This window comes from Muscardinus avellanarius (assembly GCF_963383645.1).
Source record: "Muscardinus avellanarius genome assembly, chromosome: 3".
Taxonomy (NCBI): domain Eukaryota; kingdom Metazoa; phylum Chordata; class Mammalia; order Rodentia; family Gliridae; genus Muscardinus; species Muscardinus avellanarius.
The window spans coordinates 97,177,551-97,428,570 of record NC_137788.1 but is presented as its reverse complement, the minus strand read 5'-3'; the positions used below and the strand labels follow the sequence as shown (position 1 = coordinate 97,428,570).

The window sequence follows — 251,020 nt, the reverse complement described above, 5'->3', positions numbered from 1 at the left end:
ATGAGTAACTAAAAACAAAATCATGATACTTCATGCTTTTGAAAACTGCTACTAACAAATCAAATGAGAGTCTAGTCATTAAATAAGTCAATTCTAAACTCTGTAATTTCTTCAAAGATATAGTGATAATTAAGTTGTATGACTATTCACTTGCTCTCAATGTAATTTAAACACTTTATAATTATTTCATTACTACTAAATAAGTACAAAAGAAACTTAGGAAATACATGTATGCTGAAAGAATGAACCAGTAAGCATTTATTTAACGCTACTAGACAAAGAGCATGAGCACTGCCTTTATTTATTGATTGATTGATTGATTTTTGGTGGTACTGGGGTTCCTGGAAGCCCTTGAACCTCCGGGCTACACTCCCAGACCTATTTATATTTTTATTTGGAAACAGGGTCTCCTAAGCCAGGGCGCGCGGCTGACTTCGAACCTGCACGATCCTCCTGTCTCTGCCTCCCAAGCGTGGGGATTACAAGCGTGCGCACCACGCCCGGCTGAGCACTGCCTTTAAAGTCTCCCGGAGACCCCAATTTAATATCGCTTTCCTTCCCTCTCTACGGTAATCTCTAAAATGGATTCTGTTCACCATTCACATTTGCTTGTCTTTACAACTTTGCCACAAATGTCTACACAGGACTAAATAATAGAATATTATGTAATACATAAGGTTTTGCTTTAACATTATGAGAAAACTTATAAGTGTGTGTGTGTGTGTGTGTGTATAATTTTTTTTTTTTTTTTTTTTGCAGTGCGGGGACTTGAGCCCAGTGCCCCACTTATATCAGGCAAGCACTTTACCACTAAGCTACATCATCGGCCCCTGAATGCAATTTAATTTTAAACTGAATGAATTCTAATACCTTTCTGCCCCATTTTGGGAGTAACAGGCTAACCTCATGGTGGATTTGGGAAAGCAGTCTGGTTTCTGGTTTAGCTGCTGTGTAATCTAGATGTACTCTGGAGCTACTGTTCTGAACATCCATGCTAATTCCTTTTAGTAATGTTTTTTATTAAGAAAGGATGAAAATATAGGTGGCAGCTATTAACCCAACAAATTTCTCTTCCTTTTGTTCAGAATTCCACTGTTTTTCCTTAATAAAAAGACATTGCTAAAAGGAATTAGTAGAGAAATACAGGATAGTAGCTCCAAAGTGCACCTAGATTACGCAATAGCTAAACCAGAAACCAGAGTGCCTTCCTAAATCCACTATGAGGTTTAACCTGTTACTCATAAAGCGGGGCAGAAGGAAACGTGTTAGGATTTCTTTACCTTAAAAGGAAATTACAAACAACAACAACAAAAAAAAGTAAATTATATTTAAATGATTTTCTCATCAATGAGATCAGAATGCAATTTCAAATTTTACTAATCATTAAAACTATTAAGCTGGGTGTGCATAGACAACTGGTAATAATGAAAGGAGGTCAATGTCAAGCTGGTATCTGCAGAGACAACTACTTTTAAAATAATTATGCCAGAACCCAGCTTGGTGGCCCACGCCTGTAATCCCCCACACTTGGGAAGCAGAGACTGGAGGATCGCAGACCTGAAATACCAGTACTTGGGAGGCTGAGACAGGAGGATTGCAGGTTTGAGGCCAGCCTTAGCAAGTACCTAGACTCATTATCCTAGTGACACAGTGTTTCAAACTAAAAATAAGTAGAATGTCCCTGGGTTCAATCCCTAGTACCAAAAAAATAAAAATGTTAAATTTATACTTATTAAATATAAACATTTTGCCATTTACATGTTGCCATTTACATGTTTAACAAGTTAACAATTGTATATAGAAGTTACAAAACCTTACTTGGTGAAAACTGCATAGACAACTACTTTTAAAATAATTATGCCAGAGCCCGGCTTGGTGGCCCACGCCTGTAATCCCTGCACTTGGGAGGCAGAGACAGGAGGACCGTGCAGGTTTGAAGCCAGCTTTGCTGGCTTAAGAGACCCTGTTTCCAAATAAAATATAAGATAGGTCTGGGAGTGTAGCTGGGGGGCAGAAGGGTTCCATCCCCAGTACCACCAAAAGTAAATAAAGAATAATAATAATTATGCCAGCTGTATTTTGTTGTTGTTTATTTACAGTGCTAGAGATCCAATGCAGGACACGCACATGCTGAGCTACATCCTCAGCCCTAAAACAATGTAAGTAAGCAAGGAGGCAAAGAATGCTATTCATCATTTTAATAAGGATGATTTTTAATATGGTTTTACTATTTACAGAAAAAGTATCAAAAAAGTTACTAGCGTATTATAATCTCTGTAACAACTAAGTAGTATTTTATACCCCACTGTAGCGGGGGTCCAATAGCAGAGCCTCACACCTGCACTCCACCACTGAGCAACATAAACCCCCAAGCCAGTAGCATTTTGTATCTTAAAATATTCCCTGAACAAAAAAGCAATTCTTGAATCATGATTCAGTATTTTAAGAACTCTCAACCAGGCGTGGTGACGCACACTTGTAATCCCAGCATTCGGGAGGCTGAGCCCGGAGGATCGCGGTTCGAGGACAGCCTCGGCTACTTAGTGAGGCCCTCTGCAACTCAGTGAGAGCCGGCTTCAAAGTAAAGAATAAAAAATAGGGCTGGGGGTGTAGCCTGAAAGTAAAATGCCCTGAGTTCCATCCCCAGTACCACCAAAAAAAAAAAAAAAAAAAAAGAACTCTTGTTTAGATTTAGTAAACAATTTAGTAACTATGTTCACTCATGCTCTACATTACATGAAATTAACAAACCCACTTCATATATATATAAATATATACGTTCATATATTTATATATGCACACTAGCAAAGTATATATAAATATATTATCTATACAATGTAATATATATAAATATACATAAACATACTACATAAGTAATTTAGTGTGTATATAAACTAGTGTAGTATTTTAACACTAAATTTGCAGATAGTTAAATTTGTAATATTGCATTGCAAATTTGTTCACTGGGATAAGAAAACTGAATCAGAGGCCCAGGAACCAGACATTTTAGATATAAAAGAATAATGAGAAGTCGTCAAGTATTTGTTTGTATGCTTGCTTTTTTTGGTTTGGTTTGGTTTGGTTTGGGTATGTGGGATTGAACCCAGGGTCTTCTACCCCTGAGAGCTACAACCTCATCCCTGTGTTTTTGTTTTTGTGGTACTGGGAATGGAACTCAAGGACATTCTACCTCTAAACTGTACCCCCAGCCCCATTTTTTCTTTATTTTGAAATAGGGTCTAAGTTGCAGAAGGCCCTGCTAAGTAGATGAGGCTGGCCATGAAATCTGCAACCCTCCAGTCTCAGCCTCCCAAGTACTGAGATTACAAGTTGTGTGCCACCATGCCCAGCTTTTCCAACCCTTTTTATTTTAGAAGATGGTCTCAGCTGGATGTGGTGGTGCACTCTTATAATCCCAGGACTTGGGAAGCTAAGACAGAAGGATCTCAGGTTAAAGCCAATCTCAGCATTTAGTGAGGCCCTCAACAACTTACTAAGATACTGTTTCTAAATAAAAAATAAAATAGGGCTGGCTGTAGCTTGGAGGTAGAATGTCCCTGGATTCAATCCCTAGTATCACACACACAAAAAAATAAATAAATAAAACATGGGTCTTCCTCATGTTTTATTTATTGAACTTGGAATCATCCTGTCTCAGCCTCTCAAATACTGGAATTACAGGCATGGTGTATCACACCTGGCTGAAATCACCAAGTTTTAACTTCCAACCTTCATTATGATTTACAATTAAAGCCAGGCATTGCAATCCCGGTACTTGGGAGGCTGAGGTACAAGGATCACAGGTTAGCTCCCAGCCTCAGCTACTGAGTGAGCCCCTCAGCTACTTAGACTCTGTTTCAAAAATAAAGAATAGCTGGGCGTGGTGGCGCACGCTTGTAATCCCTGCGCTTGGGAGGCGGAGACAGGAGGATCGCGCAGGTTTGAAGCCAGCCATGCTGGCGTAAGAGACCCTGTTTCCAAAAATAAAATAGGTCTGGGAGTGTAGCCCTGAGGTAGAAGGGCTTCCAGGAATCCAAGTACCACCAAAAAAATAAAAATAATAAAAATTAAAAAATAGGGCTGGGGGCATAGCTTGGCACTCAAATACCCCTGGGTTCAATCCCAGTACTGCCAAAAGACAAACACAAAGTTATAGAAGATATGACAGCTCTTTTTAAAAACATATTCTAAAATTTAAACAACCCAATTATATGTTCAGTACTTTCCAAATGACTATTCAGGTTATAAAACCAAGAGATTACAAAAAGAAGTGTCTGCAACCCCAAAATATTAAGGATTCAAACTAAACCCAACTTCAACCAAAAAAGAATGACCAAGACAAATTCTGTCTGTAATCTAAGTACTTGTGAGGCTGTCAGGAGGATCATGGGTTCAAGACCACCATCAGCAAGAAGTGATACTCTCAGCAACCGCGTGAGATCCTGTTTCAAGACAGAGATTAGAGGTAGAATGTCCCTGGGTTCAATCCCCAGTATTGTAAAAAATAAATAAAAATAAAAAAGAACGACCTAAATATACACATATTTATGTCATTCCCCTTCCTATGTGTAATCTTTTTGTTAATAAATGAATATGTATTTAAATTTTATTTTATGGTCTATTCAAATTACTTGACAAACATGATATAGTTAATGGTTCAAAGAAAAAAAATTAAAATAAACAGCTGCTAGGCGTGGTAGCGCACGCCTGTAATCCCAGCATTTGGGAGGCTGAGACAGAAGGATTCAGGTTCAGCTACTTAATGAGGCATTCTGCAACTCAGTGAGACCCTGTTTCAAAATAAAGAATAAAAAAAATAGGGCTGGGGTATAGTTTGATGGCAGAATGCTCCTGGATTCCATCCAAAGTACTGCAAAAATAAACAAACAGCCTCCTAAATACTAAGATTAAAAAAAGAGAAATAATGAGTACAAATTTGAGAAAAAGTGGTTACCAAGCCATGAGAGAACATGACTCACTGCCACTTATTACTATACTAGTCCTCTACTATACATAATTCCACAGTTTCAGTTATCAACAATCAACTACTGTACAAAAAATTTCCATGGAGAACTCTAGAAATTAAACATTCATAAGGTTTAGCCAGGTGTGGTGGTGCACACCTGTAATCCCAGTACTTGGGAGGCTGAGGCAGGTGGATTGCAGGTTCAAGGACAGCCTCAGAAAGTAGTGAGACTCTCATTAACTTAGTAAGAACCCTGTTTCAAAAAAAAAACACAAATAAGCCAGGCGTGGTGGCACACACTTGTAATCCCCGCGCTTGGGAGACAGAGACAGGAGCTCCTGATCGCGCAGGTTTGAAGCCAGCCTTGCTGGCTTAAAAGACCCCGTTAAAAAAAAAAAAAAAAAAAAAAAAAAAAAAAATATATATATATATATATATATATATATATATATATATATGTCTGGGAGTGTAGGCCGGAGGTAGATGGGTTTCCAGGAACCCCAGGACCACCAAAAATAAAAAATAAAACACACACACACACACACACACATGCACAAATAAGGCTGGGGGTATGGCTCAGTATCACCCCTGGGTTCAATCTTCAGTACTACAAAATTAAAAAATTTTAAAAAGGTTAAATTGCACACCATTCTGAGTAAGATAAACTCTCTCACAGTTCCACCGAGGAAATTAATCATCCCTTTGTCTAGTGTATCCATGCTGTATACACTACCTGCAGGTCAGCCACTCTGTAATTAGCTATCATGATAATCAAACTGACTATTGCTGTACCATACCCTTTGTGTCCCAGTAACCCTTATTCATTCATTCTCTCTCTCTCTCTCTCTCTCTCTCTCTCTCTCTCTCTCTCTCTCTCTCTCTCTCTTTCCCTCCCTCCCTCCCTCCCTCTCTCTCTCTCTCTCTCTCTCTCTCTCTCTCTCTCTCTCTTTTTTGGTGGTACTGGGGTTCCTGGAAGCCCTTCTACCTCCGGGCTACACTCCCAGACCTATTTTATACTTTTTTTATTTTTGGAAACAGGGTCTCTTAAGCCAGCACACCTGGCTTCAAACCTGCGCGATCCTCCTGTCTCCACCTCCCAAGCGCAAAGATTACAAGCATGCGCCACCACGCCCGGCTCCTTATTCTCTTAATGATGGCTCCAAAGCACTAGATATGCTGGCAAGTTTATTACAGTATATTGTTATAAATGTTCTATTTTATTATTAATTTTTGTGTCTACTTTTTAAAGTTTACCATCTATGTCTATATAAAAATATACTAATTTTATACACACATACATATACATACATGATACTTGAAACCTCAAGATAAACAGAACCTTGGAAGTATCTCCCATGGATAAGAGGGGACTACTGTACCAATGTTGGTCAACCATCAGCTTCAATCACTCAATACATATCTAAGATCATTTAAAACCTCAATAGTAAAACAGAAAAGTGGTTCTTTCTATCGAGCATCATTTTTCAGCTAATAAATGACAATAAATCAGTTCTTGTAACAAAAGAGCTTTAACAAGGGAAAATTGGCTTCAAACTTTTTTTGTGTATATGGTACTGGGGGATTGAATTCTGGGGCATTCTACCTCCAAGCTAGACCCCCCAGCCCCATTTTTATTCTTTATTTTGAAACAGGGTCTCATTAAGTTGCAGAGGGCCTAAGTAGCTGAGGCTGGCCAAGAACCTACGATCCTCCTATCTCAGCCTCCCAAGAACTGGGATTACAAGCATGTGCCACCACGCCTGGCTAGTTTAAAACATATTTTAAAGCAGAAATAAATCCCAAATGCAAAAGGATGAAAAACATAAAAAAATGGGTTCCTGGAGAGTTTGAGTTTAAAATTTGCCATAAGAAAATCTAGCAAACATGACTCTATCTTCTGAAAAGTTATCACCATTCTATAGGAAAAGAAAAGCCTCTATTTGTTTTAATGTTATGAAATGATATAGGAAGGTCAATTCTTATTAAAAAGGATCATGGAGAGATTTTTGGAAGCAAGGAAATCCAGACTGCACCTTGAAAGATGGCAGATCTTATTAAGCAAACAGAAGGAAAGCATTCCAGTCAAAGAAAATAGCTCCAGCAAAAGCAAGGAGGAAGGAATGTATAGACTGTTCCAGGATAAGCATACTGGGTTAAGAGGTGTGAGAGTGGAGTCTGAAAATGTAGGACAAACTGTAAGACCCTGAACACGTGGCTGAAGCACGTATTTGGCGTTGTATTTATACAATGGGCATTATTGTAGGTTTTTATTTTCAACAAAGAACAAAACATTTTTTTAAAGCAAAGTTGGATCTGCATTAGGAAAATAAATCAGCAGCACCATACAGACCAGGGGGAAAGCTACTGCAAAAACTCTGAAGATAACTTCTTGATAAGGAAGACTTCTCTTACAATACCAAGCTCCTTGCTCTGTACCTAACAGATGTCCAACAAACTTTTTTTTTGGTACTGGGGATTAAACCCAGGGTATCCTACCCCTGAGCTACATCCCTAGCCTAGTGTTTTTATTTTGAAATGGTGTCACTAGGTTGATGAGAGTCTCACTACTTGCTGAGGCTGTCTTCGAACCTGCAACCCTCCTGTCTCAGCATCCCAAGTACTGGGATTACAAGTGTACACTACCATGCCTGGCTCAACAAACTTTCTTGGTTTCATAGCTGGGAAGAATATAAGACCATAAAGTAGCAAAGAATCCTACACTATGAAAATATCAGACTTTAATACATTTCTGGTTCCACTGTAAAGTGCATATTCATATTCATGCAAATAACTCAGAAGAGTCTTATTTCATCTTATTCTTGATTTATAAATGTTTTTATACATTGATTAAAAGGTTACTGAAAGCTGGGCATAGTGACTCACATTTGTAATCCCAGTACTTGGGAGACTGAGGCGGAGGATCTGGGTTCGCAGCCAGCCTCAGATTTTTAGTGAGGCCCTCTGCAACTTAGTGAGACCCTGTTTCAAAAGAAAGGATTAAGCCAGGCGTGGTGGCACACGCTTGTAATCCCCGCACTTGGGAGGTAGAGACAGGAAGGAGGACAGTGCAGGTTCAAAGCCAGCTGTGCTGGCTTAAGAGACCCTGTTTCCAAATAAAAATATAAAATAGGTCTTGGAGTGTAGCCTGGAGGTAGAAGGGTTTCCAGAAACCCCAGTACCACCATCAAAAAAAAAAAAAAAAAAAAAGAATTTAAAAAAATCAGGCTGGGGGTATATCAGAGTTTCAATCCCTCGCACCATACACACACACAAAAAGGTTATTGAAGATGTTACAGAATTTAGACAGCAATGAAAGAAAAACAATAGTTCTAAAAGAAGGATGGAACTATTTTGCATAGCTCACAAGAAAACACAGCACCGACAGGCATCTTGAAGTCAAAGTTTGTCCTCCAAATGGGATCCAGCAACATGCGGTTTTTTAGACAGAAGCCTTACAGCAAGTGCTTTGAGATCAGGTCTTGGTTTGAATGGAGGCGCAGTGATTCATTAGTTACATTATTTTAAGTTAAATTTTCAGAGTTGGTGTGGGCATAATGTGCTGTGATGATTACAGGTACAATTTATATTGCACCTAATGAAGTGCCTGGCTCTGGTACATGACAGAAAAGTAAATATAGTAGCAATAATGATAATAGCTACTACTGTTATAAAATAGAACCCATTAGAGTAGATTTAGAATAGTCTAAATCTATGTCAGGTTTTCAATTTTAGAATACCAGATAATTAACAAAATTTTATTTTCAGGTGCATCTTAGAAACTATGTTAGCTTAAGAAAAGGCCATTTTGAAACTGGGCATGCCTGTAATTCCAGTAATAGGGAAGCTGAGACCGGGGGATCACAGGTTTGAGGTCAGCCTCAGAACCCAGTGACACCCTCTTAAAATATAAAAGGCTGGGAGGTAGAATGCCCCTGGGTTCAATCCCAAGTACCAAAACCCAAACAATAAAATAAAACTTTTTTTTAAAAGGCTAGGGTGTGCCGGGCGTGGTGGCGCACGCTTGTAATCCCCGCGCTTGGGAGGCAGAGACAGGAGGATCGCGCAGGTTCGAAGCCAGCCGCGCGCGCGCTGGCTTAGGAGACCCTGTTTCCAAATAAAAATGTAAAAATAGGTCTGGGAGTGTAGCCCGGAGGTAGAAGGGCTTCCAGGAACCCCAGTACCACCAAAAAAAAAAAAAAAAAAAAAAAAGGTTAGGGTGTATTTGAAGTAGAATGTCCCTGGGTTCAGTCCCACCTCATACACAAAAAGGCCATTTTGAAAGTTACTGTATTGTATCTCTGTTGTAATTAGCTTCCTACCAAGTCTCAGGTTTATATTAAAATATATGTGTAACAGTGCTGTCTGATTCCTTTATTTAAAGGAAAAAAAATGCAACTAAACTGGCTGAGTCAAAGAAAGTTTGGGGGAAAATATCTCTACAACAGTATCACTCAACTTCATAACCAGTCTACTCCTTAAATTATAAATAACAGCCCAAGAAATGCTTGGGGAAACGAATCTATGGTAAGGTGTAAAGAAGAGAAGGTCTGAGATGGTCCCTTACCGTAACCTCCACCCTCGTTACCAACGGCGGGATCAATCTACATGATCTTCCCTTTTCTACTTCTACACAACCAACCAGAGCTGCTTCTGAAGAGTGAGAACCCACGCAGTACTGATATTTATCAAAAGCAATGGCACGGGCTACTATCAGGCCGGCGATCTTCGGCGCACTCCTCCAAGGCGGCAGCTTGAGGATGAGCTGGGCTGTCACGTCGACCCGACACGCACCACCAAGCGCTCGGTGCAAAACCCTCAGAGGAAAGCCAAGAACCTCCTTCTCGGAGTCCTACAGTCCGGCTAAATTATGCATCAAGGGAAAGAAAATTTCCATCCTTACTCGTTTTCCTTAACAGGGCTTAAATGATACCAGTCAAAATGATCGAGTGGATTACATGGCCCTTAAAACACAAGGAAATGATAGGCTTTCCACTTTTTATAAGAAGATCATCTGTGGGTTTCAGGAAAAAGGTTTTCTTAATACTTTACGTTTACTTTAAAAACTTTTATTGCAGCTACTACCAACTGCAGCCTACCTATAGAAAGTCAACAGGTTGGCGCCCAGCAGTGGGCGAGTCTGACGATCGCGAGCGCGGGAGCCGCTCGCCGGGCCGGCGCCCCGGGGGCTCGGGACCCCCGCTCCGCTCGGAATACGCCGAGGCCCCGCCTCCCCTTCTACTTTTCAGTTTTTAAAACCCAGGGGACGAAGCGCTTCAGCCTTACCCTCACCTAAAAGGTTTCTAACAAGCAAACGCCCGCGCTCCCTCCCGGCGCCCGGGCTGTTCCCGCCGCCGCCGGGACAAAGGGGCGCCGCGCACTCACCTCCCGCGGGCCGGCGGGTCGGGGCTGCGCCGAGGACTCCGCCGAGCCGCGGCCCGGCTCCGGGTCCCTCCCCCGGCCGGGCAGGGGCACCGCGGGAGGCCGGTGCGCGCCCCCGGCGTCCGCCCCCGGCAGGTCACGTGGGCCAGAGCGCCGGAGCCCCCGCCGCCGCGCCGCGCCGCCACCCCGGGGTCCAGCGCGCCGCCCGGCCGCCCGTGCTCCGCGCAGCGCCCCTCTGCGCCTGCGCCCCAGCCGCCGGCGCGCCCATTCAAACAGGCCACGCCCCGCGTCTTTCGGACCAGCCAATGGCGACGGCGCGGGGCGGGGCGACGGCGCGGGCGGAGGGCGCTCCCTCCCCGCCTCCCTCCCTCTCTAGCTGCAGCCCCGCGGTCCAGCGCCTCCTGCGTGGCTGAGCTCCCCCCCCACCACCACCACCCCGGCTTTGTTCCCTTCTGCTCCCAAAGCTGTCCTCCACTGTCAAACTGAAGTTTGTTGTCCTGTTACTTCTGCTGCAGACTCTGAAAGGCGGAGCAATAAATACTATCCGGATTTCAGATAGGATTGTGTTTCAGATACAATAGGTCTCTTCTAGACCCCTTTACAGGTTGGGAAGCCCCATCCTTCCCTATAAGGCTCGGTCGCGTCCTAGAGAAAGAGTCTTCCAAGCCGCAGATGCGGGATGTTGAAGAAAAAGAGACCTCTGTGAAAGGAACAGAAAGACCCGTGTGAAAGTCTGAACAAGGCATCCTCAGTTCTTGACGCCTTTATAATTCTGGCGTTTCCAGCTGTTGGGAAAGCAAGTTTCTTTCTACTGGATCGCTGGTTCCCAGGAAAACTGGGTGGCAGATGTAGTCATTTTCAGCAGCTACATTCCAAATCCAAAGAGAAGAACGAGTTTTGTTTCTATTCACTTCTGTACATCGAGTTGACCAAAAGTTAGCTCTCAGTTTGTTCTCTGCAAAATACCAAGGCCACATACAGTCTCCCTGGTGTAGAGAAACTGATGAATTTACTTAGATTATTTCTCGAATGGATTTCTGCACTGAAATGAAATTTAAATGTTTTACAGCGTTAGGGATATCTGAAAGAAAGCCGCGTTTTAGTATCTCTGTGCAGGATGGACATAACCAGTCATCCAAGAAACATTTCTCATTATGTATGCGGCATGACAAAGTGTTTCAAGGACAGTTTGGCATCAGGCTAGACCTGAGTGTGAATCGGCCTCTGGCCGATTGACCTTCAACAAGGTAGGTATGCTCCTTAACCTTAGTTTCCTCACCTATAAAACACAGATAATACGTGAAGGGTTGTTATGATGCCTCAGAGAGGTAAAGTTTGTGAAGTGATTAACTTAAGACCTGACACAGAAACTGCTCAATACATGCTACCCATTATCGTTATGATCACCAGCTACCTTTAATAGCAGGTTCTTATAAACAACTGAATTAGCTGGCTGCAGTATCTCAGAGGTAGGTATTATAATTCCTTCTATACTCATAAATTCTTTCTGGTACTGATACTAGGAAAACCTCATCAGAAGTACAATAAGTCTAATTCTGTATGTCCAAAATAAATCAGTATCTCCCCAACCCCTCAAGTCTTTTCTTATAGATGTGACTTCCTGTCTCTGGCATTAGGTATTTCCATATTTCTAGTCACTCAGGTTGAATTATCTTTCAAACAGCATAAATCAGATGGCTGCTCTCCTACTCGGAAATCTTGAGTGACTTCTTATTTGAATTTAAGTTAAATCCGAACTCTTTACCATAGAAACCAAAGCTATCTTGCCCCTGCCCACCTCTTCATTCTCCTCTATTTCCCTGTCCTCCTGGTTCAATTCCAAGTTCAAAGGACATTCTGCCAGGCCCAGAATAGACCAAACTTCAGGACCTCCTCCCTGGCAGTTCCCTCTGCCTAGGCTTTCCCCCAAACTTTTAAAATAGCTGGCTTCTTTTCATCCCTCAGCTTTCAGCGTGTTCATGACACTATTGAGCAAGCATGTATGGAGTTTCTGCTGTGGGTCGGGTTCTGTTATAGGCACTGAAAATACAGTTGTGAACAAAATAGAACACAGTCCCTGCTCTCATGGAGCTCAGTAAAATAAACTACAAGGAAAATACCAGAGCAGAGAGGCAAAGAAGGATGGAGTGAGATTGAATGAATGAAAGACTATTTTAGATTTAGGATCAGGAAGCGCAAGCTGACAGTTGAATTACCAGAAGGAGCCACCCTGCAGCAACCTTGAGGACAGAGAACAGCAAACAAAAGAAACAGCTAATGCAAATCCTGCCGGGACAAGCTTTGTGCATTTGAGAAACTGGAAGGCCACTGTGGAGACAAGAACACGTAAGAGACCATGCAGACTCTGGAAGCCAGAGCAATGAGTTTAGACTTTATTTTCTAAATACTAAAGGAAGCCAGTGAAAGGTTTTAGACTTGGGAATACTTACATCTGATTAACATCTTTACCAAAGCACTCTAGAGCCACGCACAGTGAGACACACCTGTAATCCTCGTACTGGAGAGGCTGAAACAGGAGGATCACAGGTTTAAAGTCAACCTCAGCAACAGTGAGGCTGTTAGCAACAGAAGGAAACCCTGTTTCAAAATAAAAATATAAAGAGCTGGGGGTATAGCTCTGAGGCAGAATGCCCTGAGTTCAATCCCCGGTCCCACGCATACACATACACAAAGGTTCAGGCTGAAAGCCAAGGATGGTGGTGTACACTTGTAATCCCAGTGCTTGGGAGGTAGAGACAGGAAGATCAGAGGTTCAAGGCCAGTTTCAGCAATTTAGAAAGGTCCTGTATAACTTAATGAGAGCCTGTTTCAAGGTAAAAAAATAAAATAGAGCTGGGGGTATAGCTCAGAAGTATAATGCCCTCTGTGTTCAATCCCCACTACCACCTCCCACACAAATATATACGTGTGTGTGTGTGTGTGTGTGTGTGTGTGTGTGTGTGCATCACCACGTACTTGGGAAGCTGAGACAGGAAGATCACAGGTTTCAGACCAGTCTCAGCAAGGTAGCAAGACCTGGTTTCAAAACTAAAAATAAGAAAGAACTGGAGCCAGATATGGTGGTACACACCTGTGATCCCAGTACTTGGGAGGCTGAAACAGGAAGATCACAGGTTGGAGAACAGCCCCAGAAACATAGCAATAGCCTGTTTCAAAACCAAAAAATAAAAATAGGGCTTGGAGTATAGCTTGGAGATAGAATGACCATGGGTTTAATTCTCAGTAACATACACACACACACACACACACACACACACACACACACCCCAGGGGAAAAAAAAACAACTGGAGGGTATGGGGGGTATAGTTTATAGGTAGAATTCCCCTGAGTTCAATCCCTAGTAACACACACACACACACACACACACACACACACACACACACACACCATATAGAAAATTTGTCAATGAGCTAACAAGAAAGTAAGGGTTATTAGTCGGGCACAGTGGCACACGCTTGCAATCCCAGCATTTGGGAGGCTGAGACAGGAAGATCGTGGTTCAAGGACAGCCTCAGCTACTTAGTGAGGCCTTTTGCAACTCAGTGAGACCCTGTTTCAGGATAAAGAATAAAAAATAGGGCTGGGGGTGTAGCTCGGAGGTAGAATGCCCCTGGCCATTCCCATACCTAAAAAAAAAAAGAAAAGAAAAAGAAAAGAAAAAAAAAAGGAAAGTAAGGATTACTCAGACAAACTAATGAAACAGGCAGAGAATTGAAACAAGCTTCAAAAGCTTCATCTTGACTAAACCAGATAAACTTCAGTTTTAGTCGTTACATTCTCAAAGAACATAAAACGAGACAAAGGCCAGGTCTTTCCTGCCAAGTTGAGGAGTTTAATAAGGGATAAAGCCAGGATCCCCAAAAGACCTTCCCAGCTCTTCCTAGAAGACTACAAAAAAACAAAAACAAACAAACAAAAAAACCTGACTTTATTTTGGCCTTCTTTTCTTTTCTTTTTTCTTTTCTTTTTTCTTTTTTCTTTTCTTTTCTTTTTAAGTGGATTGTATTGAAAATTGCTACCGCATCTCTTGCAGATCTTAAAAAAGCTTCATCAGGGGATCCGCAACGGCATAGATCCCCCATGAAGAATGTCTAGCATTCCTTTTTATAAAAAATTATTTTAGGATTATTTGGATTAATATGTATAATTAAAATTTTATGTATAAACATTATAACTAAAACTGATGGGCAGCGGCTTGTGAGAGACTCAGATAGCAAAGATTTTTTCCCAAGGATAAAGTTATTGGGCCAAACATTAAGTTCAAACTGACCTTAGTTAGAGCCACTGTGTAAGATTAGGTTTGAGTCAGCCTTGTGAGGCGAGACAAAGCACACTGTGATTATTTAAGTGTCTGGCACCCTTGCCCTAAACGCTATAAAAAAAAAATAACTTTTTCCGTCCTTGGCAATCTTGCTTGCATGGCTATGCCCTTGCTTCTCTGCCAAAAAATAAAATATAAAAATTATAACAAATCCTAAATAAAATGAAGAAGGTTGAATCTAATTTGTGTGGTCATTCTTCTTTCATTTTCAACCTCGGCTTCCCCTCACCAACACACGAACCTCGACTCTGCTAGGGCTGGACCCCGGCAGAAAATGGCGTATAGTCACACAGTGCTTGGTGCCCACCCCCCACTTCACCTTCCCCCCTTCCAACAATGAGTGTCCAGGTTGAACTGCTACATTCACACTTACACACATATTGGAATGTAGCGCCTTCTTTGATCAACCTCAGCCTTCTTCCTCTCCTACCCTTACTTTCTAGGTTTCCCCTCCATTATTTGGAGTCCCTCTGGTATCCCTAATGCTCCCTGGCTTGAGCATATTAGAGAAAACATATGTCCCTTCTCTTTCTGTGCGTGGCTGATCTCACTTAACATAAAGTGCAGGAAATTAAAACGAGGATTAACAAGTGGGATGACATCACACTAAAAAGCTTCTGCTCATCAAAGGAAATCATCAAAAACCTAAAGAGAAAGTCTATAGAATGGAGAAGTTCTTTACCAGTCACCACTCAGATAGAGGGATAATATCCAGAATATACAAGGATCTCAAAAGACTCTATACTAGCAAAACAAATAACTCAATCAAGAAATGGGCAACTGAATTGAAGAGACACTTCACAAAAGAAAAGATACAAATGGCCAATAGACACATGAAAAAATGTTCTACATCATTAGCCATCAGGGAGATGCAAATCAAAACTATCATCTAACCCCAATCAGAGTGGCAAACTGACTTTAAGCTGGACGTGGTGGTGCACACTTGTAATCCCAGCATTTGGGAGGCTGAGACAGGAGGATCTCGCAGGTTCAAAGCCCTGGTTTAAGAGATCCTGTTTCCAAATAAAATATAAAATAGGTCTGGGAGTGTAGCCCAGAGGTAGAAGGCCCCTGGGTTCCATCCTCAGTACCACAAATAATAAATAAATTAAGTTAAATTAAATTAAAAGACTTAAAAATAGGGCTAGGGTATAGCTCGGCGGTACAATGCCCCTGGGTTCCATCCGCAGTACCAACAAAACAAAACAAAAACTGACTTTAATCAGCTTTAATGTAGAATGGAGGGAGAAATATGTGCTCTGAGCTAGCTTTCTTTCTTTCTTTCTTTCTTTCCTTCTTTCTTTCTTTCTTTCTTTCTTTCCTTCTTTCTTTCTTTTCTTTCTTTCTTTCCAAAGGCTATATATTCTGATCTATAAACATTGTCTGAAAATCTGGCGCAGCAAATTATTTTAACCTAATTTTTTTTTGGTGGTGGTACTGGGGTTCCTGGAAACTCTTCTACCTCCAGGCTACACTCCCAGACCTATTTTTATTTGAAAACAGGGTTTCTCAAGCCAGAGAGGCTGGCTTCGAACCTACGCAATCCTCCTGTCTCCGCCTCCCAAGCGCGGGGATTACAAGCGTGCGCCACCACGCTCGGCTATTTTAACCTGATTTTGAGTTGATGTACCCAACTGGCAGAGATAAACCAAATCACCTTTAGTAGAAAAGCTCAAACTTGATCAGACCTAAAAATTTGGACAAAAATTGTTTCAAAATATGTGGACTCTCAATCCAGTCGCAATTCATGCAAAGCAATGAGCCATCTTGTACAGGACTTAGCAGGTAGGGGGAAAACAGGCAGCAGAATGAGACCCATAAAGATTTTGAATTGTCAGAGCTAAATTATAAAATAAGTGTGCTTGGTATATATATATAAAGAAATATTTAAAAATACAAGCTGGGCGTGGTGGCGCATGCTTGTAATCCCCATGCTTAGGAGGCAAAGGAAGACAGGAGAATCTTGCAGGTTCAAAGCCAGCCGCGTTGGCTTAAGAGACCCTGTTTCCAAATAAAAAAGTATAAAAATAGGTCTGGAAGTGTAGCCTGTAGGTAGAAGGGCTTCCAGGAACCTTAGTACTACCCCCCCAAAAAAAAAAATACAAGTAAAGAATAAAGGACTGCCAAAAGAAAGAAAGAGAGAGAGAGAGAGAGAGAGAGAGAGAGAGAGAGAGAGAAGAAAGGAAGAAAGAAAGAAAGAAAGAAAGAAAGAAAGAAAGAAAGAAAGAAAGAAAAAGGCCAACAGGCTTAAGAGAGAATCCAATCTGCTATTTATGCAGGGGTACTGGCTTTTTATATCCTTGTACAAAAGGGTAGAGTGGAGTGTAACTCCCCCCGGTGTGGCACCTCCCTCAAGGCCAACCCTCCAGAGAAAGGGGCCGCTGTGAGCTCTCGCTGCCAGCCTCAGCAGCAGGGAGACGGGCTGACCAGCAAAGGGCATCTGAGCAGGGCGCGTACATGGCATCCACCATGGCTACTCAACAGCAGAGCCTGTTCGTCTCAGGGCTGTGCGTCCAAGCTCTCTGTAGACTGCCTCTCACACACTCCAGAGGAAAATGACCAATGTCGACAAGTGTGACTGATGGGTACTTAGTGTTTAAAGAGCTCTTTGACAATAAAGCAACCCAATTAAAAAGGGCATCGACCCAGTAGATAAAAGTCAAGCACCGTACTGTACAAGCAGCCCCAGCCCATACTTGAGCTTCACAATATTTAAATGATGTAAACTAAAGCAACAATGGAAAGGTCTAGAGGCCGCCTGTCAGCAAAAGCAGTCAAGTGCCCGGAACTCACCCCGGCAGAAGAGGTGGTGAGTTGTCCAGTTAAACGTCTTTACTGGACTACTCTGTTGCTCAAAGGTCACTTAGTGGGTGGATCGTGCAGAAAGGAGGCGGGCTCTTTCATGGCTACCCTACCAGTCTTCTGTGTGTTTAATTGACTTCTGTCAGTTTGCCTTTAGGATAGCATGCTTACTCAGACAGACATTCTCCTCTGAAGATAATACTCTGTTTTACGATGCTATTATCAGTCTTAATTACAGGATAGCAAATGTGCCCAGAGGTTCCTTTGGACAGACAAATCATACAGATCTAAATTATCATCATTTCGAACTCTCTTTCTACCTGAGTGGTTGGACTCCATCTCAGCCCTTTCCCAAAGGATGGCTTTTTGAATTGTTATAACCTGGGTAGGACTCTAGTTTCATGAGACATAAAGAACTAAGTAACCTTTGGCAGAGTCTTACTTTCCAGTTAGGTCAAATTCCTCCCCAAGAAATGAAGTATAGTCATCCTATTGAAGATGTTACAAGAAGCCAGGCGTGGCGGTGCGCATCTGTAACCACAGTACTTGAGAGGCTGAGACAAGAGGATCACATGTTCAAGGCCAGCCTCAGCAACATAGTGAGACCTTGTTTCAAAATAAAAAAATAAAAAGGGCTGGGGGTACAGCTTGGAGGTACAATCCCCTTAGGTTCAGAAGAGAGGAAGAAAGAGAGAGAAAGAAGGAGAGAAAGAAGAAGGGAGGAAGAAAGGAAGGAAGGAAAAGGGATTGTTATAGGGAAAAGTTATTACTGAAACTATATGGACTTTTTTCTTGTCATTATTCCCCAAACAATATAGTGTAGCAACTATTTACATAGCATGTACATTGTACTAGGTATTATAAGTAATCTAGGAATGATTTAATGTATATAGCAGGATGTGGGTAGCTTATAGGCAAACACTATGCATACCTAAATGTGGCGAGCCGCCATTAGAAGATGGCGCCGGCTTCCTGCCTCTGAGCTTGATTGACACATGGCTGTGCAGGAAGCAACTCCATATTTGGAGGCTAAAGTTATGTAACGCATGACGTGGTGGTGGCCTGACGAGCATGAGCCAATGAGTGAGTGAGACGTGGCAGGAAGTGATTGGGAGAGTTAATGTTTATAATGCCCTGCGCAAGGCAGATCTTCACCATTCCGCCATTCCGCCATTTTCTTCGACTTGTATCCTGAATAAACGGCTTGCAAGAAGAGCTTCGTGTTGCGTCTTAATCGCTGGTCGAGGGACGCGACACCTAAAGGAAGGGATTGAGCATCAGTGGCTTTGGGTATCCGCAGGGGTCCTTGGACCAATCTACAGGCAAAGCTTGTGAGAAGACTATTCTTGCTAGTGTGCTGAAGGGATTATGCAGAAAGGCCAGATCTTTTGAGAAGATTTGAACAATACAACCATGTCAGTGTCCATGAATTCTATGTTCTGTATTCTTCTACTCACATGACCGTCACCCCTGACCACAGGCTTGCTTCTTTTACTTGGTGGTACTGGGTATTGAATGCAGGAGGATTCACCACTGAGCCACATCCCCAGCCCTATTTCTTTCTTTCTTTTTTATTTTGAAACAGGGTCTCACTAAATTACTGCATGCCGGCCTTGAAGCTGCGCTCCTCCCGCCTTGGCCTCCTAAGTACTAGGATCACAGGTGTGTGCCACTGCACCTGGCCCCCCAGGCTTTGTTTAAGGCAGCGTTTTGATCTCAGAGCCGGCAGCGTTTTGATCTCAGAGCCTCCTAAAACCCCCTAGAGGGCTTAGAGATGGTCGCCTCTCTGTCGAACTAGGTAGAAAGGCTTTTTTCAGTCCAGCTTTCTTAGTTAAATTTCTACCTTTACAGATTGCTCTCCAGGGGGAAGAGGAAGAAGGAAAATAGAGATTTGCCATTTATTGAGCGCTATTATGTGTCATAAACTGAGCAGGCTTTATATGCTTTTCTCACTTAATCCACACATCTTTCTTAACAAGCAGAGCCAAGCATCCAAAGGAATTGGGGGAGGGTACCAGGGGCATTCTACCTCTGAGTCTGAGTCACACTCTCAACGTTTATTTATTTATTTATTCATGAAACAGAATCTTGCTAAATTGCTAAGGGTCTTGCTAAATTGCCAGGACTGGCCTCAAACCTGTGATCCTCCTTCCTTAGCCTCCCAAGTAATGGGAATATAGGCTTGTGCCACCCACCATACCTGGCTGCCTTTTTAGTTTCTATTTTGAAACAAGGTCTTGCTAGGCAAATGTGGTGGCGCATGCTTGTAATCCCAGTTCTTAGGAGGCGGAAACAGGAGGATCGCAGGTTGGTGGCCAGCCTCCGCTACTTAATGAGACCCTCCACAGCTTAATGAGATCATGTTTCAATATAAAGAATAAGCCGGGCATGATGGCGCACACTTGTAATCCCTGCGCTTGGGAGGCGGAGACAGGAGGATCATGCAGGTTCAAAGCCAGCCTCAGCTGGTTTAAGAGACCCTGTTTCCAAATAAAATATAAAATAGGTCTGGGAGTGTAGCCTGGAGATAGAAGGGCTTCCAGGAACTCCAGTACCACCAAAAAAATAAATAAATGAAAATAAATAAATAAAGAATAAAAAGTCAGGCTGAGGGTGTAGCTCGGAGGTAGAATGCCTCTGAGTTCAATCCCTAGTACCAAGACAAAGACTCACTAAGTTACTGAGGGTCTCAATAAATTGCTACGACTGGCCTCCAACCTTTGATCCTCCTGTTTTAGCCTCCTGAAGACTGAGATTATAAGGGTGCAACACCATGCCCGGCTCCTCGTTTGTTTTTGTTTTTGTTTTTTTTTCCAGTACTGGGGATGGAACCTGGGGATATTCTACCTCTGAGCTACACCCCAGCCCTATTTTTATTCTTTATTTCGAAACAGGGTCTCACTGAGTTGCAAAGGGCCTCACTAAGTAGCTGAGGCTGTCCGCGAACCGTGATCCTCCTGTCTCAGCCTCCGGAGTGCTGGGATTACAGGCGTGCGCTACCACGCCTGGCTGGCTCTTCAGATGTGTGTGTGTGTGTGTGTGTGTGTGTGTGGGGGGGGGGGGGGGTACTGGGGTTCCTGGAAGCCCTTCTATCTCCGGACTACACTCCCAGACCTATTTTATATTTTTATTTGGAAACAGGGTCTCTTAAACCAGCGCGCGCGTGGCTGGCTTCAAACCAGCGCGATCCTCCTGTCCTCCTGTCTCCACCTCCCAAGCGCGGGGATTATAAGCATGCGCCACCACGCCCGGCGCTCTGCAGATTTTTAATTGTGCTTTTCCACTCTCCTTAAGCAGCCAGATGGGTCTTTCTCTCTTTCTTCCTCCCTCCCTGCCTTTTCTCCTCTCCCTCTCTCCCTCCCCCTTCCTTCCACCAATATTTTGTAATTGTCATAAATGCTATTAAAGGGATACACAGAATGCTCTGAAGATGTATACCAGCAGACCCTGCTCTGGTTAGTGTGAGAGAGGAGGGAAGGATCTGGAAGAGATGTCTAGAGATGAGTAAGAATGACCACGTAAACCAGATGCTGTTGTGCACCCCTGTAATCCCACTGCTCAAGAAGCTGAGACGGGAGGATCACAGGTTCGTGACCAGCCTCAGCTACTTAGCAAGGCCTTCTGCAACTTAGTGAGACTGTATTTCAAAATAAATAAAATGGGGCCAGGGATGTAGCTCAGAGGCAAAATGCCCCTGGGTTCAAATCCCAGCACCGCACACACACACAAAAAGAATGAGCAGGTAGAAAAGCAGAAGAAAGGTGGGCAGAGACCTTGGTCAGCGTGAACAGCATGAAGGCGGCCCCAGGTGGGCCGGGCAGTATTTGAGGAAGTGCAGGGAGCATCAGGCTGGGACATGAGAGAGCGCGCTCACACAGAGAGTGCTTCTGGAGAGGATTCTGGGTTCAATCCCCAGTACATTAATTAATTAATTAATTAATTAAAGGGCTGGGGTTTTAGCTTGGAGGTAGGATACCCCTGGGTTAATCATCAGTACCAAAAAACAAACATAAAACCCACTTCTCTAAGGATAAACTTAAAACTTGTATTATTTTTTAAAGTTTTCTGGGACTTTAACTGTCATACAATAAACAACCCATATTTAAAGGCACAACTTGTTAAGTTCTGACATTTACTCACACGGGTGAAGCCGGCATCACAATCAGCATGTTCACCCCTAAGATCCCCTTGGCAATCCCTCTCCCCTTCACCAACCCCACTTCAAACCCAGGCAACCACTTACCTGTTTTCTGCAATTACATATTAGCTTGTGTTTTCTAGAATTTTATATAAATAGGATCATACAAGCCGGGCGTGGTGGCGCACTCTTGTAATCCCAGCATTCAGGAGGCTGAGACAGGAGGATCGCGGTTCACTGACAGCCTCAGCTATTTAGTAAGGCTCTCTGGAACTTAGTGAGACCCTGTTTCAAAATAAAGAATAAAAAATAGGGCAGGGGGTGTAGCTCGGGGGTAGAATGCCCCTGGGTTCCATCTTCAGATCTGCAAAAAATAAAAAATAAACAAAATAAAATAAATAGAATCATACAATATGTAGTCTTATAAAATAAAAAAACAACAATTCAAATAGCAAAATTATGTTGAGATTTATCCATGTAGTTGTATGTATCAATAGTTGTTTGGGGGAATATATATATATATATATATATATATATATATATATATATATATATATATTATGGTTCTGGGGATTGAACCCACAGGCATTCTACCACTGAGCTAGACCCCCACTCCTATTTTATTTTTTATTTTGAAACAGTCTTGCTAAGTTGCTGAGAGCTTCACTAAATTTCTGAAGCTGACCTTGAACCTATGATCCTCCTATCTCAGCCTCCCAAGAACTGGGATTACCAGTGTGTGCCACCATTCTCACCTCTATAGTTCTAATTTTAATTTTTTAAAATTCTAATTTAAATGTATGCCCTCCTACAGTATTTCCTATATTTCAGTAAACTATAATGGCTTCATGAGATCCTATTTCTATATTAAGAGAGGCCTTGGGACTAGAACTGCCCCCCTGGAGATATAATAGATGCTGGTTGGGGGCCAGAGAAGGAGATCTATCTCCTAGATCTATCCATCTATTCTTCCTTTCTTCTTTCCTCTTTCTTTTCTTTCTTTCTTTCTTTCTTTCTTTCTTTCTTTCTTTCTTTCTTTTGTTCTTCTCTCCTTTCTTTCTTTTCTTTCTTTTTCTTTCTTTCTTTTGTTCTTCTCTCCTTTCCTTTCTTTCTTTCTTTCTTTCTTTCTTTCTTTCTTTCTTTCTTTCTTTTGTTCTTCTCTCTTCTTTTCTTTTCTTTTGCAGGTATGGGGGTGGAACCCAGGGACATTCAACCTCCAAGCTACACCCCCTGCCCTATTTTTTATTCTTTATTTTGAAACCGGGTCTCACTGAGTTGCAGGAGGCCTAAGTAGCTGAGGCTGTCCACGAACCGCGATCCTCCAGTCTCAGCCTCCTGAATGCTGGGATTACAAGCATGCGCCATCACTCCCGGCTTCTTTTCTTTTCTTTTCTTTCTTTCTTTCTTTCTTTCTTTCTTTCTTTCTTTCTTTTGTATTGATCCCAGGGGCTTTTTATCTTTGGACTCCACCCCTAGCCTGATTTTATTTATTTGGAAACAGGGTCTTGCTAAGCTAATGAGAGTCTCTCTACTTGCTGAGGTTGTTGTCCTTGAACCTGCGATCCTTCTGTTTTAGCGTCCCAAGTACTGGGATTAGGCATGTGCCACCATGCCCAGCTCCAGTTCCTAATTTTCTAAGAATTCTCTAAAACATATAGGAGTACATTGGTAAGCAAGACAGTGGCCCCCAAAGATGTCCCCAAATGAATCCTTGGAGTCAGAATCTGAAATGCACCTTAAATGTCAAAAGGCATTTTACAACCCATGTGATTAACTTTAGTGTCTGGAGAAGGAGAGATTATTCTGTGCGGGCCCATGTCGCCAGGCTCCCTCCAAGTGCAGGCAGAGGTGTCAGAAGCAAAGCCAACTGGAGGATGCTGTGACGTTGCCTTTGAAGACAGAGGAAGGGAATGCAGATCGCCTCTGAAAAGCAAGGGAATGATTCCCCTAAGTGCCTCCAGCAGGAAAGTAGCTCCGTCTATGCTTTGAAATTGAAGCCATTTTCAGACTTCCAGTCTCTAGCACTGAAATATAATAAATTTGTATTCCTTTATGTCATTAACTTTGTAATCCTTTGGCTAAATAAAATGTATAGGAGGCCATTATTTTGTACTCATCTCCCTGCACTAGGCCCCAGCCAACCCAACCTTTAATGGAGTCACTCCCGCCAGGTGCCGTGTAATCAAAGTGAATTTAAGAATGGGCCAGGAGACCTACAGGAACTAGGGCAAAGGGGCCCAGTCAACCTGAGCTGGCGTGACAAAAGCGTCTCCTCTGCTTGAACCCTGTAGGGAAAGTAACTTGAAAATGACCCATCTACTTTTGTTTCCCTTTTCTGCTCTCTTCAGCCTACCCGCTCCAACTAGCTCCTTGGGAAACTGTTTTGTAGATGATTTGCTAATAAAAGCCAATTCGATCTTTCAACTCAACTTGTGGAAATTTTGTTCTTTAACAATGTGTTAGCTGGGCATGGTGGTGCACACTTGTAATCCCAGTACTTGGGAGGCTGAGACAGGAGGATCGCAGGTTCATGGCCAGCCTCAGATACTTAGTGAGGCCTTCTGCAACTTAGCAAGACCCTGTTTCAAAAGAAAGAATAAAAAGTAGGGCTGGGGTGTAGCTTGGAGGTAGAATGCCTCTGGGAATCCTCGGACCACGCACAAATAATAATAATAATTTGTTACAGCAGCAATAGGTAACTAATACAATAACCAGTCCTGTTAAAAAGTGCATAACTTAGCCAGGCGTGGTGGTCCACGTTTGTAATCCTCGCTCTTGGGAGGCAAAGACAGGAGGATTGCGCAAGTTTGAAGCAAGCCTCGCTGGCTTAAGAGACCCTGTTTCCAAGTTAAAAAAATATATAAAAATAGGTCTGGGAGTGTAGCCCCAGGGGATAGAAGGGTTTCCAGGACCCCAGTACCACAAAACAAAAAAAAAGTGCATAACTAAGCCAGGCATGGTGGTGCACGTTTGTAATCCCAGTTCTTGGGAGGATGAGACAGAAGGGTCGAAGGTTTATAGCCAGCTTCAGCTACTTAGGCCCTCTGCAACTTAGTAAGGCCATTTCTTTTTTCTTTTCTTTTCTTTTTTTTTGGTGGTACTGGGGTTCCTGGAAGCCCTTCTACCCCTGGGCTACACTCCCAGACCTGTTTTATACTTTTTTATTTTTGGAAACAGGGTCTCTTAAGCCAGCGCAGCTGACTTAAACCTGCTCGATACTCCTGTCTCTGCCTCCCAAGCACAGGGATGACAAGCGTGCATCACCACGCCCGGCTAGTAAGGCCATTTCAAACTAAAAAATAAAATAGGGCTGAGGGTGTAGCTCTGAGATAAAATGCCCCTGAGTTCAAACCCAGCAACACACACACACACACACACACACACACACACACACACACACACTGTATAACTCTGATGAGTCAGATTACTTCTATTTCTTCTCTTTGTGACACATGGTCTAATCCAATTGGCTTTGAGATCAGATCAGACTGACTTAACCCAGCTCTGCTCCTCCAAACTGTTTTCTCATAGTGTGTGTGTGTGTGTGTGTGTGTGTGTGTGTGTGTGTGTGTAGTACTGGGGACTGAACCCAGGGACATTCTTTCTCAGAGATCTCAGAGCTATATATTTTTTAAATTTCACACAGGGTCTCACTAGGTTGGTGAGAGTCTTGCTAAGTTGCTGAGGCTGGAGTCGAACCTGAGACCCTCGTCTCAATCTCCCAAGTACTGGGATTACAGGTCTGCGCCACCATACCTGGTTCCATTTCTCGTTCTACAGAATATTTTCCTTTGGGATGCAGGGAGGATTGGAGAGATGATTACACACAGTGGCCTTCCAGTAAATATTCCTTTACTTCCCGTCACAATTTTTATCTCAAGGAGCCAAGTCTCCACTGTTAGGGACCTGCTGCGTCATCTTTAGCTAAACAGCTTCCTTTCCCTCAACCTATTCCCTGAGGTTAAAGGGGATATGATGAGCCCCTCCGCCACCGCGTGCTGTTATCTTTTGAGCAGGTAATTGCTTCCGGTCCTCGCTTGCTTGGCACCATACTGCGTTTTCATCTCTGAGATGATGACATGGCTTGAGAGGATAAAAAAGGACCTGTGAGTCTTAATTAATTAATGGTTATTAAGCCTACCCAAGCCCATCTTAAAGGCTAAACGTTGACCATTTTCTTTTCATCCAGCTGTCACATCCGGTATTGTAATAAAGCAGCCGATACTGCAAACAGAACTTGCCATTTCAGCACCAGCTTGGGTGACACGGACTCCCTGAGCGTGTGTTGAGAGATCTAATGAATTACTTAAAGAGCTCTGTGGGTTTTTTTTTTTTTTTTAAAGAAGGGGGTTAAGCCGGGCTTGGTGGCGCACGCTTGTAATCCCCGCGCTTGGGAGGCTGAGACAGGAGGATCGCATGAGTTCGAAGTCAGCCTCAGCTGCTTAGTGAGGCTTTTGGCAACTTAGCGAGACTCTGTTTCCAAATACAATATATATATTTAAAAAAAAGGTCTGGGAGGAAAGCCCAGAGGTAGAAAGCCTCTGGGTTCCACCCCTAGTACCACCAAAAAATAAAAAAGAAAGAAAGAAAGAAAGAAAGAAAGAAAGAAAGAAAGAAAGAGAGAAAGAAAGAAAGAAGTTAAGTTCTGACATGTATTTTTCTACTGTGAAATAATTTATAACTAATGTTTTTTTACTACAGAATAATAAATATATAAAAGGCTTACATTTCAACTCCTTATCTTACCATGGAATCCTAATATTCTTATATCATGGAATAATTCATATTAGGCTTGCATTTCAAATCCTTAACTCATATGAAATGATACAAACTGACTAAAAATACTAAATTTTATAAATACTGAGATGATTTTGTTGTTTTTTGTGGTGCTGGGGATTGAACCCAGGATTCTACGCAAGCTACACTCCCAAAACTATTTTATTCTTTTATTTTGAAACAGGGTTACAAAGGGCCTCACTAACTTGCTGAGGCTGACCATAAATCTGTGATCCTCCTGTCTCAGCCTCCCAAATCCTGGGATTATAAGCATGTGCCACCACACAGGGCTGAAATACTGAAATTTTATGTAATTTTTTCCCCCTTGTGCTGAGAATTAAATCCAGGGCTTTGTGCATGCTAGGCAAATACTCTACCACTGAGCTACATCTCCAGGCCAGTTAAAAAATATATACATATATGGGAGGATCGCAGTTCGTGGACAGACTCAGCAGGCCCTCTGCAACTCAGTGAGACCCGGTTTCAAAATAAAGAATAAAAAATAGGGCAGGGGCTGTAGCTCAGAGGTTGAATGCCCCTGGGTTCCATCCCCAGACCAGCAAAATAAATATATATATTACACACACACACACACACACACACACACACACACACACACACACACACACACACATATATATGTCTGTTTGTTGTTATGAGGTATTGACCCCAGGGGCATTCTACCTCTGAGATACAACTCATTCCTTTTTATTTTTCATTATTTAAAAAAATATGAAATAAGGTTTGGCATGGTGGCACACACTTGTAATTCCAGGACTTGAGAGGCTGAGACAGGAGGATCATAGGTTCACAGCCAGCCTCAGCTATTTAGTGAGGCCCTCTGCAAATTAGTAAGATGCTATTTTAAATTAAAAAAATAAAAATAGGGCTGAGGATATAGCTCAGAGGGAGAATGCCCCTGGGTTCAACCCCAGTACCACAAAAAAATAAATACGTGTGTGTGTGTGTGCGTGTGTGTGCGTGCATGTGTGCGTGTGTGTGTGCGCGTGTGTGTGTGTGCGTGTGTGTGTGTGCGTGTGTGTGTGTGTGCGTGTGTGTGTGCGTGTGTGTGTGTGCGTGTGTGTGTGCGTGTGTGTGTGTGCGTGTGTGTGTGCGTGTGTGTGCGTGTGTGTGTGTGCGTGTGTGCGTGCGTGTGTGTGTGTGAATTGCTGAGGGTCTTGCTAAGTTACTGAGGCTGTCTTCAAACCTTGATTTTCCTGTCTCAGCTTCCAAAGTACTAGAATTATAGACATATGCCACCACACCAGGCACCATTTAGTATCTTTTTAAAACTAGTATTTATTAGACATTATATGCCAGGCATATAATGCTTTGCCTGCATTAAAACTAAAATCAAGCCGGGAGTGGTGGCGCACGCTTGTAATCCCTGCGCTTGGGAGGCAGACAGGAGGACCGCACTGGTTCGAAGTGACCCTGTTTCAAAAAATATATATAAAATGGGTCTGGGAGTGTAGCCCGGAGGTAGAAGGGTTTCCAGGAACCCCAGTACCACCAAGAAGAAGGAGGAGGAGGAGGAGGAGGAGGAGGAGGAGGAGGAGGGGGAGGAGGAGGAGGGGGAGGAGGAGGAGGAGGGAAGGAGAAGAACTAAAACCAAGCCAGCTGCAGTGATGCGCACCTATAATCTCAGGCAGGCTCAGCAACTTAGTGAGACTGTTTAAAAAAAAGTTTTTTTTTTGTTTTTTTTTTTTTTTAGTGGTACTGGAGGTAGAACCCAGGGGATTTCTATCTCTGGGCTGACTCCCAGACCTATTTTATATTTTATTTGGAAACAAGGTCTCACTAAGTTGCTGAGAGCCTCACTAAGTAGCTGAGGCTGTCTTTGAACCTGTGCGATCCTCCTGTCTCAGCCTCCCAAGTGCTGGGATTGCAAATGCGTGCCACCACGCCCGGCTTCAAATTATTTTTATTTTGTGTGGTACTGGATATTGAATCCAGAGGCATTCACCTTCAAGCTACACTCTCAGCCTGATTTCATTCCTTATTTGGAAACAAGGTCTAGCTAGGTTTATGAGAGCCTCACTACTTGCTGAGGCTGTCCCTGAGCCTGCAGTCCTCCTGTCTCAGCCTCCCAAGTACAAGTATTACAGACATGCATCACTATGCCCAGCTCAAAATTAAAACAAAAGTTGGTGGGGTATAGCTCAGAGGAAGAATGTCCTAAATTTAACCCGTAGTATCAAAAAGACAAAAATAAACTAAACTAGGCATAATCCAACTCTCACATAGTAACTGAGAGCATTATTATCTATGTAAGTTCCAAATACGTAAGCGGCTCATCAGGATTGTCCATGTTGAAGTGAGGGTGGAGGAAGATGTATAGAGCTTGGGCATTTTGTTCTGTAGTCATGGCTGCCATTGACTGGACATGACAGATACTGCACTAAAGTAAATGCATTCGCTTTATTCTTACAGGAGCCTTTGGAGGTAGGGTTGTCATCATGATCTTATTTTTTATTTATTTAATTAACATTATAAGTGCTACAAAACTCAGGGGCATTCTTTCAGCTATATCCCCAGCGTATTTTGTGCGCGCGCGTGTGTATGTGTGTGTGTTACTGGGGATGGAACCCAGGGGCATTCTACCTCTGAGCTACACCTCCAGCCTATTTTTTTTCTTTATTTTGAAACAAAGACCCTCACTAAGTAGCTGAGGCTGTCCACGAACCGCGATCCTCCTGTCTCTGCCTCCCAAATGCTGGTATTATAAGCATGCGCCACTACACCTGGCTCCCCAGCCATATTGTTATTTTATTTTATTTGGAGACAAGGTCTCACTAAATAGCTGAGAGTCTTACTAAAGCGCAGAGGCTGGCTTCAAATCTACAATCCATCTGTCTCAGCCTCCCAAGTACTGAGGTCACAGGTGTGCACCACCATGTCTGGCTGTCATCACCATTGTATAAAGTAGAAAAATAAGGATCAGAGAAGTTAGTTAACTTGTCCAAAAATTTGAAACTAGAAAGTGGGAGTACCAAGATTTGTACTCTGCAGTCCCCAGAGCATGAGGACATATGCAGGACCCTACGCTGAACAGTGGGCGCCCCTCCTGGGTGAGCCATTCCTTCAGAATAAACACTCATTGAGGAGGCATGAGTTTGAGCGATATCTGATGTCTTTTGCTGCTCAACCTTTTATGAAACTTTAGTTGTGATTTCATTCTCTTTATATCAAAGAAGAATACACAGAAGAAAGGTGTGACATATATATATATAAATATATATATATATATATATATATATATATATATATATATACATATATATTTTTTTTTTGGGTGGTACTGGGGGTTGAACCCAGGGGCTTTTCTACCTCCGGACTATACTCCCAGCCCTATTTTATATTTTATTTGGAAACAGTGTCTCACTAAGTTGTTGAGAGCCTCACTAAGTAGCTGGCTTCGGACCTGGGTGGTCCTCCTGTCTCAGCCTCCCAAGCGCGGGGATTACAAGCATGCGCCACCATGCCTGGCTGAAAGGTGTGACATTAAAATAAAAAAAGCAATTGTAGCAGGGCATGGTGGTGCATGCCTGTAATCCCAGGGCTTGTGAGGCTGAGACTGGAGAAGTATAGGTTTGAGGACAGAAAGTAGTGAGGCTCTCATCAACCTAGTGAGACCCTGTTTCAAAATAAGAAATAAAATTAGCCTGGGGTTGAGGGTGGTGTAGCTTGAAGGCAGAATGCTTCTGGATTCAATCCCCAGTACCACACAAAAATTTTTTTCATTAAAAAAATTAAAAAATAGCTGGGCGTGGTGGCGCATGCTTGTAATCCCAGCATTCGGGAGGCTGAGACCGGAGGATCGCCGTTCGTGGACAGCCTCAGCTACCTAGTGAGACCCTCTGCAACTCACTAAGACCCGGTTTCAAAATAAAGAATAAAAAAAAATAAGGCAGGGGGTGTAGCTCGGAGGTCGAATGCCCCTGGGTTCCACCCCCAGACCCGCGAAAAATAAATAAATAAACAAACAAACAAATAAATAAATAAATAAATAAATAAATAAAAAATGAGCCGGGTGTGGTGGCGCACATTTGTAATCCCCGTGCTTGGGAGGTGGAGACAAGAGGATCGCGCAGGTTCGAAGCCAGCCGTGCCCTGGTTTAGGAGACCCTGTTTCCAAATAAAAATGTAAAAATAGGTCTGGGAGTGTAGCCCGGAGGTAGAAGGCTTTCCAGGAACCCCAGTACCACCAAAAAATAAATAAATAAATAAATAATAATAATAATAATAATAATAATAATAATAATAATAAACAACTGGGGAGATAGCTCAGAGGTAGAATGCCCCTGTATTCAGTCCCCAGTACTACTAACTGCTGCTGCTGCTACTATTACTACTATCATGAAGAATTGTGATGAGAAAGTAAGAATTAACCTTATTTAAGCTCTGAGGTGCTTGTTAATTGATGCCAAGAGATTACTGAAGATGACTTATTTTCCCTCCATGAGTGAGGGAACGCAGCCTTCCCAGGAGGGAGAGATCTCATCTCCCCACCAGGAAGACAGTATCTGTGTACAAATACCAGAAGACTCTGCTTCTGAAAAGTGGGTGCACCTGCATGTCTTCAAGCCCACTGGTGCAGGGACCTGGTGAGGTCGGGCTGGGAGCAGGGTCAAAACCACGCACCGTGGCGCCATTCAAGACGTTAGAGCATCTTTCCATGTACTGGCAGCTCACGGGGACTTTTTCTATGTGTATGGCATGACATATAAAAATTCATGAGAAGGCTGAATTTCTGGACACTAGCGTCTCCCAGACAAAACATTTGTTCGGTGCCTTAATTGAAGCTGTTCTTCGTGTCCATGTGGTCTGAGTGGATATGTTGTGCTTTGTACTTTCTGGTTTCTCTCTGGACCTGGAGTCTAGGGAAACAGGTACTTGTGTGAGGTATAGCAAACCACAGCATGGATTCATAGTACTTGAAGGACATGAACTGGCCACAAATATGTTTACAACACAGAACAGGTCAGGCATGGTGGGTCATGCCCATAATCTCAGTACTTGGGAAGCGGAGGTAAGAGGATTGCAGGTTCAAGGGCAGTCTCCGCCGGTAGGGAGACCCTCATCAACCCAGCGAGGCCCTGTTTCCAAATAAAAATGAAATAGGGCCGAGGTGGAAGTCAGAGGTAGAATTCCCCTGGGTTCAATCCCCAGTCCCCCCCCCACTCCTTTAAATCAATGTATTTAAAAATTTACCATGAAGGTTATTTTCAGAGATTTATGTATGTTCCCGAAACATAGCAAGGTCCATCCATGGTTTACAAGTGAGATAATTTGTGATGATTACATGGCTGTATCCATGGGAAACTTGGATAAAAAGACCCTGTTGAGCCAGGCGCAGTGGCATATGCTTGTAATCCCAATACTTGGGAGGCTGAAACAGGAGGACCTCAGGTTCGTGGCAACTTAGCCAGGCCCTCCACAACTTAATGAGATCTTGTTTCAAAATAAAAAATAAAGCCGGGTGTGGTGGCGCACGTTTGTAATCCCCGTGCTTGGGAGGCAGAGACAGGAGGATCACTCAAGTTCGAAGCCAGCCTTGCTGGCTTAAGAGGCCCTGTTTCCAAATAAAAATATAAAATGGGTCTGGGAGTATAGCCCGGAGGTAGAAGTGTTATATCCCCAGTACCACCAATAAAATAAAATATAAAATAAAATAAAATAAAATAACAAGGCGTGGTGGTGCACATTTGTGATCCTAGTACTTAGGAGGCTGAGACAGGAGAATCTTAGATGTGAAGGCAGCCTCAGCAAGTAATGAGACTCTCATCAACCTAGCAAGACCCTGTTTCAAACTAAAAAACAACAACAACAAAAATAGGGCTGGGGATTTAGTACAGAGGTGGAATGCCCCTGGGCTTAATCCTCAGTAATCCCACCACACTAAAATAAAATAAAATAAAATAAAATAAAATAAAATAAAATAAAATAAAATAAAATAAAATAAAATAGGGCTGGGGGTGTAGCTTGGAGGTATAATGCCCTTGAGTTCAATAGTTCAATTCCTAGTGCCACCACCACCACCAAAAATAAAAAAATATATATATTTTTCCCTCTTACTTTTAAAATAGTTGCAGGATGAGTAATTTGCAAAAGCTGGTCTTTAAATTCATAGCCACTCAAGGGAGGACCCTGTCTCTAAGCCCTGACTATAAATAATACATCCACCTGGCCCTCGGGGGAGTATTGGATTGATTCGTTGCCCATCAGTGTCTCCCTTCTGTCCTTCCACAGTGACAGGATGGAGCAGATGGCCGCACTGAATGGTATTAGGTTTCAGCTATAGACACTGTGTTTGTGGGCAGCCCACATTTGTGAGATGAAGTTGGCCGATAAGATTACCGGAGTTGTAATCCAACACAGCCTGTGCAGATGTGGCCTACATCGCGTTACCTTTGAAAATATTGCGATCTAGACACAACATACACCGGATACAAAATCCACGAATACCTGGCCCCCGCATGTGGCTTAGGATGTGTTATTCTGAGCCAGCTCCTGTTTTCTGTCATTGAAAAACAGAAACCCAGAGCTAGGAATAGAGGGAGAGAATGGGAAAATTAAGAGTCGAACCAAGCATCTTTTGAATGCTCTTAATGGACCAAAAGGAATAAAGGGAAAAAAAGTTTCGATCACAGTAGAAGTTTCCTATAATTTCTCAACGTGATTTCTTGCTTAAAGGGACCCAGAAGCAGCTGTGCACTGGGATTTTGAAGCTATTGATTATTCAATTGCGGTCAACTTCCAAACACTGAAGAAAAAAGAAAAGAAAAAAAGACGATCTAAGTTAAAGGATTGCTCATCCTTGTGGCGAGGCCTTTCCTTTCATCCACCCCAAGATGTGGAGACCCTGAGATGCGGGTGAGTTGTGTTTGCCATGCTCTCTGTTTTACCTCTCCTTAAGAAGTGTCGCGTTGCATTGGTTGAAGGCTTAGAGCAGCACATTGCTTGGTAAAGAACAAAATAGGGGCCCGGTGTGGCGGCGCATGTTTGTAATCCCAGCATTCAGGAGGCTGAGAATGGAGGACCGCGTTGCGCGGGCAGCCTCAGCTACTTAGTGAGGCCCTCTGCAACTCAGTGAGTCCCTGTCCCAAAGTAAAGAATAAAAATATAGGGCTGGGGTGTAGCTCAGAGGTAGAATGCCCCTGGATTCAATCCCCAGTACCATACACACACACACACACACACACACACACACACACACACACACACAAAATAGGGATACATCATGTCCTCAAAGCTACTAACCATAAGCCAGTTACATTGTAATGACAGATCTATAAAGGAGCAGGGAGAATTTGGGTTGTTCAGTCATTGTTTCTAATAGCCAACTCTCACTGCCATTAGCAGCAGAGGGTTGATGTCACAGGTGCGGGGTCTGGGGCCACCAGAGTCAGCTGGCCGTGGACTTCAGCAGAGGGAGGCGGGGAAGCACAGCGACGCCGGTTTTCTCCTCCACAGCTGGGCCACAGATATCTTCCCCCGTTGCCTGCCTGGCCCAGGTCTAAATACACAACAGAGGGTGTTGAGGATGAGGTTAAAAGATGATCACAGCCACTTTCCTTCCATGATAAAAACAGTCCCATAGTATGTGAAATTATATCATCACTAAACAGGTTTAGTAAATAGAAAAAATATCACTTACCAGCCAGAAACAATAATGGGCTGACCCGCTCTGGCCTCTACCCACTAAGGAGTTTTGGCTCTCCCATCCGGAGACATTCTTCCTTGATTCTATCAGGTTCTCAGTCTTTCTAGCCATGTTTATCTTCTTGTCTTACAGAGGCAGGTTAGTGAGCTTAGGCCAGCACTTCAACACCAAATTTAGACTTCATGTTGGGGCGGACCGCGCGGGGAAGCGCTGTCAGCGTGGTGAGTACCTCACAGTTCAGCCCTGCTCAGACCCTTCAGGGGAAGTGTCTCCACAGGCCGGTCAGCGTGACTGTGAGCTAGTGTGAGCACACAATGGTCAGCGCAGCTGCGTGACCTGTCGTGACCCCAGGTGTATTCCTGACCTCAGTGAATGAAGCTGGGCTCCACAGAAAGGTTCTGTTGGGCTCCAATCAGAATCTCTTTGGAGGCATCCTTGGATTCCGAGACAGCTGGGTGTTGACCAGGGAAGATGTTCCGGTTCCTTTCAGCTACATGTAAGGCCCCTTACCATGCCAAGCAGGCGAATGGTCTTGTTCTAGGAAAAATCCTCTTGGTATTTTTGTTTGTTTGTTTTTTTGTTTGTTTGTTTTTTTGTGGGGTTTTTTTTGTGGTACTGGGGTGGAACCCAGAGGCTTTCTCTCTCCGGGCTATACTCCCAGACCTATTTTATATTTTATTTGGAAACAGGGTCTCACTAAGTTGCTGAGAGCCTCACTAAGTAGCTGAGGCTGGCTTCAAACCTGTGCGATCCTCCTGTCTCAGCCTCCCAAGTGCCGGGATTACAAGCGTGTGCCAACATGCCCAGCCTCTTGGTGTTTTGAATGTGTGCACATACATGCACACACACACACACATACATACACACACACATATATTTATACACAATAATAACGACAACAGAAGCATCATGAAAGAGTTCCTCAGGTTTATCTTGGTGGGGACCTCTCTTTTTTTTTTTTTTTTGGTAGGTCTGGGGATGGACCCAGGGGCATTTGGCCTCCGAGCTACACCCCCTGCCTTATTTTTTATTCTTTATTTTGAAACCGGGTTTCACTGAGTTGCAGAGGGCCTCACTAAGTAGCTGAGGCTGTCTGCGAACCGTGATCCTCCAGTCTCAGCCTCCTGAATGCTGGGATTACAAGCGTGCACCACCACACCCGGCTTCTCTTTTTTTTTTAAGAGTCATAGCAAAAATAAAATTTTAGCTGGGCACAGTGGCACACACCTGTAATCCCACTACTTGGGAGGCTCAGACAGGAAGATCACAGGTTCAAGACCAGGCTTAGAAAGTTGTTAAACTTTCAACAACTTAGAGAGACCTTGTTTCAAAACAAAAAATAAAATAAAATAAAATCGGGCTGGGGGTGTAACTCAGAAGTGGAATGCCTCTGGGTTCAAGACCCGATACACACACACACACACACACACACACACACACACACACACACACCTGCCAGATTACATATAGCTAATGAATGGAAAAGGCAGAACTCAAGTCCACTCTTGCTTTGCCACCGTGCCTTTGACTTTCCTGGGAAGCATTTTCCCTTATTATTCAACTTGGTCTGAGAAGCCTGTAATTCCTGTCATGAAGATGCACCGATATAATTTTCTAGTAAACATTAGTCTCTCTCTCTCTCTCTCTCTCTCTCTCTCTCTCTCTCTCTCCCTCTCTTTTATTTTTTGGTGGTACTGGGGTTCCTGGAAGCCCTTCTACCTCCGGGCTACACTCCCAGACCTATTTTTACATTTTTATTTGGAAACAGGGTCTCCTAAGCCAGCGTGCGTGGCTGGCTTCGAACCTGCGCGATCCTCCTGTCTCTGCCTCCCAAGCACGGGGATTACAAGCATGCGCCACCACGCCTGGCAACATTAGTCTCTTTAAATGATTTGAAGTAATCCTGCACTGACCTTGTCTCCTACTAATTTTATTTGGGTCCCCAAACTATCATGTATCTATAAATTAAACTCGTGTGTGTGTGTGTGTGTGTGTGTGTGTGTGTGTGTGTGTGTGTTACTGAGGTCTCTCCCCCTCTCTTTCTTTTCTTTTCCTTTCCTTTCATTTTCTCTCTCATCTCTCTCTCTCTCTCTCTCTCTCTCTCTCTCTCTCCCTTCCTTCCTTCCTTCCTTTCTTTCTTTCTTTCTTTCTTTCTTTCTTTCTTTCTTTCTTTCTTTCTCTCTTTCTCTCTTTCTTCCTTTCTTTCTTTTTTCAGTACTGAGGATGAAACCCAGGGGCATTCTACCTCCAAGCTATACCTGCAGCCTTATTTTTTATTTTTTTTAATTTTGAAACAGAGTCTCACTGAGTTGCAAAGGGCCTCACTAAGTAGCTGAGGCTGTCTGCAAACCTCCATCCTTCTGTCTCAGCCTCCCAAATGCTGGGATTTCAAGCGTGTGCCACCACGCCCGGCTCCATTTTATTTTTTATTTGCAAACAGGGCCTCACTAATTATCTGAGGCTGCCCCAAACCTGTGATTCTCCTATCGCAACCTCCCAAGTACTGGGATTATAAGTGTGCGCAACCATGCCCAGTCTATGTGAGTATTTTATTTTTATTTTGAAACATCATCTTGCTAGATTGATGAGTCTCATTACTTGTCCTCAAACCTGTGATCCTCCTATCTCAGCCTCACAAATACTAGGATTGCAAACATGTGCCACCATACCTGGCATAAATTAAGCCTTTGGTATGTTTCACAGATGCCTTTACCACATTTAGTTTGTATTCTTTTTGTCTCAAAGAACCTAGATCAATTTCTTTTTTTCCCCAAAAATATTATTTTAGCATTTGAGGTTAACTAATAGATTACAAGTTGATAGTTGATACACTCAAAAATTTTGATTTGGAAGGATTCAGAGATCCATCTGCCTAACTCCATCATCGGATGGGCAAGGGAGACTGGCCAGAGCTTCAGTCATTGGCCTGGACTAGCAAACCTCAGAGCGTGGCAGGTGCTTAGAGTGCGGGCACTCTACCTACAACTTGAGATAATTTTACTACTTCTAAAGAGTTGTCCCAAAAGTTCACAAATCAAGAGATATCGAAATGGATTTTTTTTTTTTTGTGGTACTGGGGATGGAACCCTGGGGCATTCTACCTCCAAGCTACACCCTCAGCCCTATTTTTTATTCTTTACTTTAAAACAGAGTCTCAGCCAGGCGTGGTGGCGCACGCTTGTAATCCCCGCGCTTGGGAGGCTGAGACAGGAGGATCCCAGGTTCAAAGCCAGCCTCAGCTACTTAGTGAGGCTCTCAAGCAACTTAGTGAGACCCTGTTTCCAAATAAAATATAAAATAGGTCTGGGAGCATAGCCCGGAGGTAGAAAGCCTCTGAGTTCCACCCCCAGTACCACCAAAAAATAAATAAATAAATAAAAATAAAAATAAAAATAAAAATAAAAGAGTCTCACTGAGTTGCTGAGATTGTCTGTGAACCATGATCCTCTTATCTCAGTATCCCAAAGGCTAGAATTACAAGCATGCACCACCACCCTCGGCTTCTTAAATGGATATTTTAAACCAGGTACAGTGTGCACACCTGTAATCCCAGTACTTGGGAGGCTGAGACAGGAGACTTGCAGGTTACCAGCCAGCCTCAGCAGCTTAGCAAGGCCCTTGGCAATTTAATGCAATCTTGTTTCAGAGCCTGGCTGGGGGTATAGCTCAGTGATAGAATGCCTCTGGGTTCAATACCTAGTACCAAAAATAATTAAAATAGCTGGGCATGGTAGTGCATGCTTGTAATCCCAGCATTTGGGAGGCTGACACAGGAAGATTGCACAAGTTCAAAGCCAGCCTCAGCTACTTAATGAGGCCCTTTGAAACTCATGTTTCAATAAATAATAAAATGCCGGGCGTGGTTTGTAAGCCCCAATGCTTGGGAGGCGGAGTCAGGGGGATCGTGCAGGTTTGAAGCCAGCCTTGCTGGCTTAAGAGACCCTGTTTCCAAATAAAAATATAAAATAGGTCTGGGAGTGTAGCCCGGAAAAGGGTTCCATCCCAGTATCACAAAAAATAAAATAAAATAAATAATTAAAATAAAATAAGATGGGCTGGGGTCTAGAGTACCACAAAAAAGAAAAAGGGCTCCTACCAAATGGCTGCTGGCTTTGCTCTGACCATTTTCAGGAGTATCCTGAGACACTGCCGCCACCACACTGCCAGGCTGCTCAGGGGAAGGCAGCCGGCCTCTCTGACGAGGCTCCTGCCTCAGGCCTGATTAAGAGGGACATTTGGCTGCAGACTGGCCTTCAGGTGTTCCAAAAGCCCATCTGTCCTCTCTAGGTTATATTTCTGTCAGATCTCTGCTCTTCTCAGACATACAAGGGGGAAATCAGGGGAGGGGAAGAAATTGTTTAGAAGCACCAGTGAAAAAGTACCCGGATGTGGGACAATATGAACGGGACTGGAGGTCTATGTTAATAGACCAGGCACATGTTAGTCGACCATGATATAAGCCAGGCACAGAAAGACAAGTACCTCACCATCTCACTTATATGTGGAATGTAAAGGAGCTGATCCAAGCCAGGTGTGGTGGCACACACCTGTAATCCCAGTTGGGGAGGTTGAGACAGGTTTGAGACCAGCCTCAGCAACCTAGTGAGACCCTGTTTCAAAATAAAAAATAAAAAGAACTGGGAAGCCAGGCATGGTGGCACACGCTTGTAATCCCAGCATTCGGGAGGCTGAGACCGGAGGATCGCAGTTCGCGAACAGCCTCAACTACTTAGTGAGGCCCTCTGCAACTCAGTGAGACCCTGTTCCAAAATAAAGGATAAAAAATTGGGCAGGGGGTGTAGCTTGGAGGTCAAATGCATCTGGGTTCCAGCACCAGACTGGCAAAAAAAGGACTGGGGATATAGCTCAGCAGTAGAATGCCTCTAGTTTCAAACCCCAGTAACAAACAAAACCTCCAAACTAAACCAAAAAATATACATATATATATATATAAAGGGCTGGATGCTGAGTGTGGTAGCGCACTCTTGTAATCCCAGTGCTAGGGAAGCTGAGACAAGGAGGATTACAGGTTCGAGGCCAGCCTCAGTGACTTAGGTGAGGTACTGTTTCGAAATAAAATAAAATAAATAAATAAATAAATAAATAAATAAATAAATAGGCTAGGAGTGTATCTTAGAGGCAGAACGCCCCTATGTTCAATCTGTAGTACCACAAAACAAACAAACGCACAACAGTAACAGCAAAAGCCCATTCATTTTGATCTGGCATAGATACCCAAATAAGCATAGCTTAATACATTATTCTAACAGGTATAACAATGCTGCTGATCTCCCCACAGAAGGAGACGTACAATGAAGACGATCAATGAAAACCTAAAGATCTTTCGTGACAATTAAGAACAAGACGAGGCGGCAGAGGACAAGGCGCATCGGGCTGCACAAACATGGATGAAGCCGATTTTTCAGAAGACACAACTTACAAGCAACAGGAGGACTTACCTTACGATGGGGATCTCTCTCAAATGAACACGAGCCATGACTGCAATTTTCCCTCAAAAAGTGACGTGCCTGACATTTTAAATCAAGTTACTCTAACAGAAGATGCCCCTCAAGAGGAGGCTGCGGCGAAGGAGACTTACCAAAAAACAGATATGGTCACGACAGGGGAGACAATTACTAAAGATGTCGCCAACGAAAAATGTGATGAAGAGAACCAGTGCGCCGGGATGCATCGCATCGACACTAAGAAAGGAGATGGCTCCAAGTCAAACATTTCCAACATCTTACTCCATCATCTTTCTAAAGAGCAGTTCTCAAGAGGTCCAGGCATCGATTGTGAAACTCTCCCAGAGATCTCCAGTGCCGACAGTTCGGATGAAGCGGCTATAATTAACAATATTATTTCACATTATGTTAAGACTCCTTGTCCCAAAGAACAAACCACTGAGCTCTCTGACCAACCCGACCCCAAGAGAGACGATGAAAGCAGCCTTAAGCCCAGCTGTTCTCCAATCACGACAGAAATCCCCTCTGCTATGGAAGAGCTAGTGGCTGCTGGAGATAGCAGCCATCGAGGGAATTTAAATTTTCTCACCCAAGTCAAGGGTCTGTGTGATCAGCAAAAAAATTGCCAAGGACGGACACCCCAGAAGCAGCCGACTGATACAGCGGGTACGAGCAGTGGGTTCAGGTATGGTCAAGACCAAGTTCATTCTCAGCTCCCGGATTTCTCCAAGGTTCCTCCCAAAGTGAAAATCCTTAAAAGTCACATGACGAATAACCCGCTTATAGCAGCTAAACAAGCCAGCTTTTCTCTCAAATTGAGAAATAAATCAGCAAACGTGCAAGATAGTTTAGAAGCCATGTCTAGGTCAAATTGTGCTGAGAAACACCGTCTACCGCAGGAAAGGAAAAGCACTGGACCTTCGCGGCAAATACAGGTAATGAGAACAGTTCCCTGTAAACACACACTCGGGCCTCTGCTCATCTCTGTCGGGGTGGATGGTTTTTTAGGGGGAGTGGGGGCTGCATGGAGCTTGGTTCTGGGGTTTCATTTCGCTCTCTAGGTCACTGTGGGTGAGGGATGCCTAGCACCTTTCAGATGCTAAGTGGTACCCTTATGAGAAGAATCAGGGACCGGGCTCATAAAAATACATACAAGGACGGGGCGTGGTGGTGCACGCTTGTAATCCTTGAGTTTGGGAGGTGAAGACAGGAGGATCACGCAGGTTTGAAGCCAGCCGCACTGGCTTACGAGACCCTGTTTCCAAATAAAATATGAAAAGTAGGTCTGGGAGTGTAGCCCGGAGGTAGAAGGGCTCCATCCCCAGTACTACCAAAAATAAATAAATAAATAAATAAATAAATAAATAAATAAATAATATACAAGGGATAAAATCCGAATGCCTCGGGCTGGAATTTGGGTCTCCCCATTTGCTTCTCACTCTTCACTCCGCTCCTGATCTGCGAGTCGTCTTCAGGGTCCTGGCTGGTCCTGACCGTTCTGGGCTCTGAGCTCTCTGAGCTTCTGCTTTGCATGGGGCGTCCCATCTCCGTTTACCCACGGCCTGCTCCTGTTCATCACCTCCTTGAATCCCCCTTGGGGATTAACTTATTATTTTCATCCCTGCGCTGTCAGAGCATTGATCTCGGTTTGCTTTGGATCATAATAGTTTGTGGGTTTTTTTTTTGTTTTGTTTTTTTGGGTTTTTTTTGTTTTTGTTTTGTTTTGTTTTGTTTTTTTTTTGGTGGTACTGGGGTTCCTGGAAGCCCTTCTACCTCCGGGCTACACTCCCAGACCTATTTTATATTTTTGAAACAGGGTCTCTTAAGCAAGCGCGGCTGGCTTCGAACCTGCGCGATCCTCCTGTCTCCGCCTCCCAAGCGCGGGGATTACAAGCGTGCGCCACCACGCCCGGCTTCATAATAGTTTGGAGCATCTGTTTCTTCCGCTAGTTTGAAGACTCAATCACAGCAAGGCTCTGGCTCTCCATCTATCTATGCCCAACTTAACCCAGAGGTCTGGCCTTATGTCTTGTATACATTATTCCCTTAGCTATTAATGCTAAATGAGTCGAATGAAGATAATTAATAACATACTTCAAGCTTGTTATATTCGTGACAATTTAAGAGACCCTGTTTCCAAATAAAATATGAAATGTAGGTCTGGGAGTGGAGCCCGGAGGTAGAAGGATTCCATCCCCAGTACCACCAAAAATGAATTAAATAAATAAATAAATAAAACCATTGTTAAAGCTTAATATCTAAGCTAAATGTTGTGGCACACACCTGTAATCCCAGCACTTGAGAGGGTGAGACAGGAGGATCACAGGTTTGAGAAAAGCCTCAGCAAGTAGTGAGATTCTCAGCAACCTCTTGGGACCCTGCTTCAAAATAAAAGTAAAAATAAGGCTAGAGGTATAGCTCAGAGGTAGAACGCCCCTGGTTCAAACCCCAGTGCTCCCCCTACAAGCTTAAATCTATGCTATTTTCCCTTATTCCATCTTCTCGTCCTCTACCTAATTTTCCAACATGCTGAAGCTTAGGATTTCATCAATTATTTACGGACCAATAGTAAGGAAAGTTCACATTAATAATCAAAGTAGACCAGGCCTGGTGGCACACACCTGTAATCCCAATTACTCAGGGAAGATAAGGCAGGAAGGTCTCAAGATCAAGGCCAGCCTGGGAAATTTAGCAAGATCTTGTCTCAAAATAAGAAGGGCTGGGAGTACTCAGTGGTAAAGTATTTGCCTAGCATGTGCAAGTCCTGGATTCAATCAAGTACTGAAAAACAAACATTTTAGTTATTTGACACTTTGGCAGGACTGCACGAGCTACCAACCCCCTTCCTCCCTCCTTTCCTCCCTCCCTTGCTTCTTTTCTTTCTTTCTTTCTGGGTTGAACCAAGAGATATATTACCTTTGTGCTAAACCCCCAACCTTTTTTTTTAAGTTTTTAATTTTTTTTTTTTTTTTTTTTGTGGTACTGGAGTTCCTGGAAGCCCATCTACCTCCGGGCTACTCTCCCAGACCTATTTTATACTTTTTAATTTGGAAACAGGGTCTCTTAAGCCAGCAAGGCTGGCTTTGAACCTGCGCGATCCTCCTGTCTCCCCCTCCCAAGCGCGGGGATTATAAGCATGTGCCACCACGCCCGGCAAAAGTTTTTAAATTTGAAACAGGACCTCTTGAAGTTGCCAAGGCTGGCCTCAAACCTGCAATACTCCTGTCTCAGCCTCTCAAGTACTGGGATGAAAGGTGTGTACCAGTATGCCTGGCTATGATCTCTCTCTCTCTCTCTCTCTCTCTCTCTCTCTCTCTCTCTCTCTCTTTGTGGTACTGGGGATGGAACCCAGGGGCATTCTATCTTCAAGCTACAACCCCAGCCCTATTTTTTATTCTTTATTTTAATTTTTTTCAATACTGGGGAGGAACCCAGAAGCTTAATAACTCCAAGCTACACCCCCAGCCCTATTCTTTATTTATATATTTATTTATTTGCGGTACTGGGGATAGAACCCAGGGGCATTCTACCTCTGAGATATACCTCCAGCCCTATTTTTTATTCTTTACTTTGAAACAGAGTCTCACTGAGTTGCAAAGGGCCTCAACTAAATAGCTGAGGCTGTCCACGAACCTATATCCTCCGGTCTCAACCTCCCAAATGCTGGGATTACAAGCATGGGCCACCACGCTTCGCTCAGTCTTTTTAATTTTGAAACAGGGTCTCACTGAGTTGCAAAGGGAATTTTACATGCTGCCCCTCCGCTTGCCATCTCTCTGCTTCTGGCCTCCATGATGTGAGAGCAAAGCCTTGCACTCTCTCTCTCCCTGCCTCCTGCCGCCGCCATGTCCTGAGATCTGCGGTCCCCAGCCTCCTATGAAATGAACCTCAAAACCGCCAAGGAAAACCATGAGCAAATAAATATTCCTCTAAGTTACATGGTCAGTCCTTTAGATTATAGTAGTGAAAGTGCTGACTGAGACAGGAGAAATGTTTAACTATCCCACAGTCTAGTATCAAACACAATCATAATGACAGCTAATATGTATTCCCATATGCTCACCACACACCCGAGACTATGGTGAGTATTTAACATCTAGTGCTTATATCAACTCTATAAGGTAGATTCTCTTACTATCCTCATTTTACTACCATAAAATTTGAGGCTTACAGTGATGAATCAATTGCCTGTGTCACCGGGCAAACAAGTTCCAGGATGGAATTCATGGTCAGCATCATGGTCCTGGCTTTTGACCATAGCATGGGGCCGCCTCTGTAATGACCAGGACACACCCATCACTCTGAATAATGGTGTCATTGAACAAGCTCATCAGTAATGTGCTCTTATCCTTTAACTGCAGATGGAGCCTACGGTACCCAGCCACCAACAGCTTCTCACAGGTACTGCCGTGCTTTCTTTGTTTTTTTTGTTTTGTTTTTTGTTTTTAGTTTTTTGTTTTTTGTAGGTCTGGGGTAGAACCCAGGGGCATTCGACCTCTGAGCTACCTACATCCCTTGCCCTACTTTTTATTCTTTATTATTTTTTCTTTTTTTTGCGGGTGTGGGGATGGAATCCAGGGGCATTCAACCTCTGAGCTATACCCCTTGCCCTATTATTTATTCTTTATTTTGAAACTAGGTCTCACTGAGTTGCAGAGGGCCTCACTAAGTAGCTGAGGCTGTCCGCAAACTGCGATCCTTCGGTCTCAGCCTCCTGAATCCTGGGATTACAAGTGTGCGCCACCACGCCTGGCTAGTACTGCCATTTTAAAACTTCTTTGATTCAGATCTGAATTTTAAAAACTTTAAAAAAAATAGCAAGTGGTGGTAGCTGCCACAGACTTCTGTTGTCAGTGTTTAATAAGATTGTGATAAGGTGAGATGACTGTCAAAACTTACTCTTTCTTATGTAGGAATAGAGTCAAAAACACATCTCCTGAAGTTATCATCCACCTCTCAGAAAGACCTTTCCTTGAGTTCTTTTTACATATTTCAAAAGATATCCCAAGGAAAGCAGATGTGTCAGAAGTTAAAAGAAGAAACTGATCAGCTGAAGATTAAGGTAGCACTCTTAAAGCTTGTTCTACACGGTGGAGGTAATCACATGTGAATGTCAGAGACCGTGCCATTAATGAAACACTACATGTTTCCACCACAGGTACAAGAATTTTTCAAAAGAATGAAGGAAGACTCTTTTTGTTCCTTGCAGGACAGAAGACTGGTAATGAATTTGATTCCGTTTTGAAATTTCTATTAGGGAATTTGATGTGGGTCAATCCAAATGCTTACACGATGCCATGTTGTCGTTGCCGTGGTGGGAAGGAGGATGTACTGGGAGGAAATGTCAGGCTGAAGATTAAACTATCTTAGTTTATAGAGATAAAAAGCTCATGCCAGGCCGGGCGTGGTGGCACACGCTTGTAATCCCCGTGCTTGGGAGGCTGAGACAGGAGGAACATGCAGGTTCCAAGCCAGCCTCAGCAACTTAGTGAGACCCTGTTTCCAAATAAAATATAAAATTGGTCTGAGAGTATAGCCTGGAGGTAGAAAGCCTCTGGGTTCCACCCCCAGTACCACAAAAAAAAAAAAAGCAAGCTCATTCTGGGCATGGTGGCGCACGCTTGTAATCCCCACACTTGGGAGGCAGAGACAGGAGGATCGCACAGGTTCGAAGCCAGCCTTGCTGGCTTAAGAGACCCTGTTTCCAAATAAAAATATAAAAATGGGTCTGGGAGTGTATCCCGGAGGTAGAAGGGCTTCCAGAAACCCCAGTACCACCAAAAAAAAAAAAAAAAAAAAAAGCTCAGAAGCCAGGCATGCTGGCTCATGCCTGTAATCTCTGTACCTGGGAGGCAGAGACAGGAAGATTAGAGGTTTGAAGCCAGCCTCAGCAATGTAGGGAGACCTTGTTTCAAAATATTGAAATATTAAAAAATTAAAAAGGTCTGGTGGTGTAGCTCTGAGATAGAATATCCCTGGGTTGTTCCATCCCTAGTACCAAAAAATAATATAGTATTTTTCTATTTATATATAGTATATACACACATATAAAATTTTCTTTCACTTTCTATGTGCCAGATCCTGTCAGGCACACAGGATTTGGAGATGAAACACTTTCTTTTCAAGTGACCTATTGGTGAATAGATCATTAAAACGCAGCTTGAGAAATGTTACAGACGCTGCTGTGGCAGCCTGGGAGACACTCACCCTGGCCATTGAGGGAGACTTCAGAGGGCCTTCTGGAAGGGAATTCTAACTTGGGTATAACAAGAAGAATAAGGATAAGCTTGGCAGAATAAAGGGGAAAAGAAATCCTCTAGGGAAAAAATAAAAAAAGGGAACCACAGATGTAGTGCCACAGGGACAAAATGTTGTCGGTGTGAAGACCTTATGGGCCTGGAATCTGTCAGGTGGAGCTCAGGGAACACGAGGAGTGGCAAGGGGCGGAGGCCAGACAGGTAGACAGAGATTGCAGCATGAAAGCTGTAAGCCACGCCAAGGACCTGAGATCTCATCCTGAACTTGAGTGATGTGGGGACTCCGGAGGACTTATTTATTTATTTATTTATTGGTGGTACTGGGGGTGGAACCCAGAGGCTTTCTACCTCCGGGCTATACTCCCAGACCTTTTTTATATATTATTTGGAAACAGGGTCTCACTAAGTTGCTGAGAGCCTCACCTAAGTAGCTGAGGCTGGCCTCGAACCTGTGCGACCCTCCTGTCTCAGTCTCCCAGGTGCAGGGATTGCAAGCGTGCGCCACCACGCCCGGCTTACTCGGGAGGATTTAAAGCTGAGAAATGGCAGCATCCCAGGCGGGGCTGTAGCTGAGACTGGTTAGAAAGCCGCAGCCCTGGACCGAGGCTGGTGATACGGAGAGGGGAACAAATCCACAGGTTTAAGACGGGGGTGACAGATAGAACGGGGCAAATAAAGGAAGTGAGGCGGCCTGGATGATCTCCACATTTTGTCTTAGGAAATCAAAGTCAGAAAAAAGTGAAGGAGCAGCTGGGAGTGGTGGCCCATGCCTATAATCCCGGTACTTGGGAAGCTGAGACAGAAGCATCACGGGTTTGAAACTAGACACAGCAACTTAAAGAGACCTTCAGCAACTTAGCATGCCTCTGTTTCAGAACAAAAATTAAAATGAGATGGGGGATGGGGTTCAAAGGTAAAGTGCCCCTGAGTTCAATCCCCAGTACCAAAAAAAAAAAAAAAAGTGAGGGACCCGGTTCAGAATGGGGTGTGGAAGGCAGGCGAGTGACAAGATGTCAAGTGTTACCGGGGACACTCTGAGCATGAGTTCTGGCTAGGGCATCCAAGTGCGGAGGTCTGGATTTGGAGCAGGATCTGGCCCACAGAGGTGTCTGGGTCAGAAATGAAGATTCCACACAGTTGTGGGTTGGAGCTGTGGGTGGGTGAGGTTGCCCAGGCAACACAGGCAGAGGCTCAAGGATGAAGTCATGGCAACCGCAACCAGAGGGCAGGAGGAGAAGAGAGGCTCACAGAGGGGACCCAGGAGGAAAGACCCGAGAGGTCACAAGCAACCCAAAGAAGTGGGGCTGGGGAAGCAAGAAAAGGGGGTTTTAGTTAGTTTTATTTATTTATTTTTTTTTTGGTGGTACTGGGGTTCCTGGAAGCCCTTCTACCTCCGGGCTACACTCCCAGACCTATTTTTACATTTTTATTTGGAAACAGGGTCTCCTAATCCAGCGCGTGCGGCTGGCTTCGAACCTGCGCGATCCTCCTGTCTCTATCTCCCAAGCGCGGGGATTATAAACGTGCGCCACCACGCCTGGCATTGTTTTTGTTTTTTAACGGGATACTTGTAGCAAGGATTACCATCAATCTCCACTCACTGGGGTAAAGTGGAGTGTTAGCGAAAGCTTGCCCCTTGGCCAACACGCCTACACTTGGGAGTTCCTCAGCCAGCCGGTGGCCTCAGCTCAAAGCTCTCACAATGTGCACGGGAAAGGGCTTTAAGGATGGACATGGCCGGGCATGGTGGTCACGCTTGTAATCCCAGTACTTGGGAGGCTGAGATAGGAGGACGGACTGCGGTTCACAGACAGCCTCAGCTATTTAGTGAGTCCTCTGCAACTTAGTGAGACCTTGTTTCAAAATAAAGAATAAAAAATAAAGCTGGGGGTGTATGTAGGAGGTAGAATGCCCCTGGATTCCATCCCCGGTATGAAAAAAAAAAAAATACTGGGCATGATGGTAAATGCCAGTGATCCCAGTATTTAAGAAGCAGCGACATGAGGATCACAGGTTCGAGCCCATTCTCAGCAACTTAGTAAGACTTTCAGCAACTAGTAAAAACCCTATTTCTTTTTTATTTTATTTTTATTTTTTGGTGGTACCGGGGTTCCTGGAAACCCTTCTACCTCCAGGCTACACCCCCAGACCTATTTTTTATATTTTATTTGGAAACAGGGTCTCCTAAGCCGGCGCGCGCGGCTGGCTTCGAACCTGCGAAGCCAGGGGATTACAAGCGTGCGCCACCACGCCCGGCCAAAAACCCTATTTCAAAATAAAAAAAAATAAGCCTGGTATGATGGTGCACACCTACAATCCTAGTAACTTGGGAGGCGGAGACAGGAGGATCCCAGGTTTGAGGACAGCCTCAGCAATTTTGTGAGGTGCGGCCACCTAGCAAGACCCGGTTTCAAAAAACAAAAACTAAAAAGGACGAGGGGAATAGCTCAGAAGTGGAATGCTCCCATGTTTAATTCCCAATACAGAAAAGAGAGAAAGAATAAGAAAAAGAGGAAAGAAGGAAGGAAGGAAGGAAGGAAGGAGAAAAAGGGAACAAAGGAACAAAACAACGGAGGGCTACACCATCAAGTGCCCAAGGAAGGAGAGAAAATAAGATGTGCACAGGGTTTGGCAACACCCTTCCTGCAGGTCTTGGCGAGCCTGGTTTAGTGAGGTCGTGGCTCTGAAGGCCGACTGCAGGGGCTGAAGAGTAAATGCTAGTCAAGGGGCTCTCTAAAAAGCCAGGATTTGGGGGTCTGGCAGCATGCACACACACACACACACACACACACACACACACACACACACACACACACTTTTGATGCTGAGGATTAAACCCAGGGGTGTTCTACCTCCAAACTATACCCCAGCCATGTTATCTAATTGCTGAGTCTGGCCTTACACATGGGCTCCTCCTGTCTCTGCCTCCCAACTAGTACAGGTGTGGACCACCATGTCCAGGAACACGGAGAACTTTAAAGGGTAAACAAAGCAGAACTGGCTGGAGGCCGCAGCCTTCAGAGGCTTTGACCTAGAGGTTTCTTCCTGCTTGTAGAGGGTAAGGGATTCCTGTTGGGTCTAAGACCTCTAAAGGTGGTTCCTGGCAGTGTCTGGTTTAGTGTTGGAAAAAGGCCAGAATGGGGCTGAGACTACGCTTCTCGGCTTGAGCGGCGCAGCATGATAAAACGTGGATTTCAGGGCAGCCACCTGGCTCTACTTACTGGTTATATAACATACGGGACCCATGGCTGTATCTAAGATATCTTACATTTTAGGTATATTGTAGCATGTCTCCATCTCAGTGGAGTTATGAGAATTAAATGCAATATGTCTATGCAGACTTCCACGAGCCTAAATGAGAACTCATGATTGGGGGTCTTCTCTTTCCTTCTTATCCATTATTATTATTATTATTATTATTATTATTATTATTACTTATTTATTTACTTTTCGTATTGGGGATTGAACCCAGAGGAATTCTACCTCCAAGCTATACCTCCAGCCCAATTTTGTTTCTTGTTTGGAAACAGGGTCTCACTAGGTTGCGCAGAGCCTTGCTAAATTGCCGAGTCTGGCTTTTTTTTTTTTTTTTTTTTTTTGGTGGTTCTGGGGTTCCTGGAAGCCCTTCTACCTCCGGGCTACACTCCCAGACCTATTTTATATGTTTATTTGGAAACAGGGTCTCCTAAGCCGGCGCGCGCGTCTGGCTTCGAACCTGCGCGATCCTCCTGTCTCTGCCTCCCAAGCGCGGGGGTTACAAGCGTGCGCCACCACGCCCGGCTGACGAGGCTGGCTTTGAACCTGTGATCCTCCTGTCTCAGTCTCACAAGTACTGGGATTACAAGCGTGCACCACTACGCCCTTAAAATATAAATTCCCTCCCTTGTCTTTCACCGCGGCTGGCACACTACCAATCCTCAGTGACTAGTCCTGTCTGTTCATCCATAGCTCCCAGTGTCTGCGTCTCTTCTTGGATATCTCAGTCTCACTGCAAACTCACCTTGTCCGACACTGACATCTTCACTCAAACTTGGTAGTGGTCCCCCAAGAAGTCCATCACATTCTTCCCACCTCCCACGCTAGACACAGCAGTGTTGTCTGTGTAACTTACAGTAGATTTCCTGTCCCGGCAGGGATCAAATGGCTGACTCGGATGAGAAAATTGAGGGGAGTTTACTAACACACAGCGGTGTGGGCAAGGTCAAGGGATACCAATAGGGATGGGCATGGTGCCGCACACCTGTAATCCTAGTATTTGGGAAGCTAAGACAGGAGGATTACAGGTTCAAGGCCTCCTTCAGCAACTTAGCAAGACTCTGTTTCAAAAGAAAAAATGAAAACAGATAAAGGTGGCCAGGTGTGGTGGTACATGACTGTAATCCCAGTACTCGGGAGGCTGAGACAGGAGGATCACAGGTTAGAGGACAGCCTCAGCGAGTGGCAAGACGTTTAGCAGTCTAGCAAGACCTTGTTTCAAAGCAAAAAATAAAAGCCGGGCATGGTGGCACATGCTTGTAATCCCCGTACTTGGGAGGCTGATACAGGAAAATCATAGGTTCAAGACTAGCCTCAGCAATTTAGAGAGTTCCTGTTTGAAAATAAATAAAAAAATAAAATTGGGCTTGGGGTTATAGCTCGAAGGTAGAATGCCCGTGGGTTCCATCCCTAGGACCACTAGATAAAATAAAAGAAAATAAAATTGGACTAGAGGTATAGCTCAGAGGTAGAATGCCCCTGGGTTCAATCCCTGGCTACCCCCCCATACACACACACACACACACACACACACACACAGGTTGAGGTTGTAGGGTTGTAGCTTAGAGGTACAATGCTCCTGGGTTCAATCCCCAGTATCACTAAAGAAAAAAAGCTGGAAAGTATCTTACAGAAGGAATGTGGGGGGTTGCTGCACCCCCAGGGCCTAAGGAGCAGAGGGGAAGCAGGCCTGGATCCTGAGATGGGAGCAGGTGACGAGCGCCGTGGCCTTTGGTGCACAGACATGACCCGTCCACGAGGGAATGGGGAGGACGGAATGGGGCGATAAGATGCCTACTCCCCGCTCCTGCTGTGGCCTTCCATTGCCTGAAACCAGCTGAAGCCAGGGAGAGGAGCCCCTGAGTGTAGCTGATTTAAGGTCAGCCTCCTGGCTGGGGCACAGAGAAAGACAGAGTGTGAGTAGGAAGAGAAATTGTATAAGAGACACGAGAATGGCCATTTTCATACACTAGAATCCACATTTTTTAACTTGTTTATTCCTATTTAATATTAAATAGATTTTATAAGCCAGATACGGTGGCACAAGCCTTGCAACCCCAGTACTTGATGGCTGAGACAGGAGGATCACAGGTTCAAGGCCATCCTCAGCAACTTAGCGAGACCCTGTTTCAAAATAAAAATTAAAAAGGCTGGAGATGCAGCTTGGAAAGAGAATGCCTCTGGGTTCAATGGCCAGTACTACTACGAATAATACTAATAACTATAATTATAATAATTTATAATAATAGCAGCTATAACCTTTTGAGTCCATACAGATGGTACCTGACATTTATGATAGGCTGGGCCAAGCTATGAGGTATGAAATGCTTTTCTACTTATGATATTTTTAGTTTATGAGGCTTTTGGGGACACAGCTCCATTGTAAGCAGGCGCTTTATTACCATGCTCCTGCCATGATTATGTTATTTAATATTGCGAAGGTGGTATGAGGACTAGTATGTTAATTTTATAAATGACAAACTGAGGTTTTGAGAGTTCAAACTGATTAATGTCAGTTTGAATTCTGTCAATTAGTGACAGCATCTGGTGTTGCCTGTCCTGTAACTGCACTGTGCGATATTCCTGCTCATTGCAGACTCTTCCAGTTCATCCCTCCTCTCCTCCTGAGCATCCTTTCAGTGAGACTTAAATCTCCCTCCCTCCATCGTGCCTTGGCAAAGTAGTCTAACCCACAGTCTCTTTTCTCAGTGGAATACATTCGTTTAGAACAGGGCGTGGTGGCGCACGCTTGTAATCCCAGCGCTTAGGAGGCTAAGACAGGGGGATTGCACAGGTTCGAAGCCAACCTGAGCTACTGAGTGAGACCCTGTTCCCAAATAAAGTATAAAAAGCCCCTGGGTTCCACCCCTAGTACCACAAAAAAAAAAAAAGAAAGAAAGAAAGAAAGAAAGAAAGGAAGGAAGGAAGAAAGGGGACTGTACCCTTATAAAATATTTGTATCTCATACTTTGGCCCTGAGCCAGACATAAGCAGGGCTCAGGGAACCCAGGTTGAGGCGGAAGCTTCTGTATCTTTAAGACACGACCCTGAGCCTGGCGTGCTGGCACGCACCTGTAATCCCAGTAGTTGGGAGGCTGAGATGGGAGGATAGCGGAATCAAGACAACCTCAGCAAGTAGTGAGACAGACTCTTACCAACTTAACAAAATCATGTTTCAAGAAAGAAAGAACAAGTAAAAGAAAGGAAGAGAAAGAAAAAAAAGAAAGAGTGAGGGAGAAAGAAAGAAAGAAAGAATAATGAAAAGAAAAGAAAAGAAAAGAGAAGAAAAGAAAAGAAAATAGGGCTGGGGATGTAGCTTGGAGGTAGAAACACCCCTGACCTACAGTATCACAGAGCTCCAACTTCCTCCTCTACAAAAGCAGGATAATGGAGTCTCTTGAGTCTCTTTTGCAACATGTACAACATTGATGAGAATTAAATCCACGAAGGGATGGGAAAGTGCTCTGTAGGTGAAGGCGGTCTGCAGGCACACAGGATCCTGCCTGTCACCCGAGTTCAGCCGGCGGGGAAGACTTTGAGCGCTGAGATGGCTTGGGATGTCTAGTTTCAGATATCAGGCTCTGACAACAATGACTGACGCTGAAGGGGAAGGTGGCCGCTTCACTTTGACCCTGCTGGGGGCACACCTCCATTGTGTTTTGGGGGAAAACGATAACCCGGGGCTCCCATGGAAAAGATCCCAGTAACTTCACCACTGCAGGTCCTAGAGAAACTGCAGGGACATCTTGAGCTGCTGGAGCAGGAGTTCCTGGCCACCACGGAGAAGCACCTGGCCTTGCAGCAGCAAATCCACGTGCACGAATCCCCAGCTGTTGGTGATTTTGATCCAGAAAGGTCAGGGTTAAAGCAGTGTGCACGGTGGAAGGGGGTCCACAGTGCTGCGGATTCAGCCCCTGGAGAATGACTGGCCCAGAGCTGCCTGTGAAAAGACTGTCACCTCTTGCCACGGGAAGCGTGGGATGCCTGCTGTGGGCGATTGTCCTCCTGGGCATCCGCCCAGGTGAACAGTTGTCCCTGGGCAGAGCTGGCGCCAGTACTTTGCCTGTGTTGGGTGTCCTAAGGGGTTCGGAGACACAGAGGGCTGGGTGCTAACCGCAGAGGCGGGCTCCTCCGCGCTGCCCGCTTCTCTCCAGACCTGCCGCTCCTATCTCTGCCCGTTTCTCTTCTGACGCCCCCTCCTTCCCCATCTCTGACCATTCTGAAGGGCAGTGGGCAGGGCCGATCGCTGTGAAGTGGGCTTGTGTTGGGGTGAGGGATCCGAAAATCCTGATGAAAAAAATGTTAAAGCTTAAACAATTTCTGAATTCATCTTAGAAACTTGGATCCATGGTCACATTAAAGTTTCTAGTTAGCTACTTATTTATTTATTTGCTGGTACAGGGGGTTGAACCCAGGGACATTCTACCTCTGAGCTACGTCCCCAGCCCTACTTGCTGAGGCCAGCCGCAAACCTGTGATCCTCCTGTCTCAGCCTCCCAAGTACTGGGATTACAGGCATGGGTGACCGTGACCAGACCCCCCCCCCCTTTAATTTTGAAACAGGGTATCACTAAGTTGCTGAGGGTGTCCTAAGTTGTTGAGGCTAGCTTTATTTTTTAATTTTTTATTTTTGGTGGTACTGGGGTTCCTGGAAACCCTTCTACCTCCGGGCTCCCATACTTTTTTTTTTTGAAACAGGGTCTCTTAAGCCAGTGAGGCTGGCTTCAAACCTGTGTGATCCTCCTGTCTCCGCCTCCCAAGCACGGGGATTACAAGCGTGCGCCACCATGTCCGGCAAGGCTAGCTTTAAACCTGTGATTCTCCTGTTTTAAGACTCCCAAGTACTGGGATTACAGGCATGTGTCACCACACCAGGGCTAACCAATTGGCTATTTTTATAGAATTATTTTCTTCTCTCTCCACTCCAAATTATTTTAAGATCTATTCCAGAACTCCATGCTAAGATTGTTTCCATTTAATTTCCTGGTATGAATTAAAGACTCCATTGAGTGGGCTGACTATAAAGTTCGGCTTTCTCTGCTCATAGCATTTTAACACGAAATCATTCTTGATGCCAAAATATTTTAATGATTTATGTTTGGGGACTAGTGTCCTGAGATATTTTTTCCTGAGGTACAATTTGTTTTTTCAAAATGAATGAAACCTCTGTCTACTTTTATTTCAGTACTGTGTAATTAGACAGTAGGGATAGAGTTTCAATATTACTTTTTCCCAAAGGCTTATTTATTTTTCTGGAGAAAAAAAATTTCCATACACTTCTGATTCTTCTTTTATTTATTTTATTTTATTTTTGTGGAACTGGGAATTGAATCCAGGGGCATTCTACCTCTGAGCTACATCCCCGGCCCTATTTTTTTTCTCTTATTATTTATTTTGAAACAGAATTTCACTAAGTTGTGGAAGCCTCCCTAAGTATCTCAGGCTGGCCTTGAACCTGCAATCCTCCTGTCTCAGCCTCCCAAATGCTAGGATTACAAGTGTGCACCACCACGCCTGACTGCTTCTTCTTCTAGTTAATGAATAAGCATATTTATTTTCCAAAGAGTCTCTTGGTTTTCATCTTCAGGGTAGGCCTCTGTGTACATTGAGACCAAAGTCACGCAAGGCCTCATTTATCCCCTAGATGCAAGGGCACAGTGCCTGGCATGAGTATAAATCAGAAGGGTTTTAACTGCAATTATGTCTCACATGTGGTAGAAGCTTTTAACACCAAGGGCAAGGAAAGGACCCGGCCTCTTCCAAAACTCACGTAAAGCCATCTCAGGACATGCGAAGGCGACCAGCTCAAGACGGCTCCTCTAACTGTGCACGGTGGCGCACGTCTGTAATCCCAGGATTTAGGAGGATCTCAGGTTCAAGGTCAGCCTCAGCAATTTAGGGAGGCTCTCCACAAGAGGGCCTTAATTAGACGTTGTTTCAAAATAAAAAATAAAGCCAGTGTGGGGTTGCATACATGTAATAGTACAGGGGAGGCTGAGACAGGAGGATCGAAGGTTTGAGACCAGTTTCAGCAATTTAGCGAGAACTTGTTTCAAAATAAAAAATAAAATAGGCCTGGGGTGTAGCAGGGCCTCATACATACTAGGCAAGTGCTTTCCCACTGATCTATAATCCCACCCTTTTTACTTTTTACCCTGTGACAAAGTCTAGCTAAGTTGCCTAGACTGTCCTCCAACCTGAGACCCTCCTGCGTAGCTAAGATTATAAAACATGTGTCACTGGTCAGTGTCTAGATGAGAAGGCTTTTTTTTTCCTTTTGGTACTGGGATTGAACCTTGGGACAGTCTACCTATGAGCTAAGTCCCTGAGGATCTCACTAAGTTGCTGAAACTGGCCTCAAACCTGCAATCTTCCTGTCTCAGCCTCCCAAGTATTGGGACTCCAGGCATGTGCCACAGCGCCCGGCTAACACTTCTTCATCAGATCCCAATCTACGGCATGGAGTTGGGATGAGTTATATTCCATCTCCCTCATCTGTGTTTCTATTTCTACATTAACCACACAGTGTTAAATTACTACAACTTAGTGTCTATTTTGAAGTGTTTTTTCTTTTAAAAAATTTTTCTTTGGACGGGCGGGGTAGTACACACTTGTAATCCCAGCATTTGGGAGGCTGAGACAGGAGGATTGCAGGTTCGCAGCCAGCCTCAGTGAGGCCCTTTGTAACTCAGCGAGACCCTGTTTCAAAATAAAGAATAAAAAATAGGGCTGGGGGTGTATCTTGGAGATAGAATGTCCCTGGGTTCCATCCCCAGGACTGCAAATAAGTAAATAAATAAATAAATAGGCCGGTAAGTAGTTTGGGGGTAGAATGCCCCTGTGTTCAATCCCCAGTAACATAAAAAAAAAAATAGTAAGTAAAAGACTACAAATGTTCCTCAGAGTACTGCTTTAACTGCGTTATATTGGTTTTCGTGTTTTCTTACATCATCTACTTGTAAATTATCATTTATGTATTTATTTATTTATTTCTGTTACTGAGTATTAAACTCTGGGGCATTCTACCTCTGAGCTATATCCCAGCCCTATTTTATTTTTTATTTTGAAACAGGGTCTCATTAAGTTGCAAAGGGCCTCACAACCTGAGGCTGGCCATGAACCTGTGATCCTCCTGTCTCTGCCTCCCAAGTACTGGGATTACAAGTGTGTAACACCACACCTGGCATTTTTTTTTTTGTGTGTGTGTGTGGTACGTGAATGGAGCCCAGGGGCATTGTACCTCTGAGCGACACCCCCAGTCCTATTTTTTAGTCTTTTTATTTTTTTGAAACAGTTTCACTAAGTTGTAAAGGGTCTCACTAAGTAGCTGAGGCCGGCTATAAACCAAGATTTCCCCGTCCCCTATCTCTGCCTCTCAAATGCTGGGATTATAAGCATGTGTGCGCCAGCCTTTTTTTTTCTTTTCCTTTTTTCTTCCTTCCTTCCTTCCTTTTTTTTTTTTTCTCTGTATTACCTCACTGAGTTGCGAAGGGCCTCGATAAACAGCTGAGGCTGTCTGCGAACCACGATCCTCTGGTCTCAGCCTCCTGAATGCTGGGATTACAAACATGGATTACATGCCCAGCTTCCACGCCTGGCTTTTATTTCATATTAAATACAAAATTATTTAGATGAGCACTGAGTAAAATATTTATATCCACATGTATATATATTTATAACCTGTTTATTCACATATTTTATGTTCTTTTTTAAATTGACATAGCAATTATTTTCATAGACTCACAGCCCTTATAACTGTAAGGGATTATAACATCAGATCCAGATAAGCAAGCTATTGTTATGCTAAGGTATAGTTGAGATATTGGAGGTCCAGAACGATGAGGTGATTTACCAAAGGATATATATATATATATATGTGTGTGTGTGTGTGTGTGTGTGTGTGTGTGTGTGTGTGTATATATATATATACACATACATACATATGTATATGTATATACCCATATGTCCTTTGCTAAAAATATATATGTGTATATGTATATATGTATATATAATATATATGTGTGTATATATATGTATATATATGTGTCTATGTGTGTATATATATATGTATGTATGTGAGACAGCAAATGAGAATTAGAGCCCAGAATTTTGGAGTAAAATTATAAACAGGATGCTGTCAGAGTGGTTGTTCATTATCCTTCCTGTCTGAAGACAAGCCACATGAATAATATAAAATAGAAGTAGTGTAGCCAGGCGTGGTGGCGCATGCTTATAATCCCAGCATTTGGGAGGCTGAGACAGGAGGATCACGGTTTGACGACAGCCTCAGCTACTTAGGCCCTCTGCAACTCAGTGAGGCCCAGTTTCAAAATAAAGAATAAAAAAAAAAAATAGGGCTGGGGGTTTAGCTCGGAGGTCAAACGCCCCTGGGTTTCACTCCCTGCACCCCCACATACACACCTAGTTAGAGAGCTGACTAGTTGTCACTAGTTAGAGAGCTGACTGCGTAGACCAGAAGATGCCTGTTTGTTTATATTTGCCCAGAGAAGTGGAAGGAGAAATGTTCAGGTTGGAGATGCTTCTTGAAGATGTGAAAGAGAAAATTGCTGGAAGCAACTGGACTTCAGCTCTGTCTCTCCCTGAGAGTTTCCCCGTCGCCCCGCATGGCTCGGCACCCGCAGCTTCTTCACTCTCAAATGAGGTAACACAGCAACCTACAGCCTAATTTTGTGCCAGGAAAATGTTTGTTCGTGTGCAGACTCTGAATTCATGGATTCACTGAATTCTATTTTAATATTTCATGAAAACCTAACTTTCCCAAATCCGATGAATCATCTTACTTTAAACGGAACCAGCTTTTAATAATTGGAAGCTATTTCAAGTGTTGGTTTTTGACACAATGCAGTTTTTACTGGTTAACCACTGAAGGGCTATTTCTTCTGGATGAACAGCCGAACTTTTATGAATTGTGCCTGGAAAATTTTTCTTCTTCTTAATAGTTTCTTACTTTCTCTTCTAAATAAAGAAGAGCATACTCAGCAAAACAATGATTTCCCCTGAGCCTACTTTTGCATTTTCCTTCTCTCAAGATAAATTTTTGGGGATTGTCCACGCGGGCAGGATTGGGAATTTGAATCAGTCTCCGTTGTCTCTCTCTATGCTGTTTCTGTAGCCTCGACGATCAGAACAGATTAAAATTCAGAGAAGCTGAATCATCTAAATAATTGCCTTAAATTGACTCATTGTGCATAGTATTTGAAGACACAGCCTGTGGCTGATATTCAAATCCTGAAGAGAGGTTTTTGTCAGCGCTAAGGGCAAGACAAGACGATTCTATACATGTAAGCTCTTCCAAGGAAGTATGTTTGCCCAGCAAAATTGCATTCACTCAGCGGCCAGCTTCAGAGGCAGGCCACTTTAGTACCCTGGATACTCAGCCCCCGCCTCAGAAAGAGCTGTGGCCTCTGACCTTGGGTTCCCACAGCTCGGAGTTTCACTTGCTTTGTGCCTTGGTGGCTGACTGGTTTTTGAACATCAGACTGCCTCGCATAAAGTGGAGGCTGGAGACGGGAAACCAGATCCACTGTGGACTTATACCACCGCAGTGCTGCGCCGCCGGCAGTCTCCACGGTGCACAGCACATTTCCTGCTAGGCCTTAACCTGAATTTGCTCCTAGGTGGTGTGAGGGGCCCTTGGGGCAGCTTGGCCGTCTGCCCAGTAGCCCCTCCGGCCCAGATTTGCTCTGCGTGGTCCCAAGTTTACAGCAACCATTGTGAAATGAAGACTCTTCATACTGTGAAGCCCTAAGGAGAGTCTGCTGGTGGTATTATTCACCGTGTATTTATTCATCCATTCAGCAACGTTTGTTGCGCTATGCCAGGCATTTTTCTAGATACTGGAGATACCACACAAGGAAGGCAGGCGCATCTCCTGTGCTCAAGATGCTGGGAGGAAGATAAATACTTACTGAACAGAGTCAAATCTGAGTGCAGAACGCTCAAAGTGCTGTGCAAGAAGTAACGACGCGTTCTGTGTGACTCTGAGGCTAGGCTGCCTGGGTTCAAACCCTGGCCCTGTCATTTATCAGCTTGTGACCTTGGGAAAGTCAATGCAACGTCCCTGGAAGGTTAATGCTCCCTCCTCTGTGAAGTGGAGGTGTTAGTGCCTGCCTCCCGGGGACGTTAGGACAATGTAAATAAGTTGGGGTGTGTAAAGCACTTAAGGGGGCTGGCGGCCAGTCAGCCTATTTCCTGGGTGTTAGCTGTCCTGACCAAGTAATGGGATACAAGCAAAGTTAAGTGTGAGAGGGCAGCCTCGCCGAGGGAGAGCTGGTCAGAGGTGATGTTGGATTGAGTCCTGGGAGGGGGAGGCCATGAGGAGTGGGGGACAGGGACCCTGGTGATCCTTTGCGGTGTTTCCGGGGTGGTATGGGGATGCTGCCCTCATTTCGAGAGACCTCCTGCACTACTGCGGCCCTAACCGCAAGGCCTTGTGTGTGCTCCCCAAGGCCTTGTGTGTGCTCCCCAGACAACCGAGGGGCGCCGCGGTCGTCCTCCCGGGCCCCGGGGCTCGCGGGGCAGTGCGGTGACGTGGTCGCACGGGCCAGGGCTGCATCGGGCCCCCAGCGAGGAGCTCCGCCAGTGGGCGCTGTGGACGTGAGTCCTGTGCGGGGCAGCCGGGCGCTTCCTCCGAGGGCCCGACCCGGCCCAGATGCTCCGCTGCGCCCCGCCGCCAGAGGGCGCCCGGCCTCACCCCTGGGCAGAGGGACCCAGGGTGTGGGGCTGGTGGGGGGTGGGCACGTGGTTGACCCCACATTCCACCTTAGGTGCCCCTTCCCTTGGCTCCAGAAGTGAAGTGTCAAATTGAACTCCCAAGGTCTCTTAACCAAATCCCCTGAAGTGGGGTTCCCAGGCAGCTAAAAAACTGAGTATAAAGTGCAAATTGCCTTAAAAAAAAAAGTACCCATTGTTTACCTAAATAGGCCCAGCGGGGATGCTGCTGCCCAGGGCCAGCCAGAGGAAATGGTCACAAATCTGTCTTCTGATTCCAGGGTAATGTCCTGTGACTCCCTCCTGACTCCTACTGTTCATTCCATTGACGTTTTATTTTGTTTGTATTTATTTATTTATTTATTTATTTATTTATTTATGTGGGTCTGGGGATTACAAGTGTGCACCACCACACCCGGCTTTATTGTTTTATTTTAGTTGATTCATTTACAGTATTGGGGATTGAACCCAGGGGCATTCTACCTCTGAGCTACACCCCCAGGCCTACTTTTTATTCTTTAGGGTGAAATAGGGTCTCACTAAGTTGTGGAGGGGCCTCAATAAATAGTTAAGGCTGGCCTCGAACCTGTGATCCTCCTGTCTCAGCCTTGGGAGACAAAATTTATTATAAACTGAGCATGGTGATACACGCTTTTGTAATCTCAGTCCTTGAGGGGCTGAGACAGGAGGTTTGCAGCCAGCATCAGCTACTTAGTGAAGCTCTCAGCAACTTAGTGAGACCCTGTTTCAAAATAAAGAAATCGGTCTTAAAGTGTAGCTTAGAGGTACAGTACTCCTGGGTTCAATCTCAAGTAGCACACACACAACAACAACAAAAAAATTGTTTTCATTTGTTTCTTGACTATTTGCATTTCCTCTTTTTGGGGGGGAATTGAACCCTAGGGCACGGTACCTCCAAGCTACATCTCCATCCCTATTTTATTTTATTTTTGAAACAAGGTCTCGCTAATTTGCTGAGGCTGACCTTGAACCTGTGATCTTCCTGTCTCAGCTTTCCAAGTCCTGGGATTATAGGCATGCACCACCATACCCAGATGGACCTCTTCTTTGACAGCATCAACATTTCAACTTATGTTTGCAAGACTCAAACCACAGTCAATTTCTTTTTTTAAAGGCAGATAACTGGGGAGATTTGAAGAATAAATAATGCTCAGTGTTGAAATCTTGAGTCTTAGATTATTCATCATTAAAACGGAGACAGCATGCCAGGATGGTCAGAAGGAATAATGAACATTTGGGAAGCTCCTGGCACCTAACAAGAGATCAGGAAATATCGTTGTTGGTTCTATCAATAAAATAAATACTGAAGTCATCAAAAAAAAATTCATGGGCAAAGGATATAGACTAAAGAGTCATAAGTAGAAAATACCACCAATACAAACACGTACAGAAAAATGTTTATCTCCTTGAATAATAGAGGAGATCCTATAAATTTCTTCTAATATAGATGCCACCCCTCTCCTCTTTTAAATTAACAAAAATAAACAACAATAATAAACCATTTTCAAGTGATAATTCCTGCTCCTGAGAAAGGTGTGGTCGAGCTGAGCCACATTGTTAGTGGCTGTGTAACCCATGAAACCTTTGTGGAAAGCAATTTGACAAAATGCATCATCACACAAACATGTTCCCCACCTTTGGCCCAGATGTTTCCTCGGGAAGTAATTCAAAATGTGGGAAAAGATATGTGTCCAATAATACTTGTGCCAACATCCTTTACAATGGTGGAGAAAGTACATTTATTTTCTGTTTACATAAAGGGGAAGACCATAGCAAATATACACAGCGCGTGGTGTCAGACTTTCTGTTCAGTAGTATAATTATTTTGTGTTACAAAAGGTCATATAGCCAGGCAAGATGGTGCTCACCTATCATCATAGTACTTGGGAAGCTGAAACGGGAGGATTGCAGGTTCAAGGCTAGCCTCAGCAATTTAGCAAAACCCTGTTTTATTTTTGTTTTGTTTTTGTTTTTGTTTTGTTTTGTTTTTTGGTGGTACTGGGGTTCTTGGAAGCCCTTCTACCTCCGGGCTACACTCCCAGACCTATTTTTACATTTTTTTATTTGGAAACAGGGTCTCCTCAGCCTGCACGATCCTCCTGTCTCTACCTCCCAAGCGCGGGGATTACAAGCAGGGATTAAAAGCGTGTGCCACCACGCCCAGCTAGACCCTGTTTTAAAAACAAAACAAAAGCTGGGCGTGGTGGCGCAGGCTTGTGCTTCGGAGGCTGAGACAGGAGGATCACACAGGTTTGAAGCCAGCCTCAGCTACTTAGTGAGGCTCTCAGCAACTTAGTGAGACCCTGTTTCCAAATAAAATATAAAATAGGTCTGGGAGTATAGCCTAGAGGTAGAAAGCCTCTGTGTTCCACCCCCAATACCACCAAAATAATAATAATAATAATAATAATAATAATAATAATAATAATAAATAAAAATAAAAAGGGCTTGGGGTGTAGTTCAGAGATAGAATGACCCTGAGTTCAATACTTGATACTGAAAAAAAAAAAAAATAGAAAGAAAGGAAAGAAAAGGAAAAAAAAGGACATCTAATCAACCATTTAGGGCTCTAGGCCTAAACCACTTTTTAGATCACAAACACATTTCTTTGAAAAAATCTTTTTTCCCCTTCAGAACTGGGAATTGAATGAACCCAGGGACATTCTATCTTCAAACTACATTTCTAACCTTATTTTTTATTCTTTATTTTGAAACAGGGTCTAAGTTGTGAAGGGCCTCACTAAGTAGCTGAGGCTGGCCAAGAACCTGCAATCCTCCTATCTCAGCCTCCCAAGTACTGGGATCACAAGTGTGCACCACCACGCCCGGCTCTTGAAAAATCCTTTAGAGCTTTATTAACCAGCGGTAAGCTCAATCGATTGAAAACTTCTCTTCTGGGCTCAGGGTGGAAGAGTAGCCAAGGACTTGGGTTCCATTCCCAGCACCCAAGGATGGGGGGAAAAATCTCCCCAAACATATTTTCCTCTGGTGTAGGGTGGAGTAATTTGAAATGAAGGACAAGAAAGAAAGAAGAAAATAGTGTGTGGGGGGGGAGTCTTTTCTCATCTGTACCCCAGGTTTTTTCTTTCTTTTTTTTTTTTTTTTTTTTTTTTTTTTTTTTGGTGGTACTGGGGTTCCTGGGAGCCCTTCTACCTCCGGGCTACACTCCCAGACCTATTTTTTATTTTTGGAAACAGGGTCTCTTAAGCCAGCGCGGCTGGCTTCGAACCTGCGTGATCTTCCTGTCTCTGCCTCCCAAGCGCGGGGATTACAAGCGTGAGCCACCCCGCCCGGCTGTATCCCAGGTTTTAAAATTTGTTTGGGGCCAGGCGTGGTGGCGCACGCTTGTAATCCCAGCATTTGGGAGCCTGAGACGGGAGGATGGCAGTTCACGGACAGCCTCAGCTACTGAGGCCCTTTGCAACTCAGTGAGACCTTGTTTCAAAATAAAGAATAAAAAAATAGGGCTGGAGGTGTAGCTCGGCGGTAGAATGCACCTGGGTTCCATCCCCAGTACAGCTAAATAATAAGTAAGTAAGTAAATAAATAAATAAATAAATAAATAAATAAATAAAATCTGTTTGGAGGCAGAAAGATTCCCAGCTAGGGTTGGAGCTTTGGTTCTCTTAAGCACAGCCGAGACAGGCTGAGACCCCACTGAGAGGCATCAGAGCTAAGGATGCCTCTTTTTCTTCCTCTGGTCCCTGGGGCCTCCGCTTCCCCTGCTAGAAGAGGCGCTTGGCAGGTCGGGCCGGGTCGGGTCCGGGCAGCACACCGGGCTGTGCCTGCAAGGCCCGGGTGAGTCACGTCACCCAGCAAACCCAGCAAACCCACAACGGTGTGTGCTTTGTGGCACAGGGGGACCCCAGCGGCACCCGGGGAAGCCTGGACCGTGCAGAGACGACGGCTCCCAGTCCACGCTGTGCCTTCTGCAGCCGGCTCCTTGAATGGTGAGGGCTTCTTGCAGCTGCCTTCCCAGGCTGGGCGGGTGAGTGGTGGACCCGGGGTGGTAACCCCAGAAAGAACTGGAGAAGCTGACTGAAGCCCCTGGCGAGTGAAAGAGGCCCAGCTCCAGGGGTGGGGCCCATCGCCCTCCGCCCTCCCACCGTCTTGGTCCTCTAGCAGTGGTTCTTTCCAGAACAACATCAGGGGAGTTTCTAAAGTAATGCACAAGCCCCCCTGGGTTTAGTCCTCCCCCAGTTTCAGCAGAGCCAGGCATGGCGTTCCAGGAGGAATGGTGCGTTTGAATCTCCCCAGGTGGTTAGGATGAGCACCCCCGGCGCAGAATCACAGAAGTAGCACATGAAGGATGGTCCTGGGCTCAGTTAGAACTTCCCCCATGAGAGACCATTCACTGTTGTTCAGAGCACCTCCTCCTCCTCCTCCTCCTCCTCCTCCTCCTCCTCCTCCTCCTCCTCCCCCTCCTCCCTCCTCCCCCTCCTCCCTCCTCCCCCTCTCCTCCCCCCTCCTCTCCCTCCTCTCTTCTCCTCTCCTCTCCTCTCCTCTCCTCTCCTCTCCTCTCCTCTCCTCTCCTCTCCTCTCCTCTCTCTCTCTCTTCTCTTCTCTTCTCTTCTCTTCTCTTCTCTTCTCTTCTCTTCTCTCTCTCTCTCTCTCTCTCTCTCTCTCTGCACTGAGGATTGAACCCAAGGACATTCTACCTCAGAGCTCTACCTCCAACTGTTTTGTGAATTACTATTATTATTATTTTGAAATAGTGTCTTGCTAAGTTGCTGATGGTCTCTCTGAGTTGCCAAAGCTGGCCTTGAGCCTGGATCCTCCTGTCTCAGCCTCTAAGTACTGGGATTACAGCCAGGCACCACTGTGCCAGGCTGTCTTCCCTGTAGGGCCCCGCCCATGCCTCCTCCTCCAGTCCCACTGGAAGCAAATCTCTCCCTCCTCTCAGGCATGACTTCTTCCCATTCCCCAGCAGAAACCCTCCAGAGCCAACAATCTGGAAATCATGCCAAGTCCATCCTTGTGGGAGAACATGTGCCTAGCATGTGGGAGGCCCTGGGCTTGGTCCCCAGAACTGCAACAAAGCAAAATAAAACCAAGGAGAAATCTGTAGCATTTTTGAAACACCCATTGGCTCGGCTGTTAGCCCATGTGGCTACAGAATCACTGGTTCATAGCTTCCATCAGGGAGAGCTGCCGAAGCCTGGCCAATTTATCTATGAAAGGCCAAGCGTCAAGCAGGCGGGCTACTTAGCAACACAGCAAACTCAAATAGAAGCAAATGAACAGGTCGGATAGACTCGGGTTTCCTGTTACAAAGCACTGCAGCACAGGAATGGGCAATTGTGTTTTACTGAGTGTCCACCCCTAAAAAAAGAAACAGCACGGAGTTTGTGCTAAAAATGACCGTGGGTCATCTGGTGAGGACCACATGCCAGCCATCAGCGCCAGCTCTCCTTTAAACACAAGGGGCACCGAGTCCTCCCAGGCCCGAGGTTTTTATTTATTGAATTAATGTCTAGATTTGAGATTTTTAAAAAAGAGTTTAAGTATGACGCAGATATTTTGACCTTTAAAACCCATTTTGATGAGCTGGGTGTGGTGGCGCAGCCTCTGAGACAGGAGGACTGCAGGTGTGAGGCCAGCCTTAGCGACTTAGCGGGACCCTTTTCAAAATTAACAAAAAATAGGGGGACTGGAGGTGTAGGTCAGAGGTAGAATGCGCCTGAGTTCAATCCCCAGGATCCCCCCCAACACACATCAGAAAAAAAGAACAAAACAAAAAAATTTTCAATTACGTACTGACAGTACTGTTTCTCTTTTAAATTCCTAGTCTAGACTCTACAGAATCAGATAAGTACCTGATAGCCGATAGGGGCCACTGTTCTAGACTAAATATACTCTCTTATTTATAATGGACAGATGGAAAGAAAAACACAACCAAGTGTAAAATCAAACAGGAACTCTCCAGCTGGGTGGTGATGGGGAGATAGACATGACCCGTGAATTGAAATCTTGGTAAACTACATAAGGACTGACAAACTGCAGGCAAGGCTACGTGCTCTTTACTCCCAGGAAAGATGAGACGGCACTCTGGTGGGATAGGTTCTTTATGAAGTTTGCTAATGTACATGCTCTTTCAGGGGATTTGTCAGATGGTACATATATGTAACAATTATTACAATACCCCCCCATCATGATTTATCTACATGTGTATTGTTTATATAAATGTCAATGTGATAAATGCAAAACGTGTATCCCTTCACGTTATTTCTGGTGCAAAACTTTCAATGTAAGAGAATACCTTAGCCCCTCTGTCTTGCTGAACAAATGCGTTCTCCAGTAGGATTATCCCTGACTGCTAGGTTTGTCCAGAAGGCTTTAGTGCACAAAAGCATTTGAAAAGAAGCAGAAAGAGCCAGGTCATGTGTGGGCTGCACTCTCTCCAACGAAATCCAGGTCTCCCACTTTGGAGCAGAGCAGATGTTCAACCACCCCAGAGGCGGAGGGTGGAGACCGGAAATGAGGTGTGAGAAAATGTGTGAGTCAGCAGAGCAGGTTTTTCCAAGAGGAGGGAAGGGGCCTGCCTCTCCGCCCCAGGTCCAGGAACCCCAAGCCCTCTCCACAGGCAGCAGGCCCCAGCCCAGCTCGAAGTGGGTGCCTCTGCTCAGCAATGCCTCAAGTTCATACCCCAGCCCTGGGGCCACAGCCTCCTCCCAGCCAGGCTGTCTCAGGACTTGGTGCTCTCTGAATTAAGAATGAGCAGCTCTCCCGGGGTGTGTGTGGGGGGCTACTGCCATATCCCAGGGGCTGAGACAGAGCTTGGTTGAAAACTGTTATTCATTAGAATTCCTTTGGAGGAGCTAGAATCTGAAAAAAAAGGGAGTTCAAAATTAGACAAGTGGCCGGGCATGACAGCACATGCTTGTAATCCCAGTGTTTGGGAGGCTGAGACAGGAGGATCGCTCAGTTTTGAATACAACCTCAGCTACTTAGGCTCTCAGCAACTTAATTAGACCCTGTTTCCAAATAAATTATAACGTGGGTCTGGGAGTGTAGCCTGGAAATAGAAAGCCCCTGGTTCCATCACCAGTCTCACACACACACACACACACACACACACACACACACACACACACACACACGTTGGAGAAGTCTGATAGATGCCTATTGCAGTTGCTGCTCTCTGATGCCCCCTACGCTAACTCCCATGCTTTAGAGGCTTCTTGGACAAATTCAGCTTGTACTTTTTATTTTTGCGGTACTAGGGGTGGAAATCAGGGGAATTCTACCTTTGAGCTACACCTCCAGGCCTGTCTTTTTATTCTTTATTTTAAAACAGGGTCTCACTAAGTTGCGGAGGGCCTCACTAAGTAGCTGAGGCTTTCCCAGTCTCAGCCTCCAGAATGCTGGGATTACAAACCTGCACCACCACGCCCCCTTTCTTTATGTTTTGTAAACATTCTTATAAGGTCGGATGGTGCTGGGCACTCTTTCTTACAGGGAAGCTCTCAAACAGGAGGGCAGAGAGGACCTCTGTTGAGGACGACAGGCCACTCTCCTATACTGTTTCAGTCTCTATCGCAAGAAATGTTAACATTTCAGTTTACTTCTATCTCTATTAAAAATGTACTAAAAGGCTGGGTGTGGTGGCACATGCTTGTAATCCCAGTACTTGGGAGGTTCAGACAGGAGGATCACACAGGTTTGAAGCCAGCCTCAGCAGCTTAGTGAGGCCCTCCGCAACTTAGTCAGACTCTGTTTCCTGGGTTGCATCCTCAGTACCAAAAAAAAAAAAAAAAAAGGTTCCCTAATATATGAGAGTTAGGGAGAAATGGGTCATAGGAGGAACTCTTGGAAGAGGATCAGTAACTTTTAACCCTGTTTACATTGTCTTTGGATATACAATATTTTTTTTATTTTTTAGGGAGTTTATTTACTCTTTTTTTGCCTGTGCCATTGAAATCATATCCAAGAAATCACTTCCAATTTCAATGTTGTGAGGTTTTATGACCCAGATTTTCTTCTAAAAGCTTATAGTATTAAGATTTATATTTAGGTCTTTTATCTATTTTGAGTTAATATCTGTATATGTGTTAGGTAAGGGTCCAATTTTATTCTTTTTCATTTATTATTATTTTTCAACAATATTTAGTTAAAAGACTAGTATTTCCTCCACCAAAAGTTCATGGAAACCTTGTCAAAAATAACTTGACAATGTATGGAAAAATTTATCTCTAGGCTTTTATTTAGCTCCAATGGTTTATATATCTGCCTTTAGAACAGTACTACACTGTTTCAATTATTGTAGCTTTATATGGTTTGAAATCAGAAAATATACATCTTCTAGTTTTGTTCTTCTTTGAGACTGTTTTGGGTATCTAGAGTCCATATTCCATATCAGGATAGATTTTTTCTGAAAAATAAATAAATAAATGTATGATAGTTTCACCAAAAAAAAAAAAAAAGAAAAAAATATTCTCTGGTAAGAAAGAAAGGAAAAAGAAATATTGAAATGTTATCTTTAAGTCATCAAAAGTTTGGTACCAGACAAATGAAACTGTTATGTGAGATTATCAATGTTAATATTGTATAAATTGCTATAATACTAGATGTCAACCAGTAAGCCAAGCGTGGGAAGGAGGGATGGGGAGGGAATGGGGTGGGGATCGGGTAGGGGCTAACTGGGTGAGATGTGCATGTATGTCTACAAAAGTATTTTCTTTATACCACTATGATGTATGAATACATTGCACCAATAAAAAATAAAAAAAATAAAAAAAATTAAAAAAAAGGAAAATAAATGTACTAAAAGAGCAGAGCAGGGTGACATGCACCTGTAATCCCAGTATTTGGGAGGTGAGACAGGAGAATCTCAGGTTCAAGGCCAGCCTCAGCTACTTAGTGAGATCGTTTCAAAAAAAAAAAAAAAAAAGCGAGGAGTGAAGCCTGGAGGTAGAATGCCCTTGGGTTCAATCCCCAGTCTGCCTCCCCCCCTGAAAAAAGAAATATACTTAAACCTTTATAAGATTTTATGTACCTTTTTTAGGAAGCAAAAAATGGAAAGAAAACCCCACAGACAGATCAACCGTGGAGGGTCGGTTGTCACTGGTAAAAAGGCACCGCACCAAGGCCGGACTCTTGGTAAGCGGAGGGCTGCGGCTGTGGGTGCTTGGTCTTTAGGGCCCCTCGCTGTGGGGTCCGCTCATGGTGGCACCTTGCTCTCTGCCTCTCCAGTGGCCTTGCTTTAGACTAGGGCATTGTATGTTTTGTCTTTTCAAACTGTGAAGAATTATTAATTGAATAGACTTACATAAGACGTGGTTAAGTACCGTGAAGTGCCAATACCTCTTTCTAGCTGTAGTTACAGGATCCGCGCACCTGGACGCGAGGTGGCTCAGCCTGCCTGCGCCTCCTCCCGGCGGGACGCGTCACTGCATCTGGTAGCGTTCTGGCCGCGGGAGCGGCTGCCTTTGCCCCTGCGCATTGCATGGAGGAGAGGATTCGGGCTGGGGGAGCCCCCGCCCGCACAAGGGCCTGGAAGTCAATGATTTCAGTTAGAAGACCTTTCTCCAAAGATAGTTTAGGTGGAGAAACATTCCCTCATATAGAAGAAATGGGGTGAGAGGCCTGTCTGTTCAGGTAGCTCCTGAGCTTAAAACTCACTGCTCAGAGCCCAGTGTAGGAGGAAAGCGGAGGCGGGAGAGCTGCCCCAAGCCGCCCCGGGGGCTCACCTCCACGTCCTGCTGCCCCACCACGCTGCATCTGCCAGCTCACACTTACCAAGTTGGCCTATTTTTTATTTTATTTTTGTGGTTCTGGGGGTGGAACCCAGGAGCTTTTCTACCTCCGGGCTATACTCCCAGACCTATTTTATACTTTATTTGGAAACAGGGTCTCACTATGTTGCTGAGAGCCTCACTAAGTAGCTGAGGCTGGCTTTGAACCTGTGCGATCCTCCTGTCTCAGCCTCCCAAGCGCGGGGATTACAAGCGTGCGCCACCACGCCCAGCTAAGCTGGCGTCTCTATAGATGGTTTCTTTTCAAGTAATAATAGGTTTAATGGATCAAATATTTGCTATACCAGATGCTGTAACAGAGTAAGGGGTTTCAAAGTGTAATCAGAGGTCCCTGGAATTCCCAGAAAGAGCTTCAGGAGCCATGAAATCCTCCTTTTTAACAGCAAGGCCAATATTACAACAAATGGGTGGAGATTGAGGAATCCAGTTGCTATTAAGACAAAGATGCTTGTCAAAACATAAAACGACACCCACTTTTTAGTTTTGAAAAATGGGATGTTTTTTGGCCGGGCGTGGTGCTGCAAGCTTGTAATCCCAGTACTTGGGAGGTTGAGACAGGAGGATTACATGGGTTCGAAGCCAGCCTCAGCTACTTAATGAGACCCTGTTTCCAAATAAAATAGAAAACAGGCCGGGCATGGTGGCTCATGCTTGTAATCCCAGCATTTGGGAGGCTAAGACCCGAGGATCACAGTTCGCGGACAGCCTCAGCTACTTAGTGAGGCCCTCCGTAACTTAGTGAGACCCTGTTTCAAAATAAAAAATAGGGCAGGGGCTGTAGCTCAGAGGTTGAATACCCCTGGGTTCCATCCCCAGACCCACAAAATAAATAAATAAATAAATAAAAATAAAATAAATAAATAAATAAATAAATAAAACGGGTCTGGGGGTATAGCCTGGAGGTAGAAGGTCCCTGGGTTCCATCGCCAGTAGCACACACAAAAAAAGGGTTGTTTTTCATTAAAATAGGTTATTTTTATTTAGACAAAATTTACTAATTTAAATTAACAATCTAGTAACAATTATTTATTGTTTATTATATTTATTCATTTATATTTTGTACTGGGGATTGAACCCAGGGGCATTCTACCTTGGAGTTACACCTCCAGCCCTTTTTATTTAAAAAAAAATCTTATCTGAGCCTGGTGGTGCATGCTTGTAATCCTAGCATTTGGGAGACTGAGACCGGAGGATCGTGGTTCAGCACCAGCCTCAGCTACTTAGTAAGGCCCTCGGCTACTTAGTGAGACCCTGTTTCAAAAATAAAGAATAAAAAATAGGGCAGGGGGTGTAGCTTGGAGGTCAAATGCCCCTGGTCTCCATCCCCAAAACCGCAAAAAATTAAAAAAAAAAAGAATATGAATGTATCAAGGTAAATTGGGAAAAACAACTACAAAAGCAAGGCTGGTAATTGAGTGGGTCAAGTTCCCACAGACCATTCATTCAGTGGCATTTACTGTGTGCACCGTATAGGTGCTGGCACATCTTAAGACTCTCCATCCTACCTGAGAGCAATATTCCCAACCTTTATTTATTTATTTTTTTTCCAGAACTGAGGATGGAACCCAGGGACATTCAACCTCTAAGTTACACTCCCAGCCCTATTTTTTATTCTTTATTTTGAAATAGGGTCTCACTGAGTTGCAGAGGGCCTCACTAAGTAGCTGAGGCTGGCTGCAGACCGTGGTCCTCCTGTCTCAGCCTCTCAAACACTGGGATTGCAAGTATAAGCCACCACGCCTGGCTCATTCACAACTTTTTTTTTTTTTTTAATCTCTTTTACTTTGAGACAGGGTGTTGCTAAATTTCCCAGGCTGGCTTGCGATCCTTCTGTCTCAGCTTCCCAGGTACTAGGATTACAGGTGTGTGCCACCATGCCTGGCTACATTCTAAGGTTTTCATATCAGAACTGTTAGCAAGTATCTCTCCACGGTCAGAGGCGATCCAGGCATCACCCTATGCTGGCGACTCCCCTTGAAAGCAGCTGAGGAGCTGAGCGCCTTGGTGCCCCAGGAGCACCTTGCAAGTTAAAGCGCTACCCTCCACGCTGCGTCTTATGACTAAAGAAACTCACACTTCCTTTGTGTATCTTGGGCTTTTTCAGGCTCTGATACAGGACCCAGCTCCTGTTCTGATTCTGACGCTGGACTGCAAAGCCACAGATGTGAGAACTGTGGCACCCAGATTCACGGCTCCCCCTCAGTCTGTAGTAAAGGACCCCTGAAAGGTGAGACCCGGGGCCCCCGGATGGTGTCAGGTAGATGAACGGTTGTTCCCAATGGACTGTGATCTTAATCTTTCTTTTTTAGGTTTTTATTATAGATACAACACCCCGGGTCAGAAATACTTAAATCATAGCAGAAGAGGCACCTTTGTCCAGCCCCGCTCTTTAGACGGAAATAAAAGCTCTTTGCCTCGTAAGTACTTTCCCCTGCGTGTCCCTTGTCTCACACCTGGGCAACTCAGGCGACACTAGCCGCTGCTTCCCCAGGCAGTCCTGCCTCTCTAGTCTGCTGCTCAGGTCTCTCCTTTTTTTCTGCTGTACTGGGGACTGAACTCAGGGACATTCTACCTCTGAGCTATACACCCAGCCCTATTTTATTTGAACCAGGGTCTTGCTAAGTTGCCAAGGCTGGTCTCTATTGCAGCCTTCCTGTCTCAGCCTCCCGAGAAGTACTGGGATTACAGATGTGCCCCCAACACCCAGCTCCGCCTGGGTCTCTTGTATTCACCTGCACTTCCCAGTTCAGCCCTTTACCTGGGTGGCAAGAGGCCTCATGGGAGCTGGGAAATATGAAATCCCTGTGATAGAGGACTTTGAAAGCTATTAAGTGCTATTCAGTGCAATTCAGTAACAAACTATAAATATGTGACTGACCAAATAATCACTATTCAGAGTGGCTAAAGCTTTAAATATATCTTTACTAAAAGTCATCATGCAAAAAAGCAGACCATTTTTACAAACTCCTTAGACATCATTTAGCTAATTTCCAAGGCGAACTTTTGCTCTTTGAAAAAATTAAAATACCACAAACGTTTGTTCATAAATCTAAGACATGGGTCCTCCCTCCCAAGGAGATTCTAATTGAGAAAAACTTATGTATATAGGGAAAGGTCAAAGAAAAATGTGGTAAGTATTAACAGCGAGGTCACAGTGTGCTACGGAGCCGGGCATGGTGACACATGTCTGCAGTCCCAGTACTTGGGAGGCTGAGACAGGAGGATCGAGGGTGTTGGGAAATATAGGGACAATGAAATCAGAGCTCGACAGACCAGAACAGGTTTTATTTGGGGTAAAGCTTGGGAGGGGTCTGACTGGGAGAGAGTCCACGAGTGTCAGGGGCCCACTTCCTTACAGACTAGGGGCTTTTTATAGGGGGGTAGGATGGGTGGGAGAGCAAAGCCATTGTGTCTTTCTCTGATTGGTGAGTTTGACACCAGGCCAGAGCAGGTAAATGTATGGGGTTGGGGATAGGGTTAGAGGTGCGTCTCTTTACTTTCCCGCCATTCCTAGAGTCCTTCACTTGGCCTTGGTCAGCCCTCACAGTGCCCACAGAGGGCTTGAGACCAGCCTCAGCAACCCAGCGAGACTCTTTCAAAAAATAAAAAATAAGCCGGGCGTGGTGGCGCACGCTTGTAATCCCAGCATTTGGGAAACTGAGAGAGGAGGATCACGGTTCACGGACAGCCTCAGCTACTTAGTGAGGCCCTCTGCAACTCACTGAGACCCGGTTTCAAAATAAAGAATAAAGAATAGGGCTGGGGGTGTAGCTTGGAGGTCGAATGCCCCTGGGTTCCATCCCCAGTATCATGAAATATATAAATAAAAAGGAAATTGGGCTAGAAGTGTAGCTCGGAGGTAGAATGCCCCAGGGTGGTTAAATCTCCAATACCAAATAAATAAATAAATAAAAATAAATAAATAAATAAATATGAAATTGGGCTAGAAGTTTAGCTCAGAGATAGAATGCCCCTGGGTGGTTAAATCTCCAATACCAAGTAAATAAAGAAATACATACATACATACATACATACATTACATACGTGGTACGAGAACACAAAGGAGGGAGGGAAATAGTCCTTGGTCCCCCTCTGAATGGCAGCCACACCCAGTCCCCTCCCAGAGCCACTTTCTTCCTTCGCCCCTTCAGTACTCTTCCTCTCTGGGGACGGGCACCGGGGAGACTGGCTCTTATCTTTTATAGTTGACCGAGCAGTGCCATTCACCTGGCTGTGGCTCCCCCACCCGCCCCCAGTGACCGTCCAGGAGCAGATTTCTTCACTGTCTCCTTAGTCCTAGGACCTGTTACTCCAATAAGCACAAGAGGAGAGAAGCTAAATCACTGAAGTGTGATCTTGAAGTCCCCGAGGACACGCCTGTGGGTCGGAAGTCACGGGGAGACAGCCATTCCTCAGAGTTGAACATGGACCTTCCAGCAGTTGGAGCTGACAGAAACGGGACTGGCTGGCACTGGAGGCCACAGCCCCATCTAGGAGAGAGCACTCTTTGTCCAGTGCCAGAGATCGGTGTATTTTGTCCAGTGTTACACATCAGTGGACTGGACTAGAACTGAACCTGATGACCCAGGGCTCCTTTCTGAGTTCCTGTGTTGCCAGTAGAATCCAAAGTTAAATCTGGAGAGTACCAAAGAATTAAGATTGAGTTCATTGGCTGGGCATGGTGGTACATGCTTGTAATCTCAGTACTTCAGAGGCTGAGACAGGAGAACTGAAGGTTTGAGGCCAGCCTCAGCAATTTTAGCAAGGCCTTCTGCAACTTAGTGAGACCCTGTTTCAAAATAATAATAAAATAAAATAAAATAGGGCTAGAGGTATAGCTCAGAAGTATATACCCCTGGGCTTAATCCCCAGTATCTAAAAAAAAAAAAAAAAAGGCAAAATGTGTTAAGTACTAACAGCAAGGCCACAACTAAACCTGGACTTTGAGCTTCTGTGACTAAGGAACAACATTCACTAGTTTTCCTTGTCCAAAGGAGCCCTCTGGAGGGGACTGAAACCTGGCTACTAGACACTGGTGAATAAGGAGATCTGGAGAGAGAGTCCAAAAGACAGAAGAGAGGAGAGGGAGAAGGAGAGGGAGAGGGAGAGGGAGAGGGAGAGGGAGGAGGCAGAAAGGAGGAGGAGGAAGAAGAGGAAGAGGAGAAAAGAGGAAGAGGAGAAACAGGAAGAGGAGGAGGAGGAAAAAGAGGAAGAGGAGGAGGAAGAGGAGGAAAAGGAGGAGGAAGAGGAGGAGGAAGAGGAGGAGGAGGGGGGGCAAGGCAGATTTGTTGGCCACTGCTTGTCTATCTTCCTTCCCCAGGCTTTCTTCTTCCCATGGTAACTTTTGTTTTTTCTTCTCTGTTTTAATCTCTATTTTCTGAAATTTTCTTAAAGCAATTGTTAGTTTCTGGCTCCTAGAATTCTTTCTCTAAGATTGGAGAGGATTTCAGGAATCTACTTCCAACCCGTTCGAAGCTGTTTTATCTCCATTTATCAGGTAAAGTAGTTGTGACACATAAGTTGGACAAGCTCATGTCACATAGTGAGCAGCCTGGGAATCTAGACTCCTCGTCTCTTGTCTGCCTATAAAACTCTTTTTAAAAGTTGAATTTTGGAGACAACAGAGGATCAAGATGGTGGCAGTGGCGGCAGCCAATATTCGGGAGAGGCAGACAGATCCAATCCAATCCAATCCACCTTGAATTTTTGAAGAAATCTCCCTGAAAGTAGACTGCTCCTGCCGCACATGCTTAGGAATCCTGGACAACATACTATGTAAGAAAAATGTCTGGGTCGTGTCAGAGGGAGCCCCGCATAGCTGGGTGACAACGGCGCTCATGGCCGCCATGCATGCTCCTCTGCACAGTGCTGGGGACCGGGTGCACTTGGAGCCCCAGATCCCGCCCTGTGTGATGAAGCTGTAGACCTCTGCCTCCGGAGGGGAAACAAAACTCACTGTTGCTAGGTATTCGGGCTCCCAGCTTTTGCAAAAGACATGCACTGTTTTCTCATACTAATATATAGATTTCTTCCATATATATATATATATATATATATATATATATGGAAGAAAAATGGGAACCTTTGTAGGCGACCTGCCTAAAGTGATGGAGACCGGAGCCTGCTGTGCGGCAAGGCTGGTGCCGGGGCCTTCGAGGCGGGATCAGAACCTGCCTTGAGGTGGGGCTGGTGCCGGTGCCTGCTGCACAGCAAAGGGCCAGCGGGTCCCTACACCCACGTGGTCAGGGAGTACTTGAAACTGCCGCTGCCTCACCCCATCTCTCTGCACATCTCCAGATCCAAGTGACCTCTATTTAAAAACTGGGTGGAAGTGGATCATCTCATCAGAGTCACTCACCTTCTGGTTGTCATTTCAGCAAATGGGAAATAGTGTGGAAAATAAAAGAAGGACTTGCAAGGAAGAGATAAACTAATTGATGTGGAGAAGTAGAAACCCCAATACATTATTGGTGGGATTGCAAATAAATGCAAACACTTTGAAAAACAGCATGGAAGATTCTCAGAAGAATGAAAACGAACTTACCATACGACCCAGCAACACCATCTATGGGGATCTACCCCCCCCCCAAAACGAAAATGAAACTACCAAACCAAGGCACGAGTATCTATGTTCATAAGTGCACAATTCATCATTCCCAAATTATGGAACCAACCAAGATATGTCCATCAACAGATGTGTGGATTACAAAACTATGGGATATGTACACAATGGAATTTTACCCAGCCATAAAGGAGAGCAAAATTATGGCACTTACAGGGAAATGTCACAAAAAATACGAAATCAGATGCTTTCCCTAATATGCGAAAACTAGGGAGAAATGGGTAATGGGAAGAACTCTAGTTGAAGAAGGGGCCCTAGAGAAGAGCAATTAAGGTGACCCATCTGAGGGGATGGGAGGGGGGAAGATGGAATCTCTTCAAAGCACATGATGTGTCCAGCGTGGTGGTGCACGCTTGTAATCCCCGCACTTGGGAGGCGGAGACAGGAGGATCGCGCTGGTTCGAAGCGAAACGCACTGGCTTAAGAGACCCTGTTTCCAAATAAAATATAAAATAGGTCTGGGAGTATAGCCCAGAGGTAGACGGGTTCCATCCCCAGTATCACCAAAAAAACCCCCAAAAAACCAAAACAAAACAAAAAAAACAAAGTACATGAAGCACATGATGTACTTAAACATATCAAAGTCAATCACTAAATCAAGCATGGGATGGAGGGAGGGGGAGGGGATGGGGATTGGATAAGGGCTCATTGGGTGATATGTGCATGTATTTCTCCACAACTTTTTTATTCCATTAAGATGTTTGACTACAATGCACCAATAAAAGTATATTAAAAAGTTGAATTTCTTTTTGTGAATTCAGAATACTTGACAGAAATTTCCATGTTTTCGTTGTTCCCTAACCTTTTTATTAAGCTCATTTGTTAATTTTGTGGGTTTGTTTTTTTTTTTTTTTTTTTTTTTTTGGTGGTACTGGGGTTCCTGGAAGCCCTTCTACCTCCGGGCTACACTCCCAGACCTAGTTTTACATTTTTATTTGGAAACAGGGTCTCCTAAGCCAGCGCACGCGGCTGGCTTCGAACCTGCGCGATCCTTCTGTCTCTGCCTCCCAAGCGCGGGGATTACAAGCGTGCGCCACCACGCCCGGCTAAGCTCATTTGTTAATTTTGGAGGGCATGGTTCTGAAAACTGAACCCAGGAGTACTCTACTACTGTGCTATATCCTCAGCTCTTTTTTATTTTTTGAGAACAGGGTCTCTCCAAGTTGCCTAGGCTGGCCTCAGATTGCAATCCTCCTGCCTTGCCTCCTAAGTGGCTGGATTACAGGTATGTGCCACCACACCTGCCTATACTTATTAAAATTTTATGAAGTATTTCACTTATGCTAAAAATTTTAGGAAATGATACATATGCACCATTTAGAGATCCTTTTTTCTAATGTGTGTGTAGTCCTGGGGATTGAACCCAGACACAGCCTACCTCTGAACTTTTTTTTTTTTTTTTTAATTTTGAAACAGGGTCTCGCTAATTTTCTGAGAGTCTTGCTACTTGTTGAAGCTGCCCTGGAACCTGTGATCTCCTGTCTGAATCTTCCAAGTACTGGGATTCCAGGCGTGTGCCACCATGCCTGGAATTTGGGGATCGTTTCTGATTCTCTGAATTTAATCATAGCTAACATTTTTCAGCTTGTTTGAAACCAAAGCGGATCTGTTCCCAGAGAATGAATTCAAAATCCTCTCGAGATGAACATGAGCTCACACCTGGGAAGTAAGTATTAGTAATACTCACAAAATTGCCTGTCATCGGTCGGGTGCGTACCGTGTGATTGTGTACTAACCACCTACCCAGGATTGTCCAGGTCGTAAGTAGTAGAGCCAGGATTCAAACCCAAGCCTATCTAGCACTCCAGTCATCCACTAATTCATTCAACAAACATTTGAGTGTCAGATGCACACTGTGCTGAAGATACGGTGACAGAGTCAACCTCGACTGTGCCCTCATGAGCTTACTCTTTCAAAACTTTTGTTAGTACTGGGGATCGAGCCCAGGGGCATTCTACCTCTGAGCTCCACTCCCAGCCCTATTTTTATTTATTTATTTGTGGTACTGAGGATTGAACCAGGGGTATCCTGCCTCTGAGCTTCAACCCCAGCCCGATTTTTTATTCTTTATTTTGAAACAGGGTCTCGCTAAGTTGCAGAGGGCCTCACAAGTTGCTGAGGCTGTCCTGGAGCCTGTGATCTTCCTGTCTCAGCCTCCCAAGTGCTGGGATTACAAGTGTGTGCCACCATGCCCATCTTTGGGTTTGCATCTTTTTTTGTGTGTGTGTGTGGTACTGGGGATAGAACCCAGGGGCATTCTGCTTCCCAGCTACACCCCTGCCCTATTTTTTATTCCTTATTTTTGAAACAGTGTCTCACTGAGTTGCAGAGGGCCTCACTAAGTAGCTGAGGCTGTCCACAAACCATGATCCTCCAGTCTCGGCCTCCCGAATGCTGGGATTACAAGCGCGTGCCACCACGCCCGGCCTGGAGTTACTTTTTTTGAGAGAGAAGCCAGACAGCCTTCGTAAGTGCCAAGAAGGGAACCCATCGTATATTACTGAGGTTTATGGGGGCTGAGCCCCAAAGGATAGGTGTGAACGAACCAGCGGGGAACATGAGGGCAGGAGTGGAGAACATGTCAGCCAAAGAAACCTCCTGAAGTGGGAAGGCCCTTGGCAGGGTGAGGAGGATGAGGCTGGAGTTCAAAGGAGGGCGTGGTGGCGGGACAGGACTAGGCTGGTGAGTGAGCTGTGGGCGGGAGGGCCGGCTCTGTCAGGGCTTGTCAGCCGCAGGAGCACCTCAGCCTTGAGAACGATGGGAAACCAAGAAGGTTTAATCAGAGCATTTTGTTGTGTTTTAAAAGATCATTCTAGCTGGGCGTGGTGGCGCACGCTTGTAATCCCAGCATTTGGGAGGCTGAGACCAGAGGATCGCGGTTTGAGGACAGCCTCAGCTACTTAGTGAAGCCCTTTGCAACTCAGTGAGACTCGGTTTCAAAATAAAGAATCAAAAATAGGGCAGGGGGTGTAGCTCGGAGGTTGAATGCCCCTGGGTTCCATCCCCAGACCCGCAAAAAAAAAAAAAAAAAAAAAAAAATTCTACCTTTTATTATTTATTTATTTATTGTGGGTCTGGGGATGGAACCCAGGGGCATTTGACCTCTGAGCTATACCCCCTGCCCTATTTTTTATTCTTTATTTTGAAACAGGGTCTCACTAAGTTACAGAGGACCTCACTAAGTAGCTGAGAATGTCCACGAACCACGATCCTCCTATCTCAGCCTCCCAAGTGCTGAGATTACAAGCGTGCACCACCATGCCTGGCTTTTTCATTCTACCTTTAAGAAGGGAAATGGACGGACCCAAAAAGCCAAAATTGGAACAAAGCAGTCATATAGGAGACTAGTAAAGTAATCCAGGTGGGAGGAGGGTAGTCTGCCCATGGTGGTGGTGATGGGGAGAGTGGGCATTTAAGAATGCCTGTTTCCCCATATGCAAAAAGGGAATAATAGTACCAAATCCACTGAGGACATACGAAACACCGGAAATGGTGCTTGGTTCATACAAACTACTCAGCAAGTGACGGCTGTTAGTAGTCCTGCTGGAAGTGGTGGTCCTGCTCCAGGATTTGGAGAAGGCGCTCAAGCCCAGGCTCTCCCCGCTGTACCACACCGCCATCCCCTGCCCAGTGCTTCATTAGCCGGGGCCCCGACACAGAAGGCAGCTCGCCTGGAGGACAGATCCAGTGTGCTAAACTATCCGCAGAACCAGCTGATGTAAGGGCTGAGCGATGAAGGGAGGCTCTGGCGTCACACTACCTGAAGTGGGACTTTCTGGAGACGCTGCTGCTCACGGGTGTCTGCACCAAAGTAACGCTCAGCAGAGGGACGGTGTGCGGGTGGTTCCCTGAAAGACCTGCCAACAGGCAAGCGCGTGTGACGCCCGCGCGGCTCTCCCCACGCTTGTGGAAACCATTGCTCCCGGCAGTGTCCCCACACACACCATGAGTGAACCACGCCAGCTGAACACAGTGAGCCTGGCAGCCACTCACCAGGGCAGACGCGGGGCCATCCATCCCCCAGCCAGAGTCATAGAGTGCGCGGTCTGGGGGAGCCTGGTCACTACCGAGGCGCTTTCACTTTTCTAGGGTCCCAGCCTCCTTGCTGTGTCAGTTCACTGGTGTTAGGATGAACTCAACTGGGAGTTTTGTGTGTGTGTTTGTTTTATGAATATTCAGGAAAGAAGGCTGGTCCCAAGAGGATGAAAAGTGAGTTAAAATCCCCTTGGAGTCTTTCCTCTTTCTGTTCCAAAGGACACCAGCTGCAAAAGCTTGCGCCCTCCCGGTCACGGCAACAACTCTGTTCTGAAGCTCAGCCATGCTGGGCCCTACAGGACTGCAGAGCGGTGAAAGACGTGTGTGTGTGTGTGTGTGTGTGTGTGAGAGAGAGAGAGAGAGAGAGAGAGAGAGAGAGAGAGAGAGAGAGAGAGAGAGAGAGAGACGACAGACAGACAGACAGACAGACAGGCAGGCGCACTCCACCTCACAGAGCCACTAGTGGACCAGAGCTGACTGGAATGGAGAATGTGCTTGAGGGAGGCCCTTTACCCAAGGACCAATGCGCTTTTGCCTTCCAGGAAAAATCTTAACACCGCCACCCCATTTCTACTCCTACAGGGTTTCTGGAAGCAAACCCTTATGTGACTTTAACAGCACTGAAGAAACAAAATCTAAGGTGAGGACTGAGGGAAAAAAATACAGTTCTAGAATCCTTGATCCTTGTAAGTTTGGTCTTAATGACCGCAGAACTGTGTGTGAGCTTTTAAGTCATTATAGATGGGGTTTCAGAGAACAGCTCTGCTAAAAATGATTTGTGTGCTGCTCAGGACTAACCTAAAAACACATGGCTTTAGGAGCCATATGGTTTGTATTATTCCTAGATTGGTTCCAAAGGAAATATCCTGGAGAAAGTGTTTTATGGGTGTTGCCTCAGCTGCAAGATTCCCCTGGCCCAGGCTCGAGGCCTGGGGTTTGTTTTGGTGACACTGTGGTTGGGGCTGCCAGCAGTTTCCTACTTTCAAGCCGTTACCAGGAATCTCCAGACCACTGTGAGATGTTTCATCCTGGGTGCTCTCTCGGTGGTTATGACCCCAAAATCCCCTTCAAAGTCCCCTAAGAACTTTTCTTTTTTTTTTCTCTGCAGCAGGGAAACAGCCCAACAGGTTGCTGACCTCATCCTCTGACTCATTCTCATCAGTTGTGTGTTGATCTTTTTTCTCTTTCTTTCCCTATTCCATCTCAGGCTGGTTTCCTAGGAAACCAGTCCTCAGAAACAGAAATAAACCGTGTGGAAAAAAGAACGCTTCAAAAATTCCGTCTTGCAATGTTTAGTAACACGAGAACCCAATTATCAGAAACATCAATAAGTTTTATGTAACTAAAATATGTGGACTTTTCCTCTGTAGATTTTAAACTCGACTTTGGATCATGCCCTAAAGACAGCAACCATTTTGAAAAAAACTACTGATCAAATGATTAGAGCTATTGCAGAAGATCTCGCCAAAGCACAGAGATGGAGGAGTCAACTGAAATACTACTAGTTTAACCTAAGGCAACCAAGGGTTTAAAAAACTCATGCCAAAGAAAACCTGATCTGCCCTCAGAAATATTTTACTTATTACGCAATTTAGAAAGATGACTTTCTAGAGAAAACATCAAAACAGTAAGAAATGTGTAACCCGACTACTTAAGTGGAAACAGAAAACAAAAAACAACAGCAAAAAAAAAAACCACCCGGACCTTTCCGTCTTAAAATCAAAAGCAACCAACAAGTATATACATTAAAATGTATCGATGTCCTTCCTACTTATAATGAAAGAAATCAAAACAATAAAATATACTTTTACCATTTAGTCTGGAAGAAATTGAAGTTTGAAAAAACTGTGTTTGTGAAGATGGGAGAAACAGGTTCTCTCTTTCTTTTGGTACTGGGGATTGAACTCAGGGGCATTCTACCTCTGAGATCCACCCCCAGACCCTTAATTTTTTTTTTTTTTTTGAAGCAGGATCTCACTAAGTTGTGGAGGGTCTAAGTTGCTCAGGCTGGCCTTGAACCTGCGATGGTCCTGTCTCAGCTTCCCAAGTACTGGGATTGCTGGTGTGTGCATGTTGCCCAACAGAATAGGTTCTCTCATACACTGATGTAAGAGTAAATCAATGAAGCCTTTCTGGAAGGCAATACCTTAACTCAGTTCAACTTATGATAGAGTTACAGCCTGATAAACCCATGGTAAATAGAAGTAAGTTGAAAATGCATGTAATATACCTAGTTTACCAAACATCATTGCTTAGCAATGCATACAGAGTAGAGTATGGGTATTTTTCCTTGTGACCATGTGGCTGGCTGGGAGCTGTGGCTAATATTGTACCACGTATCACTGAAACGGGGTTTCTTGAGAAGAAACCTGGCGTTTCCTTACTGGGTTCTTGTCTACAGTGAGAGAAGAATGACACTCGCAGACCACAAGAAGGGGAGTAAAAGGGTTATTGGAAGCAGTAGGGAATAGGGAAAAGTGGCCGAACACCCCTAAGGGCTGTCGGAACTTTTGATGTCCAGCAGCTGCCTTCAGGTCACTACCCGAGTGTATCCCGGGCCAAGTGCCTTCAGTTGCAAGCTGTTTTCTCCCAAAGTCCACACGATCTGCCAGAAAGGAATAGGGAAAGTGGCCGAACACCCCTAAGGGCTGTAGGAACTTTTGATGTCCAGCAGAGGCCTTCAGGTCACTACCCGAGTGTAGCCCAGGCCAAGTGCCTTCAATTGCACTCCACTTTTTAAAATTTTTTTTAAACAGTCTCACTAAGTTTTGAAGGGCCTAAGTTGTTGGGGCTGGCTGCAAATCTGTGATCCTCCTGTCTCAGCCTCCCAAGCACGGGGATTATAAATGTGTGACACCACATTGGGCTCACACACACACACACACACACACACACACACACGCACGCACACAAAATTATTGTGGTACTAGGGATTGAACCCAGTAGCATTTTACCTCTGAGCTATGTCCCCAACCCTATTTTATTGTTTTATTTTGAAATTGCAGAAGGCCTAATTCTTCTGAGGCTGTTCTCAACCTGTGATCCTCCTCTCTCATCTTCCCAAGTACTAGAATTACAAGCACATGCCTCCAAGTCTGGCTCCACAAAAATCTTAAGTGATCTTCTAAGAAAAGAAATTGGGAGCCGGGTGTGGTGGCGCATGTTCAGGAGGCTGAGACCGGAGGATTGCAGATCACGGACAGCCTCAGCTATTTAATGAGGCCCTCTGCAACTCAGTGAGACCCTGTTTCAAAATGAAGAATAAAAAAAAAAAGAAGGGCAGGGGGTATAGCTCGGAGGTCAAATGCCCCTGGGTTCCATCTCCAGACTCACACACACACACACACAAAATTTTTTTATTAAAAAAATAAAGAAATTGGGAGTTTGGGGAGAGAAATTTTTTTTAACTTATCCCCTATTTACTGTACTGCATGAGATTCTTACGGTATGTTTATATTACAAATTAATTTGTTTAAAGGTCTCTTTAAGCTGGGCATGGTGGCACATGCTTGTAATTCCAATATTCAGGGGGCTGAGACAGGAGGATTGTGGTTTGAGGACCGCCTCAGCTATTCAGCTTTGCAACTCAGTGAGACCCTGTTTCAAAATAAAAAATAAAAAATACGGCTGAGGGTGTAGCTTGGAGGTAGAATGCCCCTGGGTTCCATCTCCAGTACCACACACACACACACACACACACACACACACACACAAAAGAATACATAAAAAGATAAGACTAATGAAATTTTAGAAAAGATAATTAAAACTGCATGCCAGGGATTTGCAATGTCCCCATAGAGTGCCATGGCAAGTTTTTATTTGCTTCTTTAAAACTGATTTATTACTTCCTCAATGGCAGAGCAGCAGATTACAGGCTCTCCCCTCTCCCGAGGCTCCTAAAGCCACGCACTTCAAACATTCAACAACAGGCTTCCCAACCCCAGAGTTTAGCTCGGCAGCGGAGGGAGTGGGGTATCCCACTTTAGATTTTTGTGCCAAGGCAGCTGCTATTTGTCTAGCTGGCAGGAGAATGGGCTATTTTTAACTCGGAGGCTTGGCAATTAGTTTAGAGTTCGTGGAAGAGATAATCAAAGGCCAGCCGGAACAGCTCTGTGGCTAAATTTACATTTAGGCTGGGGTACTGTAAGAAAGACAGCAAAGGCCTAAGGCAGTATTCTAGGAGAGAAAAGGGAGCTTCAGCTGTATGTATTCTATTAAATAAAAATTTGAGGAAGGTTATTTTACTTATTTACTTATTTTTGTGTGGTATACTGGGATGGAACCCCAGGGTTTCTACCTCCAGGCTGCACTTCCAGACCTATTTTATATTTTATTTGGAAACAGGGCCTCACTAAGTTGCTGAGAGCCTCACTAAGTAGCTGAGGCTGGCTTCGAACCTGCGCAATCCTCCTGTCTCAGCCTCCCAAGTACTGGGATTACAAGCATGTGCCACCACGCCTGCCTTATACACAATTTAAAAAAGTTCATGGATGCTGAGGAGTGTAATATCTGGATCCAGTCCCTTGTCTGCATTCATGAACTTTTAAAAAATAGTGTATATAGCCAGGTGTGGTGGTGCATGCTTGTAATTCTAGTACTTGGGAGGCTAAGACAGGAGGATCCAGGTTCGCCGCCAGCCTCAGCTACTTAGGCCCTCTGCAACTTAGTAAGACCCTGTTTCAAAAACACAGAGCTGGGGGTGTAGCTTGGAGGTAGAATGCCCCTGGGTTCTATCCCTAGTACCACAAAAAAAAAAAAAAAAAAGAAAAAAGAAAAGAAAAGAAAAAGACTATCACTAATGAATATTCATAACCCTTATGGAAACTTGGGTAATTGTTTTTTATATTTAAAAGCAGAGCCTATTGTTAAGTTGGGTCCTGCACTCATGTGACTTTGTGTCACATGACCTCTGCAGGGCAAGGGAGGGGCTGAAACCCCCGCGAGAATTGGGTGTTCCCGTGAGTAAACCCTCCTCTCGCGAGATGCATGCCTTTAAAAGGAGAGCCCGCGTCCTCAAGCTTCGGACAGGCGCGCGGGCCCCACGGTGCCTTGCCCTGATACCCGGGAGAGCCGTGCCATTAAAACTTTACATGCCATGTGTACCGGACCTCTCTCGTGTTTTTCACACTCCGCCGTACTCACTTATTTTTATTTTACTCGCATTTAATTTTTTATTTTACTTATCACCTATCACTGCATTATTAAAACCATGTTTTAAATGTAATCTTCTAGTTCCTTGATCATAATGAGGAATCATTGCAATGCGTCTAATCCATAAAATAAAGACGCAGGCCTTAAGGGATTCTGGAAAGGGGCCAGGCTCTGGTTCTGTAGCCTCGGCTGTCTCCTTCCTCGTGCGGCTCTGTGTGTCAATTCTTTCAGGCCTTTCTTCTTGTTTTGTTCCTAATTGTTTCTGTAATAAATGTGAAAAACCAGTCTGTTAAATAGAACTGGATCCCCAGTGCCTTGAGCCCAGGGGTCGAGCACTGCCTGAGGCCGGCCAGAGGAAGTGGACAGGCAGCTGGCAGCCTCCACTGTGCAGAGGCCTCTTGCCTGGCGCCCCTATGCCAAGGGGAACGCTGGGCTCTGGCTGCTGGAGCTTGCCAGGAGGGACGGAGGATCCAAGATGGCTGCTAGAACGATTTTTATTTTATTTGCAGTACTGGGGATGGAACCCAGGGACATTCTACCTTTGAGCTACACCCTCTGCCCTATTTTTTAGTCTTTTTTAAAATTTTTGAAACAGGGTCTCACTGAGTTGCAGAGTGCCTCACTAAGTAGCTGAGGCTGTCTGTGAACTGTGATCCTCCAGTCTCAGCCTCCGAATGCTGGGATTACAAGCATGTGCTACCATACCTGCAATATATATATATTTGGTGGTACTGGGGTTCCTGGAAGCCTTTCTACCTCTGGGCTACACTCCCAGACCTATATTACATATACATTTTATTATTTGGAAACAGGAAACAGGGTCTCTTAAGCCAGCATGGCTGGCTTCGAACCTGCGCAATCTTCCTGTCTCCAAGCGTGCGCCACCACGCCCGGCCCTGCAAAAGAGTTTACCTTTTAAGAAAAAATTCTAGCCAACCACTAGAAAACTCATCTTTCTAGTCACTCTCCTTTCTAGTGTACTTGTTAAGAATGAAAGGCTGGGTGTGGTAGCCCATGCCTGTAATTCCAGCACTTGGGAGGCCAAGATAGGAGGATCACAGGTTTGAGGCAAGTCTCAGCAACTCAGGGAGACCCCTGTTTCAAAATAGGAAACAGAAAGGGCTGGGGGTGTAGCTTGGAGGTAGAATGCCTCTGGGTTCAATCCCTGGTACCACAAGAAAACAAAACAAACTTTTATTGAGTTAAATAGTTTTCTATATTTAATATACTGAACAATTTTTTGCTAGTAATTTAACCCCAGTAGGAAGAAGACATCGCATGCTCTTTGATTTCAGAAGAAATCTGCTTGCATCTAGATAGAATTTACAAGAGGTACAGAACACCGACAGCAGAACTGAGCTATGGAGGTATCATATCTACATAACAAACCACCAGCACCCAGGTCCTTGGGGCTCAACTCCGAGAATTTTTGTGTCCTTGTGAGCTCCTGCTGTTACCCTCAGGCCAAGGGCCTAGGAATAAGATTAATAATGTTGTTTTTCTTAAATTTGTTTTGTAACATAGTTGAACAATGAGAGCCCACTGTACTTTTTAAATTAAGTGCATTTATTTATTTATTTATTTATTTATTTATTTATTTATTTTGGTGGTACTGGGGTTCCTGGAAGCCCTTCTACCTCGGGGCTACACTCCCAGACCCATTTTATTTTTGGAAACAGGGTCTCTTAAGCCAGTGCGCGGGGCTGGCTTCGAACCTGCGCGATCCTCCTGTCTCCGCCTCCCAAGCGCGGGGATTACAAGCGTGCGCCACCACGCCCGGCTAAAATTAAGTGCATTTAAACAGGAAGCAAAGCCGGGCGTGGTGGCGCACGCTTGTAATCCCAGCATTCGGGAGGCTGAAACAGGAGGATCGGAGTTCATGGCCAGCCTCAGCTACTTAGTGAGGCCCTTCACTCAGTGAGACCCTGTTTCAAAATAAAGAATAAAAAGAATACGGATGGGGGTTTCGCCGTGAGGTAGAATGCCCCTGGGTTCCATCCCCAGCATTGCAAAACAAACAAACAAACAAACAAACAAACAAACAAACAAGTAAAATAAACAGGAAGCAAAACTGTGCTCTGTAGAAAGTGGATGATTTCATTTAGTTGCAGCAACAATCTTTTCCACAAACTGAAAGCCACAAACTGGCGCAGGCTTGTAATCCCAGCATTCGGGAGGCTGCGGCAGGAGGATCGCAGTTTGCGGACAGCTTCCGTTACTTAGTGAGACCCTCCCAACTTAGTGAGACCCTGTTTCAAAAAAATAAACCGGGCGTGATGGAGCATGCTTGTAATCCAGCATTGGGGAGGTTGAGACAGAAGGATTGTGGTTTGCAGATAGCTTCAGTTACTTAGTGAGGCCCTCCCAACTTAGTGAGATTGTTTCAAAAATAAAGAATAAGCCGGGCGTGTTGGCGCACGCTTGTAACCCTCCTGCGCTTGGGAGGCGGAGACAGGAGGATCGCGCAGGTTCGAAGCCAGCCGCGCTGGCTTAAGAGACTCTTTACAAATAAAATATAAAATAGGTCTGGGAGTGTAGCCCGGAGGTAGAAGGGTTCCATCTCTAGTACCACCAAAAAATAAAAAAAAAATAAAAAAAATAAAATAAAAATAAAGAATAAAAAATAGGGTAGGGTGTGTAGCTTGGAGGTAGAATGCCCCTGGGTTCCATCCCCAGTACCGGGAAAAAAAAAAAAAAGTATTTATGAAATACAGAACTCAGAAGGACCTAATAATAAGTGAGACAGAGCGATTACTGGGGTGTTAAGTGCCTGAATGAAAAGACAGGTCGATGTTTGCTGTCATCAGACTGTTTCCTGCAGGGCACTGGATTAAGGTTGCGTGTGTGTGGAATTGAGCATTGACCCAGGGGCATCTGGCCTCGGAGTTATACCCCCTGTTTTATTTTTTATTTGAAATGGAATCTCACTAAGTTGTTGAGGGTCTTGCTAAGTTTCGGAGGCTGGCTTTAAGCCTATGATGCTCCTATCTCAGCCTCCCAAGTCCTGCGATTACAGGCGTGCACCACTGCACTCCATGGGAGAGTTCAAATATTTCTTGCATGTACTAACTAATCCTGGGCAGAATAACCAAAGCATTCAAGAACCCCTAGAAAATGCAGGCACCTGAGGCCGGGCGTGGTGGCGCACGCTTGTAATCCCCGCGCTTGGGAGGCAGAGACAGGAGGATCGCGCAGGTTCGAAGCCAGCCGCTCCTGCTGGCTTAGGAGACCCTGTTTCCAAATAAAAATATAAAAATAGGTCTGGGAGTGTAGCCCGGAGGTAGAAGGGCTTCTAAGAACCCCAGTACCACCAAAAAAAAAAAAAAAAATGTAGGCACCAAAACATTCCTTTTGCTAGAGTACTATTCTTATCACTTTTTTTTTTTTTTGGTAGTACTTGGGACTGAGTCTAGGGACATTTTACCTCTGAGCTACACTCCTAGCCCTATATTTTATTCTTTATTTTGAAACAGGGCCGCGCTAAGTTGCAGAGCCTAAGTAGCTGAGGCTGGCCTCAAACCTGCGATCCTCCTGTCTCAGCCTCCCAAGTACTGGGATCAGAAGTGAGTCACCGTGCCCAGCTCATCATTGATAGCAGAGAGTTGTTTATCAATGCCACGGCTTTCCTCTCCACATCCACATCAAGTTATGTAGATCTCTTTGTGCCTCCGTTTTCTCAGGCCTAAAATGGAGACACTGAACTAGGCATGTGGCACAAACTCATAATCCTAGCACACGGGAGGTGGAGGTGGGAGGAACTCAGGTTTGAGGCCGGCCTCAGCACCTTAACAAGATCCTATTTCAAAATAAGTAATTTTTAAGAGAGGGCACGTGGCATGGTGGCACATACCTATAATCCCTTGGGAGACTGAGACAAGAGGCTCAAGGACAGCCTTGGCAAGTAGCGGGGCTCTCAGCGACCTAATGAGACCCTCCCTGTTTCAAAAAAAAAAAAAAAAAGAAAAAGGGCTGGATGTCGATGTACAGATGTACACGTGGGAGGCAGAATGCACCTGTGTTCAATTCTCAGTACTGCCCCTCCCAAAAAAAAGGAAAAAGAAAAAAACAAAAAAGAAGGGCTGAGGGGTGAAGGCTGCAGCTCGAGGCAGAGGATGCCGAGTTCCATCCCCAGTTCCCCCCCAAAAAAGAGGAATTAGGACACCGCTCAGTAGCGGAGCACTTAATGATAGATCAATGTTTTAAGCACAAATCCTCTGACCAGCTGCATCACCGCTAAGAGTTTACATTACGGAAATACCGGTGTAAGTTTGCAAAAGTGTATACTACTGAAATAACGTGGCATTATTTTTAACGGAAAAACTCGGAATATGAGTGATAAAATTATGGCCCAGAAAATGGCAGAATACTATAAGGGAGGTAAAAGGAGAGATCCGGAATGAAGATGGGGCCTTCATGTAACACAGACACATTGGTGGGCATACCCACATGAAAGCCTTATGCTGAAGGTCTCACGTGTGTGGAGTGTGTGCGTGTGTGCGCGCATATGTGCACAGACTAGGGATTGATCTCTGGACCCTTTTTACTTTTTGTCTTGAAACAAGGTCTCACTAAGTTGCTGGAGGCCTCACTACACTGCTGAGGCTGACCTTGAACCTGTAATTCTCCTTTCTCAGCCTCCCAAGTACTGGGATTACAGGTGTATGCCAGCATATCTTTATATTATCTAACCTTATATGTATATTATACTGTTTTTGAAAAGTCATTATTAATTATTTTGGTGAAAATTTTATGGCACCTTTTTTCTTCTTTATAATTTCAATTTAGAAAACTTTCTTTCCAACTTTCCCCTTTGACCCAGAAAAAACAAACTCACATAATTTTTGTAATTATATATTTATTTTCTCTTTAGAATGCTGATTAATTTTGGTTTTCTAATTCAAACGTATAGGATTTCAAAATTATTTGAAATTATGTTATTTAGAAATATCTAACAAGATAGTATATACTGTGAAATCACTTTGTTAATGATTGAATTATTTTACACATAAAATTTTGAATTTATTGACAGAAAAACTACATTTCTAGGAAACAGTTCCATCATACATACAGATTTACAGTTTTTACTTTTATAGTCTTCCTTTACAGTTATCCTTTTCTCAAACTATACTTGAGCACGAGACAGATATAAGTATCTAAAGAGCAATCAGTATGTACAGAGGTGACTGAAAAAATTACGCTTAACTCTTACATATTCTGTTCCAAAGATTAAAACAAATTGTTTAGAAAGCATTTTAATATTTAACAATAAAGCAGCAGCAATATTTAAATTATTAAAAATGGCAAATCCAACAATATATAAACAACCCCTTAAGAAATGTATTTGAAAAGCCATTATTCCATAAAATATTTACATTGTTTAAATTATATGACAGCAACATTTTCTTGTTCTCATTTAGTTGAACATTATTAATTAAAAAAAAAAACCCTCAAAACAAAACCAACAAAAAGCTACTCATCTTTAATAAAGGAGGCTTTATCCTTGGTTTTATTCAGCATCTTTATATCATCCAACAGCTTTTTGGGTGTTAAAATATGTGTAGAACCTGGCAGGAGAAAAGACAACTTTTCAGGAGCGGTGCAACTCATTTTCCTTGACTTCATGTGTCTTGTCCGTCAACCGTTGACCAAGTGCGGTAGCTTGAGGCATGTGTCTCCTCTGAAATCTGCCTATCCAATATCTTACTCATTCCTTGTGTGCTGAGTAACCCTTCATAAAGACTGCCCACTCCTAGTATTTGTCTGCTTTGTGCTATATATTGGTATAGGAAAGAGCAAAACTGGGAATTTCTCTATCCTTGTAAGAGAACCCAAACAGCTGCGATTCAGTACCAGAAACCCCCAGGCAACGCTGTGGGTCTAGACGTGACTCACCACCTGCACCTCCCTGGGGAGAGTCCTGTAACGCAGTCCACAGCCTTGCCAATGCAAGATCCATGTTCATAAAAACTTGAGACATGTCTGAGGTAAAGTTGTATTTATGTGACAAAAATTATTTCATGACCAGAACAAACAAAATTAGAGGCTATAGTATCTTTTTTCCTGGTACTGGAGATTGAACCTAGGTGCATTCTACCCCCGAGCTACATCCCCAACCCAGGCCCCTTTTTTAGATACAAGGTCTCCCTAGGTAGCTGGGAATCTCACTAAGTACTTGAGGTTGGCCTCAAAACTGCGATCCTCCTCCTGAGCCTTCCAAGTATTTGGATTATAGGTGTGCGCCACCACGCTCAGCCCCACCAGCCCTTTTTTATCATTATTATTATTTTAATTTTGAAATAGATTTCCACTGAAATTACTATGCTGGCCTCAAATCTGTAATTGTGTCATAGTCTACCAAGTCCTGGGATTACAAGTGTGTGTCACTGCACCTGGAAGGATGTAATATTTTAGGTTTTTTCTGTAGTACTGGGGGTGGAACCTGAGAGCCCGCTATCACTGAGCTGCAGCGCCAGCCCTTTTTATTTTGAAATAGGGTCTCACTAATTACAGAGGCTGGCCTTGAATTTATAATTTTTCTGTCTAAGGTTCTCAAGTACTGGGATTACATGTATGTACCACCAGATCTGGCTAGAATGTAGTACTTTAAAAGATTAAACTCAAGCTGGGTGTGGTGGCATATGCTTATAATCCCAGCATTCGGGAGGCTAAAATTGGAGGATCGTGGTTCGAGGACAGCCTCAACTACTTAGTGAGGCCCTCCGCAAATTAGTGAGACCCTGTTTCAAAATAAAGAATAAAAAAATAGGGCAGGGGATGTAGCTCGGAGGTCAAATGCCTCTGGGTTCCATCCCCAGACCCACAAAAATAAATAAATTAAAAAAATAAATAAATAAAAAATAAAAGTTTAAACTTACCTCCCCCAAGTTAGAATATATAAAAATAGTTGTGGTATATGCATATAATTCTAGGAACTCCAGAAACTGAGACAGGAGGATTGCAAGTTTTAGACCAGTCTGGGCAACTTAGTGAGATCCTATCTCAAAATAAAAAATAAGGATTGGGGATAATGGCTCAGTGGTAGAGTGCTTGAATAGTATGTGCAACCCCCCCACCCCCGTATTCAATCCCCAGCATTGTGAAAATCAACTAATTAATTAAAATTAAATACTAGCTGGGCGTGGTGGTGCACGCTTGTAATCCCCACGCTTGGAAGGCTGAGACAGGAGGATTGCACAGGTTTGAAGCCAGCCTCGGCTACTTAGTGAGGCTTTCAGCAACTTAGTGAGACCCTGTTTCCAAATAAAAAATTAAAAAAAGGGTCTGGGAGCATAGCCCGGAGGTAGAAAGCCTCTGGGTTCCACCCCCAGTACCACCAAAAAAGAAAAAAAAAAAGAAAAACCAACAATAAAATTAAATACTAAAAAGATCCAGAGAAAGAATTTCAACAAGTCAGATAAAATACACTGTATTAGTAACATTTTTTTCATTCAATAATTTAGCCTCAGAGCCGGGCGTGGTGGCGCACAGGAGGATCGCGCAGGTTCGAAGCCAGCCACGCGCGCTGGCTTAGGAGACCCTGTTTCCAAATAAAAATGTTAAAATAGGTCTGGGAGTGTAGCCCGGAAGTAGAAGGGCTTCCAGGAACCCCAGTACCACCAAAAAAAAAAAAAAAAAAAAAAAAAAAATTTAGCCTCAAATGTACAACACAAAATACAATTTTACACATATATTTTTGTATTTAGAATTAATTTTTAAAAACAGAAAAAAGGAAAACAAAGTCTTACCAATAATAACTTCACAGGACTTATGTGCCTGAGAAACTTCGTAAGCACAACGCATTTCAGAGTATGTAATTCCTCCAATTACAAAAATAATCAGCTTCGACCCGTTTTTCCGGTCTAGTTCTAAATAATTAGTTCTAGGTTTCTGGCGAGCACTAAAAAGTAAAACAAAAAATGCAAGCATATTAAACCATTTCCAAATCCACAATATTCATGGATTTTTGTGTGTCTGTGTGGTGCTGGGGAAGGAACCCAGAGCTTCACACAGGCTAGGCAAGTGCTCCACTGCTGAGCTCCCCAGCCCCTGTTCACACTTTTTAGAAAACCAAACTTAATCAAATTCAACTGGGCTACCAATCACACTGATTTTAAGAAAATGACCTAACCATGATATGACTAGAGCACCCAAAGCTAGGCAGGACAGCCTCATTTCAAGTTTCATTTTTAACAAATCACTCATTTTTACCTATAATGTAGAACTAACATCCTTCCTTATTTATTTCATAAGAAAAAATAATTTTTTTTGTGTGTGTTACTGGGGGTGGAACCCAGAGTCTTTATTTGGAAACAGGGTCTCACTAAGTTGCCGAGAGCCTCACTAAGTAGCTGAGGCTGGCTTCGAACCTGTGCGATCCTCCTGTCTCAGCCTCCTAAGCGCAGGGATTACAAGCGTGCGCCACCACGCCTGGCTAAATTTCTTTCTTTCTTTCTTTCTTTTTTTAAATTAGGAGAGTGACACTGAAACAGCAAGGGTTTGAAGGCATAAAAGAAAAGGGCACGGGTACCGATTTGGAGTTGATCTGGCCCTGGGATACCCCTTGTGGGAACTGAGCAAAGTATGATGACAGGAAGTTGGGTGTTTGACTCAGGTTTCAATCCTTATTTTGATTATTTTTGTTGCAGTATAATTTTTAAAAAGCAGATTATTTCTCTCTAACCTCAATGACTTAAAAGAATCAAATAAAATTATATATAGAACTAAGCACAGAATGGGGTACGAGACACGCACTGAATAAAGAGCAGCAGTCACATGGCTCCTCCCGACTGTTCTAATGTACTCTGTCGAGCAGGAGTCACTAGCCACATGAGGCGACTTAAATGTCCTATCATTAAAAATAAAATATAATAAAAATTTCAGTTCCTCATTCATACTAATCATATATCAAGCACCCAATAGCTACTGTGGCCACTGACTATTATGCTGGACAATGCAGACAGAGAATATGTCCATCGCTGTAGAAAGTTCTATTGCACAGTCCCATTCAAAACATTTATGTGCACTTATCAATAAACATATTAATTTATAAATTATATATCAATTTATAATTTATATATGATATATAAATTATATGTAAATTTATAAATTATAAACATATTAATTTATAAATTATATAATTTCTCTTTAGGAAAAATATGTATCTGATAGATCATTTAAAAATTTTCTTTCTCTCTTTTTTGGTACTAGGAATTGAATCTAAGGGCACTGTACTTCCAAGCCCACACTCCCAGCCTTTTTATTTTACTTTGAAACAGGATCTTGTTAAGTTGCTGAGGCTGGTCTTGAACCTGTGCCCCTCTTGTCTCAGTCTCTCAAGTACTGGGATTATATGTAGGCTTATACCACCACAACTAGCTAGATGATTATTTTGTTGTTGTTTTTGATGTACTGAGGATCAAACCCAGGGGCATTCTACCTCCAAACTATACCCTACCCCCTTTTATTTTAAAACAAAGTTTCGCTAAGTTGCCAAGGGCCTTGCTAAACTGCTGAGGCTGGCCTTGAACCTGCAATTCAATCCTCCTGTCTCAGCTTCCAAGTATAGGGATTATAGGCATGAGCTACCCATGCCTGGTACTCCAATCGTTTTATTACCCACTTGTTTTATTATCCACTTTGGGAGCCACTGTTCCAGAGGATCTCTAAGGACCTTAGTCTAATATTCTTGATCTAGCCTTTGCCATGTTCGCTAGAAAAATAAGGGAGAAACACAGTAAGTAGTTGGTTTTGAAAGATAAAAACAGGAAGAAGATAAGCATATATGAATTATATTTATGTTCGTTAAGCTGGGTAATAGTGTATAAGGGTATGCATTATAATATTCTTTATATCTCACTGAATGTTTCAAATATTTCATCACAAAATGTTATCAAAAAGGATTAAGTCCTCTGTTTTGTAAAGAAGAAAGAAGTGAGGGACTTCTGTTTTAGTTTAATGAAAATATTTTTATAATAAAGTTTGTTTTCATATTGCTTACCTGAACTCATTTAAAATAGTTTATAGTTAAGGAAAAACTACCTCTTACATAGTCAGGTTTCAAAGAGAATTGCCAAATATAGGAGTACCTCTGTACGTACCACTTTTTATTTTTTTTTGGTGGTACTGGGGATGGAACCCAGAGGCCTCCTACCTCCTGGCTACACTCCCAAATCTATTTTCTATTTTATTTGGAAACAGGGTCTCGCTAAGTTGCCTAGAGCCTCACTAAGTAGTTGAGGCTGGCTTCGAACCTGTGCGATCCTCCTGTCTCAGCCTCCCAAGTGCAGGAATTACAAGCGTGCGCCACCACGCCCAGCCCCACTTTCACTTTTTATTAGCCCATAGTATCACACTGCAAATTTCACTTTAATATATAGGCTTTACCTTACAGCTCCAGAGCCGTTCCATACTGCTGGACACTGGGAACAATATGGCCATTCTTTTGAATCTAATCTATTGTCAATGGCATCCTAGGGAAGAAGAGAGTTAATACCATTAAAAAAAAAAGTTATAGGAAAGAAGGCAGAATAGAGGAAGACAGCATGTTCCAGGCCCTCTGAGACTCAGAGTTCAACCAGCAGGAAGACTGCTTCTTGGCAAGGGAAGAAAAGTGGCCCAAGCTCAACGGAACAACAGTTGAAATGTGGTGGAACAGGACACATCACAGAGAACAGAGGCCTTAAAAGAGCTCCAGTGACCCGCCTGGAGAGAGGAGTGAGGCCCCATCTTGCCAAGCCCACGTGGGGCTGGTGGCTGTCAGGACCCAGGGCTCTCAGCGATCAACTCCAGCAAAGCAGCAGCAGAATCTTGTTGAGCCAGTGACTAAAGACCATCATCAAAAACAGCTGCACTCTTCTTTCCATGCTCAACAAAGACCCAACTCCCCAGAAGGCCCAGCTAGATCACACAGTAAAATCCTATGGCTGCAGCTGAACTCGTTTCTGCCTGCAGGGACCTGAACGGTGCTCAAGACTCTGTTAACAAATCGTCTCACTGGGAGACCGCCCTGCACGGGCACGGGAAGCTACGTGGCAATGAACAGACTTGCAGAGTCTGAGTTTGCAAGTCACCCTTGTAGAGGTGTGTGTGTGGGGAGCTACAGGTGGACACAGCAGAAACATGAATTGGCATACAGCCCCTAGGGACACCCTGGCAGAAGGGATGGAGAGCTGGCAGTTTGCCACTCCCTTGCAGGGTCTCCAGAAATCACTACAGGACAGCCAGCCGTGGTGTCTGTGGGGTGAATAACTCAGCCTATTTAGTTGCAGGCTCCGAAAGCTATAAACTTGCAACCAGCTCTGTTGGGCACTAGAAGCACCAAGACCAGGGGCCAACGAGGTCTCACATGATCACAGCTGTCCAGAGCAACAGCGATTTCCCTAGTGATAAATAACTGAGCTACCTAGGCCCCAGGCTCCGAACAGTACCATCTTTCCCTGCCAGAGCTTGAGCCCTAAAAGGCCAGGGGCCGGTAGGCATCCACATGATCACAGCTACAGGCTGGGAACTCAATACTCTCCCCTCCAGCAGTTTGTGTCTGGCATACATGTGTGCCAGTGGTTGACAGCTCCACGTGATATAACCAGTAGATCAGGGGAGATGTCCCTGGACCATCAAAGCTCAGAGAGCCAGTCCACAAGCTCAGATGACAGTAATCACTGGCCATGCTGGGCTTAGGTCCAGTGGCCACAGAGGCCAGAGGTCGACACTGCTGACTTTCACAGGTTCTATCTGTGGGACATTAAATTCCAACCAGCAGGCTGTAGGCTCTGAACAGAACATTACAGTCTCTGGCCTGAGAGGGTTTGGGCCTGGAGAGCATGGTGGCCTGAAGCCAATCAGAGACTCACATTTGTCTGTACTAAGAACTATATCTTTTCTTTCCTTTCTTTCTTTCTTTCTTTCTTTCTTTCTTTCTTTCTTTCTTTCTTTCTTTCTTTCTTTCTTTTTTGCAGTACTGAGATTGAACCAGAGACATTCTACCTTTGAGCTAAATCCCCAGCTATATTTTCCTTCCTTTTTTTTTCTTTCTTTCTCTCTTCCTTTTCCTTCCTTCCTTCCTTCCTTCCTTCCTTCCTTCCTTCCTTCACTGAGGATTGAACCCAGAGGCATTCTACCTCTGAGCTAAACCTACAGCCTAATTTTATTTCTTATTCAGAAATAGGGTCTCACTAAGTTGTGAAGGGCCTTGCTAAGTCGTCGAGGCTGGCTTCAAACCTGCGATCCTCCTGCCTCAACCTCCCAAGTACTGGGATTACAAGCATGTAACACCATGCCCGGCCTTTAAAAACTATATCTTGTTAAAGAGGATCTGGGGGCAAACTCAAAAGTTAGATTATATTATACAGATTTGTAGAGGCAAATACATACCCCTGGCATAGATCTTATTATAAAGGGATATCAGATAGACACAGGACTCACATACAAAAGGGAAGGAGATGCCAAGACAACAGAAATACAAACCTGAGAACTCTGAAAACATGAGCATGAAGAAGGGAGTGGAGCCAAGCGTGGTGGCTCACACTTGTAATCTCAGTATTTGGGAGGCCGAGACAGGAGGATTGCAGGTTTGCAGCCAGCCTCAGCTACTTAGTGAGGCTCTCTGCAACTTAATGAGACCCTTTTTCTAACTAAAGAATAAAAAAAATAGGGTTGGGGGCATAGCTCAGAGGTAGAATGCCCCTGGGTTCAATCCTCCCCCCCCCAAAAAAAAGAAGAGAGTGGAAACAACTCACAAAACTCAACAACAAAGAAGAACACCAATACTGACCTGCAGGTAGAATGCCCCTGAGTTCAATCCCCAGGACTGAAAAAAATATAACTCAGGACAAAAATCACATGATCATCTTAATAGATACTGAAAAAGCATTTGACAAAATCCAACACCATTTTATGTTAAAAAAAAAAAACACTGCAGAAAATTGGAATGGAAGGAACTTATCTCAACATCATTAAGGCAATATACAAAGCTAACATCATATTGAATGGAGAAAAACTGTAAGAATTTCCTTTAAAATCAGGAATAAGACAAGGATGCCCACTATCACCACTTCTTTTCGATGCAGTCTTTGAGACTAAATCAAATAGGAAAAGAGTTACAATTAATTTACAGGTGACATGGTCTTATATTTAGAAGACCCAAAATACTCAACCAGAAGACTACTAAAGCTGATTAACAAATTTAGCAATGTAGCAGGATACAAAATCAATCTAAAAAAAGTTTAGTAGCTTTTCTATATGCCAACCATGAATCCACTGAGAAAGAAATACAGAAAATAATTCCATCCACAATAATCTCAAAACAAATAAAAAATTGCCTAGAAATATAAACCTAACCAAGGAGGCAAAAGACCTCTACAATGGAAATTATAAAACACTAAAGAAAGAAACTGAAAAAGATCTTAGAAGATGGAAAGATCTTCCTTGCTCCTGGATAGACAGAATAAATATTATCAAAATGGCCATTCTACCAAGAGTGATCTACAGAGTCAATGCAATCCCTATCATAATAGCAATGTCATTCTTCACAGACCTAGAAAAATCAGTGCTAAATTTTATATAAAGAAATAAAAAGACCCAGAATAGCCAAAGCAATTCGCAGAAACAAAAAGCATATAGAAGGCATCATAACTCCTGACTTCAAATAATACCACAGAGCTATAGTAATAAAAACAGCACATTATTGGCACAAAAACAGACATATAGACCAATGGAACAGAAGATACAGAAACAAATCCATATACTTATAACCAACTAATTTTCAACAAAGGGGCCAAACAATATGTTGGAGAAAAGACAGTGTTTTCAACAAATAGTGTTGGGAAAAATTGGTTATCCAGCTGTAGAAAAACTAGATCCTTACCTCTCACCTTGCACAGGAGTCAATTCGAGATGAATCAAAGACCTGGAAATTAGACCAGAGACTTTGAAGCTACTAGAGGAGGGCAGAGGTCCAATTCTCCAGTATACAGACACAGGCAGAAACTTCCTTAAAACTCGATCTCCATAGGTCAGGAAATTAAAATAAGAACTAACAGATCAGATGGCATTAATCTCAAGTTTCTGCTCATCAAAGGAAACCATCAAGAGTCTAAAGAGAAAGTTCAGAACGGGAGATCTTTGCAGGTTATCCCTCTGATAGAGGGCTAATATCTAGAATATACAAAGAACTTAAAAAATTTTACAGTACACCAAATAACCCAGTTGAGAAATGGGCAATGAACTAAACAGACACTTCACAAAAGAAGATACAAATGGCCAATAAATATATTTTTTAAATGTTCAACATTATTAATACTCCGGGAGATGCAAATCAAAATTACACTGAGATTCCATCTAACTCCAATCCAAATGTCAATCACCAAGAAGACAAAAAGCAATAAATGCTGGCAAGAATGTGGGGAAATTGGAACTCTACTATACTGTTGGTGGGATTGCAAATTAGTTCAGCCACTATGGAGATTAGTGTGGAGAGTCCTCAGAAAATTAAGGCTGGATCCACCATAAAATCCAGTTGTACTACTCCTGGATATCTTTCCAGAGGGTCTGAAATCAGAGAACTACAGTAATATGGGTTATCTACAAAATCAAATTCTACTCAGTAATAAAGAACAACAAAATTATATCACTTGCTGGAAAATGAAAGGAGAACATTGTATTAAGTGTGAGGAGCCAGTCATAGAAAGTGAAAGGTCTTGTTTTCTCTAATATGGCAAGTTAGGGAGTAACTGGGATACCAGAGGAACTCCCAATAATGGAGAAAAAACCCATGGAGCCAGGGAGGAGAAAGAGTGAGGATCATTGAAGGAATTACTACCAGTGGCTTTATGTACATATGTGGAAATACCAATGACAATCTCAGTATGGGGAAGAGAGCATGGGATGGGAGCAGGGGGAAAGCCTACCAAGCTCTGTGTGTAGGTATATCACCATCAACATGATTTACATTATGTGAGATTACAACGTATCAATAAAAGTGTGTGTGTGTGTGGTATTAGGGATAGAACCCAGGGGCCTTTTACTTCTGGGCTATACTCCCAGACCCATTTTATATTTTATTTGGAAACAGGGTCTCATTAAGTTGCTGAGAGCCTAAGCAGCTGAGGCTGGCTTCGAACCTGTGTGATCCTCCTAAACCTCCCAAGTACTAGGTTTACAAGCATGTGCCATCATATCCGACTCACCAATAAAAGTGTATTTTTAAAAATGTTATAAATTCAAGACTTTTTCAATTTGTTTTGCATAAAGGTAAATATCTGTATTTATAATAAACAAACATTAGAGATATATAAATATTTAATATAATAAGATCAGTTCTTTCTTTCAAACTCATCTTTTTCTTTTTTTTATGGTACTGGGGGTGGAACCAAAAGGCTTTCTACCTCTGGGCTATACTCCCAGACCTTTTTTATATTTTATTTGGAAACAGGGTCTCACTAAGTTGCTGAGAGCCTCACTAAGTAGCTGAGGCTGGCTTCGAACCCGTGCGATCCTCCTGTCTCAGCCTCCCAAGGACGGGGATTATAAGCGTGCGCCACCACGCCCGGCTTCAAACTCATCTTACTTGCTTCAAAAAACTAATGTAATCATTTACTTACTAATTAAACCAGTATTTACTGTAAAGCTTCCTTTCTTCATTTGGAAGGCCTCTGCACTGGCATGATGACCTTACAGATACAGAGTGCTAGAGGTTTCAAAACTTCTTCCCAGTCCTGACATATTTCTAAGGCTCTGTCTTTTATTGTAGTGGAACCCAAATCGCATGTGCATGCGAGGCCTAGGGATACATACTCCAGACGATTGGTTGGGATGTGAGAAGTTTTTCTTTTTCTTTTTCTTTTTTTTTTTTTGGTGGTACTGGGGATTGAACCAGGTCATTATACCTCTGAGCTACACCCCCCAAACCTTTTTGTTTTTATCTCCCTAGGTTGCTTAAAGTCTTACTACATTGCTGTTGCTGAGGCTGGTGCTGAACCTGCAAATCTCCTGTCTCAGCCTCTCAAATACTGGGATTAACAGGCATGCACCACATCTGGGGTTCATTTTATTTTTAAAAAATTTTTCCTGCTATATTTTATGATATACTTATGTGTATGAATATAATATATATAAATTATTGTGTTTTATTACCATGGCAATCTATACTTTATAAATAGGCTCATGCATACTTTTTTTTGGGTAGTAGTACTAGGGATTGAACCCAGGGGCATTCTACCTCCAAGCTATACCGAAGCCCTATTTTTTATTCCTTATTTTGAAACAGGGTCTCCTTAAGTTGTGAAGGGCCTCACTAAGTAGCTGAGGCTGACCATGAACCTGTGATCCTCCTGTCTCACCCTCCAAAGTACTAGGGTTCTAAGCATGCACCACCATGCCTGGCTTCATGCATACAATTTTTTATAACTAGTTGTGCATAACTAAGTCAGGAGATCACTGCTTTACAGTATGATAGTAAAAATGGTATTGACAGGTGGACATAAGGAGTCAGCCTGAAACAGTAGAAAAATATTTCTATAAAACTGCAAGAAAGGAAGAAACCATGTTTCAGAAGAAATCCTAAAAGCCTAAGATTGCCACTTATTCAAATGTAGATTTTTTTTTTCTTGTGGTACCAAGGATTGAACCCACAGGCATTTTACCATTTTATCTTTGAGCAACACCTCCAGCTCTATTTTTTTTATTCTTTATTTTGAAACAGGGCCTCACTAAGTCACAAACCTTCGATTCTGTCTCACCTTCTGAAGTACTGGGACTGCAAACCTGCACCGCCATGCCTGGCTAAATGTGGATTTTCTGAATTTAACACTTGGAAAGCAGAAAGTGGGATTTAAGTCAAAGGAAATTTTGAATAATTATTTACTGGGCATATAAGGGTTCTTCGTTTTTGTTTTAGTACTGGGTATTGAACCCAGGGACCCTCAAGCTACCACCACAGCCCTTTTATAGTCTCACATCATAATGAAGTTCATAGTGATGGCGACATACATGCACACCGCACTTGGTGAACGTCCCTCGGACTCCTTCCCCACTCCTCTCCTTCCAGAATCTTTGCTTTCTAAAACCACTTAAATTAGCTCATTTTATAACTTCCTATAGTTGACTTTATATTCTAAACGCAAATAATACTAAAAGCATTATCCATTCGTGGGACCTAATAGTAAACCTCAGTAAAGTTTATATTTTAATAAATACATTTACAAGAATCCTCCCTCCCTCCCTCCCTCCCTCCCTCCCTCCCTGCTTCCTTCCTTTCTTTCTTTGTTTTTTGCAGGTCTGGGGATGGAACCCAGGGGCATTCGACCTCTGAGCTATACTCCCTGTCCTATTTTTTATTCTTTATTTTGAAACAGGGTCTCATTAAGTTGTGGAGAGCCCCACTAAGTAGCTGAGCCTGTCCATGAACCACGATCCTCCAGTCTCAGCCTCCTTTCTAATGATGGTATATGTTTGTTATTGAACTTTTCTTCAAAATCAATTACATTTATGTTACATATATTTATTTAAAATTCCAATGCTTTTCATAAAGCATATATGTGCTTATTTTTATTTACTTATATATTTTCAGAGTCAGTAGTGTTTTTCTGAGGTGTTCAAGCAAAGAATCTTTAAGAGTTTCCTCTTTCCCTTGACCCCAGACACAGCCTTCTTTTGTGAAGCCTCCTAGTGCTGCAGAAAATTCTTGCCCACTAGATATGCTCAAAGTAACAAAGTAACAGATAAACATACAAGTAAAGAATACTCTGTAGAGAGCACTCAGGTATAAGTAGAAACCCAAGGATTTTTACCTCCACAATATCTTTTTTCCTTTTGTGATAGTGGGGACTGAACCCACAAGCATTCTACTACTGAGCTATGTCCATTTCCCTTTTTATTTTGAGACAAGGTCTTACTAAGTTTGCCAGGATGGTCTCAATCCTACCTCGACCTTCCAAGTGTCTGGGATTACAAATGTGCACTACCACACTGCCCTTACCTCCATAATATCTTTGATCAAAGGTGTCCATCGAGAAAGTTGAAATTTTTCTTCTGCAGACCGATCTTTTCTTAATGGTTTGCCCTGTTGAGACTAATAATATAGAAGAATAAAATTTAAAAAAAACCAAATTTTATTTAGTAATATGACACTTATTATGTTTCCTGACATGAAAACATTTATTAGTAAATACTATTTGTATTTGACTTAAAACGAAGAATAGAAGTATCTCCTTAATAATCAGAATAAGGCCAGGTGTGGTGGCACATGCTTGTAATCACAGCATTTGGGAGGCTGAGACTGGAGGATCACGGTTCACAGACAGCCTCAGCTACTTAGTGAGGCCCTTTACAACTCAACGAGACCCAGTTTCAAAAAAAAAAGAATAAAAAATAGGGCTGGGGGTGTAGGATGGATGTAGAATGGCCTTGGGTTCCATCCCTAGTACTAAAAAGAAAAAAGAAAAAAAAAATCAGAATAAGCAGGGCATGGTGGTACATTCCTGTAATTCCAGTATTTGGAAGGCTGAGATAGGAGGATTATAGGTTTGCAGCCGGCCTCAGCAACTTAGCAAGGACCTCAACAATTTCATGAGACCTTGTTTCATGATAAAAAATAAAATAGGGCCAGGGAGGTAGCTTAGAGGTATAATCCTCTTAGCTTTAATCACGCACATGTGTATACACACACACACACACACACACACACGAATATGTGTGGCTATGTAACTTAACAGTATCTTGAGCTTTCATGGTAAAATTGATAATAGCATCAGGAAATAAGTTTATTCAAATAAGTTATTATAAAAATGATGAGAAGCTGGGTGTGGTATGCACACTTGTAATCCCAGCATTTGGGAAGCTGAGACTGGAGAATCGCGGTTTACGGATAGTCTCAGCTACTTTAGTGAGGATCTTTGCAACTCAGTGAGACCCATTTTCAAAATAAAGAATAAAAAAATAGGGCTGGGGGTGTAGCTCAGAGGTAGAATGCCCCTGGGTTCCATCCCCAGTAGAGCCCACCTCCAAAAAAGTTTATGTAAACAATCACATATACAAATATATAAGTAAATATGTAACAGAAAGTTTCTTACTTGGGGAACAATGGGAACACCAAGGTAACTCCAGTTACGAATCATGTCACTCTCATTTTCAATCTTTACATTCTGTATCAACCTGTCTAAATTTTCTTCCGTTGTTCCTTAGATAAGAAAAAATATGAGTGCACAATCACATAATTGGTACTGCAATCAATTCTAGGTTTTAGGTGGTACTCCTGAATAAAGCTTTTCTATTTTTATTGTTTTAGTACTAGGGATTGAACCCAAAGGCATTCTATCTCTGGCTACACCAGAGTAAAGCTTATAAAAACCAGTCAACCAGGCGTGGTGGCACACACTTGTAATCCCAGTACTGAGACAGGAGGATCACACAGGTTTGAAGCCAGCCTCAGCTACTTAGTGGGGCTCTCAGCAACTTAGTGAGTCCCTGTTCCTAATAAAATATAAAAATAGGTCTGGGAGTGTAGCCCAGAGGTAGAAGGCCCCTGGGTTCCATCCCCAGTACAAATACATACATACATACATACATACATACATACATACATACATAAATAAATAAAAAGCAAACAGTCAATCAGGCATGGTGGCACATGTTTTGAATCCCAGTACTTGGAAGACTGAGACAGGAAATTGCAGATTCAAGGAGAGCGTCAGCAACTTAATAAGATCCTGTTTCAAAACAAAACAAACAACAACAACAACAACAACAGCCAGAGATGGTGGCACATGCTTGTCATCCCAGCATTCAGGAGGCTGAGACAGGAGGGTCACGGTTCACGGACAGCCTCAGCTACTTAGTGAGGCCCTCCACAACTTAGTGAGACCCTGTTTCAAATAAAGAATTAAAAAATAGGGCAGAGAGTATAGCTCAGAGGTTAAATACCCCTGGGTTCCATCCTCAGACCCGCAAAAAAGAAAAAGAAAAAGAAAAACAAACAAAAAACAGGACTTGGGTACATTTTGGAAGTTGAACACCCATGGGTTCAATCCCCAGTGCCTACCACAAGGATTAAAAAAAAAAAAAAAAAAAAAAAAAAAAAGAGTCAAATAGTTCAATTCTATCCCCCTCAGTCTTCTCTCAATGTTATATTTTTCCTCGTATTTCTTAATGTGTGTGTGTGGTACTAGGGATTGAACCCAGAGGCATTCTATCTTTAAGCTACACCCATAGCCAGATTTTATTTCTTATTTGGAAACAGGGTCTTGCTAGGTTGATTAGAGTCTTACTACTTGGCTGAGGCTGTCTCTGAACCTACAATCCTCTGGTCTCAGCCTCCCAAGTACTGGAATTAAGGGTGTGAATCACCATGCTGGGCATGGTGACACTCACTTGCAATTCCAGTAGTTGGGAGGCTGAGACAAGAAGATGACAGGTTCACAGCCAGCCTCAGCTACTTAGTGAAGCCCTTAGCAACTTAGTGAGACCATTTCAAAATAAAGAATAAAAGATAGGGCTGGAGCTGGGAGTGGTGGCATACGTCTGTAATTTTAGTACTTGGGAGGCTAAGACAAGAAGATCACAGGTTCAAGGACAGGCGTGGCAATGTACACCTATAATCCCAGTACCCGGGAGACTGAGACAGGATGATCCCAGGTTTGAGGGCAGCCTCAGCAATTTAGTGAGGCTGTCAGCAACATAGTGAGACCCTGTTTATAAATAAAAAACAAAATAGGGCTCAGAGGGTAGCTTGGAGGTAGAACACATCTGGGTTTAATCCTCAGGAAACACACACACACACACACACACACACACACACACACACAGATTTTTAGAGCTGAGTATTTTAATATTCATGAAAATAAAAATCTCCATTACCATTAATACTGAAGATATAAAGTAGGATTGCTCTTATTTTATCACAGTTATCATGATTTTTGCTGAGGAGAACTGGAAGGAGAACCCGCATAGCATCTTTCACTTTCTGACCTTCTGCATCAGTTCCAAGTGCCAGATCCTTAATGAAAATAGTCAGTGGTTTATAAAACAATTTTTAAAGTTAGAAATATATTAAGCTATCAAATTTTAATAGAACATTTGACATTTCACACACAAAAATGTGGACATCACTTGTAAACCATATATTGGACAAAATGCAAAAGTGCCAGATGTGGTGCCCACACTTGTAATCCCAGCACTTGGGAGAATGAGACAAGAGGATTGCAGGTTCAAAGGACAACTTCAGCAAGTAGTGATACTCGCATCAACCTAGTGAGACCTTGTTTCAAAATAAAAATTAAAAAGGGTGGGGGTGTAGCTTAGAGGTAGAATGTCCCTGGGTTCCACCCCCAGTAACACACACACACACACACACACACACACACACACACACACACACCCCGAAAAAAAAAAAATCTTAAATTTAAACCTAGCCAGGTGTGGTGGTGGCTTAGGCTTGTAATCCCAGTTATTTGGGAGGTTGAGATAGAGGGATTACATATTTGAGGCTAACTTTAGTAATTTACTGAGACTGCTTCAAAATAAAAATATTAAAATGGGCTATATCTCAGAGACAGATCACCCCTGGGTTCAATCCCCGATATCCCCTTATTCCCCCTAAAAAAGACTAAATCTATGCTGTTCAATAATGGTGGCCACTAACCACTTGGTGGCTACTGAGCACCTGAAATGTGATCAATGTGCCGGGGGTTGTGGCCCACGCTTATAACCCCAGTACTTGGGAGGACGAGAAAGGGAGGTGACAGGTTTAAGGATAGCCTCAGCTACTTAGTGAGGCCCTCTGTAACTTACTGAGATCCTGTTTTAAAATAAAGAATAAAAAATAGGGCTGGAGGTGTAGATTGGAGGTAGAATGCCCATGGGTTCAATACCCAGTACTGCAAAAAAAAAAAAAAAAAAAAAGGTCAATCTGAACTAAATGTGCTGTGGATGCAAAATATCAGCTTCTGAATACTTGGTAGTTGGTACTGGGGATGGAAGCCTGGGGCATTCTACCTCCAAGCCACACCTCCAGCCCTATTTTATTTTTATTTGGAAATAGAGTCTTATTAGGTTGATGAGAGTTTCACTAATTGCTGAGGCTGTCCTCTAATCTGCAATCCTCCTGTCTTAGCCTCCCAAGTATTGGGATTACAAGCGTGAGCCATCATGCCCGGCTAGTTAATAATTTTTATACTGACTATACACTGGAATTATATTTTTGATGTATCAAGTAAAATATATTATTAAAATTGTTTGTACTGCTTTTTACCTTTGTAATGTGGCCACTAAAATATTTAATATTACATACATCTCGTACTCTGTTTTAGAATATAATGATATAAACAATTGAGACATTATACAAAAAGCTTCTTAAAACAAGCAACATGTCACCAGCAAAATGATGGTACAGTGCATGTTTATTATCCCAATACTTGGAAGGCAGAGACACAAGGATCACAAGTTTGAGGCTAGCCTCAGCAACGTAATGCGACCATTTCAAAACAAACAAACAAACAAACAAACAGTAACGAGCTTGGGGTGTAGCTCAGAGGGAGAATGGCCCTAGGTTCAATACCAAGTACAAACAAACCCAACTAAAATGTAAAAGGTAAAATGTGCAATGTGCATACACAATGCTCTTTAGGATGCCACATTCAATGCTGTACCCTCTGAGAAAGACCCGTCAACAATGCTACCCCAAAATAACACTCCAAAAACTTAAAAGTCACTCCATTCCACTAAAAATACAAAATCACAGCTCAGAAAGAACCCCTTCCTAAAATACTACATAGCTACTTGTTAACGGGTGGGCGCTGTAGTTGGATGATGTCACCCAAAGGCCTATGTGTTCAAGGTTTGGTCCTCAGCTTAGCACTACTGGGAAGTAGTGGAAACTTTAAAAAGTAGGGCCCAGTGGGAGACCTTCGGTTCACGAGGGGCATAACACTAATGTGCCCTCAAAGAAAAACTGGAATCCTTACCCCTTCCTCTTCCATCTGATTTTTCACCACAATGTAAGCAATTTTGCTCTGTCACACACTCCTGCTATGATGTGCTGCTGCCTCGCCATAGGCCTAAATGTAACGAGGCCAGCTGATCAAGAACTGAAGCTTCCAAAACCTCGTGTGTGCTTAGCATGCGTAAGGTCCTGGGCTCAATCCCTAGCACTAAAACCAAAACCAAAAGCTGCAGAACTACAAGCCAAAATAAGCCTTTTCTCTTTATAAGCTGATTATCTCCATTATTTGTTATAGTAACAGAAAGCACTGATTTTGTGAAAGCAACCACTGTATGGAGCAACAATAAAAAGTTATATTTGAACTCACAAAGTTCATTCTAGAAATCTACTAGAAATATAGATATTCCAGGCTTTGTTCATACCTGTTCAGTTTTGCAGAGCTTTTCTATATTAAGCTTGAACTTATTCATGCAATCTTCCGCCAAATTAAGATGGACAACTTGCTAAAATCAAAAGAAATCAATCATTTAAAGCATTTTAATTAAGGGGCCAGGATGTAGCTCAGTGGCAAAGTGCCTGCTTTGCAGGTGTGGGGCTCTGGGTTCAATACCCGGTTCCAAAAAGAAAAGAATCCCTTTAAAGCATTTTAATTACTCTTAAAAATTTTTTATTGGTGCACTGTAGTCATACATCTTAATGGAGTACGCGATGGTGGAGGCATACATGCACACATCACCCAATTAGCCCTTACCCAATTACCTCCCCATTCCTTCCCCCTCTCTCCTTCTCATGTTTGACTTAGTGACTGACTTTGATATGTTTGTTAATGTACATCATGAGCATTAAAGAATTTCCCTATTCCCCCCCATCCCCTTAGTTATGTCACTGTATTTGCTCATCTACAGTTTCTCTTTCTTCGTCTAAAGTTCCTCCTATGACCCATTTTCTCCCTAGCTTCTGCACATTAGAGAGAGCATCTGATTTCTTAGTTTTTGTGACTAAGGTCACTTAGCATAAAGTTAATAACTTTTGTGCAACTTAATATTAAACTTTTGAGACAGGCCTGAAGGAAACTATGGGCTTAGGTAAAAAAAGGTAACATGTAAGCAAGAAAAACAGCTCAAGAAAGGAAATGAGATCTAGATAGAGGATAAAAAACAGAATGGAAAGCCGGGTGTGGTGGCACACGCTTGTAATCCCAGCACTGGGGAGGCTGAGACCAGAGGATCACGGTTCTCGGACAGCCTCAGCTACTTAGTGAGGCTCTCTGCAACTTAAGTGAGACCCTGTTTCAAAATAAAGAATAAAAAATAGGGCTGGGGGTGTAGCTCGGAGGTCAAATGCCCCTGGGTTCCATCCCCAGACCCACACACACAAAAAACAAACAAAAACAAAAAACAAAAAACAAAAAAATAACAAAGAATGGAGAGTATAAAATTATTTTGAGAATTATGTGTAAGAAGAGCTAGGCCAGGTGTGGTGGTGCACACTTGTAATCCCAGTGCTTGGGAGGCTGAGACAGGAGGATCACACAGGTTCGAAGCCAGCCTCAGCTACTTAGTGAGGCTCTCAGCAACTTAGTGAGACCCTGTTTCCAAATAAAATAGAAAATAGGTCTGGGAGAATAGCCTGGAAGTAGAAAGCCTCTGGGTTCTATCCCTAGCAACACACACACACACACACACACACACACACACACACACACACACACACAGAGCTAGAACAGTAAAGAAATAGTTTACCTGACCATATAGCTTAAATCTACTCTATAACTACTACTTTTTAAAAAACATGTACAATAATAAACACTGCTTGGTCTAGTGTTAAATTTTCCTATAAAGTTAATAAATATTAAAATTATTCTATTTAGCTCTTTAAGATAAAGATAAAAAGCTTAAGATGGATTTGATCAAATCTAGACGGTATATATAGAAGTTACTGGGAAGCTTAAGATATTTGGGATAGTTCTCTGTCCAAAAGTAAAGATATAGAGGACAACTAACAACAAGTATTTTAGGAAACTCACTGTTAACTACAGGACTGGATAGACCAATAAAAACAATAAAGCACTAAGAATAATAAAGCATCTTATATACCATACTGCTTACCTTAGTAATCTGTTTACGGAAATGGGGCATCTTTTTCATCAGCTGGGTAAGAGCACTAAGTGATGTCTAGGAAAAATAAAAAATAGTCTAAGCAAACCTATGATTCAGGTATTCTGTACTACAACTTTTCAATTCTGGAGTTTTAAATATTATCATGCTAGCTGGGCATGGTGGCACACACCTGTAATCCCAGTACTTGGAAGGCTGAGACAGGAGGATTGCAGGTTCAAAGTCAGCCTCAGCAATTTAGCAAGGCCTGCAGCAACTTAAACCCTTTTCCAATTAAAGAATAAAATAAGGCTAGAGGTGTAACTCAAAGGTAGAATGCCCCTCTGTCGATTCCCAGCGCCATAAAAATAAAAAAGTATTACCAAATCTAGTTAGTTTATTAACTATTTGGTAAAATTTTAAAAGAAAATTTCAGGAGGCTTCTAATTTCAGTAACAATAAAGCAGCAGACAGACATCAAAATATATCTCCCCCACAAACAAAAATAAAACAGGACAAATTAAAAATAGCTTTCAGGCAACAGGTAAAAACAGCTCTGCGTGAAGAAAACACAAATGATCCTCGTATTCACTCTCCTCTTCCCTGGGAATGTTTTCCAAACCAAACTAAAAGTAAGGGTCAAATAGAAAACAATTATTCTTTCTGGGTGAAGATAAAGAAAGAGACCTGAATTTCAGGCTGCTGAGGGGCAGGGTGCTAGAGAAAGAAGAGCTGGCCAGAATACAACCCTAAAATGTTTAGCGTGGTTGCCTTTGGGCCCCTAATCTGCACATGTGGAGGATATTTCACATGGAGGATATTTCACATGGAGAAGGATTAGCCTTCAAAGGCCTAATGCAGTATGAGAGATAACTTTCTAAGACCTGGCATAACTCTCAAAGGCCTACTGAGTAGTTGAGTGCTTGACAGGTTTGAGAGGGGTCTCAGCGCTAACAGAACGCTAACATCCTCGGGTCCAGACAAAGTAGAGACCTAAGCGAACACCCCCAACGTTCAGTCCTAGAATTATGCCTCAGGACTAAGTGCAGACGTGAAATATATTCACCATAAACACTGCCACAAAGTTCAACAGAATCAGGTCTATGCTTCAGCATTTGAACTGCCTGCCAGAACAAAGCACCACACTCTGCAGAAGGAGCATCACCGAGAACGTCTGCAACGCATCACTGGCAATGTCTGGCATACGATTACTAACAGACTGGAAAAAGAAGAAAGTGACCAAAGCCACCTGTAATCTCGCTACTTGGGAGGCTGAGAAAGGAGGATTTCAGGTTTGAGGCCAATTCCAGCAATTTAATGAGACCCTTAGCAACTTAACCAGACTCTGTCTTAAAATAAAAAATAAAAAGGGCTGGGGGTGTAGCTCAGAGGTAGAATGTCATAGGTTCAATTTCTAGTACCACAAAAACAAAACAAGAGCTAAAAAGAAAAAAAAAAAACTTTTAATAAAGCAAGACAGATAAAATGCTAATTTTTTCAAATGAGGTAATGAGTACACAGGAGTTGATCTTCTATACTTTTGTGTTTGTAACAATATTCCCCAAATAAAAAATTAAATATAAAATTAAAATTTTTGACCGTTAAGTAAGATTCTTACCTTCCCTTCTGTTGCTTTCTTTGTGGATGAAATTTCCTTCATAAGCTTTGGAATTTCCCTGTAAAATTATGAGATAATTCTTTAAATTGGAACCCAAGAGACGTCTATCTCCAGGCCACACCCCCAGACCGATTTTATTTTTTATTTGGAATAGGGTCTCACTAAATTGCTGAGGCTGGCCTTGAACCTGCAATTCTCTGTCTCAGCCTCCCAAGTACTGGGATTACAAACTTGTGCCACCATGCCTGGCCTTTACAAAATTATTTTAAGATTATAAAATGTACTCTAATATAGTATTTTTAGTATCTAAAGATATGGAATAAAAATTAAAATGGATTTACATACTCTAATACAACTGCAATATGATGATGTCGAATTCTGACCCAAAGGTCATCTTCTTCTTCAAGGATTGCCTCCTTTTCTTTTCCATCTGTTTTATATCTGAAAGTAGAAGGATGTGTAAAATTTTTGTATTTTCCCCAAAAGTAGAGAAGAAACTTTTTTTTTTTTTTTTTTTTTTTGGTGGTACTGGGGTTCCTGGAAGCCCTTCTACCTCTGGGCTACACTCCCAGACTTATTTTTTATATTTTTATTTGGAAACAGGGTCTCTTAAGCCAGCGCGGCTGGCTTCGAACCTGCGCGATCCTCCTGTATCTGCCTCCCAAGTGAGGGGATTACAAGTGTGCGCCAACACGCCTGGCTAGAGGAAACATTTTTACAAACAAAATTTTGAAAAAGAAACCAAAAAGTGTATGTAATACAATCTACTGTTTTAGGAGGATAAAAAAAAAAATGACAAAAAAACTAAGGCATATTGCTATCCTTATGTTAAAAACTAAAGTGTGATGTCTAGCAATATATTTTTATTCTCAAATGTTAGTTTTAGCTGGGCACAATAGAGCATGTCTATAATCCCAGTACTTGAGAGTTTGAAATAGGAGGGTCACAGGTATGAGCCTTGCCTCAGTAACTTAGCAAGAAGCCGTTTCAAAATTAAATAAATAAATAAAAGAAATAAATGTCTGGACATGTTGCTCAGAGGCAGAATGCACCTGGGTTCAATCCCCAGTACCACGTATTACAAAGAAGTTCTTGAGACTGTCAATTTCCTCAGCCAAGATTAGGAAAAACGGTACTGAGCTTTCCTAGCTCTGGACTGCAGAGGTACATGAAGACTTCTGCTATATGAATACAATCATTTTTTATAACTCCAAAAATTATAGGTCCCAAGTATAAAACCATCTATCTGTACGGCATTAATTATAGATGTCGAAAGGTAAAATAGCTCTGCTAATTACTAGGCTACATTGGAGACAGAAGCCTCTGTCATTAAAAATGCCACTCTGTACTTATATAATAATACTTTGACAAGTGCCTTATGAAGATCAATTTAAAGAAATCACCAAGATGAACAACAGAACCTGGAATTTCCTGTTTTGTTTTCTGTTTCTATCAAAAGTTATGATGAGGAATCAGCAAGGAGTGGAGTCTGGCTATCGTGGAGTGAGCGTGAGGCAGAGTAACAGGCAATAAGATCAAATAATAACGGGGGGGGGGGGCATAAACAATGTAAGGCCTTGAGGCCACTGCAAGGACCTGGCTTTCACTAACAAAAACGAGAAGCCACTTACAGGTTCTTAGGAGTGATGTGACATGAATTGACTTAGCTTTTATTAAGGTTTTTTGTGGTATGTGTGTTGTGTGCTTAGGGAAGATTAAAATGGGGCCAAGGACAGAAGCAAAATTACTAGAGATCTACTGTAATAAACCAGATGAAAATTGTTGGCTAGGAATAGTTTTTATTCTGGATAGGGTTTGAAAATGTATCCATGAAGATCTGCCAAGGAATCCAATGTTTTTGGTGAAAGAAGAGGTGACTGAAAATTTGTACTAAGTAATTTTTTTTGTTTTGTTTTGTTTTTGGTGGTACTGGGGGTGGAACCCAGGGGCTTTCTACCTCCGGGCTATACTCCCAAACCTATTTTATATTTTATTTGGAAACAGGGTCTCACTAAGTTACTGAGAGCCTCACTACGTAAGCTGAGGCTGGCTTCGAACCTGTTAGAGCCTCCTGTCTCAGCCTCCCAAGCATGGGGATTATAAGCGGGCGCCACCACGCCCGGCTTGTATTAAGTAATTTTAGAAGACAGAAGCTGCCATTTATTGAGATGGGTAAAGACTGTGGTTGGAGCAGTTTGGAGTGGATTATCAGGAGCTCAGGTTTGGACATACAATCTTAAGATGCTCATTAGACATTCCAAGTGAAGATACCCAGGAGGGAGTCGAATACACAAATCTCAATTTCAGGAATAAGGTTCAGGACATACAAATTTGAGATCTAAAAGCAAACAAACCTTGAGAATGAATATGCCCATGAGAACATATAAATAAGCAGAAGGCCCAAAAACTGAGCACCTGAACAAGGCATTTTTTTTGTGTGTGTGTGTGGTACTGGGGATGGAACCCAGGGATTTTCTACCTCTGTGCTACATTGCCAGCCTTATTTTATTTTTTAGCTTGAAATAGGGTCTCCCTAGGTTGCTGAAAGCTCACTAAGTTGCTGAGGCTGGTTTCGAACCTGTGATCCTCCCATCTCAGCCTCCCAAATATTAGGATGACAGGTGTGTACCACCATGCCCAGAGAGCACTAGAACATTCTAACACTGAGAATGGAGGATTAAGAAGGAGCCAGCAAGAATTGACATTTGGATTTAGCAACACAGAGGTAACTAAAATTTGGTTTTAGTGATAAATCATATCCTATAAAAATTTTTGATGAGCTCAGAGAGTTTGTGTTCTCATATAAGTTTATCTCTAAATTTTTGGATTCAGGAGAAGGGGTCATAGCTTTTTTCCTTCAGTATTAAGAATTGAACACAGGGGTACTCTACCACTGCACTCTATCCCCAGCCCTTTTATATTTTTGTTTTGAGACAGGGTCTTGTTAAATTGCTCAGTCTGGCTTCAAACTTGTGATTCTCCTGCCTAAGTTTCCTGAGTAGCCGGGATTATAGGTGTGCATCACTGCACCCTGACTGGCTACCTTGCTCTTAAAAAAAAAAAAAAAAAAAAATCAAACCTTGTCGGGCGTGGTGGAACATTCTTGTAATTCCAGTACTTGGGAAGCTGAGACAAGAGGATCTCAGGTTCATGGCCAGCCTCAGCAACTTGGGCCCTCTGCAGTTTAGAGACCTTGTTTCAAAATAAAGAATAAAAAGCAGGGGTAGTGGTGCAGCTTGAAAGTTGATTACCCCAGGGTTCCAAAAATAAAAAATAGGTCTGGGAGACCCTGTTTCCAAAAATAAAAAATAGGTCTGGGAGTGTAGCCCGGAGGTAGAAAACCTGTGTCCCATCCCCAGTACCACACACACACACACACACACACACACACACACACACACACACACACACAATCAGGGTCTCACTAGTAGCAGAAGGCCTCACTAAATAGGTAAAGCTGGCCACGAACCTGAGATCCTGTCAGCCTCCCAAAGTACTGAGATTATAAAAGCATTGTGCTACCAAGCCTCATTGAAAGACACATATCTAGATAGATGGTTATAAATGTCTAGAATTAGCCAGGCTTGGTGGTGCACGCTTATAATCCCAACATTTGGGAAGCTGAGAGAGGAAGATCATTGTTCGTGGACAGCCTCAGCTACTTAGTGAGGCCCTCTGCAACTTATTGAGACCCTGTTCCAAAATAAAGAATACAAAATAGGGCGGAGGTATACCTCGGAGGTCGAATGCCCCTGGGTTCCAACCCCAGATCTAAAAAAAAAAAAAAAAAAAAAAAAAAAAAAGTCTAGAATTTGTATCTATAGTCTAGAACCAAAAATATTTTTTGGTAGTACTGGGGATGGAACCCAGGGGCATTCTACTTCTGGGCTATACCCCCAGCTTATTATATAATTTATTTGAAAACAGGGTCTCACTGAGTTGCTGAGAGCCTCACTAAGTAGCTGAGGCTGGCTTCAAACAAGCATGTGCCACCACGCCCGGCTTCCAAAATTTTATTGTTCATGAGTTTATTAATTTTTTCTAAATCTCTCTTTTTTTGCACTGGGATTGAACTCAGGTGTATTCTACCTCCAAGCTACACTCCCAGCCAACCAGCCAGCCTTTATTTGTTTGTTTATTTATACTGGGGATTGAACCCAGGGAACTCTACCTCCAAGCTACATCTACAGCTTTACTTCCTTATTTATTTATTTATTTATGCATTAATTCATTCATCCTGAGGATTGAATCCAGAGGCATTTACCTCCAAGCTATACCTCCAGCCCTACATTTAATTCTTTATTCTGAAACAGGTTCTCAGTAAGTTGCAAAGGCAAGTTACTCACTAAGTAACTGAGGCTGGCCGTGAACCTGAGATGCCTCCTGTTCTCAGTCGCCCAACTACTGGGATTACAAGTGTACGCCACCATGCCTGACTTTTTTTTGGTGGTACTGGGAATGGAACCCTTCTACCTCTGAGCTACACTCACAAACCTATTTTTATATTTTTTATTTGGAAACAGGGTCTCTTAAGCCAGTGAGGCTGGCTTCGAACCTGCACGATCCTCCTGTCTCCACCTCCCAAGCGCAGGGATTACAAGCATGCACCACCATGCCCGGCGCCTGGCTCTATTTTTTTTTTTTTTGGAAAATAGGGTCTCAACAGGTTGCTGAGACTTTAGCTAAGTTGCTGAGGCTGGCTTTGAACCTATGACCCTCTGGTCTCAAGCTTCCTAAGTACTGAGATTACATGCCTGTGCCACCATGTCTGCCTCTAAATCTTTTGAGCAATGAAAGTTTATAGACCCAAGGAATAGCATCACCCCTAAATAAACTAAAGCAATTGTAAACAAACTTAAGAGCAACTTTCCTTTTAGAAAAATAGCTATGAGCTGGGCATGGTGACATATGTTTGTAATCCCAGCATCTGAGAGGCTGAGACAGGAGGATCATGGTTCAGGGACAGCCTCGCCTACTTAGTGAGGCTCTTTGCAACTCAGTGAGACCCTGTTTCAAACTAAAGAATTAAAAATAGGGCTAGGGGATGTAGCTTGGAAGTTGAATGCCCCTGGGTTCTATCCCCAGACCCGCCGGGGAAGGGGGGGGGGGCAGAAAAAGAAACAGAAAAAAAGAAAAATAGCTATGTTGATTTCTCTAACAATACAATTAACACTGAAAAATGGAGAAATCAGGATTTAATCAGACTGCAAATAAAAATACAATAAAGAAAGAAAGGCGTGGTGGCGCATGCTTGTAATCCCGAGCGGAGACAGGAGGATCACACAGGTTTGAAGCCAGCCTTGCTGGCTTAAGAGACCCTGTTTCCAGCCGGGCGTGGTGGTGCACGCTTGTAATCCCCACGCTTGGGAGGCTGAGACAGGAGGATAGTGCAGGTTCAAAGCCAGCCTCAGCTGGCTTAAGAGACACTGTTTCCAAATAAAATATAAAATAGGTCTGGGAGTGTAGCCCAGAGGTAGAAGGCCCCTGGGTTCCATCCCCAGTCCCACCAAAAAAAAAAAAAAAAAAAAGACCCTGCTTCCAAATAAAAGTATAAAAAAAATAGGTGTCTGGGAGTGTAGTCCGGAAGCAGAAGGGTTTCCAGGAACCCCAGTACCACCAAAAATAAAAAAATAATAAAGATAAAAATTATCCTAATAATATTTGATTTTAAAAATTAAGTCCCATAATTATCAAAAGCTGTTGCTACATTAAAATTTATAATATTTCAGAAAACCACTTCATTTTTACTACTGTGCTCAAGTAGTAAATTTTGGGGGGGAGGGTGGTACTAGGAATTAAACCCAGAGGCTTTCAACCTCTGAGAAGCCCTTTTTGTTGTCTATTTTTGAAAAAAGGGTCCTGCTGAGTTGCTGAGGCTGCCTTTGACCTGGAATCCTCCTGTCTCAGCTTACCAAGTACTGGAATTATAGGTGTGTGCCGCTATAGCCAGCTTCAAGTAGTAAATCTTAGCTAAAAAATGCCAATTTGAAAAAGACATAATTAGCATAGACCTATACATACCTATAAATGATGTACAAAGCTAAGTAAAATGGTTCCTTGACAGAAAAGGTATTTAATTTTTCAATTAGTTTTTCATGTGATGTTACTTTTAAACAAATAAGTTTTTATCAAGGTTAAGTCAGTAAGTACCAAAATGGTAAAACTGTGCCTACTTCTCAACTGCCATTCTATTTCATTTTCTGGTGTCCTACCTTTTAAAATGAATTATTTTGACAATACACTTTTGGTGTAGATTGAGAATAATCACAGCCTAACCATTTTGATGGTTTCTACTTCAAAATATATAGTAGGCCTGGTATTTACTCTTTTTTTTTTTTTTTGTGGTGCTGGGAATTGAACCCAGGGGCATTCTACTCCTGAGCTACACTCCCAGCCCTATGTTATTTTTTATTTAAAAACAGGTTCTCACTCAGTTGCTGAGAGCACCGGTAAATTGCTGAGGCTGGCTTTTAATTTTTTAATTTTTTGGGGGGTGGTACTGGGGGTGGAACCCAGGGGCTTTTATACCTTCGGGCTATACTCCCAAACCTATTATACTTTATTTGGAAACCGGGTCTAAGTTGTTGGGAGCCTCACTAAGTAGCTGAGGCTGGCTTCGAACCTGTGTGATCCTCCTGTCTCAGCCTCCCAAGCGCTAGGATTACAAGCGCGCGCCACCACGCCCAGCTCCGAGGCCGGCTTTGAACCTGTAATCCTCCTGTCTCAGCTGCCAAGTGAGACTACAGGTGTGCACCACCATCCCTGGTATTTACTCTTAATATAAGTGAGAAGTCCAAATTCCACCTGCTTAAATGTAGCTCTGCTGCAAACTAGTTAGGAGGCAAACACACGCAAAAAGCTCCAAAGCAGTGAAATTGTATATTAACTTACAAAGTATATTTTTAAAATATTATGACTATTGAAAAGGATAAAATATCTGAATAATAAAGTCAGATAACTTTCAGATTTCTGATGCCCACATAAGCCATTAATTGCTCATACTCTATCCTGTTCGTATATGCCCCTCAAGTTATACTTGCTTGTAAGTATCATTCTCAATTGGTAGTAGATCATATGCCATGGCCTGAAAGGTCAGCTCATGCAGGACAGTAGACACAGGATCAAAGCCACGATCAATTATTAAGAGCTGGGAATGAGTTTTACCCTAGAATAACAAGATAAGATTGACTTAAATTCTAATTTCAAGTTATGTGAATACATTTTTAATATCTTAGAAAATAAGAATAAGCTTTTCCTACGCTTTTTTTTTGGGGTGTGTGTGTGGGGGAGTACTAGAGGTTTACTAGAGATTGAACCCAAGGATATTTTCTACTGTGAACTATATCCCCCATCCCGATTTTATTTTTTGTTTTGTTTTGCTAGGTTGCTGAAGTTGTGTTGGAACCTATCCTGACTGTCTTCCAAGTACTAGGATTACAGGCATGCATCACCATGCCTGGCTTTTTCCTAAGTTCTGACTTTCTTCCCCACCAAAAACAGACAACAGAACAAAACAAATAGTTAACCACCTTTAAGAATGTGAAATTATTTTAAAACAAAGAAAATTATGAGTGGCACAATAGGAAAAAAACAAGACTATATAACCAAAAGTTTTCATATTTAGATTAAAAGGCTGTGTTTAATTAATTAATTTTTTCTGTGATACTGAGGTTTGAACCCAGGGGCTTCCTACCTCCGAGCTATGCCCCAAGTCCTGTTTTTAATTCTTTTTTATTTATTTATTTATTTTGCAGTACTGGGGATGGAACCCGGGGGTATTCTACCTCCAAGCTACACCCACAGGCCTATTTTTTATTCTTTATTTTGAAACAGGGTCTCACTGAGTTGCAAAGGGCCTTATTAAGTAGTAGCTGAGGCTGTCCGTGAACTCTGATCCTCCTGTCTCAGCCTCCCAAATGCTAGGATTACAAGTGTGAGCCACCACCCCTAGCTCTGTTTTTAATTCATTATTTTGAAACAAGGTTTCTTTAAATTGTTGAGGGCCTCACTAAGTAGCTGAGGTTTGCCACAAATCTGCAATCCTCCTGTCTCAACCTTCCAAGTACTAGGATTACAAGTATGTACCACCATGCTCAGCCGTTTATTTTTGAAAAAGTAATATTTAAGCTGGGCGTGATGGCAGACACTTGTACTCCCAGTACTTAGTAGGCTGAGATAGGAGGATCACAGGTTTGCAGCCAGCCTCAGCTACTGAGGGCCTCCACAATTTAGTGAGACCCTGTTTAAAAAAAAATATATGGCTGGGGTGTAGCTCAGATGTAGAATACCCCTGGGTTCAATTCCCAGTACTGCAAAAAAAAAAAAAAAAAAAAAAAAAAAATTTAGCCTATACTAAACCTATTATCTGTTCAGCTCCACAAATACTAAAATTATCAAATTTTGAATAGTAGCTATTACTTCAGCTCTTTAAGACATTTTGCTAAGCAAGAAATACATGTATTATTTTCTTTAATATATGTATTATTTCTGGGTTCTTATAGCAACCCTGTGAAATAGGTATTATCATCTCCATTTGACACTGAAGGCATTAATTACTTGTCCAAATCACACAGCTAATAAGTAGAAGAACAGAGTTGTTTTGTTTTGTTTTGGTACTGGGGGTGGAACCCAGGGGCTTTCTATCTCCTGGCTATGTTCCCAGACCTATTTTCTATTTTATTTGGAAACAGGGTCTCACTAAGTTGCTGAGAGCCTCACTAAATAGCTGAGGCTGGCTTTGAACCTGTGCGATCCTCCTGTCTCAGCCTGCCAAGTGCTGGGATTACAAGTGTGCACCACCATGCCCAGTAAATCCCAGCACTTGGGAGGCTGAGACAGGAGGATTGCACAGGTTCGAAGCCAGCCTCAGCTACTTAGTGAGTCTCTCAGGAATTTAGTAAGAGCTTGTTTCCAAATAAATTGTAAAAGAGGGCTGGGGGTGTGGCTTGGAGGTATAAAGCCCCTGGGTTCCACCCCCAGTACCACACACACACACACACACACACACAAATTCCAAGTGCTGGGACTACAAGCATACACTATCACACCCAGCCTCAGAATGAAGTTTTGAAACCAATTCCACTTTACTTCAAGGCTGTGTGTTTAACCATTATGCTTTTTGTTTTGTTTTGTTTGTAGTACTGGGGATGAAACCCAGGGGCTTTTCTACCTCCTGGCTATACTCCGAGACCTATTTTATATTTTATTTGGAAACAGGGTCTCACTAAGTTGCTGAGGGTCTAAGTTGCTGAGAGCCTCACTAAGTAGCTGAGGCTGGCTTCGAACCTGTGCAATCCTCCTGTCTCAGCCTCCCAAGCACTGGGATTACAAGCATGTGCCACCACACCTGGCAACCATTTTACTTTTTAAAAAGATTAAATTAATGCCAACTAAGATTATAAACCACAACGAAAGCTCTGCTATCATTAATCAGCAAACAGCAGTAATTGGTAAACAGTAAATAGGTGTTGGGAAAATTTATTGTTAGTATCTGCTATACTTCAATTTTAGAAATAAGTCATTTGGCCTATTATTCAAAGCATAAGAGAACTGTAACTCATTAAACATTTTTTATTTACTTACATATATCAGACAGAGGTAAATCACATCAGTAAAAAGTTTTAAAATGTTTCAATTAACTATTCACTCCTTTTGTGTGTGTGTGGTACTGGGAGTTGAACCAGGGGTGTTCCCGCCCTTTTTAATTTTATTCTATTTAAATTTTTTGTTTTTTTTGGCAAGTATGGGGTTGGAACCCAGGGGCATTTGACCTCTTACTCTTGCTCTACTCTCCCTCTCTCTCTCTCTCACTCTCTCACTCCCCCCCCCCACAGGTGGATCTGGGGATGGAACCCAGGGGCATTCGAACTCCGAGCATTACCCCCTTCCCTATTTTTTATTCTTTATTTTGAAACAGGGTCTCACTAAGTTGCAGAGGTCCTCACTAAGTAGTAGAGGCTGTCTGCAAACCACGATCCTCTGGTCTCAGCCTCCCCGATGCTGGGATTACAAGCGTGCGCCACCACGCCCGGTTTATTAACATTTTGAAGCAAGGTCTCACCACAAGTGTGTGCCACCACGCCTGGCTCTCGACCACTTTCTTGTTCTACGGCCTTGAATAATTTTTCAACCTGTTATTTCATTTAAATACATGTATCATGTCAGTATTGTTTTTATAAAGTAAAATATAGTAACAAAACCTCTGCTTTATAAGATTGTTGTAAAGATTAAATGTAATAATACCATGACATACTCTGCAGTGTCTGGCAATTAGTTAAGTCCTGAATATATGTGAGCTGAGCATTCAGAATTATAAATAAAAAGAAAACAACAACAGTCAGGCGTGGTGGCGCACACTTGTAATCTCAGTACTCGGGGGCTGAGACAAGAGAATTGCTAGTTCATGACCAGCCTCAGCTACTTAGTGAGGCACTCTGCAACTTAGTGAGACCCTACTTCAAAATATAAAGAATCAGAAATAGGGCTGGGGGGGGGGGTAGCTCAGAGGTAGAATGCCCCTTGGTTCAATCCCCACTACTGAAAAAAAAAAAAAGAAAAAGCACAATATTAGTACTATATTAAGGCTTGAGATTTATGTAGGGAGAGTATCATTAGGCTTGAAGAACCAGGAAAGCTTCCAAAATAGAGGGGGCATTTTATCAAGTCCTTGAGTCAAAGAAGGTACTAAGAATCTGAAGGATGGTCAATTTCCCAGGCAAAAAAAATACAAAGCACAAAATTTGTGGAGTTATTTTTGTGGATTTATGTCCTTTTCCCATTAAAATCATGAGACTAAACAGATATTTACTAACATATTGATTATTCTCTCCTTTCATTCAACGTTTATTAGGATACTATGTTTATCAAGCCATTCTGTCTTCACAACTACAACCAGAATAACAACTTTCATTAGGCCTTTAAATCCAAAATAGGTAACTTTTAAAGTAACCCCAAAGCTGGGCATGGTGGCCCACACTTGTAATCCCAGCATTTGGGAGGTTAAAACAGGAGGATTACAGGTTTGTGGCCAGCCTCAGCTACTTAGTGAGGCCCTCTGCAACTTAGTAAGACCTGTTTCAAAATAAAAATAAAATAGGGCTAGGGGTATAGCTCATAGATAAAATGTCCCTGGGAGAATACCACAAATTTTTTAAAATTAAATTAAAAAATAAAAAAATAAAATAGGGCTGGGTATGTAGCTCAGAAGTAGAATGCCCCTGGATTCAATCCTCAGTAAACACACACACACACACACACACACACACACACACACACACACACACACACCATCCACCCAAACTTATATCTTCCATCCCAGGTAAGTTGCTTACTTTTGAATTTTGCCTCTACCCAAAGAATTCTATTATCCATGCAATACACTCCCTCTTTTATCACTTTATACTCATTCTTAAAGTTCAAGGGCCTCTTCCTCTAGTATCCTTGCTAGATTCAGGTTTAGAATAAGATATACCCCAGTCTATGTTCCCACTGGACGTCCTGTGTTCTTCTTTCATTCCATCATCACACAGCAACTGGTGGTTTCCTGACCCATTTTTCTTCTAAGATATTTCATTCTCTAGTTCCTGAACCTAGACTTCCCAGGCCTCCAGCACCGCACACCACACCTCTTCATTCTTTAACCACACCTGCATGCTAGTGGTATTCCCCAGCTCCACCTTTAGTCTTGGATCACATTATCTTTTTTTTGTGTGTGGTGTTGGGTATGCTAGGAAGCACCAACTGAGACAGACCCCCACTCCACCCATTTATGTTATATTATCTTTATAAGATGATAGCAATTACCATTCATTAAACTTCAAGTACTTAATATGTTAACTCAATCCTCATACCAACCAAGCAAGATATGTATTATCTCATCCATTTTATAGATTTAAAAACACAAAACTCAAGGCCACAGAGTTAGCCACAACAGGAATCCTACATTTATTAATATTAACTCAGTGGCAAATATTATTCTAAGGATTTCATATGCATTAACTCATTTAACCCTCTCACTAGCTTATAAAAGGCTTTTTTTTTAAATTAGGATACTATGTTTATCAAGCCATTCTGTCTTCACAACTACAACCAGAATAACAACTTTCATTAGGCCTTTAAATCCAAAATAGGTAACTTTTAAAGTAACCCCAAAGCTGGGCATGGTGGCCCACACTTGTAATCCCATGCCAGGCGTGGTGGCACATGCTTGTAATCCCAGCATTTGGGAGGCTGACACAGGAGGATCTCAGTTTGAAAACAACCTCAGCTACTACTTAGTGAGGCCCTTCGCAACTCAGTGAGACCCTGTTTCAAAATAAAGAATAAAAAATAGAGCTGGGGGTGTAACTCAGAGGTAGAATGCCCCTGGATTCCATCCCCAGTACCAGTACAAAAAAAAAAAAAAAAAAAAAAAGCTTTTTTCCTTATGGTCCTGGGGATGGGACCCAGAGGCACTCTGCCTTTGAGCCCGATTTTATTTCTTATTTGGAAACAGGGTCTTGCTAGGTTGATGAAAGTCTCACTACTTGATGAAGCTGTCCTCAAATCTACGATTCTGTCTCAGTCTCTCAAGAATAGGGATTACAGGTGTGTGCCAACATGCCTGGAAAGAGAATATTATTTTATTATCTCCATTTTCTAGAAGAGAAAACTAAGGTAGAGACATGTTACATAATTTAGTCAAATTAACTTAAGCCCATATTTTTCCTTCTAAGTCACACTGTAAGATTTACACTCCCGTCTACATTAATGATTCTCAAATCAGTACTGGAGAGCTGCTATCATCTATGATGATTCCATAATCAATACTAAAATATAAATGAACAAGCTATTTTGACTTATAAGAAATAATACAGATTTTATGCACAGTCACTATTTGCCTTTTTACCTTACCTTTATTAAGCTCTTTTCATCAATTTTGTAGTAGTCTTCAAGTTTTTTTTCAACCAGCTTTGCAAGCTTACTGGCATTATCTAGAGGTTTACTAGATATGGAAAAAAAAAAATGCTGAAATACTTTACAATATCATAAAGTTAAATCCTAAAATTAAACCATGCAATCTATTTATTATAAACATGGAAAAGTTCAGATATCAAATGTGCTACATAGTATATATGGACTTTAAATGTAAACCTTATCATGTGTGATTCAGGTGGTTTTTTTTTTTTTTGGTGGTACTGGAGGTGGAACCCAGGGGCTTTTCAAACTCTGGGCTATACTCCCGGACCTATTTTATACTTTTTTTTGAAACAGGGTCTCACTAAGTTGCTGAGAACCTCACTAAGTAGCTGAGGCTGGCTTTGAACCTGTGCAATCCTCCTGTCTCAGCCTCACAAGTGCTGGGATTATAAGCATGCACCATCACGCCTGGCTAAGAGAGAAAAAGAGACTTTGTTTTAAACTAAAAAATAAAATAGGGCTTGGGCGGGGGAAGAGGTAACTCAAAGGTAGAAAGTCCCTGAGTTCAATCCCTAAATAATTAATAAATACATAAATTATAAATTGGTAATATTTACTCATTTTCTTGAGCAGAACCACCCAACAGTAGAAACAGAGACTGAACTCTTTAAAGGCACAAGCCACTTACATCTGTTGAGTCCAGAATGTAATTAGCACATCACTTGTAAGAAGAATGTTACTAATACTCAAGGGAAAGAGTCTGTTTAATAATATTAAACAGATAATATTAGTCTATTTAATAATATTTGAATTAAGGAATTTAACTATAGTCTAAGTGATTAACAGTGGATTTTTTTTTAATTGGCAGTACTGGGGATTGGATACATGGACTCTCTAACTTCTGAGCTACATCCCCAGACCTTGCTATTTTGAGATAGGGTCTTACTAAGTTGCTCAGGCTGGCCTTGAACTTGAGATCCTCCTACCTCAGCTTCCTGAGTAGCTGAGTTTATAGGTGTGTGTCACCATATCTGGCAAATGGTAAATTTTTAAAATGACTATATTCAGAGTAATAAAACACTATATGAATTTGAAATTAAGCAATTCAGCCAATAAACTTGATAAATTCCAATATTCAGATTAAAGAATCTTCTCAAAGAGAAATTAGTAATATATGTAGTAGTATAGTGCATTTACTACTAGTTTTATTAGTGGCAAGCACTTTTCTGAGTGCTTCGAATACTAATTCATTTAATTCTTTTTTTTGTGTGTGGTACCGGGGGCTGAATCCAGGAGTAATCTACTTCAAAGCTACACCCCCAGTTCTATTTTTTATTTTCATTTTGAAACAGGGTCTCACTAGGTTGATGAAAGTCTCACTACTTGCTAATATTGTCCTCCAACCTATAATCCTCCTGTCTCAAGCCTCACAAGTACTGGTATTATAGGTCTGCACCACCACACCTGCTTAACTTATTTAATTCTAACAATCCTGTGATAAATAAGGACAACCCATTTCATAGATAAAGGAACTAGGGCTAGTCACACAGTGAGTAAGCAATAGAGCTAGGATTAAAATCCAAGCTGTCTGGCAACATACAACATGGATGATTCTCAGAAAATAATGTTAAGCAAAGAAGCAAAATATAATGTATGATTCTATTTACACCAGTTCAAAATCTGGCAAAACTAAACCATAAATGGCACCGGGCGTGGTGGCACACGCTTGTAATCCCCACGCTTGGGAGGCTGAGACAGGAGAATCGCACAGAAGGCCCCTGGGTTCCATCCCCAGTACCAGCAAAACAAAACAAAACAGAACATATGTTGGAAGCTGGACAACAGTTGTGTTTGAGGAGTATAGAGGAGTGGTGACTGGGAAGGATCCTGAGGGTGGGTCTCTGAGATGTTAATGTTCTTTTTTTTTTTTTTTTTTTTGCCTTTTGTAGAATTAAATGAATATATTCATTTCGAAATGAACTACTAGGCTGTGTCAATATAATTAGTGTACTTTACAGTAAACTTCATTTTCAAAAAGAAGCAAATCCTCAGAAGTGGTGGTACATGCCTGTAACTCCAGTACTTGGGAGACTGAGGTAGAGAAATTGCAGATTCACTGCAAGCCTCAAATAGTGATGCCTTCATCAACTTACTGAGAATCTATTCAAAACAAAAACTAAAAAGAGCTGGGGGTATAGCCCAAAGGTAGAATACTCCTAGGTCCAATCCTCAGTTGAAAAATAAATAAATAAATAAATAAATAAATAAATAAAATAAAGGTATCTAGTATAAAAGTTAAACTCTACCTTTTGCAATAAAGTCTCAGCTGGGCATGGTAGCATACGCTTGTAATCCCAGCATTTGGGAGGCTGAGACCGGAGGATCATGGTTCACGGACAGCCCCAGCTACTTAGTGAGGCCCTCCAAAACTCAGTGAGACCCGGTTTCAAAATAAAGAATAGGGCAGGGGGTTGTTCTCGGAGGTTGAATGCCCCTGGGTTCCATCCCCAGACCCACAAAAAAAAAAAAAAAAAAAAGAAAGAAAGTCTCAAATTTTATTTAGAATAACCACCAGGATTAGATACTTAGATACTATATCAAGTGTTTAGATAATATAGCCATTTAAATTTGATGAAAATAATAAAACCATTAAATATAAGACTATATTCCCTATATACCAAAAACATTTTCTCTAGGCATTCCTTAAACTAATTAAAAACTATATCTCCAAATGGCATTAAATTCAAATTCTCAAATTCAGTTATAGGCTATTATTAGTTTAATCTAAAATTTAAGTCTTAAAATTAAATCTCCTATTTGCAGAGCATGGTAACTGAACAAGGAAGATATATTTCGCAAACCAATAAAGCACTGAGATACTACTTGCCACTAGTCTGAACAGCAAATGGCCCAAAGCAGAAGACACTACTGTGTCTTACCTTTTATACCTTACTCCAGGATTTTCATCCAAGGTGGCACATACTGTGACTATCTGCTCGGCCATCGCTTCCATGACAGCGTCTTTCCCACTGGCATTAGCAGGGTCTGGACTATAACAGTAATAGAATGCATCTGGTACATCGAGAGTATACACCTAGATTAAGCCAAAAAAAGTTATGCTGTCAATCTAGAGACTTGTTTTTAAAAAGGTATCGAGAAAAATGCATGCAGCACCACGCCTGGTTAACCCAGGGGCTTTCTACCTCTGGGCTACACTCCCAGACCTATTTTTACATTTTTTAAATTTGGAAACAGGGTCTCCTAAACCAGCGTGCGCGGCTGGCTTCGAACCTGCATGATCCTTCTGTCTCTGCCTCCCAAGCGTGGGGATTACAAGCGTGTGCCACCACATCCGGCCTCACTAAGTTTCTGAGAGTCTAAGTAGCTGAGACTGGCTTCGAACCTGTCTGATCCTCCTGTCTCAGCCTCCCAAGTACTGGGATTACATGCGTGTGCCACCACACCTGGCTCTATTTATTTATTTATTTTTTGAGACAGGGTCTCATTAAGATCCCAGGATGGCCTTGAACTTGTAATTCTGCCTCAGCTTCCCAAGTAGGTGAGATTGTAGGAGTGGACCACATACTCAGCACGCCTCTAATCCCTGCACTTGGGAGGCTGAGACAGGAGGATCACAGGTTCTCAGCCATCTAAGCAATTTAGTGAGGCTCTCAGCAACCTAACAAGACCCTGCTTCTAAATAAGATAAAATTTGGGTGGGGTTGTAGCTCAGATATAGAATGCCTCTGGGTCCAATCCCCATTCATATTCTCTCTCTCTCTCTCTCTCTCTCTCTCTCTCTCTCTCTCTCTCTCTCTCTCTCTCTCACACACACACACACACACACACACACACACACACACACACACTTGCCAGGCGTGGTGGCTCATGCTTGTAATCCCAGCATTCGGGAGGCTGAGACAGGAGGATCACGGTTTGCGGACAGCCTCAGCTACTTAGTGAGGCCCTTTGCAACTCCTTGAGACACCATTTCAAAAACAAAGAATAAGCCGGGAGTGGTGGTGCACACTTGTAATCCCTGTGCTTGGGAGACTGAGACAGGAGGATCGCACATGTTCAAAGTCAGCCTCAGCTACTTAGTGAGGCTCTCAGCAACTGAGACCCTGTTTCCAAATAAAATAGAAAATAGGTCTGGGAGTATAGCACGGATATAGAAAGCCCCTGGGTTCCACCTTCAGTGTACACACACACACACACACACACACACACACACACACACACACACACAGAAAAAACAGGGCTAGGAGTGTAGCTCAGAGGTAGAATGCATCTGGGTTCCATCCCCAGTACCGCAAAATAAATAAATAAGAAACAAAGTATAATCTATTATTATGGTTATGGTAAAGATTAAATGACTAAATTTGTGTAAAACACTCAGAGTATCTAAGTATCTGGTACACAATAAGTACTACATAAGAATTCACTATTATCATCTGTGGTACTGGGGATTAAATCTAGGACCTCAAACACACAGGGCAGGCATTCTACCACTGATCTACACCCTCGATCCCTTTGTATTTTTATTTTGAAACAGGGACTCGCCTTGAACTTGTGATCCTTTTGTGTTAGCCTCCTGAGTAGCTGAGATTACAGATGTGCATCACCATGCCCAGCTCATCGTTACTATCATTAATCAAAGGCTCATTAATTGTTTCAAAGGCATAACAACCAAACCCTTCATTTTATAAATTAAATTATAATTTGCATAATATTTTTCTTCCTCTGCCTGTGAGTCAGATGGCCCCTGTGCACTTGAGTCTGTCACCAGGGTGATCCTGAGTGGTGCCTGTATCACTTGACACCACGGCTCCACCAGTGTGCAACTCATCACTCTCACAGTCCAAATCAGAAGGCTGGAATAAACTGGACACTGATAACATTAAACTAAAAGTTTATTAAAGTACATTTGTTTTAATACCATAAATGGTTACAAAAGCTAAGTGAAATGTATGCAGTGGCACATGCCTGTAATTCCAGCTACTTCAGAGGCTGAGGAAAGGGGACTGCACATTCCAGTCCAGCCAGGGCAACTTATCCAGACCTCTCACAAGCTGGGTGTGGTGACTTGCAATCCCAGAACTTGAGAAGCCAAGACAGAAAGGATCAAATGTTCTCAGCCAGCCTCAGCTACTTAGTGGGTCCCTCTGCAACTTAGTGAGACCCTGTTTCAAAATAAAGAATAAAAAATAGGGCTGGGGATATAGCTTGGAAGTAGAATGCCCCTGGGCTCAATCCCCAGTGCCATAGACACACAAAAAGCCTAAATGAAATTTTTGGGCATCATTTAACAAAAATTATGCTTTAAAAAAAACTTCTCTTTATAAACCAGTAGAGCTATAAATTGACATATATAGGACTTAGTGAAAAATATAAAATTTAAACTCCTTTTTTCCCCTTTTTTGTTGTACTGTGGATTGAACCTAGGGGCATTCAACCTCTGAGCTATACCCCCCAGGCCCTATTTTATTCTTTATTTTGAAACAGGGTCTCACTAAGTTGTGGAGGACCTCACTAAGTTGCTAAGGCTGCCCACCAACCTGCAATCCTCCTGTCTCAGCCTCCTAGGTACTGGGATTACAGGTGTGAACCACCATGCCTGGCTATAAACCCTTGTTTTCATTATTAATATCATATCCAAAATTTTTGCTCATGTTTCTCTATCATGGGGAATATTCATTTGTGGAATAGGTATAAAATTCACCAAATATGTACGTGTGTGTGTGTGTGTGTGTGTATATGTATATGTATATATATGTATATATGTATATATGTATTTACATAAAACATATTTAGAATATACCTTATTAACAAGCTCAAAAACCAAACTTGAAAATCCATTATGAACTAAAATTAGAAATAAAAATAGAAAGTACCTGAGATTCATGTGGAATGAAGGAAATATTTATTTCTTTACATCTTCTTATTGACTTGGAGCAAGATGCCTTAATTTTATTAAAGAGACTGTCAGGGCAAACTGAGAGGAGAAAAAAAAGCACATAATTCCATCTAAATCTTTATTCCATTTGAATAAATCATTTGAACATTCAAGACTTTTTTATATATATAAACAAATGGCTTTCATAAAGTAATTTAGGGCAGATTAATATACATTGTTCTCCACCTTACAGACAGCTATATTTAAGTCAAAAGAGCTGTAATGGAAAGTCTACTTTCCCCCCATTCACATTTACCATAACCTCAGACATATTTCCTTAGAAATTTGCTAACAATCCCAGGCGTGGTGGCACACGCTTGTAATTCCAGTATTCAGGAGGCTGAGATCGAAGGATCGCGGTTCGCGGACAGCTTTAGCTACTTAGGCCCTCTGCAACTTAGTGAGACCCTGTTTCAAAATAAAGATTAAGCCGGGCGTGGTGGCACACGCTTGTAATCCCCGCGCTTGGGAGGCTGAGACAGGAGGATCACACAGGTTCGAAGCCAGCCTCAGCTACTTAGTGAGGCTCTCAGAAACTTAGTGAGACCCTGTTTCCAAATAAAATATAAAATAGGTCTGGAAGTATAGCCCAGATGTAGAAAGCCCCTGGGTTCCACCTCCAGTACCACCAAAAAATAAATAAATAAATAAATAAATAAATAAATAATAAGTAAAGAATAAAAAATAGGGCAGGGGGTGTAGCTCGGAGGTCAAATGCCTCTGGGTTCCATCCCCAGACCCGCAAAAAAAAAAAAAAAAAAAAAAAAAAAAAAAAAAGAAAAAAAGAGAAATTTGCTAACAAAGCAAACTAAAATTATTAGAAAATTAATGTCCAAACTCATGATTTAATAAACTGAAGCACTTTTGGAACTTCTTAGAAACTTATACTATTTTTCCAGATCAGCAAGTGATCTGCCATGCCACAGAAATTATTAATTATTCCTTAAGTAACAGGAACTTTCTTCTCTCTTTCTCGCTCTCTCTTCCTCCCTCCCCCCCCTCTCTTTCTTCCTTCCTTCCTTCCTTCCTTCCTTCCTTCCTTCCTTCCTTCCTTCCTTCCTTCCTTTCTTTCTTTCTTTCTTTCTTTCTTTCTTTCTTTCTTTCTTTCTTTCTTTCTTTCTTTCTTTCTTTCTTTCTTTCTTTGTGGTACTGGGAATTAAACCCAGAGGCATTCTACCTCCAAGGACACTCCCCAGCCCAATTTTATTTCTTATTTGGAAACAAGGTCTCACTAGGTTGCTGAGAACTTCACTAAGTTGCTGAGGCTGGCTTTGAACCTGCTATCCTCTTGTCTCAGCCTCCCAAACACTGGGATTATAAGCATGTGTCATGACGGGCTAACAGGGTCTAACAGGGTCTTTTCTAATGTGAAAAAATTCTAGGACTCAAAACTACTAGGTTTTAGAACTCAGAGGCCAGGGTTTTCCCCCTTTCACCTACGTGTTTACAGTTCTATTAGATCTAGGTTGGAATATCAGCTATTAACCGTTAAGGTTGATACAGGATATCAGCATTAATTCCTAGTGTTTTTGAATAATTGTTTGTTTTGAGGTGGGGTCTCCCTCTGTTGCCCAGGGACCTCAAATTTGCTTCATCCGGCCTCAGTTTCTAGAGTAGCTGAGATTACAGGCGTGCACCAAACACACTGCCCCCGAGTGTCTTTTTTCCCCCTGTTTGTAGCACTGGGGATTGAACCCCAGGGCATTCTACCTCCAAGCTACACCCTAGTCCTTTTTATTTTTTGTTTTGAAACAGGGTTCCTCTAGGCTGCTGAGAACCTTGCAAAGTTGGGGAAGTTGGTCTTGAACCTGTGATCCTCCTGTCTCAGTCCCAGGTGTGTGCCATCGTGCCCACATCACTAGTGCCTTTTTTATTTTTAAGGTAATGTGGATGGAACCCAGGGGCATTCTACTTCCAAGCTATACTCCCAGACCTATTTATATACATTATAAGTGAGGTACCTCTATTAGCAAAAACTTAGGCTTCACTTAGATAAATGATATTTTCATTTTGTAATATTCTTTTTTTTTGTTTTCTTTTTGGCACTGGGGATTGAACCCGGGGCATTCTACCTCTAAGCTATAATTTCAGCCCTATCTTAATTTTTTAGTTTGAAAGAGGTCTCACTAAGTAGTTGAGGCTGGCCACAAACCTGCATTCCACCTGTTTCAGCCTCCCAAGTACTGAAATTGCAGGCATGTGCCACCACACTTGGCTCTGTAATTCTTTAATTTTCTATCTGAACATCAACTGTTCAAATATTTGTTAAGTAGATGGCTATTTGTTTCAATGCCTTTATAAGATTCTTATTTTTAATATTAAAATCAAATCCCCAACTGAGACTTTGACTAAAGTAATTCTTTTACCAAAATAGAAATTTTTTTTGGCGGTACTGGGGATGGAACCCAGGGGCATTCTACCTCCGAGCTACACCCCCAGCCCTATTCTTTATTCTTTATTTTGAAACAGGGTCTCAATGAGTTGCAAAGAGCCTCACTAAGTAGCTGAGGCTGTCCTTGAACCGTGATCCTCCTGTGTCAGCCTCCTAAATGCTGGGATTACAAGTGTGTGCCTCCACGCCCAGCTACCAGAATAGAATTTGAGAGATAGTTCTCTCGACCTAATGCTCACTCCAGTATACCAGCCAAAGTGACTGTCTTTTGAAACTAGTTGGGAATGGTTTTCTTTCATTTTTTTATCACTATAATATAAATTAGAATAGGCATAACTATATTTTTTAAATTTCCTTAGCCTAATTACAGTAAGTGATAAACAAAAATCACTAGTACTTATATATTATAAAAAGCAGATAACTTAAAAATTAATAGGATTTTAAATAATGTAGCAGTAACTTTTAAAAAGATACTTACAATCAGTGAAGTATATATATGCTGCTTTATATTTGTTCTCTGATTTACTTGCAAAGTCTCGTAAGAAACAATCTACAGACTTAAAAAAGATCAGATGTTAAACAACTTATTAAATATTAATTTAAATATACCAGCTCTCAAAATAAGATTTTACTTCAATGATAAAACTTTAATTTATGAACTAAACTTTCAAAGATTCTAAGCACTCTAGCCAGTGACAGCTAATAAGGAAGCTTGTAATAAGTAACAAGGATTAAGGTAACATGGATGACAAAGTTCTATGACTGGCAATGAAGTGGTCTAGGAAATCTGGAGCAGCACAGAGTACAAGAACAAGGAACTAAAAAGCCAAGGTATTGGATGCATCATCTATCTGGAGAGCGAAACCACCGAGATTTATGACTGGAGAAGTAAAACTAGGGTATATAACACAATGTGATTTTACTCAGCAATAAAGAACAACAAAATTATGTCATTTGCAGGAAAGTGGATGGAAGTAGAAAATATGCTAAGTGAGATCAGCCAGTCTCAGAAAGTGAAAAGTAATATATCTTAGAGGAATTGGGAAACAAAAGGGACTTCAGATAACTGAGGAGAGGTAACAGAACCGCAGAGAGTGATCTGGGGAAGAAGTGGGGATGTGAAAGAGGAGACTCAATGAAGGAAACTATTCATATAATACTGTGTTCATGTGTGAATTTACTGATACCAATTCCAGTATTATGTGCAGGGAGGGGGAAAAAGTGGAATGAGCTGTGGAGGGAGCACATGAGGTGCTGTGTGTATGTATGTATCCTGCTGAATCTCACTGACATATAATTACAATCCATCAATAAAAAACACTTTCTTAGAACCTAAAATTGTCAAGGGATTAGAATGAAAGACCCGAGCTGAGTGTGGTGGCGCACGCTTGTAATCCCTGCGCTTGGGAGGCTGACACAGGACGTTCTCACAGGTTCGAAGCCAACCTCAGCTACTGAGTGAGGCTCTCAGCAACTCAGTGAGACCCTGTTTCCAAATAAAATATAAAATAGGTCTGGGAGTATAGCCTGGAGGTAGAAAAGCTAGCAACACATACATACACACACACACACACACACACACACACACACGCACGCACGCACGCACGCACACACACACACACACACACACACACAGAATGAAAGACCCGGAGCTTGGCAGATGACTGTAAAGAGAAAGCAGGTATATGTGGTTGTTTTTTGTTTTTTTAAAAAGAGAAGAAGCCATACATGGTGGTATGCACTTGTAATCCTAGAACCTGGGAGGCTGAAACAGGAGAGTCGCAGGTTCAAGGATAGCCTCAGCAACTTAGTGAGGCTCTCAGCAACCTAGCAAGACCATATTTCAAAAAATAAAAGAACAAAAATATGGATGTGGAAAACAAACTTCATTATTATCTCTCTTCCATTTTTTTCCTCCTGGAAATCTTTAAACTGTATTTCTGTTACATCACATGGGTTTATCTTATAAATTTTTACTTTTTCCTCCATAATTTTTTCCTTTGAGATATTCTATTTTGATTTTTCAGATCAATTTAATGTGTGTATGTGTGTGTGTGTATAATGTGTGTGTGTTTTACTGGAGAATAAACCCTCTACCTCTGAGGCACATCCCCCCAGTCCTATTTTATTTTTTATTTTGAAACAGGGCCTCACTAAGTTGCAGAAGATCTCACCAAGTTGCTGGGGCTGTCCTCAAACCTGCAATCCTCCTTTTTCAGCCTCCCAAGTATTGGGATTATGGATAAAATTTAAATTTCAATAGTGGTTACATTCTCCTTCATTTAACTGCTTAAGTAAAGTAAATCACACTTTGAACTTTACAAAATTTTTTGTGTGTGTGTGGGTCTGGGGATGGAACCCAAGAGCATTCTACATTTAAGCTACATCTCCAGTCCTATTTCTTATTCTTTATTTGGAAACAGGGTCTGACTAAGTTACAGAGGACCTCACTAAGTAGCTGAGGCTGGCCACGAACCTGCGATTCTCCTGTCTCAGCCTCCCAAGTACTGGGATTACAGTGTGTGCCACCACGCCCGGCTAGCATCCTTTTTAAAAAGCTGTATTTTGCTAGCTATGTTTTCTTCATTTCACTGAACTTCCTTTCTCCAGCAGCTGAACCATTTAGCTGCCAACTTTTTTTTTTTTTTTTTTTTTTAGCCTCTGTTAAGGCTTAGGCTTAGTTGTTAGAATATCTTAAATAGAGCAGTTATGCAAGAGAAGGAAGGCAAAGAAGGAAAAACCACAAAAGCAAATGAAACAAACCACTGGAGCCATTCTGAGATACCTAATTCACCTTTCCCCTGGAGTTCATAGTGTCTTTATAAACTCTTCCTGAAAACTGCCCCTTTCTGATCCTTGTCTGGGAACTCAGAGGCTCTTCTCCAGGTACTCTCCCAGACCATGAGGATGCAAGCCTCACACCACGGTTCTTCACCAGTGCTCGATGGACCCTAGGGTCTCATCTGCACAGAGGCCTTAAACACCCAGCAGGCAATTAAATCAGACCAGACAAAAAAACTGGAGAGGGTGGTGGTAGGTAAGAGAGTACCATCTTCTCTGAATGTTTTGCTTCTTTACTGAATATACAATTCTGGATTCTTCTTGGTCACTTAACATTAAAAGTGAATTCCTGAGCCGGGTGTGGTGGCACACCCTTGTAATCCCAGCATTCGGGAGGCTGAGACCAGAGGATCGAGGTTCGTAGTGAGGCCCTCCACAACTTAGTGAGACCCTGTTTCAAACATAAGGAATAAAAAAATAGGGCAGAGGGTGTAGATTGGAGGTCAAATGCCCCTGGGTCATCGCCAAACCCGCAAAAAAAAAAAAAAAAAAAAAAAAGTAAATTCCTCCCAGGCATGGTGGCGCACACTTATAATCCCAGCACTTGGGAGGCTAAAACAGGATTACACAGGTTCGAAGCCAGCCTCTGCTGAGTGAGGCTCTCACCAACTTAGTAAGACCCTGTTTCCAAATAAAATATAAAATAGGTCTGGGAGTATAGCCCGGAGGTAAAAAGCCTCTGGGTTCCACCCCCAGTACCACACACACACCAAAAAAGAGTGAATTCCTTGCCGGATGTGGTGGTTCACACTTATAATCCCAGTACTTGGGAGTCTGCAATTCACAGACAACCTCAGCTACTTAGTGAGGTCTTCTGCAACTTAGTGAGACCTTGTTTCAAAATAAAGAATAAAAAATAGAGCTAGGGGTGTAGCTCAGAGGTAGAATGCCCCTGAGTAGTTCCATCCCCAGTACTGACAAAAAAAAAAAAAAAAAAAGGAATTCCTAGGTTATTAAAAATTCCTACAAATCTTATTATTATTATTATTATTTTGTGTGTGTGGTACTGGGGTTCCTGGAAGCCCTTCTACCTCCGGGCTACACTCCCAGACCTAGTTTTACATTTTTATTTGGAAACAGGGTCTCCTAAGCCAGCGCGTGGCTGGCTTTGAACCTGCGCGATCCTCCGGTCTCTGCCTCCCAAGCGCAGGGATTACAAGCGTGCGCCACCACGCCAGGCCCTACAAACCTTATTTTTAATGGCTGTATGATCTCTCATATTATTCTTTATTAATTCTAAAAATTTAATTGGATGTGCTTATTCCTAAGAACCTAATTTGACCATTTATTTATTTCCTTAAAATAAACTCTAAAATATAAAGCATTAAAAAAATTCTTGAGAAAGAATGGCAAATTATTTCCTAAAAAGGCTGTATCAATTTACATTCCCATTAGCAGTAAATGGAAGTTTCTGCTCCACTGACAGCTAGAATAGCTAAAAAAATGACATATGTACATACATAAACATATGTATGTGAATGTTTTCATTGTGTATATATGTATCATATATATAGATTATATACATGTATTTATAAAAGTGTATCCCTGTCATCTCAGTACTTGGGAAACTAAAACAGGAGGATGGCAGGTTCACAGCCAGCCTCAGCTACTAGTAAGGCCCTCCACAACTTGGTGAGACTCTGTTTCAAAATAAAGAATAAAAAATAGGACTAGGGTATAGCTCAGAGGTAGGATGCCCCTGAGTTTAATCTCCAGTACCCAAATAAATCAATAAAAATGTGCTTGCAAGATGAAGAATGATACTTTTGTGGAGTGGGGTATTGGAAAATGAATCCAGCACAAACCTTGTCCTTGTTAGGCAATCACTGAGCTACCTTCCCAGCCCTTCTTTATTTTAATAGGATCTCAGGAACTTGCCTAAGCCAGCTGTAACCTCCTGCCTCAACCTCTGAGGAACTGGAATTACAGGTGTGTGCCACCACAAGAATGCTGCTTTTAGCTTGCACTTTTTCCAATCATGAATTTTTCTCTTACAGAATTGCATCAAGGATAAGTTATAAAGCATCTTTTAAATCCACTCTCTGCGCTAGCAGCCAAGATGTACAGATTAAATAGTGATTATCTGGATTTTCCATACTATCTGCTATAGTTAGAAGTGAAATGAAACTGGGATAACTAAATACTCCAGATGGAAATAAGCAGAGATATCAGAAAGTGCTTTCTCAGGTATTAAACAGGATAAAGAAATCTGACATTCTATTTGACTGCAGGCATGGCTTAGAGTATGAGTTAAATCATACAGTCAGATTAAAAACTGAAGAAATTCTTTTGACTAAAATATAAACACATATATATATATATATCTGTAAGCGCATATATACACATACATGAATGCTATAGGGAAGTCACTAAAATAAATATTAGCTTAATCCAAGACTATTTCTTTTACCTTCATTTCCATCTCCCCAAAGATTATGGTTCAATAGGAACTGTGTGAATAACAAATTATGCGAAGAAACTATTATTTTCTACAATTAAATTCTGCTTTCATATATGGGGAGAAAGGGAATCATTCACTTATACATTTTCATTGGGAAGAGTACAAATAAAACAATCTTCTAACACAAAAAAACCCTTATTTTTTATGTGTGTGCGTGCACGTGTGCACGTGCACGCGCACATCCGCATGCACATTACTGGGGATGGACCCCAGGGGCATTCTACCTCCGATCTACACACCCAGCCCTATTTTTTATTCTTTATTTTGAAACAGGGTCTCACTGAGTAGCAAAGGGTCTCACTAAGTAGCTGAGGCTGGCTCTGAACCCGTATCCTCCTGTCTCAGCCTCCTGAATGCTGAGATTACAAGCGTGTACCACCACACCCAGCTCTCCAGTCCAATTTTATATTCTGGAGTTGGGCACAGTGCTGCAAGCTTGCAATCCCAATACTTGGGAGTCTGAGACAGGAGGATTGCAGGTTCGAGGACAGTCTCAGCAAATAGTAAGACTACCATCAACCTAGTGAGACCCTATTTTGAAACAAAAATATAATCAGGCTGGGGTGATAGCTCAGAGATAAAATGCCCCTGGGTTCAATCCCCAATACCACAAAACATTTTTTAAATTTTATTTCAAAATAGAGTTAACTAAGTTGCTGAGAGCTAAGTTACTGAGGCTGGCCTTAAGCCTGCAATCCTCTTGTCTGGGCCTCCCAAATACTGGGAATATAAGCAGGCATCACCACACCCAGCTCAAAGAAACTTTTCTAAATAAAGGATTTTATGATAATATTTTTTCTAATACAGAGTATTTTAACAGCCATGCGTTATAGTACACACTTGTAATCCTAGTATTTGGGAGGCTGAGACAGGAGGATTGCAGGTTCATGGCTAGCCTTTGCAACTTACTGAGACTGTTTCAAAGTGAGATTGTGTTTCAAAAAGCTGGAAGTAGGGACTTCCAGGAAGATGGCGACCGAGAAAAGCGGGGCTTAAGAGCCCCACTAACAACCAATCTCCATCACCACAAAATCAGCGCCTTTCGTAGCCAGAAAACACCATCACCAGAGAAACAAAAAATTCACCAGGCTCCAGAGAGAAAGCGGACTGAGAACAGAGCTCAGAGCCACAGAGGAGATACACCGGCCTCACGCCCGAGGACGCGGCAGCAGCGCCATACTGCCGGCGGCACCGGCGAATTCACTGGAAGGCTACAGCAAGCCGAGGTGAGCAGCTGCGGAACAGCCAGGCGGGATCTTTCGGCGCAGGGAGCATCTAAAGCTCCCAGTGGCTGAGCTCAGCACACGCTGCAGGGACTCAGAGTGGATCTCAAAACCAGAAAAGAAAAAATACGCCAGCCTCACGGCCGAGGGCGTGGCAGTGGCGCCATATTGCTACCGGTGGCAGCAGCATTGAATTCACCGAGTCCAGTACAGCTACATCTGCGTACTCAAGAACAGTGAGTCAAATTGCGGGCTACAGAGGAGAAATCCCAGTACTGTACTCCCTGGGACTTGACCCAGTGGGGGAGTGGCGGTGGCAGAGATATCACACCATAGGGGAACGCCCAACCTGGCACCCCCCATAGTCTAAAGCAGCCTCTATCGACTCTCTGGGTCGGAGACTCTGTGATACAACCAAGTAAAGGAGTAGTGGGGTCAGAGATACTACAGACTCGAGATCCAGAGCACCTTAAGCGAAGTCATAGTGACCCAAGGGAAGAACCCAGAGAAGGCACAAACTTCCAAAATCATGGGAAAGAGGAATAACACTGGAGCAATGAATGCCCACAACCCCACAACATCAGAACCCGATAAAACAGAAAATCAGAGATTTCTAGAAGATCAAACCAGGAAAATAACTGTAGAAATAATAGAGGTGTTTCAAAAAGAATTCAGAGAGAGCCAAAAAGAGATAAAGGATGCAATTAATGAAGTAAAGGCCTCAATTCAAAGCATGAACAACCGATTAGACCACATAGAGAATAGAATCTCGCTCTTAGAAGATGATCATTCCAAAAATGAACGCATAGTTTCTAATCTAGAAAAAAATATCCGACAGCAGGAATCTGACATTGAAGAAATATGGGCCCATTTTAAGAGAGCTAACCTAAGAATAATTGGAATAGAGGAGGGAAAAGAAAGTGAAACCAAAGGGATCAACAATCTCTTCAAGGAAGTAATAGCAGAAAATTTTCCAAACATAGAGCAAGAGGTTGATACACAGGTGCAGGAAACTTATAGAAGCCCCTTTAGACAGGATCAGAGAAGAGGATCCCCACGCCACATAATTGTCAAAATAACCAATGTGGAAGCCAAGCAGAGAATCTTAAAGGCAACAATAACAAAGGGCCAAGTGACATTCAGAGGCAAACCAATTAGAATCACTCCAGACTTCCCAAACCAAGTCGTGAGAGCCAGAAGGGCTTGGAGTAACATATTCCAAACTCTGAAAGAAAACAACTTCCAGCCAAAAATTTCCTACCCAGCCATTCTTTCTATCAAATTAGATGGAAAAATAAGAAGCTTCCATGACAAACAGAAACTGAAGGAATTTATGTCTTCAAAACCAGCACTAGAGAAAATACTCAAAGAGATTAACTACAAAGAAGAAATAGGTAACACACACAAGAACCAGAGAAACAAGATTTTCCATCCAACAAATAACTAAGACTGGTTATCTATGGAGATTCATTATTTATGTTAGTCTTTTACCTATCTCTAAATTGTATTGTTTGCTTTTATTGTTGCTAATTTTTAGGATGTCTAGTTGGAATATTAATATACCTTTAGATATAGCATTTGGAAATATTTTATCCCATTCTATTAGTAACTTTTAATTCTGTTTACAGTGTCTTTGGATATACAATATTTTTTTATTTTTTTAGGGAGTTTGTATACTCTTCTGTTGCCTGTGCCATTGAAATTATATCCAAGAAATCACTGCCAATTTCAATGTTGTGAGGTTTTATGACCCAGATTTTCTTCTAAAAGTTTATAGTCTTAAGATTTATATTTAGGTCTTTTATCTATTTTGAGTTAATATTTGTATATGGGATTAGGTAAGGGTCCAATTTTATTCTTTTTCATGTATTATTTTTCAACAATATTTAGTTAAAAGATTATTATTTCCACCACCAAATGTTCGTGGAAACCTCGTCAAAAATAACTTGACAATATAGGGAAGAATTTAGCTCTAGGCTTTTATTTAACTCCAATGGTTTATATATCTGCCTTTAGAACAATACTACACTGTTTCAATTATTGTAGCTTTATATGGTTTGAAATCAGAAAATATATATCTTCTAGCTTTGTTCTTTTTCAAGATCATTTTGGGTATCTAGAGTCCATATTCCATATTAGGATAGATTTTTTTTCTGAAAAATAAATATATAAATATATGATAGTTTCACCTAAAAAAAATAAAAAAAAATATTCTCTGGTAAGAAAGAAAGCAAAAAGAAATATTGAAATGTTATCTTTAAGTCATCAAAAGCTTGGTATCAGACAAATGAAACTGTTATGTGAGATTATCATTTTTAATTTTGGATAAATTGCTATAATACTAGATGTCAACCACTAAGCCAAGCATGGGAAGGAGGGATAGGGAGAGAATGGGGTGGGGATCGGGTGGGGGCTGACTGGGCGATGTGTGCATGTATGTCTACAAAAGTTTGTATCCCACTATGATGTATGAATACAGTGCACCAATTAAAAAAAAAAAAAAAAGCTGGAAGTATACCTCAGAGGTAGAATGCAGTTGGGTTCAATCTCCAGTACCACACAAAAAAAGCCTGCTTTTTATTTTTATTTTTAACTTTTGGTGCTGGGGATTGAACCCTGGGTTTTGAACATACTTGGCACACATTCTACCAATGAGCTATATGCCTGGGGCCCAAGAACCCACTTTTTAATTTTGTGATACTGGGGATTGAATTTAGGGGCATTCTACCTCTGAGCCACACCCCCAACCCTGTTTTATTTTTTAGTTTGAAACTGGGTCTCATTAGTTTGCTCAGAGTCTCACTACACTGTTGAGGCTCTCAAAACCTTCGATTGAAGGTTTGTCCTCAAACCTTCGATCCTCCTGTCTCAGCCTCCCAAGTACTGGGATTATAAGCATGCACCATCACACCCAGCAAAGAACTCACTTTTTTTTTTTTTTTTTTTGCTTTTTTGGTGGTACTGGGGTTCCTGAAAACCCTTCTACCTCCAGGCTACACTCCCAGACACCTACTTTTTATATTTTTATTTAGAAACAGGGTCTCTTAAGCCAGCAATGCTGGCTTCGAACCTGCGTGATCCGCCTGTCTCTGCCTCCCAAGCGCGGGGATTACAAGTGTGCACCACCATGCCTGGCAAGAACTCACTTTTAAAGACTCAACATACTTACTTTTGATGATGGAGAAATAAAATAAAGAGCCTTCATTTGTCTGACAGGTTCTCGATTCTTGTAAATATTCTCCACAACTAACAACAACAAAAAAGAACATTTCATATAACTAAATATTTATACACTTGAAACAATTTTAAAATAAACTTTATATTTTCCATTTATAATAATAGACACATTTGCATATACTGAATAGGTTTACGTTTTGTTTTCATTTGATAAGCTAAACAATACTAAAAACATGTCTTCCATGAGTCTAAACCATAGGCCAAATTGCCTTCTCATTCTGAAAAAAAGATAAAGTGGTCATTTCATAGGTAGTTCTAGCACCATTCCCAGACCCGCAAAAACAAACAAACAAACAAACAAAAAAACAGTTGAGTAAGCTGTGCAAGGTGGTGCACGCTTGAATAATATAAAACAATCCCAGTACTTGGGAGGCTGAGAAAGGAGGATCTCAGGTTTGCAGCCAACTTCAGCAACTTGAAAGGCCCTCTGCAAATTAGTGAGACCCTGCTTTAAAATCAAGAATAAAATAGGGCTGGGGTGTGTAGCTCAGAGGTAGAATGCTAGATTCAACCCCCAGTACCACAAAAAGAAAATCCCAAAAAGCAGCTGAGTAACTTGTCTAGTTGTTAGAAAGTAGAACAGGCAGGCTTCCAACTCAGATCTGTCTGACTCCAAAGTCTAAGTTTCCATTATAATTCATTCTCATTCATATCTCTCTCTCTCTCTCTCTCTCTCTCTCTCTCTCTCTCTCTCTCTCTCATTTCTCTTGGGTACAGCACTTTTAATTATTTATTTATTGGTACTGGGACTGAACACCAGGAGCATTCTACCCGAGAAACACCCTCAGCTCTTTTTATCTTTTCTTTTCTTTTTTTTTTTTTTTTTAAACAAGGTTAAATTGCTGAGGCTGGACTCGAACCTTTGATCCTTCTGTGTCAATCTTCCAAATACTGGGATTACAGGTGTGCGCCACCATGTACAGCTATAATATTCTTTAAGTAATTTGCCAATTAACTCATACTCTTAAAACCATACATTAATATTCTCTGAATGATAAAATGTTTAGGACTTAGTGAAATGTTGTATTGCAATTAAGTTTATGCAATTATAGAACAAAAGTGAAAAGGGTTCTGTCAAATCAACTACTTAATTGTGTGTTATGTATGTAATCCTAGCACTTGAGAGGCTAAGACAGGGGGATCACTGGTTTGAGGCCAGCCTCAGAAACTTAGTGAGACTCTGTATTATTTTTATTTTTGTTGTTTTGTGGTTCTGGGGATTGAACCCAGGGGCATTTTGCCTCCAAGCTATACCCATAGCGAGACCCTATTTTAAAAAAGGGAATGGGCTAGGGGCATAGCCCAGAGGTAGAATGCACCTGGGTTTAATTCACACCAGGCACACACTTATAATCCCAGTATTTTGGAGGCTGAGACAGGAGAACTGCAGGTTCAAAGCTAGCCTCAGCTATTTAGTAAAGGTTTTACTAAGTTGTGAGGCCCTCCACAACTTAGCAAAACCTTGTTTCAAAATAAAGAACAAGGGTGTATTCATTGGAGTCACCCCTCCATGCCAGTCTGGTATGGAGCTGTACCTATCCTCTGTATTTCTATCTTTTAATAAACTTCTTTAAATCTTCAAAAAAAAAATAAAGAACAAAATAGGGCTAGAGTGTATCTCAGAGGTATAATAACCCTGGGTTCAATCCCCAGTACTGCAATATATATATGTGCACATTTTAAAAAGTTAAAGCATCGTTCTATATATCAAGAAAACAATCTTTCAAGACTCATGTTGGCAAAATAGTAGTAAGAATCAACACTAAAACATTAATGTGCTGGGCATGATGGCACACACCTGAAATCCCAGCACTTGGGAGGCTGAGACAGAGGATCAAAGGTTTGTGGCCAGCCTCAGCAACTTAAGTGAGGCTGTCAGCAACTTAGCAAGACTCTGTTTCCAAATAAAATAAAATGGGGCCGAGAGTATAGCTCAAAGGAAGAATGCCCCTGGGTTCAATCCTCAGAATAACAACAGAAACAATGGTACAAACGGCAATTAAGTTCCTTATGGTGCATTCCTATGCTCTGCTTTGCTACCTCTCTGCAGCTCCACCTGCTTTCCAGACATTTATGAAATGGTGCTTACTCTAGGTCCACACCAGAGTGACCTTCAGAACTTAAAAACTCATATGGCTTACTCAGTATTTCACTTATCTAGTAGTAAATCACTTCTCAGCTTTTGGGTAAGCTCAAGCATAGTAGCAGAAAAATAAAAGCTTTAATATATTTCTGTGTACGTGTGGCACTAGGGATTGAACCCAGGGGCAGTCTAACTCTGAGCTGCACCCCCAGCCCTATTATTTTTCATTCTTTATTTTGAAACGGGGTCTCACTGAGTTGCGAAGGGCCTCACTAAGTTGCTGAGGCTGTCTGCGAACCGCGATCCTCCTGTCTCAGCCTCCCAAATGCTGGGATGACAAGTGTGCTTCACCATGCCTGGCTCTAATTTCTAATTTCTAGTTTAGAGCTTTTTCTACTGAGGGTCATGCAGGTCACAAATTGAATACATGATCAATAACAGAAATTGTTTTATTTACAACTATCAAAACATAAATATTACATGGTTAGACTCTGGAAAATACAGGGTATATTTGTTTTTCCTCTTTTTTTTTTTTTTTTTTTGGAAAAAGAGTCACCCCAAATTGCTGAGGGTCTCACCAAGTTGCTAAGGCTGGCCTTGAATTTGTGATCCTCCTGTCGCAGCCTCCTTAAGTACTGGGATTACAAGCATGCACCGCCATGCCCAGCTTATTATCTATTTAAAAGCAACACGAGTAAACAGGGGCAGCTCCGTGAGACTGCACTTGTTCAGCATGCGTGAGGCCCTGAGTTCAATATTTAGGGAAAGAGGGAGGAATCACAAATACTACTTAAACCACTGAGGTAAACCTAGTGTATCAATAAACAATAGTGTTAAATATGTAAAAGGAAAAAAAGTAGAGAAGGCTCTCAATTAACCAGTTGACTTGGTTAGGAGCACTCAATTATTGTCTCTTAGCTGGGGGAAAAACTAATTCATAGAAGTTATTCTAAACCTTCACAAAGAAAAGAATGTCAAGTCTGTTATGGCTAGACTCATAAGAAAATAAAATAAACTTCAAAAACATAATTACTAACTAAAATTTCTCTTTTTGCAATTCTGGAAATCAAAGCTCACACCTCAAGCACGTGAAGCACGTACTCAATTACTAAGGTATATCCCTAGCGATAAAATGAACACTTCATACTCCCCAACCAGAGTGAAAAAGTGCTTATGAGAATTAGGAACACTTACCAGTTATACCCTCTTCTAGAAGATCAGTCATTTTGCAACATGATGCTAACAGCTTAGTGGTAAATTCATCTAAAAGCATTATCTGTAACAAAAAGCATTAACAATCTGATTGGCAAGAGTTCACAAAGACATTTACCTTACATCTACTCCAACTTAAATTTTTTTTTTTTTGGTGGTACTAGGGTTCCTGGAAATCCTTCTACCTCCGGGCTACACTCCCAGATCCATTTTATACTTTTTCTTATTTGGAAACAGGGTCTCTTAAGCCAGCGTGGCTGGCTTCGAACCTGCGCGATCCTCCTGTCTCCGCCTCCCAAGCGCGGGGATTACAAGCGTGCGCCACTGTGCCCGGCAAACTTAAATTTTTACAACACGAAATTAAAATATCAGGACAGTAGGCAAAAATAATCTCAACTCTCTGAATTTACATGATCTGGAGATTTACTTTCTATTTTGAGGCAGAAAGCTTGTTTGTTTTAAATACATTTCTAGCTCAGTGTGGAAGCCCACACTTGTAATCTCAGTACTTGAAAGGCGGAGACAGGAGGATTACAGGTTCAAGGACAACCTCAAAAAGCAGTGAGACTCTCATAACCTAGTGAGACCCTGTTGCAAAACAATAAAATAGGGCTGGGGTGTAGCTCAGAGGCAGAATGCCTCGGGTTCAATCCCCAGTACAGTAAATAAATAACAAATAAATGAATAAATCTTCTAGCTGAACGTGGTGGTGCACACTTATAATCCCAGTACTTGTGAGGTATGATTAAAGGTTCTAGACCAGCCTCATCAACTTAATGAGGCCCTTTGTAAATAAGACCCTGTTTCAAAAATAAAAAATAAAAACAGGGCTGTGTTTCATTTCCTAGTTCCATAATTAATAATAATAATAATAATAATAATAATAATAATAAATTCTGTTTAACATCAAATCTTTTTCTTTCTTTTTTTCTTTTTTTTTTTTTTGGCAATACTGGGGATGGAACCCAGGGGCATTCTACTTCTGAGTTACACCCCTAGCCCTGTTTTTTTTTTATTTTTATTTTTATTGGTGGTCCTGGGGTTCCTGGAAGCCCTTCTATCTCCAGGCTACACTCCCAGACCTTTTTTTTTTTTTTTTAATTATTTATTTGGAGACAGGGTCTCTTAAGCCAGTGAGGCTGACTAGGAACCTGCGCGATCCTCCTGTCTCGGCCTCCCAAGCACGGGGATTACAAGAGTGCGCCACCACACCCGGCAAGCCCTGTTTTTTATTCTTCTTTTTTTGTTGTTGTTGTTGTGGGTCTGGGGATGGAACCCAGGGGCATTTGACCTCCAAGCTACAACCCCTGCTCTATATTTTTATTCTTTATTTTAAAACAGGGTCTCACAGCCGGGCGTGGTGGCGCACGCTTGTAATCCCCGTGCTTGGGAGGCAGAGACAGGAGGATTGCGCAGGTTCGAAGCTAGCCGCGTGCGCTGGCTTAGGAGACCCTGTTTCCAAATAAAAATGTAAAAATAGGTCTGGGAGTGTAGCCCGGAGATAGAAGGGCTTCCAGGAACCCCAGTACCACCAAAAAAAAAAAAAAAAAAAAAAAACCAAAAACAAACAAACAAAAAAAACAGGGTCTCACTAACTTGCGGAGGGCCTCACTAAGCTGAGGCTGTCCACGAACCGCGATCCTCTGGTCTCAGCCTCTCAAATGCTGGGATTACAAGTTTATGCCACCACGCTGGCTTTATTCTTTATGTTGAAACAGGGTCTCACTAAGTTCCAGAGGGCCTTATTAAGTAGCTAAGGCTGGTCACAAACCTGGATCCTCCTGTCTCAGCCCCAAGTACTGGGATTACAAGCTTGAGTCACCAAGACCAGCTCAAATTTTCTTAAAAATATAAGTTGCCACTTATATCATCATTGTTTGAAGAATTGTTCATTCATTTACAACTACTGTATGAATTATTACCACTCCCATTTAATAGACAAAGGAAACAGTCAGAGAATGGTCAACCTAACTTGCCCAAGGAGACAAAACTACTAAGTAGTAAAGTTAGGATCTAGGGCAATCACTGTATGTTCAGATCTATATTGTTTCCTTTTATTTTTTGCAGTACTGGGGATTCAAACCAGAGGTGCTCTAGCACTGAGCTATACCCCTAGCCCTTTTTACTTTTTGAGACAAGGTCTCAGTAAGCTGCTGAGGCTGGCCTCAGATTTGTGATCCTCTTGCTTCAGCCTCTTGAGTACCTGTGATTACTGGCATGCACAGCTGGCCAGATCCTATGTTCTTGATTAACGAAATATCCTATATCCAACATATTTAGGTCCTCAATATAAGAGCAAAGTATACAACTGTACCTTCCATTCGCCTTCTTTCTTACAGTCATCAAACACTGCTGCTTTAATCTCTATAAAAAAAAAAGTTAAGAGTCTAAATCAACAGTTATAACAGAGTAACTATTCAAAAGGTTCAAAATGGTTCAGGAAAATTCAAATTTGTTAGCTACATAGAAAGCAAATATATTTGTTATATCCTAAGTTTAAAAAACTCCAACGAATCTATATAGTACATTTAAACTGTTATATATATATTTTTTTGTGGGGGGGAGGGGGGTTGGGGATGGAACCCAGGGGCATTCAACCTCCGAGCTACACCCCCTGCCCTATTTTTTAATTCTTTATTTTTAAACAGGGTCTCACTGAGTTGTGGAGGGCCTCACTAAGTAGCTGAGGCTGTCTGCGAACCAGGATCCTCTGGTCTCAGCCTCCCGAAAGCTGGGACACAAGTGTGGGCCACCACGCCCGGCTAAACTGTTTTATATTTTTAAATATTGAGACAGCAGTACTATGAAAGGGTTACTACATTTAAGTGTAAGAACACATCTGGAAAGTATTTCTAAAAGTATTATCTGATTTGGTTTTTCCTATTCTACTTAAGTTCTAAGATGAAAACAAAAAAACACTGGGAAATTCTAAATTAGTTCATTGTTAAGTTATACTTGACAACCAAATCTATATAAATATTTTCATCCTTACTACATTTTCTTTTCAAAAATGTCTACCACTGTATTTAGGATAAAAATTCAGTCTTCATTCATCAATAAATATTATTTTGTTCTCGTCAACAATCTTTTTTTTTTTTCCAGTACTGGGGATGGAACCCAGGGGCATTTAAATTTGAGCCACACCCCCAGCCCTATTTTGTATTCTTTATTTTGAAACAGGGTCTCACTGAGTTGCAAAGGCATCACTAGGTAGCTGAGGCTGTCCACGAACTGCAATCCTCCTGTCTTCACTTCCCAAATACTGGGATCATAAGCGTGCATCACCAGGCCTAGCTCAAAATTAAATATACTTTAAAAATTAGTTCACTGATTTAAAAACATTTCCCTTACATATTAAAGAAGACTTGCAGCCAATTAACAAATAGCTGCTCTAATTTTTTTTACTCTGTGTGTGTGTGTGTGTGTGTGTGTGTGTGTGTGTGTAACCCAGGGGCTTTTCTATCTCTGGGCTAAACTCCCAGACCTTTTTTATACTTTATTTGGAAACAGGGTCTCACTAAGTTGCTGAGAGCCTGTGGGATCCTCCTTGTCTCAGCCTCCCAAGTGCTGGGATTACAAGTGTGTGCCACCACACCCGGCTAGCTGTTCTAGTTTTAATAAGACAATGTTCCTATTTAATGTTTTATTAGTGTTCGATTAATTTTGAAAACAAGTAATATATAGTACATAAAGGTACTATATAAAGTGTGTGTATATATAAGTATATAGTATATAGTATATAAAACTATCTTTAAGCCAGGCATAATGGCAGATGCCTATAATCCCAATACTTCAGAAGCTAAAAAAGGAGGATCACAGGTTCAAGGACAGCCTCAGCAAGTAGTGAGACTCTCAGGAACCTAGTAAGACTTTGTTTCAAAAAAAAAAAAAGAGCTGGGAGTGATGGCGCACGCTTGTAATCCCAGCATTTAGGAGGCTGAGACAGGAGAATCGAGGTTCGCAGACAGCCTTAGCTACTTAGTGAGGCTCTTTGCAATTCAGTGAGACGCTGTTTCAAAATAAAGAATAAAAAATAGGGCAGGGGGTGTAGCTCAAAGGTCAAATGCCCCTGGGTTTCATCCCCAGACCTGCAAAAAAATTAAATTTAAAAACAGGGCTGAGAATATAGCTCAAATATAGTTCAAAGGTAGAATGCCCTTGGGTTCAATCCCCAGCACCCCCCCACACACAATTATGGTAACTTCTGTCTTTCTTCAATTCTTATTACTTTTTTTTTTTTTGAAACAGGGTTTTGTTTTGTTATTGGTACTGAGGGTGGAACCCAGGGGCATTCTACCTTTGAGCTACACCCCCAGCCCTATTTTTTATTCTTTATTTTGAAACAGGGTCTCACTGAGTTGCAGAGGGACTCACTAAGTAGCTGAGGCTTGTCTGCGAACTGCAATCCTCCTGTTTCAGCCTCCCAAATGCTGGGATTACAAGCGTGCACCACCACGCCCGGCTCAGGGTTTTGTTTTGAAACAGGCAGTGCCAACTATGCTTGGCTCTATGGTCAATGATTTAATCAATCAGGTCCTTTATAATAAACTAGTAATAGAGCTGGGAATGGTGGCAAACACCTGTAATCCCAGTACTTGGGAAGCTGAAACAGAAGGGTCACAGGTTGGAGCACAGCCTTAGCAACATAGCAAGACCCTGTTTCAAAACAAAGATTAAAATGTGGTAGGGGTGTAGCTTGGAGGTAGAATGCTCCTGGGTTCAATCCCAAATAGAAAGAAAGAAAGAAAAAAGAAAAAGAATTAATTGATTTTCTAGAGTTTTTTGAGCCAAATTACTAAAGCAAATTACTCTAGCCAAATTACTAAAACTGAAAAGGAGGGGGAGCTTTTTGTAGCCAGGCCAGAGAAAAGTGTGGGTACCTTGCTACTGGCATCTGAAGTGCAGACAGTGTTGTGGGACTGAGTCTTTAAATCTGCAAAGTCTGGCACTAGTTAAACAAAACTCAGTAATGTCACAACTGAACTAGATACACCACTGGTATCTCAAGAGCTAGCGTACTGGTTAATATGAGGGGAAAAAACCACATATGTGAGGGGAGAAGTATTAAGTAAAAATAGTTTAGTCATGAATACTAGCCATAAGAATTGTGATCTAAAAGGTTTTATTGTGACTGGGAAAATCTGATAGTGCTAAGAAACATCAATAAAGACAATTACATATTGTTTGTGAAACATCAGTAAAGACAGTTACTTATCAGTAAAGACAATTACTATGAAAGAAATATGTTATATGGGAACTATGGTAATAAGCTTAATTATTTAAGCATAATTTAATCCAAAAGCACCAGTTTCTAATATCTTACAGATAAAAAATTTTTCTCAGGCAGAGGTCAGACACTGAAATATGAGGCTACTTCCTCTTCTAAGACAGCTTATACTTCCTTTTTTTTTTTTTTGGTCCCCAGCTAGTTCCAAGGCTGAGCGTTCTTTTATTTATTTATTTTTGCAATTTTTTTTATTGGTGCACTGTATTCATACATCATAATGGTATAAAGAAAATACTTTTGTAGACATACATGCACACATCGCCCAGTTAGCCCCTACCCGATCCCCACCCCGTTCCCTCCCCACCCCTCCTTCCCATGCTTGGCTTAGTGGTTGACATCTAGTTTTATAGCAATTTATCCAATATTAACGATGATAATCTCACATAACAGTTTCATTTGTCTGATACCAAGCTTTTGATGACTTAAAGATATCATTTCAATATTTCTTTTTTGCTTTCTTTCTTACCAGAGAATATTTTTTTCTTTTTTTTTTTAGGTGAAACTATGATACATTTATTTATTTTTCAGAAAAAATCTATCCTGATATGGAATATGGACTCTAGATACCCAAAATGATCTTGAAAAAGAACAAAGCTAGAAGATGTATATTTTCTGATTTCAAACCATTTAAAGCTAAAATAATTGAAACAGTGTAGTACTGTTCTAAAGGCAGATATATACACCACTGGAGTTAAATAAAAGCCTAGAGCTAAATTCTTCCATATATTGTCAGGTTATTTGTGACAAGGTTCCCACGAACATTTGGTGGAGGAAATAATCATCTTTTAACTAAACATTGTTGAAAAATAATAATTACATGAAAAAGAATAAAATTGGACCCTTACCTAACACATACACAAATATTAACTCAAAATAGATAAAAGACCTAAATATAAATCTTAAGACTATAAACTTTTAGAAGAAAATCTTGGTCATAAAACCTCACAACATTGAAATTAGCAGTGATTTCTTGGATATGATTTCAATGGCACAGGCAACAGAAGAGTAAACTCCCTAAAAAATAAAAAACATATTGTATATCCAAAGACACTGTAAACAGAATTAAAAGTTACTGATAGAATGGGATAAAATATTTCCAAATGCTATATCTGAAGGTATATTAATATTCCAACTAGACATCCTAAAAATTAGCAACAATAAAAGCAAACAATACAATTTAGAGATAGGTAAAAGACTAACATAAATAATGAATCTCCACAGATAACCAATCTTAGTTGTCTGTTGGATGGAAAATCGTGTTTCTCTGGTTCTGGTGTGTATTTTCTCTAGCACTGGTTTTGAAGACATAAATCCCTTCAGTTTCTGTTTGTCGTGGAAGCTTCTTATTTCCCCATCTAATTTGATAGAAAGTTTTGCTGGGTAGGAAATTTTTGGCTGGAAGTTGTTTTCTTTCAGAGTTTGGAATATGTTACTCCAAGCCTTCTGGCTCTCATGACTTGGTTTGGGAAGTCTGGAGTGATTCTAATTGGTTTGCCTCTGAATGTCACTTGGCCCTTTGTCATTGTTGCCTTTAAGATTCTCTGCTTGGCTTCCACATTGGTCATTTTGACAATTATGTGGCGTGGGGATCCTCTTCTCTGATCCTCTCTAAAGGGAGTTCTATAAGTTTCCTGCACCTGTGTATCGACCTCTTGCTCTACGTTTGGAAAATTTTCTGCTATTACTTCCTTGAAAAGATTGTTGATCCCTTTGGTTTCACTTTCTTTTCCCTCCTCTATTCCAATTATTCTTAGGTTAGCTCTCTTAAAATGGGCCCATATTTCTTCAATGTCAGATTCCTGCTGTCGGATATTTTTTTCTAGATTAGAAACTATGCGTTCATTTCTGGAATGATCATCTTCTAAGAGCGAGATTCTATTCTCCATGTGGTCTAATCGGTTGTTTGTACTTTGAATTGAGGCCTTTACTTCATTAATTGCATCCTTTATCTCTTTTTGACTCTCTCTGAATTCTTTTTGAAACACCTCTATTATTTCTACAGTTATTTTCCTGATTTGATCTTCTATAAATCTCTGCATTTCTGTTTTATCAGGTTCTGATGTTGTGGGGTTGTAGGCATTCATTGCTCCATTGTTATTCCTCTTTCCCATGATTTCGGAAGTATGTGCCTTCTCTGGGTTCTTCCCTTGGGTCACTACGACTTCGCTTAAGGTGCTCTGGATCTCGAGTCTGTGGTATCTCGGTCCCCACTACTCCTTTACTGGGTTGTATCGCAGAGTCTCAGACCCTGGGAGTCAATCGAGGCTGCTTTAGACCATGGGGGGGTGCCAGGTTGGGCGTTCCCCTATGGTGTGATATCTCTGCCACCACCACTCCCCCACTGGGTCAAGTCCCTGGGATACAGTACTGGGATTTCTCTTCTAGGGGCCACAATTTGACTCACTGTTGTTGAGTGTGCAGATGTAGCTGTAGTGGACTCGGTGAATTTGCTGCTGCTGCCGCCGGTGGCAATATGGCACTGCTGCCACGCCCTCGGCCATGAGTCTGGTGTATTTCTTTTCTGGTTTTGAGCTCCGCTCTGAGTCCCTGCAGGGTGTGCTGAGCCCAGCCTCTGGGAGCTTTAGATGCTCCCTGCGCCAAGAAATCTGCTGAATTCCTCCCAGCTGATCCGCAGCGGCTCACCTCGGCTCGCTGTCCGTCACTCCTCTCTGGAGCCTGGTGGGCTGTTGAATGCGTTGGTCTGGTGCCATCCGGTGAGCTCGCCACTGGGGCCGGCAGTAAGGCGCTGCTGCTGCGTCATCGGGCATGAGGCCGGCATATCTCCTCTCTGGTTCTGAGCTCCGTTATGAGTTCCCCTCCTCTCTTGAGCCTGGTGCTGCAAGGGAAAATGGCGCCTGCCGCTTCGTACCGCGGCTCCAGCTGCAGCACTGTGGTCTGGTTTCTTTCTGGTGTCTCATTTTTTCCAGCCCTCTTTTTCTCTGTCCCTTGTAATTACATTTTTTGTTTCTCTGCTGATGGTGTTTTCTGGCTATGAAAGGTGCTGATTTTGTGGTAATAGAGATTGGTTGTTAGCGGGGCTTGTAAGCCCCGCTTTTCTCCGTCGCCATCTTCCCGGAAGTCTATATTTCCTTATTCTTCAAATAAGGTGAAAAATTAAAGACATTGTTCTTATCAGATTTGTGTCCTTCTCCTTAAGAAATGAATGCTAATAGAATGGAATGATGGAACATATTGGAAGAGGTGTCTGGGCAACCCGATGCCTTTATAGCTGAATTCTACAAAAGATTTAAGGAAGAACCAATCCCAATTCTTCTCAAACTCTTCAAAAACACTGAAATAGAAGGAACTTTGCCAAACTCTTTTTGAAAAGCCAGCATTAAAGCCGGGTGTGGTGGTGCACACTTGTAATCCTAGTACTTGGGAGGCTGTAATCTCAGCACTTGGGAGGCTGAGACAGGAGGATTGCGCAGATTCGAAGCTAGCCTCAGCTACTTAGTGAGGCTCTCAGCAACTTAGCGGGACCCTGTTCCAAATAAAATATAAAAATATAGGTCTGGGAGTGTAGCCCAGGGGTAGAAAGCCCCTAGGTTCCATCTCCAGTACCACACATACACAAAAAAAAAGAATAAAAATACAGAGCTAGAGGTATAGCTTGGAGTTAGATTGTTCCTGGGTTCAATCTCGAGTACCGCAAAAACTAAATAAATAAGTAAATAAAATCTTTCATAATTTACATAGGGTCCTTTTCTCTAGTTTAATCTAAACTATTTAACAGATGTGAATTAGATATTACATTAGATTACTGTAATAGATAAGTGTGAGAATAGACTACTGAATAAGATCATGAACAAGGAAAAGAAATGACATCAGTGATTGAATATACTCTGTAGCTCAGTTTATTAATATTGTGGTCCTGGGGATTGTGCCCAGGGGCATTCTACCTCCAAGCTACACTCCCAGCCCCATTTTTTATTACTGAAACAGGGTCTCAGCCTCAGCTACTTAGTGTGGCTCTCAACAGCTTAGTGCGACCCTGTTTCCAAATAAAGTATAAAATAGGACTGGGAGTATAGCCCAGAGGTAGAAAAGCTCCTGGGTTCCACCCCCAGCACCACCATAAATAAATAAATAAATAAATAAATAAATGAATGAATGAATGCCGGGAGTGGTGGTGGACGCTTGTCATCCCAGCATTTGGGAGACTGAGACTTGAGGATAGAGGTCTGCAGACAGCCTCAGCTACTTAGGCCCTTTGCAACTCAGTGAGACCCGGTTTCAAAATAAAGAATAAAAAAACAAAAAATGGGGCAGGGGTGTAGCTCAGAGGTCAAATGCTCCTGGGTTCCATCCCCAGACCCACAAAATAAATAAATAAAATAAAAATAAAAATAAAAAGGAAGTTTTAAGGTCCTACCTAAAGGCTGACTCCCCTGATTCCTTGTTTTAGGTGTCAGTAAAAATGTCACCTACTCAAAAATTCCCTGATTTACCTTATGTAGATAACCAATGTATATATGTAAGCACGTATAATGAAATAGAATAATCGTGTTTATTCTTTGTTTACTAATTTATTTTCTATTATTCCCCACTTGAACAAACTTTGAAGGGGGCTGGGAACTTTTCTACCATCTATTGCTATATTACCATAGTAATTCAATAATACTTAATAAATGAGGTAGCAAAAAGTAGGGGAAAATGATAAAATGGAGTCTCTTATTTTTAAAAAGCACTATTACCCATCATATTCTGCTAGGGCTTGTTAGGCTTAAAGACACAACAGTAGACCTACCTTCAAGAAACTTAACGAGAGACTCCTATCAGGGAGTAGTGGTTAAGTGTCATTCAAGTAGGGTAAACTAAACGCTACAGAAACATAAGAGACTGGGTATAAATGAGAAGCCACTCTGCAGGTTGTGGCCCATTTGAACAGGTGAAGAATAAGGGAAAGGGAGACATTCTAGACAGAGGAATGAGCCATCAAGATAAGATATAGAGGTAAGCCGAGTCTGCACCTGTAATCCCCGCGCTTAGGAGGCTGAGACAGGAGGATTGCACAGGTTCGAAGCCAGCCTCAGCTACTTAGTGAGGCTCTCAGCAACTTAGTGAGACCCTGTTTCCAAATAAAATATAAAATAGGTCTGGGAGTATAGCCTGGAGGTAGAAAGCCTCTGAGTTCCACCCCCAGTACCACCAAAAATAAAAAAAAATTTAAAAAGATACAGAGGTAAAAGATTTCAAGAGTAAACAGAATGAACTAGATGGAAAATCAAGATTATACAGGTGAAAGTAGATAAGAATAACAAGGTAGACTGGGGCCAGGTTATAGATCTTTAAGAGTAGACTATGTGAAATAAGCTATAGACAACTGAAGGCCTCTACAGGCTTATTTTTTATTTTTTTGGTGGTACTGGGGTTCCTGGAAGCCCTTCTACCTCCGGGCTACACTCCCAGACCTATTTCTACATTTTTATTTGGAAACAGGGTCTCCTAAGCCAGCACGCACAGCTGGCTTCGAACCTGCGCGATCCTCCTGTCTCTGCCTCCCAAGCGTGGGGATTACAAGCGTGCGCCACCACGCCTGGCCTCTACAGGCTTTCAAGAAAGAGAACCAGGGCCGGGTGCGGTGGCGCATGCTTGTAATCCCCGCGCTTGGCAGGCTGAGACAGGAGGATCACACAAGTTCGAAGCCAGCCTCAGCTACTTAGTGAGACCCTGTTTCTAAATAAAATATTTAAAAAATAGGTCTGGGAGTATAGCCCAGAGGTAGAAAAGCCCCTGGGTGGTTCTACCCCTAGTACCACCAAAAAAAAAAAAAAAGAGAGAGAGAGAGAGAGAGAGAACCAAACAATCAATCAGCACAGTCCTATTACAGGAAAAGTATTCTGGCAACTATTAACTGGATGGACTAGGATGAAAAAAATCAAGAGTATGGAGGCTCAGCTAGGTCAATCAAGAGGTTACTGCAATAAAGTGGGCATAAAATAACCCTGAACTAAGGTTTAAAAATAAGGAGAAGCCACGGAGAGATTAAACATTAACTTTGCAGACAATAAACCTAGGTGCGTCAGGAATGGTGGCGCACATCTGTAATCCCAGTACTTGGGAGACTGAGACAGGAGGATCACAGGTTCTGCAACAGCCTCAGCAACCTAGTGAGGCCTCTGCAACTTAGTGAGATCTTGTTTCAAATTTAAAAATAAAATAGGGCTGGGATTATAACTCAGAGGGAGAATGGCCCTGGTTTCATTTTCCAGTACCATTTAAAAAAAAGGAAGAGAGATGTCTCTACAGTTTTGTTCAGATGACTGCAGAACCTGGAAAAGCTACTGCTGCTATTGATGCGTAATATATTTTATATTATATATAATTTAAATTTTGGGGAACTTTAGCTTTGCTATCAACTTTGGAAAAATATTCCAGTTTACCATGTTGTTATTGTACATAAATTAACAGCCATATTGGTCATAATGGAAATGTTAAACTTATTTTTTTCCCCATTTGTACAGGGGTAGGTAACATACTATTAAATATGTAAGCTCTTATCTACGCTAAGTTTGATTACAGAAACTAATAAAGTATTTCTATAAAAAAAAATAAAGGGAAGGGAAGGAGGAAGGAAGGAAGTAAAAAAGGGAGGGAGGGAAGGAGATATGGAGGGAGGAAGGAGAGAGGAATGAAACAAAACACCCAGGATGTAAATCCTAGGTCTAGATTTCACATCTGTTATCAGCCATTCTCATGATCACAATTTAGCCAGGTGTGGTGGTGTTATGTGCTTGGGAGGTACAGGAGGATCGTACAGGAGGATCGCGCAGGTTCAGAGCTAGCAGCGTTGGCTTAAGAGACCCTGTTTCCAAATAAATAAAAAATATGAAATCGGTCTGGGAGTGTAGCCCGGAGGTAGAAGGGCTTCCAGGAACCCCAATACCACCAAAAAAAAAACACCCCAAAAAACCACAATTTACCACGTAACATGTGCAATTCATGGTTTTTAATATTTTCACAAAGTCATACATCCATCATATTACCACAATTTTGGTAGTTTTATTAGTACCAGGGACATTCTACCTCTGAGCTACACGCCCAGCTCTATTTTATTACTTTTTTTCTTTTTGCAGTACCGGATATGGAACCCAGGGGCATTCTACCTCCACCCCTGAGCTACACCCCCAGCCCAATTCTTTCCTTTTTTTTTTTTTTCTTTTTTTTTTTTTTTGCGGGTCTGGGGATGGAACCCAGAGGCATTTCACCTCCGAGCTACACCCCCCACCCAATTTTTTATTCTTTATTTTGAAACTGGGTCTCACCGAGTTGCAAAGGGCCTCACTAAGTAGCTGAGGCTGGCTGCAAACCGCGATCCTCCGGGATCAACCTCCAGATTACCAGGATTACAAGCGTGCGCCACCGCCTGGCCTATATTTACTTTTGAAGCAGGGTTTCACTAGGTTGATGATAGTCTCACTCCTGCTGGCCTGTCCTCAAACCTGTAAAGCTCCTGTCTCAACCTCCCACATACTGAGATTACAGGCTTGCTTCACCACACTAGCTACCACAATTGTTTTGAGAACATCTTTATTACTCCAAAAAGAAATCCCATTCCTCCAATTTCTTTATCCCTTCAGACATAGGAATCCACTTAATCTATTTTCTGTCTCTATATATTTGCTTATTCAGGACATTTCATACAAATGAAGACATATAACGTGGTCCTTTGTGACAGGCTTCTTTTTTTTAGTGGTACTAGGGATTGTTCCAAGGGCCATTCTGGCATTCAGCCTCTGAGCCACACTCTCAGCCCTATTTTTTATTCTTTTTTTTTTTTTTTCCTGGTACTAGGGGTGGAACCCAGGGCCATTCTACCTCCGAGCTATATCCCCAGCCCTACTTTTATTCTTTATTTTGAAAAGGTCTCACTGAGTTGCAAAGGGCCTCACTAAGTAGCTGAGGCTGCCTGCAAACCGCGATCCTCCTGTCTCAGCATCCCAAATGCTGGGATTACAAATGTGCGCCACCACGCCTGGCTTTTTTATTCTTTATTTTGAAACAGGGTCTCACTAAATTATGGAGGGCCTCACTAAGTACCTGAAGTTGGCCATGAACCTGCGATCCTCCTGTCTCAGCCTCCCAAGTACTGGGATCACAGGTGTGTGCCACCACTTGGCTATGGCTTCTTTTACTTAGCAAAACATCTTCAAGATTCATAATGTTTAAAATGTAGCAGTATTTGCAGTATTTCATTTTTTTATTACTTTTATTTATCCATTAGTCCATGACACTTAAGTTGTTTTCACTTTTTGGCTCTATGAACAATGATGCTGTGCTAATGCCTGCATCAGTTTCAGTATCTGTCAAAATAAAGAGAGCTGTTCTCATGAAGAATAGCACCTGGCACAGAGGAAATGTTCAAGACACGGTGACGCACACCTATAATCACAGAAGGCTGAGGCAGAAGGATCACAAGTTCAAGGCCAGCCTGGGAAACTTAGAGCGATTCTGTCTCTATATAAAATAAATTAAAAGGACTGGGAATGTAGCTCCCAATGGTAGAATGCTTGTACCTGCACAAAGCCCTAGGTTGGATCCCCAGAACCACCAAAACAGAAAGGAAGGAAAGAAGCCATTCTCTCTACTTACAACACTTTCTGGTGAAAGTACTTAAGTTAGCTTTCCAACCACATCTAACAAAGTGAGTCTAAAGGTCTAATTGGTTTTTTTTTGTTGGTGGTGGTGATGGTACTGGGGATTGAACCCAGGGGCATTCTCCCTTCAAGCTATACCCTCAGCCCCTTCTTATTCTTTATTTTGAGATAGATCTTGCTAAGTTACCAAATGCTGGCCTCAAACCAGCAATCCTCCTGTCTCAGCCTCCCAAGTAAAGGGAGTAATGGATTATAGGTATGCAACACTGCATCCAGCTAACTATATCCTATCTTCAACCCCCAAAAACCTTCTCCCAAATGTACGATTTTCCTTTTTCTAGAGACTCTGCCAGCATATTTTAAGGGAAATTTTGGTGTGTGTGTGTGTGTGTGTGTGTGTGTGTGTGTGTGTGTGTATGATTCTGTGAACTGAACCCAAGGCCTAACACATGCTAGACAATCGCTCTAGCATTAAACTTTATCCCCAGGAGTTCTTTTGAGACAGGGTCTAAGTTGTCCGGGCTAGCCTCCAACTGTGATCTCTCTGCCTCAGCCTCCCCAGTACCTGGAAATACTTGGAATCAAAGGCATGCACCACCAAACCTTTGCAAATTCTTCATCTTTTGGTAACACAACTTAGAGGTTCCTTCTTCTCAATATATATGCTTTACTTGATAAGTGATGAATGACTATTATCTTATCATTGGGTTATGTTCCTACTTATAAAAAGTTCTAAGGAAGTATTTTACAACCTTAGATAAGAACTTTATTTTACATTACTTTTCCTTCCATTCAGTCTGTCTTTATCTTATATTCTGATCTAGATAGCCTAGTGTTAGCTCAGTTTAACAGCACAAGATAGAAATTTTACTCTCCTCTTGCCTAGTTCTGTGCTTTCAAGACTGGTAGTACTAATAATCTTTTTTCTCATCAGTGCTGAAGTAAAGATATATATATATATATATATATATATATATATATATATATATATGTGTGTGTGTGTGTGTGTGTACACACACACATATATGCATGTATGTATATGTATATATGTATATTTTGGAAATTAAAACAGTTTGCTTTCCATATAAATGTATTTAAATACCACTGTGATTTTAAACAGTCCCAAATTTTAATAGTCAGCCATGTTATTTTGGAAAAAAAAAATGACCTTTTTTTTTTTTTTTTTTTTGGTGCTGGGATCAAACCTGAAGGCATTCCACTACTGAGCTACAACCTCAGCCCTATTTTTATTTTTTATTTTAAAATAGGGTCTCACTAAATTGTGGAGGGCCTCACTAAATTGCTGAGGCTGGCAGCAAACCTATAATCTTCCTGTCTCAGCCTCCCAAATACTAGGATTACAATCTGCCACCATGCCTGGCTTAAAATGTCTCGTTTTTTTTTTTTTTTTTTTTTTTTTTTTTTGGTGGTACTGAGGATGGAATCCTTCTACCTCCGGGCTACACTCCCAGACCTATTTTTATAGTTTTATTTGGAAACAGGGTCTCTTAAGCCAGCGAGGGGCTTCAAATCTGTGCGATCCTCCTGTCTCCACCTCCCAAGCACAGGGATTACAAGCATGGGCCACCACGCCCGGCAAAATGTCTGATTTTTAAAAGATAATTTTCATATTTTCTTTATTTTTCGTCTGCTTATACACTTATTTAGTACCTGCTACATGTTGAGCACTATCCCAGTTGCTGATCTGGATTTTTCTTTATTTTGTATGTGGTACTAGGGATGGAACCCAGGTGCATTCTACCTCCTACTTACACCCTCAGCCCTACTTTATTCTTTTATTTTGAAATACAGTCTAAGTTGCAGAGGGCCTCACTATTTGCTGAGGCTGGCCACGATCCTGTGATCCTCCTGTTTTAGCCTCCCAAGTACTAGGATTACAAGTGTGCGCCACCAAGCCCGGCAGAATTTTTCATTTCATACATGGAACTCTAAAACTCCCAGAATCCTGTTAACTGAATAATTTCTGCTCTTTGTTCAACAAGTTGGAGTAAGAAATACTAATTAGATGTTACTCCCTTTCCACCACTAAACCATAATTACTTTGAACCCAACGCTGCCAAACAATGATGTTCTTCCTGTTCGGTGGGTTCAATCCTTCTTTAACCTGCCAATTCTAGTTTTGGAGTCATTTTTATGAACAGCCATAGAGGAAACGGCAGAACATCAGTAACCTAGAAGCAGTGGGGACCTAACAGCAGGGAGCGGCCCAGGAACTTTGTAAAGGGAAAGGTGAAGGTGCAGGGAGCGATCAAGGCGAAAGGTTAAAAATTCCGAAGGTCTTTCCTCCTGAACTTTTCTGCAAGTGGGTTCCCCTAAGAAGGGTGGAAGAAGAAAGGTCTTTTTTTAACAGTGAAATATGGTTTTGGAGGGCAGACATTTAAAAGTAAGGTAGAAGAAATCCTCCTTGACACTTAAAAGGAGAAGGAGCAGCCCCGGGGAGCTGGAGGGCGGGATCCAGCACAGCGCAGCCGCCGGGCGCGGAGGGCGAGCAGGCCGGGGCCAGCCGGGGGGGAGCCGGGGAGAGCGGGGGGGGGGGGGAGCCGGGGGGAGCCGGGGAGAGCCGGGGGGGGGGGGAGCCGGGGGAGAGCCGGGGAGAGCCGGGGAGAGCCGGGGAGAGCCGGGGGGAGCCGGGGAGAGGCGGAGAGAGCCGGGGCCAGCCGAGGAGAGCCGAGGAGAGCCGGGAAGCCGGGGACAGCCCCGGACAGCCCGGGCCAGCCGGGGCCAGCCGGGCTCGGCGCGAAGGCCCGGGCCGCACCCCGCCCATCCGCGGCGCGGGGAAGGAAAGCAGGAAGAGCGCAGGGCCCCGAGCAACAAGTGCCCGCGGCGACTCCGCCGGAGGAAGCCGAGGCCCGGGCGCCGCGGCCTGCTCCTCAGCCCCCACCCAGCACTCACTCTGCCACACGACGCTCTTCAGCCCTCGCTCTGTCGCCAGCGGCGCCATCTTCCCCGCGCGGTGCAGCCGCAGCCGCCGCCTCGCACTCGCCACCTACTTCGGCCCTGGAAGCCGCGCCGACCGAGTGGCCCCGCCCCTCCCAGAGACCACGCCCATTGACTGAAGGCCACGCCCTGCGGACGAGATGCCACGCCCCCACGGACCCCGCCCCCGGCGGCCTTACGCCTGTCGGCGCGGAGATTCCCGCCCACGCCCGGACTGAGGCTGCGCAGGGCAGTGCGGCGAATGTCCGAGGGCAGCCGGGCGCCCCCTAGCGGGAGACAGGTGCAACACGCGGTTGGACGTCCTGCAACCGAGAGCAAAACCGAGAAGCCATGGAGCATGGCAACCCACGCTTGTAATCCTAGTGTTAAAGAGGCTGAGTCTGGAGGACCGCAGGTTCGATGACAGCCTCAGCAATGAAGTGAAACTCTCAGCAACCTAGTGAGACCCTGTCTCAAAAACAAATAAATAATAAAAAGAGAATGAGGGTGTAGTTCAGAGGTAGAATGCCCCTGGGTTCAGTCCCTAGTGCCACACATATAAAGATGAGAGACAAATTATGAGTTCACATAATCTACGAAATTATGAATTCACACACATGAAGAAGTGAGCCATTCTTTGACCTTACAAAAAAAATTCTTCGTTCTTCAAGCGATTCATGATACACTTTTCTCAATAGCCGGCTCAGCTACCAAATGGTAAAATTACTTTTCCCAAAAAGTTAATTTTAGCCTGGCTTGGTGGTACACACCTGTGAGTATAACCCCCAAAGCTCTGGGCAGGTAGAGAGGATGAATCGGACTTTGAAGGAGATCTTAACTAAATGGGTAACAGAGACTGGCGGTGACTGGGTGACACTCCTTCCCCTAGCCATTTTCCGGGTTCGAAATTCTCCATACATTCAGGGCCTAACTCCTTTTGCAATTATGTATGGAGCACCTCCCCCCATCATTCAGCGTGCTTTGGCACCCCCGGGGGAGAATCTGGCCTCAAATTATCTAACAATGGTTGCAGGCCCTGTCTAGGGTCCAGCAAACAATTTGGTCCCTAATACAGGCCTATCATAAAAAAGATAACCTTCCGAGCCCGGAACATGAAATAGTCCCTGCTGGGGATATGGTATGGGTCAAGCGACACCAATCAAAGACTCTAGAACCAAGGTGGAAAGGACCTTGTGTTGTCCTGTTTGCCACTCCTACTGCTTTAAAGGTTGATGGGACTGGACCTTGGGTAGAGACTGTATTTAATGGAAAATCAAGCCAGGAGATAGCAAGGGCCCTTCCAAATGCCATGGAACACTTACTGATGATTAGGATTCAAGAGACCATGAGGGGAAAAAAAAAAAAAAGGGTTCTTTGCTTGCCCCGGGTTTAAAACCGGGGAGTGGAAACGGAAATGTGGGGGAATACGAGACCTGTACTGTGCATCATGGGACTGTGTTATTGCTAGTGATGGACAAACTAAATGAAAAATAACTCCAGGCCTTATATCAATGAATTTTATTCGTCCCTATGTCAAAAATTCAGCCTGGAAAGATAATAATGTGGTCAAGATCACCTTCACTGATAAAGGTAAATTAGAAACTTGGTGGGTTCACGGGCTAACCTGTGGCTTAACACTCGACCAAACACCCCGGCATGGGGTTGTTCTCCAGATACTTCTTAACATAGAACCAGCTTATGGGCCCGTACCAGTTGGCCCAAATGCAGCCCTCAGACCAGCGCCTGCCCCCACCTCTAAGATCAATAGTACCATTGGCTGCACTTGTTTACTCTGTAAATCTATTGGCTGGCTGCAAAGAACAAGATGGCTGCACTTGTAAACCTATTGGCTGTATCCCAATGTGAACGCCCCTTCTGGGACTATAAAAGTAAGGTCTGTTTTGGGCTCGTGGACGAGCTCCGACCACTTGCTTACTGTTTAAGAGTCTGAATGTTAGCTCGGCCAGAAGGAATCATTCCTCTGGTAGCTGCTAGACAATTCCTCTGAATGACAGTTAGGCTTGTAAAGGAGACTTGACCCTGGCTTGCCAGTAAGAGCTGTAGCACCATAAACCCTGCTTGATTTTACATCTCTTGTGAGTCCTTCGTTATTTGGATTGGTGGGCGATTCTCGGACCCTTCAAACCCAAGACCATTCTATCTCCGAGCTACATCTCCACTCCTCTTTCTTTCTTTTTTCCTTCTCTCTCTCTTTTTTTTTTTTTTTTTTTTTTTTTTTTTGCGGTACTGAGGATGGAACCCAGGAGCATTCTACCTCTGAGATACACCCCCCCCCCAGCACTATTTTTTATTCTTTATTTGGAAACAGGGTCTCACTGAGTTGCAAAGGGTCTCACTAAGTAGTAGCTGAGGCTGTCCGCAAACCGCGATTCTCCTGTCTCAGCCTCCCAAATGCTGGGATTACAAGCGTGCGCCACCACACCTGGCTCTATCTGTAATTATTTTGAATTCACCAAATTGCAGAAGGCCTCACTAAATAGCTGAGGCTAACTGTGAAGCTGAGCTCCTCCTATCTCAGCTCCCAAGTATTGGGATTACAAGCATGCACCAACATGTCTGGCTGTCAAACTCTGAAAATAAAAAATAAATTGCCACCAGGCATGGTGGTACACGCTTGTAATCCTAGCATTTGGGAGGCTGAGACAGGAGGATCATGGATCGAGGACAGCCTCAGCTACTACTTAGTGAGGCCCTTTGCAACTCAGTGAGACCCTGTTTCAAAATAAAGAATAAAAAGTCAGGCTGGGGATGTTGCTCGGAGGTAGAATGCCCCTGGATTCCATCCCCAGTACCGCAAAAATAAATAAATAAAAATAAAGTAAAAAATAAATTGCTGAGCATGGTTCTACACATCTGTAATCCCAGTACTTGAGAGGCTAAGACAGAAGGATCACAAGTAGCTGAGGATCACAGCTTCGCAGCGGGCCTCAGCTACTTAGTGAGACCCTCTTTCAAAATAAAGAATAAAAAATAAGGCTGGTGGTGTGGCTTGGAGGTAGAATGCCCCTGGGTTCAACCCCCAATACTGCAAAAATTTAAATTTAAATTAAAGCCACGCTTGTAATCCCCGTGCTTGGGAGGCAGAGACAGGAGGATCGCGCAGGTTCGAAGCCAGCCCTGCGTGCTGGCTTAGAAGACCCTGTTTCAAAATAAAAAAATGTAAAAATAGGTCTGGGAGTGTAGCCCGGAGGTAGAAGAGCTTCCAGGAACCCAAGTACCACCAAAAAAAAAAAAAAAAAAAAAAAAAAAAAAATTTAAATTAAAAATTAAATTAAAAATAGGACTAGGATGTAGCTTGAAGGTAGAATGCCCCTGGGTTCAATTCCCAGTGCTGCAAAAAATAAAATAGCACTGGGGATATAACTCAGAGGTAGAATGTCCCTGGGCTCAATCCCTAGTAACACACACACTAACACACACACACACACACACACACACACACACACACAAAAGAAAATATAAAAGAGTAGGTGAGGGTGGGTTCAATCCCCAATATCACATGCGCACACGTACATACACACACACACACACACACACACACATACACACACAGAAAAAAAGAAAAATTAGATGCCTCAAGGACAATATAAATAAATGGAACAATAACCACTTATTCAACAAATTTGTGCAATGAATATATGAGTGAGGCTATCAATGCTTTAGAATCTAAAATTATTGTTGAAAGTTGGTTAACTCAGGAGATGATTTGAGCTCTAACTTAGAAAGTTTAGGCAGAGATCTAATTACTTGAAATAGTTCTTTTGGGACTTGAAATCAAACTAAGCAAACATGGATTAGATTAGTTGCCGAGAGGCCTGATGTCACAATTGTATACACTGGTAAAAAGTAGGCCTTCTTGAATTTGCAAAGAACCGGTAGTTTCAAAGATTGAAAATGAAGATGGTCACACAGCAGAAATTGTTAGTGAATACTACTGGTAAATATGCATAATATTTAATAATTCATGTGAAATGGATTATCTCATTGATCCTCAAAGCAGTCCTTACAGATAAAGAAGCAGGTTTAATGCAGTTAAATTGTCAATGATAGCCGGGCGTGATGGCACACCCTTATAATCCCCGCGCTTGGGAGGCTGAGACAGGAGGAGCGCACGGGTTCGAAGCCAGCCTCAGCTACTTAGTGAGGCTCTCAGCAACTTAGGGAGACCCTGTTTCTAATAAAATATAAAATAGGTCTGGGAGTATAGCCTGGAGGTAGAAAGCCTCTGGGTTCCAGCCCCAGTGCCACCAAAAAGAAACAAACAAACAAAAAAAAAACAATTGTCAATGATGCCCAGCTAGTGCTGGAGTGGGAACCAGGCTCAACTTGGCTTACACAGAAAACGGTAGAGCGGTTAGTGGGGTAGCTTGCAAATTTTAGGGAAGAAAAGGAAAATAAAGAATAAGAATAGCTATAAAGGGTATGAATGGTGGTTCTGTTAGAGGCTTACATGGGAACAGTAGCTGGAGCCCTGGCCTCTCTTAAACCCATTTTAAAAGGATTCATTGTTCAGTATTTAAAATAAAGGCACATTTCTCTCTCCCTTTTCAATTTCAAACCTAGTTCTGCTTTGTACAGTAGGGGCCCCAATTCATAGGAAAAATTCACAACAGTGCAGACTGACCCTTCTGAAATGAAGCTCCTTACCCTGTGGGCTGGATGGGAGAGGGTCAAACCAAGGGGAAAGAGTAGCTTTGAAGAGAATAACTAGTTGCTAGGCAAAGACACAAATAGGTCCCTCTAGGTTGAAAGTTTTACTTTGGTCCCAGAGGGTGCAGTTGTGGCTCATTCTCCTAATGTCCAAATTCCCGGGTAGCAGAGTGGAATAGTCGAGCATACCTGTAATCCTAGCACTTGGGAGACTGTGGGAGGATCGCAGGCTCAAGGATAGCCTTAGCAAGTAATGAGACCCTCATCAACCTAGCGAGACTCTGTTTCAAAATAAAAATAAGAGTCAGGTGTGATAGCGCACGCTTGTAATCCCAGCATTTGGGAGGCTGAGACAGAAGGATCACGGTTCTCTGACAGCCTCAGCTACTTTAGTGAGGCCCTTTGCAACTCAAGGAGACCTTGTTTGAAAATAAAGAATGAAAAATAGGGCTGGGGGTGTAGTTTGGAGATAGAATGCCCCTGGGTACCATCCCTAGTACTGCAATAAATAAATAAATAAATAAATAATAAAAACAGGTCTGATGGTATAGCTCAGAGGTAGAATGCTCCTGAGTAGTTCAATCCCCAGTACCACAATAAAGGAAAAAAAAAAAAAGCACATAGGCGTTAAACACATCTTGCAAATTTTGACTCTGTTTCTTACTAGCAATGTGACTTCAAACACTTCAGTTTCATTCCACTGTGTGCCAAATATATTATCTTGAACCGCACATCAATCCAGCAAGATGACAATCTATATTGCCATTTTTAAAATTTTATTTTTGTGGTAGGGGGGATAGAGTCCAGGAACATTCTATCTCTAATCTACACTCCCACCCCATATTATCATTATTATCATTAGTAGTAGTAGTAGTAGTAGTAGTAGTAGTAGTAGTAGTGGTACTGGGGTTCCTGGAAACCCTTCTACCTCCGGGCTACACTCCCAGATCTATTTTATATTTTTTTATTTGGAAACCTGCGGGATCCTCCTGTCTCTGCCTCCAAATCGCGGGGATTACAAGTTTGCGCCACCACGCCCGGCTCCATATTATTTTTATTTTGAAACAAGGTCTTACTAAGTTGCTAAGGCTGGCTTTGAACCTGTGGTCCTCCTGTCCCAGACTCCCAAATATTGAAATTATAGGCATGTGCCACCATGCCTGGCTTCTTTATTGCCATTTAACAAATGAAAAAAGTGAGGTTGAACAAGGTTAAATGCATCATAGAAAATCTCAGGATGAACTAGATTTTGCATCTGGCTCCAAGCCCACTGACCTTTCTTTTGTGTCGCGTAGCCTGTCCTCTGCCCTCTCAATTTTGCATCCTCCCGAGCTGTTTCTCTACATCTCCTCTAGTTGGCTTTCTTAGACAAACTGAAAATTGAATCTGGATTCCCTGAACATGACACAGCGAAATGAAGATAAAATCCGCTAACACTGGCCAGAGATGAAAAGCAGATAATCAGAAAAAAGAACAGATGGCTGAATGGACAGGCATTTGAGTCAGAGTGGCTGGCTCACACATTTTCCTACCCCTAGGTCTTGTTCAATTATAATTAATCATAATAAACTAAAGGTGTGTGTGTGTGTGTGTGTGTGTGTGTGTGTGTGTGTGTGTGTTACTGGGGACTGAACCCAGAGGCATTGAACCCAGAGGCATTCTACCTCCACGTCATACCTCCAGCCCAATTTTATTTCTTATTTGGAAACAGGGTCTTGCTAGGTTGCTGAGAACCTCACTAAATTGCCAAGGTGGACTTTGAACCTGTCTCAGCCTCCCAAATGTGGGATTACTTGCATGTGTCACTACTCCCAGCAAAATATTTTCTTTTTTTTTTTCTTTCTTTTTTTTTTTGTGGTACTGGGGTTCCTGGAAGCCCTTCTACCTCTGGGCTACACTCCCAGACCTATTTTTACATTTTTATTTGAAAACAGGGTCTCCTAAACCAGCGCACGCGGCTGGCTTCGAACCTGCGCGATATTCCTGTCTCTGCCTCCCAAGCGTGGGGATTACAAGCGTGCGCCACTACGCCTGGTTAGCAAAATATTTTCTATACAGGAAATATTGTTTAGCAGGTCTATCCAGGTTGGGTGTGGTGGTGCACGCTTGTAATCCCAGAATTTGGAAGGCTGACACAGGGATCACAGGTTCAAACCCAGCCTCAGCAACTTAGTGAAGCCCACTGCAACTTACTGAGACCCTGTTTCCAAACAAACAAAAAAAATGAAATAGGTCTGAGGGTGTAGCCCAGAGATAGAAGGCCCCTGGGTTCCATCCCCAGTACCACAACAGAACCAAAAAAAAAAAAGGTCTAACCAATGCTACTTACTTGTCTCCCAGAAGTCTTTGCACTGGTTAGCTGTGTGAACTCAGATGAGCTACTTGACCTTTCTGGGCCTCTTTCCCCCATCTGTATATGGGATCAGATTATTACCCAGTTTACAGGGTTGTTATGAAAATGAGTATGAGCCAGGTACAGTGGTGCACATCTATAATTCCAGTACTTGAGAGGCTGAGACAGGAGGATCACAAACTGGAGGTTAGTATGTGGTAACCTAGTGACCTGTTTCAAAAGAAAAAGGGCTGGGGGTGTAGCTCAGCGCTAGACTGCTCCTGATTTCAATCCCCAGGGCCCCCTTTAAATAAAGGGAAGAAAAAACTGAGTATGTGGAAACCACTTAGAAGCATACAGTCTATACTTATGTGTATGCTAAGTAAACTCATTTCACTTTCTCCCAGTGTGGACAATGTGGCCTTCTATGGAATTTTGGTTAAAGGAGTTCAGCTTTAGGTGCCTAGCTAAGCGGATGGCCATTCATTTCCTGTGCCCTGCTTTTGCAGGGTATGGGGGTGCTGGTCCCAGATCCCTGGAACCAGAAATCCTAAACTCCCATTTGGGCTGCTCCGGTCAGCCCTGAACACAGTTCTCCACTCGGAGGGCACACCAAGCACTTGGTCTCCATGGGCTCGGGGCCACAGATTGCAGCCCCAGTTCTGGACCACCAAGGCTGCCCCCACTGGGCCCGGACCTTCTCTGAAGCCTCCGTATGACACCAGTCTTTCCTCACAGGCCATGGGCCTCTGTCTTCTCACCCTCTCCTCATTGAAGCTTTGCTTCAAGCAAAAACTTACCTAGGCAAGCCCTTCAGAGTCCCTACCCTGAGGCTGGGGATGCAGCTCAGTGGTAGAGCACTTGTCTAGCATGTGCTAGACCCCGGATCCAATCCCCAACACTTGAAAAGCATAAAATCTCCAAACCTGGCTGCACGTCATAATCACTTGGTGAACTTGTTAGAAATATGGATTCCCAAGCTTGGTCCAGACTTTGAATCTCCAGGGGTGATACTCAGGAATCTACACAGTCACGAGTTCCCCAAGTGATGCGGATACACCAAGCCCATATGGGATAAGATTCTTACCCAGTTTACAGGGTTGTTATGAAAATGAGTATGAGCCAGGTACAGTGGTGCACATCTATAATTCCAGGCCCAACCTGTCTCCTGTTCACTTATGATGTCTAAAACAAAAGCGAAGTAAACACCCTCTTTTGTGTGCACTCTTGATGCACCAAACTCTGCTTTTAGGGACTACTGGCTTTGGCTGGTTTCCTTCTCAAGTGTAGATGGACGCTCTGGGGAAGATTTCTTATCAGTAACACATTATGTGTCTGATCAGACTTGCAGAGAAAGCATGTCACCACCACCTTGGGTTTTCTTTTTTCTTTTTGTTGTTGTTGTTGTGGTGGTGGTGGTGGTACTGGAAATTGAATGCAGGGGCATTCTAACTCTGAGCTACACCCCCAGCCCTATTTTTTTATTCGTTTTGAAACAGAGTCTCACTAAGTTGCAGAGGGCCTCACTAAGTAGTTGAGGCCAGCCACGAACCTGAGATCCTCCTGTCTCAGCCTTCCAAGTACTTGAATTACAAGTGTGTGCCACCACGCCCGGCTGCATTTTCTTTTTCTTTTCTTTTTTCTTTTTTCAGGGGAGGGTACTGGAGATTGAACCCAGGGGCGGTCTACCTGTGAGCCACACCCTCCAGCCCAACTTTATTTTTTTATTTTGAAACAGGGTCTCCCTAAGTTGTGGAGGGCCTAGCTAAGTTGCTGAGGCTGGCTTTGAACTTACGATCCTCCTGTCTCATCCCCCCCAAGTATTGGGATTACCAGTACCACCTTGGATTTTGATAGGTTCCTCAGAAAGAGAAAGAGATATAGGAAGGGAAACTTACTCTTCCTTCTGTGGGTCCTCAAATCTAACTCCATGTTCTAATTCCCTCTGAAAAGCAGTTTATGGTTGTTCCCAACCACAGACATTCTTGGCTTCATAAGCATGCTTTGGGAAGTAGACACCCTAGCTGTGTGTGTGTGTGTGTGTGTGTGTGTGTGTGTGTGTGTGACACAAGTTCTATCCACACTTTTTTTTTTTTTTTTTTTGGTGGTGCTGGGGTTCCTGGAAGCCCTTCTACCTCCGGGCTACACTCCCAGACCTATTTTAAAATTTTGAAACAAGGTCTCTTAAGCCAGCACGGCTGGCTGCGAACCAGTGTGATCCTCCTGTCTCCGCCTCCCAAGCATGGGGATTACAAGCGTGCACCACCACGCCCGGCTATGCACACTATTTTTTAATTAGGTTACTGGCATTCGAAAAGACAGTTTTTCTAGGTATAACAGATTTAGGTTATAGATCATTGTTTTTTCCCTCCGAAGGCAAAAAAAAAAAAAAAAAAAAGGCAGTTACAATGAGTGGGGAACAAAGCTAAAAGGTTGATAGTCCTCCCCTAAAAGATGTATCCATGCTAGGCTGCCACAGCTGGAGACGCTGCCTTTGGCTGTATCTGCTACCTTTGCTCAATCAGAAAGCATGACCGTGATCCTAGCAACAGCCCGGAAGCTCTGCTTTCCAGCCGCTCCTGCAGATGTCAAATCATGTGATGCTTTCACTCAGCAGGCCCAGCTTCCCCAGCTGACTTGTGATGAGGACAGACGTCTGTTATCACAGGTTGCCCTGGAGGCTGCGGCTATCCAACCTAATCTGAAGTCCTGCAGGAGGTGGGTCCTGGGAAGAGCGCAGTCCTCCTAAGGGGTGGCTCGGCTTCTCTGGGAGTGAACGTTTCAGCCCTTTAATGGCTAGGGGGCTGCGTGGCAAGTGCTGGTGCTGAAGAGCTGCTCACGGAGCGGATGCCTGGCAGTCTGTGTGGAAGGATTCCTGCCCAGCAGAGCGCCTCTCCTCCTGGCGCTCTCACAGTGCGCTGGCTCACGCTGGCAGCCTTTCAAAGGACTTTCTGGATCCATCTCTGCAGAGTCCTCTCTGCAGCTGATCGTGAGCACCTCTGCGGGTGTTGATGCGCCTGACCTTGCCTTCAGGAACAGTTATTCTTCTAAATGCCAGTTTTCCTATCCTAGAGGCATTTCGTATTCGAATAGATCTTTCTCATCTCTAATCATTAGTAATGGAGACAAGTCTGCAAAATAAATGGGAAGATATTTTAAAACCAAGACCAAACTTTGCAGTGGAATCACACAAAATCAACTTACTTACTCGGTTAAGTCTGTTTTTATCCGGGGCTTACTGTGTCAGTCTGTATTCCTCTTCCCTCTATAAATCACTGGAAAGGACAAAAAAAGGAAGAGGCGGTGAGATGCTTCCAGCACAGAAATGTTTTCTTAAACCAAAGAATGCAAATGTCACGGAGATTTTTCTTAGCATTTGATTTTAAATGCAGCACTTCACCATAAGTAAGGAAGTAATTGAGACAAACTAATTTGTTCAGAGGGCAAAAATGACCAGCACTTTCTTTCTTTCTCCTTCTTTCTTCTTTCTTTCTTTTTCTTTCTTTCTTTCTTTCTTTTTTTTTTTTTTTTTTTTGTGGGTCTGGGGATGGAATCCAGGGGCATTTGACCTCTGAGCAGGGGCATTTGACCTCCGAGCTACACCTCCTGCCCTATTTTTATTTTTTATTTTTTATTGGTGCATTATATTCATACATCTTATTGGGGTTAAAAAAAAAAAAAAAAAAAAAACCTTGTGCTGACCAGCAGTTTCTAACTACCCAGCTGACCTCTCCTTTATGAAATGGAAAAATCCTTCCAAACAGTCTCTGTGAACTTAGACTCCTGACTCAGGACAGGAACTTTCCTTTCCATCCACTGACCAACTTGCTGTGTTCCTCAGAGTGCTCCATTCCAGTCTTTCAGGGAGAACATAAACCTATTCAAGAGAAAACTTTCTCAAAGTTCCCCAGGATGGGCAAATGGCACAAAAGTAGGCAGGGCGCAGAAGGTGAAGGTCAGCCTGTGGGGTGATGTTGGGTAAAAACCACTTCAAATACGTGGTTTTTCTTTCCCTTCCAACCCATATCAAATTTCCAGCATTAGGGTAGCTTTTCTGAATTAGAGCTGTGGTTACCAAACTTTAAAGTACATCAGAAGCACTTGTCAAAAAAAGATATCTGGGCCCAACCCCCATATTTCTGAGTTATTTGGTCTTTGGTGAAGCCCCAGAAATTGCATTTCTAAAAGGTTCCCAGATGATGCCGATGTTGTTGGCCCCAGGACCACACTCAGAACCAATGAGTTCAGGTATCGCTAGGGCTAAGGTTTAAATGCAAATGCCTAGCCTGGTGTGGTGATGCACGCTTGTAATCCCAGTACTTGGGAGGCTGAGACAGGAGGATTTCTCAAATACATAGTGAGGTCCTTCAAAATTTAGTGAGAGTGGCGGGGCATGGTGGCGCAGGCTTGTAACCCCAGAATTCGGAAGGCTGAGACAGGGGGATCATGGTTCAAGGACAGCAACAGCTACTTAGTGGCCCTTTGCAATTCAGTGAGACTCTGTTTCAAAATAAAGAATAAAAAATATGGCTGGGGGTGTAGCTCAGAAGTAGAATACCCTGGGTTCCATCCCCAGTACTGCAAGAAGAAAACAAAACAAAACAAAACAACTAGTGAGATTCTGTTTCAAAATAAAAAAAGAATAAGATAAGACTGGTAAGCTGAGTGGGGTGGTGCACACTTGTAATCCCAGTACTTGGGAAGCTGAGACAGGAGCATCCAGGTTTGCAGCCAGTCTCAACTACCTAGTGAAGCCCTCTGCAACTTAGTGAGAACTTGTTTCAAAATAAAAGAATAAGCTGGGCGTGGTGGCACACACGGACAGCCTCACGGTTCTCGGACAGCCTCAGCTACTTGGTGAGGCCTTCTGGAACTTAGTGAGACCCTGTTTCAAAATAAAGAATAAAAAAATAGGGCAGGGGGTGTAGCTCAGAGGTCAAATGCCCCTGGGTTCTATCCCGACACCTGCAATAAATAAATAAATAAATAAATAAATAGAATAAAAAGTCAGGCTGGGGGTGTAGCTCAGAGGTAGAATGCTCCAGAGTTCAATCCCCAGCACCACACACACACACAAATATGACTGGTGGTGTAGCTCAGAGCTAGAATGCCCCTAGGTTCCATCCCCAGTACAACAAAAACAACAAAAATATGTAGATGCCTTAGTATATTAAAATACTAATAACTGGTACATAGAGTATGATATGAGGTTAAATTGATCCTGAATTAATAACTGCCATTTATTAATTACTTATTAGGGGCCTGTCATTTATATTTCATTTAATCCTCATTACATTTTATGAGGGGGGTGACTAGGGAAACTAAGGGTTGAACCCAAAGTCATTCTACCTCTGATCTACACCCTAGTCCCCCCCCACACACACACACACTTTTTAAAATGTGGATCATATTGGAAAAGGCATACATTCACACAGTGCTTGGTGCCCTTCCCCCCCAGCCCTTTTTTATTTTTTATTTTGAAATAGGGTTTCGCTAAGTTTCTAAGAATCTCACTAAGTTGCTGAGGCTGGTGCAAACCTGCAATTCTGCTCTCTCAGCCTCCCACGTACCGGAATTATAGGGTGTGCCACCATGCGTGGCTTCCTCATTACATTTTATGAAGTGATTATTACTGATTCCAATTTTCAGATGAGGAAGCCTAGGCTTAGAGACAATTGAAGCAATTTGACTAAGCAGATAAAAGCTCAGGACTGGAATCCAGATCTGGCTCTTAAAAAGTCAATTTATGCTTGTAATCCCACCATTTAGGAGGCTGAGACAGGAGGATTACAGTTCGAGGACAGCCTCAGCTATTTAGTGAGGCCTTTTGCAACTCAGTGAGACCCTGTTTCAAAATAAAGAATAAAAAATAGGCCTAGGGGTGTCGCTCAGAGGTAGACTATCCCTGGGTTCCATACCCAGTACCAGAAAAAAAAAAAAAAAAAAAAAGTCAATTCATACAAGGAACAAGCTCTAGGATAATCCAGGATTCCAGGAAGACCAAAAGTCTTAACCCAACAAGACTCCCAAGGCTCTGCTGAGCATGTGCAGAGACTCCACATTAGCCAGGGCCCTTGCTGATCTGACTTTTATTGTGAACAGGAAGAGTGCTGAAACTGGACACAGCGATCAGAGCTTCCTCCTCTATGTGATGATTTCCACAAGACCGCAGAAGCCCTCAAATGACCTGGCTCACTCCTGGTTTTTGAGGATCTTGCAGGAATTCTACAAGGATCTTCTTCAAAAGAGGAGCAAAAGACTTGGTCTTGCAAGGGAGTAACCAGGATAACAGCAGCCCAGAGGGACAGAAAAGAGAGGAGTATTGACGCACGGCCTGGGCCTCCGCAGTCCTCAGCTCTTCAGGAGATTCTGATACACGCCAAAGTCTGAGAACTACCGCGTAAGCAGGGCTTCTCAAACAGCTGCTCATACAAATTACCTGAGGCTTTAAGGATTCAGTAGGTCAGGGTAAGACCTGAGAGTATTTGTTTCTTGGCTGGGGATTAAATCCAGTGGCATTCAACCTTCTGATTATATCTAGAGCCCCTTTAAAATTTTTATTTATTTATTTATTATTTATTTTTGTGATACTAGGGATAGAATCGAGGAGGATTCTACCTTGAAGTTACACCCCCAGCCCTATTTTAAAACAAGGTCTCACTAAGTTGCAAACAGCCTCACTAAGTAGCTAAGACTGGCTGCGAACCAGTGATCCTTCTGTCTCAGCCTCCCAAGTACTGGGATTAGAAGTGTGCACTACCACACTCGGTGAGATTTTTCTTTTTTCTTTTTGCAGTACTGGGAATGGAACCCAGGGGCATTGCACCTCCAAGATACACCCGCCAGCCCATTTTTTAGTCTCTTTAGGTGTGTGTGCGTGTTGTGCAGTACTAGAAGTGGAACACTCAGGGGCTTTTCTACCTCCGGGCTATCCTCCCAGACCTATTTCATATTTTATTTGTTTTTTTTTTGTTTTTTTTGTTTTTTTTTGGTGGTACTGGGGTTCCTGGAAGCCCTTCTACCTCTGGGCTACACTCCCAGACCTATTTTTACATTTTTATTTGGAAACAGGGTCTCCTAAGTCAGCGCGCGCAGCTGGCTTTGAACCTGTGCGATCCTCCAGTCTCTGCCTCCCAAGCGCGGGGATTACAAGCGTGCACCACCACGCCCGGCCTTCATATTTTATTTGGAAACAGGATCTCACTAAGTTGCTGAGAGCCTCACTAAGTAGCTGAGGCTGGCTTCGAACCTGTGTGATCCTCCTGTCTCAGCCTCCCAAGCCCTGGGATTACAAGCGTGCGCCACCATGCCCAGCTCCTGGCCTCTTTAGTTTTGAAACAGGGTCTCTCTCACTGAGTTGTGAAGAGCCTCGCTAAGTAGCTGAGGGTGTCTGTGATCCTCAGTCTCTGCCTCCTGAATGCTGGGATTACAAGCGTGTGCCACCACGCCCAGCCTTAAGTAACTTTTTAAAAGGGGTACTAGGAATCAAACCTAAAGCCACATAGTCTACCACTGAGTTACACCCACAGCACCTAAAGCAATTTGTGTGTATGTGTGTGTGTGTGTGTGTGTGTGTGTGTGTGTACATGTGTGTGGTAGTGAGGGTTGAACTCATGGCATTCAACCTCAGAATTATACTCCCAGCCCCTTCTTAAAATTTTATTATTTATTTTGAAACAAGTTCTCACTAAATTGTCAAGGCTGCCCTTAAACCTGCAATCCTTCTATCTCAGCCTCCCAAGTATAGGGATTAAAGGCAGGCACCACTGCAACTGGTTTAAAATAAAATTTATTTATTTATTTATTTATTTATTTATTTATTTATTTATTTTGTGGTACTGGGAAGGAAACCCAGGGGCCTTCTACCTCTGGGCTACACTCCCAGACCTATTTTATATTTTATTTGGAAATAGGGTCTAAGTTGCTGATAACCTTACTAAGTAGCTGAGGCTGGCTTTGAACCTGCGCCATCCTCCTGTTTCAGACTGCCAAGTGTTGGGCTTAAAAGCATGCACCACCACGCACAGCATTAAAATAATTTTTTTTTTTTTTTTTTTTTTGCAGGTCTGGGGATAAAACCCAAGGGCATTAGACCTCTGAGCTACAACCCCTGCCCTATTTTTTTATTCTTTATTTTGAAACAGGGTCTCACTAAGTTGTGGAAGGCCTCACTGAGTAGCTGAGGCTGTCCATGAACCACGATCCTCCTGTCTCAGCCTCCCTAATGCTGTGCATTACAAGCGTGTGCCACCACGCCTGGCTCTAAAATAATTTTTATAACTAGTTTTCTCAGTTTGTTTTTGTGAAGTCAGGTCTGTTTCCCTGTAGTCCTGGGAAAGAAAAACTCATACTGAAGAATTAATATGGTTTGTGCTTATTTTAGACCTTCAGTAGGGCAGGAACTAGAAACTACATACCGTGCTATAGTCAGAAAAGCAGTGGGCTGGGAGAGGAAGGAGTCCCGCTGAGAACAAGCAATGTAAGGAGGCTCCAGCCCAGGCCTTGCCCTGGAAGCAGGTGTTGAGCGGGAGCTGGCCAGGGCTGGGAGGCTGCATCTCCACTCACTCCCTCGGCAGTCAGCCATATCTAGCCCGGGTCAGTGGATTGCAGGTCGCATGGGGTCTCCCTAGAGCCCCATAGCAAACTGTAACCCCCACAGGGGCAACCAAAGGAGCCTAACCGGGATCATCCCCAGCAAGACTGAAGAGGCACCAGCAGTTAACTTTACTCCAGCTTGTTTGTTTGTTTTTCTATTGTTGTTGTGAAATTATATATATAATATATAAATATTATATATAATATATAATTATATATATTATATATAATTATAATATATATAATTGTATATTATATATATATATATATATTTTTTTTTTTTTTGGTACTGGGGCTGGAATCCAGGAGCATTTTACTTCTGAGCTACACCCCAGCCGTATTTTTTATTCTTTATTTCGAAACAGAGTCTCACTGAGTTGCAAAGGGCCTAAGTAGCTGAGGCTGTCCACGAGCCATGATCCTCCTGTCTCAGCCTCCCGAATGCTGGGATTACAAGCGTACGCCACCGCGCCCGTCTTCTATAGTTATTTGAAACATATTTTTATTGGTGCATTGTAGTCTCACATTGTAATGTTCAGAGTACTCCAACTTTGTCTCTATATCCACCTGTGCCAATCAGGAGCAAACATCCAGCTCTCCAAAGGCTCTTGACCGATTCCCTCTCACACCTGGCTACTGGGAGCGTGGTCAGCCCAGGAGCATGGGCCTCATCAGTGCCACCTGGGCCTTGTGAGACCTGCCAAGTCGCAGACCTCCCACACTTACCAGATCAGAATCTGGCCTTAAGAAGGCCAGGGTGATTTGTATGTACAATAAAGTTCCTGGAGCCCATCTAAAGCAGCAGTTCTCAGCCTTGGTTACACCTTAGTATCACCAAAGAGTGTGTGCGCATGCGTGCATGCATGCGTGTTGCTGGAGATTGAGCCCAAAGGCATTCCATCTTTGAACTATACCCCCAGCCCTATTTATTTGTTTGTTTGTTTGTTTGTTTGTTTGTTTGTTTTGCGGTACTGGGGATGGAACCCAGGAACATTCTACCTCCAAGCTACATATCCAGCCCTATTTTTATTCTTTATTTTGAAGCAAGGTCTCACTGAATTGCAAAGGGCCTCACTAAGTAGAAGCTGAGGCTGTCCTCGATCCGTGATTCTCCCATTTCAGCCTCCCAAATTCTGAGATTACAAGCCTGTGCCACCATGCTCAGATTTATTTTTTTGTTTTGAAACAGGATCTCACTAGGTTGCTGAGGGTCTTACTAAATTGCTGAGGCTGGCCTGCAATCCTTCCCGTCTTACTTTCAAGTACTGGGATTACAGGCATGTGACACCATGTCTGGCTTACCTCAGGAGCTCTTTAAAATTCTGATCCCCAGTCTTCACCCCAGACCAATTAAGTCAAACTTTCTAAGGACAGAGGCCAGGTATTGGTTAATTTTAAGCCCTCCAAGGGTTCTAATATATAGTAGAGTTGGGAACCACCTTCTGAAGTAGGAGGGAGTAAGGAGTGGAACCTCCCAAATATTTACATGATTCTGTGGGACCCCATACGACTGAAAAGATGTCAGAATCCAAAGGGATCATTTCAGCTGATGGAATCTGAAGGGCACTTATAGAGGAGAACAAGTTCTGGGAGGGCACAGCAGGACGCCCCTGCACCAGAGGAAAAAACACACTCGCCATTCAGACCACTTGTAGCATCAGCCTTGATCCTGGCTGTGCTGAGCCGCCCCAGGTTCCCTTCTACTGCACCCATGACAAAAAAGACTTACCCATGCCAAGCGTACTTCCGGAGCAGGTTACTGTAATAAATAAAAATACAAGCACCAAGGATATATTTATTAGTATAGATAGATGGATAGATTTTTGTTTCTGTGTGTGTCATTGGGAATTGAACCCAGAGGTGTTCTACCTCTGAGCTACACCCCCAGCCCTATTTTATTTTTATTTTATTTCTATTTTATATTTTTATTTTTGCAGGTCTGGGGACAGAACCCAGAGGCATTCAGTCTCTGAGTTACACCCCCTGCCCTATTTTTTATTCTTCATTTTGAAACAGGGTCTCACTAAGTTGCAGAGGGCCTCACTAAGTAGCTGCGGCTGTCCGCAAACCGCCATCCTCCGGTCTCAGCCTCCTGAATGCTGGGATTACAAGCGTGCGCCACCATGCCCAGCTTTATTTTTATTTTGAAACAGGGTCTCGCTAGGTTGTTGAAAGTCTCACTACTTGCTGAGGCGGTCCTCAAACCTGCGATCCTACTGTCTCAGCCTCCCAAATACTGGGATTACAAGCATGCACCACCACACCTGGCAACAAATATTCAGTATTAGCATTCACAGTATTGTTCTGATGACCAATGTAAAGCACCACTAATACTGCAACAAGCTAAAAACATAGAAACTTTTTTTTGCTTGAGGAAAGGTGAATTTTTTGAGTCTGGGCACCTTGTTAAGGTGAAGTGACTGCAGGCTTGAGATGGCACACCATCAAAGTGAATCGGAGTTCTTACTAATAAGGACTCCCGGCAGCTAATGAGCCTCCAGAGGAATGGCTCTCTAAGGTTGAGTTGGGGCCCTGGAGCAGGGGAAAAAGGAAAAGACTCTCATCCCTCATTCACTTGACTGTGTGATCATAGACACGTGAACGTATCTATTCAGTGTGTGTGTGTTTTACTGGGGATGGAGTCCAGTGGCCTTCTACTCCGAGGTATACCCCCAACCCTATTTTATTCTTTTATTTTGAAACAGGATCTCACCAGGTTGATGAGTCTCACTACTTGCTGAGGCTGTCCTCAAACCCACAATCCTCCTATCTCAACCTCCCAGGTACTGGGATTATAATCGTGGGCCAGCATGCCCAACTCTATTCTTGTTTTATTTAAAATACATTGGGTAAGCTAAGTAAGGCATGCCTATAATTCTAGTACTCCGAAGGGTTAGACAGAAGGATTGAAGGTTTTATTTAGGCCAGCCTTACCGATTCTGTTTCAAGATTAAAAATAAAATAGGTTTGCAAGTGTCTCTCAGAGGTAGATTGCCCCGGGTTCAAACCTAAGTACAGAAGAAAGAAAGAAGAAAGAAAGGAAGAAAAGAAAATGAAGGAAAGAAGAAGAAAAAAATAATAGATAATTGGGCCAGGCACGCGCCAGATACTCAGAAGGGTGAGGCAGGATCATTTGAGCCCAGTAGTTTGAGGCCAGCCTGAGCAACATAGTGAGACCTAGTGTCTTAAAAAAAAAAAAAAAAAAAAAAAAAAAAAAAAAAAAAAAGCCAGAGTGTGGTGGTACACACTTGTAATCCTAGTACTTGGGAGGAAGAGACAGGAGGATCACAGGTTTGAAACTTGTGAGGCCCTCTGCAATTTAGTGAGATCCTGTTTCAAAATGAATGAAAAAATAGGGCTGGGGTATAGCTCAGAGATATCATGTCCCTGGGTCCAATCTCCACTACTGCAAAAAATATAGAGAAAGAAAGAAAGGGAAGAGTAACATGTCTTGGCTGCAGTGGCACATGCCTATAATCCCAGCTGCTAGGAGACTGAGGCAGGAGGATTATTAGTTTGAGGCCAGCCTAGGAAACTTAGTGAGACTGTCTCAAAATAAAAATAAATGAATAAAAAGGGTTGGGGATGTAGCTTAGTGGCAGAGCCTTAATCCCTAGTCCCAGAATAAAACAAAATAAAAACTGACATAATTAGATCAATGTCCTAGAATGACAATCTTAGTAATAGCACAGAGATGGAGTGAGGGAGGATGGGCAGGACAGGTGCAGGAGTTGAGCGGGACACGGGGAGGCCATGGTATAGTGAGACGAAGGTGAGCTTAGGAAGCACCATGAGGGTGAAAGAACAGGAGGCAGAGATGAGTGAGATATGGAGGGCCAGGCAGAAGGAAACTCATTTCAGGGTTGTCAGCTGGAGAATCTGAAATGAAGATGATGGGAGATGAGAAATAGCAGGGCATGGTGGCCCACGCTTGTAATTCCAGTACTTGGATCTAAGACAGGAGGATCACAAGTTCAAGGCCAGCCTTAGCAACTTAGTGAGGCCCTCAGCACTTTAGTGAGACCGTTTCCATGTAAAACATAAAACCGAGCCGGGCGTGGTGGTGCACGCTTGTGATCCCAGCATTCGGGAGGCTGAGACTGGAGGATTGTGGTTCACGGACAGCCTCAGCTACTTAGTGAAGCCCTCTGCAACTCAGTGAGACCTTGTTTCAAAATAAAGAATATAAAATAGGGCTGAGGGTGTAGCTGGGAGATAGAATGGCCCTGGGTTCCATCCCCAGGGCTGTAATAACCAAAATATGGAACCAACCCAGGTCTCCATCAACAGATGAATGGATTGCAATACTATGAAAAATACACACAATGGAATTCTATTCAGCTATAAAGAAGAACAAAATCATAGCATTCGCAAGAAGATGGAAAGATCTGGAGAACATTATGTTAAGTGAGATCAGCCAAGCACAGAAAGAGAAGGGACATATGTTTTTTTCTAATATGCCCAAACTAGGGAGCATTAGGGATACCAGAGGGACTCCAGATAATGGAGGGGAAAACTCAGCAAAGCTAGAATGGAAGGATAGGGGAGGAAGAAGGCTGAGGTTGGTTAACAGAGGAGCTACATCCGAATATGTGTAAAAGTATGAATATAGCATGGTTAACCTGGACACTCATTGTTGGGAGGGGGGAGGGAAAATGGGGCCGGGGAGAGAGCACCACGGACAGTTTGAATATATACTATTTTCAATTAAAAAATTTAATTTAATTTAATTTAATTTAAAAAAAAACATAAAATTGGGCTGGAGGTGCAGCTCAGAGGTAGAATGCCCCTGGGTTCAATCCACATCCCACCACACACACACATACACAAAGAGAGAGAAAGTAAACAAACACATACATACATACATACATACATACATACATACATACATAGCAGAGGATCAGGACTTTTTTTTTTTTTTTTTTTTTTTTTTTGCCGGAGGAGTTTGAAATGCCTGGGGCACCTCTATCAAGTTCAAGTGGGAATTTAGGCGGGGTGCTTGGCATAGTGGCAAGGGCCTGTGGTCCCGGCCTGGGGAGGGGGTGCTGAGGCAGGAGGAGCACTTGAGCCCAGGAGTTTTAAGACAGCTTGGGCAATGTACTGAGACTCTGACTTAGAAAAAAAAATTTTTTAAACCACAAACAAACAAAAAATATGTGAAACTGGATTTAGATATCAGGAAAAAAGAAGGTTTGTAGATTTGGAACGCTGACCCTTAGTCTCCTCATTTATAAGTTGGAGATCATAAAATCCATTGAACCTACTTTTTTAGGGTTATTTTAAGCACCGAGTGAGATATGGAATGTGAAAACACTTGATAAATTTTAAAGTATTATGCAAATGTGAGCTGGGTGTGGTGACACATGCCTGTAATCCTAGTACTTGGGAGGGTAAGACAAGAGGACTGTAGGTTCCAAGCCAGCCTCAGCAACTTAGTGAGACTCTTAACAACCAGGCAAGATGCTGTTTCAAAATAAAAAATAAAAGTGGGCATGGTGGCACATGCTTGTGATCCCAGCATTTGGGAGGCTGAGACAGGAGGATGGTGGTTCGCAGACAGCCTCAGCTACTACTTAGTGAGGCCCTTTGCAACTCAGTGAGACCCTGTTTCAAAATAAAGAATAAAAAAAAAATAGGGCTGGGGATATCGCTCAAAGGTAGAATGCCCCTGGGTGGTTCTATCCCCAGTACCGCCAAAATAAAAATAATAATAATAAATAAATTAAAATAAATAAAATAGAGCTGGAGGTATAGCTCAAGTATAAATCATGCAGTGTCCTTGGGTTCAATCCTCAGTAACACACTCTCTCTCTCTCTCTCTCTCTCTCTGACTCTGTCTCTCTCTATGTATATGTGTGTTCATCTATCTATTTATCTATCTATATGTATATATTACGCAAAGATGATGAATTATTGTCACTAAGCTATAGGCTCCCCTTTCTAGAGCTCATCCTCACCCCAAGAGCTTGTTTCTGACTCTTCCCATAGAACTATGCCCAGGGCAGCTTGTCCTGTGGACAAGGTAATGAAAAAGCAAGGAATCAGAGCATGACATCCAAGGTCAGCAAGAACACCCGTGCAGGAGGAGCTGGCCTTATTCTAGCACCGAGAGCCATGGTTAACCTCTTGTCACCTACATTCATTGGACATTTTAGATTCTGGTGATCAGTAAGGGGTTTTGAGCCATGCATTATTCCTTCTGCATTTGTCTACAAAGTTCTCATCATCACTTTTATTTTCTCTTCTTTTTGTGGTACTGGGGATTGAACCCAGGAATATTCTACCTCTGAGCTACATCTCCAGCCATTTTTCATTTTGAAACAGGATCTCACTAAGCTGCAGAAGGCTTTGCTAAATTGCTGAGGCTGGTCTCGAACCTGTGATCTTGTCTTAATCCCCCAAATACTAAGAGTATAGATGTATACAACCACGTCCCAGCTGTCTCTTCTCTTTTAGGAATATATGAAAAGAACAGGGCATAGGGCACATACCTGTAATCTCAATACTTGGGAGGTTGAAACAGGAGAATCACAAGTTCAAGACCAGTCTTAGCCACTCAGTGAGAGTCTTAGCAGCCTAGTGAGGCCCTGTTTCAAAATAAAAAATAAAGAGGGCTGAAGGGTGTAGCTCAGAGGTAGAATTCCCCTGACTTCAAACCCTATTACTCCCTATACACAAATACACACACACACACACACACACACACACACACACACACACACCTCTGCCTGGGCAAGGTAGCAGAGGGTTTTGGGAGGAACAGAGAGCAAGAGAATTGCTCATATCTTTCAACCAGTGTTGGTGAAAATGATGGCATTGTTGGCAGGCATGTTTTGTGATCATACACTATTTGCCCACCTATATATCCAAACCTAGTTTATGATTTATAAATTTACTTATTTATTTGCAGTACTGGGAATTGAGTCCAGGGGCATTCTACCTCTGAGCTACATCCCCCAGCCCTATTTTATTCTTTTTTTTTTTTTTTAAGCAAGGTCTCACTGTTGCAGAGGGCTTCACTGAGTAGCTGAGGCTGGCTGAGAACATGTGATCCTCCTGTCTCAGCCTCCTGAGTACTGGGATTGCAAGCGTGTACCACCACACCCAGCTAGAAATTAAAAAATATATAATAAAGCATCTCTGCAGAGCATAAAAATTTCATATATTGCAAAAAATTCATAGAGTCAAGCGTGGTAACGCACACCTGTAATCCCAGTACTTGAGAGGCTGAGACAGGAGGATTGCAGGTTTGAGAACAGACTCAGCAAGTTAGTGAGATTCTGTTTCAAAATAAAAAATAAAAAAAAGGCTCAAAGGCAGAATGCCCCTGGGTTTAATCCCCAACACCAAATGAATGAGTGAATGATTAAATATATAATAATTCACAGATCTGAGCAGAGAGTTAATGTGAATGACAGGTCATAACTTGCTTTACCTGAATATATTTTTTTTGGACAGAAAGTAAGCTTCAGTCCTGTTTCAGCAACTGGTGAGACCATCACTGTATACACATCCCCACAGGGTATGTCGGTGACATCACAGAAACTGAGGCCAGCCCTTGGGGCGCACGTGAAGATGCCTTTGGAGCCGTAGAGGTCAGTGCTGTAATTGGCAGAGCCCCTGGAGACTTGCCAGAACACCCGGATGCCATTAGGGCCCAGCCTATAGAGTTTCACGCCCAAGGGGCAGCAGGCACCTGCAGGATCAAATCAAACACCAGATCACTCTCTCACCATTATCTCAGGGGAAAAAGTGTAAGTTAACTATTCTAAATAATAATAGAACATGATTTGAGCCGGGTGTGGTGGCGCACGCTTGTAATCCCAGCATCCGGGAGGCTGAGACCGGAGGATCGCGGTTTGCATAGAGCCTCAGCTACTTAGTGAGGCCCTCTGCAACTCAGTGAGACCCGGTTTCAAAATAAAGAATAAAAAAATAGGGCAGGGGGTGTCGCTCGGAGGTAGAATGTCCCTGGGTTCCATCCCCAGACCCGCAAAAAAAAAAAAAAAACCCAAACAAACAAACAAAAACATGATTTAAAGGGTTATACAAGTTATTTCCATGCCAAGCCACGTGACCAGGAATTCTTGTGGGAAGCCGAGCATGGTGGCCCAGGCCTGTAACCCCTGAAACAGGAGGAGTGCAGGTTCCATACCAGCGGAGTCACTTAGGAAGACCCTGTTTCCAAGTAAAAAAGGTACTAGGGTGTAGCTCAGAGGTAGAATGTCCCTGGGTTCAATCCCCACTACCATAAAAAAGAAATCCATGCGTGAGGGTGGTGTGGGGTGTGAGTAATAGAGAAGACTGGTGTTGTGTGAAGCTCCACACTTGGCAGAGACACCGCATTGTACATGACTCAGCCATGAGTCAAATACTCGGCAGCCTGTTAAGATGCCTATCATAAGGCCTTAGTTTCGCTTTATTTTCGTGGGATCAAGCTTAAATAGAAAGCATTGCATTCAGCTCTGAGTGGAAAACACAATTCTGCTGAGCCGAGTAGCATGACGTCTCAGAAACAGCCAGGACAAGCTGGTGACCAAGATGCCTGGACCACATTCTGCCCACGCCAGCTGGTTGTGTGTGTGTGTGTGTGTGTGTGTGTGTGTGTGTGTGTGTGGTGTGGTGCTGGGGATGGAACCCAGGGGCATTCTACCTCTGAGCTACACCCCCCAGCCCTATTTTTTTATTCTTTATTTTTGAAACAGGGTCTCACTGAGTTGCAGAGGGCCTCGCTAAGTAGCTGAGGCTGTACGTGAACCGTGATCCTCCTGTCTCAGCCTCCCGAATGCTGGGATTACAAACGTCTGCCACCATGCCTGGCTGATTAGGTACTTTTTTGACCCTTACTAAAAACCAGGAGCAGGACACACCTTAGGTGTCAATGAGAACACCAGATAGCAGAGTCCTGTATGACTAAAATAAAGATGTTATTAAATATTTTTAAATGATAAATAATAAGGCCTTATTAATTATTGTGGTACCTGGACTTGAAACCAGGAGTGTTCTACATCTGAGCTACACCTCCAGCTCTTTTCTCTTTTCTTTCTTTCTTGCTTGCTTGCTTGCTTTGTAGTGGGACTTGAACCGAAGGCATTCTACTTCTGAGCTACACTCCCAGCCCTCTTAATGTTTTATTTTGAAACAGGGTCTCACTAAATTGCTGAGGGCCTTGCTAAATTGTTGAATGCAACCTGCCATTCTCCTGTCTCAACCTCCTAAATACTGGGATTACAGGTGTAATCCTGTAACCCCAAGATGGGCGTGGTGGCGCACGCTTGTAATCCCCGCACTTGGAAGGCTGAGACAGGAGGATCGCGCAGGTTCGAAGCCAGTCTCAGCTACTTAGTGAGGCTCTCAGCAACTTAGTGAGACCCTGTTTCTAAATAAAATATAAAATAGGTCTGGGAATATAGCCCGGAGGTAGAAAAGCCCCTGGGTTCCACTCCCAGCACCACAAATAAAATAAAATAAAATAAAATACCAACCCCAGCTTGATTATTTATTTTTTATGGTATTGGGGATAGGATTTAGGGGCAGTCTATCTCTGAGCTACACCCTCCACCCCTATTTTATTCTTTTAATTTTGAAACTGGATCTCACTAAGTTGTAGAGGGTCTTTGTGCAAACCTCTGATCCCCTTGTCTCAGGCTCCCAAGTACTGGGATTACAAGCTTGGGTCACCATGCCCAGCTCTTGAGTTATTTTTAATTAATAATTAATTAATTATTATTTTTGTTTCTTTTTGTAGCTGAGGCTGGCCGCGAACTAGGGATGGAACCTAGGAGCCTTCTACTACTGAGCTACACCCCTAGGACTGTTTTATTTTTTATTTGGAAACAAGGTCTCACTAACTTGTAGAGAACCTAAGTAGCTGCGGATGGTCACGAACCTTCAATCCTCCTGTCTCAGCTTCCCAAGAACTGGGATTACAAGTGTGCATCACCATACCCAGCTAATTTATTTTTAAAAATAACTTTTTCTGCCGGGCGTGGTGGCGCATGCTTGTAATCCCCGCTCTTGGGAGGCTGAGACAGGAGGATCGCATGGGTTCGAAGCCAGTCTCAGCTACTTAGTGAGGCTTTCAGCAATCTAGTGAGACCCTGTTTTCAAATAAAATATAAAAAAGGTATGGGAGTATAGCCCAGAGGTAGAAAGCCTCTGGTTCCACCCCCAGTACCACCAAAAAAAAAAAAAAAAAAAAGAGATAAAAATAACTTTTTCAGCCAAGCATGGTGGTGCACACTTGTAATCCCAGCGCTTGGGAGGCTGAGACAGGAGGATCGCACAGGTTCAAAGCCAGCCTCAGCTACTTAGTGAAGCTCTCAGCAACTTAGTGACACCCTGTTTCCAAATAAAGTATAAAAATAGGTCTGGGAGGGTGAATTCGTTTGAACCACCTCCCCCTGCCCCCATGCCACTCCTGAATGCCATGGGGCTATTACTGTCTTCTGTATTTCTATCTTTTTAATAAACTCCTTTAATTCTTCCAAAAAAACCCCAAACAAACAAAAAATAGGTCTGGGAGTATAGCCCGGAGGTAGAAAAGCCCTGGGTTCCACCCCCAGTACCACAAATAAATAAATAAAGGATAAAAAAAAAACCGGGCTGGGGATGTAGCTTGGAGATAGAATGCCTCTTGGTTTCCTTCCCCAGAACTGAAAAAAAATGCTTTCATGTTATGATTTATTTTGATTTTCCAAACAACATTAAGGGATAAGCTAGAAAGATGTTATTATTCCTATTTTTTTCTTACCAGTGAGGAGACAGAATAGTGGAAGGAAAGGCAGCACAGCTTATAAGAAGCCATGTCTAATTTAGACTCTCAGAGAACTTTTCTATTATATCTGGGATGCCAAGTTATATTTCAACTCTCCCATCCTGTGTCCTGGGCAGACATAACCAGCTGCCCATTGCATTCTTTCTCTTTGAGCCTCAGAGTTTTTCAAACAGTATTCCAAGCAACGCTTTGATGGGTTAGATCGTGCAGGAGGAGGCCTATCTGCTGGCACTGCACTCTTTTTCCTTCCCGCTGCTATTCCCCCAAGGTCTGGCCTTCTTGACCGCAAGATACAACACTGTCAGTAGACTGATGCCTTTGCTCTCTTAGCCTGCTGAAATCGGAGACAGTAGGAGGAGCTGGAGTGGCTTTGAAGAGAGACAGGTGGGAGCGTAGTAATCAAACAATGCAAGCCGCATAGAACGCACAATCTAATGCTTTCTGCGAGCCCCGCCGACCTGAGTTCTCCTCTGCTGCAGGGCTCTGTGTCATATTAAACTGCCTCTCCTTTAGAAAAGACGGACCCAAACCTTGTCATCAGGGGAGGCAATTCCCCAGCCATGGCAGACGCAGCTGAAGCTTTGAGGTTCTCAGTTCAGCGGAAAGCTGAAAACATTTTAGAAAGCGGAAAGCTGGGCGTGGTGGCGCACGCGTGAAATCCCCGCGCTTGGGAGGCTGAGACAGGAGGATCGCTCAGGTTCGAAGCCAGCCTCAGCTACTTAGTGAGGCTCTCAGCAACTTAGTGAGACCCTAAAAAGGTCTGGGAGTATAGCCCGGAGGTAGAAAGCCTCTGGGTTCCACCCCCAGTACCACACACACACACAAAAAAGCAATCTTCATTTAAAATGCAAGCAGAGCCGGGCATGGCGGCACACGCTTGTAATCCGAGAATTCGGGAGGTAGAAACTGAAAGAACGAGGTTCACGTACAGCCTCAGCTACTTAGTGAGGCCCTTTGCAACTCAGTGAGACTCTGATTCAAAAATAAAATGACTAAGCCGGGCCTTGGTGGCGTATGCTTGTAATCCCCGCCTTGGGAGGTGGAGACAGGAGGATCACGCAGGTTTGAAGCCAGCCGCACTCGCTTAAGAGACCCTGTTTCCAAATAAAAAAAAATATAAAATAGGTCTGGGAGTGTAGCCTGGAGGCAGAAGGGTTCCATCCCCAGTACCACCAAAATAAAAAATAAAAAATAAAAAGACTAAAAATTAGGGCTGGGGGTGTAGCTCAGAGGTAGAATGCCCCTGGATTCTATCCCCAGTGCCACACACACAAAAAAAAAAAAAAAAGAAAAAAGAAAAAAGAAAGAAAGAAAAGAAAAAACAAGCAGGTTGGAGATACAGCATTAATTTACTTATTTTATTTATTTATTTTGTGTGTGTGTGTGTGTGTGTGTGTGTGTGTGTGTGTGTTTATGTGTGTGTGTGTGGTACTAGAGAGTAAGCCCAGGGGTATTCTACCTTCAAGCTACATCCCCAGCCCTTTTAATTTTATTATTTGGGAACAAGATCTCACTAAATTGCTGACAGCCTCAGTAAGTTGCTGAGGCTGGTTTTGAACCTGTAATCCTCCTGTCTCAGCCTCACAAGTACTGGGATTACAGGGCATGTACCACCATGCCAGGCTTTCATTTTTTATTTATTTTTTGGTACTGTGGATTGAGTCCAGAAGCATTCTACCTACAAGCTACACTCCCAGACCTTTTTTGGGGAAAATATTTATTTATTTATTTATTTCTGTAATACTGGGAATTGAACCCAGAGGCATTCTACTTCTGAGCTACATCCCTAGACTGATTTTATTTCTTATTTGGAAACAGGGTCCTACTAGGTTGCTGAGAGCCTCACTCAATTGTTGAGGCTGTCCTCAAACCTATGATCCTCCTGTCTCATTCTCCCAAGAACTAGTATACTAGTGTGGGCCACCATGCTCAGCTCCTTTTATTTTTATTTTGAAACAGAGTCTCGCTAGGTTGCTGAGGGTCTAGCTAAATTGCTGAGACTGACCTTGACACAGCAAGCCTCCCAAGTCCTGGGATTACAGGCACATACAGATCTGGCCAGTGGTGCAGCATCATTTTAAAAGAGAAGGAGGCTTGGAGAGTGGTGAGATGGCCGGGGCTGTAACTATTTTCTGTATTTCTATCTTTTTAATAAACATCTTTAAATGTTCAGCAAATTGAGAGAGAGAGAGAGAGAGAGAGAGAGAGAGAGAGAGAGAGAGAGAGAGAAAGAGAGAGAGAGAGAGAGAAGGAGGCTTTGTGCCTGGATTTGGAAGAGTTGAGTTTTTATGATACCCTAGTACTAGAGTTAAGAATTCATGTACTAGAGTTAAGAATTCACTTACTAGCCGGGTGTGGTGGAGCACGCTTGTAATCCCAGCGCTTGGGAGGCTGAGACAGGAGGATCGCACAGGTTCGAAGCCAGCCTCAGCTAGTTAGTGAGGCTCTCAGCAACTTAGTGAGACCCTGTTTCCAAATAAAGTATAAAATAGGTCTAGGAGTATAGCCCGGAGGTAGAAAAGCCCCTGGGTTCCACCCCCAGTACCACACACACACACACACACACACACACACACACAAGAATTCACTTACTAGAGGAATAACTTTGATAGGCGCAGTCTACAGTCAACCCGGTGGTACTAACTGCTTTTAATGCTACCGTGTAGTCAACGCCACACACGAGGCATCCCAGGAGGCAGTGGTTTTGATGAGTGTGACACTTAGACTGTCCGATAGGTGATTCCAGAACTGTCAAGTAGGTTTGGGCCACCATCCCCATAGTCCAGCTCACATTGAGGACAGATTGGGTGACCTGAGTTACGGTCAGACCAGCCGGACAGCATGGCACTTCAGTGGAGAGAAAGAAAAAAAAAAAAGGACGCTTTATTACCACTGCAGATTATTTGTGAAAAACAACCAACATGGTATTCACACTTCACCTGTGTTTCACTCAATTTCCTAAATTTCTCAATCTTTCTGCCATCAATCAACATATCCCTCCGTGCATGCCCTCTGATTCATCTTGAACCATCCACGATATGGAGTGAATACCTTCCCCAAGAATGTGGTGCACTAACAGGCATTTTGTGAGGTTGGTGAGTAATGTGAGCTCTCCCGCCTTTATTTCTGTCTGAATAAGAAAGAATTCCTTTGTTGTCCCCCAACTTGAGCAGCTGCAGTTGCAAATTGCAAAGCAATGGTTGCATTCCCTCTTCTCCTGGTATAACATTTTAGAGCATTTGCACTAAAATGTATCTTGCTTTTCTCAAGGATTTTAAGTACGCTACTGATATAAAAGCTTGATTTCCTAGTCACCTAAGATACCATAGCTGTCTCAATTGTTCAAGGATCTTTTATACAGGGTACAGGGTACCTAGAAACTTCATGAGTATTTGACATTTTCTCTATTCTGCTGCTCCTTTTTAAAAAATCTGTTCCAATTTTTAAAGTCCAAGGTGCCATCTGTCGTATATAAGAGGAGATAATGTCCAAAAACTTTACATAATTTGCTAAATTTTGTATACACACACACACACACACACAAACAACTACGAAGCAGTAACAGTAACAGTGTGTGTGTGTGTGTGTGTGTGTGTGTGTGTGTGTGTGTGTGTGTGTGTATGTGGTACTGGAAATTGAACCAGGGGCATTCTACCTCTGAGCTACACCCCAGCCCTATTTTGATTTTAGTTTTGAAACAGGGTCTAACTGAGTTGGTGAGAGTCTCACTAAACCTGCAATCCTATCTCAGACTCCCAAGTACTGGGATTACAGGTGTGTACCACCATGCCCAACCAGTTTTGTGTTGTTGCTGTTGTTTTAATGGAGCCCTTGCTAGGCATCAGGCACCATGCTAAGTGCTTTGAGCACATCTACCCTATGAGACTATGAGCTCCACTTATTAATTAGGAAACTGAGACTCAGGAAGCATTTTCTTCCTTATTTTTTTTTTTATGGTACTGAGGATTGACCTAAGGGATTTTCTACCTCTGAACCATGCCCACAACCCTATTTTATTTATTATTATTATTTATTATTATTATTATTATTATTATTATTATTATTAGTGGTGGTGGTGGTACTGGGGTTCCTGGAAGCCCTTCTACCTCTGGGCTACACTCCCAGACCTATTTTATTTTTGGAAACAGGGTCTTTTAAGCCAGCGTGGCTGGTTTCGAACCTGCGTGATCCTCCTGTCTCCGCCTCCCAAGCGCTGGGATTACAAGCATGCACCACCATGCCGGGCCTTATTTATTTATTTTGAAAACAAGTCTTACTATGTTGCTGTGGGCCTCGCTAAGTTGCTAAAGCTGGTCTCAAAACTGTGATCCTCCCATCTCAACCTACCAAATACTGGGATTACAGGTGCTATCATGGCCGGCCTCAGAAAGCATTATTTAAAAATTGGATTTCTGTTTTTCTTTTTTTTCAGGAAACATTTTTTAGAGATAGATATGAAAGGGCTGAGCCAAAGCGATAAGTAATAAATCCGTTCACTAGGTTCCTTGTTAGCTGTTTTGACAGATTGTATCATGGGAGAAAATAAATTCTAATAAATGTTTTTGCAGAGTCAATGTATTGCCCCTTTGATGCCAATGTAAGTTGACATTGGAGTCTTTTGATGGTATTTTTACAGAGCTTATAAAATGTTGAAATTCCATTTTCTAGAACTAGGGCTCTTTGGAAGGCTTCTGAGTATACTATCATATGTAGGGTAGAGTCAATAATTCATGTCTTAAAACACTTTGTAAACACTCCCTGGTCAGTGTTTGGGATAGTTGCTACACACCTGTTTCCAGGGGCACGCTGTAGCTGGGCAGGCTCCGTCCTGCCTGCGTCTCAGCCACGGCGATGACAGAGAAGACTGAGCCGCAGGGCAGACCCCCCATGGAACAGGACTCTCCTGAGCTGCTGCACTGGTACAGCCCCTTCTCGCCCCGAGCAGTCACTGTGTAAGTGGCCTCTTCGTTCGTGGCTCGCCAGTGCACATTAATCATGGAGAATGCATCCTTCGAAATATTTTTTATTTCAGGACTGCAAGGAGCTAAGAGATTTTACTTTATTAATAGAAACAGCTTGAGTCAAAAATATCACATGTGGAGCCGGGCATGGTGGTGCACGCTTGTAATCCCAGTGCTTGGGAGGCTGAGACAGGAGGATCGCGCAGGTTCGAAGCCAGCCTCAGCTACTTAGTGAGGCTCTCAGCAACTTAGTGAGACCCTGTTTCCAAATAAAATATAAAATAGGTCTAGGAGTATAGCCCGGATGTAGAAAGCCCCTGGGTTCCACCCCCAGCACCACACACACACACACACACACACACACACACACAAAATCACATGTGATCTAAAATGGATTTTTCCAAGGGTCAGGCGTGGTGGCGCATGCTTGTAATCCCAGCATTCGGGAGGTGGAGACAGAAGGATCTCAGTTCGAGGACGGCCTCATCTACTTAGTGAGGCCCCTTACAACTCAGTGAGACCCTGTTTCAAAAAATAAAGAATAAAAAATTAGGGCTGGAGGTGTCATTCAGAGATAGAATGTCCCTAGGTTCCATCCTAAGTACCACAGGGAAAAAAAATGGATTTTTCCCCGCAAAGTAATATCATCATAGTTTTTGACAATACTATGTATGTAGGCCAAATTCATAGAGTCTTTGCATGGAAAACTCTTAACATGGACATAAGGTATTGGGTTTGTATAGTGTTGGACTACTGGAAAATGTTTAAAAACACTTCAAATTCCAAAAGCAAAAGTACGCCGGGCATGGTGAACACTCGTAATCTCAGTACTTGGGTGGCTGAGAAAGAAGGATTGCAGGTTCACGGCTGGCCTCGGCCCCAGCGACTTAGTGAGGCCTTTTGCAACTCAGTGAGACCCTGTTTCAAAATAAAGAATAAAAAAAAAAAAGTAACTAAGACAAACACTTGCACACATTCCAGGTGTGCATCCAGGCAAGTCCCACAATGGCAAAACTTCCCCTCCTCCATGGCCTCCTCTTTTGTTTTTCCCTCCTCCTCCTCCTCCTCCTCCTCCTCCTCCTCCTCCTCCTCCTCCTCCTCCTCCTCCTCCTCCTCTTCTTCTTCCTCATCCTCTTCCTCCTCATCCTCTTCCTCTTCCTCCTCCTTCTTCTTTTGTGGTACTAAGGATTAGTACCACAATACCCCCCAGCCTTATTTTTTATTCTTTATTTTGAAATGGTCTCACTGAGTTGCAAAGGGCCTCACTAGGTAGCTGAGACAGTCCTTGAACCATGATCCTCCTGTCTCAGCCTCCCAAATGCTAGGATTACAAATTTACACCACCACGCCCATCTTCCTCTGCTTTTTCTTAATATAACAAGGGTTCTATCGGTCACCACAAAGAGTGGTTAATGGGATTTAACCTTTTTATGGGTCTTTCGGAATGACATCCTGAGGTGATCTTGCAGATCCCAGTGAATGAAAACACAGCTCTTCCATACCTGTGGTGACCGAGAGGGAAGTGCACGACATGTTGCTGCCCCGGACCTCACTGAACGAATACACGGTGATGTTGTACTTGGTGTCACACTCCAGAGCCGAGAGGGTGCAAGCCGGCGCCGTGTCCTTGCACTCTACCACGCTGGCCCCGCCCACAGCCTTGGTTTCATAGAGCTCTGCACCACGGACAGGAGACCAGACCATCTCTACTCTGTCGCTGGACACTAGCACCGGGTCAATGTCACTGGGACAGCAGGGAGCTGAAAGCAAGATCCCAGAGGGAACAGAGGTCAGGACAGGAGCAAGGCTCCCAGAGGGGAACAGTGAGCCCTGAGCTCCCCCTGCCTGGGCCTCTGTCACTATTCTAATCTACTGCAATAACTTCCTACATCCCAGCTATCTGGGAGGCTCAGGCAGGAGGATCACAAGTTTGAGGACATCCTTGGTGATTTTAGTAAGACCCTGTCAAGAAAGGAGAGAGGAAGGGGGAGGAAGGAAGGAAGGAAGATGGCGATGAAACTCAGGGGTGAGTGACCCTGGGTTTGACCCACAGTACTCTGCCCTGGTCTTATACAACCTAGATGGCCCAGGTGAATTTTTAACCTGCCCTAATCCTGTGTGTGTGTGTGGGGGGGGGGGGGCTCTGGGGATGGAACCCAGGGGCATTTGACTTCTGAGATACACCCCCTGCCCTGTTTTTTATTCTTTATTTTTTGAAACAGGGTCTCACTAAGTTGCGGAGGGTCTCACTAAGTAGCTGAGGCTGCCTGTGAACCGCGATCCTTGGGTCTCAGCCTCCCAAATGCTGGGAGCGTTTGCCACCATGCCCGGCTTCATCCTTTTATTTAGAAATAGGGTCTCACTAAATTTCAGATGGTCTCACTAAATGGATGAGGTTCGCGGTGAGCCTATGATCCTCCTGTCTCAGCCTATCAAGTACTAGGATGACAAGTGTGTGCCACTAAGCCTGGCTTTAGCTTTTTTATTTTGAAACAGTGTCTCCTTAAGTTGCTGAGGGCCTCACTAAACTGCCAAGGCTGGCCTTGAACCTTCAATCCGCCTGTCTCAGCCTCCTAAATACTAGGATTGCGGGCATGCACCACCACGCCCATTCTTTCTGGTCTTTGAGGGCTGGATGCCTGAAAGCTGAAAGTTCTGCTTTAGGTAGGCAGGCTGGCTGAAACTGGATCTAAGATGGTGGTCAGAGTGTTCTTCCCCGACAGGTAGTCGTAGATTAGAGATGAGAGCTGAGCAGGGCCGGGCGAAGGAATGGAATACAGGATCTGGCCAGCCCTTAGGGGAAGAAATGCAGAGATTCGCTGTCCAGATGCAATTTAGACACCCCCTGACCACCACCACCAGTGATTCACTTAGGCACCAGTGGGAAAGTTTTCAACATGGTAGAGACAGTGCAGACACACTAAGCTGTGGCGGGAAAAGGGATAGTGACCTTCCAGAATGCACACGGGAGAGGGAGAGTGTCCACGCCTAATAAAACTCGCCACATGGCATTGAACTCACGGCCCTTTTCCATTCCCAGAAACAGACCCGTCCAGACCCTTTCTCTGGAACAGAACTTCTTTATCCCAGCCTCCTCCCTCCCCCTCCCCTCTCTCTGTAGGTCTACAGATGGAACCCAGGAGCATTCAACCTCCGAGCTATACTCCCTGCCCTATTTTTTATTTTTTATTTAGAAACAGGGTCTCACTGAGTTGCAAAGGGCCTCGCTAAGTAGCTGAGGCTGTCCGAGAACCGCGATCCTCCAGTCTCAGCCTCCTGAATGCTGGGATTACAAGCGTGGGCCACCACACACCCGACTCCCAGACTTCTCTTAACCGTGCCCCCATGTCCCTAAAAAAAGTCTTATATTCCACTATTCGTGCTTTTCATTAGAAATCTTTCTCTCAGGAAGCAAGGACGACAGAGGAAGGGAGATCACCACCCAGTACCATGAATGTCTAGGTAAGATGATCACGCTCTAACGCCCCAGACAACCTCTGACTCCAGGACAACAGTACATGAACATTCCTTCCCTTTCCTAGCCTGTGCCTCTCCCTCTGATTTCTTTGGCCTCATATCTATAACCTCCTGACCCCCAGGGTGAGAAGCTGACTTGGGAATTTATCTTCCACTTCTTCTATTCTTGGCTTAAAATAAAAATCTTCCTCAGCCAGGCGTGGTGGCACACGCTTGTAATCCCAGCATTGGGGAGGCTGAGACAGGAGGATCTGGGTTCGCAGACAGCCTCAGCTACCTAGTGAGGCCCTTTGCAACTCAGTGAGACCCTGTTTCAAAAAAAAAAAAAAAGAAAGAATAAAAAAATAGGGCTGGGGGTGTCTCTCAGAGGTAGAATGCCCCTGGGTTCCATCCCCAGTACCGCAAAATAAATAAATAAATAAATAAATAAATTAAATAAATTTAAAAAAATCTTCCTCACTGTACAATCAGCACGCGGTCTTGTTACTGGTTCCACAGTTCCAAGAGGGTCAAAGGAGGCAGCCTTTGGGCTCAGATATGAGTAACATGTTCCGTTGTTCCAACCTTGGCCTGATTCCCACTGCGCAGTTAAGTCCTCAGCAGGACACTTCATCACAAGCTGTCACAGCCCCTGCCACGCAGGCTTCTCCATTCCCCAGCCAGGCTCCATGCCTTGAAGACCGCTGGAAAGCCTTTCCCCACTTCCCCTGAGCGGAAACCCGCTAAGGCTGGGGTGGAGGGCGGGGAATGTCTCTCTGAGAAACTTTTTTGTGCCAAATACATTCCATCCATTTTTTAAAATTCGGCCAATTTATCAACATTCCTCCTCCTCCTCTTCTTTTATTTTCTCATTTTTTGGTACTGGGGATTAAGGCCAGCGGCATTTCACTTCCATGCTATGAACCCAGCCGTGTGTGTGTGTGTGTGTGTGTGTGTGTGTTACTAGGGGCTGAACCCAGAGGCATTCTACCTCCAAGCTACACCCCCGGCTCTATTTTTTATTCTTTATTTTGAAACAGGGTCTCACTAAGTTGCAGAAGACCTTACTAAGTAGCTGAGGCTGGCTGTGAACTTGCGATCCTTCTGTCTCAGTCTCCCAAGTACTGGGATTACAAGCCAGCACCACCATGCCTGCTCACCTTTTTTTTAAATTTTGAAACAGGGTTTCAACTAAGTTGCTGAGGGTCTCATTAAACTAAGACTGGCCTTAAACTTGCAATCCTCCTGTCTCAGCCTCCCAAGTACTGAGATGACTTCCCATCACGCCAGCAACACTCCATCAATTCTTCAACTCCAGTTTAAGGCCATATCCTCAGGAAGGCCCTCCAGTGTTCTGGAGACCTTATTGATAGCTTCTTACTCCAGATTCCAAAACAAGAATTATTTAAATTCCTTGACCTGGTAAAATTTATTATAATCCAGCTAGTAAATTCTCTATATTATTTGTAAATATGAATTCCAAGTCACTCAATTCAGTCTTCAAAAGTAGAGCATGTTGGCTGGGTATGTAATCCCAGTACTTGAGAGGGAAGGCTGAGACAGGAGGATCACAGATTCAAGGCCAGCCTTAGCAATTTAGGAAGGTCTTCCATAACTTAGTGAGACCCTGTTCCAAAATAATAAAAAATTAAAGGGCTGCAGGTATAGCTCAGGGGTAGAATTCCCCTAGTTGTAACCCCCAGTACCATAAATAGATAAATAAATAAATAAGGCTGGGGATATAGCTCAAAGGTAGAATGCCCCTAGGTTCTATTCCCAGTACCACACACAAAAAAGCATCTTTCTTACAAAGGGCCAATAGATACATGAAAAGATGTTCTACATCATTAGCCATCAGGGAGATGCAAATCAAAACTACACTGAGATTCCATCTAACCCCAGTCAGAGTGGCAAGCATAAAGAAATCAAATAACAACAAATGCTGGTGAGGATGTGGGGAAAGAGGAACTCTTTTACACTGTTGGTGGGAGTGCAAACTAGTTCAGCCACTATGGAGATCTGTGTGGAGATTCCTAAGAAAGCTAGGAATAGATCCACCATACGATCCAGCTATACCATTCCTGGGTATCTTTCCAAAAGGGTTGAATTCAGAGAACTATAGCAACATATGCATACCTATGTTCATAGCAGCACAATTCGTAATAGCCAGAATATGGAACCAACCCAGGTCTCCATCAACAGATGAATGGATTTTAAAACTCTGGGAAATACACACAATGGAATTCTACTCAGCCATAAAGAAGAACAAAATCATGCCATTTGCAAGAAGATGGAAAGTCCTGGAGAACATTATGTTAAGTGAGATCAGCCAAGCACAGAAGGAGAAGGTACATATGTTTCCTCTAATATGCCCAAACTAGGGAACCTAGAGGATACCAGTGGGACTCCAGGTAATGGAGGGGAAATACCAGCAAAGCTTGAATGGAAGGATAGAGGAGGAGGAAAACTGAACTTGATTAACGAGGGTCCACATCCGAATATGTGTAAAATTATGAATATGGAATGGTTACCCGGGACAATCATTGTTGGGAGGGGGGAAGGGAAAACAGGGCAGGAGGGGGGAGCGGGCATCAAGTATAGGTTAAATGTATACCATTTATGTTCAATAACAAATTTTTTTAAAAAGCATCTTTCTACACTGATCACACTATGATAAGCACTAATGGCAAAGATAAGATGCAATCCCTTCCTGAGACAAGACTCTGATCTAATGGAGAAGAATAATAGCCACGGAAGCAATGATGCTAATAAAATATTTGCATTCTGCTTTATCACATACAAAGACCCCTTCGCAACTGTGTTATTATGATTTCTCCTATCTTGCAGTGGAAGACGCTAAGGCAGTAGCAAGGTGGACGTCATTGTCCCTGTTTTACAAATGCCATTAGTGGTCAACAGGACTTAAACCCAGGGGATCGACTCCACAGCCCTCCACACCATGGACACTGTGGCCATTGCCACTGCTTCTGTGTTTCCAGGGAGACACGGAACTCCTGAAACGGAGGGACTGCATCCTCTTCAGGATCTAGACCTAAACACAGATCTGTGTGGAAACTTCAGTTTTCCAGAGCGGGATCAAACAACTCTACTCTTTTCTCTATTTTCATCCCCGGAACCTTTCCTTATTGTCAAGTGTGGATCCACAAAATCAAATTTTCCTAGTCTGGAAAGAACAGATGAGAGACTTACTTATTCTGTGTTCTTGGCCCTAGAATGACTCCCAGGTGATGAGTCAGTAAACAGCACAGGTGGTCCTCCTACTGCTGAGAACTCAGAGCTCCCCTTACACGCACCCAATGCGACTTACCTGTGGTATAATTGAATACATCACCCAGAGGACTCTGCCCTGCCCTGTTGTAGGCAAAAACACTGATAAAGTACGTGAAGCCACACTCAGATAAGAAATTGCACTGGGTGAGGGATGTGTTGCAGTGTACTTCCAAGCCATCGTCACTCTTCACAAAAGCCACGTAGTAGTCACCCAGATCTACGTTGGACCAAGCCACAGACAGGTGGCCAGGGGAGTCTTCTTGGATCGTCACTCTTCCAGGTGCACAAGCAACTAGGACACAATCAATAAAAGGCAGTTATAAAACTATTGCAGGAGATTTTCTTTACATTTTCTTTCTCCAAGCTATGCCCCTGCCCTATTTTTTCTTTACATTTATCTAAGATTCCAAGATAACCCAAATCATCAACTCTAAGCTTGTCACAGATTGAATTTGTTCACAATATGCCAAATGTTGTACCAGAAATATGAGATTTTTTTTTTTAGTAGAACCAAAGTCTATGCTACAACAAACTCCAATAACCTATTGAAATTCTCTGCGGGGCATGGTGGCACACGTTTGTAATCCCAGCTATCGGGAGGCTGAGACAAGAGGATCGTGGTTCGAGAACAGCCTCAGCTACTTAATGAGGCCCTCTGCAACTCAATGAGATCTGGTTTCAAAATAGAAAGAATAAAAATAGGGCAGGGGGTATAGCCCGGCGGTTGAATGGCCCTGGGTTCCATTCCCAGACCTGCCAAAAAAAAAAAAAAATTATCTCATTATATGAAATGCTGTTTGGTGGTACTAGGGGTGGAACCCAGAGGCTTTCTACCTCTGGGCTATGCTCCCAGACCTTTTTTATTTTTTATTTTTTGGAAACAGGGTCTCACTAAGTTGCTGAGAGCCTCACTAAGTAGCTGAGGCTGGCTTCGAACCTGTGTGATCCTCCTGTCTCAGCCTCCCAAGCATGGGGATTACAAGCATGCGCCACCACGCCCAGCTCTATATGAAATGCTGTTTGAAATAAAGGGTCATAGGAGTTTGCTAGTTGTTTTTAGATACAGGAAGTTTCACCCTTCCTTCCTTCCTTCCTCCCTTCCTCCCTCCCTCTTTCTTTCTTTCTTTCTTTCTTTCTTTCTTTCTTTCTTTCCTTCCTTCCTTCCTTCCTTCCTTCTTTCTTTCTTGTCTGGGGATGGAACCCGGGGCATTCAACCTCCGAGCTACATCCCTGGCCTATTTTTTATTCTTTATTTTGAAACAGGTTCTCACTAAGTTGCAGAGGACCTCACTAAGAAGCTGAGGCTGTCCGCAAACCGCGATCCTCTGGTCTCAACCTTCCGAATGCTGGTATTACAAGCGTGCGCCACTACGCCCGGCACATTGTTATTTATTTATTTATTTATTTATTTATTGGTACTGGGGTTAAACCTGGGGGCTTTCTACCTCTGAGCTACATCCCAGCCCTTTTTATTTTTTATTTTGAAAACAGGGTCTTGCTAAATAGCTGAGGCTAGTGTCGAACCTCTGATCTTTCTGTCTGAGCCACCCAAAAACTGGAATTACAGATGTGCACCACCTTGTTCGACTTCCTTGTGCTTTCAAATGCTAACATTTTTCTCTAACTCTTCCAATAACAATTCCCTTCATCTTTGTGTGTGTGGTGAGTGTGTGTGTGTGTGTGTGTGTGTGTGTGTGTGTGTGTGTGTGTTAGTGTTACTAGGGATTAATCCCAAGAACCTTCTACCTCCAAGCTACACCCCCAGCCCTTTTTATTTTTATTTATTTTTATTTTTATATTTTGCAGTATTGGTGATGGGCAATCTACTTCCAAGCTATACCCCAGCCCTATTTTGATTCTTTACTTTTGAAACAGGGTCTCACTAAGTTGCAGAGGGCCTCACCAAGTAGCTGAAGCTGTCTGCCAACCTGGATCCTCCTGTCTCAGCCTCCCAAATGCTGGGATTACAAGCGTGCGCCACCACGCCCGGCTTATTTTTTGTTTTGAAACAGTGTCTTGCTAGGTTGCTGAGAGTCTAAGTTTGCTGAGGTTGTCCTCAAACCTGCAATCCTCCTGTCTCTGCCTCCCAAGTACTGGGATTTTACAGGCATGTGCCACCACGCCCCAGCTAGCTTTTATTTTTTATTCTTTACTTACTTACTTACGCAAATGTGGTACTGGGGATTGAACCCAGGGGCATTTTACCTCCAAGCTGTACCCCCCACACACCCTTTTTATTTTTATTTATTTATTTATTTTTGTTTTGAAACAGGATCTCACTAGGTTGCTGAGTCTCACTAAACTGCCGAGGCTGACCATGAATCTTGGATCCTCTTGTCTCAGCCTCCCAAGTACCAGGATTATAGGTGAGCACCACGGCACCATTCCCGGCTGGCGTCCAAACTTTTAGTCATCTCTAACAGAAATATTCCCAAAATATATTCTACATTTCTGGGCCCCAGGAAACCACAGTACTTTCTAAACATAGTTTTTCTTTTGTAAATCCAGGTCGGTCCCATGATCATGACCGTGTTATACCCAAACTAGAGCCAACAAATCAGTGCGTGGGACTATTTCAGTGGTATTTAAACCGGACAACTGGTATTTAAACACAATCAACTGGAGAAGCCAGTGGTGGCAAATAAATAAATAAATAACCAAACAAGCAAATAAATAAGCGTGGTGACAGATGCTTGATATCCCAGCATTTGGAAGGCAGACCGGAGGATCACTATTCACGGACAGCCTCAGCTACTTAGTGAGTCTCTCTACAACTTAGTGAGACCCTGTTTCAAAATAAAGAATAAAAAAAAATAGGGCAGGGGGTGTAGCTCAGAGGTAGAATGCTCCTGGGTCCCATCCCCAGACTGCAAATAAATAAATAAATAAATAAATAAATAAATAAATAAATCCCACTGTGGTGGTGCACACTTGCAATCCCAGCATTCAGGAGGCTCAGACAGGAGCATCATGGTTCGAGGACAGCCTCAGCTACTTAGTGAGGCCCTCTGTAACTCAGTATGACCCTGTTTCAAAATAAAGAATAAAAAATAGGGCTGGGGTGTAGTTTGGAAGTAGAAAGCCCCTGGGTTCCATTCCCAGTACTGCAAAAATAAATAAATTAATTAATTAAACAAAATAAAAAGACTAAAAAATAGGACTGGGGGTGTAGCTAGGAGGTACAATGCCCCTGGGTTCTATCCCCAGTACTGCAAATAATAATAATAATAATAATAATAATAATAATAATAATATAAAAAGAATCAACTGGGGGGCTTTAACAGACTATTCATATCCAGACACTATTTCCAGCAACTCCATTTTAATTGGCTTCCAGTGGAACCTGGGTATGGCAATTTTATAAAAGCTCCCCAGATGCTTTTAATGTGCATCCAAGATTGAAAAACAAGGGCTGCTGCTCTCTTACATTAAATGACTGGGAATGGCTGTGCTTCCAAAAGTGTCCCTCATCTCTTCTCTCCTAACCACTGCTAATGTGATTGTCGAATGAGAACCCAAATCACCAAGTTTGGTCAGGCGTGGTGGCGCATGCTTGTAATCCCAGTACTTGGGAGGCTGAGACAGAAGCATCGCAGGTTTGAAGCCAGCCTCGGCAACTTAGAGAAGGCTTCTGCAACTTAGTGAGATCCTGTTTCAAACTAAAAAATAAAATAGGTCTGCGGGTATAGCCCAGAGACAGAAGACCCCTGGGTTCCATGCCCAGTACACCACACACAGGAAAATACCTAAACACATTCTGAACTAGAAATATCCTATTTCTATCTTTTGTGTGTGTGTGAAGCTGGGATGGGGGAACTAGGAATTGAACCCAGGGATATTTTTACCTCCTAACTATACCCCCAACCCTTTTGAAAATTATTTTTTGAGCCGGGTGTGGTGGCGCACGCTTGTGATCCCAGCGCTTGGGAAGCTGAGACAGGAGGATCACACAAGTTTGAAGCCAGCCTCAGCTACTTAGTGAGGCTCTCAGCAACTTAGTGAGACCCTGTTTCCAAATAAAATATAAAATATAAAATAGGTCTGGGAGTATAGCCCAGAGGTAGAAAACCCCTGGGTTCCACCCCTAGTACCACAAAAAATATATATATTTTTTGGCTGGGCGTGGTGTCACATACCTATAATCCTAGTACTTGGGAGGCTGAAACAGGAGGATTGCAGATAAGGAAACAGCCTCAGCACGTTGTGAGACTTTCAGCAAACTAGTGAGACCCTGTTTCAAAATAAAAATAAAATAGGGCTGGTGGTATAGCTCCGAGGTAGAATGCCCCTGGGTTCAATCTCCAGTAACACACACACACACACACACACACACACCATATTTGTTTGGAAACAGGGCTTCACTAGGTTGCCATCATGCCCAACTTCCTATATCTGTCTTAATAAACATTTCTCACCAAGTCTTGGTCATGAAACCTGATGTCAAAAAGAGTTGTCAGCTGGGTGTGGTGGCGCACACTTGTAATTCCAGCATTTGAGCGGCTGAGACAAGAGGATCTGGGTTTGCAGCCAGATTCAGCTACTCAGTGAGGCCCTTTGCAACTCAGTGAGACTCTGTTTCAAAATAAAGAATAAAAAATAGGGCTGGGGGTATAACTCGGTGTAGAATGCCCCTGGGTTCCATCCCCCTGTCCAGAAAAAAAAAAGTGTTATCTATAATTCATTTTGAACTGTATATAACTCCAGCTGGATCTTAGAATTTTTCTAACTTAAAAAAATGCAACGTGTACAGACACAAGTTTGTAATCCCAGTACTTGGGAGATAAGACAGAGGATCACAGGTTCAAAGCCAGCCTCAGTAACTTAGACTTGTAGCAACCTAGCAAGACCTTATTTCAAAATAAAAATAATAATAATAAGCCTGGAGTTGTGGCTCAGATGTAGAATGCTCCTGGGTTAAATTCCCAGTATAAAAAGAAGGAAGGAAGGAAGGAAAGAAGGCAGGCAGGCAGGCATAGTAGTGTATATCTTTAGTTCTAACTACTTGGGAGGCTGAGGCAGGAGGATTATCTGAGCCCAGAAATTCAAGGCTAGTCTAGGCAACATAGCAAGACCTTATCTCAAAAAATAAAATAAAATAGCCGGGCGTGATGACGCACGCTTGTAATCCTCGCACTTGAGAGGCTGAGGCAGGAGGATCACACAGGTTCAAAGCCAGCCTCAGCTACTTACTGAGGCTCTCAGCAACTTAGTGAGACCCTGTTTCCAAATAAAGTATAAAATAGGTCTGGGAGTATAGCCCGGAGGTAGAAAGCCCCTGTGTTCCACCCCCAGTACCACCAAATAAATAAATAAATAAAATAATTTAAAAATAAAAAACTAATGAGAAATCTGAAATAAAAGCCAGGCTTCCAAATATTCAAAGAAATGTTTTTTTCAATGCACAGAATCTGGCTTCTCTATCTGTATTACTCAAACTCATCAGCATGTGCAACTCAATGCTTTCACTTAGACCATGCTTCCAGAGTGCTCTGGAACATTAGGATTTCTCTCTCTCTCTCTCTCTCTCTCTCTCTCTCTCTCTCTCTCTCTCTCTCTCTCTCTCTCTCTCTCTCCTCTCTCTTTCTTTTTCCCTGCAGTAACCTCCAGCCCCATTTTTAGTTTGAAACTGCGTCTAAGTTGCAGAGGGCCTCACTAAATTGCTGAAGCTAGCCATGACCCTCCTCTTGTCTCAGCCTCCCAAGCACCGGGATTACAGGCGAGCCCACTGCCTAGCCAGCCCGCGGGCTTCTCGCCCTCGCCGGCATACCAGTCTTCAGGGTTGCTGCTGAAGAGGACTCGCTAGATCCAGCGTCGTTCCTGGCTAAAACGGAAACCAGGTACTCAGCGCCGCAGCTGAGGGAAGAGATGCTGCAGGAGCTGGACGACGTGTTACAGCTCCGCTCTGAAGAGCCGCTCACAGCCATCACCGTGTAGCTGGACGCTCCTTCTGTCGGGGTCCAGGAAACCGACGCCTTCAGGGTGCCGCCGTCAAAAGAGACTTGAATGTTGGCGGGGGCACGAGGACCTACATTTTTGAGGAACAATTAAGATTTTATAGTAGCCTCAGGAACCCATGCAAGATTTAGCCCAACAATGTTGAGGAGCTCAGAGGGTAAGTACCCCAATAGTTGAATAAATACAAGTATTCAAGGCATAAAATAGGGACTCAGGGTACCTGTAAACTGGTAACCTATCTGCTGTTAACCTGTACAAACTAATAACTATCTATGGACCTTGGCTATATAATTGGATCTGCTTGTTTTTTTTTTTTTATAAAATGGAAAAAATAAGCTTGTCATAATATTTATTTATTATAATATAATATTTATTTATTTATTTATTTATTTATTGGTGGCACTGGGAGTGGAACCCAGAGGCTTTCTACCTCCAGGCTATACTCCCAGACCTTTTTTATATTTTATTTTGAAACAGGGTCTCACTAAGTTGCTGAGAGCCTCACTAAGTAGCTGAGGCTGGCTTCGAACCCGTGCGCTCCTCCTGTCTCAGCCTCCCAAGCACAGGGATTACAAGCATGCGCAACCACACCCGGCTTATATATAGGTGATTTGTGTGTGTGTGTGGGGGGGGGGTACTGGGGTTCCTGGAAGCCCTTCTACCTCCGGGATACACTCCAGACCTATTTTTATTTTATTTTATTTTTATTTTTATTTTTTGGTGGCACAGGGGGTGGAACCCAGGGGCTTTCTACCTCTGGGCTATACTCCCAGACCTTTTTTATATTTTATTTTGAAACAGGGTCTCACTAAGTTGCTGAAAGCCTCACTAAGTAGCTGAGGCTGGCTTTGAACCCGTGCAATCCTCCTGTCTCAGCCTCCCAAGCACAGGGATTACAAGCGTGCACCACCACGCCCGGCTTATATATAGGTGATTTGTGTGTGTGTGTGTGTGGGGGGGGGTACTGGGGTTCCTGGAAGCCCTTCTACCTCCGGGATACACTCCAGACCTATTTTTATTTTATTTTATTTTATTTTATTTTTATTTATTTATTTATTTTGGTGGCACAGAGGGTGGAACCCAGGGGCTTTCTACCTCTGGGCTATACTCCCAGACCTGTTTTCTATTTTATATGGAAACAGGGTCTCACTAAGTTGCTGAGAGCCTCACTAAGTAGCTGAGGCTGGCTTCGAACCTGCGCAATCCTCCTGTCTCTGCCTCCCAAGCACGGGGATTAAAGCGTGCGCCACCAAGCCCAGCTATATAGGTGATTTAAAAAAAAAAGTATGCTGCCGGGCGTGGTGGCGCACGCTTGTAATCCCCGCGCTTGGGAGGCGGAGACAGGAGGATCACGCAGGTTCGAAGCCAGCCGCGCTGGCGTAAGAGACCCTGTTTCAAAAATATAAAATAGGTCTGGGGGTGTAGCCCAGAGGAAGAAGGGCTTCCAGGAACCCCAGTACCACCAAAAAAAAAAAAAAAAAAAAAAAAAGTATGGCCGGGCATGGCGGCGCACACTTGTAATCCCTGCACTTAGGAGGCGGAGACAGGAGGATCGCACAGGTTCGAAGCCAGTAGCACTGGCTTAAGAGACCCTGTTTCCAAACAAAAAGTATTAAAAAAAAAAAAAAAAAAGGTTTGGGAGTGGAGCCCGGAGGTAGAAGGTCTTCCAGGAATCCCAGTACCACACACACACACACACACACACACACACACACACACACACACACACAGAGTATGTATGAATGAATAGACAATTTAACAAGTAGCTGAGTGTGATGGTCCAGGTCTGCAATCCCAGCTACTTAGGAGGCCAAGGCAGGAAGATCACAAGTTAGAGGTCAGCCTTGGCCATTTAGTGAGACCCTGTCTAAAAATAAAAAGGGCTGGGGGTACAGCTCAGTGGTAGAGCGCTTGCCTGGCACAAATGAGACTCTGGGTTCAATCTTCAGTCCTCAAAACAAACAACAACAGAGACCTAAGTGATTAAAGAGCATAACAAGCCAGGCGTGGTGGCGCACGCTTGTAATCCCCGAGTTTGGGAGGCTGAGACAGGAGGATCGCACAGGTTCGAAGCCAGCCTCAGCTACTTGCTACTTAGTGAGGCTCTCAGCAACTTAGTGAGACCCTGTTTCCAAATAGAGTATAAAAAATAGGTCTGAAAGTATAGCCCAGATGTAGAAAGCCTCTGGGTTCCACCCTCAGTACCACAAAAAAAAAAAAAAAAAAAAAAAAACCGAGTAGAACAAGATGAGAAATGTAAAGGGGGTAGCTCACATGCTTAGATACCATGAGGCTCTGGGTTTAATCCCCAGTACCACAAAGATAAGAGAGTATTAAAAAAAAAGTATCATGTTATTACATGATAGGGCAAATATTTTTTCTATCATTAATGAAGTAAGTATACCCCTTCTTTATTTTTGGCACTGGGGATGGAACTCCAGGGCATTCTACTGCTGAGCTATATCCCCAGCCCTTTTTATTTTTCGTTTTGAAACAGGGTCTTGCTAAGTTGCTGAAGGCCTCACTAAATAGTTATGAGGCTGTCCTTGAACCTGCGCTCCTCCTGTCTCAGCCTCGCAAGTACTAGATTTACAGGTGTGCACCACCACACCCAGTTCCTTTTTTATTTTTATTTTGAGATAGGGTCTCACTAAGCTGCCCAACCTGGCCCTGAACTTGCAGTCCTCCTGCCTCAGGCGCCTTTGTCACTGGGATTACAGGTGTGCAATGCTCTGTAAAGCTGAATATATATATATGTAGGCGAATCTGGTTCACCTACATAGGGAGTGCTAACGCTAATGGAGTTCAACATCTATTTAGGTCACATTGGCAGTGGAAGACTTACTCAAAACACTCTCTCTCTCTCTCTCTCTCTCTCTCTCTCTCTCTCCTCCCTCACACCACCTCTCATCTCTCATTCTCTTGGCTCACTCCAGCAGCTCACACTGGACTGGACTCCCAGTCACTGTGTGGTAGGGTCTCTTGGTCAGGCCGCCCCCGGTGAGGATGGTGGACACACCCTGCAGTGCACCTGCTCAGCCTGCGACTGGAGGAGAACTGGTGGGGAGCCCCGGGCGGCCTCAGGGCAATGCGTGCGGAACACTGATTTCCGTCCCAGGATGACACACACCAGGACCGCAGGAACACAGCCTCGCAGCCTGCGGTATCTCTGGAACATTGCCTCCTCTCAGTTGGCACACACTCACTGGATAAATGAATGTTGGATAAATGAATTCCCGTCCAGCCCAATTCTTTTTGTTTAGATTATTGGTCTGAACCCAGGAAGGGACTAGAGGTGATTGGTAACCTAACTGTGTCCCTCCTGTGTGACACCGAATGCCACCGCGGTGGATTTCAGAACGGGCTGGGCTCCAATCCGTGGATTCTCCGCAGCATTCCTTATGCATGCAGTAAGCATTTGCACTGCCAAGGAGGAATAGTCAAGGCACTATAAATAACTTCATAATAAATTTAAGCAGCTGCTGCCAGCTGCTCTGTGCTTATCAGTGAGCGTCGGTTGCTGTTGATGGCTGCAACGCACAGCCCCCATCCTTAATCAAAAACGAGACCGCAGGAGGCTGTGCTGTGAAGTCCTTACTTGTTCTCTGATTGCAGGTGGAGTCATCCCCAGGGATGCCGTTGGCGTTCCAGGCGTAGGCCTTTATTGTGTAGAGCGTCCCAGCGTCTAAATTGCTGAAGGTCAAGGAGGTATTTGTAGTGTTCTCCTTCCAAATTCTACCCAAGCCATTGGCTTGCATAATGGACACAGAGAATCCAATTGCCAAGTCTACAGCCTCCCACCGCACAAGGATAGAGTCTGGGCTTGGAGAGCTTACTTCTAGAATTGGTGCAGCCAACACTAAAAAGAAAAAAAAAAAACAACCACACAACAAACAAACAAAAAAAACCCAACATATTTGTGTTACAGAGGTCCAACAGAAGGTCATTCCGATTATTTAGGAATAAGTAAATTGAGGTTGATTATACGATAATCATTTGTTGGAAGTAATTCAGTGGTATGGCGCTTGCTTAGCATGCACAAGGCCCTGAGTTCAATCCCCAGCACTTCAAATAAGTTATTTGCTTTGTAAAATATTTTTATGCTTTTATTGGTTCATTGTAACTATACATCATAGGGAGGTTCAAAGCGACACATTTGCTTTGTATGCTTTGTGAAGCTATTCATGGTAGCGTTCCACTGAATAATTACTAATCAAGTATGTATTCATCATAGATGATGTGGCAAAGAAATGGGAAACTTCTGAATATTAGGCACTACTGTCAACTGGAAGTTGGTCAGAAATTAGATAAAATATTTCTGTAAGCATAATGTAAATCAGTGGAGAAAATAATGGTTTTACTACTTTTTGCGGGGAGGGTACTAGGGCTTAAAGCCAGGGGCATTCTACCTCTGAGATACACCCCTAGCCCTTTATTTAGTGGGTTTTTTTTTTTTTTGGTGGTAACTGGGGTTCCTGGAAACCCTTCTACCTCCAGGCTACACTTCCAGGCTTATTTTATATTTTTATTTGGAAACAGGGTCTCTTAAGTCAGCGCGGCTGGCTTCGAACCTGCGCGATCCTCCTGTCTCTGCCTCCCAAGCACAGGGATTACAAGCGTGCGCCACCAGGCCCGGCTATTTAGTTTTTATTTTGAAACAGGATCTCACTGAGTTGCTGTGGGTCTGGCTAAGTTGCTGAGGCTGGCCTCAAACCTTTGATCTTCTTGTCTCAGCCTCCCAAGTACTGGGATTACCGACATGCACCACCAAACCCAGTTTGGTTTTACTATATTAATGTATATCTAAATTTTCAAAAATATATCTAGGTTCAGGTACAACTTTGCAAAATCAATTTAAGTAATGCCGATGACAAACTCTAAATGGTTTTTATTTATTAACATATGTGTCATGTAGTCCAAGTGTAGAAAAATCTCATTTGAGCTGGGCATGGTGGCACATGCTTGTAATCCCAGCATTCAGGAGGCTGAGACCGGAGGATTGTGGTTTGTGGACAGCCTCAGCTACTTAGGCCCTCTGCCACTCAGTGAGACCCTGTTTCAAAAATATAAAAATAAAAAACAGGGCAGGGGGTGTAGCTCAGAGGTTGAATGCCTCTGGGTTCCACCCCCAAACCCACAAAAAAAAAAAATAAAAATAAAAAAGAAATATAAAAACAGGGATGCTTTTAAAAATGCCTAAAAAGCCAGGCATGGTAGTGCATGCATGTAATTCCAGTATTTGGGAGGCTGAGATAAAAAGATCACAGGGTCAAAGATAGCCTCAGCAATTTAGCAAGACTCTTTCTCAAAATAAAGAATAAAAAAAAGGTCTGGGGGGCGTAGCTCAGAGCTTATAATGCCCCAGTAACACACACACACACACACACACACACACACACACACACACACCCTCCAGAATGGGTTTTATTTTCAAAGAAAAGCATCATGCATTTAAATGCTGTCTCCTCCATAGATATCTGTTGCCAAAATATATATATATATACATATATATATATATATATATATATATATATATATATATATATATATTTGGTATTTGGTGCCGATCATGGTGGTGCACAGCTGTAATCCCAGTACTTGGGAGGCTAAGATAGGAAGATCACAGATTCACGGCCAGCCTCAGAAACTTAGTGAGGCCCTGTTTTGAAATAAAAGAATAGAATAGGGCTGGGAGTGTTGCTCAGAGGTAGAATGCCCCTGGGTTCCATCCTCAGTAACACACACACACACACACACACACACACACACACACACACCACGTGGTGATTTTCCCTTATGAGCCATGAATTGTCCCACTCACATGACACCGAATTGCATTACCCATTTGCAGTTTCATTAGAACTTGCCCAAATCACAGAGCATGAGCGTCCAGCTACCTGTCTTTGCCTGCTTTGGAGGTGATGCCTGGCTTCTCCCTGCAGCACTGATGGCTCTGAGGGTGATTTGGTACAAGGTCGCAGCCTTCAGGCCTGTCACGGTGCCTGGGGAATTGGCCACCATGGTTTCTATGACCGTGTCCCTGTCTTCGGCCGTGAGCAGGTAACTGGTGGCCCCTGGCACCGTCGCCCACTCTACAGTGATGCTGTTGCTGAGTTTTGAATATGCCTGATCAATAGTTGGTACTTCGGGAGCTGAAAGAGATTTTGAAGTTGCGCATTAGCCGGGATAACTAGAACGATTCCTTATTTCATCATTCTCCTCTTCAAACTAAATTGTTCTCGTGCCATCCTGTAAACATCAGCTGTCTTCAAACCTGCGATCCTCTTTGTCTCAGCCTCCCAAGCACTAGGATCACAAGCATATGCCACCACACCAAGCTACTGTGTGTGTGCAAGGATTAAACTGAGGCACGTTCTTTCTCTGAGATAAAATCATAGCCTTATTTTATTTATTTATTTATTTATTTATTTATTTATTTTTATTTTCATTTTTATTTTTGTGGTCTTGGGGATGGACCTCAGGGGTATTCTACCTCTGAGCTATATGCCCAGCCCTATTTTTTATTCTTTATTTTGAGACAGGGTCTCACTGACTTGCAAAGGGCCTCACTAAGTAGCTGAGGCTGTCCCCAAACTGGGATCCTCCTGTCTCAGCCTCCCAAGTCCTGGGATTTCAGTATGTCCTAACATTTTGGCTGCTTTTTGTCATTTTATTTTATTATTTTTTTATGTTTTGTAGTACTTTTGGAACCCAGAGGCTTTTCTACCTCCGGGCTACACTCCTAGACCTATTTTATACTTTATTTGGAAACAGGGTCTCACTAAGTTGCTGAGAGCCTCACTAAGCAGCTGAGGCTGGCTTCGAACCTGTGTGATCCTCCTGTCTCAGCCTCACAAGTACTGGGATTAAACCTCACCACCACGCCCGGGCTACTTTTTGTCATTTCAAATGAGCTCTATAAAAGTGGGAAGTGAGCCAGGCGTGGTGGCACACGCTTGTAATCCCAGCATTTGGGAGGCTTTGCAACTCAGTGAGATCCTGTTTCAAAATAAAGAATAAAAATAGGGCTGGAGGTGAAGCTCTGAAGCTCCGAGGTAGAATGCCCCTGGGTTCCATCCCCAGTACCACACACACACACACAAATACTAGAGGGGATTTATTCCAAAAGATTCTACTCTAGTTCAGCACTCTGAATTTCCCAGGTTGCTTTGAAATTGGTATCCCTCCCTGTCCCTTAACTGGATACACTGCTTCCGTCTGAACCACCTCCATCCCCGCCCCCCCAGGCAGCTGTGGCCACTCTCTCCTGCACTTTGTCCATTTCCCAAATGACAATCTGATAGAGCAAGGAGTGAGAAATGAGTTCTTTGTTATAATTACTCTATAGCATGTTTTTTTTTTTTTTTTGGTGGTACTGGGGGTGGAACACAGAGGCTTTCTACCTCTGGGCTATACTCCCAGACCCATTTTATATTTTATTTGGAAACAGGGTCTCACTAAGTTGCTGAGAGCCTCACTAAGAAGCTGAGGCTGGCTTCAAACCTGCGCGATCCTCCTGTCTCAGCCTCCCAAGTGCGGGGATTACAAGCGTGTGCCACCATGCCCGGCTTTAGCATGCTCTTTTTAAAAAAACTTTTTATTGGTATAGTATGCTCTTAATGTCAGGGTGTAACAATTTTCAGATTCTTCTCCATAAAATAAAAATAAACTTCACTCTCCTTTTCTCTATCAAAACATCTTGTCTCAGTTTAAGAATGAGACCCTGAACTCTGTGTGGTGGCACACACTTGTAATCTCAGTAGTTGGGAGATGAAGACAGGAGGATCACAGGTTCAATGCCAGCCTCATCATCGGAGTGAGAACCTCTGCAATTTAGTGAGACCTTGTTTCTAAATAAAGAATAAAAAAAAAAATGGGTTGGGGGAGTAGCCCAGAGGTAGAATGCTCCTGGGTCCCATTCCCAGTACCACAAAATAAATAAATAAACAAAAGGGCTGGAGATATAGCTCTGAGGTGAAAAGCCCCTGGGTTCAGTATCCCCCTCCAAATAATAATAAAATGAAGTAAGGCTGGGGGTATATGTCAGGGAGCACCCCTGCCTTTAATCCTAAGTAACACACACGCGCGCGCACGCACACACACACACACACACACACACACACACACACACACATACACACACACTCTGAGACACTGGCTGAGATTCCCTCCTCTTGGGGCCTGGCCATGGTTTGCCACAGAGATGTGAATGCTTATGTCATGAGCTTATACAAGGCATCCCTGTACTTTGGGACTGAGGTAAGGGATGTAGAATGACAATCATATTTACCACATTACCAAAATCCATAGACACAAAAATGTCCTGGATGTAAGCTGGGCGTGGTGGCGCACGCTTGTAATCCCCGCGCTTCGGAGGCTGAGACAGGTGGATCGCACGGGTTTGAAGCCAGCGTCAGCTACTTAGTGAGGCTCTCAACAACTTAGTGAGACTCTGTTTCCAAATAAAATATACAAAAAGTCTGGGAGTATAGCCCAGAGGTAGAAAGCCTCTGGGTTCCACCCCCAGTACCACCAAAAAATAAAAGCCGGACCTGGTGGTGCACGCTTGTAATCCCCGCACTTGGGAGGCGGAGACAGGAGGATCGCGCTGGTTCGAAGCCAGCCTTGCTGGTTTAAGAGACCCTGTTTCCAAATTAAGAAAAAAAATAAAAATAAAAAATAAATATATATATATATATATATATATATATATATATATATATATATATAGTCTTAGAGTATAGCCCGGCAGTAGAAGGGCTTCCAGGAACCCCAGTGCCACCAAAATAAATAAATAAATAATAAATAAATAAATAAATAAATAAATAAATAAATAGATGTCCTGGATGTAGTAGGTCCAAGGGGCAGAAGAGGTCAGATGAGCATAGCTGGGTTTTATATTTGAAGCTGGCACTTGGCTTTTTATGTTTAATGTACTCCATTTGCTGGCCAAGATAATGATGAACCAAATACAAAACTAAGGCCAGCTAGACATGGTGGCACACAGCTGTAATTCCAGTACTTGAGTGGCTAAGATAAGAGGATCACAGGTTCGAGACCAGCCTCAATAATCTAGCGAGCCCGCTTCAAAAAAATCAAACAAATAAAAAGAATGGGGGCGGGGGTGTAGCTCAGAGGTAGAGTGCCCCTTGGCTCAATCCTTAGTACCACCAAAACCTAAAACAAAAAGCAAAAACAAACAAGAAAACTATAAAGCAAGGAGAAAGAAAGCCAGTGCGGACAAGTGATTGGCCAGGATCAACTCTCCCCCCTTCCTTCCAGCCAAATCCCAAATGCACAGCACAGACAACCTTCTCTTTTTGTATCAAAAGCCCAGAGAGCTGACTTTGGCAGCATCTCAGAAATAACCATGTTGTGGAAATGAACAAAGTCTCCACTGTGCACTGGCCGGGCATTCCTGGAACATCACCCAGGGCTGTCTCTTTAGCTATTGAAAAGAAAAATCACGGCAGTTGAATATGCCGGGGAAGATGTGGGCCTCACTGCCACTTACCAATGGAAGTTGATTCTGCAGGAAGGGCCTGTGTCTCTCTTGCTTCTGCAAAATAGAAAGCCACAGAACGGTTCCCACTTGCACTCTTCCTACACACACGTCTCTCTTCTGCTCTCCTAGTCTTTTTCCTTTGGTCTGTGCCTTTCTTTTAATTTCCTTGTGTCTCTCAATCCTGTGTCCTCTGTCCCCACAGTTTATCTTATCTCTTGTTGGTAGGCAGTCCTGCCCCTCGTAATGGACCCATTTGCTGAGAAACATCAGTCTCGAAGGAGCTGTAGCCATGGGAAGCCAGACACATAATATCCATAGAATGGATCAAAAAAGGCTACCTGTTAACGAGCTATCTTCCCAGTGACCTGTCATGGGGCCTGAGGACTGTACAGAACTGCCCTACTGAATTAAGCTAAAAGAGGCATTTTTGGGGGGTCAGTACTAGGGACTGAATGCAGAGCCTTGCACATGCTAGGCAAGTGCTCTGCCACGGAGCGACGTCCTCCTCCCTTTATTTTTGGTATTGGCAATTGAATCCAGGGGCCTTTTACCTCTGAGCTCTGCCCCCAGCCCTATTTATTTATTTATATTTATTTTAATTTTTGCGGTACCAGGGATGGAACCCAGGGTCATTCTACCTCCGAGCTACACCCCTAGCCTTATTTTTTATTCTTTATTTTGAAACGGGGTCTCACTGAGTTGTAAAAGGCCTCACTAAGCAACTGAGGCTGGCCTCAAACCTCTGTCCTCCTGTCTCAGCCTCCCAAATGTTGTATTACAAGCGTGTGCTACCACGCTCAGCTTTCTTAAATTTTGAAACAAGGACTTGCTAAGTTACTGAAGCTGGCCTCAAACTTCTGATTCTTCAGTGTCAGCAATTAGAGGCGTACACCACTACTCCAAGTTTACAGCTATTTCTTTTTTCTTTCTTTCTTTCTTTTTTTGTGGTGCTGGGAATTGAACCCAGGGGCATTCTACCTTTGAGCTACACCCCCAGTATGATTACTTTTTATTCGTGTGTGTGTGTATGTGTGTGTGTGTGTGTGGCTCTGGGGATGGAACCCAGGAGCATTCGACCTCTGAGCTATACCCCCTGCCCTATTTTGTATTCTTTATTTTGAAACAGGGACTCACTAAGTTGCAGAGGGCCTCACTAAGTAGCTGAAGCTGTCCGCAAACCTGAATCTTCCTGTCTCAGCCTCCCCAGTACTGGGATTACAAACTTGCGCCACCGCCCACGGCTATTTACAAGTATTTCTTAGGTGACATTTTAGTTGTATGGAGCTAGCCTTTTTTGTTTTCTTTCTTTCTTCTTTTTCTTTCTTTCTTTTTTTTTTTCTGCAGTGCTGAGGACTGAATTCAGGGCCTCACACATTCTAGGTCACCGCGCTGCACCCCAGCTTCATCTCAGTGCAGGGCTAGTCTTGAAGTTGCCTTGCACAGAGTACTCTACATGTGATTGGGGAAAAATTCATATTATTCTAATCTTTTTTTTTTTTTCCTGTGGGAGTGGGGATGGAACCCAGGAGCATTTGTGAGCTACAGTCCCTGCCCTACTTTTTATTCTTTTTTTTTTTTTTTTTTTTTTTGGTGGTACTGGGGTTCCTGAAAGCCCTTCTACTTCCGGACTAAACTCCCAGACCTATTTTTACATTTTTTATTTGGAAACAGGGTCTCCTAAACCAGCTCGCGCAGCTGGCTTCGAGCCTGTGCGATCCTCCTGTCTCTGCCTCCCAAGCGCGGGGATTACAAGCATGCAGTGCGCCACCACGCCCGGCTTATTCTTTATTTTGAAAAAGGGTCTCACTGAGTTGCGGAGCGCCTCACTAAATAACTGAGGCTGTCCGGGAACCGTGATCCTCCAGTTTCAGCCTCCTGAATGCTGGGATTACAAGCGTGCGCCACCACGCCTGGCCAATTCTTTATTAAAGACTGCGGAAGGCTGATGGAAATTATGGAAGTTCCATTCTTGCGATCCTTCTGTCTCAGCCTCCCAAGTATTGGGACTTCCACTTTCAGAGACAGGAGCAAGGGAAGAAGAGGGAGGGGAGGGGGAGGGGAGGGGAGGGGGAGAGCATGCTGAGAAGCTGGGGTGGCAAGTGTCAGGCTCTATAAGGCAGCAGCAGTTCCTCACTTTCTTTTCTATGTTTAGCCTACTTACTGGACTGATGAAAGAGAAAACTGCATTCCCTAGATGTGCATTCAAACACTGTGATTAGTCAGAAATTAAACCCTTTGATTCTTAGCATCTGTGCATTCTACCAACTCAGAGATTTAAATTAGCCCAGAGGCCCCAGAAGCTAGTCACACATAACAGCCAGTGCTGGAGCCCAGAGAAGATCAAAATACATACACCCAGGCTGAAGCCCACTATAGAACACCAAAAAAAAAAAAAAAAAAAAAAAAAAAATCTCATCTACTGGAAGGCTGGGGTGAACCAAGTGGCAGCAGTTTGTCCGTATGAACCTGTTTCTCTGGAGAAGGGTGGATCCTGTGGGAACTAAATTCTGAGGGATTAGTGCGTCTTTGGTATGCTGGAATCTTGTTGGAGATAGCAAAGCTAGATTTTGTTAACCAAAGCCAGTATTTTTGGTTTTGTTTTTGTGGTATTGGGGATTGAACCCAGGGACATTCTATCTCCAAGTTACACCCACACCCTATTTTATTTTTGGATTTGAAACAGGGTCTCACTAAGTTGCCGAGGGTCTTGCTAAATTGCTGAGGCTCCCTTGAACCTGCAATCTTCTTGTCCCTGCTTCCCAAGTACTGGGATCACAGGTACGCGGTGCCATGCCTAGCATAGTTTATATTTTAAATATGCAATTTTAGAACTATAAAGTTCTCAGCTGGGCATGGTAGAATGAGCTGGTAGAGATAGACTGCCCCTGGGTTCAATCCTCAGTACCAAAAAGATAAACAAGAAGAAGAGGAGGAGGAGGAGGAGGAGGAGGAGAAATTCCTTTTGACTAATCAAAATCTTAAAAATTCAACCAACTATAACATTTCTAATTTCTATTTTAATTTCCCAGAAGGAAAGTTACAGGAACTAGAAGCTCACTATTTTTTGTTTGTTTGTTTGTTTTGTTCTGTTTTGCACTGGGGTTTGAACCCAGGAGCACTGTACCTCTGAGCCACACTCCCAACCCTATTTTATTATTTATTTATTTATTTGTTTGTTTGTTTGTTTACTTCTTTATTTTTGGTGGTACTGGGGGTGGAAACCAGGGGCTTTCTACCTCCGGGCTATACTCCCAGACCTATTTTATATTTTATTTGGAAACAGAGTCTCACTAAGTTACTGAGCGCCTCAGTAAGTAGCTGAGGCTGGCTTTGAACCTGTGCCATCCTCCTGTCTCAGCCTCCCAAGCACTGGGATTACAAGTGTGTGCCACCACGCCCGGCTTATATTTTTTATTTTTTAATAAATATTCAGCTAAGTTGCTGAAACTGGCCTAGAATCTGCTATCCTCCTGTCTCAGCCTCCCAGTACTAGGATTACAGGTGTGTGCCACCACACCCAGCTTAGACTCTCCGTATTATAACTAAGATTTTATTTCTTTGGCTAGAATGATGGTCACTGTAATATTTTTCTCATGCCCAACTGTATCTGAGAAAATGCACTGCTGCACACCTGTACACTTTACAGTACTTTCTCTTACCAGTTATCATCTTCCCGGCACCTGATACAGTGGTTAGCACCCAGTGGGAATGCTCAAAAAAATGTTGATCTTTTTTCCTAGAATAGACTTTATAGTTCGAGGGAGCGATGAATCAATAATGACAAATAAAAATTAAATAGGAAGAAGGAGGTTTGCATGTCAGAAAATTTTACCTGTTTTAGTTGAAACAACCTGAAAGGAAAAGTTTAGAAAATTAGAACCATAAAGAAAACATAATTTGGAGCGATGTAAAACACCAGTCAAAGCAGTAATAATCCCATTGTTCACATAATGTGAGCAATCTTTCATTCCACTCTAGTATTCATCTACACAAATCTTTCCCTGGCATTCGAGTCTACCCCAAAGCAATTCTGAGCAGAATTTCAAGGCTGGAGGCAGATCACATTACTATTTCATTTTTCCTTTTGAATCTGCCTATTGGACTAAGTCAGAGATCACTGGCATATTTTTTTCAAATATCTTTGTTCTTACAATATAATGATAATGCTGTTTTCTTTCTCGAAAAATCACATTAAATTTCAAACATACAAACACAACATCAGCTTGATCCGTAAAGTATTTCCCTTTCTAGCTCTCCTACCCCCGTCCCTCAAAAAAAGAGAAAGATAATGAGTGTATCTCCGCCCCCCTCCCCCCAAAAAAAACATAGCTGCTGGTAGTTGGAAAGGTGAACTCACCATTTTAAGACAGATGAGACTAAATCCAATCAAAGACAAAGGTCTGTCTGATCCACCAGCCATCCTGTTGAGCAGAGCACTTGCATGACACGAAACACAGAGACGGTCCTCTTTGCCCCCCAGGAGGGCAGCTGGCTGCTGGGGTGACGAGGGCTGTGATCCTGGAGCAGACCCGGAAGGCCGCCTCTCCCCCTGAGTGTGGAGCTTACCTGTAACCAGGGGCACTTGGATGCCGGCGGGGACAGGTATTGCAGACTGCACAAAAGAAACTTGGAAAAATCCACACCAAGCGGGCCAGAAAAGCTACTGTAACTTTGGTTTCAAGGTAATATGTAGCGTGTTCTTCCCTTATTATTATTATTATTATTTTTTTGTAGTGGTGACTGAACCCAGGAGGATTCTACCTCTGAGCTGTACCCCCAGCCTTTTATTTTAAATTAAGTAATTAATTGATTATTTTATTTTATTTTAATTTTTTTTTTTTTTTGGTGTGTGTGTGTGTGTGTGTGTGTGTGTGTGTGTGTCTGGGAATGGAACCGGGGGCATTCTACCTCCGAGCTACACTCCCTGCCCTATTTTATATTCTTTATTTTGAAACAGGGTCTCACTGAGTTGCAGAGGGCCTCACTAAGTAGCTGAGGCTGTACGTGAACCGTGATCCTCCCGTCTCAGCCTCCCGAATGCTGGGATTACAAGTGTGCGCCACCACACCCGGATTTATTTTTTATTTTTAAACAGAGTCTCACTAATTTGCAGAGGGATTTACTAAGTTGCTGAGGCTTGCAAAAAACCTGTGATCCTCTGTCTCAGAAGGATCACCCCAAGTACTGGGATTACAGGTATGTACCACCGAGCCCATTTTATTTTATTTTATTTTTATTTTTTGCGGCTCTGGGGATGGAACCCAGGGGTATTCAACCTCTGAGCTATGTTGTTTTTATTATTCTTTATTTTGAAACAGAGGGCCTCACTAAATAGCTGCGGCTGTCCACGAACTGCAATCCTCTAGTCTCAGCCTCCCAAATCCTGGGATTACAAGCCTGTGCCACCATGCCCAGCTCCATTTTATTTTTTTCTAAACTTTTTTTTTTTTTTTTTTGGTACTGGGGATGGAACCCAGGGAGTATTTTCTACCTTTGAGTCCGAGCTACACCCCAGCCCTATTTTTAATTAATTAATTATTTGTGGTCCCAGGGATGGAACCCAGGGACATTCTACCTCCGAACTACAACCCAGTTCTAATTTTAGTCTTTTTATTTTATTTTATTTTATTTTTTGAAACAGGGTGTCACTAAGTTGCAAAGGGCCTCGCTAAGTACCTGAGGTTATCTGTGAACTGCGATCCTCTGGTCTCACCTCCCGAATGCTGGGATTACAAGCATGTGCCACCACGCCTGGCTTTATTCTTTATTTTGAAGCAAGGTCTCACTGAATTGCAGAGGGCCTCACTAAGTAGCCAATTCCTCCTGTCTCAGACTCCCAAATGCTGGCATTACAAGCGTGCGCCACCACACCCAACTTCTAAATAAAAATTTTATTTATTTTATTTTTTGTGTGTGGGTCTGGGAATGGAACCCAGGGGCATTCGACCTCCGAGCTACACCCACTTCCCTATTTTTTATTTTTATTTTTTGGTGGTACTGGGGTTCCTGGAAACCCTTCTACTTCCGGGTTATACTCCCAGACAGACAGATAGACATATATATATATATATATATATATATATATATATATATATATATATATTTTTTTTTTTTTTTTTTTTTTTTAAATTTGGAAACAGGGTCTCTTAAGCCAGCGCGACTGGCTTCGAACCATCACGATCCTCTTGTCTGTCTCCACCTCACAAGCGATGGGATTATAAGTGTGCACCACCACGCCCGGCTCCTGCCCTATTTTTTATTCTTTATTTTGAAACCAGGTCTCACTGAGTTGCAGAGGGCCTCTCAAGTAGCTGAGGCTGTCTGCGAACCACAATCCTCTGGTCTCAGCCTCCCAAATACTGGGATTACAAGCATGCGCCACCATGCCCAGCTAAATAAAAACTTTAAACCAGACCCAGTGGCACACACCTGTAATCCCAATACATGGGACACTGAGATAAGAGGATTACAAATTTGATTCCATGGCCCCTTAACATAGCAAAACCTTGTTTCAAAATAAAAACTAAAATAGAGCTGGGATGTAGTTCAGAGAGAAGGTCCCTGGGTTCATAAATTAACAAGCTATACAAAACATGAGTGATATGATAGGCTGGCTTTACGTTTGCCATTCTCCTGTCTCAAGCCTCTGGGATGACAGGCTTGTGCCATCCTACTTGCTGAATGATCATTTAATTAAATTAATTAACTTATTGCGGTACTGGGGATGGAACTCAGGGGCATTGTACCACTGACCCATACTTCCAGCCCTATTTTGTAGCTGAGGCTGTCTCCGAATCGCAATCATCCAGTCTTCTCTCGAATGCTGGGATTACAAGCATGCGCTACCACACCAGGCATGATCATTTTAAACAGTTTTGATTTTCACCTTTCTTGTTTTTCTGATTGTTATTACTTCCATTCAAAGTGAGCAGTTCTGCTTCTGGGAGCAACTTACTACAAAGCTTTAAGATGAAAGATAAGCCGTGTATTGTGGTGCACGCTTGTAATCCCTGCGCTTGGGAGGCTGAGACAGGAGGATCGCATGGGTTCGAAGCCAGCCTCAGCTACTCAGTGAGGCTCTCAGCAACTTAGTGAGACCCTGTTTCCAAATAAAATAGAAAATAGGTCTGGGAGTATAGCCTGAAGGTAGAAAGCCTCCTGGTTCCATTCCCAGCACCACCAAAAAAAAAAAAAAGTTCAGTAGGTCTATGTACAGAGGTGAGTAGACTCTGACCACAAAGTTAAAGCATCAAAGGAGACAGACATGCCGGGTGTGGGGGGCACACGCTTGTAATCCCCACGCTTGGGAGGCTGAGACAAGAGGATCACACAGGTTCGAAGCCAGCCTCAGCTACTTAGTGAGGCTCTCAGCAACTTAGTGAGACCCTGTTTCCAAATAAAATATAAAAAAAAATAAGTCTGGGATTGTAGCCCAGAGGTAGAAAGTCCTCGGGTTCCACCCCCTAGTACCACCACCAAAAAATAAAAAATAAATATATATTATATATGTATAATATATATATTATATATTATATATATGGCTGGGGGTGTGACTCGGTGGTAGAATGCCCCTGGTTTCCATCCCCAGTACCAAAAAAAGAGAAAAAGAAAAAGAAAAACAACCTCAGCAGCAACTTAGAAAGACCCTGTTTCAAAATTAAAAAATAAAAAGGGCTGGGGATATAGCTCAGAGATACAATGCCCCTGTGTTCAATCCCTCACACCCATAAGTAAATAAGTAAACAAATAAATATAAATAAATGGGATGTTAGTGTAGCTTGGAGGTCTGTGTTCAACCCACAGAACCTGTAAGTAAGTAAGTAAGTAAACAAATAAAATAAAAAAGGCTAATGATGTAGCTCAGAGGTAGAATGCCCCTGGGTTCATTGCCCAGTATATAAAAAAAAAAATCCTGAAGAGTAACCTAGGCAACCATTATCATCATAGCCCACATGTCAGAGGTGTTATCTTCTAACCTAGCTTCCCACAACTAGTGGGAAACTAATAATGTACTGCCCAGCTGTGTGGCCTCCACTATTAGTGATTTTTTGTGTGTGTGGTACTGGGGTGGAACCCAGAGGCTTTTCTATCTCCAGGCTACACTCCCAGACATATTTTATATTTTATTTGGAATCAGGGTCTCACTAAGTTGCTGAGAGCCTCACTAAGTAGCTGAGGCTGGCTTTGAACCTGTGTGATCCTCCTGTCTCAGCCTCCCAAGTACTGGGATTACAAGTGTGCACCACGACTCCCGGCTCACAATTAGTGATTTTTAAGTTATTTAAGAGCAAGTGAAGCCAGGCGTGGTGGTCAGTGCTTGTAATTCTTGTACTTGGGAGGCTGAGACAGGAGGATCACAGGTTCAAAGCCAGCCAGCCTTCAGAAGTTATGGAGGAGGACCTCTGCAACTTAGTGAGACCTTGTTTCCAAATAAAAAAATAAAATTGGGCAGGGCGTGTAGGTCAGAGGTAGAATGCCTCTGGGTTCAATACCCATTGCTACAGGGAAAAAAAAGAAAGAAAGAAAAAAGAAAAGAAAAAAAAGTGTGTGGGGGGGGCCAAAATGTAGCATAGTGGTAGAGCAACCCTGGGTTCAACCCCAAGTATCAGGGGTAAAAAATAAGAAAGGCAAAGCCGGGCCTGGTGGTGCACGCTTGTAATCCCAGCATTTGGGAGGCTGACACAGGAGGTTTTCAGTTCACGTACAGCCTCAGCTACTTAGTGAGGTCCTTTAAAACTCAGTGAGAAAGCTGGGTGTGGTGGCACACACTTGTAATTCCAGCACTTGGGAGGCTGAGACAGGAGGATCACATAGGTTCGAAGCCAGCCTCAGCTACTTAGTGAAGCTCTCAGCAACTTAGTGAGACCTTGTTTCCAAATAAAATATAAAATAGGGCTGGGAGTATAGCCCGGAGGTAGAAAAGCCCCTGGGTTCCACCCCCCCAGTACCACCAAAAAAAAAAAAAAAAAACAAAAAAAACAAACAAACAAACAAACAAAAAAAACCCTCAGTGAGACCCTGTTTCAAAATAAAGAATAAAAAATAGGGAGAACACACACACACACACACACACACACACACACACACACACACACATATTTATGAAATAGGTGTCTGGGAGTGTAGCGCAGAGGTAGAAGGGTTCCATCCCCAGTACCACCAAAAAAAAAAAAAAAAAAAAAAATTTAAGTGGGCCTGGTGGTGCACACCTGTAGTCCCAGGTACTGGGGAAGCTGACACAGTAGGATCACTTAAGCCCAAGAGTTTGAGACCAGCCTGGTAACATGTCTTTAAAAAAAAAAAATAGTAAAAAAAAAAAGTAATCAATAAAGTAAAAGTAAAATGGGGTCAGGGATGTAGCTCAGAGGTAGAATGCCCCTTGGTTCAATTCCCAGTAGAAAAAAAAAAAAAAAAAGGAACTATTCTGGACACTGGAGTACAAAATAACTCTGAATCCAGCATGCATGGAGCCAGAATTCTGGTAGAACAAGAGTAAAATAAGCAGCTATGGTAAGAAAACATATTTGGGTCGGGTGTGGTGGCGCACGCTTGTAATCCCCACGCTTGGGAGGTGGAGACAGGAGGATCGCGTAGGTTCGAAGCCAGCTGCGCTGGCTTAAGAGACCCTGTTTAAAAATAAATAAATAAGTAAATAAATAAATAAATAAATAAATAAATAAATAAAATATATATGGGGGGGGGTCTGGGAGCATAGCCCTAAGGTAGAGGGCTTCCAGGAACCCCAGTACCACAAAAAAAAAAAAAAAAAGAAAGAAAGAAAAAAGAAAAAAAAGAAAACATTTGGTACTGCTAAATGTTATAAGAAAAATGCATAGAGCAACAGAAAAGGGCAGTGTAGAGGGATGGAGTGCTAGTTCATGTACAGCCATCAGGGAGACCTCTCTGGCAATCAGAAGCTTGAACTCAGGCCCAAGAAAAGGGAGAGTGAATCCTTTGGAACTGCAGAGAAGAGCATGCCCCACCCAGCTGCAGGGAGTTTTGGTGGCTGGCAGCTGGAGCTCAGTCTCTTTCTGGCTTGTGCTTGGCTGATGACAACTGTCTTGCTCAAAACCACACTCCTCTCAGGGCAGCGGTGTTCAGTGACTGGTGGACAAAGGAATACCAATGCTCCTCGCTGGAGGACAGACCTGGACGGGTATCATGGCGCCCACTAGGGCTGGGGTGAGGGTATTGCAAGAGAAATAGCTAGACTCATGATTTCAGGAGCTGGGCGTGGTGGCCCACACTTGTAATCCCAGCATTTGGGAGACTGAGACAGGAGGATTGTGGTTCGCAGATGGCCTCAGCTACTACTTAGTGAGACCCTGTTTTAAAATAAAGAATAACAAAGAATATGGCTGGGGGTGTAGCTCGGAAGTAGAATGCCCCTAGGTTCCATTCCCAATATTAAAAAAAGAAAAAAAGAAAAAAAAGAAAAAGATTTTAGGAAACACTCTCTAGTTCACACAGTACCAGAGTTCCAGAGGTGAGAAGATGGAATTTCTTAAGCAGGTCATTGGGACTGATGGTAGACGGGAGTCGCTTGGCTTGGCAAATACCTTTGGTTCCAGTCCCACGTGTTTTTTTTGTTTTGTGAGTACTGGAGATTGAACCTAGGGCTGGTTTACCATTTAGCTATGGCATATCTGCAGCCCTTTTTATTACTTATTTTGTAGTACCAGGGACTTGATTCAGGGGCCTTCTACCTCTGATCTACACCCCTAGCCCCATTTCTTATTCTTTATTTTGAAACAGGGTCTAAGTTGTGGAGGGCCTAAGTACCTGAGGCTGACTGCTAACCTGAGATTCTCCTGTCTCAGCTCCCCAAGTATTGGGATTACAAGTTGCACCACAACACCAGCTATTTTTTGAGACAAGGTCTCATTAAATTGCCCAGGCTGGCCTCAAACTGAGGATCCTCCTGCCTCAGCCTCTGGTAGCTGAGATTCCAGACATGGCCCTCCACACCTGGATGAGAGTTGCATTTAACATGGATTGAGGTGTTACTACGTAAGCATGCTAGAGAGACGCAGCAGGGGAGCTGAGAGTGTATGTGAGGACGTGGTTTATAATAGTGGACAGTGGAAACTGAGCCAAGGAAGTGAACCTTGCTCATGGAGGCTGAGGGGACAGCAAAGAAGAATGAGTGGTTGGCAGGGGCAGTAGACTGGAGGACCCAAGGGATGGCAAAAAATTGTTGGATATGAGAAGAAATGATTAGGAAATCTAAGGACCAGCGACTAGAGAATGGGATGTTTAAGATGGAAATCATAACGGTATCATAGGAATTCATAGTTGAGGTCAGGTGGAGGGCAAAAAACAAAACACTGGTGGACAAGGGGTGGAGAGGCCTGAGCAAGAACTATAGCTGAGCTGAATGTGGTAGTGATACCTTTCATCCCCATACTTGGGAGGCTGAGACAGGAGGATCACAGGTCAGGATAGCATCAGCAATTTAGCCAGGTCCTCAGTAACATACTGAGACCCTGTTTCAAAATAAAAGACCCGGGCGTGGTGGCGGGAGCTTCTAATCCCAGCATTTGGGAGGCTGAGACAGGATCACAGTTTGCACCCAGCCTCAGCTACTTCTTAGTGAGGCCTTTGCAACTCAGTGAGACCATTGTTTCACAATAAAAGAATAAAAAAATAGGGCTGGGGGTGTAGCTCAGAGGCAAAATGCTCCTGGGTTCCATCCCCAGTACCTACCGCAAGAGGGGCCTGGGGGTGTAGCTCAAATGTAGAATGCCTTGAGTTCAAAGTACTCCCACCCACACACACACCAAAAAGATAAATTTAAAAGATGGCAGAGGAGCTGGGGTGTGGCTCGGTTTGTAGAGAGCTTGTCTTGTATGCAGAAGGCCCTGGGTTCAATTCCCAGCACTTGGGGGGGGAGGGGAGAACTGGTGTGTGTGTGTGTGTGTGTGTGTGTAGGATTACCCAGGAAAAAATGAGAAATTACAGAATATTTAGTAGCCCCAATTCACACTCTAGTCTTTCGTCACACCCCTGTCCTCTTCTGCCTTTGACCACCATCCCATTTTGGTCACTAAGAGCTGAATCCAGGGCTGCTCTACTACTGCACTACCCCACCCCAGAGGCATTCTCCTGAGCTACACTTCCAGCCCTTTGTTTTGAAGCAGGGTCTTGCAAAGTTGCCAAGGCCAGTCTTGAATTTACAATCTTTCTGTCTCAGCTTCCCAAGTATTGGGGTTACAGGCATTTGCTACCACACTCAGCTGCCCCCAACCTTTTTATTTTCAATTTTGAGACAGGGTCTAAATTGCAGAGATTAACTTCAAACTTGGGATCCTCCTGCTTCAGCCTTCTGAGTAGCTGGGATTACAGGTGTGTACATCTCCCATTTGACAGACCATTTTTACACACAAAAAAAAATTGTACTTAGAAATATTTTGACTTGTCAAATAGTTAAAATTTCAATTTTAGAAATGTCAGGAAGAGTCTCACTTATCAGGGATCTCTGATGATTATTAAAAATAGAGGCTGACTCCAAGTTCTATAGAAGAGAAGCTCAGGCCATATGAAACCAAACAGAAAAATCAGGTTAATCACCAACTAGATTGGAAAAAAATGTATTAGGAAAGTCATCAGGAAGCAAGGGAGCTTCAGATAGAGATTCAAGCATTTTAGTTAACTCTCATGTGGTCACATTTATATGGTAAGAGGCTAAATCTGGTTTAATCCTTAGAACTGTGGAGGATGCCAGTCTATTTTAATTCTCATCAAACTTACTGGAGTGAGTCCTTCAAGACTACACCAGGGATAGCATTTTATACAGGTACTTCTTCATTTAGTGAGTTTCTTTAAATGGAATTAAGTATAAACTTTAAGCCCACAGGAGGACTCGTCAGTGGACTCATCTCCATTTAATGCGTCTGTAAGGTGGCTTCTGAGTGTCCTTCAGTTAGCCAATAGAACCACTGGCTAGGTAAACTAATCTTGGGAGCCAGGCATGTGGCGCATGCTTGTAATCCCAGTACTTGGGAGGCTGAGACAGCCTCAGCTACTTAATGAGGTCCTCTGCAACTTAGTGAGACCCTGTTTCAAAATAAAGAATAAAAAAGAAATGGGTGGGAGTATAGCTGAGAGGTAGAATACCCCTGGGTTTAACCTCCAAATCCCCAGTACCAAAAAAAAAAAAAAAAGGTTGGCACATATATAAAGATGGCCATACTGTTAGAACACTCACAAAACCTACCACTTGCAGCCTCTATTTTCTGTTCTAAAAGTATTTGGAATTTATACTTCTTTCAGGTTCAAATTTTAAATGATAGTAATATATAGTCCAAATGAATGATTTCAATAAGCACCTTTTATGTGGAACAAGTTAATCAACCAATGATCATCCCAGTGATACATAGAACATCCACTGACAAATGAACTGCCATTATTAAGAATTCAGATTATTAACTACTACATATGTTCAATTCCAGTCTACAAGTATAAAATTCACTTGTACCTGGGAATCAAGATGTCCCTCTACAAAGTGTCACTCCACCGACATTTTATCAATTTCTACAATAAAAATACTTTTAAAAAAAGTTAACAAATGGGGTAAAAGCCAACACCCAGGATGAAGGATTTAATCCAGTATTTATTCCACACTCATGATGGTCTCTGTAATCAGAATACAAGTCATAACAATCTATCAAATAATTTGCTGATAGTCTTAAATAATGCAGCACAGCATTACTTTGAATACTTCTCCATTCTAGATTAAGTTTAAAAACTCAAATAGCAATCTTCATTATCAATAAAAAAGTTTTGAATTTTAAAAAAAGGACACTATATCAAGCTGTATCATAATTTAAGTATTTTCCATTATAAAAATGCTTTGGAAGCTTGAGGCTTGAATCTGCTTCTCTACTCACTTGCCCCACCCTCTCCCAATTACAGGTTAGTACAGGGTTGCTGCAAGAAGGCTAGGCTTTAGATATTATTTTTTTCTTTAATATAGTACTTTAAAAATCCGAGAAAGAATCAAGGGAAAAAAAAGATTACATGTCATGTATTGTTTTTCAAATAAAAAAGGAAAAGTGAATAAATTTTAGGCATACTAACAGTGTCCCTTTGAGGTAGAATGCTAAAAGGACTTTTGATCAAATCACAGCCTAATTTAAACCTCTGCATCAGAAACTAACCTCTCATAAATTCTCTCTAAAGTTAACTGTAGAGAATATTAAGTATAACATATTAACAAGAGCCTTCCAAGGTAATATACAATGGACAAGAATGTTATTCCTACAACTGCTGCTTTCATGTACGCTGAAAGCACATAATTCTCCTATAAGACATCCAAGATCCATTCCCAAAGTCTTTAGCATTCTATTATGAAAAGCACAGCCATGCTAACTTCAGTACACAAACCATAATCCCACACCTAGAAAACAAAAATAGAGTTAGCGGCAGTTTATTGCCTTATACAAATTTAACCAACATGGCAACCATGCCAAAAGAATTAAAACATTTTCAGGACATATGTACAGACTGTACATTTTAAAAACAAACAATAAAAATGCAAGAACAATCTGTGCATCATGTATCAAACTCAACAATTGGGTGAAAACATCAATGCAATAAATGGGTTTACAAAGGCACTTCCCTACACAAAAGAAATGAAAATGCAGCCTACAGGGAGCTTGAAGTGTAACTACTGCACAATTTCAACTTAGGGAAAAAAAAGCAGATTTAATCAAACATTTAAAGGATTCAATGTGATCCACTTTAAAAAAATTTTCACACAGTCTCATCTTTGTTTTTCTGTTGTTTTTCTTGGCTCTCTTGTTCTATGCTTTGGCTCCTCCGACGGTCATGTTTGTCTGACTGGTCCTTACTATCTCCATGATCTCGTTTGTGGGACCGTTCTTTGCTTCTGCTACGCTTCCTAGATTTCTCTTTGCTGGGGCTATGTTCCCGTTTTTTTGATTTTTCGACACTGTCAGTTCTTCCTTGACTGCCACTTCTACTTCGTTTATTTGATTTTTCTTTACTTTCATTTTTATGTTTGCTTGATTTCTCTTTGCTTTTGCTTCTACTTCGTTTCCCTGCATTTCTACTTCTACTCCTGCTTCTATGTTTCCTTTCTCTGCTTCTACTTCTACTGTGTTTTCTCTCTTTCTTGGAATCTTTCTTGTCATCTCTATGCCGCCTATCATCTTTGTCTTCTTTATGTTTCTTCTCGTCTACCTCACCCTTATTTCTCTGTTCTTTGGACCGTTCTCTTGATCGCTCCCTCTCCTTTTCTCGGTCATTACCTCTGTCCTTATCGTATTCTCGATCTCGTCTTCTACCCCTCTCATTTTCTTTCTCTCTTTCCCGATCCCTGTCCCTTCGATCTCCTTTCCTATCACGACTTCGACTGCGACTTCTGTGTCTCTCCCTACTCCTACTGCGCCTGCGATCTAACGCCCTATCGATACTTCGGGATCTTCGCCTTTCTTTCTCTCTCTCTTTGGCTTCACGCTCTAGTCGCTGGCGTTCTTTCTCTCTTTCTAATTCTCTGTCAAAACTAGAAGACCCATGGCCCTCCCGATGATGACTTCTACTTCTTGATCTTCTTGGAGACCTCCGTGGACTCAGCGATCTCCTTGGAGATCTAAGAAAGAGAAAAGAAAACTCCACTGAATAAAGCACATTAATAAAGGATAGGGATGTACCTCATTGGTAGCATACTCACCTAGCATGCTCAAGGGCTCAACCTTTAGTACCATGCAAAAAAAAAAAAAAAAAAAGGCTAGGGCTATAGCTCAGAAGTAGAACGCCCCTGGGTTCAATCCCCAGTACCAGACACACACACACACAAACAGGGCTGGGAACCAGGCATGCTTATAATCCCAATACTTAGGAGGTTGAGACAGGAGGATTACAGGTTTGCATCCAGCCTCAGCTACTTGGTGAGATCCCGTTTCAAAATAAAGCCTAGACAGGAGGGTGAGGGGGCGGCAGCACCTAGTACTGTATGACTGTATGTCATTGTCAATATGATCCACATTATGATGTGAAACCATAGTGTACCAGTAAAAACGAAAAAGAAAAAAAAACAAACAATAAAACAGACATGCTTTTTCAGAAAAAATTGGAGAATAAATAACCACCAAGGGATGAAAAATAAAGAATAAAAAATAGGGCTGGTGGTATATAGCTCAAAGGTAGATTAGGGTTCAATTCCTAGTGCCTTAAAAACAAAACAACAACAACAACAACAAAAACCAGTGCTGGGAGCTGGGCTTGGTGGCGCAAACCTGTAATTCTAGTACTTGGGAGGCTGAGATAGGTTTGCAGGTTCAAGGACAGTCTCAGCAGGTAGGGAGATTTTTCATCACCCTGTGAGACTTTGGTTTCAAAATAAATATAAAATAGGGCTGGGGGTAGCTCAGAGGTACAATGCCCCTGAGTTCAATCCCCAGTGCTCTCCCCCAACACCCACCCACCAACCACCACCAGCAACAACAACCCATGGCTGGGGATATAGTCTCCAGATTTTGGCTTTACTACTGCAAAACTAAACAACACAAAAAAAGAGAACCTTAAATTTACTATTTCATTACCTGGATCTTCTGCGCTCAACATGTCTGTCTATTTCCTCAGCACCTTCCTTTCCATCTTTCTTGATTTTCCTAGGTCGAGTTTTAATCTGCTGATCAATATTCTTCTGAACTGGAACTGGAATTCTTGGAAATAAGGTAGAAAACCACTCCAGTTTTGTGAGAAAAGAACGCAGCATTTCTCCAATGGTCATTACACAGCCTCCACCAGCCTTCACATCTAGGTCCTATGAAACACAAAAGATACCCTAATGGTCAAGAAAATTAGACCAACATTTAAATGAATACTAAAAAAAAACATTTCCATCTTTAGATTCTCAAGTACAAAAAGTTTAACAGAAAAAATTTCAATTCTGTATCCTAGTCTGGCAATGAATGACATAGAGAAGTATTTGGGCATAGTGTATACATGCAGGTGAAAACAAATCCTGCAGCCTCACGGGCACAAAGGGAACTGCTCTCACTCAGTTAATAAAAGTATGAAAAAAAAACACCCTGACATACTCAGCTATGTGGAATAACCGATTTAAGTTTACATCCCACATACCTACTATGTAAATATTTCTGTGGGCACATCTGCATATCACACCTAGCACCGTAACCTAACTACGTATGAACTAATTCAGACAGTTCTTGTCTAAAGGTTATCTTTTAACAGCTGCAATATAAAATGAAGCCCTAATAAAACTGGAAGCAATAGCAAACCAACTGCCATGAAGCAGTGAGGTTTCTAATTTAGAGTTATGTAAAAAATAAATAAATGAACAAATAATTGGAAACGCATAATCCATGATGACCATTGTCTCTGAAAAGGGTCATTACCGCATGAAGGCCTTCTTGCTATGCCCTCTCACAGCTCAGGACATGTTAGTCAGCTATTGTCAGTCCCAAACCTACAGTGCAAGCACACAAGGAAAGTGAGATTTGTTATCTAAACAGGAAAACAAGAGCTAAAGGTAAAACTGCTTGCACTCACACACATTTAAGTGTTCAGATATACAGAATTTCCAAATATAATCGCTGCAGATATCTAAGGAAGAAAACATAAGTTAGCTTATATAGAGGACCTCAGGTTTGTAAGCACAATAAAAAAACAGATTAAATAGAAGCATTAAAAAATAAATCTAATACAACAACTCTGTAGAGGGACATGCCTGTATGTGTGATAGTGAGGGTGGAACCCAGGGGCATTCTGTGTCTGAGCTATAACCCCAGCCCCATCTTATTTTTTATTTTAAAATAGGGCCTCACTAAGTTACTAAGGCTGGCCACAAACCTATGATCCTCCTGTCTCAGCCTCCCAAGTACTGAAATTACAGGTGTGTGCCATCACATCTGGATGGAGACATGCTCTTTTAAAGACTGAAAGGAAGGAGTGCTTTGGCCTAAAAAAATTACATGTAAAAACGAAAACAAAAAAAAAAAAAAAAAAAAAAAGAGAGAGATTATGGTCATCACCCAAGATACTCTTTACTTCTTCTGAATTATTAAAGAGCTAAGAAAACAACTCCAAAAAAGTAGAGAAAAATTGAAATTCTGTATAAACGTCCAAGTAAGATATTTATTTTTAGATGTGCATATAAATTTGACTCAGTAAAGTTTCTAAAAGTAACTTCTCTTTTCCTGAACATATATAGCAGGTGCAGTTTGGCAAACCAGATTTAGAATTTCAAAAAACTCTAAACTAATTTAAGGTTGTTTTTTTTTTTTTTTTTTTTTTTAAATTGTGATACCAGGAGTCAAAAAACTAGACTTGATAGGGCACAGTAGCAAAAAACTGTAATCTAAGTTACTAAGGAGACTGAGGCAGCCTGGGCAATACAGCAAGACCATCTCTCCCCCACACCAAAAAAAGGGGGGAGGAGGAGGGAGAAAGCCGGAATTAAAATTGTCACCTGAATAAGTTATCTATACTTCCAGACCATTTAAGTGACACCCAGCTCTACAACTCTGCACTTTTATGCAAATGGAAATACTGATATTTGCAGAAGGTTAGAATAACAAAATTCCAAAATTTCAGAAGAGAAAAGGCTACAATTAGTGTTTTGTTTGCATGTCTCTTATCAACTCTTCAATCTGATCATGGCCCACCTTAAAGTCACCACCGATTGTATAAGTATATACAGAAGAAATTAGAAAAAGTTTCAACAATTAACAAACACACTTATATAAAAAATAAAACTTAAACCTCCATGTCTTAGTAAAAAGACATAATTCCAAAAGTATGATCAAAATAAACTTAACTACAAAAAATTCTGGAAAACATTAAACCATCAAAAGAATTTAATCAGAAGAAAACTAATTATTACCCTTGCTGACATACCTCTTCATCATCAAGGAAGGATTCAAACCAGTCCCATAGATCTGTAGGGGGCTGTGTGTATCTACAATGACAAAAGATTTATTAAGCTTACGTGAATAAAAATGAGATAATTATTGAAAAAGTAAATGCATGCTCACCTTATATACATAAATCCAAGGGCTCTAATATATGGAGAGTCCGTGTGTGTTATAAGACCCATCACTTGCTTGCGCGTTAACTTCAAAGTAAATAATTTATATAACAGGCAAAAAGCTGTAGAAACAATCCCTCCTGTTCCAACACCTCGAACCTTTAGAGGAAATAGTTAAGAAAAAGTAAAATCATTAACAGATACTTAACACTCACTGATCAATCTTGTTACACACTAATATAATAGTAAGCCATAATCCAGATCTAAGAAAAGAGCTTAAAAAATACTTTTTCTAATCTTATCCACTGGATACCTGAAATTCCTTTTTTTTTTTTTTTTTTTTTTGAGGTACTGGGGATGGAACCCAGAGGCTTTCTACCTCCGGGCTATACTCCCAGACCTATTTTTATTTGGAAACAGGGTCTCACTAAGTTGCTGAGAGCCTCACTAAGTAGCTGAGGCTGGCTTCTAACCTGTGTGATCCACCTATCTCAGCCTCCCAAGTGCGGGGATTACAAGCGTGCGCCACCACGCCCGGCCGAAATTCCTTTTTTAAAAGAGGCTCTAAGGTCCACCAACAAATGATCAATTGAATGTATAAAAGCAGATAGAACTCTAGTTTCCCAACAAACGTAGTCACCAGACACAGAAAAACTGAAAAAATGCACGTACTTCTACTTACCCCTCCGCACATCCCTGTCTGGCCAGCAGTTTTCCTGCTCCCTTTCTCCCATGGCTCTACATGTGTGACCTGAAAATAGAAAAGAAAAACAAAACAAACACTCATACTTTGATTTTTTAAAAAGTCTGATTATGTCCAAGTCCATAAAAGAGCAGCTCTTCCAAAAGTATTTTGGCATTATGCACACCTTACTGTTTATTCACATTACGTATGTAAATCACATTTGGAAAAACTGCTCATTTAAAGAACAGCGATAAAAACAACTAGGATTTAACAAAACCTTAAAGTGTTTGCTGAGTAGAAATACCATTAACTAGCTTTATACACAGCTAATTACCTAAATATGTGGTAGCCAGAAAATTTCTAGTTTCATAAACTTGCAAAAAACAAAACAAAACAAAAAACCCATACATACACACAGGGTTAGGGTTAGGTGGGGTGGTTCTGGAGATTGAACCCAGGTGCACTTTACCTGAGTTACACCCCTAGGTCTTCAATTTTTTTCCCCTTTTCTTTTCTTTCTTTCTTTTCTTTTCTATTTGCTGTATTCTCCCTCCAAGCAACACTCCCACTCCCAAATAAGAAAATTTGTGCTTGTTTTGGGACGGGGTCTCACTACATTGCTGAGTCTAAATATGTAGCTGAGGCTGTCCTTGAATCTGCGATCCTTCCTCTCAACCTACCAAGTGCTGGGATTACAGGTGCACACCACCATGCCCAGCTGCAAAAATATATATGATGTTATTTCAACTTTTGTATCAGCTGCTTAAAAAAATAAAAATTCTTGCTTAAAATGGATGTGTTTTCACTTCAAAGCAAAAAGTATTAATGAAATAAAGTTTAAGTATTTATTTGAAAAAATCTTAAAATACCCAATACTATTATTATATGGTGATTAATAATCTGCAGAATAATATAACAAAAATGACTTGAAACTAAAACACTTAACAAGTTACTTCTGATGGAAAATTATGGCACTTATTTGTACACCCCCACACACCAAAATCTACTTAGGTCCTGATTAAAGATGAAATCCCAAAAGCCGCACTTACAGAGACCATTCTTATTGTAATTCATTTCCAGCATAATTATGTAAGCCAGTCCAATTTTCTTTGTAGAATATAAACTGTATCAAAAACTGAGTTGTGACTAGTCACTAACTTATAGTAAGTATAATCAACTTATAGTAAGTATAATCAAAGATGATACAGTGTCATCTTTGCTAAAAGGAACACCCTACAAAAACACCTTAACCTAACAATAGCAAGAAAAAGAATAATAACTTTAAAATAGAAGCCAAGGTCTTTTGGAAATTTTTTTCTTAAAACAAAACACTGTTCTTTCACTCTAGTATGTATTTCTAAAGGTATATTTCCACCCACACATGGTAACACTTTATAGTCCTTTTCAGAGGCTGGCTTTTAAATTTAACCACTACTCTGTTTTGTTCAACTCCTGCAATGTGCTTTACTAGTAATTTCCCACAACTTGTGGTATAAATGATGTTTCAATTCCTTAAAGGGGAGCCAAAGCAAGGAGTCAGCAATACACAATTTGAAGTATAAAACTGGAAGCCTAAGCCGGGCGTGGTGGCGCACGCTTGTAATCCCAGCATTCGGGAGGCTGAGACTGGAGGATCACGGTTCGCAGACAGGCTCAGCTACTCAGTGAGGCTCTCTGCAACTTAGTGAGACCCTGTTTCAAAATAAAGAAAAAAAAAAGTAGGGCAGGGGGTGTAGCTCAGAGGTCAAATGCCTCTAGGTTCCATTCCAGACCCGCAAAAAAAAAAAAAAAAAAAAAAAAACTGGAAGCCTAAATGTTTCAATGATTGTTTGATCCAAAATTTTTCAAAACAAAATCTGGGTCCTTAGTTTTAAAACTTACTTTACTGGCGATCAAACCCAGGATGTTGGACATGCTAGGGAAGTGTTGCACCACCAAGCACATTCCCAGCCCTCCTGGCAGAATCTTAAGTTATTTCAAAGCACAACATTTGAAAGCTGAAAACAAGTTTTTCCCCCTTATTACATTTACTTTTGCTGTGTGTGTGTGTGTGTGTGTGTGTGTGTGTGTGTGTGTGTGTGTGTGTGGTACTGGGGATTGAGCCCAGGAGCAGGCTATCCTCTCTTCTCAGTTTCCCAAGTACTGGGACTACAGGCATTGCGCCACCATGACCTAGCATGCCTGCCTTAAAACAACCTGTCATAAAAGGACAACCCAATTTCAACTACTCAAAATTTACTGCATAAATGTAAGGGTTAAATATCATTTGACACACTGTATCCATGTTGATAAGGTCTTACCTTCAAAAGCTAGTTAAAAAAAAGTCAATATACATAAAAGATTGTATATAAGATGCTCTAGCTAAATGTTTAAGGGCTTAAGCTATTACAGATATCCTTTAAAATATAAATTAACTTTTGGAGGCCTGGAAGGTATTTTTTAAACTACATCATTTATAATGGAAGTGGAGAGAAACCCTATCTATTGGTGAAGACCAAAACCAATGGCCCAAAAAGGAAAAAAAAAAAAAAAAAGGAAAAAAGAAATCTAATTAGCCGTTTCATTTAACCAGGGAAATGCATTTATGGCGATTGAGCATGATTAATAGTGCATACCTCTACCTGCGACCCTGGGCTGCTCCGAGCCTCGCTGCAAGACTGAGTCAATCCTGCTAACGAAACAAGAACTGAGACAAGAGTGCAGTGAGGAGGCGCCAGGTGAGCTCCCCAGCACAGCCAAGCCAGCACCGACCCTGCCGCAGAAGCCCAGGGCCCAGATGATTCTAAATATGCCCAATGCACAGGTGGCTGAAACCTCTTGCTCCTGACTTCCTGCTGGGAAAATTTCCAGGCCTTCTGTACACCTCTTGCACTGGCACCTCTCCACCCTCTGCCCTCCCACCCCACCCGGCACACACGCACCGACCAAGTCCCTGTCTGGATTGGATAATACCAACAACTCGAGGCCCACACTGAAGTCATTACACGCCCAGGCCCGGGGTGGGCGGGAGAAGCACCAAGTTGGCGCTAAGCAAATCCACGTCAAAACGAACAACTTTAAAGCTGTGAACTTGGAGAGGCGTCGGTTACTCTTTCCCCCTCTCCCCTGCCTCTGCAGCCCCGCATCCCCCAGGGCTAGGCAGGAGGCTGGGGGAGGAGAAAGACCGAGAGTGGCGGGCTCTCCCGGCTCTAGACCTCTGGAAAGGAAACGAGAGGGCGGCCCCGACCCTCCCCTCCCTCACAGGCCCCTCGGCCCGGCCTCCCCACCCCTCGATCGCGGGGCAGGGGGCCGCCGGCGCCGGCTCCTTCCACGCCCCTTCCGAACTTACCCCCCGACCCCAGGCCTTGAGCTTCGTACCTTAAAGTAGATCTCGTCCACCACCTCGTGGTAAGTCTTGAGCTCGTAGAGCTGCACTTTGAAATAAGGCGACGACAGGATGTTGGTGAGGATCATGGGGTTGAGGTTCATGGTCTTCTCGTTGCCCCAGAGCGGCAGCACATTGCCCTGCTTGCCCGAGATCGCCGGCTTGGTGGCGGCGCCGCCGCCGCACTGCTGCTGCTGCTGCTGGGCCGCGGCCGCCGCCGCCTGGTGCTGCGGCTGCGAGTTGCCTGTCAGCGCGGGGCTGTTGTTAGCCATGTTGCGGCGGAAGGAAGGAGGGAGGGAGGAGGGAGGGGGAGGGGGCCAGGCGCGGTCTCGCTCTTCGGGACAACGGTCCGGGACCCTACTCCATGGAACGCCGTCGGGAAGGGGGCCGCCTCGCTGAGCCCCAGGCGGGCGGCGGAGGGCGACCCGGACGCCGGCTAGGGGAGCCCGGGCCGAGAGCAGACGCCGACGCGCGGCCTGCGAGAACTCCGCGAAGAAGGCAAGCCGGCGGCCAGAGAGCGCGATCTCTTCCGCCAACTGCCCCTGGGAACAAGATGGCGGGCCCACCGGATGTGACGCCACCCGCCCCGGCGTTCCCAGCGGGCCGGCGGCCAATCAGAGACGCCCGGCTGGGCGGGCTCTTCCTCTTCCGGGTTCCGCGAGTCCTCTGCGCGCCGGGCTCGCCGCGGCCACCGCTGTGGTCAGCCGTGGGGAGATTGGTCCCGAGAACATCCCGGGGCTGAGGGAGGCGGTTTCAGGCCCGGGCTGTTTATGTGTGTTAGGGTTTGGACTGGGGGACGTGTCGAGAGTCGGTTAGGATAGGATTGGCGGGGCGCTAGGTGCTTTTTTAAGTTCGCGACCGACCCTTGCAGAGTGTCCGAGCTCTACAGAGTTGTTTTAGGATTCTCCAAAATACTATGGTCTGGGACTCTCTTTCTCCGTGGTTCCGATGACCTTCGCCGGGCTGTATTGTCCGCGTGTATGGGTGTGTGTTTATGGTACTAGGGATTAAACCTAACTGATCTACACCTCCAGACCCATATATATTTTAATGTTGAAACAGTTTCTCCTACTAAGGCTGATCTTGAACCTTCGATCTTACCGTCTCAGCCTCCCCAAATACCGGGATTACAGGCGTGGAACACCGCCCGGCTGGTGCATTATAATTATACACAATGGCGGGCTTCCTTGTTATGTACTGATACATGCACATAGTACATAGCATAATTTTTTTTTTTTTTTTTTTAGCAGTACGGGGTGTGGAATCGAAGGGTATTGTACCTCCGAGCTACACCCCCAGCCCTATTTTTTAGTCTTTTTATTATTTTTGTAACAGGGCCTCACTGAGTTTCGAAGGGCCTCGCTAAGTCTAAATAGCTGAGGCTGTCTGTAAACTGCGATCCTCGGGTCTCAGCCTCCCAAATGCTGGGATTACAAGTGTGCGCCCGGCCTGGCCAATTTATTTTTAATTTGGTAATTTCATTACCCATATCTCCCCTTTCCTTTTTTCCCCCCATAGTTCCTTTCCTCTACTCTACTGATCTTCCTTCTGTTTTCAAGAGATTCCCTCTTTCAAACCCTTTTTCTCTCTAGCTTCCACATAAGAGAAAATATAGGACTCTTGGTTTTCTGAGTTTGGCTTATTTCTCCTAATGTAAGATTCTCAAGTTCCATTCATTTTTCCTACAAATGAAACTAATTCCTTCTCTCCCATCTGAGGTCTTATTGTTTGAGCCTGAATTTATTCATCTGTAAGATTGGGATAACATCTTGAATCTGTGTGGGCATTATAGGAGCATATACCTAGCACCTAGAAGAATGTCCCAGGCATCTAGTGGGTGTCCTTTGCTTCTTACTGGGAGGCTCTTTGAATTCTAGGGATAGCCTGGCATGGTGGCGCACACCTGTAATCCCAGCACTTGGGAAACTGAGACAGGAGGATCATGCAGGTTCAAAGCCAGCCTCAGCCACTTAGTCGAGACCCTCAGCAACTTAATGAGACCTTGTTTCCAAATAAAATATAAAATAGGTCTGGAAGTATAGTCCGGAGGTAGAAATGCCCCTGGGTTCCACCTCCAGTACCCCAAAAAGAAAAGAATTCTAGGGATGTACTGTTCTAGGCACAGTGGAGTGTCTAGGATGGAGTGTCTGAGGAAATGAACAAAAGGTCTCAAAATGAATCAGAATTAGTCTCAACTCTCAAAAGCTGCTGATAGCTTAATTCAGTGGTTGAGAGTTAAGCGAAGGCTACACACAATAACACCTTTGGGTCTTATTTTTGCCCATAAAAATTACGGAGTAGACCTTTTTATAAGTCTACTCAACCTCGGTATGGTAATGTACACCTATAACCCCAGTACTTGGGAAGCTGAGACAGGAAGATCCGATGTTTAAGAACACCATTAGCAAGTAGTAAGACTCATAAACCTAGTGAGACCCTGTTTAGAAATAAAATAGGGGGCGCCGGGCTTGGCGGCACACGCTTGTAATCCCAGTGCTTGGGAGGCTGAGACAGGAGGATCACGCAGGTTCGAAGCCAGCCTTAGCTGGCTTAAGAGACCCTGTTTCCAAATAAAATATAAAATAGGTTTGGGAGTGTAGCCCAGAGGTAGAAAGCCCCTGGGTTCCATTCCCAGTACTGTACCAGTATTGGGAATGGCCTAGGAAGCTTTGAGAAAGCTATGATTATTGATATATTTCAAAAATTGGGTGATGGGCAAATCTGTGCAAGGACTTGGTTTCTGCCTAAAAGCAGGCAACTATTCCAATGTAAATTAACCTAGCTAAAAGTAATAAACAAGTCAATAGGAGAGGAGAACTAGGCCTTTATCTAAAGACCGATATACAAGATAAGCCAGCTAAAATGGTAGGAGGGGCCGACCTTCATGAAAGAAGACACCTTGCTACACCTTGCTGGGGGAGGAACCTTACAGGGAGGGTCACCACCTCAGATTTACATGAACAAGATGGAGGTCATGGGTATAAAAAGTCGGTCCACGTGCTGTATCTTGGGGAGTGGTGAGTTGGCCCCAGGCCATCCTCCCCCCTCATGCCATTTTGGCATGGGGCTGTATAAGTATTTTCTGTATTTCTTTGTTTTTAATAAACTTCTTTAAATCTTCAGAAACTGTCCAAGTTATGCATATTTATTCTTAGGACAAGAACCCGCGGTTTTTCTGTTTTTGGTCGTTTTGGGTTTTGTTATGGGTTGGGGGAAAGTGTTTCTGGGACCCTCGCAGAGGTTCCCGGGAACAGTTTCGCCACAACCATACTCTCCCCAAATCCGAAACAAGGGTCATTCTATGTCTGAGCTATACTCAGCCCTTTTGTGTGTAGTACTGGGGGTGGAAGCCAGGGGCAGTCTTGCAAGAAAAAAAAGTCACTTGTGGGCTGGGCATGCTGGTACAAGTACCTGGGAGGCTGAGAAAGGAGGCATGCAGGTCCACAGCCAGCCTCAGCTACTTGATGAGGCCCTCTGCAACTTAGTGTTTCAAAATAAAACTCTTGTTTCAAAATAAAAAATAGAAGCCAGGTGTGGTAGGCTCACTTGTAATCCCAGCATTAGGGAGGCCCTTTGCAACTAAGTGAGACTGTTTCAAAATAAAGAATAAAAAATAGGGCTGCAGGTGGAGTCATGGTAGAATGCCCCTACTCTCCATCATCCCCAGTACCACAAAAAAAAAAAAAAAAAAAAAAAAAAATTAAAAATAGGGCTGGGGGTATAGCTCAAAGAATGCCCCCTGGGTTAAATCCCCAGATCTACAAAGAGAGAGAGAGAGAGAGAGAGAGAGAGAGAGAGAGAGAGAGAGAGAGAGAGAGAAAGAGAAAGAAAAGTCACTTGCTGATAGAATACTTACCTAGCAGGCCAGCCCTGGGTTCAATCCTCAGCATGGCAAAAATAACACTTTAGGGTTCTGTGGTACATGTCTACACTCCCGCTACTCAGGAGGCGGAGGTAGGAGGATCACTTGAGCCTGTAGATGCCTGAACAACAAGTACCCCTCCCCCCAAAAAAGTCCCCTAAACTGGGTGTGATGGTAACAAGCCTGTATTCCCAGTGACTTGGGAGGCTAAAGGGGTGGGGGGTTGTGAGCATTTGAAGTCAATTTAAGCATCTCAGTGAGACCCTCTCAAAAAAAGGGGCTGGGAATGTAGCTCAGTGATAAAGCACACACCCCCCAATTCAATTACAAGGGCAAAATAAATAAGTCACTTAAGTACTTTATTTTTATTTTTTGGTGGTACTGGTGGTGGAACCCAGTTTCTACCTCCGGGCTATACTCCCAGACCTTTTGTATATTTTATTTGGAAACAGGGTCTCACTAAGTTGCTGAGAACCTCACTAAGTAGCTGAGGCTGGCTTCGAACCTGTGCGATCCTTCTGTCTCAGCCTCCCAAGTGCAGTGATTACAAGCCTGCGTCACCACGCTGGCTTACACTTAAGTACTTTATAAGAGCCTTCAGAAATGAAGGTCAAGGGAGAACTGGGAAGACCCAAGGAGAAGGTAGGTTATCTAGGGTGAGGGGAAATTTCCCCTCTGATTGCAGAAATAAATTGACAAAGATAGCTTAAATGGAGAAAAGTCCTTTTTCTATAGAAGGGCAGAATAAGCAATATAGACAATTGTGAAGGGCTATAAGTGATTATTGGAGGTGGTGAATGGTCAAGATGAATCAGCTTATAAAATGAGTTTGGTTTTTTTTTGCAGTACGGGTGATGGGACCCAGGGGCATTTACCCCCAAGCGACACCCCCAGCCCTATTTTTATTCTTTATTTTGAAACGGTATCACTGGGTCGCAAAGGACCTAAGTAGCTGAGGCTGTCAGTGACCTGTGATCCTCCTTTCTCAGCCTCCCGAATGATGGATGGGATTACAAGTGTGGGCCACCGTGCCCAGCATAAAATGCATCTGTGTTGTTTGCCCAGGCTGGCTTTGAACTCCTGGGCTCACGTGATCCTCCAGCCTTCCAAGTAGCTAGCACTACAGTTGAGCACCACACTTGGCTAACATGATTTCCTTTGCTTTTGAATAAGCCCAAGGGAGACATTATCTTGTAATGAAGTCTATCTAGGCCTGGTTACAGTTCTTTTTTTTCTGAGATAGTTAATAAGGTGAAAGGCAATTTTATTTCTTTTGGCAACATGGTTGTTTGTCTTGCTGTACTGAGGATGGAACTGAACCCAAGGCCTTGCCTGCATGCAGGGCAAATGCTCTTACCACTGGGCCACATCTTGTCATAAGGTCTTGATACAGATAAGGGAATTCCAGAGAGGACCTCTCCCTGGGCTCGGGTGAGCAGAAGTAATACAAGTGTAGAGGGACTTTGATTTTGAGCCTGCTTTTAAGCCATTTTAATTTTCTTTAGATCAAATGCCCAGCATGCCAAAATGCCATATTAGGGGACACTGTTCTTCGAGTCTCAATAGTTTAATGAACAGCCAGTCAGAGGCTGTGGTATAGCTCAGTGATAGAGTGTATGTTTGAGTGCATGCATTTGGATAGGAGGCCCCAGGTTCAATCCAGGAGACAGAAACAAGGAGGAAGAAACATACAGATGAACTAGTCCATGCCTTCACTACATTAGTTCTATCAGTGGTGAATGGTGGTTCAGAGATCATTGCTGACGTTAATTTAATTTCTGTGTTTCACTAAGTCTACTGAAAGTCCATTGTTGAGCCAGGTATGGTGCATGCCTGTAATCCAAGTAGTTGGAGCCAGAGACAGGAGAATTACGGGTTGGATACCAAACTCAGCAACTTAGCAAGACCCTGTTTCAAAACAAATAAAAAGGACTGGCCCCTGGGTTCAATCCTCAGTACCAAAGAAAAAGTCTATTGTTAAACTGGGTATGATGGCACACATTGGTAATCCCAGTACTTGGGAGGCTGAAACAGGATGATCTCAGGTTCAAGGCCAGTCTCAGCTACTTAGTGAGGCCCTTCACGACTTAGTGAGATCCTGTTTCCAAATAAAGAAAAAAAGCCAGACGTGGTGGCTCACACTTGTAATTCCAGCATTTGGAAGGCTGAGACAGGAAGATCATTGTTCGCGAACAGCCTCAGCTACTTAGCAAGGCCCTTTGCAACTCAGTGAGACCCTGTTTCAAAATAAAGAATAAAAATTAGGGCTGGGGGTGTACTCAGAGGTAGAACGCCCTTGGATTTCATCTCTAGTACTGCAAACAAACAACAACAAAAGAATAAATAATAGGGCTGGGAGCCAAGCGTGGTGGCATACACTTGTAATCCCAGCATTCAGGAGGCTGAGACAGGAGGATCGGATTTGCAGACAGCCTCAGTTACTTAGTGAGACCCTTTGTAACTCAATGAGACCGTTTCAAAAAATAAAGAATAAAAAATAGGACTGGGGCCGGGTGTGGTGGTGCACGCTTGTAATCCCCGCGCTTGGAAGGCAGAGACAGGAGGATCGCACAGGTTCGAAGCCAGCTGCGCTGGTTTAAGAGACTGTTTCCAAATAAAAAAGTATACAAAATAGGTCTAGGAGTGTAGCCCGGAGGTAGAAGGGCTTCCAGGAACCCCAGTACTACCAAAATAAATAAATAAATAAATAGGACTGGGGGTAGCCGGGCGTGGTGGCACATGCTTGTAATCCCAGCATTTGGGAGGCTGAGACAGGAGGATCATCCTTTGAGCACAGCCTCAGCTACTTAGTGAGGCCCTTTGCAACTTAGTGAGACTCTGTTTCAAAATAAAAAATAGGGCTGGGCATATAGCTCTAAGGTATAATGACCCTAGGTTCCATCTCTACTACTGCCTAAAAAAAATAGGACTGGGGGTGTAGCTCAGAGATAGAATGCCCCTGGGTTACATCTCCAGTAGTGCAAAATAAAATAAAATAATAAGAATAAGGTGTCTGGGGATATAGCTTAGAGGTAGAATGCCCCTGGGTTCAATCCCCAGTACCACAAAAATAAATGTCTATTGTTGCTGCAAAGGTAAGGTATGTGTTCTGTTGAAGTATACATTTAAGATAAGTGTAAAGCATAACTCAGGTTTGGTGGTGTCTTTCTTTCTCTTTCTTTCTTTCTTTCTTTCTTTCTTTCTTTCTTTCTTTCTTTCTTTCTTTCTTTTTTTGGTGGTACTGGGGTTCCTAGAAACCCTTCTACCTCCGGGCTACACTCCCAGACCTAATATATATATATTATTCTATATATTATTTGGAAACAGGGTCTCTTAAGCCAGCAAGGCTGGCTTCAAACCTGTATGATCCTCCTGTCTCTGCCTCCCAAGCATGGGGATTATAAGCGTGCGCTACCACACCTGGCTTGGTGGTATTTCTTAGTTAAAGTGTGTGCTTAGCATGCATGAGGCCCAAGGTTCAATCCCCAGCATCAAAAAAATAATAATAATCATATGAATATGGAATAAATGTATCAAAACTTTGTTCAAGCCAGGCGTGGTGGCACATGCTTTTTATCCCAGCATTTGGGAGGCTGAGACCAGAGAATCCCAGTTCATGGACAGCCTCCGCAACTTAGTGAGACCCTGTCTCAAGGACAAAAAAAAAAAAAAAAAAAAAAAAAAAAAATAGGGCAGGGGGTGTAGCTCGGAGTTCGAATGCCCCTTTGTTCAACTTATTAATTAGTAAAGGAAAAAAGTAATATGATAAAGCAATTTTTTTTTTTATGACCACTAACAAACAGAACAGAGAGCTGAGAGCTATAGGGCCAAGTGCTTGCTGGGTATACTGCAGTGGGGGACATTGGAAATTAGGGCAAAGGAGGGAAAGGTGGGAGGAGCTAGGGAAGGGTGTGAGCTGGCTGCTGTGTGGGCAGGGGAAGGTGTGTCTGGGGAGCCTGTGGACAAGATGAAGGGGCCAAGTTTCCCATCTCAATGGAAACTGAACCTGAATGCATGCAGTACTGTGAGAATTCACGGAAATCCTAAAACAGGTTTTTACTATTGTTTGGTTCTTGAATGTCTGACCCAAAGGCCCATGTATTAAAGGTTTGGTCCCCAGAGTCATGCTGTTGAGAGGCAATGGAACCTTTAAGAAATGGAGCCTACTGGGAAGTCTTTAGGTCCCTGGGGGTGTGTCCTTGAAAAAGGTAGGGCCTCCACCTCCTCCTCCTCCTGGTTTGCCTCCTGGCCAGAAGGTGCACAGTTTTGCTCCACAAGCAAGCACTCCCAAGGTGATGAGCTGCCTCACCACAGGCCCAAGGCAACAGGAACCTCCCAAATGTAAGCCAAAATAAACCTTTCTTCTTTATAATTATTTCAGGTATTTTGTTATGGTAGTGGGGAAAAAAAGCAGCTAATGGTTTTGGAGCTGCCCAGCCTAGGAAAGTAGAAGTTGAAGGCAGTACCCCAATAACACAAATTTCCCATCTAGTCTGAAGGTGTGGGCCATGGTGGCAGTGATGAAAACTTTCTCTGAAAAATCTTCAGATAAGCCAGGCATGGTGGCGCACACTTGTAATCCCAGCACTTGGAAGGCTGAGACAAGAGGATCACACAGGTTCGAAGCCAGCCTCAGCTACTTAGTGAGGCTCTCAGCAACTTAGTGAGATCCTGTTTCCAAATAAAATAGGTCTGAGAGTATAGCCTAGAGTTAGAAAAGCTCCTGGGTTCTACCCCCAGTAAAACACACACACACACACACACACACACACACACACACACACACACCTTCAGATAGAGCCAGGCCTGGTGGCACAGGCTTGTAATCCAGCATTCGGGAGGCTGAGACTGGAGGATCACAGTTCATGGACAGCCTCAGCAACTTAGTGAGGCCCTCTGCAACTTAGTGAGACCCTGTTTCAAAATAAAGAATACAAAATAGGGTGGGGTGGATAGCTTGGAGGTCAAATGCCTCTGAGTTCCATCTCCAGAACCCCCCCTCCCCCAAAGGATAAAATATAGGGCTGGGGGTGTAGCTTGGAGGTAGAATGCTTCTGTGTTCCATCCCCAGTACCAAAAAAAAAAAAAAAGTCTCCAACAGAATCACAGAATCACATTTTTTTAAATCACCATATGGTTTGATGTATTTTTGTTTTGGTACAGGGGATTGAACCCAGGGGGTTCTACATCTGAGCTACACCCCAGCTCTATTTCTTTTATTATTCTCAGAACTTAAATAAGAAAAAAATTAACATACACAAAAAAGAATTAACCAGTTAACTTTTCTTTTTTTTTTTTTTTTTTGGTACTAGGGATTGAACCCAGGGGCATTCTACCTTGGAACTATACCCTCTAGCCTTTTAAAATTTGAGACTTATAGAGCCGGGCGTGGTGGCACACGCTTGTAATCCCCGCGCTTGGGAGGCAGAGACAGGAGATCTCGCAGGTTCGAGGCCAGCCGTGCGTGCTGGCTTAGGAGACCCATGTAAAAATAGGTCTGGGAGTGTAGCCCAGAGGTAGAAGGGCTTCCAGGAACCCCAGTACCACCAAAAAAGAAAAAAAAAATTAAGACATATACTTATGTTCATAAGTATATAAAATATACTTTATATACTTTATTTTTTTGTGGGTCTGGAGATGGAACCCAGGGGCATTCAACCTTTGAGCTACATCCCCTGACCTATTTTTTATTCTTTATTTTGAAACCGGGTCTCACTAAGTTGCAGTGGACCTCACTAGTTAGCTGAGGCTGGCCTTGAACCTGTGGTCAGCCTCCCAGGTACTGGGATTACAGGCATGTGCCACCATGCCCAGCCTTTTTTTGGTGGGGGTTCTGGGGATGAAACCCAGGGGCATTTGACCTCTGAGCTACACCCCGTGCCCTGTTTTTCTTATTCTTTATTTTGTTAATTTTTTTATTGAACATAAATGGTATACATTTAAACTATACTTGGTGCCCTCTCATTTTGTTAATTTTTTTATTGAACATAAATGGTATACATTTAAACTATACTTGGTGCCCTCTCCCCCTCCCCCGCCCACTTTCCCTTCCCCCTCTCACCAATGATGTCCAGGTTAACCATGCCATATTCATAATTTTACACATATTCGGATGTAGACCCTCATTAATCAAGTTCAGCCTTCCTCCTCCCCTATCTTTCCATTCAAGCTTTGCTGGTATTTCCCCTCCATTATCTGGAGTACCACTGGTATCCTCTACGTTCCCTAGTTTGGGCATATTAGAGGGAACATATGTACCTTCTTCTGTGCTTGGCTAATCTCACTTAACATAATGCTCTCCAGGACTTTCCATCTTCTTGCAAATGATATTATTTTTTATTCTTTATTTTGAAACAGGGTCTCACTAAGTAGCTGAGGCTGTCCACGAACCGCGATCCTCCCTTCTCGGCCTCCCAAATGCTGGGATTACAAGTGTGCGCCACCAGGCCCAGTGCACACCCAGCTTTTTATTCCTTCTTTAGGTAGGAATGATAGGTAAGAATGTGGCCAAGATGAAGAATCCTAGGAAGATTTTAAAGCAACTTATAACCCCTCAGAAAAGTCTTTTAAGAGTGTATCTCATCACTTTAGAATGTTTTAATGTCACATTCAACACAGGGCTCTCATACCAAAATATGGGTAGGTTCAAAATTAACACCTTACCATATCAAATTTCTTCATTCTAGAGAAAACATCAAAGGGAAAAAATATAATTTAAAAGGAAAGCAGACCACTTTTGTTAAACCCTAACACATTTCTCAGGTAAAGGGCAGCCTGGCTATATGTCAGGCATATCTATCCGCCAGTTTAGAAAGGACTTGTATTAAAACGTTTAAAATATTACTTGAATTATGTCTACATGACAGGTGTAAATTCTAAGTAGGCCTAAGCATCACCGAGGCCTTGGCTCTGGGGCCTAGGCTGGTTCAGTAGTCCTCAGGCCAATAGTCCCAGTGCTTGTACAGGTCGTCCACAACAGCGGACCCATCGCTGCTCAGCTGCACCGAGTCGGCAATGAGTGACCTCGCCCGCTCCTCGTCCACATGCAGGCGGTGCAGTTTGGGATAAGCAAGGAGTCTTCGCAGGGGTATGAAGAATTTATCTCCTTCACAGAAGGGTTTCGGAGAACTCTCTATCCTGGCCTTTTCAGCTTCTGTAAAAACTGCTCCCAATATGAGGTGGGGGGCCCCGGAGCAGTCAGCACTGTCTGGGTGCGCACCAGATCCCTTCTGTTCTCTCAGCATCCGCTGATGTCTCAGTCTCAGGCGTTCGGCCAGCATCAGTACCTCCCCGACCAATACGAATTTGAGCATCTTCTCCTGCTGTAAACTTGGGTAGGAGGTTGTATAAACCTGGAGGGGAAGAAACAAAAATGTACAGAATGCAGGGAAATTTCAAAGCCTCTCTGCCATGCAAGAA

The 251,020-nt window shown here is 43.0% G+C and overlaps 5 protein-coding genes across 5 annotated transcripts in view; 1 reads left to right on the top strand and 4 right to left on the bottom strand.

The window, feature by feature from the left end:
* Positions 1 to 39,474: 39,474 nt before the first annotated feature.
* On the top strand, positions 39,475 to 81,716 carry AKNAD1 (AKNA domain containing 1; the record flags this gene model as incomplete). Its single annotated transcript, XM_080691485.1, has 19 exons — positions 39,475 to 40,470; positions 43,897 to 43,936; positions 44,449 to 44,597; positions 44,694 to 44,756; positions 52,769 to 52,902; positions 57,553 to 57,709; positions 58,547 to 58,690; positions 59,537 to 59,664; positions 63,658 to 63,787; positions 65,132 to 65,249; positions 68,804 to 68,918; positions 69,113 to 69,297; positions 71,659 to 71,781; positions 71,864 to 71,971; positions 77,761 to 77,842; positions 79,744 to 79,894; positions 79,943 to 80,051; positions 80,754 to 80,851; positions 81,582 to 81,716. The coding sequence occupies 19 exons, from the start codon at positions 39,475 to 39,477 to the stop codon at positions 81,714 to 81,716; spliced, it is 3,165 nt and encodes a 1,054-aa protein (XP_080547611.1).
* Positions 81,717 to 90,831: 9,115 nt separating this feature from the next.
* On the bottom strand, positions 90,832 to 163,157 carry STXBP3 (syntaxin binding protein 3; the record flags this gene model as incomplete). The annotated part of the gene is made up of 19 exons (XM_080693267.1): positions 90,832 to 90,926; positions 93,108 to 93,259; positions 95,746 to 95,831; positions 103,334 to 103,426; positions 104,427 to 104,533; positions 106,210 to 106,348; positions 108,715 to 108,795; positions 110,401 to 110,466; positions 112,007 to 112,064; positions 112,352 to 112,447; positions 119,047 to 119,171; positions 124,898 to 124,988; positions 127,843 to 127,997; positions 130,798 to 130,898; positions 133,730 to 133,808; positions 142,946 to 143,022; positions 146,291 to 146,372; positions 148,623 to 148,672; positions 163,109 to 163,157. 19 exons carry the CDS (start codon positions 163,155 to 163,157, stop codon positions 90,832 to 90,834), a joined length of 1,782 nt encoding a protein of 593 aa, XP_080549393.1.
* Positions 163,158 to 173,378: 10,221 nt separating this feature from the next.
* Positions 173,379 to 221,095, bottom strand: FNDC7 (fibronectin type III domain containing 7; the record flags this gene model as incomplete). The annotated part of the gene is made up of 12 exons (XM_080691484.1): positions 173,379 to 173,410; positions 180,460 to 180,489; positions 186,166 to 186,426; positions 192,100 to 192,354; positions 194,297 to 194,551; positions 195,971 to 196,228; positions 201,253 to 201,507; positions 206,983 to 207,240; positions 210,769 to 211,029; positions 213,068 to 213,322; positions 220,508 to 220,526; positions 221,033 to 221,095. The coding sequence occupies 12 exons, from the start codon at positions 221,093 to 221,095 to the stop codon at positions 173,379 to 173,381; spliced, it is 2,202 nt and encodes a 733-aa protein (XP_080547610.1).
* Positions 221,096 to 231,429: 10,334 nt separating this feature from the next.
* Positions 231,430 to 240,011, bottom strand: PRPF38B (pre-mRNA processing factor 38B; the record flags this gene model as incomplete). Its single annotated transcript, XM_080692647.1, has 6 exons — positions 231,430 to 232,288; positions 233,241 to 233,464; positions 235,561 to 235,621; positions 235,698 to 235,849; positions 236,373 to 236,441; positions 239,733 to 240,011. 6 exons carry the CDS (start codon positions 240,009 to 240,011, stop codon positions 231,430 to 231,432), a joined length of 1,644 nt encoding a protein of 547 aa, XP_080548773.1.
* Positions 240,012 to 250,527: 10,516 nt separating this feature from the next.
* HENMT1 (HEN methyltransferase 1) overlaps positions 250,528 to 251,020 on the bottom strand; it is a gene marked incomplete at both ends in the record, with an annotated part of 21,040 nt that continues 20,547 nt past the window's right edge. Inside the window, one exon of the mRNA XM_080691483.1 lies at positions 250,528 to 250,953. Coding sequence (XP_080547609.1) covers positions 250,528 to 250,953 — 426 coding nt within the window. The remainder of the gene's footprint in view (positions 250,954 to 251,020) is intronic.